General features: G+C 34.6%; 31 protein-coding genes, 1 long non-coding RNA gene and 2 pseudogenes across 59 annotated transcripts in view; 18 read left to right on the top strand and 16 right to left on the bottom strand.

The window, feature by feature from the left end:
* LOC133680303 (protein DETOXIFICATION 46, chloroplastic-like) overlaps positions 1 to 1,631 on the top strand; it is a 4,979-nt gene extending 3,348 nt beyond the window's left edge. Inside the window, exons 10-14 of the mRNA XM_062103162.1 lie at positions 1 to 119; positions 632 to 709; positions 976 to 1,047; positions 1,127 to 1,189; positions 1,279 to 1,631. The exon at positions 1 to 119 is cut by the window's left edge and continues 10 nt beyond it. Of these exons, the coding sequence (XP_061959146.1) occupies positions 1 to 119; positions 632 to 709; positions 976 to 1,047; positions 1,127 to 1,189; positions 1,279 to 1,380 (434 nt within the window). The 3' untranslated portion in view covers positions 1,381 to 1,631. The remainder of the gene's footprint in view (positions 120 to 631; positions 710 to 975; positions 1,048 to 1,126; positions 1,190 to 1,278) is intronic.
* A 318-nt stretch (positions 1,632 to 1,949) lies between these two features.
* Positions 1,950 to 4,174, bottom strand: LOC133680304 (uncharacterized). The gene is made up of 3 exons (XM_062103163.1): positions 3,484 to 4,174; positions 2,372 to 2,578; positions 1,950 to 2,260 (listed from the first exon to the last, which is right to left on the bottom strand). The coding sequence occupies exons 1-3, from the start codon at positions 4,108 to 4,110 to the stop codon at positions 2,201 to 2,203; spliced, it is 894 nt and encodes a 297-aa protein (XP_061959147.1). The 5' UTR covers positions 4,111 to 4,174; the 3' UTR covers positions 1,950 to 2,200.
* A 3,992-nt stretch (positions 4,175 to 8,166) lies between these two features.
* On the bottom strand, positions 8,167 to 12,933 carry LOC133679406 (D-ribulose kinase). Of its 3 annotated transcripts, none has more exons than XM_062101994.1 (9): positions 12,775 to 12,933; positions 12,393 to 12,622; positions 11,296 to 11,435; positions 10,962 to 11,214; positions 10,731 to 10,863; positions 9,795 to 9,883; positions 9,445 to 9,722; positions 8,739 to 8,808; positions 8,167 to 8,635 (listed from the first exon to the last, which is right to left on the bottom strand). In XM_062101994.1, exons 1-9 carry the CDS (start codon positions 12,839 to 12,841, stop codon positions 8,432 to 8,434), a joined length of 1,464 nt encoding a protein of 487 aa, XP_061957978.1. In that variant the 5' UTR covers positions 12,842 to 12,933; the 3' UTR covers positions 8,167 to 8,431. The 3 variants fall into 3 exon arrangements, with proteins under 3 accessions (XP_061957978.1, XP_061957979.1, XP_061957980.1); XM_062101995.1 differs by having other exon boundaries at positions 9,795 to 9,853; XM_062101996.1 differs by lacking the exon at positions 12,775 to 12,933 and having other exon boundaries at positions 11,296 to 11,439; positions 12,393 to 12,532.
* An 11,692-nt stretch (positions 12,934 to 24,625) lies between these two features.
* Positions 24,626 to 34,271, top strand: LOC133679806 (kinesin-like protein KIN-7D, mitochondrial). The gene is made up of 25 exons (XM_062102504.1): positions 24,626 to 25,285; positions 25,386 to 25,483; positions 25,576 to 25,665; positions 25,772 to 25,824; positions 26,475 to 26,540; positions 26,785 to 26,838; positions 26,959 to 27,018; positions 27,142 to 27,220; positions 27,313 to 27,380; positions 27,660 to 27,716; positions 27,817 to 27,921; positions 28,250 to 28,354; positions 28,679 to 28,786; positions 28,889 to 29,020; positions 29,131 to 29,301; positions 29,819 to 30,034; positions 30,382 to 30,519; positions 30,990 to 31,109; positions 31,223 to 31,273; positions 31,744 to 31,791; positions 31,993 to 32,139; positions 32,404 to 33,150; positions 33,244 to 33,373; positions 33,464 to 33,572; positions 33,987 to 34,271. The coding sequence occupies exons 1-24, from the start codon at positions 24,960 to 24,962 to the stop codon at positions 33,544 to 33,546; spliced, it is 3,252 nt and encodes a 1,083-aa protein (XP_061958488.1). The 5' UTR covers positions 24,626 to 24,959; the 3' UTR covers positions 33,547 to 33,572; positions 33,987 to 34,271.
* Positions 34,272 to 34,530: 259 nt separating this feature from the next.
* Positions 34,531 to 35,749, bottom strand: LOC133679807 (B-box zinc finger protein 20-like). The gene is made up of 2 exons (XM_062102505.1): positions 35,169 to 35,749; positions 34,531 to 35,079 (listed from the first exon to the last, which is right to left on the bottom strand). The coding sequence occupies exons 1-2, from the start codon at positions 35,358 to 35,360 to the stop codon at positions 34,618 to 34,620; spliced, it is 654 nt and encodes a 217-aa protein (XP_061958489.1). The 5' UTR covers positions 35,361 to 35,749; the 3' UTR covers positions 34,531 to 34,617.
* A 4,655-nt stretch (positions 35,750 to 40,404) lies between these two features.
* LOC133679229 (uncharacterized) lies at positions 40,405 to 42,903 on the top strand (annotated as a pseudogene).
* Positions 42,904 to 43,705: 802 nt separating this feature from the next.
* LOC133679126 (ALBINO3-like protein 2, chloroplastic) lies at positions 43,706 to 50,256 on the top strand. Of its 3 annotated transcripts, XM_062101636.1 has the most exons (15): positions 43,706 to 44,117; positions 44,196 to 44,302; positions 44,411 to 44,538; positions 44,634 to 44,705; positions 45,007 to 45,108; positions 45,459 to 45,518; positions 45,635 to 45,700; positions 46,674 to 46,721; positions 47,680 to 47,829; positions 47,919 to 47,974; positions 48,116 to 48,233; positions 48,581 to 48,667; positions 49,066 to 49,175; positions 49,773 to 49,914; positions 49,952 to 50,256. In XM_062101636.1, the coding sequence occupies exons 1-14, from the start codon at positions 43,783 to 43,785 to the stop codon at positions 49,873 to 49,875; spliced, it is 1,542 nt and encodes a 513-aa protein (XP_061957620.1). In that variant the 5' UTR covers positions 43,706 to 43,782; the 3' UTR covers positions 49,876 to 49,914; positions 49,952 to 50,256. The 3 variants fall into 3 exon arrangements, with proteins under 3 accessions (XP_061957620.1, XP_061957619.1, XP_061957621.1); XM_062101635.1 differs by having other exon boundaries at positions 49,773 to 50,256; XM_062101637.1 differs by having other exon boundaries at positions 43,990 to 44,122; positions 49,773 to 50,256.
* Positions 50,257 to 51,902: 1,646 nt separating this feature from the next.
* Positions 51,903 to 52,794, top strand: LOC133679226 (uncharacterized). The gene has a single exon (XM_062101759.1). The coding sequence runs from the start codon at positions 51,995 to 51,997 to the stop codon at positions 52,568 to 52,570; it is 576 nt and encodes a 191-aa protein (XP_061957743.1). The 5' UTR covers positions 51,903 to 51,994; the 3' UTR covers positions 52,571 to 52,794.
* Positions 52,795 to 59,169: 6,375 nt separating this feature from the next.
* LOC133679320 (protein SHI RELATED SEQUENCE 1) lies at positions 59,170 to 60,532 on the top strand. The gene is made up of 2 exons (XM_062101870.1): positions 59,170 to 59,724; positions 59,996 to 60,532. Exons 1-2 carry the CDS (start codon positions 59,469 to 59,471, stop codon positions 60,355 to 60,357), a joined length of 618 nt encoding a protein of 205 aa, XP_061957854.1. The 5' UTR covers positions 59,170 to 59,468; the 3' UTR covers positions 60,358 to 60,532.
* Positions 60,533 to 65,095: 4,563 nt separating this feature from the next.
* Positions 65,096 to 70,328, top strand: LOC133679462 (DNA replication licensing factor MCM4). The gene is made up of 17 exons (XM_062102064.1): positions 65,096 to 65,818; positions 65,937 to 66,065; positions 66,167 to 66,248; positions 66,434 to 66,566; positions 66,656 to 66,727; positions 66,835 to 66,963; positions 67,049 to 67,162; positions 67,282 to 67,494; positions 67,602 to 67,700; positions 68,065 to 68,225; positions 68,487 to 68,583; positions 68,656 to 68,817; positions 69,234 to 69,314; positions 69,404 to 69,482; positions 69,569 to 69,705; positions 69,787 to 69,840; positions 69,933 to 70,328. The coding sequence occupies exons 1-17, from the start codon at positions 65,152 to 65,154 to the stop codon at positions 70,005 to 70,007; spliced, it is 2,484 nt and encodes an 827-aa protein (XP_061958048.1). The 5' UTR covers positions 65,096 to 65,151; the 3' UTR covers positions 70,008 to 70,328.
* A 2,043-nt stretch (positions 70,329 to 72,371) lies between these two features.
* Positions 72,372 to 79,918, top strand: LOC133680669 (V-type proton ATPase subunit a3-like). Its single transcript, XM_062103702.1, has 18 exons — positions 72,372 to 72,695; positions 73,086 to 73,130; positions 73,358 to 73,480; positions 73,566 to 73,673; positions 74,162 to 74,272; positions 74,393 to 74,566; positions 75,310 to 75,447; positions 75,760 to 75,867; positions 75,969 to 76,076; positions 76,207 to 76,355; positions 77,108 to 77,261; positions 77,480 to 77,640; positions 77,757 to 77,963; positions 78,088 to 78,271; positions 78,365 to 78,448; positions 78,647 to 78,840; positions 79,154 to 79,213; positions 79,320 to 79,918. Exons 1-18 carry the CDS (start codon positions 72,543 to 72,545, stop codon positions 79,522 to 79,524), a joined length of 2,466 nt encoding a protein of 821 aa, XP_061959686.1. The 5' UTR covers positions 72,372 to 72,542; the 3' UTR covers positions 79,525 to 79,918.
* Positions 79,919 to 80,802: 884 nt separating this feature from the next.
* Positions 80,803 to 83,427, bottom strand: LOC133680096 (cysteine protease RD19A-like). Its single transcript, XM_062102921.1, has 4 exons — positions 82,927 to 83,427; positions 82,509 to 82,628; positions 81,375 to 81,621; positions 80,803 to 81,273 (listed from the first exon to the last, which is right to left on the bottom strand). Exons 1-4 carry the CDS (start codon positions 83,386 to 83,388, stop codon positions 80,996 to 80,998), a joined length of 1,107 nt encoding a protein of 368 aa, XP_061958905.1. The 5' UTR covers positions 83,389 to 83,427; the 3' UTR covers positions 80,803 to 80,995.
* Positions 83,428 to 88,090: 4,663 nt separating this feature from the next.
* Positions 88,091 to 92,136, top strand: LOC133680670 (purple acid phosphatase 2). The gene is made up of 8 exons (XM_062103703.1): positions 88,091 to 88,573; positions 88,888 to 89,088; positions 89,289 to 89,400; positions 89,571 to 89,800; positions 90,294 to 90,432; positions 90,814 to 91,034; positions 91,389 to 91,510; positions 91,619 to 92,136. Exons 1-8 carry the CDS (start codon positions 88,328 to 88,330, stop codon positions 91,815 to 91,817), a joined length of 1,470 nt encoding a protein of 489 aa, XP_061959687.1. The 5' UTR covers positions 88,091 to 88,327; the 3' UTR covers positions 91,818 to 92,136.
* A 1,066-nt stretch (positions 92,137 to 93,202) lies between these two features.
* LOC133679256 (uncharacterized) lies at positions 93,203 to 98,821 on the top strand. Of its 5 annotated transcripts, none has more exons than XM_062101798.1 (12): positions 93,203 to 93,487; positions 94,167 to 94,270; positions 94,629 to 94,698; positions 95,302 to 95,449; positions 95,595 to 95,675; positions 96,387 to 96,526; positions 96,689 to 96,736; positions 97,080 to 97,190; positions 97,288 to 97,466; positions 97,574 to 97,659; positions 98,199 to 98,275; positions 98,359 to 98,821. In XM_062101798.1, exons 1-11 carry the CDS (start codon positions 93,377 to 93,379, stop codon positions 98,204 to 98,206), a joined length of 1,086 nt encoding a protein of 361 aa, XP_061957782.1. In that variant the 5' UTR covers positions 93,203 to 93,376; the 3' UTR covers positions 98,207 to 98,275; positions 98,359 to 98,821. The 5 variants fall into 5 exon arrangements, with proteins under 5 accessions (XP_061957782.1, XP_061957781.1, XP_061957783.1 ...); XM_062101797.1 differs by having other exon boundaries at positions 97,574 to 98,275; positions 98,359 to 98,469; positions 98,639 to 98,821; XM_062101799.1 differs by lacking the exon at positions 97,574 to 97,659.
* A 681-nt stretch (positions 98,822 to 99,502) lies between these two features.
* LOC133679258 (chromatin remodeling protein SHL-like) lies at positions 99,503 to 102,275 on the bottom strand. Its single transcript, XM_062101801.1, has 5 exons — positions 102,102 to 102,275; positions 101,664 to 102,009; positions 101,335 to 101,403; positions 100,216 to 100,348; positions 99,503 to 99,913 (listed from the first exon to the last, which is right to left on the bottom strand). Exons 1-5 carry the CDS (start codon positions 102,172 to 102,174, stop codon positions 99,887 to 99,889), a joined length of 648 nt encoding a protein of 215 aa, XP_061957785.1. The 5' UTR covers positions 102,175 to 102,275; the 3' UTR covers positions 99,503 to 99,886.
* A 7,765-nt stretch (positions 102,276 to 110,040) lies between these two features.
* On the bottom strand, positions 110,041 to 116,812 carry LOC133680126 (uncharacterized). Of its 2 annotated transcripts, none has more exons than XM_062102949.1 (18): positions 116,648 to 116,812; positions 116,487 to 116,547; positions 116,323 to 116,359; positions 116,057 to 116,224; positions 115,864 to 115,944; positions 115,684 to 115,762; positions 114,702 to 114,835; positions 113,833 to 113,972; positions 113,529 to 113,579; positions 113,362 to 113,444; positions 113,222 to 113,276; positions 113,031 to 113,145; positions 112,408 to 112,930; positions 112,108 to 112,321; positions 111,883 to 111,953; positions 111,343 to 111,511; positions 111,117 to 111,246; positions 110,041 to 111,022 (listed from the first exon to the last, which is right to left on the bottom strand). In XM_062102949.1, exons 1-18 carry the CDS (start codon positions 116,725 to 116,727, stop codon positions 110,313 to 110,315), a joined length of 2,901 nt encoding a protein of 966 aa, XP_061958933.1. In that variant the 5' UTR covers positions 116,728 to 116,812; the 3' UTR covers positions 110,041 to 110,312. The 2 variants fall into 2 exon arrangements, with proteins under 2 accessions (XP_061958933.1, XP_061958932.1); XM_062102948.1 differs by having other exon boundaries at positions 116,057 to 116,205.
* An 836-nt stretch (positions 116,813 to 117,648) lies between these two features.
* On the top strand, positions 117,649 to 119,750 carry LOC133680199 (uncharacterized; annotated as a pseudogene).
* Positions 119,751 to 129,655: 9,905 nt separating this feature from the next.
* Positions 129,656 to 135,598, top strand: LOC133679511 (BEL1-like homeodomain protein 7). Its single transcript, XM_062102121.1, has 5 exons — positions 129,656 to 130,461; positions 131,371 to 132,319; positions 133,437 to 133,816; positions 133,930 to 133,990; positions 134,643 to 135,598. Exons 2-5 carry the CDS (start codon positions 131,435 to 131,437, stop codon positions 135,342 to 135,344), a joined length of 2,028 nt encoding a protein of 675 aa, XP_061958105.1. The 5' UTR covers positions 129,656 to 130,461; positions 131,371 to 131,434; the 3' UTR covers positions 135,345 to 135,598.
* A 1,766-nt stretch (positions 135,599 to 137,364) lies between these two features.
* LOC133680507 (protein CHROMATIN REMODELING 35) lies at positions 137,365 to 142,379 on the bottom strand. 2 transcript variants are annotated; one of them, XM_062103494.1, is made up of 7 exons: positions 142,225 to 142,379; positions 142,034 to 142,089; positions 141,528 to 141,958; positions 140,780 to 140,962; positions 139,906 to 140,064; positions 137,800 to 139,553; positions 137,365 to 137,715 (listed from the first exon to the last, which is right to left on the bottom strand). In XM_062103494.1, the coding sequence occupies exons 2-7, from the start codon at positions 142,080 to 142,082 to the stop codon at positions 137,712 to 137,714; spliced, it is 2,580 nt and encodes an 859-aa protein (XP_061959478.1). In that variant the 5' UTR covers positions 142,083 to 142,089; positions 142,225 to 142,379; the 3' UTR covers positions 137,365 to 137,711. The 2 variants fall into 2 exon arrangements, with proteins under 2 accessions (XP_061959478.1, XP_061959479.1); XM_062103495.1 differs by lacking the exon at positions 142,225 to 142,379 and having other exon boundaries at positions 141,528 to 141,935.
* Positions 142,380 to 144,522: 2,143 nt separating this feature from the next.
* On the top strand, positions 144,523 to 147,514 carry LOC133680276 (bifunctional phosphatase IMPL2, chloroplastic). Its single transcript, XM_062103112.1, has 9 exons — positions 144,523 to 145,029; positions 145,106 to 145,184; positions 145,381 to 145,475; positions 145,571 to 145,620; positions 145,744 to 145,868; positions 146,023 to 146,089; positions 146,558 to 146,647; positions 147,030 to 147,141; positions 147,283 to 147,514. The coding sequence occupies exons 1-9, from the start codon at positions 144,699 to 144,701 to the stop codon at positions 147,351 to 147,353; spliced, it is 1,020 nt and encodes a 339-aa protein (XP_061959096.1). The 5' UTR covers positions 144,523 to 144,698; the 3' UTR covers positions 147,354 to 147,514.
* Positions 147,515 to 147,613: 99 nt separating this feature from the next.
* LOC133680274 (26S proteasome regulatory subunit S10B homolog B-like) lies at positions 147,614 to 151,262 on the bottom strand. Its single transcript, XM_062103111.1, has 10 exons — positions 151,017 to 151,262; positions 150,134 to 150,253; positions 149,689 to 149,825; positions 149,435 to 149,596; positions 149,262 to 149,348; positions 149,066 to 149,152; positions 148,842 to 148,979; positions 148,533 to 148,724; positions 148,356 to 148,454; positions 147,614 to 148,069 (listed from the first exon to the last, which is right to left on the bottom strand). The coding sequence occupies exons 1-10, from the start codon at positions 151,117 to 151,119 to the stop codon at positions 147,995 to 147,997; spliced, it is 1,200 nt and encodes a 399-aa protein (XP_061959095.1). The 5' UTR covers positions 151,120 to 151,262; the 3' UTR covers positions 147,614 to 147,994.
* Positions 151,263 to 151,521: 259 nt separating this feature from the next.
* LOC133680273 (probable receptor-like protein kinase At4g39110) lies at positions 151,522 to 155,327 on the top strand. Of its 2 annotated transcripts, XM_062103110.1 has the most exons (2): positions 151,522 to 152,349; positions 152,610 to 155,327. In XM_062103110.1, exons 1-2 carry the CDS (start codon positions 152,287 to 152,289, stop codon positions 154,968 to 154,970), a joined length of 2,424 nt encoding a protein of 807 aa, XP_061959094.1. In that variant the 5' UTR covers positions 151,522 to 152,286; the 3' UTR covers positions 154,971 to 155,327. The 2 variants fall into 2 exon arrangements, with proteins under 2 accessions (XP_061959094.1, XP_061959093.1); XM_062103109.1 differs by having other exon boundaries at positions 151,522 to 155,327.
* Positions 155,328 to 156,698: 1,371 nt separating this feature from the next.
* LOC133680092 (uncharacterized) lies at positions 156,699 to 157,481 on the top strand. Its single transcript, XR_009836271.1, has 2 exons — positions 156,699 to 157,042; positions 157,130 to 157,481. It is a non-coding gene; the product is annotated as an uncharacterized LOC133680092 (long non-coding RNA).
* Positions 157,482 to 157,846: 365 nt separating this feature from the next.
* On the bottom strand, positions 157,847 to 163,380 carry LOC133680091 (SUMO-activating enzyme subunit 2). Of its 5 annotated transcripts, none has more exons than XM_062102912.1 (12): positions 163,152 to 163,380; positions 162,941 to 163,030; positions 161,703 to 161,786; positions 161,386 to 161,604; positions 160,837 to 160,938; positions 160,069 to 160,518; positions 159,744 to 159,973; positions 159,521 to 159,535; positions 159,331 to 159,427; positions 159,058 to 159,240; positions 158,871 to 158,968; positions 157,847 to 158,563 (listed from the first exon to the last, which is right to left on the bottom strand). In XM_062102912.1, exons 1-12 carry the CDS (start codon positions 163,182 to 163,184, stop codon positions 158,194 to 158,196), a joined length of 1,971 nt encoding a protein of 656 aa, XP_061958896.1. In that variant the 5' UTR covers positions 163,185 to 163,380; the 3' UTR covers positions 157,847 to 158,193. The 5 variants fall into 5 exon arrangements, with proteins under 5 accessions (XP_061958896.1, XP_061958900.1, XP_061958899.1 ...); XM_062102916.1 differs by having other exon boundaries at positions 160,453 to 160,518; XM_062102915.1 differs by having other exon boundaries at positions 162,991 to 163,030; positions 163,152 to 163,379.
* Positions 163,381 to 167,424: 4,044 nt separating this feature from the next.
* On the bottom strand, positions 167,425 to 168,789 carry LOC133680259 (embryogenic cell protein 40-like). The gene is made up of 2 exons (XM_062103079.1): positions 168,096 to 168,789; positions 167,425 to 167,838 (listed from the first exon to the last, which is right to left on the bottom strand). Exons 1-2 carry the CDS (start codon positions 168,423 to 168,425, stop codon positions 167,614 to 167,616), a joined length of 555 nt encoding a protein of 184 aa, XP_061959063.1. The 5' UTR covers positions 168,426 to 168,789; the 3' UTR covers positions 167,425 to 167,613.
* A 130-nt stretch (positions 168,790 to 168,919) lies between these two features.
* On the bottom strand, positions 168,920 to 174,623 carry LOC133680258 (uncharacterized). Of its 3 annotated transcripts, none has more exons than XM_062103076.1 (5): positions 174,482 to 174,623; positions 173,314 to 173,770; positions 170,577 to 170,623; positions 169,499 to 170,468; positions 168,920 to 169,276 (listed from the first exon to the last, which is right to left on the bottom strand). In XM_062103076.1, exons 2-4 carry the CDS (start codon positions 173,627 to 173,629, stop codon positions 169,521 to 169,523), a joined length of 1,311 nt encoding a protein of 436 aa, XP_061959060.1. In that variant the 5' UTR covers positions 173,630 to 173,770; positions 174,482 to 174,623; the 3' UTR covers positions 168,920 to 169,276; positions 169,499 to 169,520. The 3 variants fall into 3 exon arrangements, with proteins under 3 accessions (XP_061959060.1, XP_061959062.1, XP_061959061.1); XM_062103078.1 differs by lacking the exon at positions 174,482 to 174,623 and adding an exon at positions 173,909 to 174,325; XM_062103077.1 differs by lacking the exon at positions 174,482 to 174,623 and adding an exon at positions 173,983 to 174,325.
* Positions 174,624 to 178,982: 4,359 nt separating this feature from the next.
* LOC133680577 (protein CASPARIAN STRIP INTEGRITY FACTOR 1-like) lies at positions 178,983 to 180,394 on the bottom strand. Its single transcript, XM_062103593.1, has 3 exons — positions 180,122 to 180,394; positions 179,748 to 179,812; positions 178,983 to 179,384 (listed from the first exon to the last, which is right to left on the bottom strand). The coding sequence occupies exons 1-3, from the start codon at positions 180,198 to 180,200 to the stop codon at positions 179,244 to 179,246; spliced, it is 285 nt and encodes a 94-aa protein (XP_061959577.1). The 5' UTR covers positions 180,201 to 180,394; the 3' UTR covers positions 178,983 to 179,243.
* Positions 180,395 to 184,864: 4,470 nt separating this feature from the next.
* Positions 184,865 to 189,627, bottom strand: LOC133679516 (chaperone protein dnaJ 10-like). The gene is made up of 10 exons (XM_062102130.1): positions 189,456 to 189,627; positions 188,967 to 189,084; positions 188,647 to 188,706; positions 188,201 to 188,283; positions 187,330 to 187,495; positions 187,121 to 187,250; positions 186,418 to 186,576; positions 186,132 to 186,304; positions 185,280 to 185,360; positions 184,865 to 185,168 (listed from the first exon to the last, which is right to left on the bottom strand). The coding sequence occupies exons 2-10, from the start codon at positions 189,051 to 189,053 to the stop codon at positions 185,088 to 185,090; spliced, it is 1,020 nt and encodes a 339-aa protein (XP_061958114.1). The 5' UTR covers positions 189,054 to 189,084; positions 189,456 to 189,627; the 3' UTR covers positions 184,865 to 185,087.
* An 11,123-nt stretch (positions 189,628 to 200,750) lies between these two features.
* On the bottom strand, positions 200,751 to 202,232 carry LOC133680332 (bZIP transcription factor 11-like). The gene has a single exon (XM_062103200.1). It carries the CDS (start codon positions 201,501 to 201,503, stop codon positions 201,036 to 201,038), a length of 468 nt encoding a protein of 155 aa, XP_061959184.1. The 5' UTR covers positions 201,504 to 202,232; the 3' UTR covers positions 200,751 to 201,035.
* Positions 202,233 to 215,330: 13,098 nt separating this feature from the next.
* On the top strand, positions 215,331 to 220,879 carry LOC133679863 (phosphatidylinositol/phosphatidylcholine transfer protein SFH8). 3 transcript variants are annotated; one of them, XM_062102580.1, is made up of 15 exons: positions 215,332 to 215,591; positions 215,736 to 215,852; positions 216,251 to 216,551; positions 216,660 to 216,759; positions 216,848 to 217,114; positions 217,199 to 217,276; positions 217,379 to 217,480; positions 217,582 to 217,631; positions 217,788 to 217,887; positions 218,044 to 218,142; positions 218,231 to 218,344; positions 218,744 to 218,876; positions 219,455 to 219,858; positions 220,410 to 220,487; positions 220,579 to 220,879. In XM_062102580.1, the coding sequence occupies exons 2-15, from the start codon at positions 215,819 to 215,821 to the stop codon at positions 220,597 to 220,599; spliced, it is 1,881 nt and encodes a 626-aa protein (XP_061958564.1). In that variant the 5' UTR covers positions 215,332 to 215,591; positions 215,736 to 215,818; the 3' UTR covers positions 220,600 to 220,879. The 3 variants fall into 3 exon arrangements, with proteins under 3 accessions (XP_061958563.1, XP_061958562.1, XP_061958564.1); XM_062102579.1 differs by lacking the exon at positions 220,579 to 220,879 and having other exon boundaries at positions 215,331 to 215,591; positions 215,799 to 215,852; positions 220,410 to 220,511; XM_062102578.1 differs by lacking the exon at positions 220,579 to 220,879 and having other exon boundaries at positions 215,331 to 215,591; positions 220,410 to 220,511.
* Positions 220,880 to 221,957: 1,078 nt separating this feature from the next.
* LOC133679864 (phosphatidylinositol/phosphatidylcholine transfer protein SFH3-like) lies at positions 221,958 to 227,045 on the bottom strand. The gene is made up of 14 exons (XM_062102582.1): positions 226,813 to 227,045; positions 225,840 to 225,987; positions 225,278 to 225,539; positions 225,057 to 225,156; positions 224,705 to 224,971; positions 224,518 to 224,595; positions 224,308 to 224,409; positions 224,122 to 224,171; positions 223,914 to 224,013; positions 223,706 to 223,798; positions 223,504 to 223,602; positions 223,090 to 223,210; positions 222,448 to 222,821; positions 221,958 to 222,349 (listed from the first exon to the last, which is right to left on the bottom strand). Exons 2-14 carry the CDS (start codon positions 225,883 to 225,885, stop codon positions 222,266 to 222,268), a joined length of 1,776 nt encoding a protein of 591 aa, XP_061958566.1. The 5' UTR covers positions 225,886 to 225,987; positions 226,813 to 227,045; the 3' UTR covers positions 221,958 to 222,265.
* Positions 227,046 to 229,241: 2,196 nt separating this feature from the next.
* On the top strand, positions 229,242 to 233,333 carry LOC133680518 (diaminopimelate decarboxylase 2, chloroplastic-like). The gene is made up of 8 exons (XM_062103518.1): positions 229,242 to 229,907; positions 230,262 to 230,436; positions 231,102 to 231,251; positions 231,503 to 231,664; positions 231,748 to 231,933; positions 232,538 to 232,660; positions 232,749 to 232,838; positions 233,063 to 233,333. Exons 1-8 carry the CDS (start codon positions 229,426 to 229,428, stop codon positions 233,141 to 233,143), a joined length of 1,449 nt encoding a protein of 482 aa, XP_061959502.1. The 5' UTR covers positions 229,242 to 229,425; the 3' UTR covers positions 233,144 to 233,333.
* A 6,326-nt stretch (positions 233,334 to 239,659) lies between these two features.
* Positions 239,660 to 245,198, top strand: LOC133680285 (bifunctional dihydrofolate reductase-thymidylate synthase-like). Of its 8 annotated transcripts, none has more exons than XM_062103137.1 (12): positions 239,660 to 239,931; positions 240,708 to 241,227; positions 241,297 to 241,696; positions 241,821 to 241,865; positions 242,056 to 242,121; positions 242,547 to 242,608; positions 242,708 to 242,785; positions 242,872 to 243,037; positions 243,115 to 243,238; positions 243,848 to 243,954; positions 244,063 to 244,289; positions 244,828 to 245,198. In XM_062103137.1, the coding sequence occupies exons 2-11, from the start codon at positions 240,812 to 240,814 to the stop codon at positions 244,171 to 244,173; spliced, it is 1,575 nt and encodes a 524-aa protein (XP_061959121.1). In that variant the 5' UTR covers positions 239,660 to 239,931; positions 240,708 to 240,811; the 3' UTR covers positions 244,174 to 244,289; positions 244,828 to 245,198. The 8 variants fall into 8 exon arrangements, with proteins under 8 accessions (XP_061959121.1, XP_061959120.1, XP_061959116.1 ...); XM_062103136.1 differs by having other exon boundaries at positions 240,702 to 241,227; XM_062103132.1 differs by having other exon boundaries at positions 239,660 to 239,998.
* Positions 245,199 to 245,765: 567 nt separating this feature from the next.
* LOC133679469 (AAA-ATPase At3g50940-like) lies at positions 245,766 to 248,183 on the bottom strand. 2 transcript variants are annotated; one of them, XM_062102071.1, is made up of 2 exons: positions 246,956 to 248,183; positions 245,766 to 246,547 (listed from the first exon to the last, which is right to left on the bottom strand). In XM_062102071.1, exons 1-2 carry the CDS (start codon positions 247,985 to 247,987, stop codon positions 245,960 to 245,962), a joined length of 1,620 nt encoding a protein of 539 aa, XP_061958055.1. In that variant the 5' UTR covers positions 247,988 to 248,183; the 3' UTR covers positions 245,766 to 245,959. The 2 variants fall into 2 exon arrangements, with proteins under 2 accessions (XP_061958055.1, XP_061958056.1); XM_062102072.1 differs by having other exon boundaries at positions 245,766 to 246,541.
* Between the last annotated feature and the right edge of the window lie 2,688 nt (positions 248,184 to 250,871).

Below are 250,871 nucleotides of genomic sequence, written 5' to 3'. Positions count from 1 at the left end.
TGCTGAAATCACTGGCTATCATTGGAACAATCCTTGGATTGGCATTAGGGATTATTGGAACATCTGTTCCCTGGTTTTTCCCCAGCATCTTCACACATGATCAGAAGATCATACAGGAGGTTAGTTCTTGTTTGCAGTAATTTCACATGCAATTTATCCACGAGTTATATGTATCATGATTCATGGGCAAGGAAGGAATTCCATGAGTCCTTTCAGTTATTATCTAAGTTTTGCAAGCTTTGCACCTAATCATATGCACTTCACTGGGATTGTGAAACTGCTTCTACGCTGAAATATCAGTACTTTTATCCCTTGAGCTCCATTTAAGTATTCACCCTGCTCATTCCATCCATGGGATTAGATACCATTTGGATTTTGAAATGGTCCTTGGTTTCGGATCTATATTAACATAAACATAGTTCAACTGTAGCAATATATCTTGGATTGATTATTGCATCTGTCAGTGGCTCACATTGTTGGTTTTTGTTATCGCCTGCAAACCATGAGCTAAAGGAAAAGGAAAGCGATATATTAAATTGCTAATACACCATGAACATGAAGCTCCTTCGTAATGGTTGTTTAGGTTTCAGCTTCTGACGCTTCTTTGTATGCCAATCATATGTCCATGCAGATGCACAAAGTGCTCATACCATACTTTCTTGCGTTAGCTGTGACTCCCTGTATTCTTAGCCTTGAGGGAACATTGCTGGTATGTTTGCTTATACTTCAATTTGAATAATTTTGACTTCCTAAACACTTTAATAAATGCTTGTCCAGCATGTTTTATGTCTGTCCTTTTGGATCATGGATTGATAAAACAAGATCCAAGTCTGTTTCTATGATGGTGGTCAAGTCTGTCCATGTCATTGTGGCATTACGCTTAATACCGTGGAGTTTGTTTGAATATGAAGCTGGCATGCATGAGGTGTTCTTTAGCTTGTATTCTGGCATCATAATATCAGTACCTTTATGCAGGCTGGACGGGATCTTAAATTTATTAGCTTGGCAATGAGTGGATGCTTTTTTACGGGTGCACTATTGCTTTTGGTAGAGATCCGTTTAGTCATCTCCTAATTGTCGAAAGTCCTTTTTCTATGCATTAATCTCGGTTTCTTGTTTTCACCAGCTTGTGAGCAGCAGAGGATACGGTCTGCCAGGCTACTGGTTTGCACTTGTAGGATTTCAATGGGTAAAGACTGGCATCTCTAGCAATTATGCTGGAAAGATTCATCCTTGACTGATTTGAAGAGATCTTTTTTCTTTTTCCTTGTTTTTCAGGGTCGATTTTTTATCGCCCTCCAACGCCTTCTTTCCCCTGACGGCATACTTTTCTCGGAAGATTTGAGCCAGCATGAGCTGAAGGAGCTGAAAGCAGCTTAGTTTCAGAATCCACAAACTTTCCACGTAGAGCGAAGTTCATGATATCGTCGGGACCAAAATCCCATGCTTCTCATCTAGCTAAGTAAACAAATTACCACAACATTGCAAGATGTTTTTTGTCCATGCCACCGGCTGTCAAGTATCATTATCGTTTAAAGCCTCAATTTAGGCTAAGATCTAAGCTATTCCGGCTCCAGCTGTAAAAATGTTCTTCAATATAAGGGGCGTTAGCTACATCCATTCAAGTTTTATCCTATATTTGACAAGATCACACGAGTGCGTAGAGGAAAACAGCAGTTAATGTGGTTTTGATGCAAAAATTGTTTTGAAGGATTACTAGAGTCTAAAACATACGCCAATATTGCCATGTGAACTTGGGTCCGCAAGCGCGTATACTATACGCGATTTCAAAATCAATTCTGTACGGTGTTCAAAACCAGAGATTCTGGGTCTGATCTGATCCCCAAGGGTGCCCATGCCTCCACCTGTAACTTTTTCACAACTTACCAGAAAAAATAAAATAAAATAAGGTAGGGGGGTGGTGGTCAAGAGGACTCAACGACATGCAATTTGCCAATTAATATTTTATCCTTCAAAGAAGCCACGATGCAAACCATCTCGGTGCAAACACTCAAGCTATCTCACTGTCCTTAAAGCCATTTCTACATCTATCAAACAAATTCGTGATTTATGGAAACGAAAAAACTCCTTGCATGTTGGTCCAATTTCAGAGCCTCTCTGTTGTGTCTGGACATGAATTCCTCAAGGCCATTTTACGCTAATATTAACTTTCCATCAAGCAAGTAGCAGAAAATGTAGTTCATACCCTGCTGCTTCCTCGACGACCATGCCCAGAAAATCGCCTTGGCTCTCCTCTCGACTGCGATTTCATTAAGGTTATATCAGTGAGATTCTACAACAAACAACGATCATTTTCTGCAAATGGCTGTGAATTGTGAAAGAGGAACTCAAGAAAGGGAGTTTTCCTTACCAATGGCACAGACATCAATTTTGGTGCTTTTCTCACATAAACTCTACGAGCCTGTTGCCTTTTCTCCTCCGCCTTCATTTTAGTGAGACTAGGCCGATATATAATGACAGTCCGACCAATTTGACCAACTACCACTGAACCAGTTGCTTCCTCCAATCGTCGCACCACATCCTCTAGCTCCCCTGGACAAGTCCTGTGTATTTTAACCTGTTTGCAGAATTTAAGCATTTAATTAGCACACCAAAAATTCTGCAATCATTGTTAAAAGAAAATATTGCATTTGGATGCTTGTCCAAATCCTAAAGCTGAAACAATGATTAGCAACTTCCACAAATAGCTAATAAAAGTACATGATTGATCACTGCTACTGCACTACACCCACAATTTCCAGTATCTAATCTAAGTCAGCTCAATTTTGCATAACAATGTGTGGCAGAAAAAAAACAGGGACTTACCTGGGTACATCTACATGCTAAAGGTTATCAAGCTACAGGAGCAGCTCACATATTATATGACAAGTTGAGGAAAACTCTAGCCACCCCAACATTTATCTAAACAACAGTAGAAGCTATGCAAACAGAGATCAGTAAAACATGTCGCTCAAAACTGCGGAAGCAAATCTTGATGTAATAAACATGATCATCCACAAGTCAACTACTTCTGCCCCCACAAGAAAGAAAGAAAACTAGCTAGTACCCAGACCAAAGAGCAACAAGGGAGTGTTGTTAATTGCAACTTTCTGTTTAAACAGTTCTAACCAAATAGTAAAAATCTAAAGGGCTGGCAGCAATTTGACTCTTACCCTCAATTCAAACTCCACGAACAGGCAACAACATTGACAAGCTCAAAACTTCATCAACCTGAGAAATCAAATCCTAGTCCAAAAGCTTTCCCTAACATTTCCAAGCACCTAAACAAAGTTTAGAGAGACCCAGATTGAGGAAAAATAAAGAACACTAGGCATCCCACGTTATCCTAATTCCGAACTGTGCATAACCTCTAAACCCTTGACCAATCAACTATTCATTCAAACTCAAAGAACCTAATAATAAACAGCCAATCCGGAGAAATTAACTACCAAAAACCAACATTGAAAAAAATCGTGGTTTTACCTTTAAAAGCTCATTGGCTTCAAGGGTCTCAATAAAAGAGGTTGCAACATTATCAGTAAAACCAGACTTGCCAATCAACTGAGACTTTAGCTTCTTTCCCAATCCATGAGCATAAGATGCTAATTCCTTCTTTTCCTTCACTGTCAAAGTCGGTACCTTTACCCCATTTCTCTTCAAACCCTCTTTAGTGGAACCCTCACCAGAAACATCAACAACACTACCTTCCGACTCCAAATTATCACCTTCACCCTCAATATCGTCCTCTTTATCACCATTTTCAATTTCATCATCGATAAAGCCTTCACCTTTTTCTTCTTCTCTTTGGTCTTCTTCTTCTAGTTCCTGTAAGGTGAGAGAGTGGTTGTGAGCTTTTTGAAAGCAAGGGAAAGAGCGAAGGGATAAGAGGAGAGGAGAATTGGGGAGAGGAGAGAGTGAAGAGAAGAGGATAGTGTTAGTTTTTTTACTAGGGGTTTTGTCGGATTTTGAGAGAATGGTTTTCGTTGTTGTGGTGGTGGTGCAAATTGGTCTTAAGAAGTATGAGAGCAGTGGTGGTTGAGATGGTGGTGGACGGAGAAGATGGTGGAGGACATGGGGGGTTGTCGATGAGGATGTTATAGCCACCGCCATAATTACTGTGAATTCTTCGTCGTCGCTTCTGCTAGATTTGTAGTGAGGTAAATGATATTTACCAGCTCACCATGTAAATACACTACCCAAACTGACCCCACCAAACATAAACCTTTTATCTTGACACGTAAACACTACCTCCTCTATCTTTAAAGACCCATTATCTGCCCAGTGGTCAGTAGCGTAGCAAAAACATTTTAAATAAAAGGATAAATTACTAATAAATATTTAGTATTATATATTATATCGACATGTATTATATATAAAGAAATCAATTTAAAATGTATATAATAATTCATGTGAAGTAAAATTAATTTAAAATAAAAATAAAAATAAAAAAATTTATATTATAATTATTTTTTTTGGGTTTTTATATTTTAAAATTGCTTCATAATAACTTCATTTTTAATTTCATTAAAGATATTCTTTCTCAATATATACAATTATACTTTCATTCATCTATTTCTAAATCTTTCAGGAACTAGTGAAATTATTAGCAACAATTCTTTGTTGATTTGTTGTTTTATACAAGTAGGTTAAATATAAATATTAATATATTTTTTTAATTTTTTTTATACAATTAAACTTTCATTCATCTATTTCTAAATCTTCCATGAACTAGTTAAATTATTGGCAACAATTCTTTATTGACTTATTATTTTATACAAGTGGGTTAAATATATATATATATATATATATATATATATATATATATTATTGTGTTCCTAATTTTTTGAATTGTTCAGTACTTCATTTTTAATTACTAACAAGTTAATCACTATTATTTTTCATATAAAATTCATAACAAAATACATATTAATTCATCAAAACTCATTTCAATTTATATTCATATGCATATAATATTATCCATACACATATTAATTTAACAAATCCATAAATTATCATAAACTCTAACATTTGTAATAACTAATTATCAAGGAATAAAACTAAAATTAGATAATGGAATAAATAGAAAAAAAGAAGGAAACTCACCTAAAACATAAAGCATAAATGGTTACCTACTTAACTAATTAATTAATAGTTTAAGACTTGAAAAGAAATTTTATAGAAGGAATAGAAGCAGGAACAATAATTCAAAAAAAAAACTTGAATCAATTAGTAGTTAATAAAGAAAATTAAACTTTTTAAGTTATTATATTAAAATTCTAATATAAAAAATATATTGAAAAAAAAAATTAAAGGGGCAATTGCCCCCCTTAATCCCCATTGTGACTCCACCACTGCTAGTAGTAAGAGGTTGAAAACTTTGTTTTTATATGGTTTTAGTTTGAGTCGTGTGGATAGTTATTGAAAGTTTATTTTGTTGTTAATTTTAGAACATGTAAAAATTACTTGATATATATGCAAGCTAATATGAAAACAATGTAAATTAAAAAAAAAACCATCATCTTAAATTCGTCCTCTCTAAACTGCTATCAAGCATAAAAATCATAGTAAAAAAAACCTTCTTGAAACCTAAGTTAAAAGACCCTTCAAAAATAAAAAACTACTCTATAGATGTAGAAATTAGTCATCATGTCCTTGCCTTTAACGGGGAAGTAAGAAAGGGAGAGGACCACCTTATAGAAAGACAACAAGAGAAAAAGGAAGGATTTATCCTTAGTTAAAGAGATTTTTTTCTCTCCTCGTTCATTTCGTTTGAAGATAATAGTGTTTTAGGATCGTGGTAGAAAGCCTTTTTTTTATATATATAGTAATCTAGATGGTAGAAAGTCTTTCACAATGATTAATTTCCCCTCATCCTCCTTTCCATTCTCAAAGTATGGATTTCGTAGTCTATAATTTTTTTTCCACTCTGAATTCTTTTTTTTTTAAGTTTAACATGGGTATCCGGGCCAGCTTGCACATACCTCGATTAATTCCATGAATCCTAAAGTTAATGATCATGTAAATCTCCAGCAGCTATCATATGAGTAACCACAGGACTCGAATTTGAGATCACAGTCAGTTTGCGCGTACCTCGACTAATTCCACGGGTCCTGAAATTAACGGTCATGTAAGCCTCCAGTGGCCATCATATAAGTAATTACAGGACTCGAATCTGAAACTACAGAGAAAACAAACATCTTGATCCCAAGCTCTTACCACTATGACGCAGGTTTCACTCAAATTATTTCTTCACCGTGTCCGTGTCCATCATTGGTGTAAAAGATGGAACATTAGCTATTTTTTAATTTAGTGTCAGCAATTTTCATGTCCGCTTTCGAAGATCGGTCAAGGTTTTTCCTTGTCTCGTATTATATAAGGGATTTTTCTCATTTAATCCAAAATGTTAATCAAGGAAATAAACCTATTTACCAGTGTAAGAAAGTGTTTTTGAAAAAAAAATAGTTGAAGTTAATATTATTTTTTTATATTTTTAAATTATTTTTATATGTTAATATTAAAAATAATTTTAAAAAAATAAAAAAAATATTATTTTAATATATTTTAAATAAAAAATACTTTAAAAAATAATTATTCTGAATTGATCTTGTCAGACATCTGGCCACCAAATCTAATAGGCCGTATAGCTAGGTAATTTGGTTCCCAATACGACTACCTACTGTCCTTTGCTTTACCATTGCCTTTGAATCATCCCAGCCTGGGCTGAAGCTTACTGGTAAATACTCATCAGAGTCACGTTCAAAAATTGATTTCTCAAAATGCCTCTCTAGCTGCCCCTTGCCCTGAGATCACATTTTTAAATCAAACCCCAGAAATTTATATAAGATTCAAGAAAATACTAATGACTAAGGATCACCATACCTGGAGCCTAGCACAGGCCTTGTCTTGTTGGACTGGGAAACATTCCCTGCATGATAGCTTGTGGAAAGGGAAAACTTCCAAGCAGCTCTTGCCTGTGTGAAGTTAACAAATGCATAGCCTTTGTTTTATTTTGTGTAGAACTCACAATTTTGGCTTTTGTGAATAAACATGGATATGAGTGATTTTCAGGACAAAAGTAACTAAAAATGCAATATCAAATTCATATATGAAACGTACTCAAAGTCAAAAGGCAGATACAGGAAATCAAAAGCTGATTCGATTATCTCCTTGTTGGAGTCAGAATTTTGAAGCTCTGCCTTTTCATTCTCCAACAGGCAATGACTGTCGAGAAATTCCATTAGCATTTCACAGCAGCAATAAAGCAAGTGCAACAAGTGAAAGTATTAGAAGCAATGTCGGAGAGATGATGAGAAACTAGAAAAACCATTCCAGAAAAAATAAAAAGAGACAACTTCTGGACTAATTTTGATCGGGATTAGTACCGATACAATACTGCTTGACCAAACTATCAGTTTGTAGCTAATGAAGAACCCACTACACAGACACAAGGAGAGAGAGAGAGAGAGAGAGAAGAATATGAAGAAACAGTTACTTGTATCTATTCCTGATCATAACTGTGGTAACTTGGCCATCAGGTAGCACAGGGAACACAGGATGCTTCTGCCTAGAATTAGCACCCTCACTAGACCTCACATTTCTTCTGGTGTGAGGATACTACCTCTCACAATTTCTATCACTTCCAGAGCAAACGGCTAGCGGAAGTTTGTAGCTATATATCCTTTGTTTTTATGAGATTTTTTCTTTACCATGTTTGCTCATCTTGCATGCCATCTTTCATTAACAATATGATCTCTTTGTTACTCACCATTGTTTTTAAGAGGTTTTTTTCTGTGGTTCATATACTTTCTTTCTTTCTTTTTCCTTTAGGACGATTTTTTTTTTTTTATCTTGCATGTGCTTGTATGGAATTTCTTTAACATCCTTGCACATTTAAAAAAAATTGGTCGACTCAAACACAAACGTTTTGAGAGAAGGCCATGGTCAGTATAGATGCCAGTTGAATTACAAATTTATGGACGCATTTTCTTACTTTCGTCGGTCATCATGTACCGGCTAGCACACGGGTTATTAGGCCTCCCTGCTCCAACAAAACTTAATGGGTATACATGTTTTTTTTTTCATGGTAAAAGCGCATGGGAAACGTCCTTCATCTACTTATTTTCTTTTCTGAGTCTTCTCTGCTGAAATTTCGTCCCTTCGCACATATTTTGCGACGATTTCTCGATCCACCATGTGGTTTTAGTTTAGAAAAAATTTAAGGGGCAGATATGCCCTTGATCTTTTTTACAGGTAATAAAATGGAAACTCATTAGATGACACGTATTTATACCGGTCCGGATTCATGTTGCTGAACAACTTTCTTAGATTTTTTCTTACAAAAAGTGGCTTTGGATCTTCTCTGTCATCTTCCAAGCCACTAAGCAACCATCCACTTGCCAGTTGAACGTTTTCTTGCTGGTTTCTACGTCTCTCAGCAACTATCGTGTTGAGCACCCTTCAATGCCAATAATGCAGCTCCATAGGCAGCCTCTGTTTGCTTTGCCCGACTCACGGGCAAGCCAAGTACTCGCTCTCGTATCTTGGTCCATTTTTCGTTTTTTGCACCACCTCCAGCTGTAAAAACTTCCTCAACTTGGGTTGCTCCTAGATCCTTTAACAAGTTATATGCCGTCGCCTGAAAATCATACAAGGTCTCCGTGTCAACTTACCATTTCTGTTGTCTATACTCTATGGTGTATGAGAGTTTGAACATGGGTGGACCGACTGAGAATCCTTACCTCTATATGTGCAATAGATTCCAAAATACCATGCAAGTACTCAACATCACTTTCCGGTCGTGGATGTAACCTGTGCAGGAAGAAAAATAATTGGTCGAACTATGGAACCATGGGAGACATCCTAACTTGCCAAAAATACTGTTTCCTTTGCTGTGCTGGACATTAATGTACCTAACTTGTGACTCTAAAAGGTGCTCAAACTAGAATTCGGAACACAGACAAGAAGTGAGATGTCTATTCCAAGTTTTTATATTCATTTCTTCAACCTGATCTTACTTCCAGTTTTGAATTGAAGCACTTCATGTCTGATAAAGTGCAAGACATCAGACTGCCTAAGAAAATCTCCATTTTCTAGATGGCAGGTGATTGGGCTCCACGTTTATTTTTCTTATGATATATTTTCAAGCACTTCCTAAGTGTAACTGATTCTGAGTATACACTATCACAATTCATGCCACAATCACCAGCTTCTAGGCAGTCATGAAATTCATCTATAAGTACCTTATTCTTTGGGAATTTTGGTTGATTTTTTTTTTTTTTTTTTTGGGGGGGGGGGGGTAACAACACATTGTTCAGTGCCTTGATAAGCAAAATAGTAAGATGCTCTGCAAATGTGCAGCAGGGGAATATGGCTTTTGATTGAATAAAGTTTACAAGGGTTAGGCACTTCTGGGTTCCAACAACAAATGCAACAAGAATTGAATACCTGGGAACCAGATTTGGATCTGCCACAGGAAATCTCTCACCAACTGCTTTTAAAGGGTAGTAGTCTAGAGGAGAAGCTTCCATTGGATTTATCTGTTCACTCAATTTCTGCAGTTGCTCATCAGTGAAAAACTGCTTAAGAACAGCTCCACCAGTGTTTGAAGCGCCTCCAACCAGCCATTTATCATCAAGGCGATGACTATAAACTCCAAATCGTGCATCATCAATCCTCGTAGTGCTCAGTAACTTAATAGCAAGAGTTGAGCCCAAAGAAGTGACCTGATTTCAAGTGTAAAGGTCAGAATACAATTGGTTCACTAGATTAAAGGGTTGAGTTCTAAATTTTCTTACAGCTTTTCCAGGTTGTGTTGCACGTGCTGCAAGGAAAGCGGCTATACTATCTGTTGTTCCTGCACATACAATACAATCCTCTTGAAAACCTGCAAAGATGCATTTTATAAGTCCGAAATGCAGTTCTGAAAATTTTCCAAATTGAAGAAGCTTTAAGGTGTAGAGGCAGGACAAGAGAAATTGCTGAAGAAAAAACTTACAATCAACAAACATAAAGCTCAAATAGACTATGACTCTGTTTTAACCAATTTAAGGTAATAAAACAATTTGTTCAATAAAGTAATCTTCCATTTATTTGGTCATTGTAATCGTCACTTGATCCAAAATCAATAGTTTATGAGCAATAGGGATGTCATTCGCGTATGATCTGTAAATCTAAAATTCTAATTAACTATATGTTTTAATGGTTATTTAAACATGAAATTTTATTTCAGTTCAAATATAAGTATAGCACCTTTTCATCAATCCTCTGTTAAAAAAAATGAAGGAAAAGACTCCGAATATTGTTGGTCTGTTTTACGCCCGGCAGTCTCAAGGAGCACACCAACACAGATTTAAGTTCCAAAGGATTAGTGGAAGGCCAAATTAATAAGGATTCAACATGCACTCCATGGAATTCGAGGCTTAAAGCATGACTTGAGAAATATGCTGGATGTTCAAAGTAAGGAGGAACAGAGAAAATAACTAAACTGCTCAAGTATTGGCAACTTTTCATGTAGCATTACGATAAAAATTATAGAAAGAACCGCTTGAGTATTTCAAATTAATGTCACACAACAGAAAGTGTCTACCAAATTTGTCAATTCCTAGAGTATAACTTCATAACTTGGCTAAAGTGTTCATTGACAGTAACTGATCTAAGCAGTGTGATAGAAAATAACAGGACTTCACTCTGTTTATCCTTTAATTATTAAGCTATCTAACAATGGAACATACCAAATTGTGTTCTAATATCCTCTTTTAAATTCCCAATTGAAGTTCCCGGAGCTATAACAGAAGGTAGAAGTTGAGAGTATGGCTGAGAATGCAGCCATGGTGGATAAGAATCCGATGCAGGATCATAACCAACCTGCAAGACATGAATCACTCGTTATATGATTCCTCCAACACAGACAATTATGGAAACATGAAAAGAAAATCCTAGAGGAAAGAGTTAATGACCAATACCTTCAGGGCATTATTGTAATCAGACACTCCGAGTTTTCCATGAAGCAGCCACAACAGCCAATCTGCTTGGTGCAATAACAATGCTGATTTTTTATTTGACTCCTCTATGTTCCACCATGAAACAAGCTTGCACAATGTAGATGATCCAGAGCAAACAGTATGGTTTGCAGGAGCAACAGATTTTACCGTTGGCAAAGCATCAGGGCAACTCTCATTGTAAAGGAATGGTCTCCATAATGGTTCTCCTGTATTTCTGCAGGAAAAAAAAAATCAAGAAGCTTGATCTGGAAGTAAAACAATGGTAGGATAGCCACAAAATTGCTGAGACATCCACCTGTCTACAATGAGTGTGGTCGCAGAAGTTCCATCTATTGAAATAGAAGCAACAAGTGGGCGGAGATGAGCTGGAACATCCTCTAGCAGTGAGAAAAGTGCTGCCCTCCATGACCGCACCCAGTCCATTTTTTCTTCACTCTTCCTAGACAAAAGTAATAAGATTCTCAGTTAATTTGGGCAATTAAATTTCACAGGAATTACACCAGTAAGCATTATAAGTTTTTCTTCCAAATTCAGTAGTATCTCTCGAGAAACTGAGAAAGCATCACGAACAAAAAGAGTAGCAACATTGATTTTAAGACAAAGAAAAAACTCTAGTGGACAAGGAGTTGTGCCAGTTTTCGTAAGTTAGAATTGAGCACAATTTCCAGAAGAATATCCCAAGTAAGCGCATCATCACCAAAATCCTAGAACCAGTATATATCCATAGTAGGTTGAATTCAACTCGAACTAATACCAGGTTGAATTAACAATTATACACTGAAATGTTCCACTGTCATTTAAAATTTAAAGGCAAAAAATGACGTGAAACGTCTAATAGCAGATATGATTATGATCAATTCGACAGTTCTAAGCCCAAGCAGAAGTTTGGATGAGTTAAACTGAAAAAAACAGGCATAACTTTTGATATGATCATCGTCAGAGAAATTTAACTATCACTTTCGACAGGCCCTGTTCCCAATGGGGTTGATCGGATAGAGCCAGTCCAGGTTGGGATCATTCTCGAATTAGTCCCGAAAGTTGTTGTTTCGGAATTTTCTTCATTTTCCTAGTTATTTTCATATTCCTTTCTTGATTGGATATCAAAATTTTATTTGATTTGGGTTTTATTAATTAAATCGGTTTAGCTACTATTCATTTTTCAAAACAGTTAAGAATCATTGATATTTTGGAGTTTATCAGATCAGATTTCTCTATAATTAGATATAAGTTTAGGATTTGTGAACGTGGTGCTTCCTTTTTCCTTTTTGCTATATGTTGCGTCAAGAACTGCCTAAAAAATTGAATGCATCAATTTTTCCATAATTGTTGCAGGTGTGTGTATAATTTTCAAAGATGCCCAATTTGACAGTAGTAATAAATGAATAATCTTACCATAAAAACTGGATATTCTCTCTTTCCTTCGGAGTGAATTATCCCTTGCTTGTCGATAAGAGCATATCTAGCTCCAGAAGTTCCAAAATCCATACCTAGATAAAGCCTTTCTCCAACTAGAATGCCACTTTCTTTATTGCTTGCAAGAGCCATTATCGGTCTTGGTTTGCCTACAGTTGTATACAGCTGATCTTTTCTCGGTACCAATAACTTTCTTGAACTACAATGCCCTGAAATTTAATGATGATGATAAAAAAAAAAATCATCAGTCAAGTTCATTGGGTAAGCATGAGTCATGGTAAAAGAAAGACATGTAAAGATTACAAAATGTAAGAGCATGAAACTGGTTCAGTTTAGGAGAGAGACAGGGAGAGAGGAGTACCATGTTGTTGAGACTGTGAGAAGGGGGAGAGGAAGGAGAGTGTTGGGTGGTGAACCAAGGCAGTCATGGTGGTGCCTTCGTGTTGGATAAGGTGAAGAATCTTGTGTTAAAAGACCACGCTAGCTTCTGCCTTTTAAAACGTTTCGTTTACGTTAAAGACGACATGTCGTGTGTTAACTATTAACAGAAACAACGAGCAGTGACGGAGATCAAGATACATATTATCAAAATATATATATATATATATATATATATATATATATATATATATATATATATATATATATATATATATTAAAAGAGAAAGAGAGCATCCACCATCAAACTATTGGCCTTTTTTCACACCACTAGATTATTGGCCATTGCTGTGTCGGGGTTTAAATCAAATATATATATAAGTGTTATTATTATGTTTTTTTAGTAAGAAAAATAATTCTAAACTAAAAATACAATGTATATTAAATAATATCTTTTAAAAATATTAATACAGTAATATATTAGAGAAATTTTTTTCAAATATTAAGATAATAGTATATTGAATTGATCTAGTTTAACTTGTCAAATCTACAGTCAGAGTTATAAAAGTATTATAACTTTGTAGAAAGTAAATCAAAATAAATTATGAATATTAATTTATAATAAACTCAATGTTGAATGATGAAATTGAAATTGAAAATCAAATATTAAATTTTTTTTAAAATTACTTTAGTCAACTCGGGTTAACTTGTCAAACTCCGAATCCAAGTCATGAGATTAAGAAAACCCTGTAGAAAGCTAATAAAAAAAATACAAAACTTAATTCTAATCATCTCAATGTTAAATAATAAAATAATTGAAAAAATAACCACAAGAAAGCCCAAGTCACATCGGGCTAACTTATTAATCCCGCAAATCGAGTCATAAAATCGAGGTAACTTTATAAAAAATAATTAAATTAAATTACAAAGCTCCATTTACAGCATATCCAATGTTAAAATGTTGGGATTGAGAAAAAAATAAATCTAACAGAAAAGGATAGCTTCATGAAAATTTAATTACAAAACTCAATTCACAAACAACATAATATTTAAATATAAAATTGAAAATAAAAAATAAAAATAAGATTAAGTTGTTGGAGGATGAAATTAAAAAAAAAAATTGAAAAAAATAAAGAAAATAAATCAAGTCAACATATATCAACTTGCTAAATTCACAACCCGTTCATGAGATTATAATAGTCTAACAGAAAGCAAATTAAAAAAGATACGAAGCCCAATTAAAAGGAATAACAAAAAAAGAACAAAGCCAACCAGTCAAACCTGCAATTGGAGCATAAAATTAGGATAATTTCATGAAAAGTAAATAAATAAAAATATGAATCCCAATTTTCAACCAACCCAACATTAATGGTTTGTTTAGGATTGTGGTAGCAATTGTGGTTTAAAGTGTTTTTCGCTTAGAAATGCATCAAAATGATGTTTTTTTATTTTTAAAAAATCATTTTCGAGATCAACACATCAAAACGATTAGAAAAAATAAAAAAATAATTTAAAAATAAAATAAAATTAAAATTTAAGGGAAATGGCGTTCCTAAATAGACTCTAAACTATGAAATAAAAAAAAATCAACTAACTACTTGAAAAAAACAACATGAGTTAACTGGATTAACTTATTAAACTTGAAATACAGGATATAAGATCAAGATAAATTCATAAAAAAATCTAAAGAACTATAAAGTTCACTTGTAACGGATCTAATGTTGAAATAAAAAAAAAATTTATAAAACTAATATATAATTTAATAAAAATATATTAAGCGTGATTTCTAAAATAATCTAACACTAAATAATAAAATAAAATATTATTTCAATAATATATCTGAATGTAATTTAATCACATCCCATTAATGTTTTGTTAATATTAATGTTAACGTTAACGTTAATAACGGGGCCTTAATCTATTGAAATGCTTGGTTTTTGAATAAGCAAACGACACTCATTTCATTTGCTTATAAAGTTCGCAAAAAGCTTTCGAACCATCTCTGCATGCAAAAGATGAGTGGGCTCTCGAGGTTGCGAGTCCATTGAGATAAGGCTCGTAACATTATAATTCAGTCTCGTTGGACGTTGGGAACGGAGGATAACTTCGACCTTTGAGGCCTGACTTAGATTTGAACCTTGCGGCTAAGTGAAATTGTTTTTTAAATTATGATGATGTTAAAGATATTTAAAAATATTTTTTTATGTATTTTTAATTATTTTTAAAAAAAAACATGCACTGTAGTAACAAACACATACTAAAATCTAATGTCTCCTGAGCTTTGTAACGGAATAATTGCTCTTCCAACCCGTAGTCAAGTCCCAATTGTATATGTTTTTCCAGAGTTCATATTTGACAATTCCAAATAAACCCCGAATCCTATTGCGCTATCCTCCCGAGTTTTGACCCTCGAGAACCTCTTTTTTCGCAATTGTTTTAAATTGATATCGAAACTCTTTTAAAACAGGCAAGGGTTGAACGACCGATTCCGACGAAAAATCCCAGGGCCGTAAAACCCACAATTTTGTGGGCCGTCATTTACGAGGAACCAAAATCTCAATAAACCATTTAGCTTGTGGATCTCGCTAAGCAAGATTACGTCAAAAAAATGTGGTCCGAGTTAGTAAGATTGCTTTCCACTCAAATAAACTTTTCTTTCTTTTCTCGTGGAAATCCCCACCAAATCTCGATTCCAGACCACCTAATCAGGAGGAACGTGGAGCTGGACAGCTCGACCAAGCTCAAGCTACATCGCGATTTCCATAAATAAATCGGTGAAGCTAAAAGACACGAGAAGTATAATTGCCACCTCCACTTTCGGTTGAATGGTCAGGTGGGTTTTGCACGGTTGTAAAGCAGAAAAGGAAAGTGAGATCAGACAAACCATAAACAGACACCCGAGTTCATTAAACCTCGCCAAATTCTAGATGGGCTTCGGCAACGTTCAATTGGGAATACATGGGTTAAGAGTTAGAGCTGGAATTTTTGCCTCTTGCCCCACATGTCAAATTATAGGTACCCTGGGAGCACGTGAGCCACTTGTGTGGCACAAACAAAGTGGAGACGATAGACAGCTCAGTAGCTCCATCTCACAGTCACAACTCGGACACCACACGATAAAAAGAATTCCCCAATCATGCACTCTTTCACGAGCTAGCTACTAGCTTAGGACCACATTAAAGTTTGCATGTGCTAATCAAGCCTCGGAAAAATATGCCAATTGCTAACGCGGGGCATCTGTCTTTACTAGTACTCTTTTCCGAAAATAATATCTCTGCACAGCAGTAGAAGGGTGCGTAAAGGAAAAGGTTAATTCAACAAATGAGTGATAGATCATAGAGACAAACATTTCTTTGGTCTTCTTGGCATATTCGGTGCCACCAATTAAAGTGATAGTGTGTAGGTTTTCTGCTAGTGGTTGTTGGCTAGCTTAAACAACCCCATCTGTAGAAAACGATATATGTTCCTATCAGACCATTCAATCACATCCTACCTCTTTTCTTCCTGATTTTAGGCTCTTCACAATCTTCTTCGTTGGGTGGCTTCGGATATCATTCTTGCATATAAAAGGCCTAGATAAAAGGAGCCATGTCCCTTTTCTCTTGATTACCCCCTGCCCATCGAGCTTTCCTTTGAAAACACATCTACCTCTTCGATTTTTAAAAAAAGTTTTTAACATATAAACTTTCCGAGGTGCCAGATGCTACAAAGTAGCAAATCTCTCAAAAGTTGTATTTAAGTGATCATTTGTTGCCTTGCAGAGGTATATTTATATGTATAACATAAAAGTATAGCTTCATCTTTAATCTTGCTTGTCTGCCTGGCAATATGGATTGAGTAAATGGTTAAAATAACTATTAAGCTCTGGGGATAGATTGGACGGCTATGTGACAAATGTATTGACAGCCCGTTGGACACACCCACGCATGTCCACAGTCCAGACAAAATAACACGATAATTGATTGCACAATTTGCTTTTCATGGACATAATTATTCTTGATTTTGAAGTTGCATGCAATGCAGAAAAAGCACAGGAATTGCCAATGGATCGATGCTCCCTGATCGTAAAACATATCTAAAAGATAAGTCAAATCACATAGAAGTGTCGTTAAACAGTGAAATATAATATAGAAATTTACTGTTATTGTGCATTCGTGTTAGGGAAGTATTTATGCTATGTTTGTTTTTGCGTTATATATATATATATATATATATATATATATATATATATATATATATATATATATATATATATATTGTTAAGTAATATTTATCTAGTTTTATTTATTAAGGGTAGAATAGTATTTTCAGTTTAACCTATATATAATTTCTCTGTATTTAGGTTAACTTAAGCACTCATAATAAACATCTTATTGAGAATTCTAGCCTCCTTTTATGTTTGATCTGAATTACTTTAACATGGTATCAGAGCCTAGTTGATCGAATCCTTAGCTTATTAATTTTATGGAACTCGCTGCCCTTGTAGAAATCATGTTCACCAATGTCAGAGTCACTGCTCGTATCAAAATTGTTATCATCATCCACTTCATTCCCTGTAAGATGTTCCAGCATGCTCAATGCATTCCTTTGAAGCTTAACTTCAGATTCATTTTTCAAAACATCAGACATGAGTTGTTTGACCTATTAAAAGATGGAGGATGAAGATCAAGTTTTGTGCTTGCAACTGAAGAACTAATATCTGAAACTTTATTTTAGATTTTTCAGCTTCTGCAATTTGGTATTTCTGTTCTGCCTCTGCAATTGTTTTGGTATTTCGTCTTCTCATCAGTCTCTGCAATTTGGTATCAGTTTTTGCAATTTGGTATTTCTGTTCTGTCTCTGCAATTGTTTTGGTATTTCGTCTTCTCTTCAGTTTCTGCAATTTGGAATCAGCTTCTGCAATTTGGTATTTCTATCTGTCTCTGCAATTGTTTTGGTATTTCATCTTCTTTTCAGTTTCTGCAATTTGGTATCAGCTTCTGCAATTTGGTATTTCTGTTCTGCAATTTGGTATCAACCTCTGCAATTTGGTATTTCTGTTCTGTCTCTGCAATTGTTTTGGTATTTCGTCTTCTCTTCAGCTTCTGCAATTTGGTATTTCTGTTCTGCAATTTGATATCAGCTTCTGCAATTTGGTATTTCTGTTCTGTCTTTGCAATTGTTTTGGTATTTCGTCTTCTCTTCAGTTTCTGCAATTTGGTATTTGAGTTAAGTTTCTGCAAGAAAAATAAAAAATTTGGAGTGATATTTTATCTTCCGCTTCTGCAAAATCTGGTATTTCGACTTTCCTTCAGCTTCTGTCATGGCATCTACTACCAAAGAGATTGTTTGGTTACGTTGGTTACTTGCTGATATGAGAGTTTTCTTTTCTCATCCTACTCCTATGAATTGTGACAACCAAAGTTCTATTCAGATTGCTCACAACTCGGTTTTTATGGGCGAACTAAGCACATTGAGATCGATTGTCATCTTACTCGTCATCATCTCAAGCATGGCACCATTACTTTGCCTTTTGTTCATTCTTCCTTACAGATTGCAGATTTCTTTACCAAGACGCATTCCATATCTCGTTTTTGTTTTCTAGTTGGCAAACTCTCGATGCTTGTAGATGCCGCATCGTGAGTTTGAGGGGAGATGTTAAGTAATATTTATCTAGTTTTATTTATTAAGGGTAGAATAGTATTTTCAGTTTAACCTATATATAATTTCTTTGTATTTAGGTTAACTTAAGCACTTATAATAAACATCTTATTGAGAATTCTAGCCTCCTTTTATGTTTGATCTGAATTACTTTAACATACATATATATATTTATATATATATATATATATATATATTTTAATTTCGAGTTGTACGATCGGAAATTAACTTTTTTGTAGTGAAAAAAACTACAAATGATTAATTTGTGCTTTAATGACAGTTTTTTTTTTCTTTCACCAAGAGGCATCCCTCTTGAGATTAAAGATGAATAGATAATTGCTGGACTTCGAGATTTAATACATAAAATCTCTATCTTGTGAGAGCACTATTATATATATAAAATTAATGCGGGTGTACATGTTAGTTTGTGTGTGACTCGACTAATTTTACAAACTCTAAAGTTAGCGACTATATAAACCTCAAATGATCTTGAAATGATTCAAATTTATAATAAAAAATAAATTTAAAATCTAACTAGTTAAATTACCCGTAAGATGCATTATTAAATATACTTTACCCTTGTATCCTTGTATCTTGGTAGGTGAATTTCAACTTGATTATCCACGACAGAGCAATAATTAATGTTATTGCAAAACGTTATCGTTTTCAATCAGCAAGACCAAAAAAAAGGAATCCCCAGAGACATCATCGAAGTTTCACAGACAAGTGGATCCGCAGCATATTGTTAATTTAAAATCAAGAAGAAAACCAGTGTCGTAAAAAATGAACTAACAATCCACGATCAATCGTTGATTTTCGTAAAAGAGTCCCATGGTCGATGAAATCTTTTGAGATGTTGTCTAGAATTTGAACCCGCCCCACTTAACTAACGCGAATCAGATTGCTGCAGGTTGCTCCGAGACCTCGTGAATTGATTATTGAATTCTCTTATATATTCGTCACTTAAAAAATGAATTAACAATCCACGATTTTAATCGTTGATTTATAATTTCCTCGGTAGATTATGTTTTTTATCTCGATTACAGTAAAATCTGGGTGCATTACTGTTACACGTCCAATATCTAAAAATTGCTGTTCATGTCCCTCCACATGCTTCTATGTTTACATATGGTAACATATGCTGGCATACAAAGAACATATGAACCGAAGGTCCATAAATCTTGACAGGTTACAGAATATTTGGTAGAATATTTGGTAGTGTAGTTATGGTTGCTTTTCAAATAATTTTTCGTGTTGAAATGCATGTTAATAATATTTTTTATTTTTAAAAAATTATTTTTAACATCAACACATCAAAATAATTCAAAATATATCAAACATATTAAATTTTAATAAATAAATTTTAAATTTTTTAAAATACAAATTGTACCGCGTTTATCTAAATTCTCGATATCAGAGATCACGAAGTATTCTGTATTCTCCAGTATCGTGTTCTAACTCGAAAAATTGGATGCTCACTTTTCCCCTTTCCAGTCCACAACCTGATCCAAATTGAAAACTAAGGCCCCATTTATTTGCTGGAAAGTAGTTTTCTTTTGGAAAGTGAATTCCGAGAAAAGTGAATTTCAGGAAAGGGAATTCCGGAAAAGTATTTTCCGATGTTTGGTAGTATAATGAAAAATAAGTTGGAAAACATTTTACAGTGTTTGGTTATGTCATGGAAAATGAGCTGGAAAATAACTTATTAATGTTTTATTTTTCTCAAATTTATTAAAATAATGAGGAATCTTACAAATTAAAAAGTTGAATGAGAATGAAATTGAAAAAAAATATAATTTCATAAATTATCTAAAATAAAATAAATAATAATCAAAATAATAGAGATCAAATCTAAAAAAATTTTAAAAAATAAAAGGTGAAGAAATTAAAATAATAATAATTAACATTTCATAAATTATTTCAAATAAAATAAGTAACAATCAAAAGAATGAGGACCAAATTTGATAGATAAAATATTTCAATAAAAAAATGATAAAGAAAAAGCAAATAGCAATTATAAAAATAAGGACCAAAATTAATATAAAAATTAAATTTTAAGAGATGAAATTGAAAAATAAATATTGAAAACAAATTATATATAGCAATCAAAAGTTTGAGGATCAAATTTGATATAATCAGCAAATAATGACATTTCTAAATTTTTCACAACTTCCAGAAAGTGTTTTCCGCCCAAATTTTACAGGAAAACACTTTCCTGAAAACCAAGCCAAATTTTTCTTTGACTAGAAAGTGTTTTTCGTTGACCAACTTTTCTGATGGCAAACAAACACAGGAAAGTTTGGAAAGTGGTTTCCCGAAAACCACTTTCCGGAAAACAAACACAGCCAAAAAGAAAAACACTTTCCTGAAAACCAAACCAAATTTTTCTTTGACTGGAAAGTGTTTTCCGTTAACCGAAAAATATTTTCTGTTAACCAACTTTTTTAATAACAAAAAAATACAAAAAAATTTAAAAATTAATTTTTTAAAAAGTAAATTCCGATAAACAAACATGTTCTAATATATATATTTTTCTTTACATACGACTTCACAGGTAATTTATCGTCTCGTTCTATAAAATTCTGACCGAATCTACCTTCTCTGACACGTCGAATTTGACCAGCATCCACTGAAGGATTGCTGAATGTGGGCCACTTGTAACAAAAGGTTGGATGATTTGACCAGCATCTGATCAAATTTGACAACGTTGTAGTTAAATGTTTTTGTTCCTGAGCGAAAAACATTCTAGAAAAACCACGATTCATGGAAAGATAGTTCAATAAATCGTCGCACGTAAGTGTGTTTTTATACACCGAGCCAGGAATAATTTGTTGCAGTAGGTGAACAGAGTTCGAATAGTTTATCGAGAGAAGACCATACACAAAAAGAAAATGTTAAATTCATCAACAAAGACTGGCATCGACCAACTTTTGTATATGCAGCTAAACAAGCTTTTTAATTTTTAAAAATATCACACTAATTTTTTAAAATAATTTTGTTGGGTTGACATTAAAAATTAAAAATATTATTTAAATATCTTTTTAATTAAAAATATTTATATAAAAACATCATTACTATGAAAATATTTAAACTCCAATAGATAATGGCATTCACAATAACATGCTGTTAAAAAAATTGTTTACAGGCAATTTACATGGTTATTCAGTACATTACAATTATAATGCCTGGGGCATAGATTATTAAATATTTTTATTTATTATATGGCAATTGTCTGTATTGTCGCTAAACAAACTTGATTAGTATGTTGTCATCCTGTAATTAAGTTAATTATCAATGTTATTATAAAATAACAACTCAAAAAAAGTATGTTGCTGATTTAAAAAAAAATCATGAATGATTAATTATAGTTTTTTTTTTAAAATCCTCGGCTGTTTGGGAGAAGAAAAAATATCACTAAAGGAAATTTTTTTAAGTAATTACAAGCTAGCAAATATTTACATTTATTGTACTGTACACACTATTTTATTAATTTATAAAATTAAAAACACTATAGTTACTGTGCTCTGGAATGACCATAACAAACCTCGATAAAAAACATGTTTGTCTTTTCTGAGAAGTGACTTAATTGGTCAGGTCTTGAGTTTGTTTTCTAATGGTCACTAGTTCGAGTTTTCTCAGGGCTACTGAAAGCTCATATAGTCGTTAACTTCATGACTCATGAGATTAGTCGAGGAATACGCAAGGTAGTTCGAACACTTATATTAATAAAAAAAATATATTTTTGTCATTTGACCACTTGCCACTGCTATAACGAACATGTTTTTTTTAAAAAAATATATAATTTGAAAAAAAAAAAAAGAAAGAAAGAAAGAAAACAATATCACTCACTTTTCCACAATCACTAATTACGTTATATATGCCATGTTTTATGATGCTATCATGCTCCAAAAAAGAAACGTACGGTGACAGCACTCTGCATTTGACATTGTTTTTTATATATATATATATATAAAAAAAAAACAATGCACGAAAGAGAGAGGACGAGAGAGAGGTTATAAACTGGTGGGTATTATTTTGAGACAGAAAATACGAGATAACAAAAACATACAGGATACAAATCTTTATATTTTTTAATTTTAAAGACAGGTAAATTTATTTTAAAATTATATAAAAAATAAATTTATTTTATATTTTTATATCTATACTAATAAAATTAACGATAGCATATATATTTGAAAATGCAAGGCACAAGCCCCTAACTCTTCCTTCACCTCATCTTCCACGTCTAATTTCTCAATCGCCTTTATTTTTTTATAGTCTCCTTTCACAGTCAAATCTTCCTCTCGCATTTCATCACAACAACCCATGTTGACAACTCGCCACGCTATATATTATATAATCCCTCCAGCTAACTGATATCGTGATAAAATTATTTGATGGTTGACTAATTATATATCTATTTTTTAAAAAATATTTTTTATTTTAAAATATATTAAAATAATTTATTTTTTAATTTTCAATACCAACATATTAAAATCATCAAAAAATATTAAAAAAAACATCAATTCAATATTTTCTCATGTCTATACACTTTTAAAACACATATAAAAATTAAATATCAAACAACCTCCATCTAATATGTTTGTAAGACACCGTTTGGAAATGTGGTGCAAACCGCGTTCTACAAAAAAATAATTATTTTTATATGTTTTGAATTCTTTTGATGTGCTGATTTCAAAAATAATTTTTAAAAAATAAAAAATATTATTTTAATATATTTCGGTACGAAAAATATTTTAAAAAGCAACCATAACCACACTCCCAAATAAAAATACCAAAAAAAAGCTACTGTAAGATTACAAGGAACCTGTACAACACAAGTCAGAAAAACGAAAAGATGTGAACTCCATGAAGCTAGCAGGAAAAAATAAAAACAAATAAAAATACAGATTAAAAAAATAGAGTTGATTTTTCTTTGAATCCGAAAAAAAATTAGAGTTGATTAGGCCTTCTCGAGAGTATTTATAGACAACTATCTAGTCACTATAATCCTTCTAAAAAATGTCTATAGTTAATTATTTTGTTTCTTTCATTGATTAATCTTTGATCAGCGATTGGCTGTCCTTTCTTCCTCCTCTTATTTGTCCTAATCATCACCTCACTATTATTCCCGCTCATTTTATTTCCTTAATTTCAAACTCTCCTACTTGGCGGGTCCATCTCTCTAGTTTAAACTTCCACGCTCCTTCCTTCCCACGTCATCCTCCACAGTAAATATTTTTCACCCCTTCGAAAACACGGCCCGGTCGCACCATTTCACACCTGTTATATACTACTCCTGTCATGTTTAACCTCGCACCACAAAAGTATGCAATTGAGTCCTCGGCCTTCAATTTTCCCACCCACATTTCCCCTTCCACTCTAATTTTGTCACCCATCCAATTATGCTGAGAGTTTTAAAAATAAAACCGTCCGGTATAAAAATTAAAATTTATTAATAAAATTATAGTTAAATAAGAGATAATATCTTAAACTTAATTTCTATTTAAATTAACTTGTCATTTGAAAATTATTTTTCACGTTACATCATTTATTTAATTTAGTGATTTGTTGTCAATTATAATTTTAAGATCACACGTTAAATTTAAAATTGATATTTTTAGTCTTACTCTCTATAAGTTAAATGATGTATTCTTATTATTTATTTAATTTTTTTAGTAATTAAAACAATTAAAAAAAGTAACATACCAAATAAGAACCACCTTACAATATTATTAAGCTACGAGAAAAATAAATATATCATATGTTCAAACACGCACATTATTTAAAGTAAATAATCAATTTTTAAAATCAATGAATGTTTAAATAATAGAAAAACTAAACATGAACAAGTATACTATATAAATTTAAAGTTTATAATCAAAATGCTAGCTGACGTGATAAGTAGGTTAGCATCTTACCCTGCAATTCTCATGTTTGAATTTGAATAGAAATTTAAAAATTCTCATCAATGCTTTAGTTCGGGTGTGGGGATTTCTCATTTTATATCCTGATAAAGAAAAAAGATAAGGATTCGATTGCATAATTCTTAAATACAGGTCTAATATGAAAAAAATAACATACTAGAAAGACGAAAAAATTCTCCAAACCCTAAAAACCCAGACACACGCACGGAAAAAATATTTTTTTTAAAATTGAAAATACAAAAGCCTAGTTCTCAATCTCTCTCTTGTGTCTATTATAGAAATCAAATCCAGCTCCTCTCTCTCTCTCTTCTGCAACTCTTTGTCTTCAAGTAGAAGAAACAATCCCCCCCCTGTTTCTTCTGTACCTTTACCCCTCTCTCTCGACCTTCTTCACTTACTTAAAGTGTCAAATACATTAAAAAAAACCCCACACACAATGTCACCCACTTTTCTTGTAGCAGAAACCATGTGACTTCCCCGAATCAATCTCTGTATTTCCTCTCTCCTCACCCTTCCTCCACCCAGTTAGCCCCCCCTCACCGGCTCACTGAGTCAACTCGACTCAAACCAACTCCACTGAGCATCTGGTTTCCCCCCCTGTATGGCGTCATCTTCCAGAGCGAGAAGCAGGTCTCCATTCTCGCACCGGAAACCGTCAAGTTCATACTCTTCAGCTTCTTCAACAACCACTTCTTATAATAACAGGCTGATTCCTCGCTCTTGCTCGACTTCCGCTTCTTCATTTTTCGGTTCGAGATCCGTGACGCCAAATCGAGCTCGGTCTGATTCAATGCAATACGGCGGTCTACGTGGTGGTGGTCAAACCCCTGTCGGGTTCGGGCCGGAGGAGTTAATTGCTGAACCGTTTGATCAACCGAGGAGTGGTGGTGATAGCATTTCGGTTACTATTCGGTTTAGGCCGTTGAGGTAATGGCAGATCTGAGGGTACTAGATCAGATCTTGATTTGGTTTTGTAATTTGAATTTTCCAGGGTTAATTTTTTTGTTTGGGATGTGTTTGGATACAGTGAAAGGGAGTTCCAGAGAGGGGATGAGATAGCATGGTATGCGGATGGGGATAAGATTGTCAGGAACGAGTACAATCCAGCGACTGCTTATGCATTCGGTAATTATTTATTGAATTTGAATTTCATTTTTGTTATTTAACTGAGTTAATGGAAATTTAAAATGTAAATGCGGATTGATTTGTATTGGCAGATAAGGTGTTTGGACCACACACTGCATCTCAAGAGGTGTATGAGGTTGCTGCAAAGCCTGTAGTCAAGGCTGCAATGGAAGGTGTTAATGGTATGGTATTATTGATAATTAATTAGCATTGATTGATTTAGTAGTTGTGGTTGGTAAGCTGATTAATTAATGTTGATTAATTGGGGTTTTTTCTTTGACAATGCAGGAACTGTTTTTGCGTATGGTGTTACTAGTAGTGGAAAGACGCATACTATGCATGTAAGACTAGTCCCTATCTATAAATTGCATCTTTTGTGCAGTTTTTGTTAGGAGATGCCAAAAAATGTCCAATTATTGTAAAAACTGATCATAATTTCTTGTTGCAAATCAATGGTGATTCCTTTTTTTGATAACTACTCTTTTGCACCCGCACCCTGCAATTCCTCTAGATCTTTTCATGTTCGTTATTTGCATAGGCTATAACCATATAAAACGCTCAAAGTAATACAATGTGATGATCTGTTGAGGAGTTCTACAGAGGAAACCGAAGGTCTTGGTCATTTTGAAGTCCCCCTTTTTGCCTGAAATACAATTACTTTGAGCCATATCTATAAATGCATGGTTTCCCTTTTTCTTTTGCACCCTTATCTATAAATGCATTTGATGCTCAATCGTGTTTCTCTGTCTTGTTACAGTTTGGACTTAGGATAGCATAACTGAAGTATCCAGTGACATGGCAGTTTGATCCTGCTATGTAACTTATCACTAGATTTGATTCTTATGTTATGTTTATTTGGCACATGTATAAACACGTCTATTTATATGTTTTTCTTTTTTATTTCTGCTAACCTTTCTTGTTTCAGTTCCTTATAGTTAACAAATTTACAGCTCTGTTGTTTTTGACTTGTTTCTCATGACAATATGTGCAGGGAGACCAAAATTCCCCCGGTATCATACCACTGGCCATAAAGGATGTTTTCAGTATTATCCAAGAGGTAAGTGTTCAGAAAATATTTCCCTCAGTATATTCTCTATAATCTGGTTCATTGCGTATCCCTTGGCTTTTATCACCCAAGTATGTATTTGTGTGTGCTTGATGTGTATGGCTGATATCATTACACTTGTATAGTCTGGTGTTAAGGTAACCTAATTCATTTGTTTTTTTTTTTGTCTATATTCTATCCTTTTAATTATCAACTTGTTGATCAAGTATGGGTGACATATGCTTTCTCACTTCAGACTCCAGGAAGAGAGTTCCTGCTACGGGTGTCCTATCTTGAAATTTACAATGAGGTCAGTATACTATCAATTTGAATGACAGCACTTAAATGTACAGATTACAAGTTGAACTACTTACTGTCATCGTAGTAAAATTTGTCTGATTTATACTTTCACGCATGCTTCTGATATCAGGTGATAAATGACTTGCTTGATCCAACAGGTCAAAATTTGCGTGTTAGAGAAGATGCACAGGTGTTATGCTTTTATGAATGTTCTTTAATACTACTTATTGTGATCCTTCTTTCCATGAGAAAATGTATGATTTACTGGATCTCATATATGTTGGTTTATAAATGCTTGTACTATGTTTTCCAGGGCACCTATGTTGAGGGTATAAAGGAAGAAGTCGTTTTGTCTCCTGGGCATGCACTTTCTTTCATTGCTGCCGGAGAAGGTAAATTGTATATATAAACCCAATTTCATCTTTTCCTGTATGTTTCATGCAATTTTACCCCTAAGCTTTTCATTGGTGTTTGATTTTGCCAGAGCATCGCCATGTTGGTTCAAATAATTTTAATCTGTTCAGCAGCCGAAGTCACACCATATTTACTCTGGTAAATGGTCTATGCAGATGATATTTGTCATTATAAAACAATAGTTAACATTCCATTCATACATTTTTGTGGAGTAGATATAATAAAGTATTGTTCAGAAGTAGCTAAATCTTACTCATCTCCATCTCAATTATTGCATCATCTATGTCAAGTTCTTGCCATTCTCTGTTGTTTTTTGTTTGATAAAGTCTAACCATATTTACTGTAAATGCTGTACCCTCTTTCACTTATGAATTGTTTCCTTTCTTATTATTCACTGATATGCCTATGCATTTGCAGATGATTGAAAGTAGTGATCATGGTGACGAATATGATGGAGTGATTTTCTCTCAACTTGTATGTTGCATTGAATTGTCATTGTCAGAAAAGAAAAGAAAATATTTATTTTTCTTAGCTGCATGGCTCATGCTATTCTCTTGTATTTCTCTTTTGGTAGAATCTGATTGATCTAGCTGGATCTGAGAGTTCAAAAACTGAAACAACTGGACTAAGGAGAAAGGAAGGATCTTACATAAACAAAAGCCTTCTAACTCTTGGAACTGTATGTACCTGTAACTTTATATGCAATCATCTACCATTTTTTCATTTTATTCATATTTCTATTGATCACAAACTGCTCCTGCAAATTATTCAAAGCCTTCAGATACATGTAATAACTGAATAACCGGTGGGTGATTATCTGATGATTTATAAGACCAAATTGAGGATAGTGAAAAGTGGTTTTAGACTTAGTGAAGTTTTATCTCAAACAGTCAATGAATAAACTCATTGAGCTCCTTGGTGCGTGTGCCGAGCCTGAGTGCATGTTGAAGTACATATGCCTATTTCATTTTGATGCCTGTGATTGACTATGTGGTTCCAACGTAAAGGTTATTGGAAAACTGAGTGAAGGAAGAGCATCTCATGTTCCGTATCGAGATTCCAAACTCACTCGCCTTTTGCAGTCCTCGTTGAGCGGGCATGGGCACGTTTCGGTGAGTTTAAGATATAAAATTTTCGTGCTATTTTATGGGCAACATGTTACTGAAATTTTAATTTGTTGTTGAAGATTATGTAATTCACCTGCACATACAAGTTTACTAAATGATCAATTGTGCTGCTGCATATTGAATTGTCTTGGCCCTTGTTAGTTATTATCTTCCAGAAATGTTTACTTTTCACGTTCTCATTCCCTTTCTGACTTTTTAACTGGGAAGTAAAAACCTTACAAGAGACTGACTGTACATATTCAATCACTCTTCCTGAGCCAAATTTCAATGCCAGCTAACGTGTTCTTTCTTGGCTAAACTGCTCCTCAGCTTATTTGTACCGTCACTCCTGCATCAAGTAACATGGAAGAAACTCATAATACATTGAAGTTTGCTAGCAGGGCAAAGCGGGTTGAAATCTATGCCTCACGCAATAAGGTGCAGCATGCACTTAGCTTATGATATGGTTTTTCAACAACATAGATTAATTAAATCTAAAAGCTGACTTTAACCCGATTTTGGAAATAACTCAACTTTCAGATAATTGATGAGAAATCTTTGATCAAGAAGTATCAAAAAGAAATCTCAATCCTCAAAGAGGAACTTGATCAGTTAAGACAGGGGATGCTTGTTGCTGTCAGTCATGAAGAGATTCTGAGCTTAAGGCAAAAGGTTTTAAAATTATCTTGTTTTCTTCTTTTGAATATTGTTGTGTCGTTTTCATTGTATGTTTTTTTTTTTTTAACCTATGACAAATCTTTCTTTTGTATTTCTTTGTACAGTTGGAGGAAGGTCAAGTGAAGATGCAGTCAAGATTGGAGGAGGAAGAAGAAGCCAAGGCTGCTCTCATGAGTAGGATCCAGAGGCTAACCAAACTCATACTTGTCTCTACAAAGAATACGATTCCTGGATTGCCTGATGTTCCAGGTCATCAGAGGAGTCATTCGGATGATGTGAGCCCCCCCCCCACGTGTTTTGTAAATTTTGCTATTGCCTAATTTCTAACTGGTGCTGAAATTTGAAGATTTAAATATGAATGATGTCTTTTCCAGGAAATGAGTTAAATTGCAATTGCTGTGGTTCGAGCTAAAAACATTCTATTGGTTTTGGGGCATCTATGGTTCTGTTAGTGCAAACTGCAACAGTTATATTGTGAATCGTGACAAGCTTAGAGTAACATTTGACCCAAAAATTTGTAAAATGGTCCTTGCTTTCTTAATACCTTTCACTGTCATTCCCCTGTTATTCTGTAAATGCTCAACTTCTCAAAGAAGCTGCAAATTATTTTTCTATTCTTCACAACTGATTGCAAGTTAGTTTTGTTACTCTTGCAATAGTTTCTGCCCATAACATCCACCCTTTGTTTACTTGCATGATTTTCCTTTCTCGCTGCCTTCTTTTCTTAGATCTTAGTTTTCCATTTGGAAGACTGAAGTGTGATATTTAAGTTGCATTTCCTTTTTCTGTCAGAAATTGGATGTTTTGCGAGAAGGTGCTTCACTTGCAGAAAATGAGAATCAGAAGGACTCTCCATCTTCTTCTTCTTTGATTGCATCAGATCTAACTAGTGAATTTAAACATAGAAGATCTTCCAGCAAGTGGAATGAAGAACTCTCACCAGCTAGCAGTGCGGTTACGGAAACGACTCAAGCAGGCAACCTTATGAATGCTTCAAAACTGGCACCAGTAAGTTTTGCTGATTTTTTTTGTTGCTCACTCGTATATAATTCCAAGTAAATTTCCCCTTCCAGAGAATCCAAAGTTCACTTCTCTCTCTTCTTCTCATATTGAGCACTGTGGTTGTGGTTTCATCAGATTCCTTTTCATTTGCTTCCACGACCTACCATTATTGAATCAGGAAAAACCAAATCCTGTTTCCACTGAAGTCTAGCACACTCATACCACAATTGCCATGTCATTTTGATATATTTGTGTCTCATATGTTCTAGCAGTAATTTTTCCTTTGGGTGACCAGCCCAAAACTTTTCATTTATTTTTGGTCACTAAACTGACTTTTTTTGGGGTATTTTTAGGGCGGGATGACCCAAGACCAGATGGACCTTCTTGTGGAGCAGGTTAAAATGCTTGCTGGAGAGATTGCATTCAGCACCAGTACCCTAAAGCGCCTGGTAGAGCAGTCTGTAAATGATCCTGATAGCTCGAAAATTCAGGTATACTTCTCTTTTCTTGCCAAGTTATATGTCTGCTTGTGTTTAAAATTTAAGTTCAAAATGAGATGCAAAGCTTTGATCATGCTTGAGCCAACATTTTGAATAGATTACTGGTCTCTCAGTTGTGCTTGAGCCAATTTGAGTTCATGTGGTTGATATGATTTTTAGATTTTATTGAACTCTTGAGTATGCATTTGATGCTTATCACATGCTCCATTGGTTCATGTTTCTTTTGCATATTATAGAATTTAGTAGCTAGCGAAGACACTCTTTTCCTATGCTTCCTTTTTTCACTAAGAGTACTCAGCTGTTAATATTATTTAACAGATTAGGAAACAGAAGTTTTCCATTTTTCAATGCCATATTTTTAATTATCCAACATATAAAATGTGGCAGTAATATACAACTGAGTATCCATAATTTTCTCTAAAGCTCTGATGAAGACAAGTGTATAATTTTGCCAACCACAGATCCAGAACTTGGAACGAGAGATCATGGAGAAGAAGAGGCAAATGGGAGTCTTGGAACAACGTATTATCGAGAGTGGTGAGGCTTCAATTGCCAATGCCTCATTGGTTGATATGCAGCAGGTAGTTTCACTTTCTTCCACGTTTCGATTTTTCTTCCTCTCATATCCTTTCATTTCTTTATTCTTTTTCCAGATAATAGTAGCTTAATTATTTCAATTTCATTTTGGCTACAGACAGTAATGAGATTGATGACCCAATGTAATGAGAAGGCTTTTGAGCTGGAGGTGAGCACTGCATATCATGATATTACTGAAATTCTTATCGGGGCTTGTCTGTTCACTTATTGTTCTAGTGTCACATTAAAACACAATGGAGGCAGGCACTTGTATATCAATGGTGAACTATAATTGGTTCCTTGGCAAGCATCCCATTAAGATCACTAATTATAACTGCCGAGGAGATAAATCCAGCTCCATAATCTCTTTCTTAGAATCTCGCAGCTTCAGAATCTGCATCATAATGGTTTTTTCTCTTTCCTTTTCTTTTTTCTGCGAGAGAGGTAAATCCTTTCATAATAAAACACCTATATGATTTTAGTCTTAAGACTATTAAATATCCCAGGAAACCAGGTCATGAAGTCCGCCACCTGTCATCTTGGTTTCAGTGGTCTCTAGTAGTTGGAATGGTGAATGAACTTGCATAGATTATAAATTTCCTGCCCACTACAAATGAGATGATTTTGACTTTTTTACAGATAAAATCAGCTGACAACCGCATCCTCCAAGAACAGCTTCAGAATAAGGTTTAACCGCCATTCTCCATCCTATTTGTCCTCTTAATTGATTGTTTTTCTTCCTTTCCTTCTCTTTCCTTCTGCCATTTTTTTTGATGCTCAGCACTTCCTTGGTCCTATTCATCAGCCTGGAATGCTATTGTTTCTTTCTTGTTCCCTGCTTTGCTTATGTTTCAAGCCGTTGTTTCTACATATGGTTATTATTGGCAGTGCTCCGAAAACAAAGAATTGCAAGAAAAGGTAACTCTCCTGGAGCAGCGGTTCGCTTCACTCTCTGGTGACAAAGCACCACTAAACTCCGAACACAATGCATCTGAAGAATATGTGGATGAATTGAAAAAGAAAGTTCAGTCCCAGGTGATCACTACTATGCTAAAATTTACTAAGTTTTGATGCACTTATTAAAAATATCTCCATTTTGGGATGTAGTCATTGTTTTTATTTCTAATTGAACTAAGGGTATTAGTTTAAACTTCTCGTATGAAACAATAGGCATTATTACTGTTGTACATTGTCAAATATAAGCAAAATGTTGATCCCGGTGAGTAGTTCTAACATATAACAAAGGAATTCCGAGTTTTTTCTTATAGCTATCAACATGTTTTTGTTTTTATCTAACAGGAGATTGGGAATGAAAAGCTAAAGATCGAACAGGTCCAGCTTTCCGAGGAGAATAGTGGATTACGGGTCCAAAATCAGAAATTGTCTGAAGAAGCTTCTTATGCGAAGGAACTGGCCTCTGCTGCTGCAGTTGAGCTGAAGAATTTAGCTGGTGAAGTGACCAAGCTCTCATTACAGAATGCAAAATTGGAACAAGAATTGCTGGCTGCCCGAGAATCCATGCATTCTAGAGGTGCTGGCATGCAAACAATTAATGGAGTTAACCGCAAGTACTATGATGCCACAAGACCAGGGAGGAAGGGGCGGTTCTCTGGCAGAGGAAATGAGATTTCAGGAATGCATTCTGATGACTTCGAGTTGTGGAATCTGGATCCAGATGATTTAAAAATGGAACTTCAGGCAAGAAAACAACGCGAAGCAGCACTTGAGGCATCCTTGGCTGAAAAGGAATTCATAGAAGATGAATACAGGAAAAGGTGTGAAGAGGCCAAGAAAAGGGAGGAGGCTCTGGAAAATGACTTAGCAAATATGTGGGTGCTTGTTGCTAAGTTAAAGAAAGATGGGAGTGCTATCCCTGGGATGAATGCTGATGAAAGGCATGGTGATGGTATAGATCATGCCAGGGATCCCAAAATGAATGGGGTCGAAGTTGATCAAAATAATGCTGTAAAAGAGAGACAAGATTTGGATGCATCACAACAAGTTGATGGAACTCCCAAGGAAGAGCCCCTAGTTGTTCGGTTGAAGGTAAACCTTAATTATTTGAACCTTTTTTTTTTCGTTTCTTACTTTGCTTTGTTGTACCCATCTGCTGCAATCATTCTTCATTTCTGCTTGCAGGCGCGGATGCAAGAGATGAAGGAAAAAGAGCTCAAATACCTGGGAAATGGAGATGCCAATTCCCATGTGTGCAAAGTATGTTTTGAATCACCAACAGCAGCAATTCTTCTCCCCTGTCGACATTTTTGTTGTAAGTCAGTTAGTTGCTTTCATTTGAACTGTGCCTATCCTTTCTGCACATCATGTCTAATCATGACTACTGCTGGTTTATGCTTTGCAGTGTGTAAATCTTGTTCGCTTGCTTGTTCTGAGTGCCCGATTTGTCGCACAAAGATTGCAGATAGGCTCTTTGCATTCACTTGACATTGTGCTTTTACCCTCAAATAAAGGTCATCTATACTAACTCTGCTCATTTTTTCTGATTTGCTGATAGGTCAACCTTTTGGACAAATTTAGGTTCCTCAATGCCTTGTCATATTACTAGACAAGTAGATAAGAACCGTTAACATGTACATGGTTTAGAAGGAAAATTGAATTATCAAAATAAACTACAGGTTAGCCTGCAGACACAAAGGCTATCGCTCTCACATGGAATGGATCTTCTGATCCCGTGTCCATTGAGTCATGGACTCACGAGTCCGGCACATGCAATAAAAATCTCTTCAGCAATCTGGAAAGAAAGAGGAACTATTTCCCAAACTGCTGTGTCATTTATGTGAAAATTAGAGTGTCTTCCATCAGAAGATAAACTGACATGCTCTGTTTTTTTTTCCCCTTCTTCCCCGCCACTTCAATAATTGCAGGGCTTTGCTGATGTTTTCCTGTTCGCTACATTCACTGGAACAGTGGTGCGATTCTTTTATTAGTTTACTGTATGTAATTGTCAAAAAGGTATATCAATATATTGTTTCTGCACTCTCCCTTAGGGGCTGTAAAATAAGATTAATCAAAGGTAAACAAAGAATCAGTACATTCCAAAGTATCAAATTTAGGATGTTGCCTTGTTTTTGAACTTGCAGCAGAATGTTGTGATTTATATCACCATGTATAGAAACAACGTATGCTTCCATGAGAAGTGTTTTCCCCCAGGTATCTGAGCCACGCTGGTTCATCAGCTCCTTGTGTATCTTTATTCTCCTTTTCATTTCCGAGAATCTTGATATTATATGCTAATTAAAGTGCTGAGCAATCCAAACAGCATGCACTCATTTTGCTTGCTTCTTTGGACTCGTTAAATCCATTAGGCAAAACCAGGCTGGGGACCCAGAAGTCTATAACTTCTGGTGAAAAAAGAACTCCCGTAGCTTTTAAGATCTTGATCCAGGAATGGCAAAAAATGGCGACAAGTTTACATCAAATTGGGCAATGTCAGAGAAAAGAGTGTAGATGAGTCTTAAAAAATTTAACACCCTCAAAACTACTAGAGGCCACTCTTTATAAATAGGGTGCATTCCAGCCCTTGCTGAAACTATTATTGCTAGTGAATGAAGGGTCAAGAAAATCATCCACGCGCCACCCTGGTACTACCGTCTCTAAATACTCAGATATGCTACTTATTGAAATTGAAACATCGCCACTAACATGATTATCGTCATAACTATATGCTGTTGGTGGCGATGCTGTGGCTACTGAAGGAGAGCTGCAGATTTCATTGGAAGCTGAAATCGGTTTCTTCAGGTAGTGCTGATGGTTTCTATTGCTAGTAGTGTTAATGTTTGCATCACAGTTACTAGCGGAGGATGATGTTGCGTACAGAGAAGGACCACAGAGCTTTACACCTGTGAGAAGAAACCTATTGTGTTTCTGGGTATGTTCATTAACTTGGTGAATTGGAAGGTCACATTCTCTGCATAGAATTGCTCTATCCTCTTGACAAAACAGAACGGCTCTCTTCTCCTGAAGAAAAACAACAACAAATAACATAAACATTTTGACCACCATAACCACAGTAGAGAAAAGTAAGAGAAGTATCTAGCTGCTAGTACCTGGCAGATATCACAAAGAGGGGATTCTTTGAAGGAAGGATGGACTAAAGAGAACCTTGAGTGTTTGCTTGCTAGCTTGTTTGCATGGTGAACTCTGTGATCACATCCATCACAGAGAGCAGCTTCATCTGCACAACAAAAAACTGTGGCCTCTACCTTGTCACACACATCACACCGGATCTTCATTGTCATCTTATTACGCTCGCTCTAATATTCTTGGTTAGGGTTTGATATAAAGATAAGAGATTGTGATATTGGAAAATTGGAAATTGACCTGTGAAGGTGAATAAAAGGACACTGACAAAGCTGTTGTGGGAGTGTGGGCAATGGGGGGGTGTAAATGGATAAACAGCTAACCAAGCTCAGGGATCTTGAATGTTTGTCTGACTTTTTTAGAGAAAGCTCTGGATAGATGCCATGCAGGTTTCCTTAATATCTCTCTTTCTTGAGCAAAGAAGAGGAGAGCAAGTTGGATTTTGGCTATCAAGTTATTGCAAAGCAACCTGAAGCTCCACTCTCTTTCTCAGTACTGTCTGAAGTTGAAGGAATAGCAACCGATTTGCAGTTATCTTCCTATTTATCGACCCAGGCTTCTCTTCATATTAATTTAGTAGGGTAGTATATATTAATTTACAGCAACAGGGAGGGAGGGAGGGGGGTGGTGGAGCAGAGTCAGCTCATGAGAGACCAGAGCTGGCTGCTTAACTTGCGTTTTCAATATTTTATTTGATTTGATTTCGACACTTTTTTTGAATGAAAAAATAACTTTGTTCTGTTTAATTTGACATTTAACTTCACAGTCTGCTTCCCATTGAATTCCTTGTATTTTTATTTTTATTTGATGAACTGTACAAGAAATAGAAATGTTATTTTTCACTTCCAAGCTCTCTCAATGCTACCGTGCCATTAACGACATAAGATCCTGTTTGTCTTTGACTGTACTTTTTTTTTTAAATTAATTTTTTTATATATTATTATATTATTACTAGTATTAAAAATATTTTTTTATAAAAAATTTATTATTTCAATACAATTAAGAAATACTTTATACATTATAACTTCAGAAGTGTCATCTTCAATACCCACACCACCAGCTAGGCTGCATAAACCAAGGAAATTTCATCACTGCCTGATAAAATGAAAGGCAAAGAATTAAAGAGAGAAAAAACAAATAATGGTTTTATTGATTGACTTTTTAATCTTCTGTTTTTGCTGTGTTTCTCACTCCTACTACGTACATTCATCTCCTATTGGCAATTTGTTTCACCTTGGATCCAGCTAAGTTGCATTGAAATTATTGTTAACCAGACAAAATGTCAATGATGATGGAAAGAAAGTGGAAGAGGCAAAATATAGGGCAAAACCATAGCAAAATGAAAGATATCCAAATGGTTGAATCTATCAAGATTGGTTTCAAATCCTTGCAAACGCAGAAACACCTTAACCAATCTGTCTTTAACAGAGAAGGAATCAATACATTGCTGGTAAAAAAACTGGGAACCTCAAGAGAGGCAATTTTCACCATCCTCTTCTTGATCTTCTCGAGAGTCAAGCCAACCCAATCCTCGATTCAAATCTAGCACATCTACACACACCCATAAAGGCAAAAGTTGCACTAGAGTGACTCTGAACAACGTTATTTGTAAGAAAAAGAATCACGTTACGACTTCCAAAACAATTGGTGCCACTCATTGGCCTCCATTGATGACAAAAAGTCATGCTTACCGTGTAAGATAATTAACAAATTCATCTATACTATGAATTATCAATGTTAAGTTTTGCTTATCAGAGAAAAGGGTGTCCCTCTTTTCTTCTTTTCATACGTACGGTTCACTTAAGCCCTTAGATTATTTGTGCAATCCATGATTAACTCGCACGGATTACCTACAAGCTCCGTTCTTTAATGGGAGTATGCGGTCATTGCTTGCATCATGACTGTTTTTATCTTGATAGTAACCTAAGTCTTCGCTTCAAATGTAAGTTATCCACAGCATGATTAGAAGATTTGCAGTAGTAAAAAAGAAACTCAATCCTTTTAATCATGACGTATACCCTCATTCCTCTTTCTAACAGGATCATTCATTGACCAGATGCACGTTCTAATGAAGTGGGAAACCAAAGAACATATCGAACAGTACACTTTTAATTATTGTATGCCTAGGGGTTCCACTACTTCTCACATGGAGATGACTTTGGCAGTCCTATAAACAAACGGTCACGGCTCCTTACGAAAAGATCTACAAGAATCATGTTGAACACCTATTCCTTTGAACCCAACAATGGCGTTGAAATGTAGGAGGATCAAGTGTTTAAAACGCTTTAATTTTTGGACGTGGGTGGGTGATTGCAGGGATTAAATGATAATCGTGATTTAGCTCGATGATTCCCATGTCGAGTTATACGTGTGAAGACTTGATACTTCTCCAGTCAAGTTAATTTTACGCAAATAATTATCTACATTTGACCGCGTGGTTAAGAGAAATCTCCTCCCCTCTCATGTAACAAACATAGATGTGAAAGGATGATTGATTACCTATTTGTGGAGTCCTAGGACTTTTAGTGAATCACGAGGCAAGTCTTGAAGTTTCCATGCAACAGTCGCTCCTTTGACATTTAACCAGAAGTGTTTAAGACAGGTACGTGTTTCTAGTCCCCATTCAGTTATAATTTGCCACTTCTTTCATTCTGGATGTTATATCAGGTTGATTGATCGGTCACTTTGCCTTGCCATGAAGTGCCAACGAGTGTTGTTTTGTACATCCATGTGTTTACAAGAGTGTGAATTCGTCCCTGCTTTACTCTCTAAATTATGATTCGAAAATATAAAAAATATAATTTTAAATAAATAAATTTGTACATCCATGATAAATTAAGGCTTTTTATTGCGCTTTAAATAAATAAATAAATTTTAATGAAACACAGCCTAAAACATAATTTTATTATAACACCTTGTACCAAGACCAAGGTCCGAGTCCATGCCTCCTCTCGTGGATAAATTTACAATATTTATTATTTCTAATTAAGAATGAATACAATTATTTTGATTTGAGCGAGCTTGGACTCTCTCCTCCTTTTCTTTAAGCTAGTCAAAGTCCGTCGTGTTCCACGGGCCATTGGAGAAATCAAATATGTTATAAATAATGAAATAAATCAAATCTTAATTAATTTGTCTATTTAATAACTAAATTTTAAACTCCTGTGCGGAGCTATTTATTTAAATCGAATTTATTTTATGTTGTGCCTATCTAAATTAACACATCTTTATTAAATCCAGGTAAAGATTAATTCACGATGTTATTTATCTACCGAGACAAACATTTAAAAAATTGTACCGTTAAAGATAAAGAAACAATTAATAAGAAAACCTAACAATATGTATACATATAATCTATTTTACATTTTAATACATATAACTACTTGAAAACAATAAAGATGTAAATTACATATAATCAACTAATTAATACGTTATTAGAAAAATTTAAACAATTATAGGGACCTCAAGAAAAATTGATCTCATATATATATATATATATAATTTTACATGTAAATAAAAATATATTCGATATATATCTTAAATTAAAAATTATAATATGATATTTCAATTGGTCTAGATAAAAACAGCAATTAACAATTATATTGGAAAAAGTTTTTGATTCCAAGTTTTATTAATTTAAAACTCTCTTTTCATTTCATTAAGATATTTTCTTCATTTACATGTATAAAATCCTTTTCTTCACTTGCCAGCTTATTAATTAATTAGGATTTACACTTGCAGGGTAAGAAATAATTTCTCCGCTTGAGAACTGTTTTGAATCAATATATATTTTAAAGACATTAATTAAAAGATAACCCATCAGTTTTAAAAATTTAATTGAATATTATGAAAATATACACAAAAGCTAGAATTAAAACCTTTAATTTCATGGATAAGAAAAAAAAATGAATTTAAACTACAAATAAGCCCTTGAAAATAACCTACTAATTTCAAAATTAAAAATATTATAAAAATATCTATAAATAAAATCTCCCATTTTATTAATAAGAGACGATTTTTTAAATTAAAATCATAAACTATCTTGACTTAAAATTAATTGTATAGTTCTTCAGAAACAACCGGCCAATTTTAAGAGTTTAATTGGATATTATAAAAATATACACACCAACTATACAGAGATATTAAAGTACACACATACACGAATTGTGATAATATATCAATTATGTATATAGAATGTACGGATGCCAGCTCTAAAAGGACACACTTCCGTTTTAGTATTGATGTTTAAATATTCTTACAAAATTAAAGTTTCTTCCTGTCTGGTCGCGGACTTGTATCTTGATAACGGAACGGATACAGTACCTGTGATCGAAGTTTGGCCCATTACACACGAAACCCAATGTTAATAACCAAGAAAAAAAGAAAAGGATCGATCGAACTCAGTTAAACAGAGTCCAAAGTGTCGGGTTTCTCACAAGCACGGCCCACTCCAAACATCCTTCCGTTTGCGTCTTGTCTGCCCTGCCATATCATGTTCATAGCTCACTCATCACCAAAAGGGCCACTCAATAATCAAAGATTTGTTTACCAGACTGAACGGTCGTTAGTTGTTACTGGCTTCTCCCGCTACTGTCTGTACTGTAAACCAACATGGCCACACTGTTTGCTCATGCATCCAAAACCTCTTCTTTTCAACTCTCCCTTTTCCCCTTCAAGTCATAACCACCAAGAAAATAAACTCACTTTCACTTTCATATGCACAACTTGGTGAATGGAGTTCATGTTCATGTTTTCTCTCTATATTTATGCCTCTCACTGTGTAGAAGTTCAACTCGGTTTTATCAAAATCGATCCTGAACACAGTCAAAGAGGAATCATTGAAAAAGACATATAAGAGGATAGGCTGAAAGACATGCTGAGGGATGCAAATCCTAGACAAGCAATAAACTCCTTTGTAGTTTGCCTTTCATTAAATTCCATTTATTGGATTTATTTTCTGAGCCTAGCTGCATTTTCTTTTATGTGAACAGCTGCAGAAGCTTGTTGTTGAACACGTCCTTGCTTTCAATGAGGGTTTTTGGATACGACTTGCAGCTCGAACTGATTCCTTCAAATCAGAGGATGATAAAGCATGGTTTTCGACCTGCTTAATTCTATTTTTTTATGATGTTTATGAAGATGACTTGATTCCTATCCTTACTTTTTCTAAGAATTTCTTTGGCTTTATTTGTATTTTTGCAGAAGATTATGAGGACTTGGCAATATCCGTGATGAGTATGGTGGATCTTCTGGTCCATAAGACCAGTGTAAACTGTAAACAACAACCCAACCCAACCTCCTCTCATAAGCAGTTTTCTTTGTTTTCCTTTATTGTTTAACATGTAACAGTTTTATTGTTGACTTCTCTTCTTCCTCCTTATTTTTTATTCTGTAGGAAAGGATCGAGTCAGCTACTGATATTCTCAAGGCAATTTTGAAACCCATAGTTGATGGAGAGGAAGAGATTCACTGGCTTCCTAGAGATCCAGAGGCTCTCAAACTAACGGAGAGAGTAAGTTTTTGCTTCGATTTGATTTCAGATTTTCCCTTTTCTCTTCATTGTCAATGCCTTCATTCTCTCAATTGAACTTATGCAACTTTTTATACTTTCCTTCATCAGGATATGATTCAAAGGGAGCGAGAAGGGCAACTAGACGAAGGGCTCCTTTCAGAAGTTAGTGCACAACTACCACAAGTGAGTGCTTTCTGTTTCTATAGTACATATCTGAAATAGTTTTTTTTTGCTCAGTAGACTGTTCTCTGGAAGATCACAAGCAAGATGTTTTAAATTTCTCTTGAATAGATTCAAAGTCTGCATATGGTCATGGCAGGAAGACATTAATTTATACCCGTGTGTTATTTTTTGCTCATGATCTGTGTTGATCATCAAAAGCATCTTGCAAGCATTATAAGTCGAAGTGAATTCGGGTGTTTGTCAGAAGAGATGAGGGCAGAAGTGGGATAGTCTTTTATTATTTTATTAGACAAACTAATACGAGTCTTTTCTTTGAATATGGGTGAGAACTCATCCTATACTCATTGGTAGGCAAAAGAAGACGGGGACAAGCCAGGGCTTGAGGCCATGTTGCTAAAGGTCCTGCAACTCTATGCTTCCAGTATTCTCTCCAAACGTAGTTATGCAAACAAAGGTAATTAATATTGTGTAACTTTTACATCATTACTTCAAAATTATGTCTTAAAAAATGATAGTCATTGCAAAATTGAAAAATGCAGCTGGTCACCGTGCCAAGATTTATAAAATATATATCTGGAAATAATGCCCATAATTAGGGATATTTTCAAGCAAAAAATATTTTAAAAAAGCAACATGTAATTAAATTGTTAGACCTAGTTTTGTAGCTTGGGTGATGCTGTTGTTTATCTTTCAGAGTGTTAGGTTTTCTGAACTTCATTTATCTTTTACAGGGAGGCGAATCTTTGTGATCATACAGTTTTTTTTTTGGTATTTTAGAATCGTCTGCAAAATTTTATTCCAGAGTTTGGTTACATCTGTATCTATCAGGAATTTAAAATTTCTATGCCATAAATCTTCATTTACTATCTCTATTCTCCATTTCCCTCCTGTCTTTGGATTAATCCTCACTTCCATATTCTTTGCTGTTCGCTTGAACTTATAAGTTGGATGCCTTGAACAGCCAGTATTGTCTATGTTTGTGGTGCAGGAGAGGAAGTTTTGAAGGCTGGGCAGTTTCTGGAGACTATAATCAAAGGTGCCATCTTCCTTAACTATTGTGCTTCCAGAATAAAAATGAGCCGTAAATATAGATTGTTGCGGCAACACAAATATGGTTTAGGCATATGAAATTTGATCTTGGAAAGCTTAGACTTGCAAAAATCTAACTGTTGGATTGATCCTTGCCAAGTGGCATATAAGTTAAACCTGTCTCGGCATCGAATCAAGTTTTTCTAGACCATCAAAGATTTATGTAGGAATCTTAGGATCATTTGATAGGCATCCAGTCTCACTTCTGACATTTGTTTGCTGCAGCTCCTGAAGAAAAATGGAACAAGATTTTGCTCAATGGAATGACTGTTGGCAAAGGGGGAATTTCTCCTGAGGAACACTACGCAGTCATTAAAGAAAGGAATTGAGAGGACATTGATCCGAACAGTAATAAAACCTTCTACCTTGAATTTTAGTCACTCGTATTTTTGTCATCATTTATTTCTCACAGCCTCACACCACACCACACCACACCCCACCTATGACACACAAATCACGCACAGAGACATACCCCTTTTTATGCACTTCCCGTTTTCCCATACCTTCTCTCACTTGTAGGAAGGAGGTTCATACCAGCAATGCATTCTGATCGAGTATCTCAAGGGCATTCAATCAAGAGCAGAAGAGATTGTCCTAGTGCTTCAGGGCAAGCCATGGTAGCACAAATAGAGTTCTGAATATAGATTCCGTAACGGTGAACGATTGATAACGCAGAAACTGGAAAGAATCTTTTCCTTCAATCTGAAACAAAGAAAGGCAACCACAGAGCAACTGAAAAAGGAGATGCATAGTACGTGCTGTTCTGATTGCGTGCAGAAGAGCTAGCTAGCTGATTATCTTCTACAGCCCCCGGATATATTTTTCCTGTCAACCAGATTTATATAGCATCAATGATTCTTTCCTTGAGTACAGCTCACCTGTCATGTTCTACATTTATATATTACTACCTATTATCAGTTAGATTCTCGTAAAAAGCTATTAAAGACTTATATAATTATTAATTTTAGAATTCATAAAATTAATCAAAATATATGTAACTTGTCGGAACACCTAAGTTAATAATATATATATATATATATAGACACAGGCACACACATTTTATGTTGATGGATGCCATTGTACTGCCAGATCGCCGAGTCTATACAATCTCCTGTTGACAGCTAAAGTGCGCGCTTAAAACTGCTTCGGATAGATAGCAAGGAATGGCGAGGATTTAATACCAGAAGCATTGCCAGAGGGTTTCTGGCTCAGTTTTAATCAATCCCCAGTCATTTGTTTATTATGGCTTGATCAGTTTTTATTGCCAGCCCGTATTCGCATTTTAATGGATTCGAAGATGCGTCGAATTTATCATTCAATTTCTTCCTTTTTTTTTTAAAAAAAAAAAAGTCGTGTTGGCTGCATTAAAAACCATGCTTGCATGTAAAGCAAGTTTCAACCAAAGCATTTATATATAAAAAAATGTGATAACAGTATTTCAGGTGTCAATTTTTTAAAATAAATAATCCACGCCATAAGAAATTACAAAATCAAATAATTTTAATAAAAAATGATCTTAAGAGGATGAAAATTAATTAAATTAGTATAGAATTGTGACAAAGTTAAAGGAAAATAATAATAATAAAAATGTATTTAAATAATATTTTTTTTATTTTTTATTTTGAAATCAGCATAAATAAAATGATATAAATTTCTCAAAACACACGCCAGCCATGTTTCTAAATATAAAATGAGAAGATTAATTTTGAAATAAAGAATTGGAAATAATGAGTCTTTAAGGTCACAAAGAATAAAGACTCCGGTTTTCTGTTCCGGGCCTTCAGGCAGAAGTAGTAATGGCAACTCGCAGTCTTTTACTCTCAACCCTCCGTCGTTCTCGTCCTATCTCCACGCTCTCTCGTCTCCTCACGAACTCTAGCCCTAGCCCTAACCCCAACCCTCTCACTTCACAACCTTCAAATGCGATATCGTCTCGCAACTCACTTGCTTCTTTTAATTTCCCTTCCTGTCGATCCTTGTCGACTCGCACCGCGTCCGAATCTATCAATTTCGAAGAATTTGCTGATCCTGTCTCCACCGAGACCGAGGATGGAGTTGTTAACGGTATTCTTCCGGTAGACTCAATGATTTGGTTGCTTGATTCATATCATGATCTCACTGGTCTCCCATGGTCAGGCAATTTACTTCACTCTCTCTGCTCAATTTTGGTTTAGTTGTTTTATTTTAAGAAAGAAATTAAATCATGCAGGTGGATAATCATTGCTTCATCAACACTGGCAATGAGATTAACGCTCTTTCCTTTACATGTTCTGCAAATGCACAAGATTAAGAAAATTTCCCAGTCTTTTTCTAAATGTAAGTATTTGTTTTATTTTATTTTTATTTTCATCCCAAGTATTTTTTTTTTTAGAATTACAATTTTAAGCTACAATAATTTTTATTTTTTGCATTTATTTCTCATAGTGCCTCCTCTATTCCCACCACCTCTATCAGGAAGAAGCCATATCGAGCAGATATCTCTTTTTAGAAACGAAAGAAGAGCAATTGGCTGCCCTTCGTATTTATGGTTTCTTGCTTTCCTCTCTGTACAGGTGGACCAAATCTATCTATCCCTTTTCTCCTGTTACAAAAATTGGAGATTTAATCTAGTTATTAATCTCGCCTTTTTCTCTCAATTTATTTGCAGATACCGTGCTTTCTCTTGTGGATGACCAGTATTCGACGAATGTGTCTGGATAATCATCCTGGGTTTGATTGTGTAAGGAAATGATGGGATTATTATTATTATTATTATTATTATTATTATTATTATTATAGCTAAGTTACCAGACTTTTGTTGGACTTGTATTTTCTTTACATTTTCAGGCGCTGACTGTAGTTTGTTAGTTCAACTATGAGGTTAATGTTGGAGTATTGGTCTTATACAGCATAATAACTTATGTTTTTAATCTTCGTTTTCAGTTACTTTGATACAGTTGAGAAATTGTAATCATGCATTACATTGCATTTGAATTACTTGGCCTATTACTAATTGTGAAACTTTTCTGTATTAATTACAGGGTGGCGCTCTATGGTTTCAGAACTTGACTGAACTTCCTCATGGTGTTTTAGGCCCGATCTTTCCATTTCTTATTGCTGGTTTGCACGGTGTTAATGTTCACGTATTGGGCCCTATACTGTCTCTCACTCTCTCTCTGTTTTTTTTTTCCTTCTGGTGAATGAGATATGCAATTGTGTTAATAGAGGAATTGAAGGACAAGGTACAAAAGATATCTGTTTCAAAAATGTTGGATTTACACTTGGTTACTCCCATACCTTTGACAATGTGCTGCATTAGTAGTTTGATGAATAATAGCTCTTAACATATCATTGCCTCGTGACAATCTTTTATTTTTTTTACTGGAAATGGTTTCAGTTTCTAAAGATGTTAGGTTTGGTAGCAAATGTTTGATTAGCTATACATGGCAATGGTTTGGATAGTTCACTGACTTGTCTGATATATTTTTTTCAGTTCTCTTTTGACAGATCTTCTGTTCGGAACACAAGTGGCCTATTGGGCTTATTATCAGAAGTGAGCACTACAAGTTCATTGGTTGCTTAATTCTTGAATAATGATTGAATTCTCCTTCTCATATGTGCAGTATCGTTTTGGTTCATGCAAGTGATTGAAAATGTCGGTTATTGCAGTACTACAGGAAATATCTGAATTTTATGATGCTGCCTTTGTTTTTCATTGGTTACTGCATTCCACAGGTAACATAGCATGACTTCATGTTTCTAGGAATTTAGCCTGTTATATGATATTGATTTATTCTTAGCTTACCACCTTGGAAATTTAAACTAGTGATTTCTGACGTGTGCATTATTCAAACCATTGAAATTAAGTAGTTTTTTAAAATATAATTATATTAAATATATTAAATTAAGTTTTATGAATAATAGTTATAAAAAATTATTTTATGAACAACATAGAAAGATGTAATGTGAAAACTCCATATGATTTGGAAAACGCAATCCTTTGAAATGGATTTTTTATGTACCAATTGACAAACCAATAATAATTTTCTTTTCCTTTATTCACTTTAAAAGATAGTTATTTTTTATAAATGATTGTTAGTGTTTCATGTAGGTTTTCTATATTGCAATGTCTCTTCTAATCGTAAATATATATATATATTTTTGCTCCTTGCTAAAACAATACAGACCTTCTGTTTTGATAAAATTTATGTTTTCATGAATTTTCAATACCATTTTTTCCTTCTCAATATTGTACAATTTTGGTAAGTGGGGTAAAATCAACTACACCAATAAAAAAGATATTTTATGGCATGGTGGTAACTTTTGAATTATTGAGTCGAAGTCTGAGGAATGGTTTCATTTTGTTCTCTCCTACACTCCACATTTCAAGCCACAAGGCCTTCATGCATTCAATGACTTTACACTCCCTTTGATCCATTCCACGTCACTGCATTGGTGATATCACAATTATTCATCCTCATACAACGCAGGAAGGACACTAAGCAAAGTCCAATGACAATGCACTTATGAAGTCATTGCATTATTATTTTTGCTGCTTGTTTAGTAAGCGATTATAAAGATACGATAAAAGGATTCCACTCACAGTACCTTTGATCTGGAAAGATAACCCCTTTATTTTGATATTGAGCTTCTCTGTACACCCTTCCTGGTGCAGATTCACATTTGCTTTGTCTGTTTTGTTTTTCAGGGAAGTCTAGTTTACTGGGTTACCAACAGTTCATTAACTGCAATACAGGTTAGTCATCACACTTTACGGTTTCAGGATATATCTGTTACCTTTCCATACCTTGCAGATTTTATCTTGGTTATACTTGTGATATTATTTTCTAGTATCTTTTTATCTGTCCAAGGAAAGAATTACAGTTGCTTCATTTGAAAAGGTGAATTTCCTTGGGGAGTTTATCATTGAACAACCATAATACATTTGGTGACATAGTTCCTCTTTAATTACTTAACAAAAGGTAAGGAAGGTACAGAAGCTTTCAATGTGGTCAGATAAATGGAAAAAGGATTTTCACTATTAAACATTGTACAGAATCATCTAGTTGTGGTTGGCTGCTTTCTTGCTTTCTAACTCTATAATTGCATTTTCTGGTATATGGAGAACTAAATGAACTGGCAGACAAAAGAAATAGCTCTATTTGTGAAACGTGTTGTTTGAAGTCCTTTGACATGGTTTATTAGCTTACTTGGGGGATGCCAATTTTTTGTGACATGGTCATAGGAAAGCATTGGCATGCCTAGCTTCACATCTGACATAGCAAACATCATTTGTTAATCACTCATGTGCAAAGCACTTTACAGTCGCCCCTGCTTTTTGATACTTTTGGATTTGTTGCTTCTTGCAAAGCTTTGTGGATTCTGAGAAGTGAGAATAATAAGTCTGACTGTCTGATGCTCTAATTGGGTAGAGATAGTTTGGTGGGAGTTTTTTCTTCAGATTGTCATTTCCATTCTTAAACCTTTCAACTGTCCTTGACAGTGTACAATGGGCAGTGCCATCTTTTGGCACCTTGAGTAGTGTACTATTGCAGATAAAATTAATCCCAGCCTATTTGCCCTAGCTTTCCCTTTGTGTTCTTAGGATCCACTTTACAAATTCATCTTTTATTCTGAAGTTCATTGTTTTAACTCCTAAGCAGGAATGATAAGAGTGGGTTTCATTGTCTGACACGATATAATCAATCTTGCAGCAAGTATCTCTCAAACTTCCTGTTGTTCGTGCAAAATTAGGGTTACTGGACAAGGATTTTCCAAAAGCACCTGCACTTTCTGCAGAAATGGTTACACATGAACTGCGCAAAGTTTCTCCAGAAAATTTGTCACCTCATGAACTACTAGTAGTGAGTGGTGCTGTACAAGTAAAATAAAGTATTTGCATTGTGGAGATGTTACAAGTTTTCTCACCTTTTCATATTGTCAATGTTGACAGCTGTCTGTTAAACTCTTATCCAGTGGGCATAGAGCCAGAGCTATTCCTTTGTTGCAGTAAATTGCTGTTGCCTTCTTCTTCTTCTGTCCAGATGACCGACTTATTCCTTTCTTTCTTTTTCTTTTTCTTTTTTTACATTTATAATCCAGTAACGAACTTATTCCATGTTGCGTTGCATAATTTTCTTTTGGTTACAGAATGGCACTTGAGAAGGACCCTGGCCACGTAAAGGTTTTAATTGTTATGGGGCAGGCTCGACTGCAAGAAGGACTCCATGCAGAGGCAACTGATCATTTAGAGCGTGCTATTTCCAATGTAACCTACACCGCTTTTATTGGCTTCTTTTCAACCACTATTTTACTCTAGGGCTTTCTTTTTGAATGATCTCTAATTATCACAAAATTTTGAAGAGGGCTACTGTTGTCTCCAGTCACTTGCTATAGAAAGTTAGAAACCTCTTTTTATATGCTGCAATTTTCTGGATGACATTCTTTCATTTATGAACGAGGCACCATCATTTGCAATCTTTTGATACTGGTATCTGTTAACTTCTCTGACACTAAATATATCTTCTTTCTGAGTTTTGTAAATAATTTTTTTTGTCTAAATTGCATGCTTTACTCCACATAAATCTGAAACTATTATTTCTAACTTCCCTTCAGCTCATTCTTACTGGCCATCCAACAGCGGAGGATGTTGATCATCTAATTCTTGCATCACAATGGGCAGGTGTTGCCTGTATTCGTCAGGTGAAAACCATGAACACTTTTGTTATTGTTGTAGAGTAAAATGCAGCCTTACATTACAGATTTTGTTAATAAGGGATGTTCTGTCACTATTCTTCATTCATGTGTTTCTGGAGGGAACTATCTTTCTCCTTATTTATCCTCTGTGCACTCTTATTCACTACACTCCGTAGTGATTAGTCATCTGAGATTAATCTAAAATTACTTTGTAATACCAACCCTTGTCCCCACTTGAATGTGATAGAAGGAGCCGCATTATGCTGGGCATAGTAATTAGTGAGTGACTCCAACTATTTGAGTTGACTTGACAGCCTTTTAAATTTGATTGATGTATCTCAATAGAAAATATATATATAAATGGTGCGTCTCATGTTTTCATTATTTTTTTATTTTTGGTGTAGGGGAAGAATGCAGAAGGAATTATGCACCTAGAAAGAATCACAAGTCTGGAAGAACCAGAGGACCCAAAGAGCAAAGCACACTATTTTGATGGTTTATTATTACTTGCGAGGTATGATTACAAGCAAATAATAATATGTTTTTCAATATATACATATTTATAGTCAAGTTCTTGTGCTAGAAAAAGAAATAATAGGAAAGGTATTTTACAGGTTTTTCAAAATGCCTATGATGCTTTGAGAGACAATTTTAAAAAAATAAGTATCTACAGTTACCATCATTTGTGAAGTCCATATAATTAACTGTGATAATCCTGATAAGTTAAAGTGATACCATTAAAGAAAAAGAAAAGAACAATACCTGTGTTTTTCTCTTTTTTTTGTCAATACATTGTTACCGTAGAGAAGACAATGCCTACTTACTTTTTCTTAAAGAAGATACAACTTCGATGGCTATGATTGTGAATAATTGGGTGGATTGATTCTCTTATATTTGAGAGGGTGTTTTAAGAACTGCAATGGAAGGTTTCTGTTTGAAAAAAAAAAATCAAAATATGAACTTATCAACAAACAAAAAATGTGGAACTTATGGATCCTTTGCTTGTTAAAACTGAACTTGTTGGTATGTTTGCCTTTCCATCACTTTTCTTTCACTTTATATTTGCTAGGCATAACTAGTATTTTATTCGTCACTAAAATTGATGTTTCAGTGCTTTAAGCAAGGAAGATCGCAATGCTGAGGCTGTCAAATATCTGCGCTTAGTTGTTGCTTATGATCCTTCCCGCAAGGAATTCTTGGACCAATGCTTATGATCCTCCCCGCAAGGAATTCTTGGACCAATGCTTATGATCCTCCCCGCAAGGAATTCTTGGACCAATGCTTATGATCGTTCTCGCAAGGAATTTTGTCAGCTATCTTGTTAGCAGCAGGAGAGGAGATCACAGACCTAATTCAATTACACGTGATAACTATTTGTATAATTATTATTTGTTAATTAGGTCAATAAATTATAACTTGGAATAAATTTAAGTTCGAGAAAAAAATTTCTGCCATGCCACATAAGTTCGGGCTGGTGTGGAATTAGGACGGTACATAGGCAGTAGGGATATGCATAATTGATAATTTTTTTGTTTTTTCATTCAAAATTTATGTTCTTATGATAACTTAATCCATAATTAAGTTGGTGTGTTGTACTTTGCCGTTTGAGAAAAATAGATTTAAGAAAAGTATTTTTAGTTCTAGTTTTAGAGAAAATAGGTAGAAGTTATTTAGTCAAACGAACAGTTTTTCAAGCTTTCAAGCTCCCTTTTATTCATAGATAGTGCTGGTAAACAGAATCCGGGAGGGGGTAACTTCGGGACAGCAGTGGGAAGTGGATTCATGGTCTCATGGCCGACCTAGGGAACTGCTCTCCCTTAAGGCGGGGATGTGGGCTGCTATTCTAAAGACTGTTACCTCCCTCGATGTTCTTTCCGAAAAAGACAGCAAAAAACTTGGACACTAACTGAAAAATACCGAAAGCACTAGAGATGCACGTTGGGGAGGAGGTCTTCCATGACATCGACACTTGGCCATGATATTAGTATTTTGGCATTAACATTTCAACATAATTAACTTTATTATCGTGTCGGACACGGCGAATATGCCCTGTTACTTTTCCTGTACTTGATTAGCTTTTCTAATTGAATGCCCCTAGCCTAACTCCGTCCAGTTAATTGTTGAATCCGTGTAATTGGGCAGCTTCCAAGACTAAGGGGGATTTAATTTAATTTAATTAGAAAATTTATATGTTGTGGACCCAATTAAGACTGGGATAATTATTGGACTCATCCCACGTCTGCATTCGGTAGTATTGGAGACGAAGGTTTAGAAACGTGTGCAGCAAGAGAGAGCTTATTGCTCTTAATCAATATACTGAAAAAAAATCAAGAAACAAAAGCAGAAGCATCAAGCCCGTTATTTCACTGTATAACAAGAGAGAGTTCGCTGTGAATTCGTACAGTGCTCTCTCCGTCCCCGGCCTTGCCTCCCCTGCTTGCATTTGATCTCACTCTACAATAAGAGAGTTGTTGTGGATTTGAACAGGGCTCAAGAAATTATATTTTTTATTTTTAAAATTTATTCTTAATATTAATATATCAAAACAATAAAATAATTTTAAATAAAAAATAGAATATTTTCAAACCATAAAAACAACAGTTATTATGGTTGCTTGCTTGCATTTGATTTTCACATGTTCTCTCTGATGAAGGGTTGCTAAGGGGACTGTGGGAATCTTAAAAATCATTTAAGTTCTTGCTAATATCGATCCCATTGTTATTTTTTTTAATTTAAATTAAAGTAAAAAATATCTTTTTTTATAAATCCATCCAACCACCCCAAAATAAAAATAAAATCTCTTTAAATCCTGTTAAGAAAAAAAAAAGATAATCTTGGAGCTTACAAAAATTCAAAAAAAAAAAAACTTTAATTTACTGTTAACGAGTCGTGGTCATAGACACTTCGAAAGCAACCTTTTCTTTCAATCAAAAAGAGAAAAGGAAAAAAAAAGGAAAAAGGAGAAAAAATGAAATCCTTACTTGAATCTGAAGTAGTAGTTGTGCAATCAAACTAACGCAGGCAGGAGTTCAGTTCCAGTTTATTCGAAGGAGCAGGAGCTAACCCTGAAGGAGAGGATACCTCATCTCGAATATGCTTCACGTGGCAACTAAAAAGAAAATTATTCTTTTTTTTTAAAAGGACAACTATGTATTCCCTCCACGTGTCACGCTCCTATTTGTGATTCATACGTGCTCTTCACACCACAACTGTTGCACATGATCCACTACTACGTGTAAATAGCTTAAAGGATCCAAACTTAAATCCTTAAGGAGAACGCAACACGAAACACAAACAATCGGAGGAAAAGAAAGAAAAAAAAATCGGAGATAAATGGCAAAGAGATCAATCACCATGAAACCACTCTTTCAAGAACAAGATCTTGTTATCTACGAAGAAGGTAATGATTTCTCTAATTGGGAATTCATTAATGAATCTGATGCTGAAGATTCTGACTCTGATTCTCTGCATAGTCTTGAAAATGGCTTTGTCTCTTGGTCTTCATCAAGATCACCGAAAACAAGACAGGAAATTGTAGCCCAAGACACCCAACAAGACCAAGATGTTGTCTTTCATGTCAATTCTCATCTTCATGAAGATTACGACGACGAAAACCGTTGTGTTTATCGTATGGGGCCTATACTGTTTCCTGCTGCGAGGGTTCGGTACGGGGAAGAGATTGAAGATGTTGATGATGAAGAGGAGGAGGACGAAGACGACGAAGATGACGGGTATGGGTTAAATGACGAGCTAGTGCCATGGAATGTGAGTGGGAAGTTAGGGAGGCAGAGGATGAGGAAATTAGGCAAAAGGATATTTCCTAAGATGAGTAGTTCAAAGAGGAGTCCTTTTCTTCATGTGAAGCCAGGGTGTGTTCATGGAAAGCATGGATTGGGATTGAAGGCTTAGCAGAGGAAGAGATTGAAGGTAAATAAGTTGCGGGGGTGGAAAAAGCTGGGATCTTTGAATTTGGTGTTGTGTAAAGAATTCAACTTTGGGGTGGTTGGTTAGGTGTAATTATTGTACTTTGGACTAGGGTTATTGGCTTTTCATTTTTAACCCAGGTTATGCTGATTGGAAATGACTTGTGTGGATGTTATTATCAATTTATTCTCGATTGATGTTCTCTTTCAGCCTTGATGAATTTTATGGCTTATTTCTCTCTGTATGTGTGGGTTGATTTGTTTGAGTGCAGGTGGGTAATTGAGGGGAATGGGTCTGGGATTGTAAAGTGCAGAGTTTAAATGGAACGTGACTAATCGTTTTTTATCAAGTTCTCTGTGTGAATCGTAGGTGACTCGGTGGGCAACTTTTGTTTGATATTGAATTACTATTAGTGGAGGTTTAATTGGAGAAATTGCATGAAAAGGTTGTATCTTGTAATGGGTTCAGTTCGAAGTTTATTTCAGTAGTTGAATTGTGGATGCTGGCGATTTGTTTTTCAGGTTGATCCTATTTGAACTAGCATTATTAGTAGCTGTTGCCCCCCTTTTTTCTTTTAATTGCTTATAGCTGTCTATTGCGTGGTCACTAATTGTGGTGGTGGTATAGTTTTGGATGTCGACTGAATGCTTTTGGGTAAATTTTTAGCATGGTGAGACGTTGACGAGGTTCAGGCACAGATGAATTGTGATCAGTCGTCCTAAGGTGTGATTTATGAAGTCAGTTGAATTTCTTGTATTCTGCTGACTGGAAATAACATGTGGTTGCTATTAGCATCTTAATGTTGCTTGATGTTTTTCTTTTAGTGTGATGATTTATGTGGTTTGTCTGTGTGTGTGTGTGTGTGTGTGTGTGTGTATTTGGTTGGAATTCGGGAATTTGGGGAGATAAGGGTGTGATTGTTATTGCAAAGTGGAGCACTTGAGAGATGCCCTCTTAATCGTTTTGTGTGTGTGTGTGTGTGTGGATCCTGGGCGTCCTGATGGCAACCTCTGGAGGGTTTAATTCTACAGGTTTTCGAAGGGATTGCATGCGAGGATCTGATACCTTAGTGTCAAACTAGGGAGGCCTTATCATTTATTTTTAGGTTAATCTATTTGGTTAGCTTTTTTATTTTAATACATATTTTGATTCTCAGGGTGATATGTGTTGGTATTTCACATGGTTAATTGTATAGGTGGATGGTATTTGTCACTTTTGGGGAAAATTATGGTGAAATGATGGTGAGATATTTTGAAGTTGAGGTTTAAACGAAAGGTAATTTGGGATGTTTTTAAAATGTGTTTTTTAATTGAAATAGTTTTTTGTTTTTTTTTTTATATATATTAGAACATCCAAATCGTTGTTAAAAAGACATCAAGTAGGCAAAAAAGAAACACTGCTCACGGATCTGTATCATGGATTTAGCAGTTTGAATTTCTCGCTGTTGAGTTGCTGCATTAGCCTGTAGTCCTTAGAAGGGCAGGTCATCCTGATGAAACTAATGTTTTCCCATAATATAGTTCTGCTTTTACAAATCCATTAAGAAGGCTGGATGCTTATCCAATACAACTGAAAGGAAATAAAGAGGCTTCGATTGCATGAAAGTTCAGCTATGCAACGAGTGATTAGAGATCCATGTCGAGCCTTGCGGAATACATGGTGAAAGAGTTGAAAGATAGTTCAGTTGTTTTATTGGCTGATTTCTGCCATGGTTTGATTTAATCTCTCCCAGAAGCACTTCTGCACTCTACTCTTTTAAAATGCAGTGTATGAAGCACCGGGATGTATTTCTAGTCTGTATAAGCTATTGATAAAGCCCTTGCTTGTGCAGGATTTGGTTTATTTATACCGTCTCCTCTTTTGAAGTTCTAGGCTCTAACAATTACCCATTTTCTTTCCTCTCTCGCAGCTTGTCCGACTTGATACGTACAGTCCACTTTTCTGCAATGTTGACGCATTGTTTCCACTGGCCCCTCATCCTCGATCAACCAGGACCATCTTTGTCATTATCCTAATCAAAAGCACCGTCTCTCTTCTTCACCACGCACCACTACCGTTTCTATCATAATCGAAACAAAATGTACCATCTCTATCATAATCGAAACAAAATATATCATCTGGCATTGAGTGCCGCGTATTTCTATTTCTATTTCAGCCCCCATTCCACCAATGTCGCATTTTGTCCCTTTGGCTGTCTACCTCGTTGAGAGAGAGCACTGCTTTTTGAAATGCCGAGCTTAACAATGAGTAGGGGCCAATCCAAAGTGGGATACCTTGATCCTTGTTTGATAGAATGTAGCTTTCCCTTTCTTTTTGTCAGCTGAATCACTCCTAAATATCGGCATCCTTGCCTTCCAGCAATGGAGAAAGAGAAGAAAAACTTATTTTGCGATTTTTTTTGAAGCTTTATCAGATTCTTTGTTTTTATCTCTGCTTTGTTGTCAATAAGATTGGAGTCCATACCTAGCTGCCTAGAAGGGCATCCACCATGAGACGTGTAAGTGATGCACTTTTTACTGTATCTTTCTTGTCTGCTCAATGCATGTGATAGAAAGCTTTAGTTTTCTAATTCAAGGCTTTTGCCCGTGATTGAACTTTTATTTTAGCGCTTTTTAGCTTATCGTTCACCCAAATTTTCGGAAAGATCAAGTCATGTGAATTTTCTAATTACAGAAATGATCTGTTTCCAAGTTATCATTTAGGTCTAAAAGAAAGAAAGAAAAATCGGGAAAAAGAAATTTTCTTGTGAATGCATTGTCGTTTAGCTAAATTACAGGAGTCAATGACTTGATCTTGGTAGGTGAAAGCTATTCCAGGAATACGAGCTTTAAAACCAAAAGAAGAAGAAGAAGGAATATATGATACAGTCTTTTTTTAACCCTCCGTCCTCTGTTTACCCGGTTCAGGGTTCACTGCTTGTGACTGCTGCACTTTGTCCTAGAGTTATAGAACCATGGTCAGAGGGTCAAAAGCTCCACGAACAGTATTGTATTCATATCTGTACTGCTGTTCAAGTGACATTCTTGATTCTGTAGTTCAGTTCACTCGAGCATGGCTGCGAAAGCTTTAGTGCCCGGTTCCGAGTTACTAGGATATTAGGAACGCGGCCTTTGGGTTCTCCTCTTTTTACTGTGAATGTTTCTGTCAAGTACAGCTAAATCAAAGTGCCCTCCTCCAACTAGTTTCGTCGAGTGACCGGAAACTTTTCAATCTTGTTTGGAAGCAATGACCTGAGAAGAATCCTCTTGGAGCTCTTAGAGCCCACTTGTCGCCCAGCGAGTTGAATAGGCTCAGTTCAAGTTGTGACTAGGCTGCCAACCTAGAAAAGCTCAAGAGGTTTATTTTGGCATGCAGGTTTCTTTGCATTTTGATTCTTGAATTAAAGGGCCGAAAGAAAAAACCCTTCACCCTGCTGGAGAGCCGAGAGAATATTGGTTCCACGTCTTCATGCGAAGACGACGGTGATGGTAATTGAACGCTTGCTCTCTCTGCTTCATAGCCGTGAGGCTAGATATAGGAACTGCCGGAAAAAAAACCCAATATTATTTGGTCGAATTATATCGATTGTTATTATTAAAACAAATATTGTTAATTTAGCCCCTTTAAAAAAATACTCGAGATTTATATGGATGGGTTTAGAATGGATTTGACCGTGTTAATTACTCTGATTTAAATTCCAACAAGCACGACTCTTTCTTTCCTCAAACATCTCTGAACTTTTTTTTTCTTTTTTCTTTTTTCATATTTCTAATTGTGTCTTCCTCCCATCATTATAGTTTGTTTTTATATTTTAAAAGTATTTTAAAAAAAATTTAAAATTATTTTATATTATTTTTTCTCTACTTTAAATTAATATTTTTAAATTATTTTTATGCGTTAATATCAAAAATAATTTTTTAAAAATAAAAAAATTATTATTTTGATGTATTTCTAAGTAAAAAGCATTTTGAAAAATAACCACAATTGTATTTCCAAACAGGCATCGTGTAGTGAACACTCCTCTGATTTTAGAAATTCATCAATTTAAACCCTCATCTTCTGATTTTAGAAATGTGTCATTTTTATCATTTAGTTTCACTTCCATCTAGGAGTTGGAATTAGAATTTTTCAAAACTTGTAGGACAGTATTTTGATCCAAGAGAGCGTGTTCGGGACAAGTATTTTTGGTTGATTTTTAGATGGTGAGTTTTAGTTAGTGGAACAATGGAAAATTTGATGTTTATCATTGAATAATTGGTAGCATCTTACTATTCACTTCTTGAGCCTTACTTTGAATAAAAAGATTGTACGGATAGGAGAGAGGATATAAAATTCATAATTATTAAAAGTGAGAAGAATATCTTAGTATTAATATTTTTCTGGTTGTATCTCTTTATATATTTTCTTAAAGTAGATGCATGAATGTGATTAATAGGATGTAATTAATTACTTGTTAAACACCATAAAATTACTAGAAAAACGTATGATGAAAACCCATTGTCCATGTTTAATTTTATTTTTCTTTTAGATATTAAACCCAATGCAAAGAAGATTTTTGAAAATTAATTTGAGTCCTTGTATTTTATTTTTTATTCATGATTTGGTCCTTGTTTGCAAATTTTTTATATACTTATACCCTATTGAAAGTAAACTTATTCCCTGTAATATTTTTAAAAATTACCTGAACCACAAAGCTATTAATCTAGTTATATATGACAAATTTTCCATGATATATATTTTGTTTTTGAAAAAATAGTTGAAATATGAGTTTTTGACACCTTCAAATTGAACCTCAATTTTCCAGTAATTAGAGCCACGTTCGGTGATAAAAAAAAATATGATAAATAAACGGTGTGTTGTCTATTAAGGTACGTGACGTGTCATTTATAATAAATAAATAAATAAAATTTTTTTAAAAAAACATCTTGTGAGCCTAGGTTTACATATGGGTCAAACATCCAACCCAAAAAAAAATTTTTATCTCGTTTTTTGTCTTCTCTAGCATTTTATATAATTGATTTTTTTAAAAAAAAATTAAATCATTAATTATCAAGTTATGTCATTATTTTTAAGTAATATCAGCTTTTTTCATGATAACAATTATTTTTTCAATAATTATATATGAACTTAATATAATTGATGTTCTAGATGAGGGAAAGAGGTTTTGACTTAAGATTTATATCAAATCATTCGAATTATTTCGGATACTGCTTTCAATAACTTATAGTTTTTATCAAATTAACAACATATCTAAAGAAATATATATTTTTAGCTAAAAAATAATAAATTAAAAAAATTATGTTAACAACATTACTTTTTTTTCACATAATTTTAATTATTATATCCATGAAATAAATTTATTTTTATTTCTATATAATTAAATAAAATAAAAATTTAAATAACACCTCATTCCACTATATCAAATATCTTTAGGTACAATTTATTTATCAATTTATAGTGCTAATATTTAATTAATATTAGTAATTATTTTTATAATTTATTAATTTTTATAATTTTCATTTTATTTAATTAAACACAGTAATTTTCCATTATCCATTAATTTTTTTCAATATACAAGAAAAATACGTTCACAATACTACATTCTTTTCTAGCTTTCGGAATTAATTTAAAATGGCTAGTACTCAATGTCTAATCAACGAGGTGCTATATATGATTAAGAATTTGAACATTTATAGAAGCCTGGGTAAATACTATAAAAGGAATAACGTCTTAGGCATCAATTGAGTGGCAATAGACATATTCCGTAGAGAAAGTACAATAAGACGTGGAGAGACGCTCGATTTAAGTGCTTGTTTGACGCAGCAGTGAGTCGTTTTTTTAATTTATTTCTTGATTGTTTTTTGTTTTAATATATTGATATTAAAAATAAAATTTTAATATATATATATATATATACATATATATAAATATAAACTTCGACTACCCTAAAAAGTAACCCTACAAGACTCAACCTCTAAACAGGAAGAGAGGAGGGTCACAGTTCTTTTTAAGTGCAAGGACAAATAAGTGATAGTGCTGTCAACTGTCTGGAGTCAGCTCTTTAATTTGAACACTATACATGTTGTTTTTGGAGATACTCAAACGTGGAATCATCAGATCCCTAGCTACTGTTTTCATAATGAGATCTATGTCTATGTCTATAGCCATTCCAAAGAAGAAGTGCCAAATCCATTACATTTACCATCCCGATCACGGCCATAAAGAAAGTTCCATTACATTTTCACATTCAAACAAGCGCACCCCACAATTTGGAAGTATTATTTTGTTCATAGATAGCCAGCCCCCAGTACCACTGCAATCAATTCAGGTATATTTAACCCCAGGAGCTAAAAAAATGAGGTCAAGTTCTTTGTTTCTTTTGTTTATTATTTGCCTACATGTTTATTTATTCAGTTAGTTGCCGTAATATATCTATTCTTTATTTGCTTTTTAGTGCTAGCTAGCTCACTGGGCGCCGGTAAAATGAAGCATTGATTTCGAATACTTGAAGTGCCGGTGATCGATGGTTTTATGGCGGGTACGTAGCATTCTCTAGTGGTAACTCTTTCATGGACGAGTACTTAATTTACAAAAACAAGAACAATTCTTATGGAGTACTAGTTTAAGTAGTTTATATATATCTGCAAAAGCTGAAGAACCCTACCATTCTCATGAATCATGATCACTGAACTGAATAAGAAGCCAAACGATCTGACCCCACCAACCCAAAACTAAAAACAACGCGTCCATTATACCACCATCAAAAACCACCTTTCTTAAGAAAACCCTTTGTTGAAGTAGAGTGCCACTATTGAAAGGTTGAACAAGAACAAGAACAAGAGGGAACCTAAAAGAAGGGAAATTAACAGTGAGGAACAGTGGCCTTCTTTTTTTGTGATGAGAAATGATGATGATGAGACCAGCTGGAAGTTTGGGGGGCTCAAGGTGTCAAGACTGTGGAAACCAAGCTAAGAAAGACTGTTTTTACATGAGATGCAGAACTTGTTGTAAGAGTAAAGGTTTTCATTGTCAAACACACGTCAAGAGCACTTGGGTTCCCGCTTATAGACGGCGACAGAGGGCTCAAGATCTTTCTCCTGTTCAACAACACCAGCTTCAAGGACACAACCCTAAAAGGCTCAGAGAAAATCCCTCCTCAGGTACTGTTCCTTTACTTGTAGATCTATCACTATTTGAGATTGTGAAGTAATTAAAAACTCAAGAAAACCATATCTATTGCTTGATACGAATGAGAAAACCTCAGTAACCCTAGCATCTAAGTAGCACTCTTTATACTGTCAAGGGTGTAATTGTGATGAGCATATCCATATAGATCACTCTCCTTATTTTTCATGATCACGAAGTTTATCTTTGTTTTCATGATTTGCTTATTTTGAAGATTTTTAATGGCATATATTTTATCTCTTTTAGGTTTAGAAATCGAGAATTTTCCTGCTGAAGTGAACTCTACAGCCACATTTCGTTGCTTTCGAGTGAGCTCCATTGATGAAGCGGTTGATCAAGTTGCATATCAAACAAGGGTGAATATAGGAGGCCATGTTTTTAAGGGTATTCTCTACGATCAAGGCCCTGAAAATCGTTATGACTTTGGTGAAAGCTCTTGCAGACAACTTCAAGGGCCTGATCTCACAAATGCAGGTGCCCTAACTCCTGCTACTACCACTTTAGCTTCAACTTCAGGTGCTGCAGAATGTCTTGCTCGTCCTTCATTTCCATTTCCCCTTAATGCTTTTATGTCCAATAAGCAACTTTTCCTACACCCAAAATCTTAGGGCTCATCAGTTTAATTTGCGTAGCTATCAAAAAGAAGAAGGAAAAGAGTGAAAATGTTAAAAGAGCCCAGCTTTTTGTCAATCATCAATTGAATCTTCCTCTTCTGTTACCATAAATCGCTAGATATTCACGGTGAAGGTTGTTCTTGTGAGTATCCATTGAAATAGAAATGAATAACTGGAGATCTTTGTTCTTTTTTCTAATCTTAATATATATATATATATATATATAATTTAACGTTCAATTAAATGGTCTTGTCTTAAATATTTTAAATGTGGCATGCTACTGCAGATTGGTTTTTCAGTTTGTCTCCTTGTTCATTTCTTTATTATTTTATTATCTTCTGAGTCCAGGTTTAATGTCTTCGATCTCCTTCAGTTGTTTACGAACTTCGAAGCTACTTTTTCCAGTTTATCCGTTTCTTTGCCGGCCTCAAGCTGGACTATATCTGCTTCTTTGTATGTTTAGAGAGGCTACAAAGATTTAATTAATTAAGATAAGTTCTACAGGCTTATATATATATATATATATATATATATATATATATATATATAGTTGTGTCACCAATGCATGGGCATCAGACCCAAAATATTCAGGAAAACACACCTATCCACTTGAAACATAAACTAAGCAAAATAAAAACACAATAGTGCTTGTCATCTGCTTTTAGTTGTTTTCTTGAATAACAATTACAGACAGCAGAAAGAAGGAAAAATGCTTATTTCATTGGCATAGTTATATATTATGTATATTAATTGCAATGTTTTTTTTTCTTTCTATTTTTTTGGAGGAGGAGGAGGGAATCAGAATCACACTATCACTAAAGCGTAAGCTAAACCCTAAGGCTTGATACTTATTAAACCATAAAACGATTAGGTAGGCATCTTTGGGAGATTTTGGAGATGATGCCTTTTATATGAAAGCACTACATAAGCTCATGTTTAGCTACCTATAGGTTTTCTATATAATGCTGAGGAAACAATCATATACTTAACTATACGAAAAGATTGATACTCTCAGTGACACAACCACTCGAATATATCCTTTGTACTTGGAAAAGGAACCATGGTACAAAAGTCATGAATGGCTAGCTCTAATATTTATAGTGTAGATGCTGTGCCTGGAATAAACCTTTCTAAGAAATTCATAAGTGGATTCTCGCCCAGAAAGGGCCTGTAAATGGTTTTCCCGATATAGTCATGGGAAAGGAAGTTTTTTAAAATCTTCTGCGTGTAAAGAAATGACTTCTCATGGAAGATTTCCAGCAATTTGTATGGGACAAAAGACATTTGATCAGGTGGTTCGATCCAATGCTGTTTTTATCGCATTAGATTATGGTAACAACCTTTATCACGACCTGCGTGCCCTGAGAAATATCATATATATATAACCATCCGGCCCCAAGGAGAATATGTTGTTCTTTAGCCCTTTTTCTTTTTCTCGAACAAGAGATCTTATTCGCGATGATCAGCTAAAAAAATTATGCACCAGCCTTTTATTTTATTAATTGAGAAGTAGAAGATGGGACATCTTTTCCATTACTAATATTGTGGTGCAAAGATATATATGAAGAACCTCCTTTTCGCTAGGCATCATCTGGGATGGGAATGCATGTACTGTCCTGCGGTGCATTTTTTCTTGTTGGGGCTGTAGCTAGGTTGTTTCCTATTGTCTCAGAATGCTTTGTATTATTATTATTATTATTATTGAAGCAAAATCATATTTCATTAAGAAATCAGACCTTGTACGTACGGAGGAAATTACATCTAGAATAATATCATCCCGGATTCTTTGCTTCGAATCAATGCTTTGCTCAATTTATAGTTCATGTATCAGGTAATGCCGTACTTGTAGAGATTTTTTTAAAAGTAATTTTTAATTAAAAATATATTAATAATATATATTTTTAATTTTTTTATATTTTTGATATCAACACATATATTAAAACCATAAAAAATTAATTTAATATTTTTTCAAGAAAAATCATTTTGATAGCTATAAACTCTCAAAACAGGTTCATAGTTTAATTAAGAATATGACGAGATATGATCAGACCAGGATCATTGTAATTTTATTTCCTCATTAGTAAAAATTCCATCACTACATATTCAAAAAAAAAAAATGCAAGAAACTACGTACAATCCTTGTATTTAAATGCTGTAATTCCATCACTATATATATATTCACCAGTCTTTAAGGTTAATGTTTTCTTTTTCATATATCAAAATTTATTATAAGTCAGCTTGCTTTGTTCATATCATACTCTTTCTATGATTTGTAATTAAGTCGTCAAAAAAAGTTATGTTTATAATAGAAAGTAAGTATTCATGAGAAAAGAAAAAGGGTGTGCTTTGATGCTTTGGCTTAATTAAATGCTACGCGATATCTTTGTAAAACACAATGCATGTACATGTGATCGTTGATAAAACAAAAAAAAAATCATTTACATATATATACGCATGAAATACCAAGATCATGATTGCAGACAGCTACACAAACAGCCTATAAACTAGTAAAATTGATTAAATTAAATTTAAATGTTGTTTTATTGTATTTTTAAGCATCGTAAGAAACCCCCTCGTCTAATTTTTATACCCATCATGAATCCAATACGTAATATCCTCATTCTGTGCTGTTCCATGCCTGTGTTCTCAAGGTGCATAAATTAATGGATGCTATTCTATGCCTATGTTTATCAAATTCAACAGCTATTCTTTTAGAACTCAAAATTCTTTCAAAAATTGTAAGTTTTTTTAAATAACATATTCAACAATTTTTAGTATACTATACCTGAAGATCAGTATGCAATCACACGAAATATCCCCACATGAAAGGATTATATTTTTCTATCATTTCAACCTAACAGTGTACGTAGCAGTCATAGCAATAGATAAGAGGTAAGTGGTAGATTTTTATCTTTCTTTGCAGATGAAGTTGCAGGAGTAATTAACCTGGACGCTTGCAAACATGACAGAAGCAGACTTACAAAAGAAAAAAGAAGAAGATCAAAACAGATTAAACTGTACTTGCAATTTTTTCTTGAAGTGTTTTTCTTTTCTCTTGGTATTTCGAAGACCATGCAGGTTTTACCAGTGCACATTTCATGGTAAAATTGGCTTACTGGTATCTGGATGTAATTTTGAACGTAATAGTGTGCATTTAATTTCATGGCAGGCAATCTTCGATTCTGTATCAACCATCATATATTTTAGTATAGAGATTAATCTGCGGTAACAACATCATGCATCCAGCCATCTATTTCTTGTTTTTGTTGTCCGCTTTCTTCAGAGCAAAGAATGGGGAAGCAGATTCTAGTTGTCTCTTAATCCAGTTATGTGACAGGGCCATTTTCTGAATAAATAGTTGGTTTATCTATCTGATGAGCTGCTAGCCAACTTTTATGGTCTTGTTCAATTTATATATTCATTGAACCGGCAACTTTTGTTTTCTATATATATAGACGAAAAAAAAGAAAGAAAAGGAAATTAAGAAAAAGAAAAATGATGGCATTAGTTAGCATCTCTGCTGCTGTTTATAGATGCAGATGAACAGCGATATTTGGCAGCCTGCCATCATTATCTTGAGTTAAAGCACGTTTAAGTGGCAAGAACAAGCTAATGGTCAACCTTCTTTTATACATTTCAGTGTCGATGCCTTTCAAATCAACATGACTGTATTTAGTTTGCCTGTCTTTTTTTCTATACATAGTGCTCGATGTATATTGGTCTGAACGTCCATAAGAAATCTTTACCGGATCCTGAAGTTTTGTAGAACTCTAAAGAATGTTATTTGTTTTTTATGTTTAAAACTGTATCTAGTTATATTCAACAAGAAAAAATATTAAATTAATTTTTTAAAATATTTTTAATAATTTTAATATATTGATATCAAAAATTAAAAAAATAAAATTATTTTGATATATTTTTAAATAAAAAATAATTTTAAAAAACATTATGCTGAAACTAAAATTTAAGACAGGTTTTATGGCTAAGTGAACTTTCATGCCAAGTTTATCCTTTTGTTTAGTGAAAAACAGGCTATTCAAGTTTATCCTTTCAAGTCAATGGATGTTGATTGCTAACAGTCAAGTATTAATGCTGCAAATTCTTACCTAATTAAGCACCAACATGGCTATCGATGAACTTAATTTAATTGCTAGCTAGGTTGCTGATCAACCCTTTTTAGGTATTAATTGTGCAGATGAATAAATTAATTAATGGTTTTAATAATGTGATTTATACTGAAATCCACCTAAATAAAAAATATTTTTTATGCATCGCAAAGTAATTGTTGAATATGGCCTCTTAATCTTGTTATTTATGATCACTTGTTATTCCCTTCAGAAAAATTACTGGAAAGATTTTTCTTAATTAAACGTTTTCTCTACCAGTCTGCTTTTAATTATACCTTAATCATCTTGTTGCAACTCATATTACATGTACACACAAATAAAATTAGGAAGTTAGCTATGCTCAATGATTAAAGTAAAAATGTATATAAAGAAAAATAGGTGGTAATTTCGTAAAATCGACTGGAATTCTCATACTGGGCCTATTATTTCAAATCTAGGCCCAATACACAGAAACAAACCCCCACAAAAACTGACCATCGTTCATAATTGGGCCTCCCAGTTTTAACCTTAATAAAACCCATCAAGCCCACGATAAATCTGGCGCGAAAACAAGACCCGTCTCCCGCCAAATCAACCCCCCCCCTCCCACACAAAAAGAAACCACCAAATCTTTCCCTCCAAACCCATTTCCTCCACAGAAAAAAATCCTCTCTCTGCATCTATGGCTTCCGACTCCTCTCCAGGCCGCAACAACAACGGCCCCTCATCACCCGATGAATTTGCATCGAGTCCAATCGGCAACACATATTCTTCTCCGGCCACAAGAACCCGGCGCAGACGCCGGTCCACCACACCTCTACCTTACAACACCCCGCCAACCAACCAATCACGCTTCGCCACTTCAGAATCAACCCCAACCACAACCCCCCACCGCACGCGCCATCACGTTTCAACCCCATCATCTGATGGCGGCCCCCCACTCTCATCCGATGCCGGAGATGACATCGATGAGGCCACACCGACGTTTGTTTGGGGGACGAATATCAGTGTGCAGGATGTGAAGGCTGCAATTCAGATGTTCTTGAAGCATTTTAGGGACGGGCAGAGTCAAGGGAGTGAGATTTATGAGGAAGGAAAGTATATGAAAGGGATACATGGGGTGTTGGAGATGGAAGGAGAGTGGCTTGATGTGGACGCACATGACGTGTTTGATTATGATGTTGAACTGTATGGGAAAATGGTCCGGTATCCCCTCGAGGTTTTGGCTATTTTCGATATTGTTTTGATGGACATTGTTAGTTTGATTCAGCCATTGTTTGAAAAACATGTGCAAGTCAGGATTTTTAATCTCAAGAGTTCCACAACTATGCGAAATCTCAACCCTTCTGGTAATTCATCTCTTTTTTCTTTTGTGCTTTTATTGAATATTAGTGGTTTTGTTTGATTTTGATTGCGGGGTTTTTTTTTGAAGATTTTGATTTAGTTTTGGTGGAATTTTTTGGTTAGATATTGAGAAGATGGTGTCGTTGAAGGGAATGATTATTCGATGCAGTTCAATCATACCTGAGATTAGGGAAGCAGTATTTAAATGCATTGTGTGTGGGTACTTATCTGACCCAGTTGTTGTGGACAGAGGTAATCGTAGTGAGCTGTTGCTAGTTGGGTCACTTGTGTAATATGTTCGTTGTTTTCAATGAGTTTTTGATTGTTTGTTGAATGTTTCCGAATGTTATCAGGACGTATAAGTGAACCTACAGCATGCTTAAAGCAAGAATGTCTAGCTAAGAATTCCATGTCACTAGTTCACAACCGGTGCAGGTAATTTCATTTTAGTTGTTTTGCTTATCTGAGAGTTTGAAACTTGCTTTACTTTTAAGGATTAAAGCGCATTATCACTAGTTATTAGATTAAGCCATGGCATTTGAAATATTTTTCCCAATAAGGAGTGAGAACTATTGTCTCACAAACGTATTTTAATTAACTGTTCTTGCTCCAAACACCAGGTTTGCCGATAAGCAGATTGTGAGACTCCAGGAGACACCGGATGAAATCCCCGATGGAGGAACACCTCACACAGTGAGCTTGTTGATGCATGACAAGTTGGTGGATGCTGGAAAGCCAGGTGATAGAATTGAGGTGAGACCAGACCGCATGATATTGTCTGACTAGAAGGAAAGAAATTCCTGAAAGTTCTATGTTTCTCACGCTTTTCTTTCTTTGAATAGGTTACTGGGATTTATAGGGCCATGAGTGTGAGAGTTGGGCCAACACAGCGAACTGTTAAATCATTATTCAAGGTATGCGCTTTCTTTTTCCTTTTTTTCCGTTAAATGGGTTGAGGCCTCTTCAAGCTCTCTAGGGATGGTGAGATCCTAATGCCATAAACTATTTCTTTTCATTGCAGACTTATGTAGACTGTCTTCATATAAAGAAAACTGACAAGTCAAGAATGTTGGCTGAGGATCCCATGGATGTTGATAATGGTAATGCTTCACGTAGGATTGAGGAAGATTTCCATTTTGATGAAGCGAAGGTGTGTTAATATTGCATTTTTCTTTACTGGAAAAGTCTTTTATGTGTTTTTCAGCCAAGATCACATTCTTGTATTGCAATTGCAGATAGAGCAATTGAAAAAGCTGTCGAGACAGCCTGATATATATGACAGACTGATCAGGTCCTTGGCACCAAATATATGGGAGCTTGATGATGTTAAAAGAGGTCTTCTTTGCCAGGTACTTGTATAAGTTTGACTTGATGCACTTCTTCATCCCTACTGGTATGGATGCTGTACAATTTTGCACTTCTTAAATCCACTTCAATAACAATTGTTAATGTATTGCTCAAAATGCAGCTCTTTGGAGGGAATGCCTTGAAGTTGCCATCTGGTGCTAGCTTCCGTGGTGATATAAATATCCTGCTTGTTGGTGATCCTGGAACAAGCAAGTCTCAGCTGCTTCAATACATACACAAGTTATCTCCCCGTGGCATCTACACCAGTGGAAGGGGAAGCTCTGCTGTTGGTTTGACTGCCTATGTCAGCAAAGATCCTGAAACAGGGGAAACAGTACGAAACTCTTTTTATACAATCCTTCTATTTTTTAATAAACCAGCTAGATCTAGAATATATGTGCCTTTATGTGAGATGTTGATATTGATGATGTAATCTTGTAGGTTCTGGAGAGTGGAGCACTTGTTTTAAGTGACAGAGGCATCTGCTGTATTGATGAATTTGACAAGATGTCTGAAAATGCAAGAAGCATGTTACATGAGGTTGGTCGTGTTTTCCTTTCTCCAGATTTTTCAGTCATATAAAAGAAGTTTTCTGTTAAATAACAAACACAGACCTCTGCAAAAATGTTGGCAACAGGGAACAATAACAAGTACATTTTTATTCTTGTCTCGTATGTTTTTTTTAGGTTTTTTATGTGTCAGTTTTCAGAGTTTAAATGCTTATGACTGAGAGAGGGATTTCCTTTCTCCATAAAATATCCAGGTAAATATGGATATTTTTTGGCAGAAGAATAGAATAGAAAATCATCACTTAAACATACTCTTTGCATTTGACTTTCTAGCATATTATCTCAATTAAATATGTCCTGCAATTTTTTGTGATGAAAGTTTCTAATTATTGCAGGTGATGGAACAGCAAACTGTTTCCATCGCAAAGGCTGGAATTATTGCTTCCCTCAATGCCAGAACTTCAGTATTGGCTTGTGCAAATCCTATTGGTTCACGCTATAATCCTCGACTGTCTGTGATTGACAACATACACCTTCCTCCCACATTGTTGTCCAGGTAAGGAAAACTATCCGTATGTCATGCAACTAAGGCAGTGGATACTTCGCAGTTTTGAGATGTATGTGACTATGGACTTGCTTTTGCGCAATGGAATTTGATATAATATTATCATACATTTTTAATGTTTTTTTTCCAAATGTCTTAGTTTTAGCTGTTATATGTCAGTATTGCCCGTGTTAAAGTACTAATTGCTGAAAGATATTTGATGCTATTAAGTTCTTTCTGTTGCTAGAATGACTGATTGTGGATGCTTTCTAGGTTTGATTTGATATACTTAATTCTTGACAAGGCTGATGAACATACAGACAGGCACCTTGCCAAGCATATAGTTTCTTTGCACTTTGAGAATCCTGAGGTATGGTGAATTCTAGCAATCCTTGTTACTTGAAGCTGTCTTCAATTCTCTGAAAATTTGTTCTGCTTGCAGAGTGCAGTGCATGATGTGTTAGACGTTGCTACATTAACTGCATATGTGAGCTATGCTCGAAAGTATATTCAACCACAGTTATCTGATGAAGCGGCTGAAGAGTTGACTCGAGGATATGTTGAGATGAGGAGGAGAGGAAATTTCCCTGGCAGTAGCAAAAAGGTCTGCTCTTAACTCTATCCTCTAATCCTTCAATAATCTGTGTAACTGAATTGATCATTAACGCTACCTTATGCCTAGTATGATCTTACCTGGTCATTTCTCCAAGTGCTCTTATTTCTTACAAGTAGGTCGCTACACATTATTAATTGACTCACATAGCATTAAAATCTTTCCTGGAGAACAGAGTTCAGTAGATTCCCAACTAAGCCAGATTTCTCGATCCTTTTATTACTGCATTTATATGTTCTTTTTTAATTTGGTCAAATTTTCTTCCTCTTTAACTGCTTCTCATACAGTTGTTTTGATAATTTTTTTCAAGAAAAAATGTTTTTCTTTTTTAAATTATGCCCTTGTCTCTAACTTATCCATATTTCTTAAATTGTTTCTGTATGTTCCTTGATTTTAAATGTTAACAGGTCATAACAGCAACACCTAGGCAGATGGAAAGTCTGATACGCCTTAGTGAGGCTCTGGCTCGGATACGTTTCTCAGAATTGGTTAGTATTTCCTTCATGGATATCAATGGAAAAGTGGTTTCATCTTGAATGGAATTTATGAACTTGTCGTCTGGTGTTGGTACTTGCAGGTTGAGAAGCATGATGTGATAGAGGCCTTTCGGCTCCTGGAAGTTGCAATGCAACAATCAGCAACAGATCACTCCACTGGTAATTCTCTATTAGCTTCACCCCTTGATTCTTAACTTCATTTTCCTAGCCAGAAACATTCAAATGATGTCTTCTCTTTTCTACAGGAACTATTGACATGGATCTCATTACTACTGGAGTTTCAGCTAGCGAAAGGATGAGAAGAGAGAATCTTGCATCAGCTGCTCGCAGCATAATTACGGATAAGATGCAGCTCGAAGGGCCCTCAATGCGCTTGTTAGAGGTATGCTGTATGCAGGTTCTTTAAATTGTTATTTAATTTTAACCATAGCTAACACTTGCATGCCCATAATCAATAATTCAGTTGCTGGATGAGCTAAAGAAGCAGAGCTCTTTTGCTGAAGTTCACCTTCATGATGTAAGAATCTCTCTCTCTCTCTTCCCCCCTCCCCCAGCCCTGCAAAAATGAAAATCGTTGACCCTCCCATGTTTCCCCCCCTTGTATTTCAGCTGAGAAGTGCAGTTGCAACACTGGCAAGTGAGGGATTTGTGGTTCTCCATGGTGACAGTGTGAAGAGGCTATAGTAAGAGTGGAGGAACCAGACTTCGTCTGATTGATACAACTAAATGATACAGCTAAAACACTGAGAAGAGAAATAAGTTTTGCAGTTTCATTATTGATGGGATTATCCCACATATTTGGCCTGTCGTGGTGTATATTTGGAAGTTGTCAGCATCACTAGGAAAGTAGTAGAATGCAGTATGCTTGTAGTCTTGTAGATGCTTTTGATAATTTTGACTATTGACTTATTGAGTGGTTAACGTAGTTTATGACACCATATCTTAATGATATATTGATTCTTCAAATCTGTTAATTCGATGGACGCGATTGCTCTGTGTTCTAATCTTCATGATGTTTTTGAAGGGTTTCTTATCGTGTGACCTGTTTCTCCCTGTCTCAATTTAATAGCTGGCATAATCCTCATCTTGTTGATATAGATGTAGAATTACGAAATGGACCTGATGCATGCGCCAGGCTGCTTGATCTTGATCCAATTTTACAATTTAATAATTAAAAAGAAAAAACTAATAAATAACAAATTTAACGGAGTTATTGTCCACTTGATCCATGACTGGAGCTAATCGCTCTGTCCTTTCTCGAATTAAATAACATGATGACACAGCTTTCCTTTCTTTTCTTTTTTTTACAAAAAAAAAAAAAAAAAAGAGAAATGCAATGGTCGTTAAACAAAAATAGAGAAAAGAAAAAGGAAAAAACAGAGAGTCAAGCAGAAAAGATGCCGATGAAAGTTTATAGTGTAGCTCTGTGGCAATCCATTCCCTCTTCTCCTACAATTACGGGTTTGAGCAGCCTGTGTCTTGTATTGTCCTGTCCTGGACAAAATAAAAAAAATATTGTAATAAAAATGCAAAAAATAAAAATAAAAATAATGATATACATAGTAAAAACTTGAGCTGTATTTTCCCAGATAACATTTTCATGGCTGGACTCATGTGATCCACCACTTCAATGCTGGTGGTTTGCAACTTACATGGCCATGTTAAGGATTGTTTTGGTACTGTGATACTTACGAGTGAAATTATAATTTTTTATAACTATAGTTTTAAAAATATTTAATTAATTAATACATATTAAATTTATATTTATCTCACTAAAACTTTTTCTTCATGAAAATTAAATTTGTATACATCTCATTATAACTTTTTCTAAAAAAAAAGCTATAATTTATAGTTTTTTCTTTAATATATTTTTTTAAATTGTAACTATAAAAACTATTAAAATATTAGGAGTATTTGAAAGTGCATAGCGGTGTTTTTTAAAATATTTTTAAAAATATATCAAAACAATATATTTTATTTAGAACATCAAAACTATAAAAATAATAATAATTTTTTAATAAAACACCAACTGAATTTCTCACACCTTTGAACGCACACTAAAAGCTGGTTTGTCTTTGAAGTTACACGTGTATTAACAATGTATATAATTAACGATTCTGTTTCACATGAATAGCTAGCATTCTTTAGAAAATAATTTCGAAATCCACACGTGCTGGACAAGTAGATGAAACATGTGTGTTCTTCAGGACGAAACTGCGAGGAAATTTCCTAAAGTAGGATTTTCTTACTGGAAAACAAAAGACAGGTGAAATACAATGAAAAGTGGTTTTCTTACAACTCTTTCAAAAAAAATTTATATTTTTTTTATTATAAAAATTAATTGATAAAAAATATTTTTCCCAAAAATTTAGCTTAATTTAAAAAAATATATTTTTTTATTTTGAATAAAATATACTTTTCAAAAGTTCTAAAAAAATAAAAAAATATAATATTATTTGTTAACTATATCAAATTTTATTAATATTTTTTTAATTATTATATATTTTATTTTAAATTATTGTTTTTTTAAAATTTTGATCTTTATTTTTTTACTGTTTATTTTTTTTTGTTTTGTCATTTTTTAATAATTTTTCTTATATTTTAAATTTGGTTCTTATTTTTTATTATTATTTATTTTATTTGAAATAACTTATATAATTATATATATATTTTTTAAAAATTTATTTATCATATTTGATTTTTATTCTTTTAATTACTATTTATTTTATTTAAAATAATTTATAAATATTTTTTTTAATTTTATTATTCTTTAATCTGTTCATATATCATATTTAATTTCTACTCCATTAATAAAATTGAAAAATTAAGTTAAAATATTAATATATTATTTTTCAATTTATTTTTTATAACATGGTAAAATATTAGAAATTATATTTCCATTTATGTTTCAGGATATTATTAAATATATAAAAAATTAATTAAAAAAAAACTACGCAACAGGTATAAAAAACCCAAGGACAGAATCGTAAACAAACCAAATCATGTAAGGAAGGACGTGGCAGCTAGTTTAGAAGCAAATAGAAGAGGGAAAAACGACATCACTCACCTCCCTCTGTATTCTGTCCTCTCACGTCTTAAAAAAAATCATTTCACCTGATTGAATCACCAAGCCGGTAAATTAAAAAAAAAATAAATTCAATCAATCTCTGTGAGTTGCGAGATACAGAGAGAGAAATCGAATCAAGGAGAGGAGAGGAAATGGCGGAGGCAAGAGCAGGAGGAGGATGCTGTCCGCCGATGGATCTGTTCAGGTCAGAAGCGATGCAATTGGTGCAGCTTATTATCCCTATCGAATCTGCTCATCACACCGTCTCTTATCTCGGCGACCTCGGTCTCCTCCAATTCAAAGACGTCCGTACACATTCTTCTGTCCTCGCCCTCTAATTTTGTCTATCTCTCCGTCTTCTTCCATCCGATGTTGATTTTTTTTTTGTTAATTTATTGAATTCGATTTCTTATTATTCTCTGTTGTTTTCAGTGCAGATGGTAATGTTTTTTTATTTGTAATTTAATCGTAACTAAATCGAAATTCGAAATGTGATTTTGTGAACTCTTATTGCTTATATGGAGAATAAATTGGAGTTCAATAGAGACTACAACTCCTATATTTTGTTTTTGTTAGGGTTTTTGGTTTTTTAGTTAAAAGATTGTTTATTTTGGGATTGCTAGTGAAAGAATGTGATGTGATTGATTTGATAATTGATATTCAGCTTTAATTCTGATCTTATTTTCTGTTTGCAGCTCAATGCAGATAAGAGTCCATTTCAGAGAACTTATGCTGCTCAGGTGTGCTTATGTTTCGTGTTCATTCTGTGCTCTTGAGTATTTTGATTTTACGAAGAATTTTAAATGCATATGGTCCTGTTAATCACTACCATGAGTATCTAATTGCATTTGCCAGTGTAGAAATTTTTTTTTTCAGTACCTTAGATATTAGTTACATGAATCCATTTTATGCCTGGTAATGAAGTGAGATTCAGCTGTGGAAATTTTGATTTTTTTCTTCTTGTAAGATCAAAAAATTTGGAGAGATGGCACGGAAGCTACGGTTTTTCAAGGAGCAAATGGTGAAGGCAGGTATTACACCTTTGACTAAGCCTGGTGCACAAACTGAAATTGATGTGGATGACCTAGAGGTATGCTACAAAGTCGAATATACTGCTAGAAATGCTTTAGATGGGTCAGGGCTCATACTGTTTTGCATGGTTTTGGGTGCCATAGGTAAAACTTGGGGAACTCGAGGCAGAGCTGGTTGAAATGAATGCAAATAATGAAAAATTACAGCGCTCTTATAATGAGCTTGTGGAATATAAGCTTGTCCTCAACAAGGTATGGCTCTCTTTCCTGTTGTGGCCCAGTGATAATCATTCTTGTATTAGCATGGTTTGATATACCATGGAGAAGCTGGAACTTATGATAAGTTTTAGACATGTCATGATTGGTTTTGCAGGAGTTTCATAGTTCCTGTTATTTCCTTGTGTAGATCCTGTGATGCGTGTAACTCAGGTGTTATAGAATTTTAAGTCAAAATGCTATTAATACACTTTTCATTTATTAAGTCATGCAATGTTATGTAACAGGCATCCATTTTGTTTAATTTTACGTCTGCTCTCAATACATTTTTCATTTATCAAGTCATACAATGTTATGTAACAGGCATCCATTTTTTAGGTTTTATGTCTTAAGGACTTCATATTCTGCCGTTACGTAATTTGAAGTTGTTTCATAATCATGCACGGTCCTACTTTGAACCTTTTCTCATCAGAACTTCAATTATGTATGGGTAATAATCAAGACAATGATTTTTTTTCTTGTAGGCTGGTGAGTTTTTCTCTTCTGCCCTTAGGAATGCAACTGCTCTGCAAAAGGAATTGGAATCCCAACAAACTGGCGAAGAATCGCTAGATACTCCTTTATTAGAGGACAAAGTAGGAGTTCCAACTACTTGTTAGCATATCAATGTCACTTTATCCTCTTTTTAGTACACCAGTGTTACTTATCCTCATTTTTGTATTTGTAACTATAATAGTTGACTGGCTATTCTGTAGGAAATATTGAACGAGTCATCAAAACAAGTAAAGTTGGGGTTTATCACTGGCCTTGTTCCCAAAGAAAAGTCCATGCCATTTGAAAGAATTATATTTCGTGCTACTAGGGGCAATGTGTACATCAGGCAGGCTGCTGTTGAGGAACCTGTTGTTGATCCTGTTTCTGGAGAGAAGGTCAGTTTGGTCGCATTTCTGCTGAACATTTTATTCTTCATGTAACTTTTGTTTAGCAATAAGCATGATAATAAGCTGCTTACACGGATACACTCACGTATCCATGACACAGAAACAAAAGGTAATAAGGTAACTGCAGTTACACATCTTGTAATCATTTCATCTCTGTTACTCTAGCTCAATTGTAATTATCAATTTTAATCTCTTAATGTAATGTTACCGAACTTCTTCACCCATTTGTACAAGTCCTGTGCACTGCTCACACCCATGCTATCTTAAAATAGGCAGCCATGTATGATATATATCAGAAGTTTGTATGGTGTTCTCTTTAACGATGTATAGACACTTATACAGTCCTGATTGTTAGAAGGCAGCTATCGAAGAGGCTCACTAAATGCTTTGGCTCTATGATGACGTGATATTTCTTCGTGTAAATTGTTTAAAGTATCAAAATCAAATCAAATCAATTACTAATTTTACCTTGCTAATTGCCTGATTTTTAGTAAATGAATCACTTGTTCGTTTGAATCCAGCAGTGAATATTTTGTTAGATTTCTACTTAAAATGCAAGGGCTATGTTAAAATGCAAGGACTATGTTGAGTTATCTTAAATTCATTAATACTATGCTTTATTAATTGTTTAGTGCATGTATTGTAGACTTCTTGGAGAAAATGAATTCAATTGTCACCTAATTTTGTCTACCACATTAATATGTTTGTTTCTGACTTGTGAATGTCTACAGGTTGAGAAGAATGTATATGTTGTCTTTTATTCGGGAGAGAAGGCAAAGACCAAAATACTAAAAATATGTGAAGCTTTTGGTGCAAATCGCTACCCTTTCACTGAGGATTTTGGAAAACAAATTCAAATGATCTCCGAAGTATGTGTTGTGCTTTTGTCAGGTGTTTCATTCTCGTTTTAATGACAAGTTGCAAGTTTTGTTATTTTCAAGTCTTGCCACACTGCTGCTTGCTTGTTTCTTTTCTATCTTTTGTTTATCCAGGAAGCTGCTGCATGCTTCTTTCCAAGTCTTGATATTTTCATTTCCCTCCGAACATCTTAAACTTTCATTTTGTCCATATATCGAGATTGTTATGATCAGACATTTTTCAATTGCTTTATGCGTTTTCCATTAAAAGTTGTGCCTTTTTTTCTGATCGAGTATGATATGTTTAACCATTTCAAATTTCAGGTTTCAGGAAGAATCTCTGAGATGAAGGCTGCTATAGATGCAGGATTGTTTCACAGGAGTCATTTGTTGCAGACTATTGGTGATCAATTTTTGCAGTGGAATACTTTGGTCTGTTCAAAGTTATAATAACTCATTTTGATTGTACATATATGATAATTTCACTCTTTATATCGTGTTCTGTCATTAACAATCTTTTCAAACTGGTGAAGGTGAGGAAGGAGAAATCCATCTATCACACTTTGAACATGCTCAGCCTTGATGTGACCAAGAAGTGTCTTGTTGCTGAGGGGTGGAGTCCTGTTTTTGGTACAAAGCAGGTAAATCCTGACGCTAAATTTTAATGGGGAATGTTTTGGGTGATCTTGAATCCTATTTCTGAACTAATACATGCTATGAAACTCTTGCATTGGATTGCATATAAAACAAGTTTCAACTTGATGTCTGCAGATCCAGGATGCATTGCAGCGAGCTGCATTTGATTCCAACTCACAAGTTGGAACAATTTTCCAGGTTTTGCATACAACAGAGTTGCCACCTACATATTTTCGCACAAACAAGTTTACTTCTGCTTTTCAAGATATTGTTGATGCATATGGGTGAGTTTCACTCTAAGACCATTCTTGAAGTAGCCTAATTAGTTTTGATTTTTTTCCATTTATCGTCTTTAACTTATTTTCAAATCATGAAATTTAGCTGTATGTTACTGGGAGAGAATTTTATATATATATATGAGCCTAGATGGATATTCATGTCACCTTCTTTCATCTTCATGTTTGTCTCTCTCCTCAAAGTACTCTCATGAAGTAACTATTGGTAGTTACTCCTTGAATAATATAAAATTTCTAATTCGTTCCTAACTATAAAGAATGCATCGGAAATAACTGATTAAAAGTAATCAAATGACATGAAATTTAGGGTTTATAAACCCTGAACTAGGTCAGATCAACTGGGCTTAGGTCTAAATCCCAGTCCATTAACAACTTAGGTAGGAGTAATGCACATCTTACCACTGTTTACTTAATGTAAATTGATAATGGCATCACATGTGTTTGTCCCATGTCATGTAAAATGATCTAAACTAGCTGCATATGCACAATCCTGATGTATAGAATAGGTTCAGTTTTACATATAATTAGATTTGGTTAGATGATGAGGTAAGATGCCTCCCTATTTTCTGTACAGTCCCAATGTATAGTTTGCTGTTAAATATAGCATTTGCTTGCATGTATGGACTCAAAGATGCTTGTGTGCTTGTGCACCCAAACATTCATTTGCTGTTTGCCGGTTTTCATCCTTCAAATGAAATCAATAAATACAAAAAAGATGCTTTGGTTTTACATGATGGCAGGGTGGCAAAGTATCAAGAAGCAAATCCTGGTGTGTACACTATAGTTACATTCCCTTTTCTTTTTGCCGTCATGTTTGGTGATTGGGGACATGGAATTTGCATGTTGCTCGCAACATTAGTCTTCATAATCAGGGAAAAGAAACTTTCTGGCCAGGTAATCTCTGGGTATCTTTGATGGTTGACAGACATTTTGAACTTTTATGTCTAGCTTGGTTATTGCATTATTCTGTAAAGTCATTGAATGTTGACTTCTCTTACTATCAGGATTTGACTTTTTGTTAAAGATTGCCATTTTTTGTGTGCTTGTTTTTCTAGATTATGTGCTTCCCTGCAGTTAGCATCTAATATAATTATATTTCTTTTGTGCATCAGAAACTTGGAGATATCACTGAAATGACCTTTGGTGGTCGTTATGTTATTTTGATGATGGCACTCTTCTCGATTTACACTGGTCTTATCTATAATGAATTCTTCTCAGTCCCCTTCGAACTATTTGCTCCATCAGCATATGCATGCCGTGATCTCTCTTGCAGGTGTATGCCTTAAACCTTTTATAAACCTGCTACAAAAATCTTCATTTAGTGTGCTCTTTCAATTTTTATATGACAGTCTCAGACTCTCAGTCCCCTTCGAACTATTTGTTTTTCAGGGATGCTACCACAGAGGGTTTGATAAAAGTGCGCTCCACTTACCCATTTGGTGTAGATCCTGTATGGCATGGCAGCCGCAGTGAGCTGCCTTTTCTCAACTCTCTGAAGATGAAAATGTCAATCCTTCTTGGGGTTGCTCAAATGAACCTTGGAATCATATTGAGTTATTTCAATGCAACATACTTTAAAAACAGCTTGAATATCTGGTAAGTTTTGGAAAAACTAGAATGCTGGCTGCTTCAGCATCTTTAAATTTATTTCAATTTTTTCGCTGGAGTTTGAAAGATGGCATGGTATCTCTAGGGGTGACATTTGTCGTGCATTTTTCAGGTTCCAATTTATCCCCCAAATGATATTTTTAAACAGTTTGTTTGGCTATTTATCACTCCTTATCATTGTGAAGTGGTCCACTGGTTCACAAGCTGACTTGTACCATGTAATGATATACATGTTCCTGAGTCCAACAGACGAGTTGGGAGAAAATCAGCTTTTTCCTAGGCAAAAGACTGTGCAGGTTGAGTCGTATTTTTTGCCGGCTTTTACTTTACCTTTCATGTATATGAGATGTAGCCATTCTACTAATTCGTTTTGTATATTCGGTTTTCAGCTTGTGCTATTACTATTGGCCCTTGTGTCGGTACCATGGATGCTGCTCCCAAAGCCTTTCCTTTTGAAGAAGCAACACGAAGCTGTATGATACTGTTCTCAACTCCCAAGTTTCTCAATATGATTAAAGTTTATATATATATGCATGCATGCAAATAATAAACAAGAGCATTATACCCCGTTCTCTTGTATGCGTGTATGTATGCACACTTGCAAATAATAAACAAGAGCATTGCACTTCTTTCTCTCTTTCCATGGGTTCTGATTGTAAAGTTTCTCCCAGAGGCACCAAGGTGAATCGTACACACCACTTCAGAGCACTGAGGAGTCACTTCAGTTGGAGACAAACCATGATTCACATGGTCACGAGGAATTTGAATTCAGTGAAGTTTTCGTACATCAGATGATACATACCATTGAGTTTGTACTTGGAGCAGTCTCAAACACAGCTTCCTATCTTCGTTTATGGGCCCTCAGGTATGCCATTAGGAAATGAAGCTATGCAACAAATTTAGAATTCAATCTTGCATGTAACTGGTACATTTCAAAATTTGTGTAATTCTGTATGCATGATTGTTCTTGATGAGCACTGTATATATTCTCTTGATAAAAGCTGCGCAAACGGAAGTTTCCTTTCTTATCCTTTCAATGATGTCGAATCCCACCCCTCGATATGGTCCCACACAGTTCACTGTAGTCATTTCTCTATATATTTCCTAAAAGGTCATCGTCTTTTTATTTGATAGTTAGCGAGCTAATTGTATGCTTTATGTTGCATCTTTTTTTGCAGTCTTGCGCACTCGGAGTTGTCTAGTGTATTCTATGAGAAGGTCCTTCTCCTTGCTTGGGGGTATGTTAACACTTGTGATGATGCTGCTCGAATTATAAACGCCACACACCAATGACCTATACTCAAATTGGATGCTAGCTAACATTGTGCCTTGCATGTGCCACAGGTACCACAATATTTTTATCCTTGTTATTGGAGCCATCGTCTTTATTTTCGCGACCGTCGGTGTGTTGCTGGTGATGGAAACTCTTAGTGCTTTCTTACATGCCTTGCGTCTGCACTGGGTGGAATTCCAAAACAAATTCTACGAGGGAGATGGTTACAAGTTTTATCCCTTTTCATTTGCTTCGGTAAATGATGAGGATGAATGATGGCTCTGATATAAAATCATAGTTGCTGCCAAAGACGGGAATCCACTGTGTATGAGCATGGATTTGTTTGGGTTTTTTCATTTGAACATGATGAGAGGTCATTGGTATGTTGCGGGGAGTTTGAGGAAAGCTTCTATTCTTGGAGCATTGCTTCGCTTGTCCAATCCTTATTTGTTATTGAAAGGACCAGGCAGCTTCCTTCTAGGAAGTTGCTTTATGTATGTGATGCCAGCTATTGCCAGGTGTAATAATAAGGTTATTTGATTTATTTAAAACTCCCACTATTATTAGTATGTGGACAGATAGAAACAATAAAGCTGTATGCGGAAAACCAGACTTATCTGCTTGTACTATGCGGAGTTCTTAAAATAAATAAAAATTGAATTTTTTATGTTTTTTTAGTGTGTTGGTATTAAAAATAATTTTATTTTTAAATAAAAAATATCTTTAAAAGCAAGTCTGACTTCAACTTTATAGGTTTAGACATTTATTTATTATCATCTTACTGTGGACTTGACAACAATCCCGTCGCTGCTGGTTATTTTAATAATAGAACCGAACCAGACCTTAGGATGAGGTGCTGCTTGTTTGTGTGGCCCTGTACTTTTTTTTAAAAAAATTAATATTTTATTTTAAATTATTTTTTATTGTTTTAAAATTATATATATATATATATATATATATATATATATTTAACATATTTTTTTAATAAAAACATTTTAAAAAGCAGGTGAGGCTTGTAATTTGGGATCCTGGATAAATTTTAAAAATTTTATTGTTAGATTAAAATTTGGTATTTTAATATTTTTTAAAAAATTATTATTTTAATAAATTTCTAAATTAAAAATATTTTTAAAAAACATCCACATTTCCAATCACATCATTCCTCGTCAAACAACAAGAAGTTAAGTTGCGATTTTCTATCGTGTCACTGGTCGTTAATATGCTTGCTTCAACCAGAGGCATTTGGAGGGTTTATGGCATCTGTTCAAATCAAGTTTCCCTCCCGACGTGCCCATCACATGATTATAAGTGTCCTTGGGAACATCAAACATTCGAATCTGATGATTTAACTGTTTAGTCGCAGTTGGCAATTTTTTTGCTCATTATCAAGCAACGAATGAGTTTTCAAATTTGGGCCGTGTCCGTGAGAATACATGAACCACCGAGTAACGTGAGGATGCTGTCGCGTTGTAGAGCTCGTTCGCGAGCGCTTTGGTGACATGACAGCAAAATAAATGAAATAAGAGAAACATTGCAAATCTTAAAAAGGTGGGGTTTCGCCAGAAGACACAAATAATATTAGGGTAGCTGTTCTAGCAAACCGAAGACATGGGAAATTTCAAAGAAACTCCATTCCCATGCTTTGGATGTTGAGTATGACAGGCAGATAGTTCAAGCGGGGGCAAATATAACTTGTAGTGTTAAATCCTTATTTACAAAGCCACAAGGTAGCATAGTAAGGATATCCCTACAGGGAGTTGGACTGCACGGCAGCAACAGTTGAGACCATGGAGTCTACTCCGCAAATATTGCGACCCCTGCAGATTTTGTAGAATCCATTCTCGCCCCAGCTTTCTCCCCATGAGTTCTTGATAATCCAGTATGGCTTCTCCTTCATCCTGACAGGAGCATAGCCAGCTGAACCATATCCCACCAGCAACACTCCATGATCCAACCTCCTTGAGCAAATATACGGGCATGAAACTCCTCCAATGTATGTTTGCATGAACACAGCATTGATGGCCACTGAATTAGAACACAGCAAGGGTTAGCCACAACTAAATACTAGAATTGCGGACGTCAAAAGAAAATTGATCGCTCAATCACTGAAAACCAAGTCAATTTACCTGCGAGGGGACCGTTTTTCACAAGATTTGCAGCAATTTGATCTTCATCAAGGGACACCACGCTAAAGTTGGCCACTCCAGCAGCAACCTTGTTCTTGTCAAATTTGCAAGCACCACGATCCATACCGGTGTAAGGATAGTCTTCCTCACGCATAAGACCACCAGCTTTGAGAGTATACTCAAAGGCACTATTCATCAGCCCACCATTGCACCCAGAGTCACATGAACCTGGTTCCTCTGGATCACACTGCACACAGGCGCGGGCTTAATTTAGAGAACAAGTAACCAACAAATATCTAAGCGCAGCAACTTGTGTGCCACATCATGCTATCCAAACAATCATTCCATTTCTTTATTTCTCATCAAAAGAAAATCCTTTCCAGGCATCATGTCAACAAATTAACCAGTCTCTGCATACAATGAACCATTAGCAGGGAACTGCAGGATTTAGAAAATATTGAATCCGCGCATGCCTAGTTATTGAATGAACTTATCAACATGAAAAGAATGCAGCCAACTCATAAATTTCTTTCCAGAATTATAACTTTTATATTATAACTTTTGACTTAAAGTCATAATCCAAAAATTGCTTTTTATAAATAACTTGTGAGAAAAATAAGTTAAAATGATTTTAAGTTAGAATTATAGCTGATAAATAATGACTCAAAACAATTTTTCTCAAGAAAGAAGTTGATGTAAGTTAAAATTCATAGGTTAAATTAGCTCTAACATATCCTTATATTTTAGTTTTAGTCTCGCATTTGACCCTATTAAGTTATTTCAACTTATCTTTATATCATAGTTCATCATCCAACCTAATTCTAGAAGATATTTTATGCAAATTGACACCGCGTGATGTTAAAATTCATTATTTTTTTTAATAAATTATGTTAGAATTGTGCTAAAATATCTATTGGAGAACGAAATAAAAATATAAAGACAAATTGGAAGCAATTAAATTTGTAGAGATAGATTAGATCTAACATATAATGAAATATTGAGCTAATTCCCCTAATTTTTTTACTCGATTTTCTAAAAAAATAATTTAAGATGTTATTTCTAACCAAACATATTTATGATTTTTAAAAAACAACTTAAATTAATTTGCGAAAAAAAAAACTTGGGATAAAATACCTCATGATCGCAATCCACAAGCTGCTGCTCGCTAAGGCTAACAAGCTCTCCAGTAGCAAGGAAATGTGCGCCTTCCAAAGCTCCTGTAGTGCTAAAACTCCAGCATGACCCACATGAACCCTGACCCCAACAAATCAAAAAATCAACATCATCATCAATAACCTTAACCCCCCAAAAAAAATCATCAATAAACATAAATCACGGCTGAAGTTTTAAAAAATTAATGAAAGCCAACACGTAACTTCCCCGCCTAAAATCTGAAAAAATATACACAAAAATAATGGAATATTCTGAGAGAAATTTCCACACTAGCCCATGGATGGCGTAACAAAGGTCTGACCGACCAAGAAAAGACAAGAAAGCCACTTCCCACAAACAAACAATCATAAGACAAAAAAAAAATCAAATCATAAAAAACCTGATTTTTAACAGGGCCAACAGCTCCTTTCTCTCTCCAATCAAAATCCTCAGGCAAATCATTCGTAGGCAAAATCGGAGCTGTATTCGCATCCTTAGGCAACCTCAACTTCCTTAAGCCTAAAACCTGCTTTCTAAACTCAGCCGAAGTCAAATCGGAGAACTGAGTCACACCATGACTCGCTGTTGGGTCCAATTTCTGATGACGCGCCGCGCGTCTCAGATTAGACTTGAATACGGAAAACCGGTAATCATGCTCTTCTTGTGAAAGGTATGATTTCTTGAATTTTCTCTTGAATAGCGAGAAGTGATGCTGCTCTGCGGTCAACAGGTTTGATGATGATTCATCCTGACCTTCAACTACTTGTCTGATCAGGGAATCATCACCGTTGAATGTCTCCGCAGAAATAGCGGAGATAAAGAAGAGAGAGAGGATGAGAAAGAGAGAGAGGTTGAGAGACATTGTTGGATTGAAAATCAGGTAATGGCGATGCCTTGGCAAAGGAGAGGTTTTTATAGAAAAATATACATGTTTGTTGGTTATTGTTAGACGTATAATATACGAATCCGATACGGATTGGGATACAGATTACGTGGATTCATTATATCATCCCTCGTGTATCAATACCCGTGTCTCTAGTTTAGATTAGATCAAATTCGACCCTCTACTTTTAATTTTATAATGGGTGGGCCCTACGGCGGATAATATGGTATAAATACGATTGTACTAATATACGTAGAGAGGGAGATGGGCGGTGCTTTAAAGCTAACAGACGGTAACGTGGGTTTTGCCTTTTGAGCTTGCTTAAGGAGAAAGGGCAGCGGATGGGCAATAGCAGAAGGACACGTGGTAGCAGTTGAGTGCTGGATTGAATGGTAGGTTCGGCTTTTTGGTTGGAAGCTAATCTATGTTTCTTCAGTCACGTCCTGGATATATTTGGGTATAAAAAGTGTGTTTGTCGTGGAGTTTGGGAATGGGCTTTTGGTCCAGGAAAGTCGCTGGGCTGGTCTGGGCTGGGTTTTGTTTACATGTGTTTTATATAATTTTGTTTTTTACAATAAAGGTATTCGTGGATGTATTTTAATTTCAATCAAGGTTAATATTCTTAATTTTTCATAAATGCTGGCCTCCAAGTTTAAATTGATTGAATTATGAAATAGGATGCTCCTTACTAATTATCTATTAACCTTTAAGATTTGTTTAGTTGATGTATTATGACATCAACCTTGGTCTCCTCTAATTATGTTTAATTATTAATCAAGAACTAAGTAAAATACCCACACCTGTATTTACAATAAAAAAATAAAAATGCAACTTTCTCTAGACTCAAGCTTGAAACAATAGGAGGAGCTATTGCATTTACTGCGTGAGACATCATCAACAGAGTATGGTGCTGGAATTTAGTAATGCTTTACTCAAATCACATGTTACTTAAATAGTTAAATTGTTCACTGGGTTTAGAACCTTGGGGACTTACTCTAGATCACAGTGACAGGGCCAAAGTTTTTTATCGACATCCGAAATGCAGCCTGAACTTCGAAGAGCTCGGTATGGCTGTTGGGCCTTTGGTTTAGATTACAATAAAAGGGCTCGGATATAAGAACAGCAGAAATGTAGCCTAATGAGCTAAAAATGGTTGCTGAGCTCTGATAAATTAAAGTGGTGAGGCGAAGGAAGCAGACCAAGATGGGTGTACCGGGCTCCTCTTCTTCTTCTTCTTCTTCATTGTTTCTTCTAGTTTGGGTTTTGGAAATGACATTGCTGTGTAGCGGAAGCAAAACAAGCAGTTTCATTAGGGCAGTGGAAAAGGGCATGGATATGGCTCTCCATAGTCATGTTTTCCAAGTTCCTCCAGGTTGCCATGCTCCCCGTGCACAGTACTCTATTTATTCATTCCTCCAGGTTACTGGTATGACATAATAATGTATGGTCAAAGTTATTTTTGTTTACTTTTGCTCCCGCAACTCGAAGCTCGCTGTTGTTTCTCAGTACTGCACAAAAGTAGAAGAAGAATAAAAAACACTGCTGCACAAGTCGATGTGAACATTGTTATGTCGTGATATATGTATGTATATTCACGAGCTGTTTTAAAGCCCAAAAGCTTCATGTTTTTGGTTTTCTCCGAACAGGGGTTGAGACAATTTTTGAAGGGCTTACGTTTACTCGGCGGGTTTTACCAAACGTGCACCACTGGTTTTGATTATGTGTCTTATAAGTTGCTAACATATATATCGGTTATACATGTTACGTTTCTTACATGGGAAACATTCGACAAAGAAACAGATTTTAAAGAAGGAAGAAAATAGAATAATTGGCTTGTCCTTTCATCGTTTAAAACGTTGATAGCCCGTAAATAAACATGATATTGTCCTACAGGGGCGGAGCTAAAAAAATAAAAAAGAAAAGGAGCCAAATTATAAATTAGAGGGTCAAGAAAAAAAATCAGTTATTTTTATTAAATATTTAGGCATTTCTTTGCAGGAACCGGGGCCTTCCAACCCCCCCTCCCTCTCCGCCACTGCTATTATAGAAAGTAAAGTTGCCTTCATGGAGAAAATGGAATAAGAAGTTATGACGATTATGATACTAATATTATTAAAAAGATTTTGATGAAATAAATTTAATAATATTTAAATAAATCACATGAATTACTCAAATACAAGTGAGCTTTATTATTTTTAAAGGACACGTTTTGATTCTCTCCTTTTATCTTTAATATTTTTTAATATTGTTAAATTTATTTTATCAAAGCTTTTTTAACAATATTAATGATATTATCATCAGAGTTTTGTCATGAATTTAATTTATTTATTTTTTATTGTAAATTATATAAGATCATTTTACGATCTGAGAAATTCGATTGCTACTCTCTAAACTAAACTGTCATAGTTCTCTGTATATTCTATACACTGTGCCATTTTTTCAAAAAAAAAAAATATTTAAGTGATAAATTTCAAAAAAAAACTCGAGAGAGATTAGCATAAAGAAGGCAGCAAAGCACTGGCTAGGTGGGGGTTACTTGGTATTCGTGGCATGGAGGAGTCTGGTGAAAGTAGTCCAGTCGTTTTAACGTCAGGAAGTCAACGGGCCATGCTGGTCCACTGCCGGCGCACCTTTTTTCACCAATTCACACTAGTGGCTGTCCATTCTGTGTGCCTTCTCTGCCCTTGGTTCTGCGTGTGGACCACAAGCCATAAACGAGAGTGGAAATAAGATTAACAAGATGAAAAAACACATTTTAGTCCCTGTATTTGTTTCACTTCAGCAGATCAGGCCCTTCAATAAACAATTCATCAATCTTGTCTTATATTCATTATATTTCATCAAATCAACCAAATCAAACCGGATTTTTAATACACCGTGATGAACTTACCCTGTATGGCTAGACGAAATCGTCTAAATTCCAATCCTTCCAGGGTTGAATTGATGAAATATAATGAATAAAAAGGTAAATCTGATGAACTTGTTTTTACAGGGATTCATTTGGTGGATTGGCAGAACCACAGAGGTTAGGTTTGAAAACTTTCCTTCCCCGTTTGATCAAGGAAGGAGCTGAAAGATTGATACGGCCATGGTTTTGAAATCTATGCAGCTTCTTTTTTGGACCTTTCAATCATTTCAGTATATCACAATCATCAATTGTGGGAAAGTGATGGATTACTTCGTTGACTCCTTTAATGAACTTTACTATATAAATTATTTTAAGATCTTCTAATCATCTCGTGAAATAATCCTGTCCATCCATCATGGACATTATGTTCGAGTAAGAAAATATCATCGAAAACCTCGCGATTGATTGCATTCTTCTCGCGATATAATGAACAGTCAAACCCAAATTCTGTAACCATTTAATAAATTGATCGTCCATGAATCGAAATCGAAAAATATATTTTAATCCATCTGGAAAAACTTTTAACTTCAAGTACTCTTCATGGTCTGGATTTTTTTCATGAGCAATTTATGATAAAAAAGAGTTAATTATTTTAAGTTAGAGGTATATTTAATAAAAATAATTCAAATTAATTTTCTTGAAGAAACAAGTTGAAGTTAAAAAGCTTTAGCTCTTGATTGAATTAAAATTTTAACTCGATTTTATAACAAGTTTTAATTTAAAAAAATTATTTATAATTAAAAAAAAAACAAGTTAAATCAATTTATAAAAATCATTCAAAATATAACCTTATAGTTCTCAAGAAATACATTTTATTTGCGTCCACGGAAGGGTAGAGAGTAGGTAGTTTACCCTAACAACAAATTATATTAGCACACTCTTAAGCTCGCTATTGATCAAATAAAAATAAAAATGATTTTTTTAAAAAGCTTTTTAAAAATAATTTGGGGTCTTTCCTGCAGCAATTGGATTTTGCTTTTGAAAAAAAAAATAACTTTATTTTCTTTTTGTGTTTTTTATTCGTTTTAAAATATTAATATAAAAAATAAATTTTAAAAAATAAAATAAAAAATTATTTTTATATTTTTACAAATGAAAAAACATTTTAAAAAATAATTTCTATCATTATCCCGATATCTCCCAAGTAAATGCAGAATTGATGCATGTAGCTCTGATTTCAAACAAGACTGACCAAATAGGTAAAATATCGTTTTGATTCATTGCTAATCACTTGCCATTGTAAAAAGATTAAGACAAATCACTAGATTAATTTGATGCCGTCCTAATTACTTAAACAACGCTGCAGAACTAGAAATGTCAGCCCAATTACCTAAATGTTTTTTTTTTAAAAAAGAAGCAATTTTAAAACCAGTAACCACGTAGAACGCTATATAAAGTATTCATTAGAACTCGGATGGCTCTGTATGTAACCATTATGTTAACGTAAATTTGCTTCCTCCATCGACCACTTCTTACTTGATACACACACAAGCTGATGGACTTTCTAAAGCTCAACCAAAAAGATATTTAAACACAGATGATATCTTGAAAGAAGCATTTTTAAAAAACCATTCATTACCTGGAAACTTATCCAAATGTGAAGAGCATTTATTTTGAAATCTCTTTTATGTTATTCTGTTTTTTTTTAAAAAAAACTTTTGGTTCGAGAAGAAGAATCAATGAAATGAACCCTGTTTGGCCTTTTCTTTCGTAGATAAGCGTTATCATGACACGGCCTGTCGGTGACTCCAGGGTCAACTTTACTATATTTCCATCCTACTTGAAAGAAAAGAACTCCCTCTTTTCGTATATTCGCATTTTCTTGCATCAATATATAAATATATAAATTTCTATCCCTTGCCTTGTTAAGCTCCCAGACTTGTTGACCTCAAATTTGTTTATTGGCAAAACATGGTATAGATATTAGATTCCAAGCACATTCCCCGTAGTATATGGGAAGCGCTACACTCCTGTGTATCTGAAAACAGGCAAGCGTTTCTACATATATACATGCATATGTCAAAGGGTTTGGAGTGTGGAAAGCACAAGATGTTGAACTCTAATTTGAAGAGGATGGGCTCTTCTCCTTCTTCTTCATCCCTTGTTTTTGCAGTTTTGTTCTTGATTCTTAACGCGCCTGTGTTGTGTCATGGAGGCAAAACCAGTAGTTTTGTTAGGAAAGTGGAGAAAACTGTTGATATGCCTCTTGATAGCGATGTTTTCAGAGTCCCTCCCGGCGACAATGCTCCCCAACAGGTGTATTATTTTTTTGTGTGTTTTTTATTTCTTTCTTTTCTTGTTCTTTTCAAAAGTGAGTTATGGTATTGTATTGTATATTTGATTGAATAAAAGTTTGCATTTTCTTTTTCATATCAGTACTTTAGGCGGGGTTTGTCAATTAATAAAGAAAAGCTTTCATTTTTTCAATACAAAACTGAATTTTAAATCTTTAATTCCTTTTTATTTCTTAGAATCATGGGGACTCTCCTTAGACTTTTGTTGATTTTCTTGATAGAAATAGTGGATGGACTCTCCTTAATTTCTTGATATGTGGGTGGTTTTTGATACAGGTTCATATAACTCAAGGAGATCATGTGGGCAAGGCAGTTATAGTGTCGTGGGTCACTGCTAATGAACCAGGTTCAAAAAAAGTAATTTACTGGAGTGAAAATAGTGAACATAAGGAGGAGGCTAACAGCAAAGTTTATACCTATAAATTCTACAATTACACGTCTGGCTACATTCACCACTGTACCATCAGAAACTTAGAGGTGAATTTCTAAAGTTTCTGATATGCTATTTGGTATTCATTTTGCTTCATTCCCAGCTCCCACTCCCTGTTTATGTTCTGTTTGGCATCGATAACCTGTAGTTCCTCAATAAATTAGTTGGAATTTGGACTTTTAATTGAAAATTCACCTTTTTGTACAAAATTAGAGTATGATTTTGATTACTTGACTTCTCGTGGCAGTTCAACACAAAATATTACTATGTAGTAGGGGTTGGGCACACCGAAAGAAAATTCTGGTTTACCACTCCTCCTGCAGTTGGTCCTGATGTCCCATATACATTTGGTCTCATAGGTATGTATGGCTTGCTATAGGTTATGTTTGCTTATATTATTGGCATTGTGGTTCAGTCATACCTGCAGTTTGCTCCAGTATTTTCTGTAAGGGTGTATGATTCTTTGAGCGGATAGGATTTTCTTGTTTTTACATGTGCTTCTGTCCTCATTATTGGGATTTATTTGCAGGGGATCTTGGTCAGAGTTATGATTCAAACACAACACTTACTCACTATGAAAAGAACCCAACAAAAGGGCAAGCAGTTTTGTTTGTTGGAGACCTATCTTATGCCGATAACTATCCAAATCATGACAATGTGAGATGGGATACATGGGGAAGGTTTGTAGAGAGAAGTGTTGCTTATCAACCTTGGATATGGACTGCAGGAAATCATGAGATTGACTTTGCCCCAGAAATTGTAAGCATCTCACACCATAGTTTGTCATCTAACGAAGAATAATATGTTTTAACGTTTCTGAAATATGTTAAGGGCAACAGGAGATAGTATCTTCTATATTCTTATTTTCTAAGGGTGGAAATGCTTCATCTCACACCTTTCGGATAATCCATGGCTTCCCATATCCGTTCAACTTTGTTCTCTTAGAAATTGTTGATCTCCATTCTCAGGGCTGCTTCTCAAAGCCATTACAAGCTTGATACTATATCATCTTGTTTGGCAACTAATTTTATTGCAGCTACCTCAATTTAGATGCTGAGTGTTACAATTACTGACGTGGTTTCTACTGGCCTTGAATTTAGAAAGTAAATTACACTTGGTGCTGCTGCTTTTGAGTTTTGATGCTCTGTGTTCTATGGTTCTAGTCCACTTTTTTTCCAAATGTATGTTTGATAGATGTGCAGAAGCTGCTGGAAAAGCGAATTCATAGCAAAAGAATGTATTGTTTTTGCAGGGTGAAACGAAACCATTTAAGCCTTTTACTCACCGCTACCATGTCCCTTATAGAGCATCACAAAGTACCGCTCCTTTTTGGTACTCAATCAAGAGGGCTTCAGCATACATCATTGTCTTGTCTTCATACTCAGCATATGGTAAGGACTTTACTCCTTTCTAAATTCCTAATAGAATGATGGAAGACCAAAATGTGCATGTGCATGCCGTAGAACTTGTTTCTATCAAACATCAGTCCTTGCTATCTTTTGTTGATATATTTTACAAGATGATTATATTTTTCATTGCTTACTGAAAGGCCTCGGAACATCATGATTTGTACACTGCTCAAATGTAGTTTAATTGGTTACCATAATTCCTGCACTGTCATCCTTTCGATTCCCGCGTTCAGATATTTGAAACATCAAGTATAATTCCTGCATTTCCATGCTTTGTCCAAATGTTTGTTACTCCAATGATGCAATTCCATAATCGTGTACCAGTACTCATGTAATTGCATCTGTTTTTCATCGTGATTTTAGGTAAATACACTCCTCAATACAAATGGCTTGAACAGGAGCTACCAAAAGTTAATAGGAGTGAGACACCGTGGTTGATTGTTCTTATGCATTCTCCATGGTATAATAGCTACAACTATCATTACATGGAAGGAGAGACCATGAGAGTAATGTACGAGCCATGGTTTGTTCAGTACAAAGTTGATGTTGTGTTTGCTGGTCATGTTCATGCCTATGAACGATCTGTAAGTATCCCTGGTCCCGTATAAATCATGTGATAAGGTTCATGTTTCTATTGAGATGTTTTCTTTCCAGTCCTTGGGGAAGTCTTTTTTTAATTTTTTCTAAAACCTTGGAAGTTCTGTAAAGATTTCTTAGTTTGGCTTCGGTTTTGGTTTTGCTTCCAAATGACATTAAATGAAAATCCTTTAAACTAATCTAACTTGAGATTCTCCAAACTATCAAATTATTGAGGAGAGATTTGTGGATGTCATCAATCAGAAAGAACCATCAGACACTAGATTTGAATGTGAAGTCATTATCAAGGTAAAACTCTGGCACATCTTCTGTCCGTAACCAATGGTTTACTGTCTCTGTAGGAACGCATATCGAACATCGCATACAACATAGTAAACGGAAAGTGTGTTCCGGTAAGAGATCAAACTGCCCCAGTTTACATTACCATTGGCGATGGAGGAAATCTTGAAGGCTTAGCAACAAAGTAAGAAGATTGAAAAAAAGAACTCATATTCCCAGATATATATATATATATATATATCTTCGAGTTTGCTTGCATAGTTAAATATAACGTGGCCTCATTGTCCTGCAGTATGACATATCCACAACCAGAGTACTCAGCATACCGCGAGGCCAGTTTTGGTCATGCCATTTTCGATATCAAGAACAGAACCCATGCTTACTATGGCTGGCACCGCAATCAAGATGGATATGCTGTGGAAGCTGACACCATGTGGTTCTTCAACAGATACTGGCATCCGGTTGATGATTCAACAAATTCTGAATCGTGATGACATAGTTTTTTAGTTTCTCTCGTTTTCATTTCTGGGTGATCTTTTGTCAACTTTCTGTAATAAAATTCTCATATAGAGAAGTGGACCTCAACCACAAATCTTCCACTGGCCCTTTTGTCAGCGTCTGTGACAAAACAAAAAAACTGTTTGCAGATCAGATCGTACAGCAAGATACACACAAAAAGTGTAATACGTGCTTTGGAAAGCGCATCATAATAATTTAGCTGTACCTTTTCGTAGTGCAATCTTGTACTCTGTCCATCTCAGCTACAGATTCTCTCTTTTCCCTTGTAGAAAAAGAGTGAAGTTTTCTCAATCTTATGCTTTGTTTACTACTGGTATTTCTTTTTTTATTTTTTGAGAATGGTAACCACCACTGCTACTCTAAAATCATCAGAAGCCATGGAATTTTATTCACCACCCCCCATTACTGGTCTCTGGAAGCAATCCTGGTGAGCTGTTATTGTCCCGTTTCCACACCAATTTTAATGCTAATCCAGTTCTCAAGAATAAAAACTAATAATTGTTCTTAGTATAAAACAATTTGCTATGAGTTTAGAACCAGAACAAGAGAAAAAAAGAAAGAAAGAAAGAAAAAAGACAAAACATTGTTTAATATTTTGGTAGTTTTTTTAAGTGATTTTCAAATTATTATTTTTTTAATATTAAGTTGATGTTTTCCAAGTATTTTTCAACAATTTAATATATTTATATTAAAAAAAAACATCAGTATTTTAATTGAAATCACTTTTAAAAATTAATTGGTATAACATCACCGAACAAACAGTGAACCCTCCCACACCCGGAGTGAGAGACCAAAATCTAATTGAAAAAAATAGGAACGTAAAGGAGAGAGGCTTTGTTACGGATAAGCAAGTAAAATCTTACCAAAATGAGTATAGTTTTTCTTAAACAAATCAGTATTTTATATCAAAGAAGTCACACTGCCTTTCATTCATTTACAAAGAAGTGGTTGGAATTGTGGAAAGAAAATGTTTGTTTTTAAGAAATATATTAAAATAATATAATATCTTATTTTTTAAAATTTATTTTTAATATAGTATTAAAAAAAATATTTTAAAAAAATTAAAAGTATAAAAATAAATAGTCCACCGTACAAATCACAACAAATAAACAATATTTTTATATTTTAAAAGTGTTTTTAAAAAAATTTGAAAATTTTTATTTTATTTTATTTTATTTTTTATTTTAAATTAATATTATTTTAATGTTTTAAAATTATTTTAATATGTTAATGTTAAAAATTATTTTTTAAAAAATAAAAAAATATTATTTTAATATATTTTTAAATAAAAAATACTTTTAAAATAAATATAACCGCGTTACCCAAACATAGATGACCATCTCTTCTATCCTATTTCTATCCGTCAGCTTGAATCCATCGCATGCACCGATTGGCGGCTTTCCCTTCCTTATAAACTCAGCGGATTAGCGCGCGCGCTCTCTCTCTCCACAGCTAAATATTACGACTTGTGCGTACCGCTGTCTCACACATTCCTCTACTCTAATGAAGAGTACATCGGAATCTCAATAAAATGGCGGAGCCAATAGATAACAACAACAGCAACAGCAACAAAGAAATAAACAACGGCATTCGCCGTCTCCTTCTCTTTAGAAAAGCTCACTCCGGTGTTCATCGCCGTCTTGTAAGCTTTCTCTCTACTGATTATTATTATTATTATTATTTTCGCGTTTTAATTTTTATGCATGCTGCACTATTTTGTTTCACATTTGCTTAATTCATAGATCTAGTGGTTTGGATTAGAAACTGTTTATGGATGGAGCTTAGTTTAGGAGAAAATTAGTGATTAAACTAGCTGTTCTGCTAATCAAGCACGGAGATACTTTTTTTTTCTTTTCCACTTTAAGTTACTATAGATGCTTATTGGATTAGGTTTAGAACAAAATTCAAGTTAGAACTTATTTTTTTTAGTAGAGATGCGTGTGCGTTCCTTTCCTGAATTTTTATCAATCTAGGAATTGCCATTGGAGTGATTTGGAATATTTCCTATTGTTTCAAGCTGGATTGGAAGTTTGCTGTTGCGTGGATGTCGTGTGATTGAAGTTTTATCAACATTTTTCAATTTTAAGTTCATTATGGGATGATTTTGCGTTGTTTTGAAATTCTAATGGTTAGCAACCTTTATTTTAGTTTAGTAATTGTACCTCTTAAATGATGCTTGAGAATGATCTAACGAGCAGGCAACTAGCGGTTTCCTCTGTGACGCCTTCTTCTTTCATGTTTTTTTTTCGTTTTCTTTTAGGAGAACCTTCAAGTATTCCACAAGTTCTTAGTGTGAATGCCATTCTGTTTTTTTATAGAAGGATTGGAGATGCAATGGAAAAGGGTATGTGAGCTTTCGTAATTACATTCGCAGGCCAAGAAATTGGGACAGTTTGCCAAGCCACCAAAGCACTCCGGGAAACAGGTTGCTGACAATTTACTTGAATGCAGCTGGTTGTGACATCTTATACTGACAGAGTCATGCTCACACACCTGTAAACATTGGGTTTAGTAATTATTCCAACTAACTGACATTTGACTTACCTTACATAAAAAAAAATATATTTATCTAGATGAACTAGAGATATTGTTAATAGTGTTCTTTCTGTGGCTTTGCTGATTTTCGGCAACTGCTGAACTTCCTAATTTAATTTTATTTTACTTTGTTTTGAGAATCATCGTGAACTTCTATAAAAGTGCACTTTGTGAGTTGTGACTTCTAATTTAAATCTATTTCTTTATAAAATCCTGACATCAGGGTAATTTACTGGTTGATGCATCAGTGGACGATGGCTTCAATCTACGAGTCCACTCTCCCATTTGTTCGAGGTGGACAGCTGGACTTCCAGCCAGGTATGCGTCCGTTTCTTCTGGATTTTCTTTTGGTACTTAAAAGTCTTATTTGTACCTCTGACTGTGCTGTGTGCTTCTGCTATCAATTTTAATGGGTTTCCAAGAGTTGAAATCCTTACAACTGAGCAATCTTCTTTTGAAGCCAGCAATGCACTTGTTCAAGGAACCTACCACATCATTGGCACCTTCCCCTATCACCACCTGTTTCTACATGTTTGAAATTTGACATTGGTCTGATCTGACAATTTATGCGTTTCACTTTTATGTTAACTCATCAGCCTTAGATTTAATTGCTGAAAGCAGTATTTTTACCTGAGAGAAAGTAAAAGTTACGTGATAAAATAGAGGTAAAGCCTTTTTTCTGGTTTAGGAGGGAAAAAATGCAAAAACAAAATTAAATAAAAATAACCGTGTATTCTCCCAGCTTATTCCACCCCTTCTCTTCTTGTTCTACTTTAGCTTCCATTCTGTTCCAAGAACCAGCTAGTTAATTTCTTGTGATTTTTTAGTTGATTATAAATTTAAGGCTCCTTGCATGACAACAGCAAAGCTCTACATCTTTGATTTGGCATTCTTGCATGTAATTATGAACTTCATTTGCAGAACCTGCGAAGTATCAGTCCATCTTCTACTCGCAGAACAAGTTTCAGTTCAACTGCAAGTGATAATGATTCCCTATGTTGCCAAGGGGTTGAGCCTGCGTATTCTTTTGTAGGAATGCATTGCATCTTTGATCAATGCAAAGCTGCTGGTATTTCTTTACGTTACCAACATACACTTCTTTCATGTCCATTCATGTTTTAGTTTGAGTGGTTAATCTATCTTCTTAGACTAAGCACCTGCAGTTACTGTTTTGAAGTTTGGGTACATGAGTTCTGACTAAGCACCCTCATCAGATGGAACGTTGACAGTGTGCAGTGTCTCGGAACCACCTTCAGTCATAAAACAATTAGAGGGCCATTCTAAAGATGTCACAGGTTTGATTAACTGGTATTGTTTCTATGGTTTTTTCTTATATTTCGGGTCCTAAGTATTTGTTTGTGTGGGTGTGCTTTCACATGTTTCCATGATCAAAGGCTTCACATTCTATTGTAATTTAGACAGCGTAGTGGCACGTGTAAGTACTATGCCTAAGCAACAAGTCCTTGGTTTGTATTGGGGAGACATTGTTCTCTAGTCTTGAGTGCAACCATGGTATCGGCGTGATAGATCGATTGAAAATCAGTCCCAATTATCTTTTAGGCAAACAACTAGAAATGAAAATGAAAACACGATCTTGTGCAGCATTCAAAAGTACAAACCGATTTACATGGAACCTACTTAATAAAATTTATTTGTGGATGACTGCTTTGTAGAACTGTATGAAGTATGAGCTACATTCTGCCTGCTAGTATTGCGTTCTTCCCATGTTTTTGTGAATTAAAGTTCTGGTCGCTTTGAATTTTGTTTATAGTTAGTTCCACACGCCATCAACTATCACTTAGATTGAGAATACTGATTTAACTAAGTATATTTGTGCAAGCGTGATTCCTGCATGTTCTGAGAGGAGTCAGCAGAGAGCAGTGCAAATCTTTAGTCTCTATATCCAATATATTCTCACCAAGGACACTGCTAATTATATTGATTGAGTACAAGTTTATATATATTGCCATCATTGCCACATTTCTAAGTCTGAAAAGTATTTCCAGACTTCAACTTCTCATCCAACAATCAGTACATTGCATCAGCATCCATGGATAAAACTGTGAGAGTATGGGAGTTGTCAAAAGTGATTTGCATTCGAGTAATATATGGAATCTCTTCACAGTTGTGTATTCGTTTTCATCTTGTAAGTATGCACTGAAGCGCGCCCCCCCCCACATCAGTGTTTGCGTGTGCTTGCATATATGATGAACAGAACTGGAAATGTTCCATAAATAATATGTTCTGTTCATTCTTCACGACTTGATTGGCCGTCTGAATTTTCTCTCTTTTGTTTCCATCAATGCAGGTAAATAACGACTTTCTCTCAGTTGGCAATACAAACAGAGAAATTACTGTAAATACCATTTTCCTTTGCTTGCTTGCTTGCTACGTCATAGCACATTTACTTGACTAGCTGTATTCACTCGTATTGTTGTCATAATTGATTGGATATGAGAAAGCATCTATCACATTTGATGATTTAAAATAGATCGATCCTACTCACGATCTTAATCAGTATGAGAGATTACCAACTTCTTATGTGCAAGCTTTCATGTTGAAGCAATTTCAAATGAGAATCTCTAAATCTGTGATCATGCTTGGCCATGTGATAGCAAAAAAATTCTACCCCACCACCCTTCAGTTTTCCCGTTGATTAATTCCACTTGATATTAAGCACTTCTTTATTGATATACCAGGTATTTAATTTCAGCACTGGCAGGATTATTAATAAATTGGTGCTTGATGATAAGGTTACTGCTTTGGACCATGATCACACTGGTCACCTCATTTTCAGTGGGGATGCACAGGTGACTCTTCTTCTGTAAATACATTAAATAACCATCACCTTTGGATGACTTTTCATTTCACCTTTTCAGATAATGATTAATCAACCTATGCATGTAGGGATGTGTACTCGACAAGCATGGACCCACACACAGGTGCGTTGTTTCAGTCTCATCGCTTCGAAGTAGTGCCGAGAGCAGATATCAAGTTACAACTGTATGGTACCGGAGTTTCTCTCTGCTAGCTGGAGGCCCAGTGTTGCTGACCTGTACTCAAGATGGAAGTTTTTCTTTCTTTAGGTTTGTTTCTCAGACACACCTTCTGCTGCTAGATCATGTAATTTGAAGTGATTTAGAGGATGTTATGCTGGTGTTGCCTTGGAAATAAAAGGTTATCTGACTTTTAGTGGCTCACTCAAATTGGCTCCTCGAGTACATAGCATCTGGGCTTCTTTCTGTCCCCTGCTTTCCCTTGAAAAAGGAGAGTACATAGGTTTGTATTTTATTACAGCAATTTAGGTTCTGATATTTGGTCACTTATTATTGGTACATATGAACTTAGAATACAACTAAAAAGCTTATGTAAAAACATGTTCACTTGTGCAATTTTTTCTTAGATAATTTCATAATATTCAAGTGTGTGTTGGAAAATTAGTTGTGGCATGAAATGTAATGTATTTGTAGGTCATCGTATACTGGATTAGTAAGTTTGTTGTCACCTTCTACACAACTTTTATGTCTTGTGCAACTATCCCACAGCCTCCATGCTCCTTTCCCAACTTTCCTACAGCCCCTGAGATTTTCTGCAACAGTTTTTCCAACCACTGCACCTTCTTACACTACATTTTTCAGAGAGAATCAAAATAAAGGGTGAGGGTTGATTGGGAAGCGTAAAAGCTCCATTAAAACTGCAAGGTTTTGGTCTAGAACTGAGTGTTCACATATCCTACAATAGAATCTTAAATTTGACCCAATCTGGGAACAGTAATAACCGTTTTATCTTTGCTGAAGTGCTTTTTTTGTAACATGAAGTTGCCTGAAGTGAGGATTCAAACGTATACTTCTACGACCTAACTCGGCCAAGGCATACAAGCGTCAACAAGCTACAGGTTCATCTCTCCTGCATACTGGGTTTTGATGTTTCTTTATTTCACCTACATGTTCTCATCATTATGAGCATTTCTGACTGCAGGGTCATAGCTTTCCAGTTGGTGATGTTGCGTGGAACCACGGGGAGAATTTGCTGGCTACATCTGATATTTATGGCATCGTTATTTTATGGAAGAGAGAAAAGACAAGACAGGTATAAGCGGAAACAATTCATTCACGCACTCCAGGAGTAAGACTTTAGCTTTGTCTTGGGTCGTCATTCTTTTGTAACTGCTGAACCATTTGTTGCATTATTTCTCCGATTCATTGTGTCGATGTGAAACTGAGCGATCACTATTTGTATTAAATTTTGTACTCTGCAGTTAACCATTTGCATGTATACGGTACGGCATTGAAGAAGACAACACGAAATTCATGGTTGGTATTAAATAGTATTGCATATTATTTTCCTGTGGGCAAAATGATGAAACAAGCGGAGGCTTTTAGGAGCTACTAAAGCGACACCGAGGACTTTCTTCTTATATTCCAATTGAAGCTTCTTCTTTGATGATGTGATCGCTAAAATAATCGTAGGAAACAGTAGGACAAAATGCTATTTTTCTCGGTAACTTGAGTTATTTCTCATCTTGGCTTCCGCTTTCAGAGTCGCAATCAGAACTTTTTCCCAGCGGTACTGTTGGACAGTTTTTCTTAACAAGCTAAAGGATGTTCGATAACAAGTTTGTGATTGGATTTTATAGTGTTCTAAACCTCACCAGCCATGGTGGGATTCTTAGCAATGCGACCAACCTCTTTGAAGTTCGCTATCAGAACCATTGATTTACAGTTATAAACGAGAAGATTGAACAAGCTTTTTAAACTGTTTAGTTTTTAAATATTTTTTGTTCGATTTTTTAAAAATTAATTTTTAACATCAAATCTAAAAATATCAAAAAAATGAAATAAAAGGAATTTTTCTTTTTTCAAAACCAACCATTGATTTCCTTTCCTCCGGCCTTTGATATCCTTCGGAATGTCGAAAAAGAATAAAAAAAATTGTCTCTTCAAGTTAGAACTTTGGTTAATCTTTCATTCGACATGAAATTTAAAACATGACAGTTTACTTGCATTAGCATATTACAACTAGGTTTATTAAACGCCTCTTTAAAATGTCATGAAAAAAAAATTAAATCTTTTTTTTTTAATTCATTTTAGAAAAAGCATTAATTATTACCATGCTGCAGCAGTTCAGCGATAATCATCCATGCAGATACCTTTTACTATTTTTGCCCCCAGCTGTGTATCTAATTGTTTTTCCAACAAGTTAAAATAGTTTGGATTATACACAGCCCTAGTTTATAAACAAGAAACCAGAGTGAGAAACATGTACATGATTACATAAAACTAAAAACAACCAAACACATCCTCGACAGGGTGGCCAATCCTCAAACCATTTAAACACGACAGATTTCCAAACCAGTTTCCCTCTGCCATTAACTCGCAAATAAAACAGCTTGTGATGCAGATATCTTTGCCTCCGTGTTTGCTTGAAACCTAACCAAGGTTAAAAAGAGACCTCCAGTTCCTCTGCTATCATTATACATCAGCATCTGTATTTTATTTACTTTTTATCACCTTCGGCGTCTCTTCGTTTCCACCTGCATGAACACCATGGAAAATATCATCAATGATAGAGTCAATTCATTCTTCCTGTATTCGTGGTTATCTGCCATTTGCATGCCACTTTGACACGGATCCTTTTCTCTGTTAGAATTACAGAACCCCCATTATCACAAGACAACAGCAAGCCACCATAAATTAGCATAAGAAGTTCTTCTCACTCTAAATTAATACCAACACAAAAGTAATCAGGAAAACTAAAATGACTTTTGACTTGTTTGCCTTGAGTCACATGCTTACCCACTTGCCACACATTCAACACTACAGTAAATGGGAATACCTTTGCATCTGATTGTCTGGTATTATGCGGATTCTGCAACTTCTTCTGGCTTTCAGATGAACAGTTCTCACAGAAGAAGTGATCAAGTCTTTTAGCTTCCTCTGCAGACATTTCTATACAAGCAGGATGAAACCTGAATCAAAAGGTAGTATGCTGAATGATGCATTGTTTTCCCAATGTATTTGCATAAAATGGATATGTCTGCAGCAAAACAGCTCTCTGGTAAAAACATCCCATGAATATGCACAGACAATCACATAAGAAAAGGCATTAAACCATAAGCCTCTATACCCTTGTTGCTAACTCCTTCCGAACTAGGAGCATGTACGTAGCCTCGACCTCAATATAAGAAATCCCTTTGAAGTGAAGGTTAGAAACAAATCTCGTGATCAAGGCATGCCTCTAAAATCACATGCCAGAGGAAATTTGGAAAAGAAAAGGGAAGAAAAACATGCAAGCAAAAGACACGGTGCAGAGTTTTTTTTTTTTTTTTTTTTTCCATGACGACCTTCTCCTGTACTTTTTAATAGCGAAGGCTCCCGTTTTCAGTTAAAACTACTGGACAATTTATCTGTCCTTCACGTAAACAATTGCTCTTACACAGAAAGCACAAATGCATGTGTGATATCTTTTGGAGAAAAGCAGAGTGGCTACAGTCACTTAAAAAGAAAAATCTAAGATACTTTAGTTACCAGAAGCCGAAACAACTTCAAAATAACTGTAGAAAACATTACTGTAGTCCAATTCAACTGTAATCCATCTATTACTTCAATCCCAGAGACAATTTGCACAGAAAATATAATGCCTATTCCCCTCGGTTTGAAAATAAATATGAAAAAACAACTGACAACTGGAAATGGTGTTGTAAATGTAAACATATTCTTTCTCGCAAAAAGAAGAATAAAATTAAACTCCTCTAGTCTCCTTAACATTTGGGATAGCAAGCTGCGCGAGCTCCTAGCTAGAACTTACAAGCACCCACGTGATCATGGCATTGAATAATCTCATCAAGCAAATTCCAAACAGCATCACAGAACAAAAACCCATTCACGAAACCTGAACTAGAACCCAGAAAAGGGCTTCAAACAAACTAAATCATCTCAGAGGCACACAACTTACCAATCACTACAGATTTCACATTGAACCATCAAGTCATCAGGATTGTACGGCATCTCACATTTACAATACCTGCCACATCAAAACCAATTCATTATCCACATAAAACAAAACCCATCTTGCTATTTTAATCCTAAATAAAAATGTTCAATTCAAATCCATCAAGCCACAATCAAGCTAAAAAAACTCGAATAATAGCATAAAAATCAAGCTAAAAAATGAAAAAACACCGAATGAAACTGTCAAATTCACATTTAATCAAAACAAAAAATCAGCTTTTAATTATAATCACAGGGTCTATAACAAAAAAGAAAAGAAATTTTGAGGCTTACACGGCAACTCTATCAGGAATAAAAGCACCAGTAGACGAATTATACTCGAAACGACAAAAGAAATCGTCATTTCCAACAGCATCAAGCTTGGTATAACTCTTGAAACTATGAACCGTACACTTCCCTTCAATCGTGTCTGCACTCTGGATATCATAATGATCGGAGAGAAAAACCTCCTTTGAGCCATGAAACTGCCGGCGGCCACCAATTGATTCCTCCGGGCGGTAATACCACCGTACATGTACCCTCGCGTTGGCTCCTCTACCGTCGGATTCAATCCGCTCAATCTTCGCCACGTACGAGGGGGTCGACGGATCCGATGGTCGCAACAACACGCAATCTCCGGCTACAGAAAGGAAAGAAAGAATGAATTTCATATTTTTTAGATGATATTAATCAGTTGAAAAAATTACAAAAGGGGGGCGAAGTTTTTATTACGTTTAACGATTTTGTTGATGGGTTTAACAGTGTAAGAGTCAAGAGTGCGTCTTGGTGCTTTAGCTTTGGCCATGGAAGTGGTGTGTAAACAAGGTCATGCACACAGACAAGAAAGAGATTGTGGAGGAGAGAGAAGATATTAAACACAAAGGTTGTCCCCTTATTGTTTTAATAATTTTATTTTTATGTATTTCTAGCTTGTTCAGTTAGTAAGATTCTACCTGTTTTTTTAATTTGTTTTTTTAATTATTTTTTATTTAAAAATATTAAATTAATATTAAAATTTATTGCCCAAGACATCCTATTCCCATATTTGTTATGACTATTTTTAAACCATTTCATAATTATTATATGCTATAAATGCTATAGTTCTTAGCCGTGTTAAATCTTAAAAAAAACATAATTTATAACTATTTTATTTTATTATTTTTTTATAGATTATTGTATAAAATAAAACAAAAATTAAAATGTGATTGAACCGGATTTATGGTTCAACCGGTGTGAAACCTAGTCTGTTCCAGAGGGTTTTCTCCTGACTTTTTTTTTAAAAACTCTGACCAGACCCGTTGAGTGCCTGGTCCTGGTTCCACCAATTTCTTGAACAGGTTCGGTTGGGATATTTCCGGAACAGGATATAAGGTCCCATGCTGTTTAGTTGACAATCTAGCACGGGAATTGTGGAGTAAACCTGTTAATTACTGGACTTTTGAACATAGCATAGCAAACATAGTTTAATTAATTAACATGTATCATATTCCACACTGAACATTACAATATAAAAATGCTCAGCATGGAATTTGATCCACACGCGCCATATTGGCGCGTGGAAAAAATGCTCATAATTAAATCATTAAAAGCGGGAAATTTTATATGCTTAGAAAGGAAGTACGACTAATTATCCTCTAGATCTGTTTTGAAAAAGAAATAGATGATAAAAGTATTTTCACTTAATTAAAAAAAGAATTCTCTTTTTTTTTTAATCCATCTTTATTTCGAGGATAGGATAAAACTTGTTCGCTCTAAAACCAAACAGGTCATTTCCCACGTGAATAGATTTTTCGTGAATTTATTTGTGGGCCAGGAGGGAGCGCATGAAGCTTGATGGAAGCGTGGGGGAGTTTTTCATGTTAATGTTTGCCTGGGAAGTGGCAAGAGGCAATCTGAAAGGCATGTGCTGTGATGGTTGTCTCTGTTATCGCCGTCTCAGTTCTCAGCTGTTGCTGTTTCTCTGTTCATTTCCCACGTCAAGTTCAGATCGGTGTCTTTGGTATCGCCACGTCATCGTTCTGAAAGTACATGTCCCTTCGTTTAACGACATCTGCATCTTGAGGTTTGAAATTGTAAAAACCAATCATATGGTTTGTTCGTTGTTTTTCTTCAATCTTAGCTTGTTCTGGTGTTTTTTTTAAATATTAAATGTGAAGATCTTGTTGAATAAACAATAATACTGATGGCGTGGTGGGCAAACTTCATAAAAAAAAAAAATATATTGATTTTTAATGGTTGACGGGACTTGGAATTCAGTTATATTTTTAAAACAAGTTTTTTTTTTAATTTGAGTAGGAAAATATTTGAATTTGTTTTGTGAGATGAGAAGTAGGTAAAAAATAATGTTTTTTGTTTACTATTATTCGGATGAATCCTCATCGTGTCTCTTTCAAAACCTGATAATATATAGCTTGAAAAATCTTTGAATAAATACAAATGAAAAGTATTATTCATGAATGGTGCCGTGCACATCACTATTCATGAATAGTAAGTAAATATATGTGAGTCAAAAATAACTCAGTCAAACTAGAGCTAGAGCTGTTTGGGCCTCTGCCTAGTTAAGTTTCATGGAGTTTGGTTGAGCCTCGACAAGAGAAGAGAAAAAAATTAAAAAGAGAAAAAAAGAGAGGAGAAAAGGTAGCTCGGCTGAAATCTGGCGACATGATAAAGATTAATAGAGATTTTTTCGTAAGAATTTTATATATATATATATATATATATATATATATATATATATATATAAAAGAGATGACAGGGGTACAATTTCTAATATTTATCTTCTATGAAATAGTGTTTTATGAAGATGATTTTCTATTTGTTAATATTGTATCACCTTCATGAATTTTGAAGAATTCTTGAAGATATCATACAAAGGTCAATCTTTCTATTTATTTTGTGATTGCACCCACTTTTTAAACGTTCTTCTTCTTCTTTTATTATATTATTAAATACTTAGAGATATTTTAGAATCACAATGGGATTTTTATATATATATTAAATGTAATAAAAAAAGAATCATGTGTATATTTTTTTCATATTTAATATCAAGTGTGCGTGAGAAAAGCATTTCTTTTCTGACTACGAGAGAGACTTTAAATCAATGGTCCATTATTTAATGAATCTTTATGTTTTTTCAATACTTTATTACATGTTATTTGTATTTATTAACTTTGTTCTTATCAAACAAAATGTTATAGCATCAAAAAAAATGTTGGAAAAATCATGAGTTTTTTTATGTAGAACGGGATAGGTGGCCCTGACCAAAAAAAATATAAGATTTTATAATTGATTTTTTTGAGTTTAATAAGTTTGGTTAATTTAATAAAATAATTAAAAAAAATACACAAACAACAAGAAGAGTTAAAAAATATTCAACAATGATTCAATGCAAAAGATAGACGTTTGTCAATATTGTATAGATGTATTTTTACAATATTCTTAAAATATCTTCATAATCTTATTTGTTAAAAAAAATTATATAAGAATGAGTTAATTATATAGAAAAAAATAAAAAAAATATGAATCTCAATTTCCAACAAATAAAATGTTGAATGATGAATTTTTTTAAAAAAATAACCTAATATATCTGAGCTAGCATGTCAAATTCATAACCCAGTCATGATACCAAGATAAACTCATGGAAAGAAAATTAAAAAAATAAATAAGAAGCTCAATTCTCGCATCAACATAGTATTAAAGGGAAAATTTGAAAATAAAAGTAAAAAAGCAACGCAAAAAAAGGGACTCGCGTCAACCATGGTAGAGTCATCAAATCCATTACCCGGGATATGAGATTGAGATAACCCCATATAAAGAATTTTTTTTATAAAAACAAATGCCAATCTCCAACCAACCAAAAGTTGAATGGTGAAATTCAAAAAAAAAATTAAAACAAAGTCAACATGGTCTAATCTCCCACAACCATTACACGGGTCATGAGGCTGAATTACACCATAAAAGATAAACCCGTAAAAAAAAATGAAGTCAAATTCTCAACTAATCAAAATAACGAGGAGTAAAGTTGAAAAAAAAAACAAACTCAACTAGAAAATGATCTAAATTTTTTTGAAAAGAATGAGAATGAAACTTGACACAAAAAGAAAAAGAAATTAAATGGTAAGGGATAAAATTGAAAAACAAATCTCAATCAATAAAATGACAATAAAAAAATAAAAAAATGAGGACCAGACTTAAAATAAAAATCAAATGCTAAGGGATAAAATTAAAAAGAAATCAATAAAGGATTCAAAACCAAATCTATTGTAATCAAAATAATAAGGACTAAATTTGATTCAATCAACAAGGGACCAAACTTCTTTAAATTTTTACAGCCTCATCATGTTTTTTAGTGAGAGGAGAGAGAAAAGAGAAAAGAGAGAAAAATGCTATAACAACAACATGCATTACATTACCATGAAGATAATGACAAGATAATCTTGAAAAACAGTGTTTAGAGACTAGAAAGTGCCTCACGCGTTGTCCACTTGCTAGTGCGTTGCCTTAACCATTTTTTTAAAAAATATATATATTACATTCTTTAGAAGACCAATTACCCCTAAGACAACATGGGAACTACAAAAAAAAGTCTAAATGCAAAGTCCGGAAAGTTTGATTTCAATGGTATTTAACTATTTTAACAATAAAAAAACCCCATCACCCGAGGGTTTTTTTTTTGTTTATAAAAGTAATTTATTGATTTCATTATAAGACTAAAATATCCCATTCAATTTCATAATAACAAATATATCTAATAAAAAATACATTACTCTTAATGCCCAACTAGATAGTTTTTTTTGTCGAATGGGAAAATGGTAATTTTATGCTAATCAGCTGTAAATTAAGAATGTGTACACAATAAAGTAAAACACTAATCTCTTTTAATTTTTATTTTAATAATAATTCAATTAGTATAATAGAGGATAGAGCAAAGTTCCTCGTCCTTATCTTGAAAAATACATGACAATAAAATAGGAAGGGAGTGGAGACTAAATTGACGAGAGACAGAATCAAGGGAGGCCTTCGTTTTTTCATGTATGTAAATTAAGTTTATTTTTCTGGTTTAGTCACAAACAAGCTATTTTAATCAAGATTAAAAAAATCAAATAAAACTTTATTTTACGTAGTCTATACTCTATAGCATGATTAAGTAAACAACACAGCAGTTTAATCATAGAAAAAAAAAGCTGGGTTTTAAAAAGAAAATTATTTTTTTTTAATTTTAGATTAATTATTTTTTCATGTTTTCAAATTATTTTGATATATTAATATCAAAAAAAAATTTTAAAAATAAAAATATTATTTTAATATATTTTAACTAAAATTACTTTAAAAAAATAACCTAATTTTAAACACTCCCGAAATACAAGAGAAATTAATGTTACTAAGAAGTTGAAAGATATTAGAAACAGGCAGGCACAAAGAATCGTGGCCAGCAGATGCCATGCCAAACGATGGAGGAGAAAGGATCGATGGTAGTTATCACGTGTCTCGTGATACTCGTGAGTCAGGTCAGCGTATCAATTAGGATATTTGATAATGTGATAATAATTATTTTTTAAATAATTTTTTATATTAAAATATATGTTAATAATTTTTTTATTTTTAAAAAATTATTTTTAATATCAATATATTAAAACGATCCAAAACATATAAATTATATTAAATTTTAATTAAAAAAATTTAAATTTTTTTAAAACATGATTTACACTGTATTTCCAAACATGTTTCCGCCAAAAAAATCAATTGACAGCTGCTTTAGATCCAGAACCTTTGAAATCAAATCAAAAGTTTGGCAACATTTATCTTCACCCCGTCCTTCATCCCATTATATTTAATTTTTGGCTCTAACACTATTGTTTTTTTCTTTAAATATGGTAGATATTATTTTTTAAAATGTTTTTTTTTAAATATATTAAAATATTAAATATTTTTTATTTTTTAAAAGTTATTTTTAAAATACCAAAAATCAATTAACATGCATGGGTGTTATTTTTTTTTTAATTGAGCTTTAAACAAATTATCCCACTTGAATTAATATACTCAAAAGACCTTATTTTCGTCTTACAATTATACGCCATCCGAGTCAAAAGTTTAAAACAGTTTCAACAATTGAGAATTTAAGATTCAATGCATCAATTATGTCATCTTCAAATCCTAAGAAAATAACTAAGAATTTACAAATGGCTAAATTGTAAAATACTATCTGAATTAAAAATCTTTTGATTTTCCACCCTAAATAATATGATTTTTTAAATGCGGCTCTTTTATCAAAGTTTCATTAGGTATTTGCACGGAAGGGGAGGAATTTGGACGATTTTTAGAGTTTATTTTTTAAAAAAAATTCTCTGATAAAACCATAACAAAAGTGTCACTCAAAAAATCATAATGTTTAAGACGAGAACTTTGAGGATTTTTAATTCTAAGATTATTTATTTTTGTGAAATTTTAGGAAATATTTCACAATTTAACCCTTACAAATTGAAGGAGGGCTGTCCTCCCAAGCTACGCTTTGATGTACCAAGAGTTTTTTTTATTTGCAATTAATTTTTTTATTTTTATTTGCTTTAATTTTTATATTGTTTTAATATGTTGGTATTAGAAATGATTTTAATATATTTTAAAAAAATACCGTGTAAAGCACTATTTATTTGAAAAGTAACACTGCCACGTTTGAAGACTTTACAGAGTTTTGTCGCAAAAATTAGATTGTCCGCAAGCATCGTGGAGAACCAATCTTTTCACATGAACCCTTGATAGATGAGTACCTGTTTTTGTTGTCTAATAAAGTAGGTTAGGAGTAGCTAGGACCGGTCTAGCCGTGCTGGCTCATCCGTCAGAGGGTGAGTGGCCGTGCCAGCGTTGCTGGTTCGTCAATGGCCTTAAAGTGAAAAGTAGGAGGGGGACCCCAAGATTGCAACCAGCATGAGAAAAAGACTAGGGCAGTACATGTTTTCTTTATGAATCACGAGTGACGGGTTTTGCCCTCACCTAACTGCTAGGTACGTTTGATGTCCTCCTAGTCCTAGGGTCACCCAACTCTAGAAAGGATACCCTATGACGGTAAAGGCAGATTATTCAAAGTAACTGAATCTAATGGCTTTCTAAAAACTTTTGGATAATTTTTTTTGTTAGGCTTTTTTTTTAAACCCGGTTTTGGTTTCTGATTTTTTTTTAAAAAAAATCAAACAAAATCAAATTAAATTAAAAGAAAGAAAATAAATTTTAAAAAATTATAAGCTAAAAGCCTATTAAAATAAGATACGTAAAAAAAAAAACTCAACCGAAGGTTAATTAATTTAAATTAAATTTATATAGTTTTAATAAATATGAATCTGAACCAAATTGATCATGTATTTAATTATTTAGAATTTTGAAGGAAAAAAAACTGATTTGATTTTTTTTTTATCTAAACCGAACAATCTGAATTAATACCCAGTTCTAAGTACTCTACTTCAAATGTCGTTTTTGATGATAATGGTGGGAGGGGGGCTAGAATAGGTCCATAGGAGATGTCCGGCATCGTGAGAGAAGTAATAAAAGCAGGAGAAGCATCTTTCTCTGTCGAGGGTATGGCTTAGAATCAACCACCTGTCGTCACTAATCGTTTTACCGGAGAGATTTTTTATGCATCATCCGTGAGATGAGATGTAAAAAGATTTACAGCCTTTATTTTTTTTTTCAGCGGTGTTGCCGTGTTTTTTTTTTTAATATTTTTTTATTTTTAAATTAACTTTTTAATGGTTTCAATTTAATAACATTAAAAATAATTTTTTAGAATTATTATTTAAGTATATTTTTAAATAAAAATTAATTTTTAATAACACTATCACAATAAGAACGAAACCAAGAAGTTATAAGAAAATAAATAAAAATCAGCACCATTCGTTTTGCGGGGCCCACACGTGGGTTCCATAAAGTCAGTGATGGTCATGATTTTATTTCTGTGAACGAAATGAAATGACGGTGATGATTTGTCTCCATCTGTAGCATTTAATTCGTGTCATGCTATCATCGTCAAACTATACCAACAAACATGTATGATGGGATGCGGAAGCATGTATGTGAGATCAACAAGAAATACTGAAAATATATATGTGCTGAAAGAGTTCTTGGTCTTAACGATAAGTATTTGCTGAGCTCAAAAGCATCAATTCCCATGAGGAAAGAAGCACAGGTCTTCTCTCAAGTCCCAATCTTGTTTAAAAGGGGCAAAAAAATAATGGGGTCTTGAGGAGAGTTTTACCATTTTCTAGGTGGTTGACCACAGCCCAGTTGGCACCTTGCAGGCCGGAGAGTAGCCGAGTAGCTGCATCCGGTGCAGTTTCCTTTAGCATGAACGGTGCAATATCTATGGCCATTGACCCATACTCGGCCCTTTTCCATACTACCCATGTCCGAGGCCTAGGGATCATCTCCTGTCGGTGCATTGAAATAGGCCTATAAACCCAATTAGAATTACCGACGTTAGCCGAAGTCATTGTAAGAGACACGAGCTTCGCATAATTCTTTTTGATATTATTATCACTCTGTACCATGTCAGTGGTCACTATCCAAATCAGTTTAAAAGCAAAACTCAATATCCAAAACAGTCCAAGCTAGATTCCAAATCAAGTCACCCAGGTAACCCATTAACTATGCATAAAAGTGCATTCGTGTAAATCAAGCCAAGAGAAACCCGAAGGAAAAATAAAATAAATAAGAGAACCCACGCAAAATTTAAGGTCTCGAATTTCGTTGCATGTCTGCTTCACGGTAATTAATCTTCCTTGTAATCCTCCAGGAAGGAGCAGCAAACTCACATATTTCTACAACACATGGTAGAGATTACAAGTTCACCACAAAATTCAGGCTACTACAAAAATTTCTGGCAATCGCATTCATATAAATTGCCTTGGAAACTCTTCCACGAAAGAATCCACCATTCAACGCTACAATAACAGGAAATTATGATTGAAACCATCTTTTAAGTTGTTTATTAGCCTGTTTTTCACCTTCAGGTTTGTCGGCAGTCTGCTTGGAGAATTTGGATTTGTATTGTTCGATCAGCATGTCAAGTTTATCAGCCACGTCCTGTCCTACGGGGTCTTTATTCTTCTTGGGCCTTTTTCTTTTCTCTGAACTCTTACCGCCCTTGTTTTCTTCTGTTTGGTTAGGACGTTTCCTCTTTGTTAGCCACAAATCTGCTTCCTTGAAAGGTTTAACTATTTTTTCGCTATTAACTGAATTTCCACCATCGGACTTTCTGCCTTCATCCTTTTGCTTGTGTTGGGAGCCTTTAGCCTTCTGTTTCCTGCTTTCTCTCTTGTCTTTTGCAGAAGTTTGTATGTCTTCAGCTCCTGGATTGCTCTTCTGCTTTTTAGCACTCTGTTCTTTCAAGGACGTCCTATAGGAATCCTTATTCTTCAATTCATCCATTCTATTTGATTCTGGGTCCTTCACTGCTCTATTCTCAACTCTGGATTTCCTTTTTCTGGACATCTCCTTCTGGCTTGGAATGGCGTTTGGAGTCTGTGACTCGTCATTTTCCTGCGTATCTTGGAAATCTTTATGGGTTTCCTGCTGCTGCACTTGAAGCTTAGCTTTTCGTAGTTTCAAAGTTTGAACATTATCAAGAGCAAACGAGACTATTGGGCGATGTTCAGGACCAAAAGTTTCTGCAAGGAGGCGAGTGTTGCATTTTTGTTAGGAATTGATTTTCTGGAAATATATTCAGAGGAGATACCAAGACAAGTCAATGAAATGTGTTACCAGGATTGTTATTAAGAACCCTCAGGGCCACCAGTGCATGCTGATGCTCCGTAAACTCAACAAAAGCAACCCCGCGTGAATGGTCCTTTGTGACAACTTTTCCCTTCTTTACATTCTTTAAAAACTTCATCTGCACCAGCAATATGAAAACAAATAAGTTATCTCAGGATACAAGCTAAATTTTACATAGAGAAACGGAACAAAGACAAGAATCCAGGTAGCTAACCTGTCGAATCACAGGCTTTTGCTTTGTGGCACGTGAGGTAACAGCATCAATGAAAAGCTTCTTCAGTTGTTTTTCAGTCATTGACTTTGGCAAATTGTATACAACAAGCCTGGTCCTTGAGACATGAAAATTTGGAGATTTCAGCTTGGTCATCTTCTCTTCCTGCAACCTGCAAAGTTCATAGAACTTTATGAGATGGGTAAGATGCTTTTACAAGAGTAGCACAAAAATAAACAGAAATGTTGAGAAACAACATCATAATGTATCTGAAAGATACACCCTCTTTTTGGGGACAGGAACCAAAATTCAAAGACGCTATCCATGTATAAATCCTCATTTCCTGGGATGCTGCGTGAATTGAGAGAGAACCATCTATACCAATATAGTGAGGAACATATGCTAGCCAGCCTTTTAAATATAAACTACCAGATGACATGCATGCACCATACATTGGCCAAAGTCAAGGAATAGTTGCTTCCATCTTCATTTCCAAACACAAATAAAAGGGGAAAATAAAAAACAACAGGGAAAGGAACTTACCTGTTCCTCTTAGCCATATCACTAATTGAGACACCTTCAGCAGCTGGAGTCCCCTCTAGAATAAGGCCTTCCTGCATTTGGGACCGGTAAAAAAAAAAGGGTTAACTTCAGGGCCCGTGGAATTAGTCGAGGTGCACGTAAGCTGGCTCGAACACCCACGTTAATAATAAAAAAAAAAAACATGAGTAAGGCGTTAACAAAGTTCGGAGGGGGTGATAGATGAACCTTTGCCAAATAAAGATTGCGATGGTCCCGGTCCTCAATTTTGGTCTTCTCTTTTTCCTTATCATGCGCTGATTTCTTATCCAAAGCCTTCAAGACTGTCAGTTGCCTACCTTTCAAAAAAATTCCCAGACCAGATGCAACATTAGCAGCTGAAACAGCTGCAGTAGCCCCATCTACTGTTTTAAACTTGAGAAAACCAGTCCCTCTAGGTCGCCTGCCACGAACAAAAGTAGGTTATACAAAATTGAGGTAAAGAATCAGGAAATGTAGAAGCATATCAGACTGTATATGAGTCCCTACTTGGTGACTTGATGAAGGACAGGAACAAAGGATAGCACTTCCCCGAATGCAGAGAACCGTTGTTTCACTTCTCCACTTTCAACATCAAAAGGAAGATTGCTAATAAAAACAGTTCTCTGCAAATCATCTTCTCCATCTATGTGCTTGGTATTAGATGGTTTGCTTTTGCCACTGGATAGAGGACTCCCTGATAAATTTTCAGACTCGCCAGGCAACTTACTAGGCACATCAACAGTTTCCAACTCCTCAGTACCCTTGGGCAACACATCATCATCCATATCAGTAGAAGCAGGATCTTTAGAAGATGATGCGATCAAATTCCTGAGAACTTTTCTCGCAATGTCTGCTTCCTGTTCAAAATCAACTTCAGTTGGCATGTCTTCTTTTTCAGATAAATCCGAGTCAGGTGAAGTAACAACAATCCCATCATGCTGTTGTTTTTTTCCAATAACATCTGTATCATTGTCGTCGTCGTCGTCATAATCTGAATCCTCACAGCTACTGTCTTTTTCATTCTGATGTCCTGTAGAAGCACTACAAAGCTTAACTAAAACTTACAGACTTAATGTCAAAACATGTCCAGGCCCTGTAAGAAAATGCAACACAGTAAAACAGCCACTTACCATCTTCTGAAGCAGCAGACACATTTGCACCACTGCTATAAATCTTTTTTGGAACAGCCCAGTCAACAGCTATGGGTCTTTTGCCAAACTTTTGCCCATTGAACTTCTGAATGGCCTGAAGAAGGAAAAAGGCAAAAATTCAAAATGCTATGGAATCCCTGTAAAAAAAAGGCATGGTTCATGAGGAATACATTTTCTGCATCCTGCTTGCATGTGAACTTGACAAAAGCAAAACCCTTGGATAACCTGCATAAATGCAAAATTGGCATGAAAATACTAGGAGACAAAACATCATTGACAAACAGGGATTATGGATAATGTATCTGCATACCCTGTTTCAGAATTATGTGGAACAAACACATCCCAAACACATCCCACTGATTCAAACACACCTTTTATCTCATTTGGTTTGGCCTGCATTGATGTTTGGTAAACTAGTTTAGAAATCAACCTCCTCCAGAAATATTGGTGAATGATAACAAATGAGCATAGAATAACCTTGAAAGGAAGATTTCTGATAATAAGTTTCCATTTCTGTGTCTTGCAACCCTGGCCCACAAACACAATTGAAAGGTAATTAGAAAACTTTAACTATTATTTTCCTATGCTCAAAGAATTTACAACTTTTTGATTCATCTGAGCCGGAATTAATAGAACTACACTGAACACAGACCACAAGGGATAGCAACTGGCAAAAACATATTTATTGACAGAGAAAATTCTTGAAGCAGACACAATAGTAGAAATATTAGCAGAGTAAATAAAAGCCATCATTTCCATGTAGCAAGCAATTTGAAATTACCTCCCCCCCTAGCTGCCGCGCCCAAACAATTCCACCTTTAATTTCTTTTTGGTGTAGCATTGCCACAGAAGAACGTGCTTCTTTGACACTTGTGAAAAGTACAGCTGAAGCACCTGATCTGCATCCATCTTGTTCAAGTCCTAGAAATTTTACACAAAACAACCTTTTTTTTATCATCAAACAGAGCAAACTAAAATCCCTTAGATTTCTGTATACATATGTTTTACAGTTTCCAAACTGGAAATAATCAAGTTGATGTCTGTATTCGAGTAAGATAAAAACTCTAACTCCATAAGCTACAGGCAAATAAACAAGCTAGATTGAATAAAGGATTAGACCATCGGAATAGAGGACCATAACAAGTGTCAAAAGCATTAAACAGCTTGCAAGAACTAACAGATTCCCACTTTGCTGAAATTGTAAATCATTCTTACTGTGACAATATCATAACAGGTAATATAAATGCTACCACGCTGCAAGAGAATATACAAACAAATAAAGGCAAGTTTTTTGTTAACTGTATTTCAAAATTATCATCAGAAGGCATCCTGTGTACAGGAAAACTTCTATCGTGATATGATTACAAGTCATGTGCCGTACCAAAAACAAATCAGCTAAAAAAAATAATTCTGAAGATAAATTCAATTAGCAAAGGTTTCTGCTTCCCACATCAAGTGGAAGCTGGAGCACATAGATTGCTGCTTGGTAACAGAGTTACCACGTATAAATGACTTGCACAAACAAGGAATTCAAACGAATATATTAACATCTTACATTATCTTATCATGTTAAATTGTGGAAGCTTCCCTATCATCCATTTCCACGCCACACACCCCAAAAGACCAGTTATTCACAAAGAACACCCTTACCATGTTTTTTCAGCTCTTCCTTGGGAAGGGGATAAGTTACAGAACACACAGTGCCAGTCTCTCTGGCTCGCTGATGAACATCTTCTGCCATAGCATCATTAAGAAGGCCACCAAATATCACAGTTCTAGCAACCCTTCATAGATCAAAAGAAAAAAAATAACCATGTGTAGTTTTCTGAAGAACAGAAAAAATACTGCTATGCAATCATCAAATAATTCCTTATATATGAATTCATGTATTAGTTATAATGGTAGTTTAGGTGACCAAGATTTATTTATTTTTAAGGGCTAGGGTTTCTTTTATTCAGGGTTCTGTTTAGCATCTAAGGGCTGCTAATCCACCAATAACAAACGTTATTGATATTTTGAGAATTTTATAGCTCTCTTTCTTTTCTGGTTGTTCAGTCCAGAAAATCAGCCTTTTGGCTTCGTTTGCTACCTTTTGCCTTTTCTTCCTACATCAGGGTTGTAAGTTCAAAGCTGTAATTACTTTAACTTCAAAGCTATAACTCAAGAAACAGACACTTCATAATCTATTTCAACATTTCGAAGTCAGCAATGAATCTTGTCTCACCATTCTACTTAATACAGGGATATGGTTTTTTATTAATCCAATCCTACAAAGGGCTATTATGGTAGGGAAGCAAGCACAAACAACCACAATACTAAGCTACTAATGGAGATTGGATATTGTCTGAGGGCGCCACAAAGCATGAGCCCTCTAACAGCAATGATTAATAGTGAAGCTCTGTAGTGAGTGTCAACAGATAGTTAATAACTTAAACTTTAATGGAACACCAAACAATATGAAAAAGTCCAGTCACATTAAGAGAGCTATCTGACTTAGTTTGGATGCTATTGCTTCTGCAAAATGATACTAGTCTAGGTATTTATGAAAACTTTAACAGCCGATACACCCAAAGAGACAATTAGAAATAATTCAAGAGAAAATGTCCATAATATCACCAAGAAAATAAAGTACCTCTGCTTTTCAGAACAATTCTCTTTATCAGTTAGATCAGTGACAAGTTTTGCTGGTTTTCTCGGCTCTCGAGGTTTCCCTAAATTTGTTTTCAAAATATCAAACTCACACGCAGAATGTCAATCTGAAACAGGAACATTTAACTTAACATGCATGACAAAATGTACCATAATTCCCAACCTGATTCCAGCACATTCAGAACATGCTTTTCTGGCTTAGAGGCAACACTGCCCTTCTCATCCATGGTCTTCGTTGCATCATCTAAGTAAACAACAAACAGGTAATTTGTTTCTATACATTATTTTCTAACCTGATTATAATAGCAAAACAAGATAAATTTAAGAGTCTAAAACTAACAATGGATGATATTGACCTTGAACTTGACCTTGACCTTGAGCTGCCTTTGCCCGACGCTGTTCTAATGACGCACGGTGCATAGCATGTTTAACTGCAATTTTCCGGCCTCCAACAAACGAACCATTCTTAATCTCAATAGCTCGGTTAGCATCATCCTTAAGCGCACTAAAAATGAATCCAATCACTAACAGCAGCGGCAGCAGCAACAAAATTAAAGAGAAAAACAGCAAAATAGACTAATGATAAGATTTATTTCAATTAATAATCCATAAGTAAACCTACAATTGAACGAAACCAAATCCACGGTGCTCAGTCGACCCTGAGAAATAAAAATCAATTAATAATAGCAGCATTCAAGAATAATTACAAATTAAAAACAAAAAATCAGAAATTGTACAAAAAAAATTTAAATGAAAGTAGAAGTGCAGCAGCTCTGATTTTCATACCTTTTTGCGTAACCATAAAGCAGCGCCTGATTGGACCGACATCACTAAAAGTCTCTTCAAGCTATTAAAATAAAAAAAATAAAAAAAATAATCCATCAAGCAGCAAGATTATCATGAGTTGAAGCAAAGGATTAGGTGGTAATTTAAGTGAAGATTAGTACCTGAGACTTGGTGAAAGAGTAAGGTAAGCTGGAGACGAAAAGAGTGCTAGAGCTGTGCTCGGAAGCGGAGCCACTTTCATTCGTGTTCTTCTTCTTTCCCATTGTGCTGTGTTTTGGTGTGTGGCGATGGAAACCGTGAGTATGGTATAGCCGAACCTAAATCCTCAAAAAACCTCGACGGCGTTAAATTAGCTAGTGTGGGGGAGCTGGGTTGTGGGCTGATCCAGGGCCGAATATTAAGTGTTTATGGGCTTCTCTGGGTTGGGTCTTCTAGATTAAGTAGTCCAAAGGAGATAATTTTTGCTTTTTTTTTTTAATTAATCTCTCTTGTTTCGAATGGAAGCAAGATTTTTTTATTTATTTTTTTTAGAAATACTTCAAACAAGACTAAGGGTTTGTTTGGCCTTGTTATGTTTGTAAGAGAAGTTGGAGAAAACATGCTTGTCTCTTAATGAATTTTCCTTAGTAATCCTCTGTTCTTCTCCCCCCCCCCCCCCCCCATCTTTTGTCGTGTCAAAGGCTTAAATAATGTTACTATCTATTGCAAAGGGCTGAATAGAGTAATGTGTCCTAAAAAGAAGGCCCAGGTCCATTTTCAGATTGCATTTCTGCCCATGTCAGTAGGGTTGAATTTTCTGCGTAAATATATGTCACTAGCGTCGAATATTCATTGTCTGTGCTCACATCTATCGATGATGCAACGAAAACAGGAATTGTAAAATAAAAATAAAAAATCACGAGTGACATAAAACATGGAAGGATCCATGCTAATGGAATATCGATGCACATAGCAGAGAAAGGGCAAGTACCTCTTGTTCTTCTCATTCATGGCTTCTCTGAATCATGGTATTTGATTAAAGAGGATATGCTTTCTTCTTCTTTTTTTATTCTCTGAATTCGAATCTTTTTTATCAAATCTGTATAAATGTATTGATATATGTTTAAATTTTCCTGCTACACTGTGCAGTGTTATGGTCCTGAAGGTGTATTTGTGGAAGGGCATGACTGGGGTGCAGAAGTGGCACCTTTTGCCATTTCAGGCCAGGTAGAGTGAGGGCACTTGTTAACTTAAGCGTCGCCTGCCGGACACGTTCCAGAGAAATCAAACCTAACAAATTATTTGATGGGATTTTTGGTGAAGGGTTCTACATTTTTCAATTTGAGGCAAGAGAGGATCAAACCATTTTTCTGGGGAATTTTAATTAAATTTTGCTACACCATCTCTGGGACGTTCTTAATATGTTCCATTTTTTCTTCTGGCATTACAGGAGCCAGGAAGAGCTGAAAAGTCACTCGCTAAATATGATGCTGTCGCGGGTATTGAAGAATTGTCTGCATGCCAACGCTCCTGATCTTCTAGCAGCTCCGCCAGTGATTGGAATTATAGATTTTCTTGAGACCCGTCTTCATTGCCGTCTTGGATTGCTGAAGAAGAACTTCAATTTAATGGTAAGAAGTTCCAAGAAACTGGATTTACTGGGGCCTTGAATTATTACGCTGCCATGGTCATGTAGGATCGTAATATTACTAGTAAAAATCAGAGCTATGTGTATTACAATATGAACCAGTGAATTGGACTTGAAAAAATGAATGCATTATTGGCTAGATCAAGCATATTTGTCAATTCTGGAATATTTGAAGGGAAAGTCTTGCCCTAGACATCTTCTCTCCAGCTTGTTTAGACATCTTCTCTCCAGCTTGTTAAAGAATAATATAAATCATATCTTGTAATATCATCTAATAGCTTAAATTATTGGGTTGAGATGGATTTTTAACATGGTATCAGAGCCTTAATGACCAAGCGGTCACGAGTTCGAATCTCATCATTCCCATTTATTTGATAAAAATTAAACACAAGGTAATGTGGGCTTGTGCAAGTTTCAAGCTCAAAGGACTTTCATTTAAAGAGGTGTGTTAAAGAATAATATAAATCATATTTTAGAGCTTTATCTAATAGCTTTAATTATTGGATTGAACTGACACTTTGACACAATGATTATGGAATTCGTTTGAGTAGGTGTTAGTGCAACATTAACGCTGTCAGATAATATATAATTTAACTGCTGGCCTTGCCAACTGCTATATGGTAACTGACTCTTCAATGAACGAGACTATAATATAGTTGAATGATTGCCCAGTTGTTGCTTTAGTTGCTACATAATCTTGCAATCCAGCTCCAGTAACATCCAGCCATGATTGGAATTTAATCATCAACTGTGCGTGTATTGGGAACTCGTCAGGTCTTGAGCTATCCAGCAAGAATTATAGGAGTGAATTTTTCTCGATCAATTTCACTGCAAGTAGACCAGTACCTTTGTGCACTCTAGTTGAAATACTAGCATTAGCACAGTACATCTGAGCCAGGTTTATAAAATCTGTTTAGTATATTAATTAATGTAAAAAATTTCCAGTTGATGAAATTATAATAAATCAACATTGATTGTGGCAATTTTTTAATTTAATATATATTTTTTAATATTTAATATCATGAAGATGTTTGATTTTGATAAATGAATAAAGCAAAGAGACAATCAATTAACTATATAATCTAAAAATCTAATTAAGAGAATCAATAATTGATAAAAAAAAACAAGAATCAACGACGAAAGGGTGCTCGAGCAATTTATGTTGAAAGGGTGGTTAATTTTTCGAGTGTTTGTTGTTTTTAGTTTTCATATCTGCATCACAATTCTGTTTAGATTTCTAGTTAGATCAAATAAGATACTTTACCTAATGAGATTTGGTTGATTTAGTTAAGTTTTTAGTAACCTAGTTAGCTTGATAAACCACTAATCATCCCGGTAACTCGGACTCCTTTTGAATTGGTAACTATAGTTATGATTTTTCACTTGAGCATCCTTCATGTATTTACTTGTTTAAGTTCATACTCACGGAATGTATTCTTTTTTTTTTATGAAGTAACTGGGATCTTCTTGCACTACGGCAGAGAGCTATGCCCACAAAATTGATAGTCGGTGGCAAAGATGTGGGTTTTCTGGCATTTGGTACAAAGGACTGTGTTAATGGAGAAATATCCAGGGAGCTTTTACCTAGCCTTGAAGGGGGTTTCATTGATGAGCTCAGCAGGAGAAAGCTGAACTAGTCTCGAATCAGATCTTGTCATTTTTCAGCAAGAAATCACTTCTACGATGAATAAATAATGTACGCTGGGATTTAAAGATACAACTTTTACTGTGATCTATTGTTGTTTTACTGCTTACAAGGACAGTACTGGATGGTTTTAATTATATTGAATGGAATGCACGTTTTTTATAATTTTGAATAATTGCTTTTAGAAGGGAAAAAAAACAAATATATAGGGTCAGCCTACACTTTTTTCATATAGCAAATGCATAAATATAATAATAAAATAATAAAATTAAAATTAAAAATATTTAATTAAAAAAGTAAAAATGCTCAGGATAATAAGGAATGATTTGTCAAACTCTAGATTCGGAACATAAAACCCATTGAATTTAATAATTTTTTATTTAATTATACATGAATCATGTGTAACAAAACTTTTTTTCTTAAAAAAAAAATGATGCATAAGAATGAAATATAAAATAGCTCTAATTTTTTAAAAATTTAATAGCAAAAGAGGTTTTTTTTCTCCAAGTTAAATAAAAAAAATATCATCAATTTCCTCCGTATTTTCACTTTTATTTTTTATATTTTAATTTTTAATTTTTTAATAATTCTAGTTAAATTAACCTTCAATTAATTTCTTAAAATGCAAAAACAATTTTTTAAAAAAAAAGAGCGGAGAAAAAATCACGAGCATAATGAATCAACAGTGCCCGTGTATTAACAGTGCGTGGGGGACAATATCCCCCGCCTTCGGAGTGTTTTAAATTGGCGTCAAAGATCTGTAATTGGAGCCCGTGCATGGGATCGGTCAGGCAGGGTACAGCACCGTCGTCATGGTTCTGGTGATTAACTGGTGAATACTGACAGGGCTTTAATTTGTCCACAGGTAAAGTTTGGCCCATATAAATTACAAGGGAGGGTTGTGCTTACTGGCCAGTGAAGTGGCGTGGATATCCAAAACTAAACTGCAACTGGCACCATCTTGCAATAAATTGAAGGGAAGATTTCTTGACATTGCACATTAAATTCATCCATGCCATTATTGAAATCATGTGGTGTAGAGATAGGTTCTTGGAGGAACATTTTTAACAAAGTTGTGTGAAACACGACGGAACCCTACAATTCAAAACACATAGGGTTTCTCTTCCATTCCATCCGAATAAATAGCTTTTTTTATTTTTTTTCCGGGGAGGTAGAGAGGAACAAAAAACTATGTCACCGGCTTTCGAGTCGTTTGGTTTAAGATATTAAATTTCCACACCAGATTTTAGGGTATAGTTTAATATTTTCTTAAGAAATATAGAATTCATGTTAATCTTATTTTTGACGATTTAATATTAGATTTCAGATTCTTATGAGAAAATAATGAGAGGAGAGTATCTATTAATGACCGAGACCTTTTTAGTTAGATGGCTAAACGAACAATATTAACACCATTCCACTAGCTGAATGCCGGATTTTCAAGCCTGTATAGCTTTTTTTTTTCTTGGAAAAATGAATTTAGCTCTGAAATTACCTAACAGTTAGTTAATCGAGTCCCTGGACTCAAAAAACAGTTAATCACACAAATTAGCTTAAATCAAAAGCAACTTTGGTGAACCCTACAGCAAGCCCTTTATGGTGCACGCATGGTTCTCAACAAAAGTTGTCTGGGCAAGAGTTTCAACTTTCATGTACGTACGTGGCCTCTTGGTATCCATGAATAGGTCAATAAATCTTTGAATGATGAAGCTTACCACGTGGCAAAAAAACTCGAAAACCCCATGAACAATGGCTCCTGGCTCTTTCTGTTTTGGGTGAAAAGCAAAACCAGTATGTATGGTGAAAAGCAGCTGTGCCCCGAAAATAAGAGGGTTAGGTTAAAAGAATGAAGCATTTCTCTCATCATAACAACAGCACCAAAACAAAGTGTCTTCCATGGAGCCAATAAAAGAGAAGCCTCCGCGACTTTGCAAACACAGTGGAGCCCAGAGGGCATTATCCAGGCGGGACCCTGTCCATGTCATCGCTGACACTGTCAAGTGAAGGGACTATGTTTCCTTTGGAATCTGTTTTATGTGGTTTGATTGTAAAGCTAGCATGGGACCCGCATTCCATACCAAGAAGATAATTAAACAAATTAAAGAAAGAGAGCTGCCAAGAAGAGCCAGGTGTGAACTTCACTAATCAACCCACCTAGTTCACTAATCATGTAATCAAAACCGCCACGTGTCAAGTGATTAAAAGACAATCCACTTGATTTCTTGCCTAATCCTCAACAAGACAAGGCAAACAAATCCTAACCCCTTGATTAACTAGTTGTTATACATGCACCTTACCGACTAATCTATATATAAGTTAAATTACAGCTGGCGATTATTTGTTTATCTAATATTTTATTCTTTTTAATTGGTTGAATGGGATAAGATTTCGAAATAGCTTATAAAATCAATTTCTCTGGGAGGGTAGATTGTGTTTCTGGTTCGTGAAAGGCCTACGTGCCGGCCGGGACTTTGCATAATGGCGCCATGGGATCTTATTAAATTAAAGTTTTGTGCAGAAAAGTTCGACCAGCATGCATCCAAAAAAGTATTTTAGAAGCTTATGATGACTTGATCTTGACACTCCTCATAAATGAACAGAATTCCATTCCACCATGACTTTGCCTTGCCAATGTGAGGTTGAGAAGAACAGCTGCGTCGGGAGATATTTTTTTTTATCCTCTTTCCATCATAATAGATGCCGCATATATAAATCATATTAATTTTTGTTTTTGTGCAGATGACGGGTCATTCACGCGAAAATTAATGATCCAATAAAAAAAAAATATTCTATAGCTTTGACATGAAAATTGGAACGTCATTTAACAAAGTGAGACGTGCATTCACTCACCAGCTCAATTAAATCAATTGATATAGAGTGAAACATTATATGGATAGCAATTAATTTTCTTTAAAATAGCTGTTAAATCTTTAATTGCATCAGAATTTATATAAACAGCGTGTATCGATAAAAAAAAATAGCCTAAATAATATAAAAAAAAACTCATTTTTTTGTGTGTTTTCGGTAATATCTTTCCAAGTCTCCAACAGCATCGGTGTCATCGGCATTATTAAAATGGGTAGAAATGGTCGTAGTTCCAGATTTTTTGGCGTTTTTTTGAAGAAAACGTTTAAAATGGTTGGGAAGTCGAATTTAAGAAAACTTTGACTAGCAACAGTAACGTCTCCGAAAGCTGCTTTCAAAATAAAATTTGTAATTCATGGATGAAAGGACTTGTCTGTCTGAATCTTCCATGATTGAACAGTGCGAGATTGTCTTAAGAATAATCATTTTTTTTTTTAGAACGGATTCCCATGAATCTCAAGTAAAAGCAATTTAAAGATATTCATAGCTAGAGAAATACACATGAGGTTTTAAAAGCAAAATGGAAGTCAGGGGCCGCTACTGAGCTGTCAAGGTTACATTGCCTACCTGATATTCTTAAAAATTGAATTGAGTGAATGATTCTCACCTTCAATATTTTATCATATCTTGACGTTCTTTCTGGCAGGCTCGAACCCATAAGAAAATCAACTCTTTTTTTCTCTGGTTGTGCAGTGATTTTTACTAGAGATGTTAAAAAGATTAAAAAAAAAAAAGTGAAAACCAATGGTAGATGTTTTCGTGAGTTCTGTTCTTTTTTTTGGTGTCCTGATAACCCAGGTGATTCTATCCAACCAGTAACTTGAGTTTTAAGTTTTGGACCAGATGCGTCTTTAAATTAAGTCTTATAACTATATGTTTGTCCATTCAAATCGAATATATTGGAGTGCAAGAACTACAAGGAAAAACTATATTGAACTTCTTTTAAGTTTTCTTTCATCATTTTATTTAAAGGATATTTATTTATTAAAAACTATAAGAAATTTTTGGTTTTTCATCCGATGGATTGTTATGGTATGAAGATTATGTTTGATAGGGTGGTAGTGGTTACTTTTCAAATAATTTTTTGTGCTGAAATGCATGTCAATGATTTTTTTTATTTTTTAAAAATTATTTTTGACATCAGCACATTAAAACAATTCAAAACATAAAAAACATATTAAATTTTAACAAAAAAAATTAAATTTTCTGGGAATATGATTTGCACCGCGTTCCTAAACTATTTCAAAATGTTATGGTCATTAAAAAAAATTGCCACCACCCCAGGAATATATATATATATATATATATATATATATATATATATATATATATATATATATATATATATATATATATATATATATATATTCAGGGATGCAAAAATCACTTAAAATTGTGATCGTTTACGCTTCAAAGTAGCATAATTTCTAAACTTCTCCTTCCCATCATTATTTTCCAGCACGATTCCATCTTGAATGGTACATGCAAAGTAATTTTTCTGTTCTCATTATGCTTTTCAAATTTTAATCAAAATAAAAAGTACGAAAAATAAATCACCTATGTCCTGCTAATTCATGTGATTAAACTTGCACTACAGTCATATCCAGTACTTTTCTGGAGAATTCAAATCAAACACAGCCATCGACATTAAAGTATTTTCAAGAACAAAAACAACATTTTCTATCATACTAGATTTTCCAGTATCGCCAACAAAATTGCCTTTGCCATGGTAGCTTATAAGCTCACAAGGCACTGTTAAACTTAAAGAAACATCTCAACTCATTCACATGTAATAGCCCGACTACAATTAAAAACCACATCTATACCGAATGAACCCAAACCTGTTGCCTCAGTATTTCTGTTTCTTAGCTACCTCTCCACAGTTTTCTGGTGAACGGAGGATTTGCTTCAAAAGATCCCCCACCCTCACAAGATTCGAGCTAGAAAAACAGTGGCACGAGGGACCGGGAAAAGGGAATGTGATGATTAATATAGATGAAAAGGTTTACGACTCCACGGCTGAGAAAAAAAAGCAGGACGTGCCCAGGAGCAGTACAATGATAGATTCGGTGATCGTGATTTTAAAAAATTTGATTTTTTTAGTTTAAAATTAATTTATTTTTATATAATTAATTTATTATTTTGATAAATTAATATAAAAAAAATTATAATAATTTTTTTTTAAATAGTATCTACTACATTTCACTTTCGCTCAAAAGATTGAACGTCTTACTAACATCCTCATCTTAAAAAAAAAAAAAATCAGTTTTGATGCATAAAACCTAGTTTCAAGACAATCAAATTTACAAAAATAAAAAAGAAAAAGAAGCAAGATTAAGAGTTTATTTGGTTGTGTGATTATAAGTGTTTTTTAAATAATTTTTCATGTTAAAATACATGTTAATAATATTTTTTTATTTTTTAAAAATTATTTTTAACACCAGCATATCAAAACGATCCAAAATATATAAATCATATTAAATTTTAATTAAAAAAAATAATTTTTTTAAAATTATAGGTTGAACCGCGTTCCCAAACATTAGCTAAGTAATTAGCAATTGTCTAAAAGAAGAAAAGAAAACCATTTTGCTCCCTGGATTGAATCTAGTTACCGACAAAACAAGGGATGGCTCTAGCGGCAACTGCTACTACTAGTACTAATTAACCTCGAATCACATGAGACAAGATGCTTACGTACTAAACCTGTAGATAACTTCTGCTCACTAAATAACATAGTATGTATCATAAAAAAAAGAAGCTTGAATCATAAAATATAGATCTTTAAATAAAAATTAGAATTATTAAATTAAATAACTAGCAAAGCAACAATTCTATGCCATCATATCTTTTAATAAAAAATACATTCGTCCTAATTTAAGGTATGAATTGGTTATAAATTAAGAGTTTATATGACGGTTTAACAAGTGTTCATAACCGATTTGAAAATATGTTTGGTATAGAAAATATTAAATTAATATTTTTTTATTTATTATAATAATATTAATATCTCTTTAATTAAAAATATATTTTTACAACATAATAGATGATATTATCATACAAATATTAAACAAAAAGTTTTATCATAAAAATTATCAGTTTGAATCTCATAAATTTTAGAGTTATTAAAAATTTATATAATAATTAATTTTAAAATTTATAAAATTAATTAAAATATATATAAACTAGTTTAAATATTAATATTAATTAAAAAAAATATGACACAGTCGTACGCTAAAGGATGAAGCATGAAGAACAGACCACTTTGTTCGAAGTGGTCATGTAATCTTGATTTTCTTAAAAAAAGAAAGAATTTCAGTAATTCAGGTATGGTGCGGTGTTGTGACAGAAAAGCTTTCAATCAAACGTGTGATAGTGATTCCATGGCTCCTTCTCGCTTTATTCAACCAATCGAAACCCTCCTCTTTTTTTAACCTTAGATTTCTCTTGCACTTTTTTTTTTCACGAATCCCAAGTACCACCATCACTCTTTGTCTGCAAACGTATTCAATAAGCCCATTTCCCACGTCAATAGACTCTTCTGTTTCCCTGTTTCTAGGCAGCAGCAGCAGCCTTTTACCCCCTTTTTTTTACAATTTCTGTCTCATTTCTAGGTTTGGTCCTAGGATTTTGTGTTTATTACCAAACCGCCTCCTCTTCCTTTGGATCCGAGCCAGCCAGGAAGAACGAACGGAGGATCTTAGCTTGTTAGCAACTTGAGAGATTTGCAAGTCATAATTATTGCATTTGTTTTATCTTTTAAGCTAACCAATGATGTATATATAAATTGCCACTTGTGTTTTCGGAGTTAGCAGCCATTTAACAAATGAAAAGGTTGTCTTGTCCAATCTTCATCAGGCTGCTAATCTGGCACTAATCCATTATTTGCTTGCGGAATTTTTTTTTTTAACTTTCCCTTTGATAGAGGCCCGTGTTGGTATCTGGTCGATCAAAAATTTGTGATCATAATTATAGTTTGATTTAGATGTCTCTAGTCACTGTCGTTCACATATAAATTCCTGGCCCCTAACTTAGGAGCATGGGGTCGTTTGAATTGGTGAGATATATTTTTTTTTCCCTCCTTTTAAGAATTTAATAATGTGAAGTAGACCTAACAGCTGCTTAATCAGCATCTAATTAATAGCAATAACTATATGACGGGGGCAATATAATTTAGGTCACACGCTATGGGAGCCACGAAGGCATAAAGTGTTAAATAAATTTCCATAAAACCCAATTTATTGCAAAGGGGTCCACGGAAAAACCAGTCTTCTAAATTGCTTGACCATACAAATCATAGGACCCATCATCATCGTCCAAGTTGCCTAACATTTGTATCAATCTTGTGGTCCATTGGGCAAAGAGTGTGGAATGGTCAATGCTCTATGATGCTGGGAAGACGAGAAGATGAGAGGGATTTTAGTAACTTTTTCCGTGAAAATACAACCCCAAGCACATTCTGTTCACTCCCACAGTTCGCACCGCATCGTATCATTGTATCGTGCATGGATCTTTTTTTTTTTCTCTCAAATTGGGATTGTGATGGTTTGTTTTTTAAAAAATATTTATTTAATGTTTCTATAGAAATTTTTTGATAATTTTAATATGGTAGTATAAAAATATTTAAAAATATAAAAAACTATTTAATATATTTTTAAATAAAAAAAACACCTTCTTAGTCAACAACACCGCATTATCCCAAACTTATCTTATTTTAATGGTCATGTAATAAATCGAACTCATATTATTTGTCAAGTATTGCATCAAGCCGTTTCCCCCCTAAATTGACAGTGATGGATTACTACAATTTCACTAATTAACCTTTGATTAATGTGATAAATGGGTTTGTTTTTCATTTATTAACTTGACCAGAACAAAAACAATATCGATTACTGCAGTAAAGCTGAGAGGGTGCCATGTTTGTTGACCGGAAACACAATCAATTCTGTCACAGGCCTGTCCATCATTTTTTTTTTTAACGGAGGAGCTTCCAAACAGTAACTTTTTTTTTTCCCTTGCAAAAGCTGAAATAACAAGTAATAACCCATGCAAGATTAAAGTGTGTTTGACAGTGTGGTTGTGGGTGCTTTTCAAATAACTTTTCGTGTCAAAATACATGCCAATAATGTTTTTTATTTTTTAAAAATCATTTTTGATATCAGCACATCAAAACAATCCAAAACGTACAAACTATATTAATTTTTTTAACAAAAAAAATTAAATTTTTTAATAACACTGCCACAACCGTGTTTCCAAACAGGACCTAAGAAAAATAGTCGTGTTTGCGTTCAAAAATTCTCTCGAGGCCTCGACATGAAAGAGCTATGTCCTGTTGTCTGCTCCCACGAGATAAGCTTCGCCAAAGAGGTCGAACTATAATTCACCAAGCATTTTTATAATCTCAACTAGACTAGTCAAGCTCGTCCAAATTAAATCCGTGACCATGATTTATGGTGTGTTTGGAGGAGCCTTTATTTATGCTTGGGTGTTTTTATTTTTAAAAAACATTAAATTAATATTTTTTATATTGATTTTGATGTATTGATATTAAAATAAAAATAATATAAAAAAATAATTTTGATATATTTATAAGAAAAAAAACTATTTTAAAAAGTATCTTGTATTATAATCTCAAATACACCCAAACCGTGTTTGTTTTCATGTTTAAAAAGTGCTTTTGTAATTTTTTAAATATTTTTTCTTTAATTTTTTATAATATTATTTTAATGTGCTGACGTAAAAAATATTTTTTAAATAATAATAATAAAATATTAATTTAATATATTTTCAAGTAAAAAACACTTTAAAAACACAACCGTTACTTTAATTCCAAACACTATCTTAATATCTCATCACAACATAATATTTTTTTAAACAAATTAATGTTAGCCTCCACCGAGATGGTTTCACATATACACGTGTATATGTTTGATACTGTGATGCATGATGCTTTTTAAAAATAATTTTTATTTGAAAATATATTAAAATATTTTCTTGTTATTATTGACATCAACACTATAAAAAAACAATAAAAAAATAATAATTTAATATTTTTTTAAAGCTAAGAACACTATTATAAAAAACAGGTTCAAAATAATTTTGAAAAAAATGATTTTTTTAATTTTATTTTACTTTAAATGATTTTTTGTATTTTTAAATTATTTTATTTTATTTTAATAAAAAAATATATTTTTAAACAAAAAAAATATACTTTATAAAACAAAATTTACCACGATGTTAAACAGGCTGCGAGTGAAAATTTCTGGTGCAACCGTGCAAGTCACTTTGTCTCCCTGAAGATCAATTAATTATACACGTGTTATTTTGAGGTTTAAAGCTGGTTACAGCTAGAATCCAGTGTAGGTGGGAATCGTGGACAGGAGATTGTACATCCCTCTTCGGCTCTTCTACATAATTGAAATATTTAGATCTTTTTATTGGACATTACTAATATTTTACGTGAGCATTTTATTAGATATTAAATGGAGGCTCCTCCTCCTCGCAGAGGAAAGATCATGAAAGCTGAAATGAGAAGTAATAGTTACACTGTTTAGGTTTTAAATTTATTTTTTAAAAAATTATTAATTAAAATTTTATAAATTTTATGACAATTGAAAATATATATGATTGTTAATTTTGGAGTTTATAAAATTAGTTGAGATACGTTATATTTATATTAATAATAATAAAAAAAGGAATCATGAAGTGGGATTGCAAAAATTCTTTAAATCGAAAGAACTAACTGGTAATTAATCACAAATCTTCGTTCTTTTATTACTAGCTATAGCAACATACTGGATTCACAAGCAAATGTTATTTTATTTTTTATTTTTTTTCCAATCCTGAATTATATATCATCATGGCAAACAATAGAAAAACACAAATTGAGGGGAAGAAGTAGAATACATGAAAAAACAGGGTCCAATACAAAATCTCCAACACTTGCTAGAGCAAAAGGACAAAGATAGTGATGTGGGCACCTAATGGTGCTCATCTCAAATTTAAAATCTAAAATAAATAAAATATAGAATAGAATAAAAACCAACGAAAAAAGAAAGAAAGAATATGTTTGTATGGTGGATATTGCAGCATAACCAGACCTGCCATGCTCAAGGACGAGAGAGACAGCCAGCTTGAAAACTGCTAGAGAGAGAAAGTAGCTTGAAGGAGAGAAATGGTCGTAGTGTTTTTCTGAAGGGGGTTTAAGAGAGGGTTTTAGGTCTACCAACTGGTTGTTAGGGATTGAACTCCTTAACCAAATCCTCAATCTTCAACAGCCAAACAAAGAGCCCTCAAGAATTCACAACAACAACATCAACAAGAGATAGAATTAGAAGCAACATCAGCCACAACAAGAACAAGAAGTCAAGCACCAACTACTACTTCTTCTTGCACAACTGAATTATCAAGCAAAGAAAGAACCCTAAAGCCAAAGAAACAAGAAAAAGATACACACCTTGAAAGCTATCATTTCTTTTGAGACAGAGGCAGAGAGATGCTCACGTGGGGTTTTAATGGAATGATTGGTAGAAAGAATATATGATGAGATAAAAGAGATAGAAAAAAGAGAGAAAATTCATTGCTGTTTCTGCTCTCAATTATTATTACCTCTTTCTTTTAGAGGAAAAAAAATAAAATAAAAAAAGCTGAAGCTTTTCTTCTCCTGGGATGTATGTGTATGTATGATGCGTACATACATAGGATTATTTAATGAAAAGTGAAGGGTTGTGTTGTCGTTGTTTTGTTGTATTGGGATCATCAGATTTGTGTATCAGCAGATCAAGTTGTGTCTTCGAGATTTTCTGTTCCCTAAAACACCCACAAGTGTTACTGGTTTCAAGGTAATTTTTTATTGCTTGTTGATTTCTTGGACCTTTTTTTTCATCTCTTCTTGTTCTTAATCTTTTCTAGTATTTTATTATTATCTCTCTTTCATGTGTGTCCCTGTCTTCTATCTTTTTTGTTCCTGGAGATAGAGGAGATGATGACGGTGGTGATTATGTGATTGTAATTTGTGGACTTTTTTTTATAAAAAAAATTATTGGATATTTATTGGGATTTCAAGTGATGGTTTTGTCTTGCTTCCTGCTTGGGATCATGTTCTTACTTTCTTTTTTGCTTGATAGGCGTCATAACTTTTGGTTTTAAACAACTCACTTAGGGTTATTTAAATGGAAGTAACCTTTGAAAAATTTCAGTTTTTGTTCTTCTTAGCTTGTGCTTAAGGGGGATTTTTGGATTTAGGTTATGGATTTTGTTGCTGCTTTAATACTTCCACATGCTAAGATTGGTTCAAAAAAGCTCTTTTTTAATCATTTTGGCACTGGAAATCACTAAATGCTAATGTTACATCAATATTTTTTATCCTTTTGAAACTGTCAAACCACTTAAAAAGCCTTGGTTTTTTGCATACAAGGATCTTTTGGTGTTTGATTCTTCTGTTCGTTGAGTCCAAATTACCTGTATTGTTCACCGTTGATTCACTTAACTAAGAGCTTGTAAGCTTGCCTTTCAGCTCTTGATGGTGAATCACTACGGGCTTCACTTCAGCTTATTGTGTATTCTTTCAGTGGTTTATTTCTTTTCCTTAATATTTTTTTGAGCTTTTTCTCAAGTATGGGTGTGAGATTTAAATATAAACACAGAGTTTCGAGTTACAACTACAATACTGAGAGTGGTTAGCACCCTCCAGGTAATGAAGTATACTTACAGTTGATGTAATGGAAATTCTTTCTCTATGTTCATTTCAGTTCCCTGAGCGGTATGTGATTGGGCTTGCATAACCAGGCAGGAAAGTCACAAAGTTTAAATACAATGGCTACCTATTACACCAGTTCGAATAATCAAAGAGACGCAGCTGCAATGGTATATCTGCCAGGTTCATATCCAGAAGCACCGGTTCTTCATGGCAATATGATGATGTACATGAATTCTGGATCTTACTCGGATAATTTGGCTGGGAATTCTCACCATCAAAACAACTGTATTGAATTTCAGTCCGTGGAGAATTCTGCAAACCCACAACAACAAGAAATCCTGTCAAATCTGGGTGGATCACGAATAGGGGAGCATGATTTTGGTGCATGGAGGGATGGTAGAAATGAGATGCTAGTCATGCAGTCAGTGAGCGGTGCTTCCAGCATTCTTAACGGTGCGCAGAGTTTGCAGGGCCAGGGTTTATCTCTTAGTCTTGGCACCCAAATCCCTTCTGGAACGCAAATGCCTTCTATTCCTTACCGGAATTCCAATCCAGGACTCACTTCATTCTTGAGTCCTAATTTTTCCATTTCGGGGGAGGGTGGTGGCAGGAATGGCTCTTCCAGAGATGAACAGTCGAGAAATATTGAATATTTGACGCCTGTTTTTTCTGGAGGCAATCACGATGTGAATAAAGGTGATTTGTCCCCCTATGGAATGAATAGCGTTGGAAGAACGATTCCCAATTCCAAGTACCTGAAGGCTGCACAACAACTACTTGATGAAGTTGTCAATGTTCAAAAAGCTCTAAAGCAGCCTGATAAAGAGAAAAACCAGACCACGAGTGAACATGGACTGAACAGTGCAAAAGAGGGTGATAGTGGATCAAAGAATGGGGCTTCAAACCCTCAAGAATCCACCAACTCTCCAAGTGAGCTTTCGCATGCTGAAAGACAAGAATTGCAGAACAAGTTGACAAAACTTTTATCCATGCTAGACGAGGTAACACCAAAATATTATTGTTTCCCTAAGCCTCATCCTGAATTAGTCATTTTCTTTCTTCTACTTGTCCAGGACCTTGACTAATCACTAAGATTTTTTTGGTAATGCTTGTCCTAATCTTTCTCTACAATCATATGTTTACTTGTGTCAGCGAACTTGGGGACCTTGTTTGGCTATATAACCTGTTATTTGCTAATGTGAGGAAGGGAAACTAATGGTAACTGAAGCAATGATTCTGCAGTTGCCTCTGGGATTCCTAAGAATAATATAGTACCGAAACACTCTGGTTTGATAGTTAGGAGTTTTCACTCTGGAACAATCTTTGCTTTGATAATTGCGGGTTCCATCCAGATGCTTAGATTTATTTCATTGTTCATGCTACAGTATAATCTTCAATGTGTCGATGAGCAGTTATTTTCAGGAAAATCATAGTGTTATAACTTTTGCACTTTACTCTTGTGGATACACGTCAAGTAGAGTTGGTAAGAAGTTTTTCTGAGCTTCAGAACTGATGTTTCTGAAGAGCCTGGGGTTCTCTCATGGTGATGATTATTGTTCACAAAATTTTATCACATCACCTATCAAGTCTGCACTAATGCCTTGTGTTTGACATAAAATTTTCTACTTCTTCCAGGAACTTATGGGACTGGTGAATGTGCTGCAAGACACTACTATTCTTTAGATTTTAGTTAGCATTCAAGAGAACCATATTTGGTAGATATCCCAACCTTATATGCTGCCAAACCATGCTTGCCTAACTGCACCTTTCTACATTGTATATAATCACAGCATCACCTTAGGAAGTTGTGGCATTGGAGATGTCAAGCTACAATCTAGTTTTACAGGCTACCTGAATTGTTGTGCGATAGACTTAGACGGATCCATTCATGTTGTATCTTTTTTACTCATCTTTATATTGTTATTTTATGGTAGCAAGTTCAAGCATTGGGATCAGTCACTTCATTTAACTAAACTTATGCGACGCTTATGGCACATGCATGTAAATGATTTCATTGTCAGTCTATCTGATTAATGTGCAAACCCAGCCTGTGATTATATGCAAACAATTAAACCAACTTCCTTTTCCTAGAGGTCTAATTATGATCTTTTGTTACAGGTTGATAGACGATACAAACAATATTACCATCAGATGCAAATTGTGGTGTCTTCATTTGATGTGATAGCAGGATGTGGAGCAGCTAAACCATACATAGCACTCGCCCTGCAGACTATTTCACAACACTTTCGGTGCTTGCGTGATGCAATAACTGGCCAAATTCGTGCAACCCGTAATAACCTCGGGGAACAAGAAACCTCAGAAAATAGTAAAGGAGTTGGAATATCACGACTTCGGTATGTGGACCAGCAGCTTAGGCAACAGAGGGCTCTCCAGCAACTTGGTATGATGAAACAGCATGCGTGGAGGCCACAAAGGGGTCTGCCTGAAAGCTCTGTTTCAATTCTTCGTGCTTGGCTGTTTGAGCATTTTCTCCATCCGTAAATCCTCTCACCATAGTATTTTCTGTTTTTTCACGGATTCACACCTTTGTTGTTCTTGTAAAGAACTTTCTGCTTCAACTATAGTTAATTGTCTTTTTATTGTTCACCAGTTATCCAAAGGATTCTGATAAGATCATGCTAGCAAGGCAGACAGGCTTGACTAGAAGTCAGGTAAACACTAACTAAAACTTGTTTTTCATCTAGTGATTAATCTGCAGTCAGACTGGAAGAGTTCTTATCATAAGAGAGCTGAGATACATCGTCTCTCTGTAAAAAACAAACTAGAGTCAAAATAGATGTCGTCCTTTTGGCAGCATTTTGGATTCTGCATTTTAAGTGTTGCTTAAACATAAAGGATTTGGGTGGAAAATTGGGCGATGTTGAGAAAGAGCCGGACTTAATACTGTGAAGGTGGATAACCAAGTGAAAAACAGCATATACTCGCATTGTTAGATTTGAAAGTAAATACTAGATTTGAAAGTAAATAGAGCATTTACTGTTGTCTCTGTTAGAAAAGGTATGAACCAGTTTTGCATGCATGCATGCATAACGGGGGACTTCAAGCAACAGTCTGGTGGGGAAGATTTTGAGTTGCCAACAAAATTGTTGGGGAATTGTTCCTCTCTATACTCTTTCCAATATAAGCTATATCTCTATAGTTGTTAATTACTGACATTGTTATCAGAGTTGGTGAATATGCTAAAACCTGGATTTAAAACCTCTTGTGGGTCAAACCTTGCCTGCAATCAATATGTGCCACACTTTTCTTGACAATGTTATGATAAGACCAAGCATATCTTGACACTTCTGTTGCCCTGCTCAGGTATCAAACTGGTTCATTAATGCACGAGTGCGTCTCTGGAAGCCCATGGTTGAAGAGATGTACAAGGAAGAGCTTGGTGATGCAGAGATGGACTCTAATTCGTCTTCTGAAAATGCAGCCAAAGCAACAAAAGGTGACATGGGGACCTCTGAAGAAAAGGGGGAAGAATTCCAACAAAGCGCTAGTTCCACAGCCACTGGAAGATGCAGTGGAGGACAATTGATGGATTCCAAGTCTGACCATGTTCCTGAGGTGGAAATGGCAGGAACAACTGCGAGAAGCAACTTCCATAATGGCACACGTGGTGAGACTTTTACCGAGTATGGATTACTAAAGTTGAGGGAGGACCAAAGGCCTAGTATGGAGGACTGTAGTCTCTTCTCTGATGCCATGGCTCACTCTGAGGGGGGTGGTGATAGGTTTATGGCAGCAGCTGCTGCTGCTTACCAAATGTCAGAGGTGAGGAGGTTTGGAAATGGAAGTGGGGTATCTCTTACATTAGGATTGCAGCACTGCGAGGGTGGTAGCCTTCCAATGTCGGGTACAACACATCATGGTTTTGTTTCCGTGAGAGGGGATGATGATATCTACAATGCAGCATCTTCGGTGGGGGCTGGGCCCACAGATTTTGAATGCTTAAATCCAGGGAACCGGCAACACAGATTCAGTTCCTCACATGTATTTCATGATTTCGTTGCTTGAAACAATTGATCGAGGAATTTACACGGGAATATGAGATTACTTATGAAACAGTAGCTCCCAAACTTTTGTTGTTCCAGTAGGAACATTCATCTCACTTTCGTATGGTTAAAGGAAGGTTGTGTATAAAACAGAGTTGTTGTAGTATACCATAAGAATTGGTTGGCAGGTTAGCATATTGTAAAGAAGTGACGTCTTTGGTATTGGAAAAGAAAGCTCGGTTTGAAATAAAGAGTTGCGAATGGCTCGTTCTTGGATTTTGGTAGTGAACTACAACCGAGAATAAATCTCTGAAATTATTCCATATTTTGGAAACGTCATTAAAACTAGCAGGGACACAACCACAAGCCAAGCTGCACTTTCCTAGAACACTTAATAACGCTCGTTCACATCAACCGTCTTTGCTTCAAACCACAGTTTTGAAATCAACTCCATTCTGCAGCAGGTTAAGTAGTCTTGTTCCTCTGGGTGAATCTGCAGGCTATCAATCTATAAACATAAACTTTCATCTTTTGACCTTGCCGGAATGCACGCCCTATTGCTTGACGGGTTACTGAGGGGTTGAGACGGGCATCCAATGTTATAATTCGGGATGCACCAACCAAGGATATCCCTTCTCCGCATGCTTTAATTGATCTGAAGAAGATCTTAGCATCTGGGGAGCCATTAAAGTGCTCCACAAACCTCTCCCTATTCTCTGCATTTGAGTCACCTGTAATCGTAAAAGGCTCCTTTCCAGGACTACAGCTCTTTCTTTTTGCTGACAATCTCTCCAAAAGTTTCAGAGGCAGGATGTACGGGCTGAAAACCAGTAGCTTCTCACCAGCTGACTCACATAGGCCCAGTAAATTGAGTAAAAAACTTCACTTTTGCTCCCTCTTTCACATCCAACTGTTCCAGCGTTGCATCTATCTTCTCATCATCATCTGCGGAGCCTCTTTCTCCATTTGCTGGATATTTCTCTGAAAAATATTTCAGCTTTGGGTGCATATACAGAGCACTTCCTACAGAAGTTTTTTTGAACTCGCTCAGCTTTCTTAGCAGTTCTGTCTTGCACTGAATATATATATATATATATATATATATTTTGAACACAAGGGCATACACATCATAAAAATTTGTTAAAGATGTGTTAAAAATGAAAGGAAAAAAAAAGCAAATATAAAAATTCAATAAAATTCAAAAGATTAAATTGAAAGAAAAAACTGAAAAAAACAAACAATCTAAGCATAAGCATAAGGGTAGACTTATGTGACCCAACATGACTAGGGCTTTTCTGAGTTTAGAAAAGCCACAGAAAGACTTAGAGCGTGTTTGACAGTGTGGTTGCGGGTGCTTTTCAAATAACTTTTCGTGCCAAAATGCATGCCAACGATGTTTTTTTATTTTTTAAAAATCATTTTTGACATCAGCACATCAAAACGATCCAAAACGTACAAACCATATTAAATTTTAGCAAAAAAAAAAAAAATTCAAATTTTTTGGGAATGCGACCGCAGCCGCGTTCCCAAACGGTACCTTAATCAAGGAGAAACAACATGACTAGGGCTTTTCTGAGCTTAGAAAAGCCACAGAAAGACTTAATCAAGGAGAAAAAAAATTCAATGATCAAGTAAAAAAAAAAAAAAAAATTCTTTTGTGGCAATTAACAATGAATTATGTGTATGTGAATAGTGATCTGATTTGCCCAAAAGTTAATGACACTTGTATTTATTGTACCGTTGCACCTGTCCATCCATCCAAAATTACATGAGCTCACTGGTACAAGCAACCACCCAAGATGGTTACAGTCCTGGAATATGATGTTTTGTTTATTTTGGTTCCGCTCCCTTGCCTGGTTGCCCCTAGGCTTGGTGAACAAGAAAACCATATTTCCGCTAAATGAGTTCAAGGAACATAAATCTACAAGAAGGGGGAAATAAAATGGAGGAACTCCATGACATTTCTGTCAGCAGCTCAACAAAGGCTTAACCAGACCGATGCGCTCACACAAGAAGGCCATCACCTGGCGTAAGAACACAGATTACTAAAGACGAACAAATTCATATTTGTCAAGCATTCATGCTGCCATGGTTCCCTGTACACTTACAACCACATAGACGGGAAAACCATGACAAAAAACTGACGAATATTTACAAAGGTTAAAATTCTGGAGGTATGCCGCAGGTTCTTTCACTTGAAGATTTAAAAGTTGGGTATAAAAAGTCAAAAATGACAACTGAGCATCTGTTGTCAATCTTGCTTGCAACATCCAAGATGCCTTTCATTGCTTTATGTCCACGAACCAGGAAAGAATGTACAGTTTCTGGGTCAGAGAAGTCGGAATTTATTTCAGCCTAGACCAGCGCTTCAGCCCTGTCAACCCAGGTCCTACCTGAAACATATGCAGGAGAAATCTAAGGAGAAACAATGGACATTTGAATATGGGAAATCAACAAAAGTATTATTGTGCACTAACCTTTTATACAGAAGCCTTACATCATCCCTCACCAGCAAACTTTCCAAGAAGCAATCTCCACTGTCATCCAACTCAACAGTCTCCACCTCAAAATCCTGGTAACCACAGTATTCATTCCACTCGAACCACATTTTAGCAATGGCTTCCTTCCTGAAGCAAGTAGTATGATCCTCCTCTTCTGGTGAATCGGCAGCAACCAGCCTATATGCATACACTTTCTTTGTTTGCCCAGGTCGGAATGCACGTCCTATTGCCTGGCGAGTTACTGAAGGATTAAGATGAACATCTAAGATGATTATGCGAGAAGCCCCCACCAATGATATCCCTTCTCCACATGCCTTAATAGATCCGAAGAAAACTTTAGCATCTATGGAATTATTGAAACGGTCCATGGACCACTCACGATGATCAGAACTTGATTCCCCTGAGATCACAAAGATATCTTTTCCCAGAATCCAGCCCTTTACTTTCATCACAAGTCTTTCTAAGAACTTCAATGGTGTGAGGTACTGGCTGAAAACCAGGAGCTTCTCCCCAGCTGACTCGCATAAGCTTAATATATTGAGAAAGAATTTCGCCTTGGCTCCATCTCTCACATCTAATGTCTCTAACAAGTTATCCATCATATCATCAGTTACAGCAGAATTCTCAGAGAAGGAGTGCAACTTTGGGTGTAGATAAACAGCACTCCCAACAGAACTTCTCTTGAACTTCCCTGCAAACTTCTTCAACTTCTGCACTTCGTGCTTCTGTTTGGAACTGAGATTCAGCACTACAGTAAAATCAACCAGTCCTGGAAGCTCATCCAGGAAATCTCCTTTATAATAATGAAGAACCTTGCTAGTCATCTCACGCAGATCTCGTATAACAGTCACCTTCCTTTTAAAATCTTGGTCTTTCTGCATGGTGTGCTCTACCAGATCATAGAAAGCTGCATCTGCACCTGCTTTGAATTGCTTCCTTGCACCTGGAATGTTTACTTTACTCAAGATGCGCTTGACAATACCTCGGGAAGTATCCATCCTCAGAAACTTAGGACGAACTAGATTCAATACATTGAACACTTCCTTGACATGATTTTGGTAGAGGGTTCCAGAAAGCACAACTTTACGAGGTGTCTGCACTTTGGCTAGAGATTGCAACACATCTGTATTCTCATTCCTCGGAGTGTGCCCTTCGTCCAAAATTAGAATTGAAGGTCTCCTTAACAATATCTCCTGGCAAGTTACTGACACCTGGTTCTTCCCATCATCACAGATTATAGAGGAGAACTGTTTGTACCCTAAGAAAAGGATACTCTTATGCTCCAACCACTGTTTTAAGACCTCCAATTGCTGATGCCTACTGTCTGCTTTAACAGAGTAAAAATCATAAAGTGGAATATCCTCAATCTGCCATATCTGAAACTCCTTTTTCCATGTAGACAATATTCCTTTTGGAAGCACCACTAATGGTTTTGCATGAGGATATTTGGCTAGGAAACTTTGCATGAAACTGATTATCATAAATGTCTTGCCAGATCCAGGAGCATGGGCCAAGATGCACCCCCCTGGATTATCTGCCACCAAATTATTGCGAAGAAAATTGAAACCTTCCACTTGATGCGGTTTCATCTGCTTCATGTGCCTTGGATGAGCAGGGATGTCAGTTAGCGTCAAATCTTCTTCAAACAAATCAACTCCAACCATCCCATTTGAATCTGTGTCCTTGGCATTGCAGGATTCAGACATGTACGTCCTTGTATTCCTTTTGACCTGGATTCAAAGAAATATATATATATATATAACTTCAAAATGATTCCATACCAGTACAATTAGCTAAAACAACAAATGGCCAAAGCAGAAGAAACTGAAGTAAGTAGAGTTTGGATTACACTGTATCGTGTAACATAAAATCTATAAAGCATGATGGGAAAGAACCAAGAGACAACCAGCATGTACACAAGTTCTGCGGAATTTGTTGAAGTCAAATTCCTATTTCCTGATAAACTCTTCTCCATGCAGAAAATTTGATCAAGAAATTTATAACAGCAACAGCATTTATTTACATGTTATTTGTTGTTTTACATATTACAACACCAAAAAATGCAAAAAATGACAACTTTACCTTATTAAACTGGATCTCAATTATGGTATCAATTGCTTTCTCAATAACCCCACATATGCGACAAACATAACCAATATCATCCTTCAAGACAAAAGAGTGGTCGCAATAATCTTCATCTTCTTCCATGTTTTCATCAGGTTGAGGATTTTCAACAACATCCTGTCAGAATCAGCAGAAATTCATAATAAACTACAAAATGGAAAGGCTTTAAACCAAAAATAGGGTTTTTCTCATTCTTTCAGAATACTAGACTCAAATGCTGGATCTTAAACAAGCAATCTGAGCAAAAATATCAAAAGTCATTCATGATCCCTCGGCTAAGGAATGCGCTCAAAGAGCACAAGCAAAACATGCACTGGAATAATAAACACAGCTTCCTAAAATTTGATCACTTTCATTTCACCACTGGATGTCAAGTAATGATAGTCTCTTGTAGCATAAATAAATAGCTACTGATATTTTTGTTTCTTTTCATGACTAGTTATTCTGCTTGCTTTCTTAGGACAAATCAAGTTCCCTTTTCTTCTCCTTGATAAATAACAAATTCAAAAGACTCCTAAAGAAATGTGAGGAAACCTTGGTTACAAGTCAGGCACAGAAATGTGCCAAAAATTAACAAAAATAAAAATTTCAAAATAAGACAGAGGTCCAGGAAATCAAAGCCTTCAAAACCAATCACTAAATAATGAGTCCACAAAACCTGTCTTCTTGAAGGGAAAAAAAAATTATTCAACCGAAAACTTCACCAGCATTTGTTGCACCCACCAGTCAAAGCAAAATTGAGACCATATCAGACATTAAGGCAGTTTTTGTCAACTAATTTTTCTTTAAATTTTTATACATATTTCTAGAATATATATATATATATATATACCTTGGAAGATTCCAGTGCGAATGACATCTCTTTCCAAATATCTCCTAGGCCATCATCTTCAATCCCTGTATCAACTTCATCCTCCTCTACACCAACATAAACACCTTTATCTTTTGTGATGTCAGGTTCACCAGTAAGACTTACTACCTCTCCATGAATTCTTCTCTCGGCAAGGTCACTAAACTGAAGAAATAACAATTGAGATATGACAGAAATGGCATTGGAACAAGCAATTGTACTCATATGAAATTCTGAAAACGAAAATAAAGGTGCTACTCAAAATAGACAAAGAATTGAACTTAGAATCAGCTTTCCAGAGTCTAAACTGGTAAAGTGTGAGAAACCAACACAGAAACAAAACTAACACGGCAGAAACCAAACAAAAAAAATTCATAAATAGAAATCATCCTATAACATCATTGGACGACAGTGTATCACTGAAAAAGCATGCAGGCAACACAATGTGGTTTAAACTGTGTCAATAGTTGCATAACTCCTCTGCGATAAGCTAAGTATTCATTTTTCAATCCTCTCCCTCTCCTGAACCTTTCCACGTAAAAAAGAAAAAAACCATATTATATGCATGTACAGCACTCATAGCTATGGTTTGACACCCATGTAATAAAAGTCATAGCAAATTGTTAAATGTACAATCGCTAACAGCACATCTTTTAAACCACATATATTAGCAACTTTTGCATTTTCAAACACACATGACTCCAGAACCACCAAGATGATCGAAACTTACCATAAGGTCAGTAAGAAATTGCCCCTCGGGCTTCGGCAAAACAATCCCCTGAAAATGCCCAGCCATCCTATTCTCATTACTCTCTACTTCGTCATCGGAATCAATAACCACAACCGGCATTCTTCCCGCAGCAACATTTCCACCACCACCCTCATCATCATCACCATCATCCAAATCAATCACATTACACTTTTCCTCACTGAAACTCATCCCTCGACCACGTGACTCATTCGCAAGCTCAGGATACATAACCAAAAAGGTATGAATCATTTGAGCTTTCCGATTAAAAAGTGATCGTATATCGTCCGTAACACTTCCATATCTCCCACTATCTAACCGGTCAAGCAAACCATGAATTGCAAATGGATCAGAGTAATCCGTTACTTTTTCTTTCATCTGTTTCATCCTCTTATTTCCATTAAAACGCGACTCTGTTAGAAAAAAAAAATCACAAAAATTATGAAAAAAAATCAATCAAATAAATAAAGAGAGGGGGGGAGACGTACCGTTTGGAGCTGCGCGTTTTAGAGGCAAAATGTTCAGTGGAGTTTCCATTAGAGAGCTGAAATTGAGAAGAAAACACAAAACGACATCAAATTAATTCACGAAACGACGGTGGTTTAAACCCTGCATAGGACTGATAAAGAGAACGCAATGAATGAAAGAAAACCCTGTAGTAAGAAATTAAGAAACTAACCGCTGGGTTTTAGCTTTGATTAGTTAAATGCAAACTAAATATCTGCAGCTAATTAATCATGGGCCTGGAGAAGAAGGGAGGAATGATGGGGTTTTCCTTTTTCCTTTTTTCTATTTTTGTGGGGGAGTGGAGTTTTTAATTTTATTTTACAGTTAGGGTTATTAGTAAACTTTTATACTCAATTCTTTTGACAATCTATAAATCATTGATTTAAAACCCAGCATGTTATGGTGAGTTAATTCATAATCGATCTAATATCTATGACGGGTCATGTTATAACAAAAAAAAATTTATTATAATTTAATTTGTGTAATATAGATAAAAACTTGAGTGAACTGTTAATTTAGAAAAAAAATAATTAAAATTTATTGATTTTTTAAATAATATTATTTTTATTTTTTTATAAAATAAAAAAATTAAATTGAACTTTGAATCAATCCATTGATCTCGAAACTTTCTCTGAATTGATTTTCGAATTGATTTTAAAACCCATGCTATAAATAAGAAGGGGGAATATTAAATATTTTTTTTGTGTGGGAGATAAGATAATGAGATAATAAATAAGATTATAAATATACATTTTTTGAAAAAATAAAGTTAAATATTGTTTTAAAAGAAAAAGGTTAAGAAGACAAGTAGAGTTAATGCCAAAAAATTTATAAAAGGTATTTATTTATCCTCCATGCCCTTCAATTCAGAGTATTGATGAAAATAGGTAACCATGCATAGTTTATATACATATTAAATTATATAATAATAAATATTATACGTACATGTACATACATGTGTGTGTATTTTATATCAATGGTAAGACATGTATATACTGTATTGATTCAAAAACTATATATAAATGTTATGTACATGTTTTTATATAATATAAATATATATCTCAAGTTAAGTTTGCTTTGGATTTCAAGTTGAATTTGATAGTATTTATATTATATAGATTATGTATAAAGTAAGGTAAACCCATCAGGTTGGTTTGTATCCATACCTATTAGATTAAAATTAATTTAACCCATCCAAATCCGCTGTTTTCTTCTTCTTCTTCTTCTTTCCAGATGGAAAATACATAATCACCTGAAAAAGAAATTTTATGGCATGTAATATAATTCAAATAAAAAGGTCAGCAGACATGGACAGGGACCGGACCAGAGATAAAAAATATTTACTTTGATCTAGAATTGATAAATAAATTAGGTATTAGTTAATAATAATCTTTTGTATTAAATTTGTATATCTAAAAATCTTTGGAATATTTCATGAATATTTACACTTTAAAAAAAGATAGTTGATAGAAAAAAATCACATCCGTAATTATCAAAAGTGCTAAAAATATTCTCACGAAAATATATTTTTTAATCTTCTCTTTTTATATCTATATTTTTCTGCAAGTAAATATTCATAATTACTCCTACATCACTGTGGATTTTTCTCGTATATCCAGTGCATCCCATTGAATGCTTGCTCTTCCAGTATTTGGTATTTTTGGAAATAAGTTTTTGAGATCATTTGATTACTGATAGTATTTTGATTTTTAATCTTGCTGTTTAAAAGTATGGTTATAATTGTTTTTTAAAGTGTTTTTTACTTTAAAATACATTAAAATAATATTTTTTTATTTTTAAAAAATTATTTTTTATACCAGCACATCAAAATAATCTGAAAATATTAAAAAATATTAATTTAAAGTAAAGAAAAAAAATTTTAAATTTTTTAAAAACACTTTTAAAATACAAAAACAAATTAATAAATAGCACTACTTCTTACATAATAGATAATATTGTTCAAGCAACTTTTTTTGAGGTTCTAATCTAGTTATGAATTCATAGTATTGTTTTGTTTTTTATTTGAGATTTATGAGTATGAATATTCATTCAACTAGTTCTATTTATTAAGTGTTCTGTATATATATATATATATATACATGAACCACTCCTCGCCCTTCTTTCTAATCTTTAAAATTATAATATCAGCACAACCTATTCTAGTTACATGTGATGTGATTATAATGCTTATCGATTAAATTATTATTATTCGATCATATCAAATTAAATTAATTTTTAATATTAAAAATTAATTTAATATAGTTTAGTTGATTTGATTGGTAAAAATATAAAAGATTAATTTGATTTAAAAAAAAATTAGCTCAATATTGTTTTAATTATTTTCTTCAAAAAAAAAAAAAAAAACTTGAAACAACGTCAGGTAAACTTACCAACTTGTAAACCGGGTTTAATAATATGAGATAAATTAAGAATTTTTATTTTAAAAGCCCATGAAGACACCCTAGCTGTGGTGAATTTGAAGTCCCTTGTCACATGTCAGCACTAGCTTGAGTAGCTTCCACTCGAACTGAAAAACCTCAAAAAAGCAAAAAACAGTCCCTCTCCATTTTCAAGCAAATCACAACAAAAGTCACCGCTGTTCTTCTTCTCTCAGAGTTTTCCCGCCTATATAAATACACGCTCGCAATGCTTTCTCATCGATTACAATTCCATCTCCTCTCTCAAAATCCCAAAAAAGCCTTTACCTTTTCTCCTCCTTCTCGCTCCAATCCTCACTCTTTCCTTCACTTCTCGCCAAACACAAACAATCTCTCCTTTCCTGGACTAAAAATCAAAACCCACTTGAATTCCGCCATGACTTCGAATTCTTATCAATCCAACCCTTTCCAATTAGACCTCACTGAAGCAGACATTGATGGCTTCTCTGATGTAGCCAACAAGCTTGCTGATGCCTCTGGTGAAGTGATTAGAAAGTATTTTAGAAAGAAATTTGAAATTCTTGACAAAGAGGATTTGAGTAAGTTATTCATTTTCATCTTTTGACTAAATTTGAGATATTTCAGTGTTTTGGTGGTTAATTAATTTTGTTACAGGTCCTGTTACTATAGCTGATAAAGCAGCGGAGGAAGCTATGATTTCAATTATACTAGAGAATTTTCCTTCTCATGCAATGTGAGTTTAATTGAATGCATACTGTTGCTTTATTTATTTTTCTTGTAGAAGTTTTTGTTTGGTCACTGCGTAAAGTAAAGAAGAGAAACGAAATGCTGATGGGTTATTGTTAAATAGGGAACTTGTTGCTCTTGTGAGATGTGATGGTTAATGTTTTTGAACCTGCATTATGGGTTTCTTGCTGTTTTAATTGTAGTTTCGGGGAGGAGAATGGGTGGAGGTGTAAAGAGGAGTTTTCAGATTTCGTTTGGGTTTTGGATCCGATAGATGGGACCAAGAGTTTTATTACTGGTATGCCTCTTGATACTGTTCCTGTAATGTTAATGCAGTCAGTGTTGAGCTTTGAATTTTTTTAACTTGTAATTTGATCTGTTTGATCATTTTAGGTAAACCTTTGTTTGGTACACTCATTGCTTTGCTATATAAGGGTAAACCGGTAAGAATTGCATTCTGTTGTTTGCCAGTATAAAAGAGAAATGGTTTCATTTAGTGCTAATAAGCTTGTTACAATGTGTGTGAAGTGAATATTCTTCTTAAAATGCTGAAAATGTCCTTGCAGATTCTTGGCATAATTGATCAGCCTGTACTAAGGGAGCGATGGATTGGCTTAAATGGAAGGAGAACGACATTGAATGGAGAGGAAATATCTACACGGGCTTGTGCCAAACTGTCACAAGCATATTTGTATGTTCTCTCGTATTGTTATCCTATTCTAAGATAAACAGTGTAGAACTTGTGATTTCAACAAAGTAATTGCATCTCTTGTGACATAGTTAACTCTCCATATTCATATCATGCGAGTAGCTTATAGTTGTCAACTCCTTCTTTCTTTATGCAGGTATACCACTAGCCCACATCTGTTCAGTGGGGATGCTGTAGAAGCTTTTGCTCGTGTTAGAAGCAAGGTTTGTGTGATCTGTTCAAGATAAAGAGGTTTACCTGATACGGTTTAATGCCATTACAATGCCAACAGAAATGGAATACAAACAAGTAATAAATGAACAATGTGATCTCTTTAAAATGATAAGATTTGAACTACAAATCTGCCTCAATCACGCAACTATGGTATTATTTCACAATATCATTAGAGATGACAATATCAATTCATGTCTGATGCTGGGAAATTTCCTTCTCTTTCTTTTCGTCTTCCTTGTTCTCTGTTTCATGGTATATTTTTCTGGCACCAGTATGTAAGTTAGGGATTTTATCAACTTGCATCACTTGATAGATTATGTAAAGACTTTGTCAATTTGCAACTGATATTTGTCCGTGGACCTCACCTCAATGTTTTCTGAGTGAACAATTGAATTGCACTTTTTCTTGAGTGTTTTGATCCCTTTCTCCCTCTTGTTTCATGTTCTTGTTGTTTGCAGGTGAAAGTGCCATTATATGGCTGTGACTGTTATGCTTATGCTCTTTTGGCTTCTGGATATGTAGACCTCGTTATTGAGTCTGGTCTCAAGGTAACTGGTGCTTCTATCTACAATGTTGATCGAACTGATGTATCCTTGACGTGTATAACCCTGCACTATGGAAGATAAGGGACTGTTTCTAGCACTTCAAATTGCTGTAATTAGAACAAGTCTTTTTACTTCAAATTTGGTGGCTAGCCTTTTCCAAGAAATGAATAGTTCAAAAGAAATGGAGTTTTTAGCATCGTGCGATGAATTCTGTAGACGTAAAAGGGCCCTGCATTTGCATTTTTGTGCCTCTTTTGAAGTGCTTGCATAGTTTTTTCCAACAGTAAAACAAACCTTGTTGCTTTCATTCCCATACCCCATAAAGCTCTTGCTGAACAAACTTTATTGTCAATAAATATTTCAATCATATTGCTCTTGTTATCAGCCCTACGATTTCCTTGCCCTGATACCTGTGATAGAGGGAGCTGGAGGCATTATAACAGACTGGAAAGGACACCACCTCTTCTGGGAGGCTTCTCCAGAATCTCGTGCAACAAGTATTCTAGTTTATATCAAGTTCTCTTTATTCCGATTTACCTTTTTTTGCGACACACGATTCATCTTATCCATGTTAGAGCTTGAACCTATTAGCCTTGAAAGCAGGCATCATGCTGGTCCTCACCTCTTTCATTTTTCAGGTTTCAATGTAGTGGCGGCTGGAGATAAACAAATTCACCAACAAGCTCTAGATGCATTACAATGGCATTGAAGATTTGCACCCGATTTTTACCTCCAATGTAACAATGTCTGCTCTTGTGGTTCAAATATTTACCATTTTAGAAACAGACCCCCTTGGGGAGCTAATTCGACTAGTACAAGTGAACTAGTTTTATTTACATCTCATCAATAATAAATCTACTTTTCTGTTTATCTGAGTAATTGATCAATCAATTTGTGTTCATGTCAAACCTCCTCGACACATTAGTTATAAAGACTTATTGAAAGTAGAGTGAAAGCATAACAGTGCTATTCAGGGTAAATTGGGATGCTTGAATTGCTCACCAGTTGATTGGCAGAGGGATATAACGATCAAATATAAGCATTTCAGTTGAGTAGAAAATGATTCAACTAAACCAGCTATATAAATTAAATGTAAACGCTGCAATTCGCTTACTAGCGCATTACAGTCAACAAGTGACAGCTCCAAAAGAACAACGTTGCTTGCCAAGACTGAAACCATAATAGAATGGCATATCTCCTTGCTGACACAATATTGTTTTTGTGAAATAGACAAGCAGCGATTCCACTGACAGGAACAACAAATGGTACATGATCTGAACTCCTCCATTTCATTCAGGGTCTGAGTTGCCTGACATGCTATCGGAAAAATCAAGCATGATAAACAGGGTTTCAATCCTTTCCAAAGTCAGCATTGTAGTGAGCGCTAGATTCAAGCTTCTTGGCCTCATTTAATTTCCGGACAGCCTGAAATGGCAGAAAGCCATAACATGTCAAACCATACAAATATACACAACGAGAGAAAATGTCTAGATGTCCATTGTCACGGTAAGATGACTTGAAAATAAAGGGTTTTCAATTTTCATTGCTTGCACAGCAGAAATGTGGTCTATTTTGCTAATGATTCTCTTAGTAAATGGGCAGGAAAAAAGACGTGCTCTCTCAAAGAAAACAAAACTGTCTGACAAGTAAAGGATTGAAGAGTTCATAAGCAAACAGACCTAACATGCATAAAAATTTCTGAAAATCTTACCTTCATGAAATCCTCATGGATGACGTAATCACGTTCTGCACGGATTGCAGACATCCCAGCTTCGGTGCAAACATTTCTAAGATCAGCACCATTGAACCCCTGCAACAGAGACACTTGATTTAATAGTCTGGTAAAAGATACTAACAATTTGTACAGATAGAAGCATCTAGGGCTCACCTCAGCAAGCTTCACAACCGCTTCATAGTCAATATCACCATGTTTGGCAATTCCAGCAGCATGGATTTTAAGGATTTCCATTCTTGACTGCTCATTTGGCAATGGAATTTCAATCTTCCTGTCTAGACGGCCTGGTCGAAGAAGTGCAGGGTCCAGAACATCAGGTCTGTTTGTTGCCATAATCATTTTAACCTGGAAACACAACTCAGAGTCAACAAATTTCTAGTAAAACAAGTACTCCATGTCAAAACTAGTCATACATACAAATTGAGGTATAGGATTGGTTGGATGAAAACAAAATTAAGCTACCTTCCCAAGCTGGTCAAATCCATCAAGCTGATTAAGCAACTCCATGAGTGTTCTTTGGATTTCACGGTCTGCACTTGTTCCCTCACTGAATCGACGTCCACCAATGGCATCAATCTCATCCATAAATATAATACATGGCTGGCAAGCAGAAAACACTTACTAAGTTATGATTAATAAATCTTGTTACCGAAGGGAAAATATTCTATAATAATTTGAGCTCTTACTTGATGATCACGTGCGTACCCAAACATCTCTCTAATCAATCTTGCACTTTCACCAATATATTTATCAATAATGGCACTCGACACAACCTAAATCCACAAGTAAAAATCAGATTTCTTGGTTAACACACATACATGAGTGTGCCATCACTAGGGCATTTTGAAGCTGATATTCAAATTGTAAACAGCAATTTCTAACCTTCAAAAAGTTGGCATCTATGTTGCTTGCTATGGCTCTAGCTAATAATGTCTTTCCTGTTCCAGGAGGTCCATAAAGAAGAACACCCTGCAAAATGTTGAATTTCAGCGTCTCCTTAAGTATTTTCAATTTTCCAGGCCAACAGATGAAGCAGCATAAAATAGTGTTATTACCTTGGGAGGCTTGATTCCCACCCTCAAAAAGAGCTCTGGATTCATGAGAGGCAGTTCTATAGATTCTCTAAGCTCTCGAATCTGATCTGAGAGCCCTCCCACAGCAGAGTAGCTAACATTACCAGGATCCTCATGAAGCATGTTATATACAACTGGATCAACCTGTAAAACAAAAATTCCACAACAGTTTAGGGCACAAACACTGGTTGAACAACTAATAATCTCATCCAATAGTTTATAGCATCAATACTTACCTCACGAGGAAGAGCTCGCATGATTGTGAGAGTAGTCATATCAAGAACAACTCGGGTTCCAGCTGTTAGTTTTTCTTTGTCCACTTTACTACGACAACCAACCACATACCTAGGTCCGCTGCTTGCTTTAGCTATCACTAAGCAGCATAGCAATGTTTATTAGTTCCCCAATCTATCATATACCTAACTGCCAATAGACAGCATTCAAGAACAGGACAACAACAAAAAAATATAAAATATAACGTCATGATAAAGAAGCTATTAATAACAGCAGGCTGCTGAAGCGAAATATGAATATAGTTTTAAATATAAAAAAATTGATATATTTAAGCTGCACTCTGTGAATGAAAGAGAAAAAGAAAGTGCACGGCTTAATGTTGTTTAGAATGAACAAAACCCAACAGTCTCCCAATTACTTTTTATGTGGAAAAGTAGATATTATTACAGCGTTCATTGTCGAGTGGCCTGAGAACTTCACCAATGATTTGTCCAACACTCTGAAGGGACTTCAAATCATCTTCAGTTTTAGCAAATTCCTTCTTGGCAGCCCGCAAATTCTCTCGCACTGAATCCATCCAATTACAAAACATGTCAGTTCCTATCACGACAGACAAAAGCAATAGCACAAGACTCCAAGGACAAAACAATATTTACCGAAAATATAAACATGGGAAATTTGTCTACCAAAAAGACAAACTTCTAACTTCTAAGTATTAATTTCCTTCCCTTACATTCTATCCCCAAAATGGTATCTTTGTTAACAAGACCACATGATTAGAAAAATAAAACAAAGAAATGGTATTCCTCTTCCTTTAATGTGATTTAACTAATAAGTAGTGAACATTTACATCTCAAACCCAAACAAACCTCAGTCCATTTTCCTAGTAATTCAACTTAATCCAGTCATTTAATCTATCAACCAGAAACCATGTCAAATTCACTAGTTGAGCTAGAACAAAAACATCGCAGCATTTCATTCAGTCATGTTTAGCTTGAACAAAACCCACACTCTATCTCCTAAAGTTACATTACTAAACACAAACTAACAAAACCGATTATCAAGCCACTTCGAACTTTTATCTTCAAGCATCCTAATCTAAATTCCCAAAAATATAATGAATAATAACAGAACGAAATCTAACCTTTGGAATTGCCACACAAAACCCAGAAACAAAACTCAATTACAAGCTTAAACCCTAGCTCATGATCCAAAAATCTGCTCAATTTCTTTAAAATAAAAAATTCAAGATTAACAAAAAAAACTCTTTTTTCTGAAAAAGAAATCCCTAAATCTGCTAGCATTAAAATCAGGGTTTTGTTGCGGTGACCTGTACGGACTCGGGATTCGAGCTCTTTATGGTTCAGTAGCTTCTTGCGGTACTCGGCGATCGCTGTACGGCGTCGAGCCGCCTCCTCTACTTCGCTCGACATTCTTTGTTTTCTTTTCCTGTTTGAATCACAGAGAGACTGAGGTTTGCCTTTCTTTCATAAATTAGCTCTCACTTGTTTTTCAAGAAGAAAAGCTAAAGCAATAGACTTCTTTGTTTCTTCTCCATTTTATTTATAGGTAAAGTCTAGCCTTCTAATTATTAATATAATCTTAATTAGGTCCTTTAACCATAAATTTTCTTTTTTAGAGGGGCGGGGATCCTCATGCTTGTTTTAATACCATGGATAAGCATTTACGGATAAAACCATAATTATTGAAATCAAAAGTCTGGTGGGTTGATAGGGGGAATTCATGAAGTCTAACCCGAGCTGGATTTTAATTTTAACAAAAAGAAGAAGAAGAAAATGCCCTGACTAAACACAACTGATTCTCAAGAAAAAGAATAAGAACTTCCTCATGTGAATAGAATGCGTAGGCCAAGAAAACTCAAAGGCTTCCTACTTTCTCTAAGCTGGAAACCATGTAGCTACACTGATTGGGCAACCAAGAAAAAGGGTATTTTACTGTATTATTTGAGGGTTGCTAATTGACATTCCCTTAATTCTATCTTCCGATTGGTTTGAATTGGATTCCTTTTGCCATCTTTCTAAGATCTTGCTATGGCAATTCATTACCGCACAGTCCGCTGAGGACGTGCCTTCCTTTTGCCATCTTTCTAAGATCTTGCTATGGCAATTCATTACCGCACAGTCCGCTGAGGACGTGCCCCAAGTGAGTTTCATTGCTTATCTCGATCTCTCGCTCCCGGCCAAACTAGTCTAAAAGGGATTTCTTTTTTTTAAAAAAAAAAAAAAAGAATGAATCACCATCGTTATGATAAAAAACAATTGACTCGAGTGTACCTGGTAAGTTGCAAGTTACTGGTGTCTGAAGGCAGAACCAGCAGAATTAAACCTATGGTTTCCAAAACAGAATTGTATAAAAATTTTGAAATGTAGAGAGGAAGAGAGGCAAGAATGGAGTTTGACCATTTCAGATAAGATTAGCTATTTATGATCATTGTGTTACAAAAATAGGAGGTAAAACCAACTAATTTTTGCAATACAAAAATCTCCTCACCATAAACATTGCCCCAATATTGGCAAAGCAAAGGCCATCTCACCTGTCAATTCTTCCCCTCCACTTATAATCAAGAAAAAGAAGAAGAAATGAAGTTAACCAACCCCATAACAGGGGGATTGAAAATCTTCCTTTTTGATATCCTTCTTTCTGTCTAACTCTAACCATCCCACCCTCACCCACAGGAGGGATGGAGATGGAAAAAAAGAGATTAAAAGCATCAAAAAATAATCTTTTTCTACATTCCTTATTGTCGACACCTATGGCTATCCTCCTTGTTCTCCTCTTACCCTTGCTTTCTTGGCCCAGCATTGTATCCGCGGGTGGCAATACCTTCAAGCCAGCTGATGAGTTTCTCATCAGCTGTGGAGCCAGGAGCCTGGCTTCTGTTCCTGATGGAAGACTCTTCAAGACCGACCATGAGGCCCAAGGATACTTGCAAACCAAGCAAGATATCTTAGTATCTGTTCCATCGGCAGACGTTCCTTCTCCTATATATCTGTCTGCGAGGATTTTCAAAGAGGATGCCACTTACGCATTTACATTGAAGAGTGCAGGATGGCATTGGGTGCGCCTGCATTTCTTTCCAATCAATAACACGGAATTCGATCTGCGAACTGCAACATTCTCTGTCAACACAGATAAGTATGCCCTCCTGCACAACTTCAATATAAATAACAATACTGAAGCTGTACTGAAGGAGTATCTAATTAATATGACCGATCCAAACTTTTCCATCCAATTTAAACCTCTAAAGAATTCGGCCGCTTTCATCAATGCCATTGAGGTTGTTTCAGCTCCTGACATTTTGATATCTGATCAAGCCACCAACCTTTTCCCAGTTAACGATTTTGCTGGTTTGAACGACTTTGGATACGAAGTAGTGTACAGGCTTAACATGGGGGGGCCTTTGATTACCTCAGAAAACGACACACTTTCGAGGAGATGGGTACCTGATAAGCCATACCTTAAGCACGAAGCCTTGGCAAAAAGTGCATCTGTCCCTACTTCCTCCATCAAATACGGTCCAGGAACCTCACCACTTATTGCGCCAGCAACAGTTTATGCATCTGCTAAGCAAATGGCTGATTCAGAAACAAGGATTCAAAATTTCAACATAACATGGAATTTTGTGGCTGATGCAACATTCAGCTACGTAGTTCGGCTGCATTTTTGTGACATTGTGAGTAAAACCCTCAATGATCTCTACTTTAATGTCTATCTTAATGGCAAAAAGGCTATTTCCGGTTTGGATTTGTCATCCATCGAAGACGAATTGGCAGTCCCGTATTTCAAAGACATTGTGGTGGATGCTTCCTTGATGTCTAATGGACTCGCAGTCGAGGTTGGTCCGATGGATGACGAAACTGGTACGAGAAATGCTATTCTGAATGGCTTGGAGGTTTTCAAAATGAGCAGTAAAGTTAACAGTTTGGATGGAGTGTTCGGGGTTGATGGTGAGGTGCTTGAGAAACACAAGGTAGTTACTTACGTAGGGTTCGGGTTGATGTTTGGTGCATTTATAGGCCTTGGTGCAATGGTGTTGAAGTGGCACAAGAGACCCCAAGATTGGCAAAAGAGGAATAGCTTTTCTTCCTGGTTGCTTCCAGTCCATGCTGGTGACCATAGCTTCATGACAAGCAAAACCTCAATGGGATCTCACAAGACCAACATTTACTCGTCAACTCTTGGTCTAGGTCGGTTTTTCTCTTTGTCAGAGTTGCAGGAGGCTACCAATAACTTCGATTCAAGTGCAATAATTGGTGTTGGTGGTTTTGGCAATGTCTATCTTGGAACGATTGATGATGGCACCAAAGTTGCTGTCAAAAGAGGTAACCCACAATCTGAACAGGGAATCACAGAGTTCCAGACAGAAATTCAGATGTTGTCAAAGCTCAGGCATAGGCATTTGGTGTCATTGATTGGCTACTGCGACGAGAACGATGAAATGATCCTGGTTTATGAATACATGTCCAATGGACCTTACAGGGACCACCTCTATGGAAAGAATTTGCCTCCATTGTCATGGAAGAAAAGGCTGGAGATCTCTATTGGAGCTGCTCGCGGACTGCATTACTTGCATACGGGAACTGCACAAGGTATCATTCACCGTGATGTGAAGACCACAAACATTTTGCTCGATGATTCCTTTGTTGCCAAGGTTGCTGATTTTGGGCTGTCCAAAGATGCACCTATGGGGCAGGGTCATGTAAGTACTGCAGTGAAGGGAAGCTTTGGGTACTTGGACCCTGAGTACTTCAGGAGGCAGCAACTGACTGATAAATCTGACGTATACTCGTTTGGCGTGGTGCTGCTTGAAGTATTGTGTGCGAGGCCCGCCCTTAACCCTCAACTTCCAAGAGAGCAAGTTAACTTGGCTGAATGGGCGATGCAATGGAAGAGGAAGGGGTTGATTGAAAAGATCATCGACCCTCTTCTTGTCGGTACCATCAATCCTGAATCATTGAAGAAGTATGCTGAGGCTGCAGAGAAGTGCTTGGCTGAGCATGGTGTTGACAGGCCAACTATGGGAGATGTGCTGTGGAACTTGGAGTATGCTTTGCAGCTCCAAGAATCTTTCTCTAAGGGGAAAGATGAGGATGAAAGTAAAATATCAGCCACTGTAGCTGACTCCCCTGCTGTTGTAGCTACTCCTGGTGCTATTTCCACCTCTGTCGCAGAAGACAACAAAAGCCCTCCTGAAGTTCAGGTCATTGAAGAACATTCAGGAACTGCAATGTTTGCTCAATTTTCTGGGCTAAACGGCAGGTAAATTGTATAAATTCCTTGTTCGAATCGATCAGTCACCAAGAACAGAAGAGTTTAAGCATCTCATGGAATATCTTAAACTTCGGAGCATCAATGGTGGCTTTTGCTCTTGCTTCAGAATGAGAACTTGATGGGCTAGCATCACTCTTATAATAGCATGTCATGATGTATGTTGCAAGTTTCCTATCTAGAGTCTCTATTTATCTTCTTTCCTGTGTGTAGTATTTGAGTCTGAGTTTATACAAGCTGTAAGAAAAATGAACTGATTAATGTACTGGTATTGATAGATGTATACCTGCAGTAGTATTATGCCTACATCCTTCAACCCCTACTATATGACATGATGGGAATTTTGGACTAACTGTCTCGGCAGAATCTGTAAGTGGATTTTCAAGAATCGCTTCTGGCTGAGTTTATATCCTTACTTGAATCTATGTTTGCCAGAAAACACAAGGCGGTTCCTGGTTAGAGCATTTAGTCCAAGAGAAACTGTAGAACAACTTAAAGGTTGTAGCCAAGCTTCCATTCGAGGCAAAAAGTATAATAGCTCGGAAACTTGTTGCTGAAATTTTTGCTTAAGAATTAGCTTTGTACAGATTTGATCTCTCAGTTCTGTGAATGGACAATTTTTAATACAAGTACCCTCATAGTAGGTATAAATAGTCTAAATTGAACCGTTAACTATCCTGCTGCTAAAACAATATCATTGTTCCTGTTGTTTGAACTATAGCTTCAGAAATCGTGTCCACGAAATGGCAGACAATCTTGATTCATTTATAACAAAAAGGTCACCTTAAAAGGTCCGAAACCTAGCTATCCATGAAATAAAAGATATCAGCAGAAAGCTAGGAAGAAAAATCTCCATGGTGCTATGAAGAAGTCTAAGCAAGCTGCAGCACCAATCCAGTACACAGTTCAGAATCCATAAACAAGATGTTTTCTAGATCAAAGTTAATGTATAAGTTGGGAGTTTAAGCCAATTGTCATTGATATTAGAAATCTACTGAGTGTAAACTATAATTTCAGGTTAGCAGATAAGGTGCCTGACTGGTTGGCAAAATCAGCTGGGTCTGATGTGAAACCACCACCTGAGCTCAGAATCTTGTTGTAAAAGACTTTTCTGCAGATGCTTGAAAATGGTTCTTGTCGATGTTAAAAAAAAAAAACAATTAATGTGGGATTAATTTCTAGCTTTGCCTCTGGCTTTGTGAATCGACTAATACGAGGTCCAAAATTAATTTTTGGTTTTGATAATTAGAGTATCCTTGGAGCACCCTTTGACCTTCCATATCCCAACTGATGAAATTTTCATTTCTCGAGAAAATTTATTTCTTGTGGCCTCCCTTCTAATTCAAACATGACAGATTTGAAGATAAAGAAAATTGTAGCCGGTATTCATGTCAACACGGGGATTTTTGTAACGCAGAAACAAATATTCACGAAACAAGTGGTAGATATGGGCAGGAAGTCTCACGTTATTAGCACTAGCACAAAAAATGGAAATTTAATTAGTGAGGATTGATAAATTTTTCCTGACTTCTTAATGGTTTCAGAAACCAGTTCAAGGTAGATAGAATATACCATTCCAGGACAAGTGAGTCAAGTGGCTGATGTGACAAAAAATCTATGGTGGGGCTAGAAAGTGAGATGCCTGTCTATGGTGGGGCTAGAAAGTGAGATGCCTAAAGAAAGAAAAGTGCCGTATTGAATGAACAAGAGCAAGTGTAGATAAGGGTGTGGTTGTGTGATTAAACAATATTTCCGAAACCAAAAACCAATTCGGTGCATCTTTTTTGTTTCAGAGGATGCGAGGCAACCCACAAATATCGAACCCTATTGTTGTTATAGAGACTTGTTATCCTATCCCTGACGTGTGAGCTCTTATCTCCATTTACTATATATCACATGGCTCTTGTATCTCCCAACTGTTTCTCATATAAAAAGCCAAAGTTACCACTCAGAAACAACGCATCTCTCGCAGCCAGAGCTCTCTCTCTCTCTCTCTCACAAAATGGAGAACCAGACAGAACAAGTGACTTTTGACATGGATGCACTCAGGGCCAATCTTCCGCAAAAGTAAGGATACATTTTCTTTTTCTTTCTCAACTTTGGTTTCGCAACTTGATATATTTCTTATGTTGTGGGGAATTGTTTTTTGAACAGGAGGGGGGGGTTGTCAAGGTATTACTCCGGGAAAGCAAGGTCATTTACATGCATAGCTGATGTTCGTTGTCTTGAAGATCTAAAGAAACCAGAACGCCCTGATCCCAAGAAAAGGCAGAAATATTCAGATGGGAATGGCTCGCACGTTCCTCCATATCCATGTCGACGAGTATCTAGCTCCACCCAGTGCATCTCACCCTGTGTTGGCGTGTGAAAACAGCCAAATAAGCTTTTTGGCTTCCTTCTGCGCTTTTCTTTTATTATTATTTTGACGCTTTGCCGCACTGTGTACAGGAGGAAATCTTCACAAGCATTTGTAAATGATAATAAAATTTTGTAGTTCATATCTAAACGAGTACCATGTGATCTTGAGAATGCCAAAATATTAGTGCCCATGGAATCATCTCTTCTTAGATTTGATTTAACAATAGATTAAGTGTCTACTAAAGAGTAAATTTTTAATATCTTAAAATAATATTTTTTAATTTATTTTTTATATCATAATATCAAATCAAAACAATCTAAAAATATATAAAAAAAAAATCAAAAACATAATGAAGTGCATGCCATCAATTAAAAGTGAGACATTAATATCGCTGATCATTTTAATGCAATTTTGAATCTTGCTTGAAGCCCTCAACTGTTAGAACGCTAGCAAAGCAACCTGCATTAACAATCTACAATCATCCAAACAAGCACAAACAGAAAATAAGGCAATTTGAAGAATTCTGTCCCAAACTTCCATTCCTCAAAGTTGAATCCAACATACTGAAACAAAAATCTTGCAGATTTCACATGTCTATTTTCAACGAATTCTGGTACTTGCTTGTTACAAATTCCACTCTGTTAACCTAGCTATGAGAATGCACATTGTAGCTAGAGACATAAACCAGAAAAGGGAAATGGAGAATAACAATTAATAGCATGTACTCGAGCAAAATACTAATAGATCGCAACCTAGTAATAACAACTATGAGCACCAAAAGAATCACCATTTCTCCCTACTGATACACAATTAGGATGTAAGAAGCCCTACTCAATCAAGTTGGAGTAACAGCTAAAAACTACTGCAATCTTTGCTTCTTGCTTGTGTCCTTACCCCAATGATCAAGCATGACAAGGTCATCATCATCGTCATCATCAAGCTTTTGGATTTTCTTGTCATTCCTAGTTTCATCAGCCTCATTTGACTGATCCAGAGTGCAGCCCTCAGAAAACTCAGGCAGTTTTCTCTTCTTTCCTGGACTAGCAGTCCCATCTGAAATTTCTTTCTCCTCAATATCTTTCTGGGCATCCATAGGCTCTGTTGGCAATGATTTTGATGTACTTGCACCATTTCCAATAGATGTTTTATCATCCTTCTTCTCAGGAGGAGCTTGTGTCCATCCTGAAAGAACCATTCCATCAGGTTCTTTCTCCTCATCAAATTCTTCTCTGTGAGATTCAAGAATATGGCAAATATTAAGCAGCCCATCCAATATCAGAGCATTTGAGCACATCATAGAGTTACCCATTGACACTCAAATCAAAAGGAAAACCAAATATCCATCAATTATCTAATTAAACTGAGATTCCAGGAAGTATTGTGTTTACTACCATTAAACTAAACTGAGACTAATCTTTGCAAAAAAAAACAAGAGGCGGAGGAGGAGGGGGAGGAAGAATCATTGGATAAAAAAAAAATCTCCTGGTACGAACTCAAAATGGTTCAAAGAACAGCATCATTAAAGTAAAGACAAACCTATGCTTAATATAGATATTGCATGTGAACTCCTGTTGAAGATCCTCTACTGTGAGCATTTTCCCACCAGTGACTGGAGAAGGAAGCTCAGATAGTACCTAATGGAAAAGAGGGGAAAAATTGATATAGAAAACCATATTAATTTGAACTTAAGCCATACCATTTCCAGAAACAAAGCAAGGAATACCTTTTCAAGGTTTGCTGTATAATTTGCTATCATGTCTTCTTCAAGATCATCACCAACCTCATAAAGAAGGGCTAAGCCACACATAATCAGGGGGGAGTTCATACCAAGCTTGGCTTTTACTATCTTTTCAACAAAATCCCGCAACTTTGAACGATGAGTATTAATCTCCAGTGACAGAGGTGTCTGTTCCCCACCAAAATGTGAGCAGAATGCATTCGTGGCTTGGAAAAACACGCAAGGGCAATCCAATGAAGAAAAGAAAATTAGATATACCTGGGAAGAACAAACAAAGCAGGACTTGTTTGGCTCAAAGGGTTCCACTGGCATAAGAAGCATTTTTTTAGATGGATGTTCGAGACAATATGTCATCCTGCATAGATGTTTCATATGATTAGAACAAACCAGCTCTGACACCATAACTATTAACATTTCAGAGTCATGTCCTTATTTTCAGAAATAATACCTCATTAGCTTTTCTCTGAAAAACAAGGAACATAAAGAAAACAAAGTTTATTCAAGACAAAAAAACATGTGATGGTCAGCCTTAAACTTTTCCTTAACCTCATTAATCTGGAAACAAGAAAAGGGTCAGCCTCAAACTGATCTTTCAACCATTAATAAAAAGCAAAGCTCCCAAATCAAGTATTCAGATACTAGAAAAAACCTTAGAGAAAATTGAGCCACACCTGTAACAGTCAGTATCCTTTTTCAACACCTTGATTGCTTCAATGACAATTAAACCAGCTACAATAGCATTTGTTGTTGCAACAGCATGTACAATATTCCCAGCAATACCTTTAGCTTCAAAAAGGCTGTGTGAAGGAATGTTAAATGAAGCAGCCCGAATATTTGCAGCTGCAGTAACAAATTCCACAGCTAACTGATCATCTTTGTCAAAACTCAGGTTCCCAATCTCCTGCCAAGGTAAAAAAAAAAAAGAATAAAAAGAAGATGATCCAAAAGTCGAAGGATTTCATCAATCGCTTCTTCAAAAACAAGAGATCAACAAACCTTTTTTCTGTTTGTAAAAAATAGCTTCAAAGCCTCGAGAAAAACTCTTGTATTTTCCACTAGGGACCATATATCCTGTGGATTCTTTAGGCCTAAAGATGCCATGGCAGATGCTGAAGAAAGATCATCAGTTTTATCAACATTTCCATTCTGTTGGGTCATTTTGTCAGGCAGGACATCCCTAATATATATGGGCCTTGGCTTACTGCGTTTTTTCCATGTCTCTTCATCAGACAAAGCTAGTTCAATGTTATAGCCGAAAACATGATCATATATTCTTCTTCCATATTGCTCGAAGTCTTCATCATCTCTCCATTCAAAAACATCGTTTGTGTTTTCAGATGAGCTACAAGCATCATTAGAGCGCACATTTAAATCATTTACCTGGTTCTTGTCTCCAAATAATTTTGCAAAAAGCAGTTCCTTCGCCCAAACAATACAGTGAACAAACTGCAGTTTCAAACAACAGAGTGAACAAACTGCAGTTTCAAACAATGAAATTGAAAATCAAAAACACAGAAGTTCCATCTTGATTATTACATCAAGAGCCATCATGGTTATCGTTATTAATGATTTTCTGACCAAGCAACAACCTAATTTCTGGCAGAGTAAAGTTTTAATTCAAATAAAATATTGCTGACCAAGAAATTCCATCTATTAACAAAAACACTGATCTTCACAAACAAGAAAGAACACCTCATCCCCAAGAAGAAGTGAAATCAAGTTTGCTAATAAAAACCACACAAAAAAAAAACATTAATCATTCACCTTTGATGGAGTACTAGTAATTGTGCAGACAGGATATGTCTTTGGGGCAGGTTTAGGCTGACACTCATAGCACTCTGTTTTTCCCTTCACATGCACTGTAACCTGCCACCAAGAAATTATGGAGAGAAAAAAACATGATGTTTCTCAAAAACATTCAAACAAACAGTATAGGAATGTCAACTTCCAGACAGAGACAACTAGCAGGCAGAGAGAATGAGAGAGATACAAAATATGCAATTTAAAAACATGAAATAAATCAACACAAGTAGATCAATATTTTCAGTTGCCAAAATAACTGTTCATTCATTTAAAAAAACAATGAGGCCCAAAAACTGGTGGAAAATTCAAGTTGTTAATCATCAGACTTTAAAGGACAAAATATGCGTAAACAACAAATAATCCATACAGTTCATTTTCAAACCAGCAACAACAAATAATCCATACAGTTCATTTTCAAACCAGCAACGAATGAAAACAAACTATTGACAAAACAGACTTTTCCATTCCTTTAGATCTTGGAAGGAGCAATTATACACAACAAGGTATTACCTGTCCTAGGAACCCAGTAGTTCCACTTTCAACCAAAGGAACTTCAGCAGCCAAGCAAAGGCGGTTCACATGTCGCCTTGCATCCAAGTTATCAAGTCCATTCAGAACAACATTAAATTGCTTGAAGAAGTCGACATTGAAGTTAGAATCCTTCACATTGGCATGGTAAGGGGTAATGCTTATGTGAGGCCTAAATCTTAACACGGCATCACGAGCGACCTGGTTGAAACATTGGTGTGAAATAAGATAGAGACATGAAATTGATCATTACCCAAGTAATTCAATAACAATGAAAAAACGTTCATAAAAACACTTGCCTTTGCTTTAGACTGTCCAACATGTGATTGACGGAACAGAAATTGTCTATTAAGGTTGCTTACTTCTATGGTGTCCATGTCAATCTGCAGACAAATGCAAGCAAATGTATAAAGGAGTGCTGCATAAAGATGAGGGCCTTAACATGGACTCTCTATGCAAATGCCCAATAAAATGAAAGTTCAAATCCAACATATCTCTTTGCCTCAAACTACACTATCTCCTTAATTTGGTACGCCATTAATTTGATTAAGATTTTTTAACCATTTTGTGAAACAATAAATGCCTAGCCAAAAAACCCAGTATGCAAGTTTCAGCTAAAGTTGCAACTTCCTGGTAGGGCAACCCATCCCCTTGCTTTTCAGCAGTTTCCCATTACAAAAGCTAGCTTGTTGATGATCATGACATACCTAACAAATAAGGGCAGCATATCTTCTTGGGTGCCCCTTATCTCACCAACCACCACTACAGCTTCACAAGGGCAGCCTTTAGTTCATACCATCACCACCTCCTTAGACAACCTTTCACCATAAGCACCCAGTCACCACCATGTTTCGCTCCTAAGAACAAAGAACACCAAACATAAAAACAATCCCAACACCTTGTACCTACATTCCTTATCATCTCCACCATCTCGCACATGAAAAACACCTTGCAACCATTGAGCCAAACCCTTCACTTCCAAAGCCCAGACAACTACTGCAACCACCGCTTCATTTATATCCATCAATGCTATGTTCACTCTTATCACAGCTGCTGCATTCTATTACCACCAACTACTCATTACTTGGAAAGCATTTGCAACCTTATAATTAACCAGGTCAATAAAATTCTCAGTCTCATGACATAAAAACCACTACTTTCTTAACCAGTAATGATTCGTATTCAGGCATGTGTATTTTCATATGTTTCGGAATAATAAATAATTCCACAAGTTGATTCCCTCCTAGATTTTTTAAATCAATACAAGTTCAAACAGATACACACTGAAATTCAAAAAAAAAAAAAAAAACCCTTTTTGTCAAACCCTAACCGCGCTCTAAACCCTTCAAAAAGGAACTCCAATTGACAAAAATAAAATCATATCATAACCCCAAAACACAAAAATGAAGACTAGTAACAGGTACTTAGTCCATTCAAACCCTAGAAAACTAGAACCTGGCTTGAAAAACAACCAAAACTGATCCCTAAGAAACTCCCCGCAAAAATTTAAAAAGAACAAAAATAAAGATATACTCACAATATGAATATCTTGAAAGCCAGAAAGAGCAAGAGTCTTAAGTAACTCACAACCAATCCCACCTGCTCCAACCATAAGCACTTTCGCACCCTAAAAAGAAAAAACACAAAACCCTTAAAAACTACATTTCAATTGACTAAAACAAAGAGAACCCATTAACAGCAAGCAAAAATTAAAAGCGGGTTTGAAAGAATTAGACAGTTTTAATTACCTTTATCGCTTGTGAGTGTTGAAGAGAAGCCATTATTTGGGTCTTTGAAGAAGGACGAGACAAAGAAACAGTGTTAAAAAGAAGTCGAAATGTTTTTGTTAGTGTTAAGTAGTATTTATGGATTAGTGATGTTAAGCAACTAGCTACAGATAGAAAGTGATGAGAGAGAGAGCGTGGGGGGGGAATCGAACACGAGACGTGAGGGCAAGTGGAGAGGATCTTGGATTGTTTAATTTAATTCAATGGGCTAGTGTGCGTGTAAAGGGGCGGCTCCGGATGAGAGCGACTATTTAATGACCAAAAGTCACGCCTTAACTAGTGATCCTCCTAGTTGGCGATCCAGCCATTGAAGCTTTGTGGTATTTTCCATGCACCGGATTCATATAAAAAATAGTATCTTACTAAGAGTTGGTGGAAAATCAGATTTAATTTTGATCTTATCGTTAAAAAAATATAAAAATTTTGATCTCAGTATTACGGTATGCAAAAATCCTTTCGGATTTTGTCTGTGATATGTGCATGTGCATGGTTAGTTGAATGCTAGTTTATTAATTTGAATTTGAAATTAAATAATTATATTTTTATACTGTAATAATATATGGAAAATAATGTCTAATGATAGCGTCCAGTATGTTTAGAAAGGTAACTGTACTTGAGGTTAAGATTGGACACAACCTAACTAACTATGGTAAAAACTAGTTTTTTTTTTTTTTCCTTATGCAAAAACCTTGCCTCTGTCACATTCCAACTTTTTTTAATATTTTTTATTTTTAAAATAATATTTTTAACATAGTATATTAAAATAAAATAAAAAATCAAAACCGCAGCGCAAACACCCTGAAAACACCCTCTTAGCGGCGTCAACAAGTCAAACTTTCAACTTTCGGAGCAGGGATGGAGTATGCAACCAAGCATGGTCTTAGTTTTGACTTTCTGCGGTTTTTTTTTTTTTTTTCATTTGTTTTTTTTCGAGGTAGTTGTAAACCAGACATGGCCATGACTCCAGCCCCGAACATAGCCCTTCGTTCGGCCGCTCGTATGCATGCATTATTTCAATCATTTTTGTCCTTTTCAATGATGACGTAATTACTCGGTGCATTCTAAAAAGAAAATAAAGTAATTGTTAAGGGAAGAGTACATTATATTTGTTAGGATTAAAGAAATAATAAATGCACGTGCTGTGAGAAAAGAATTGAAGGTTTTTAATTGGAATCAGACTTTTTAGGGAATTCGACGCTCATTAATTTGCATGGAAGAAACGACCGGGACGATAAAGAATTTTGTAGCCTGTTTCGTGAGCAATTATACCAGATAATCGCTCATGTTGATTAATGACTGCATCATTAATCGAGAAAGATAGACCATAAGTGGTTTATATATTGCTTCTTAATATACTTGCGGAAACAATAAATTTAAAATAATATTTGAAAATTCCTAAGATTTTAATAGATGAATTTAAAATTATTTAGGGATTTGTTACCTGAATATATGATATTTTTCAGCTTTGAATAATTTTTTAAATATTAGATTGTTGTAAACCACAAGTTGTTTATCAGTAATTCACATGAGCTACCAGTGATAAACTTCTAAATTTCTATTTATGATAGAGGAATTGTTATACCTGGAGTGCGAGCTCTTTATTTTGCAACTTATATAGTTTTTTTTTTATCCAACAAACAACTTTTTAAAATACAAGAGGCATGATTTTATATCCACAAGGAATCATAAAAACCCTATAAATAGAAATATATATATTTGTCCCTTAAATAATATCTATATGTTATTTAAAGATAATTTTAGAAATTTAATCAATCAATTCCCTGCTTTATTATTTTATGATTAGAATTATAATCTCTTAATTAAATACATTATAATGCTTAACTTGTAAAATTATTTTTAATAAAGTCACACTTAATTAATTATCTCAGTTTAATTTTTGACTAATGGTTCTTAACGTGTGCGACCCATTAGGTTCTTATTATGTTGGTCCGGATATAAATTATAATTGTAAACAAATAGAATTATATCAACCAAACAATTTTATTTATTATCAATTTAATAATTGATTAATTTATATTTGAAAATCAAGTGCACCGTCTAGCAATATGTCATAATCACCCAAATATTATGAAAGTTATAAGTGGTTTGATTTAATCTTTTAATAACCGGTTTCTCCATGTAATTATTATCCTTTCATCAATAATGTTTTAATTTAGATATTTTAGCATGAAGTGTGTATGTCATGTTAAGTCACATATGTTCGCAGTATTATAGTCATTGATCATTTAAATAAGATCTGAAACTCTTTTCAAATCTCGTTCCACCTCACGCAAGGATTTAACAATTAATACTATTTAAGAACATGTGAAATATTTTTTCGAATTTATCTAAGATGATGAACCCTCTCTTGATCACTCATATATCTTCTTATAATTTATCTTATATCCAATGCCTGTTAATTTGTTATTTTTATCAGAATAACATGTAACATGATCAAAATATAACACTTAATGTATAAAGATAACTTCGTGGTCCCATATCTAAAGTTCACCTACACAACCGTCACGTAGACCTTTTTATAGACACGAGTGATATCTTCATATGAAATTCTCATGCGGTTCAGTTCAGTGAACATGTTTTATAACAAGCATCTGCATTTTAATTCTGGATATCCCTTGTACCTCAACTTATGAGAACAACTGTTTTATTTTATAAAGAAAATAACATAATATGTACTAGTCTTTACGACTCTAATGAATGTATAGTATTTAAATGAGTATCAACCAAATTTTTTTTATGAAAAACACTCTAATACAGTAAAAATCTCATAACTATAATAACTTTTTATTTTTCTCTACATAGTATTTTTATATCATGAATTTTATCTTTACTCTAAATTTATAAATCAAATATTAGATTTATCAATTTAATATTATATTAATATTAAATATAAATTAAATTTTTATTAATAATAAATATATACTTATATAAATATAATAATAACAACATGTATAACCCAACTATAGATATATTAAACTAACATTATATTATAATATGATCATGTTTTAACGTCGTTATGTTAGCTCACTTGTAAAGAAAAGGTCATGTCAGTATCATTCAAAATTTAATGCCAAGTATTAACAATTCAAAATGCTGGTAAGAATGTATGGAGTCGAGGGAGTTCCCCACGGAAATGGAGTTCCACACGTATCCGCGTTGATGGAGCCAGATAAAAGGTTTTTATCCACAAAGGCAAGTGTAGACATATCCTTTTTATTTTTATGTTTTAAATTTATTTTTGAAATTAATATTTTTTTTAACATGTTTAGATTATTTTAATTTATTGATATTAAAAATAATTTTTAAAAAATAAAAAAATAATATTTTAATATTCTGAAAAGTAATTGTAACCACACTTCTAAACATTCTCGTAGTGTGTGTTTGGGGTTGTATTATATGATATTTTTTTAAAATAATTTTTTTATTTAAAAATATATTAAAATATTTATTTTTTATTTTTATTTTTACTATACATAATATTGAAAATATCAATTCCATATTATTTTTTTTAAAAAATTAAAAGTATTCTTAAAAAACACGTATTAAATAAAAGATCGCACAAGTCAGAAGTGAGCCTCGTGAAACGAGTCTTTATTTTAATGAATACGGAACATTCTAGCTCTTCATACTATCATCAGTCACTTTTACATATATTCTATCTGTATTTTTTTTTTAGATTATAAATTACTAGAACATGGAGAAGTATTAGACTGCGAATCACCTAAGTGGATAGCAGACAAGGAGAATCCCCTTTAGGAGAATGCTGCCAACAAACTCGTGTCAGGAGGAGGAGGAGGAGGAGGAGGAGGATACCGGCTATTTTCATGATAATATGCACCGGAAAACGGTGAGCGAGCAAAGGCTAGCCAAAACAGGGGCAGACATGGATCAAGGATCGATCCAGTTTCAATTAGCTCTTGCGGGACTTTGGACCCTACTTTGGGCAGATTGTATGTAGCAATCTATCCCCATGTTGTGTACTACGTAATTCTGTGTTCCTGGGCCTTTCGTACCCTAAGAAACAGAAGTATAAATTGGTTCAATTTAAAAGGGACCAAGCCCATTCCTATAAGAACAAAGGTCCCAGGAAAGACCCTACCAGTCCAGACTGGCTAATTGGTCGCGTCCTGCAGCGGGCAACGGATAAAGTTGTAGTTTTCTTATATTTTGCATGCTAGTCTATACGAAAATCTGAGATTTTTCTTGGACAAACTGGGATTTCAACACTGTTATTATGCAACCTAAAGCATGATTACATGCTTAATACACATGTAGCCTACGCAAATTATTACATAGCTCATAACCACACCAGCTAATCCACACAGTTCAACCATCCCTGTCCTCCACACAAACAACAAATTAACACCATAAAACACTGGACCATCCTAACATGCAGGCTGCTTTAATGATGGCTATGGTGGCCAGGCAATTTTCCCTTGATTTTTTCGATCACACTTTTCTTCTCCTGTTCCTGGTACTGTTCTCCAGCCGGACCTGTGGTAGTGGTGTGCACGTCAACAGTATGTCCATGCTCTTCCTTGTGCTTCCCGCCAGTTAATTTCTCCTTTATTTTCTGCTTCAGTCCCTTCTTCTTCTTCCTTCTCCCTCCTTGCCCATCGTCCTCAGACTGCAATGTCAGGAGACGGTTAACGATAAAAAATCCTTTGCGTACACAAAAGACGTTAGCTTTACAACGTTTTTTAAAGAATCTGCCATTGTTCACACCTCATCATCACTACATCCCATGAGCTTTCCATAATAAATTTTTTAAAAATCTCGATTCATTCAAAATAAGGATTGATTGACTGGTGATCAATGTGTAATAATCAGTATTCCGTAAGTGTCCTAATTACATAGTTAATTTTAACCGAATATATATCTCACCGAGCCAGAGCTTGAAGTAGATGAAGTCTCGTCATGCTCCTCTTTCTTATGTCCCCCCTGATCACCAGCAACCTCGCCATGATGACCGGCCGTCTCCCGAATGCCACCCTTCATTGCATCTTCACTCCTGGCAGTACTAGACAAATGTCCGGTACCAGGCACCGTATCAGTACTTATTATATCGCCAAGCGTTGGAGGTTGTTTGGTGGTGGCTACGCCAGCGATGTGCACGGGGTTGCCATGTTCATCTGTTAATTTAACTGGGTTGCCATGTTCATCTGTGAGTTGAATTGGATTACCCAGCTCATCCACTATTGTCGCAGCTATCATTTCTAACCAAAAAACAGGAAGTTAAAAAACAGCAACAGTAAGATAAGATTCGATATCGATAGTGAAGGATAGAGTTTAAGCTAGCTAGGCTGGCCGAATAAAAGGAAAAAAAAATGGCGGTGGAGAACAGACATGGTTCATGCATGTAACCAGCTTTCTACACCTGGTGCTGTTGCAGAACAGACATGAAGGGTTTTTGCCACGGTAGCCAAGACAGGAGACGTGTCACTCATCTGGGTTTAAAGGTTTCAGGATTGACATGATCTTTCATGTTGATCATGAATACGTTCCGAAATATCCCGAATAATATCCATCGATAAGTGGTATCATTCAGGTAAATTCTTATAATTTGAAAAACATGAATGGATACTTCAAAATAAATATCATCACTCTTAATTAATCTTCAAGGACATTTGAAGCATTCTAAAACAGAAACCAGAAGACAAGTCGCATACTTTCATCATCTAATGAGAAGACCACAACACAGTACCAAATCCCACAAGGAATGATGTTGACTTATTCATGTATGGGTCCATACATAAATCAATAATTTGAATCAATTCATGAGCTGTGTTCCAAGCAAGAAACAAATTAATCTGTACAAAATACCAATACAATCACTAATCTTTTCATGATTTATAAGACTTCTATAAATTCCTTCACGTCTTTACAGTATAACTCCACAAGGTAATCCTGGGAGACAGTTTAAAAAATGTGTCCGCTGATGGAGCAGTTCCAAACCGAATTCTTTAAGGAAGATGTCCCGCGGCCCCCACAATCCTTTTTTTTTTTTTCTTGACAACGCAGAGAAGGTCAGCACTGAAATCTGTACACCCATGAAAGTTGAAGTCCTGTTGAGTTTCAAGCATTGATGTTATTGTACCCATATAAAAAAAAGCAGCTTTTGCTTATTTTAGAAAGTTTCCATTCAATCTATATATTCACAAATACATCTAGCTAAACACATCATGCTTTCAAGCACTAAAGTTCGGACGAAACAAGGTTCTTGCAATGACAATTTTGAGTGATTTGTATGAACAAAAGCAATATATACATGAGATGGAAGTACTCACCACTTCACAGCTGAGAAGAACCTCATCCCCTCAAAGATTTTGTCCAGAAGAACCCTTTCTTTCTAGTTGAGTGAGTCTCCGTGGAGGATCTACTCCCTTTGGATCCAAATGAAAAATGTCTCCTCAAGAAAGGCTTCGCCAAGGAGCTTTTCATGCTGGCACTTGAGCCCATCTCGGGACCCTTTCCTTCTTGTCCACCACCTTTTAAGCGATCAAATATGATGGAATCACCATCAAGATCACTATCAACTACTCTGCTCCTCAGTTTCTTGTTTCTAGCCTTCAAATCCGTTTCTGTTTTTAAAGCTTTTTGAGACAGCTGAAAGGCCTGCTTCTCTCCCAAGGTACAAAATGGGCATGCAGGATCATACTTATCAATTTCAGGTGTCAAAGCTTCCAAACACTCAGCATGATAAGCATGACCACAACTTAAGACAGCAACAACGGAGAGCTCATTACTAGCAATAAGCTTCTGGCTGCTCCACAAAGATTTTTCAGTCAATAGCTTCAAGCAGATCCCACATGTTTGAAGATCAGCCGAAGGAAAAGATGAGTTTCGACCGCTGGATCTTGTCTTCTTATGATTAAAGCCCAAGCACTCGTCAAAAGACCACCTTTCTCTATTGGAAGTGGCCGTGAGCTCAGAAAATGCATGCATAGACCAACCATCTGAAGACTCGCCATGGCATCCCCGAGTTGATTCATTGCTCCATGAAGGAGTAGGAGGCCTCTCATCAGAAACTGGGATGCTCTTTGATGACTTCAATCCAGGGATTAGCGCATCAGATACTGGCTTTGTTAGTTGATGTCTAGAAGAATGCTGGAGCCACCTTGGTGTTGAGCTGGCAGGATGTAAGTGACCTTGGGATGGAAGTGGAGATGTTGACAAGGATGAAGATGAGGGCAATGAAAGAGAGGATTTTGCAGGAGATAGTTTCAGAACTGCAGTGGATTCTGTTGACTCCTCCACCTGTAAAATGAACAGATTTGGCAAGAAAGTCATATGAAGGAGAACAGATGAAGTCAATCATAGAGCGAGCAAACGTGGATGTTCCTTCCATGAAAAGAAAAACTCTACCTGTTCCAAACTTGTGTCCATTGAGATATTCCTCGAGATGGATTGATCTGCAATAAGAGTGCAAATGATCTCAGATGCAGTGCATGTCAGCTCATGTGAGGTCAAAACCCGCACAATGAATGGATTTATTAGGAGGCGGTACATGTGAGCTCATGAGAGGTCAAAAACCCACATCGTGAATAGATTAATTAGGAGGATTTTATCAAATTTTCAGTTAGTAAGAATCTTAATGTAAGGACGAACTGTATCTTATGTTTCATTCCCGTATCATACTTGAAACTAGGAGTACAAATTGCCAAAAAAAGAACAAGCAGGAACCATGCAGTATGTGGATGATTCAAGTTGTCCATAGAAATGTATAGAAACAACAAATCAAGCTCTAGTCGTGATTACAGCCATTATTCTCCATTTAAAAAGATTAGTCATTATTCCGGGCTACATCTTACAGAAGATATTTAAAGAGACATAAGAAGCAGAAAAAAGAAAGTCCCCGTACTGTGAGGATATAGAACATGGCTTCTTGTAGAAAAAACAAGAAAACAAACAGATAAAAATGGATAAAGAAAGGGTAAGAATGAAGAAGAAAGGTCAGGACAAGAAATAGCACAGAAAAAGTAGTTTGTGAAGGATTGCAAATTTGTTCTTTAAGCAGATACTCAAGGTCACTCCATGACAATGTAAAACTCCTGTGGTGATATGCAATAATAGCAAAAGAACTGTTTTTCTCAGATATGCATTCAACATTTCCCTTTTGAGCTAAGCATCCCATGGTATCATACACCCTTTATGAGATATGAGATCAATTTAACCATAGACAGAGAACAAACAAGCCTGTAAGTAGACAGTCTATTTATGTAAATATTTTCTGCAAACCTGGTTGAAGAAAGCCCATCTTCAACCATGAAGCATGCCTACCAACGAAAAAGAGAGTACACATTCAGAGCAACAACTTGGCTTAAGACAGAAGAAAAAATTCATAATACACCACAAAGAATATCAACATAAAAACCACAAATATGAAATTTAGGATTTCTTTTTGAAAAATGGGTTGAAAACATGATTGAAGACAGGATGCATAATTCTGCAAAACTCATCTGAAAAGTTTCTAGATAGGAAAGTGCACTTCACAATTCCCCCGCGGCGTCTAAACCTTTCTTATGCACAAAATGAAGAAAATAACCTCTACCTTCACAGTGCAGTAATTGCAGATTAATATCTAAAATCATGAAAAACATGCTGCAAATTGAATGTGTAATGAGAAAGACATCTTATTCACCACCGTCATCATCACAATCACTATTGTCTAACCATCATCACTAACACACAAGCTCTATTACTGGCGGAGGAATACTCGCTCATATACTACTTATCAAGGGAAAAGATGGGGTAAAAAAGCAAAGAAAACACGTTCAAATTCTAGCCATAGGATCTGATAATATTGCTTTATAATCTCTAGCAAAATAATCATTCACAGTTCAATTGACAAGCATCATCGAAATGGTTGAATTATGAGAAAAGGATATGTGCAGAACTTGCTACCTTAAAATGTTGTACAGAGCTAAAGACACTCTAGCGGATTTATTAAAGAAGACCAAAAAGTGAGGGTCCTATTAGTCTCACACAGCGATTGATCTTGTTAATTAATCATGAAACTAAATCACATGATCATTTCAAGGTTTTTTTTAACAGAATTAGGACCCGGTGGCTTTCAATTATGCGATTATTCAAGAGTTGCAGACAGAAACTATATTCCCATTACTCCGTTCTCTCTTTTTAGCTTCGCACTCGTACTATTTGAAGCCTTCTATTTTTATTTTTTATTTGTTGCATGATAGTATCACTCTATCTCATGGCAGACATTCATTTTATATATGCAACCTCCAAAATGTCAAACAAAAACTTTCTAGCATGTAAGGACTCTCTGCCCTTTACATCTTAAATTTCTACTCTAGAGCCGCGATAAGATTATCACGTGCAGACTCTCTCTCTTGAAACCACAATGTTTAGCCTTTGCAACCTGAATGTCAAACCAGTCAGAAACAGGTTTCTCTAACATGGAAATTCTTTCCCGAGTGCAGGGTGAGCATGTGATGCTGGATCATATTGTCAGAAATTAGCATATAGAGAAGACCCTCGTATACATCTGTAAATTTTACCATTATTGCTAAATTAATCAAGGTGTCTTCAGTATTGAGTTTGCAACCAAGAGGTTGCAAGATCAAAACCTGAGATTACACTTCATACAGAAAAGTTGAAGGGTATGATTGTCTCGGAATCTCATTTCCATAATATCATAAGGCAATGAGCTTATTTTAGAGCGTGTGACTGCTAATCTTTGCATAATTTTCCAAAACCCTGAGCACTGCATGAGTCCTGCTTTGGGTATTTATTGTTCCTTGCCACTGGTTTTCAGTAATATTGGAGTATATTTCATCTTGAGTTTTGCTTCTCATTTACTGTAATAACTAATAAGGTTCCATCACCAAATCAAATGAATTCTTCATCCACGTCATCTATAACTATAAGAAACTGAAATAGTTCGATCTCTTCTAAATAGTAAATATGATCAATCACAAGGGCATTGCTTCTACTTTGCAATCCATGCATCGATATGCAATATAAAGCTAATTGCAACACTATCCTAAATAGAGAGGGAAATTTCAGAATGAACTGAAAGATCATGTGAAATAGATCAAACTAATATTAATGTGAAGAACCCCATGTACCAGAAGTTTACCTGAAGTAGGAGTCCTCACACGAGCAGCAGTTCCTTCAGATGTTGGGGATTTCTGCCATGTACGTCTCTGGAAACTCTCCGTTGGGCTTCCATCCTCAGATGCATAGGTTGATTCATGTTTAATATCTGATCCATAATTCCTGCTAATTCCACCAGAAAACCAACTTATCGAAGTATCTTCCCCTGCTACTCGCCCTCGATTATCCCATCTAAAGCTCCAAGATGGTGAATAACGAATATTTCTATGCAAGATGTCACCACCTGGTCCACTTACTATATTTTTATCTCTAGCAGCAACACAGCAAGCACCTCCCATGCTCGAACACAAACAAAAGGTGTCTCCAAATTCTAACACGAACCCAAAATCTTCAATCACGTGCTCCAACGTCCAAACAACGGCAACTCAAATTTCACTACCATCACTCTTAACGGGCAAAACCCAGGTCCAATTCTTCCTCTGCAATTAAAACAGGCAAAAAAAATAGAGCACCAATATTAATCACTAGTAATTTCACATCTAGCTCTCTGAAAACACAAAATCCAACACGCCACATGCGCATAACTGAAAAAACAAAAGAAAATGATCAATAACAACCAAACTCCTCTAATCTTTCACAGAGAGCACACTTTGATGATCTAAAGCTAAATTTAACCGCAAAGTTGTTGCACCTCAAGAACCCAAGTGACAAAAGTAATATCCAGTGATTAAAAATTGGGTTTCAACTCGCCACCCGCGCTTTCAAATCCATTTCCATCACCAAAAACGCATAGCCAAAATCATTTCAACACGCACAAAAATAAAAAGTTATATAAAAGACTACTAAAACAAATAGAAAATCAAAGGGTGTTGAAAATTCTAGAGGCAGCAATTGAGAAAATTCCAAGTCAAGTTTAGTTTTTAAAATAGTAGTCAATAATGAACTAATTACCAATAATTCAGTTCACACTAGCTGATTTTCGAAAAAAATAATTAAAGAAATTAAAAAGAACACGGAAATTGGATCGCCTAACTAACTAGTAAACAAAGGAGTCTCGCTCCAAATCCACAAATAATAATAATACAAACCAAAAAATTAATTATAATTTAAAAAAAGCTGTACTGAGTAGTCAAATTTGTAAGAACAATTCAAAATCCGAAACCGACTTGATCGAGAGAGGCTATCCTTACCTTGGTCAGAGGAAAGACGACAGCGTTTTAAAACGACAAATAGATTCTAGAAAGAGAGATGCGGAGCGGTTTTTAGAAAGAGAAAATGAAAGGAAGAGAGTGAGGCTGCTGGTGCTTTTACCTGCAAGGAGGGGGGAGGGGGGTGGCGTCTTTTACGGGTTCAATGTTGACGACGTTAGAATTTGTTAACGGTTGACGGTGTTAGTATAATTATTTTTCATCTTGTTCGCGGTAAAATTTTAAATGAAAATCAAAGGGTAAAATATTTCCGGACTTAACGAAGAAATTAATATTTCCTGAATTACAAAATTAAAATTATTTTTCTCAGGTGAGAACTATACATCCTACTGGATCGATATTTTTTTAATATTTATTATTAAGAATATGAGATTTGAAATCAAAAGGTTTTTTCGAGAAAAGAGGGATGAAAATATTTATTTTTTTCTCAAGAAAATAATAATTTCATTAAATAAATCATTATTTTTGTACGTCAAGATAAACTCCTTACTATGTAATTATCTTCAAAGCAACACCGATAACTTGAATGATTGACAACACCTACGGTCTTCAAAACAATTATTGGTATTTTCAATTACCTGAGTGGTAATAATAATAAATAAATAAAAAAACTTCGTAAATTTATATATATTAATTGCATATATAAGAATAGATTACATCCCACGTATACATTTGAGTCTAAATCGTCATAAAATAATAAAAGGAATGGGCATCGCCATCAAATCAAGAGCCTTTATTCATATTAAAAAAGCTACAGTAAATAGAGAGTGTAAATAGATGACATATCACGGGGGTGTTTAGGGTAGGGTGACGACTTTTTGTTTATAAATATATTAAATAATTTTTTATTTTTTAAAAATTACTACAATATAATAATATAAAAATAATTTTAAATAAAATAAATATTTTTAAAAGTTTTTTTAAAAAATTTCAACCGCATTCCAAAATATTACTTGGATTGATGCACCTACTATTCCACGAGTCCATATTATTTTTTAATATAATATTTAAATGTTGTAAGTGTATTTATTTTTAAAAAAAATATAATAATTCAGGTTATAGTCCTAATCAATTAAATAAACTGATTTTATTTGAATTATATTGAAAAAAAAAGACAATAATAGCAAACAAATATATATATATATATATAAAGAAAAACAATCATGATAAATAAAAAAAAATCATTTAATTGGTTATGTTTGATAAATCTATTTATTGAAATTAATTGGTAATAGAAATCGATATACAAATAAATTTATTTAATAAAATAAAAAAAAATATTATATAAAATTACATATATTAAAAATATAATTAAAAAACAAATACTTAATCTGTATAAAATAAAAAAAAATACAAATGAATTATCCTGGCTCTTGAAAAATTAAACACACCTAGTAGAAAAAGGAGGAATAGACGGCAGATAGAGAGCTAAGCAGGTGATGCCTTCTGCAGTACGCGAAGTGCGCAGTACGCATTCGATTCTTTTGACGCTGCAAGAAGAAAGTACAAATGGTGGGGTTAAAATCTCAACAAAGATTCTTGAAAAAAGCCACCCCTCCCTCTACATTTCCCCTTACTTAATCACAAAATTAAATTAACTTTTAGCCTTTAATTTGGATTCCTCGATCACCTGAGTTAATTTTCTCAGGATTTTTAAAGTTGAGATTGAGATTCTGTAAACCAGTTATATCTTTGAAAATTTTTATTTTTTATTTTTGAATCTGATATAAAAAATAAAATTCAAAAATTTATTTTAATATATTTCCAAACTAAAAATACTTTTAGAAATCAACATTTACCTCTACCGAATTCTTAAATAAACACTCTTAGATAAAAAAAAATATTTGAAAACAAACTCTCAAATACTTCCGTCACATTGGTCTCTGCTCTGCTAGTGACGTCAGTTAATAAGAAATTTTGTGGCGCGGCCATGATTTTCAAGTGGTGGTTAGAGAAGGAGGGTGAAACGTACGTAGCAAACAAACCGTCTAACACTTTGAGCTGTGCACGTAAATGGCAAAAGGTTGCTATACACTGTGGTTGATAATGTGGTTTTGCTTATTATTAGCACAGAGTCAAGAACGAGTGGACTTTTAGCGACAAGCTTGTTAATGGGATACCAAATATACCCTCCAAATTTGTCCAACTTGCCCAGTCAAGAGGGATAGAAACGACTTTATCGAACACTTAGGTTTAGAACCTGGGCATGCAAAGCAAGCTTCTGGGCAAGGTCTCTATCAAGCTGGTGGAGTGTGGTGCTTAGAGACGCTAAATTAATCACATAATTAATATTAAAAATCTAAATCAAGGTGGATTAGGTGAGTCGCCTTTGCCAAAGTGTTTAGGTTGCAACTCACTTGTACCGTGATCATGAGCTATTTGGAGTGTTTATAAATATAGTAATAATTGATTTTTAAATTATTTTTTCATTTAGAAATATATTAAAATAATTTTTTTAAAAATATTATTTTTGATATCAATATATCAAAATGATTTTAAAAAATTAAAAAAATAATTTGAAACAAAAAATAGATTATTTTTTTTCAAAAAAAATTAAAACACAAAAATAAACAAGTCTTTTATTTTAGGAAAAATTAAAGCATGGAACATTAATTACTTCGATGGACTGGTGAAGATCGATCGATCATGTTCACGGGGGATTTCTCCCCGGGCAAATTCCGGTGGCATGCATGACGACCAAAGCTCACAGCATTACCAATATCTAACACCACCCGTTCTCTTATATTTCCTTTTTATGAACCCTATACATTGATATTAATCTGGACATCCATTTTACTATATGAAAATCAATCTTTATCATATATTATAAATGCGAAAAATCCATATATATATATATACAGTTCATATAAAAATGCTAGTTTAGATGCAATATAAATTCTCCAACCCCATAATTCCTACCAGTTATCCGACAAGTTTAGGACGGAGACGTGTATGAATTTACTAGTCCAATAATTCCAAACCAAAGCCCAAGAGGGTGTATTATGGGATATAGATATGGGCTCGAAATAGCATCAAGTTAAAAACTAGACCAGACAGGCACGGAGGCCCAGACTTAGCGTTGACAAGCCCAGCCCAATAAAGTAATAATAAAAAGAACTATATTTACAAATGTAACACATATTTTCTTAAACATGACGTGTCCCTGGCATCTTCAGCCTTGCCACGTACAATTTTAAACCTCCAGATATTATAATGTTCTTGCATATCATCATGTAAATCCTAGATGCCAGCTTCAACATTTTTTTCCTTACCTTTCCAATTTATAATATTGTTCCTTGAGTCATTTTTTTAATAGTTTTTTGTAAAATATAAATTCGTTTTTCTAAAAGAAATATATGGATTTATATATCTCATTTTATCTTGTGACATATATATATATATATATATATATATATATATATATATATATATATTGTGTACTAAAAAATAAGTATTTTTCTTGATTAGTTAATTTCTAAGCAGAATATTAGAAAATGATTTTTTTTTCTTGCAACAGGATTCGAGTTTAATATAACAAGAGACTGTAAATTTAAAGGGACGAGGTAAAAATAAAATTATGTGCTATGTATTAATACTGAATAAATCTTGGTTATTAATTTTGTTGATATATATACATGCTCAGCTTCTTACCTTTTATCAAATAAAATCATGGATGCAGCACTAATAAGCTTGACAAAAACTGTGAATATTGAGTGCAGTATATGAATATAATATACAATCTCATGGAAATTTTACTATTTTAGATATTACTTGTATTCTATCCAGCTAAACAGTATTATTATCTAATTAATCTTAATTAACCCTTCTTCTTCTTCTTCTTCTTTCCTACAAATTTGCCAATATTGGCTAATGATTGGAGCAACTTAATTGGTTTTTTACTATAAGTTTTTTCCCTATATTTTGATATTCAAATTTAATTAGAAAATCATCGTGATTAATTATTAACTTCTCTTTTTTAAAAACAAGAAAACGTAAAAACATTTGGAAGAAATGTACTCTTAATTCAGCTTAGTTCCTTCCAGCATCGTGTTGCATAACGAAAAAAGAAATATTCTTCAAGAAAAGTAACAGATTCATATCGTGTCAAAATCTTCAAATTGATATTTTTTTTCTCTAGTTTTCTAAATAGAGATGGATTTTCGACGAGAAAAGTAATAAAAGATATCCAAACGAGTTTGTTCATGTGCTGGTTGGAAGGTCATGTTATATTTCATACTCATCAAACCGGCCTCATGTTATGTTCATCACGACATTGGCATTCAAGCACTTTACGTATACAGCACATGGATTTTCTGAAAGCCCGTGATATGTCTTAGCTATATAATGAAGTATCAATCCAGTGATTAAACTTCATAAATTGAGGCTATACATGGGAGTTAGATTAATGTCCAGAGTTAAGATCTCTCAAAATATAAATTCTAGCAAAGCAAAGCAACAACATGTAGAGATAATCAAGTTAATGTACCATGCAAAACAACTCGTAGATACGTACGTACGTTCATCCAATTATAAAGCTATATATACATATATAACGTTGTTATAGGGTACAGAACTTACTGTATTTATATATATATATATATATGGGGGATATATATACTAGTCTAGGACACACACAACACAACTTACATACGCATACGTCTGGATTTCGTTTTGCTTTATTTATTCAAATATACTACTGCTCGGACTGTCTCAACCTCTTTAACATGCATGACGGAACCAACCATCAGTTTGGTATGAGCTTGAAAGGAGGCCTGACAAGAGCTGGAGCTGGATTATAGTTTCCATAGTCTTTGGTATTAGCTTTCAGAAGCCTTTCATGGATAGTTGTCGCTTCGTTGTTGTGCGATGGCTTGCTTGATATTTCCTACCATGGGCAATAATTGTGAGATGAATCGTTAATTGGAAAGAACTTGATGAAAGAAGAGAGATTTGTTATGAGAATCATAACGTAGCTGCTAACATTCTAACAATGATATTTCATGATATAAACTGGGCATGTGAGCTATATTACATCGATCCATGGTTAAAGGGCAAGGCTCGTACGCGTTATCGATAAATCTTGCACCATCAACAGCTAGCGACAACGAAAAATCTCATGATTATAATCCAAGAAACTTACCAGCCTTGTTAATTAATAATTTTTCATTGCTTGCTCCATAATTACAAAGAATTCAAAGACTTTAGAGATTAAATTTTGTTTTTGACCGTTTACTAGCTATTTACAAACCTCGTAAGTGGCGGCACTGACCTCCACTTCCTCCGCCAACTTGTTCACAGACTTGGACCGTCGACCTGCAATTTGAAGGCGTGTTAATGGCAAACTAATTTTCCTGCTACAAGTTGCAAATTCCCAACATAAGAAAAAGAGAGAGTTAAATCGATCAAATTCCCTTGGAATGTTTGTTTGCATGCATGTTACCCTAGCTAGCATGCATAATTGCAGGTTTGACACTTGGTGTACAGACATATCTGTAGGTTACAGAAGGCATAGTTGATTGAATCTTGTCTAGATATTTATACTGCATCCTTTTTTTTAGTGTGTGATCGTACGGATATGCACCAAAAGCTGCAGCAAAGAGACAGAAAAAGGAGCACAGCCACCTGCAAAGGAAGTTGATAGAAATGATGCTGAAATAAGGAGGAAGAGAAGGCTAATCTTCTTGAGAAGCACGAGACCCATGTTAGGCAACTTTGTCTTTCCAATCCTCTTCAGGGAGAGTACGCTTAACTAAACCAGCTTCCTCTCTATGTTAATTGAAACTAAGCACTAGTTAGAGTGGAAGACTTGGAGATTATAAACCGAACAGCGATTAATTAACTAGAAACTTTAGCTTTTAAGTATAAAATTCAAAATAAAAAGGTAAAGAAGACCACTTTTCTTTTGTCGGGACTACAAGTCTACGAAGTTAGTGGATTTATATAGTTGTTAATCCAGAGAGGGTGGCCTCCGAGGAAACTACCAAAATCTCCCTCCATCTTTCGAAGCTGGAAAGTTAATTTGGTCTAGATGATCGATGGAAGGAATTATCTTCAGAAAACAAAGCAAATAAAACCCATAAAATTGTCATATTAAAAATAAATAAATTTATCGAGCTCTTATTAAATTTTGAATTTTAGATATTGATGAATCAGAATTAAAGAGCACTGATTCTCCATATATAAAAGATAAATATATACAAGTGAAAACTAGGTCAAGAATGCTTGCTGATTCGAGTATTGTTAATTTGATCTTTGGTTGTGCCCTGATTGATTAATTAAAGATGAATTAGGTTGCATAAAATAGCTTTTAAATATGATTGGTGCTTCCAATTATATCCTCAACGACAAGGACATCCCATCAATTACAAATGAATAAATAAATAAATAAATAAATACTAGTGGAGAATAAACGAAGTCACCGTGAGATCACAATGTAACTTTATCTTCCTTCTCTTTTCTAATGAAATGGTATTAGGAGTGCTCCTACCCTAGTTAATTTACCATTCCCATAAAATTAACAAATAAAAATAAAAATTAATAAATACAAACAAAACAAAAACTTTAATATTTTTTTTATTTGTAAACTCATCGATATTTTATTATTAACGATATATTTTTTAAAGAAAGTTTTTTTATATATGAGTACATTAATAAATTTTTTTTTAATAAAATCAGTATATAAATACTGATAAAATTAGTGTGTGACCACCTACAAAATATTCCATATGAAAATTCAAAAATTCCAGAAGCTAGTGTTAATTTTAGTAAATCCATCCTTAATTATCAAATTATTGACCAATCTCCTTGTTAACACTTCGAACTACAATGCGTCAAGTTTGAACAGAAGTAAACACGACTAGTTAGAGAAGATTAATGTGACTTGTGGTGTATATCATGGACTAACACATCAGCTTAATTGGCAATGTTCATATCATCTTCTTCGACCTAGAAATGTGATACACGGGGCGACGAGAAGTTTGTGGTTTTTTTTTTATTTAATAGTGTGATAATAGTTGTTTTTTAAAATATATTTTATTTAAAAATAAAATAAAATAATTTTTTTTAATTTTTAAAAATTATTTTTGATATCAATATACCACAATAATCTAAAAATACTAAAAACAATAAAAAAATTGAAATATTTTTTTAATTTTTTTTAAAAAACACAAAAACAAACAGCACAATTAAAAACTAAAGATAAAATGCAAGAGCATGCTTGTCTTAATAATTCCCACTCTCCCAACAATATTATCATGGTGGTTCGTCCCAATATTTTTAATATCCGCCACTTCCATAAAGCATGCCTTAGGCACTGCTTTAGCATATCTTTTGCCTTTTGATCTCCAGTGAATCAAGGAACACCCATCTATACCCAAATAATTAATTATAGCACTATAGCCAGCTCCTTGCTAGACCCAATATATAGAAACATAAATTACAAGCAATTCGATTATACATACAATCACTATCTTTCTCTTTTTGAGAAGGGATGGAAGAATAAAGCTAAATATTCACGTAACGAATTCCAGTAAAGAACAAGGAGGTCAGTTTACGCTAAAAGTGGTCGGAAAAAATCTGACTCGAAATGGGAAATTTCGATTATTCTCGTCCTCCAAGTTTTTCTTAAGGGTTTCATATTAATAGCGTATAAAAGGACGACGGCAAGAAATAAATTCATCTTTTTATATATATATATATATATATATTTATACTCGAGTCAAATCTTCACATCAAAACTATTAGATTATATAATATAGGCAAAATTCTTAAATTTATCCCACATTTAATTACATCAATTATTTAATTTTAACTTTGTATTTTTATCTGTCAGGAAAAACCCTTGTGTTTATTGCTAATTATTTGTGGTTAAATCTCGTAGTTAAATATGATGGCATGGCATTTGGTGGGGGTAAGAAATAAAACAAAACAAAACAAAACAAAGGATTCTTTCTTTCTCGTACGGATATGGAGCATGGACAGCAGGGAGACGGAAAAGCAGCACATCCACCAGCAAAAGAAGTTGATGGAAATGATGCTGAAATTATAAGGAGGGAGAGAGAGCTAATCTTCTTGAACACCCATTTTAGGCAACTTTGTCCTTCTAATTATTTGTTATTTTTCTCTCTTCAGAGAGGGAACGCCCAGACGGGCCTCCCTCTCTATAATAATTGAAAGCACTTGGAATCGAAGTCTTAGAGATAATAAACTGATTGACGATTAGTTTATTTGAAAAAGAAAACCAAACTTTAGCCTTTGAGTTTAAAATTCAAAATAAAAGTTGAAGAAGACCACTTTTCTTTTGTCGGGGACCGAGTCGATGAAATTAGTGGATCTATGTGGTAGTTGATCCGTAGAGGGTGGCCTTAGTGGAAATTATTAAAATCTCCCTCGAATTTTAGAGGCTGGAAAGCTTGGTTAGATGATGATGATGATGATGATGATGATGATGATGATGATGATGATGATGATGATGATGATGCTGATGGAAGGATTTCTCCTCAAAAACAAAGCAAAGCCAACGCATAAATATAGACAGGATAAAGAAAATATATCAATATATTGTTACTGATTAACAAAAGATGCTGTACGAATAGCTGAACTCACTTAATTGAATAATAAGGTTATAATTAACTTAATTATTCATGGTGGTAAGTAACATGTAAGACATAATTAAAAAAGAATCACGTTATATGATTTTTTTAAAATGATCAAGGTTGCGAATTAGTTTTCACACGTCAAAATTAATGAAGTTTTTCCTAATCTAATCTTAGTCGGAACATCTAGAATTATATGTATAAAAAATATCAAACTTATTAATTTTTAAATTTAAGATATTGATGACTCAAAACTTAATAATATATACCACTTAATTATTCTCCATAAAAGATAAATATGTCAATATCAATGGAAACTAGGTCATGAATGCTTGTTGATTTGAGTTTTGTTTGTCACTTGTTTATGTTCTAAAAATGAGCTAGATGGTATAAAATAGCTTTTTTAAGACAGCCAGTGAAAATACTTTATATAAAATATAGAGTTTTTATAGCTATATCTTGGGTCGATGGAGTCATGGCTTGAATTTGGATCTTGGTATATAGAGTGCGTAACTGTGTGTAGATGTACATGAACTATAGAGATTATGTAACATAACTTGGTCGGTATAGAAACAAATATGTGTACGTAAAAAGAAAATTATATATGTTGCGCAATTGTGAAAAATAATTAAAAAATATATATGAAGGTCTGTGTATGGCGAGACAAAGATCCTCTCGTGTGTGTGTGTGTGTGTGTGTAGATCTGCTCAAGCCTATAAAAAAACATGGATTAAAAAAAAAAAAACATTATGTGTTGTTTTCCGGATAATCTTCAACTACGACAAGGATAACCCATCAAATACAAATGAAAAGACATTGATGAAAAATAAAGGAAGTCATCGTGGGATTATAAAGTATCATTTATCTTCCTTGTATTCGAAGAGGCTGTAGGAGAAGCACTTCGGCATTAGTCAAGTAAACCCTCCCTTCCTCGTATTGTCTATCCAATTAGTGGCCAATCTCCTTGTTAACACTCCTAAAAACGTGTCAAGTTAGACCAAAACTACATGATTAGCAAGCATGATTAGAGTAGATTTATCATTTTATGCGACTTAATTATGTGGGGTGTATATCATGGACTAAGACATCAGCTTGGCAGTGTTTATACCATCTTCAGCATAGAGGGAGTTTGTGGTTTCTTTTCACCAGTGAACGGGGGACTGGGAGAATAAAATGCAAGAGCATGCTTGTCCCAATAATATTATCATGGTGGGTCATTCCAATATTTTTAATATCTGCCACTTAGTGAAGCATGCCTTGGCACCTGTTAATTTTAGCATGTCTTTTGCTTTTTGATCTCCATTAAAAATACACACGCAGGCCCCTTGATCTTATCAGATGCTCCAATCCAACATGGAATACATCAGATCACATTATTTATTTTTCATTTTATTACGTCTCCCTGCTTTTCATCATTTCTTAGATACATGGAATCGAGGAAGGAACATCCATTTATAGTTTATACTACCAAGCAAGCAAGTAATTAATTAATTACAGCACTATAACCTACTTGCTAGACCCAATGGAAACATAAAATACAAACAATTCGATTGTATGATCATTATCTCTCTCTTTCTGAGAAAGTTTCCAAGTTAAATCATGTAGAAAATCTCCGTGAAGAACAAGGAAGCCAGTTTATGCTAATATTGTTCGGCAAAAATCTAATCCGACAGAAGTTCTTATTGTTAATTTTTTAATTCCTGATCCTATCAAATACCATCATGTCATCATATTTGACTATCAAATTTAACCATGGTTAATAATAATATAATTTAAAAACACAAGGGTCTTTTTACCGAATTAAAACCACGAGATAAAAAATAATTAATCAATACAGATATAGGATTAAATTAACGAATTTCGCCTATAATATATAGACTGGTCAGTTTTCGGAGTTCAGCAGACATGGTAGATACATAACCAGACACATCGAAGACTCCATATGCACCTGTAGAAATGAAGAATTGGGATCCGCTAAGTATCAATCGATATATCTATGATGTTGAACCGGTATTTATTGCCTTGTCATCTTCATGGCGCAAGCTGTTGGCTCGACTGTAAGCAGCTTTGGCACCCTGAGAAACAATGGGAGATTGAATTGATGAGACTGTTTAATGCTTCATCATGAAAGAAATATCAAACCACAACTCTTTACATGGATATAGAAGGAGGCGAGCAATACTCACTTGGAAGATTGTTCCAAGTTTTTTCAATCCTTTAGCCCGTGACTTCAGGACATCACGGGACACACTAGGGTCTTTCAGTACCTGAAACAGAAAACATAGTTAAGAAATCTTTCTTAATTTCAGCATGAACACCATCGTTTTTCATGCAATCCCTTGCTAGAGATCAATCCATACAAAATGTCTGCTGAGTCTTAACACAACTTTAAATCATTTTCGTAACCTCTTGACCCTAACCAAACATTCAGAACCAAATAGGCATTCATAGGTTATCAAATCTTGCATTGCACAAAAGAAAATAATGGAAGACAAGAAGCTTCACACGAACTAAATCCAAGGAGCATGCTGGTGCCAAACTTCAACATACAGCAACTTGAGGGCATGTGATACGGTCAGCAAGTAGGTCGATGGAGGTGCATGTTAAGCATTTGTCTAATGAAGTCAACTGTCACCTCATAATTTTCAAGCATGTCAGCCTAGAACTTTGTGACAGGATAGAAAGAAATCACCAGGTAAAATTGGATTAAGGGCATCTATCAAAAACCAGTGTGTTTGTTCTAGAAGGCAAGTGAATACTTCAGTTTCTTAATAACAGACGAAAATGAATTCTCGTTCCTCTTAATCTCTTCAAACTACCAATAAGATGTGAAAAGTTTTAAATTAGCAACCATCTAATTCATTCTCTTTGATTCTTAAAAAATCTTAGAACTGCAATTTAATGTCACGAGTCTGTACTCTAATAAAAGCCGAGGGATAACCCATTTGACCACCGCTATTCCATAACATCATAACTTGAAGGCTTGCAGGATAAATTAAGACGACATGAGAATAAGAAGGGAAAAGAGAACAACTTACTGCTTGGCACACACGTGATAAAGTACTCTCAATATCAAGCACATTGATCTGCCAAAGTGATTGAAGCATTGAATCCTTCTTATCTTCAAGGATTTTCTGCATGCTCTCTTCTTGGTTTTCTACTCCATTCAACTTCTTTAACTCCTCCCGTATTTGAATTAAGGAAACAGCACCTGCAGATTCAAGAGAAAATACTCTTCTTAGGTTCCGTTTAAATTATAAACTAACATGAATGACCATGAAGCCTGTTTCAAGATATTAAAGCTTTGATTTCAGAGAACTGTACCTGAAGCAGCCATTACTTGTGATTTCATCAGGTGTCCTTTATCCCGTACCCATTCTGCTAAAAATGGTACCTTCATATACCGTCTGTCCTTTCCAAGCTCCCTAGCAGCTTTCCTCGTGTAGATATAACCAATGGTGTGCAGCATAGCCTCACCAAATGCTGATGATTTTAGTGGTTATGAGTTGAATTAGAAATTCAGGGAATTTTATTTTAAAAGAAAGAAGTTGATGAATCAATTCCAGCAGCATTTGAATAATGCACAATTACTAAAATAATACTCTTTTCATGTTGCTATGTAGCTAAGACTTTTAAGAGCAATATTTGAAAGATAACTCCTGCATGGCCGAAAACTTTTATAAACTCAATATTGGGTCCGATCTACCACTGCCCTGTGGACTAGGATGGGCACAGCAGCTTGGACAATATTAGCATCACCTAGGCATTGCCATTGAATCCTGAGTTAGTGGCAGGGAACAGGACCTACTTCCACATCAAAAGAGTTATTCTCCAGAATACTCTAGCTGCACTTATATGCTCAAGAAGAAATCATCGGGTTGGACCACACTGATATACCCAGAAACAACCACTAAAACGAGAGGACATGAAAATTCCTTCTTACAGCAGGTTTTCCAGAGTCAACACTTCTCAGAGTTCCTTACCTATTTTAAGTGATTCAAAGTGTTAACTGAGGAAGAAAATATACCAGCTGTAGAGAGGCGGCGTGCTTCTGATTGGGCCCAATTTGTAAACTCATTCTCCTGGCCTTCAACAAATGTTTCAAGGCGAATTTTGAGATTTGTTATTAGCTTTTCGTCTCTCTCTTTCTGCAGCACCTGTGGATTAAACAAAAGACGGGGGCTTTAATGGAGTGCACCAAACACTGACATTGAAAAACTTAAGTAAATAAAATACCCTCATCTTCTCTTGATTTCTCTGCTGTTGCATTTCCTTGTCCTGTATGTCGTCTTCATTTTCAAAAGATGATAATGTAGCCAGTGCAAGTTGACCAACATAATCTTCAAATAATTCACTTCCAAATAGCATTCCAAAGACAGCTGAAGGATCCAACATGATTTCCCTGGAAAAGAAAGTATCTCTCATGATTTCTTCTGGATTAAACAAGATGTGGGAAATGAAACAAAGATTAAAAGAGAAACACAACAATGATTTTCAGAGGGACCCATTACAACACAATATTAGTGCAAGATAAAGGACAAGTCATTCCCTGATAAAATTAGTATTCGGCTAATCGGTTAGAGCCCTGGAATTGAACAAGTCAGTGGCCAAGTATATTGAATGGATTAATGTGGTCTTCTTGGCAGTGTGCAAGTCCCAACCTGGCTGTATCCAACTGATTTTCTTCATCGTGAGAAAAAAGATTATCATTTTCTTCTTCAATTTCTTCTGTAGCTTCTATATTTTAACCTGAGTAGCATGCATTTAAGCTTCATTTCCTTTTTTTTTTATTGTTAACAAATTTAATTCCACTAGGATTAATCGACTAAAATGTAAGCATATTTGGAGCTGTTTTTATAATGAAACATCCTACCTTCTATTTTCCTGCAACTAAAGGCGTGTACCTGATTTTGCATTCAATCTTCATCAACTTCCCATTAAAAACTAAGGGAATCAGCATCTTAGCAAAATGAAATATTTCTATAACTAAAAGTGTTCCTCTATGTTGTGTTCCAGAAAGTCCCCGAAGAAGTTTAAGTAGCAGAATAATAGCAAGCAATTTATAGTAGAAAAATTTACAATCTCGTTTTACATTATTTAAACTTACTCTGTTATTCCTTCCTTTCCATACTTGTCGTATCCTTCACGTTTCTGAGGATCACTTAAGATCTGGTATGCTTCACCAAGTATCTAAAAACATGTATCAAAGCAAATAAATAAGCACACAGAAGCTCAACAACAGATGAAAGTTGACAGATAAATGTCTTCTTCCATTGTTTATACGCTCACGCCTTTCATAACCATCAAGGAATGAAATGAAAAGGCAATGCGCTCCGATTTTCCAAGCGAGGAGGCACACTAGGTCCAAATAAATGACAATTGTAATAGACATTAGAACTTGGTTTTCCTCATTCTGCAGTACAGTTGAATATCAATACAACTTAACTCTACCATAGGATTATTTGTTCGAAACGACAAATAACTGACTAGCACTAGACTATGCCACAATAACCAAGATATAGTCTTCAACGATGATCAAATTTATTAGCTAACCTGAAAATTATCTGCAGCTTTTGGATCACCGGGGTTTTTATCTGGATGAACTACTTTTGCCTGTACAGAACACATAAAACCACACTCAATTACAATACCACGAATCTGAGTAAATGAGCAGGAAAAAAAAACGCTTTCACATGTTCATGATAAAAACAAAAATTTTGTAGCTGCAAATTAAGCCCATATTTCGAAATTCACAGCCCTCTTAAAAGAACAACTTAAGTGCATTATTTTTTTTCCGCCCATAGGATTGAAGCTATAAACCTTGTGGCTAATCCACGAGATAGAAACTACTTCCATTGAAAGCTTAAGCTCACCTTGAGATAGTATGCCTTCTTGATCTCTGCCGATGACGCATCGACACTAACCCCCAAAATGTCATAAAAAGTTGTATCTTTCACCATTGGTTTTGCTTTCAATCTTGATTTACGAGAACTACATTTAAGATCAGAGAAACCAAGACAACGAATCAGCCTCATTGACAAACCAGAGAAGGTAAATTCAATTCAGCAAACTGTGTTCATTTCTAAACATCAAAAGAATCTTTCTTTCTAAGAGAAACAGCATGCGTTGCTTCCAGATTATACAATGCCATGCAGCATACATATAGCTTCCTCATTGATAAACGACATGTAGCAGAATCGGATCAAAAAACCAGATAACAAGATCGGGTTTTTGATAAAAACAAGGAGATTCTTACCATGATCTTAACTTATACTAAAAAAAAAAACCTATAACACATAGAGTATTAAAGAAATTACAAAAAAAAAAAAACAACGAAACAAGATCAAGAATCTTGAACTTACATTACAGAAGATTAAGAGAGAAATTAGAGATAGGATTGTAAAGACACGGAGGCTTGTTAGTTTCTCGCAGAGACGAAGTGAAACTAGAAGATCAAGGTAAGAAAGCAAGAAGGGGAAGGATCACGTGTCTCCCAGTCAGCTTTGGATGAGCTTTTTATACTTTCGAAAGTTTTTAATTGGTTAATAAAAAGAAAAGAAACATTAACCAATAACCATGTCAACGATTATAAGAGACGGTAACGTTTTGTTCTGGAACTGAAGAAATTAATTCTGTTATGTTTTCTAACTTAAACTCACTTTGAAATTAATTCTGTCGTTATTACTTTAATACCATCGAGCCATAAAATTAAAAGAAAAAAATTATAGTTATTCGTACTCAGGGTAAGGTTTAAAAAAAAATCAACACGTAGTTTAGCTGGTTTCACTGAGTTGACTCCGCCAATGAAGTAGCACTCAGTTAATCTGATTAAAAGTTTATTTAATTTTAAAAAATATTAAAAATAGTGTCATTTTAACTTCTTCTTTTTTTAATAAAATTTAAAATGATATTACTGCTTCAATATCATTTTAAATGGGCTTTTTCACTTTCTCAGGAATCAGAATTGAAATGGGCTTCTTAATGGCATTACCAATGTTACTTGATAGGCCTTGGGCATCGCTGATCCACTAATGCCCTTGCCTAGACTGTAGGCCTAATCCAGGATTCCAAATGGGCCATGAAAGCCTGCTTTGACATTTCTATTTATCCCTTCTGTAATGGAATCAAATGAACCTCCATTTTAAATTATGATTTCTTTTAGCTTTCAACTACATAAAACATGGAAAAACTATTTTGATATTTTTTTTGTTAATTTGTCTTAACAATAGTAAAATGTTTTTTAAAATATAACTAAAAATTTTAGTTAAAAACATTATATTGGTCAAGATAAACAGAAATACTCTAATAAAAAAATTATCTTTACAAAAAAAAAACATCTACATTTTAAATTTAATAATAAAGCTAAAATATTTATTAAGACCTAAAAGTATTTTTACATATAAAATTTTTCGAGTCCCCGGTAGCATATCACGGACATTCAAACTAGTATAACCTAAAAATACCGTGAATATTGCTAGGGAGATGGGAGTAGGGGCATGAAGCGTGCATGCTATTTCTACCTACGAGCACCAGGCCTAAGGAGCTAAACAAGAACACTCGAAGAAAGAAAAGACGACGGGCTTAAGCTTGATTAATTACCCAGATATCAAAGTTCAGAACTCAAGACAGTTTGGGGATCCATGCTCAAATTTACCTCTGGGATCACTTATCAAATTCTTAACCTAAATGTACATTACTAATTAACCGGGCCTTTTTTATATTATCTGTAAGAAAAGGGGCTAGCTTCCTTGACCAGTGGAAGCCATGCTACTCCTTTTCTCATTGGTCCGTGAGGTCCTCCATGCTCGGATTCAAACGAGCCTCAAATTCCAAGCAGCATGGACTTTACTAAAAGCTAAAGTTCAATCTATGAGCTAGGACTTTACCAAAGCTGTCCGCCCTTGCTTCGTCGAAAAGAAAAACGTAGAAAAAGTTGCTCGAAAGATAAAAGGAAAAGGAAAAAACGTCGAAGGGACGTAAGCCAGTATGTATCCAAAGGAACTCGGATGCATAAAGTCGTAAACTACAGTACGTTCTTTTATAAATCTGCTGCTTCCATGGAGGAAACAGCCGGTAATACATAGCATATGATCTCTCCGAGTGAAAAAGCAAACAGCACATGCTACTAATAGATTACCCTAACAGCAACCTACATGGTGATTATCCTACCTGCAACTGCAAGTTATATGGTGAGTAGTCATAGTCTGTGAAATGCACATGCAAAAAGAACTTTGTCCGGCACGTACACTAATCCCACCAGGAGTGAGCACTGTTAAAAAAAAACTATTAAGATAACAATTTATTTCAAATTTCAGGATAACTTGGTAAATTGCTTGTTTTTTTTAATAATGCTTAAAAAAACTTGTGTTGCACGAATTATATGTTTTTTTTACGATAGATTTTAATAACCAATGAGGTTATGATTCTCCTTAGACCTGATTTTGGTCAGTAAGAATTTTCTTTCGGTCTAAGTTTGACTAGTTAATTGTATTTATTTTAGTATTTGAAGTAAAAAAAATTAATGAGTATTGGATAAAAAATTGGGTTGACCATATGAGAACCCATTTAATCCGTGAACCGGTGAATCACATGGCAAGGCCCGGGCGAATGTCTCGGAATTGCAGCTAGCGGCACTAAGAATCAAACCCAGGAAGCTAAAGACCTAAACCACCCATCTCAAGCGAGTTCTTAACTGCCAGGCCAACAGCACGAGGTCAAATGCAGTGGCTCTCAAACAATGGACCAGGCACAACCATGTTGCCATAAAACAGAGCGATGGCTAATGAGTCTTTTGCCTCCAGTTCTGGAAAGCAAAGTTCTGTTTCACGGTCCCTTTTCTCGTCAGATAGTGTGGAATTCTAGCAATCCAAGACAATAATCCAGGCCAAACTAGGCGAGCAGGAGTGCCAAAGTTTTCATCAACTTGAAAGAGGTCTTGCTTTATTTAAAATATTTGGTTAGCAACAAATATTCCAATTCCATAGTTGCACGGTCTTCACGTGTGTGATGGCTGGTTAACAAAACCAGTGAACTTGTCCTTGTTAAACCAGTGGACCATTTTGTTAGGCAATAACTTTTAAAACATTGCAAGATACAGAGAATATCTCAGGATTCTTGTCTGTCAATCTCTTGGAAAGTCTAGAGAAAAAAACACTAAAATTGAAAAACAATTTATCGCCATTTAGTTTTCAAGAATTCTGGTCGGGACATGCCTTTCGATAAAGTTAAAATTGTTATGCTCAATGAAAATGCAAATGGGATGAATTTCATGAGAATGCATGTATTGTCGGTCAAATCAGAATAAGAATCGCCTGCTTAAAAACTATATATGAGCCAAGCAGTCGGGGGAGAGCATCGAAAAAGATATGCTAAAATATTTTTGATAGAGTGATCTCGACATGAAACAACATGCCGATCCATAAATTTTGTTGCTGGATTCGGTGGGCTTAACTAATATTCCTGCTGCATGTATTCAAATCCTGAGGCTGGGATTTCACAGCAAATATAGAACCAAATCAAAGACCTCACATAACCTGACTTGGTTGTAGTTTAATTTGTAAGATATTAAGTTTACTTCGAGTTTTATAAATTTTAAAATTATTTGAGTTTCATTTGATTATTAATTTTAAGATCTTGAAAGATTAGTTAAAGTTAACATAAACTCACATTGTTGGATGCAAAAACAACCAGAGCTCATCTCTATTCTCTCGTCCTCAAACAAATATATGTGTCTCTCTCTCTCAATGAATGATGCTTAATCTCTAGTTAAACGTCATGAGCACCCAGCGTCTGTATTCAACTAACAAGACATCACTGCTAATGAAAGCCTTCGTCTTTTTCTCTTTTCGCTAATTTAATCATTCTTTGAGAGCCAGCAAAGCCTTGGATGGCTCCATGGCTAACATCATCACTATTAAGTTACTCATATAAATCCCATTTTAAAGCATACAATCTTCCCATCTAGCAAGACCAGGATACAAGATACCTTTTTCTTCAGCTCATGTGGACCGTGGAATATCATGGCTGGCCACATGCCATCACCTTCCCCTCACCAATACTATTTTTTTTCTTCTTCTTTCCCGCATCCAACCAGATCCAAAAAGAAAAAAAAAAAAAGGCATGGGAGGAGATTTCATCACCTGTGCGCCCTCTTTTTACATGATGGGTCTATTAACAATATCCACCTGCTATAATTTCTTTTGCTCGTCACCGACTTTTTCACTTTTTTTTCTTTAGTTGGTACTTTTCTTTCTTTTTTCTGTCCAGCCAGCTGCAGCTAGTGGCATGAAGATGAGAAGAGGTGGCATGAGGCATCTATATAATACTGCAATTTGCATGTCGTTACCTAATAATTGATCCATTTTGGACGGTAAATGTCATATTCAATCTCTTTAATTAAAGGAAGATGTATAGGTAGGTTTTGATTAGTAGGTAAAATCATACCATCTAGTTTTTTGTTTTGTTATCGAAGCCCTGGTTTAGGTACTGTATATGCTATGCATAGATATCCCTTCCCCCATCCTTCTGTACTTCTAGGAAATCAAAATAGATACTAAAATTGAATTCAAAAGTAACTGTAGTGGTAAAAAACACATTTGGTAACTTTTTATCGGTTTATTTTTTAAAAAACAAAATCGCCGTATAAAATAATTGTTTCTAAAATGGGTTTGGGGGACCAATTTTTTATTATTTAATATTCAATAATATGTGTGTATTTAATATATTTAGAAAGAGTAATTTAATGTATTTATTTGTAGTTTTCAACAAAACTCTTTCACCATTTACGTGTCATGTTCGAGAGACCATGCTTGACTGTTGAATAAAAAAATAAAATTTATCACGTCCAATTTTATAATAACGAAATAAATTAAATTAAAAAATAAAACCGAAGAAACAACGCATATTTTTTACATGTGTTTGCAGCATTAAATATACAATTCAGTGGTCTCACCAAGTTCGTTAGAAGATTTAAAAGGAAGATACTCGTAACTTTCTTTACTTGAAAAAATATGAAAATAAAAATATGAAATGGTAATAACACTACCCAGTAATTTTAAATAAAAAAAAATTTACTGTAATATGTTGATAAAAAATCACAAGAATTGGTGTATCAACCCATTAATTGCTAACAATTACTATTGGATTTTTATGTTATTAAGAGTTTCTGTCGTGTTGTTCTAATAAACACTCTACCTGCTTCCTTTTCTTCTCTTTTCTTTTTACCGACGTGCTTGTCATCAGGGTAGCTCCCAATTGCCATCATGGGCCATCGTGCCCAGTTCTATCACCTTCAACCTCGTCTTTTTCCACTTTTTTCCCCTTCCCGTGACAAAAATAAATTTACTTCGGTCGAGCGTGATTGATATATGCCACATTTGGAATTTCTCCCTCTATCTCAGGTTATTTTTATTTATCTTTTTCCTTTATTGGGAGGCTTCATAGGCCATCAAAGATTATCATCCCCTGATATAAATCAAAGTTATTTAACTCATACCTGTTCCGTTAAAACTTGTTTTATTAAAAATGACTAGTTCGCAATTATCTAGTAGGTAATGCGGTAATAAAAACTTGGGATCAAGGAATTTACTTCCATTGTGATCTTAAATTCAAGCCATGTAGTTGCTAATATGATGGTCACTGAAGGATTACATGACTGTTAATTTTAAAACTCGTGAGATTAATTAAAGTATGCACAAGCTAACTCAAATATTCACGTTAATAAAAAAAATAGTTAATCCACGCTATGCATGGCTATTGCCTGTTCTATTTTCTTGAATATAGCAACAAATTAAAGTAACAAGTATGCTTCTATAATATTAATAATAATAATAATAATAATAATAATAAAAGTTCCTTTAAGCACCATGGCTTTAATCCTGTACCACTTATACTTGGTCAACACTCAATAAGATCCCTTTTTTACACATAAAATGATCAAAAAGTTGGATTAGGCTTATCTATATTGACTTAAAATAATATCATTTCGTAATCACGTTTTAAAATTAAGTTAAGATAGGGTAATTGACCACCCTTGGAGACGGTCCAATAAAGGCATGTAGTCTGCCGGGACACATTGACGGGTTCTGATGGACAACACAAACTTGAATTTCGCTTTCTTTCTCCATTTTAATTCAAATTCGACTTTGTCTTTTAGCTGAAATATTAAAACTCTGTTAAATGTTTCTATCTATTTGTTTGATTCTAAAAAAAAGCCAGTTATTTGTGTTTTGTATCTTATAGCTTATAAGTGTATAACCGTATCCTTCGTAACTCCAGCAATTTTTAGAAGTTGATTTTCGTAAGCTACAAATAGCAGGAACCCAAAATCCAAAGAAGCTCTTCATATTTAATAATAATAATAATATAGAGTAGGGTGATCATTTTCAGTTTAGATCAGTTTTAAAAAAAAAGTAATTAAATTGAAATTATTTAAAAAAAACAAAAATAAAACCGGTTCAAACCGACCGGTTTTGGTTCAGTTCGGTTGTTTTAGGATAAAAATTGGTTTTACAGTTTAGCTCGTTTTTTCAGGTTTGGCTCAGTTTTTTGGTTTGGCCCGGTTTTTTTCCAGTTTTGCTTGGTTTTTTTGATTTCAAACTTGTAAAATCAAAACTGAACCGGTCGGTTTTTTCAAAATTTTAATCAATTTTTTTCACGATTCAGTTTTTTTTTCTAGTTTTCTCGATTTAATTAGTTTTTTTATTTTTTTACTCACCTCTAATACAAAGGCTAGATATCTGAATTTTTTATTCATCATTTCCATGTGCATGTGAAATTTTTTATTTAAGCAGACTCATTGACTCTATAAAAAAAAAAAAGACTAGAACTCCACTGCTTTTAATGAATTGTCATGGCCTTAATTTGAAGTTTAATTATATATAAAGTAAAATCTGCTTAGTGTTTTACCTTGAAACAGTTCAATCCACATTAAATTTACAATTTTGCCATTCAATAACTAAAAGATTGAGAACACACTCAGGAGTAAAGTGATATTTTCTCATTTTATTGCACAGTATAATTATTCTCATACTTGAAAAAAACAAGACATCTAATGTTTAAATAGCGTTTTTGAATCTTCATATTTTTTATATAACGATGTCCACGCGCTGTTTCAGACTTATAAAACAAATATATTTAATAATATTATAATAGTGAATCAGCGCTAGATAAATAATAGAAACTAAAGGTACGATGAAGCAAATATTTCATGATGGAAAAAAAAGTTGTGTTGTGATCAAAAACTTAGAGATTGAACAAAATGATTTGTAGCAATCTACAGTGTTTTGCGATGAAAGATACAGTACTTTCGCCACATGATTTAGCTTTTCTGTTGATAAAAAACAAAAAAAATTACAAAACTAAATTATCTACCAGCTTAATATTAAAAAAAAAACCAACAAAGATAATTTTGAAAGGAAAAAAACCCATGAAAAAAAATGTTGTAGCAATTGACAATGTTTTGTGAGGCTATATTTTTAAACAAGTTGTTGGCTTCTGAAACTATGGCTAATGATGCAAGGGGTTCGCCATAGTGTGATTTTGATATTCTCTCTTCAATTATTGAAGATTGCTTTAAGAAATTGTGGCTACAATCTCCATGCTTTTTAATGCATGTCAAAGGCAGTGAGAGACCAATATTCTCTATATAGTAAACCGGGCTCAGGCCGTGCTTGGATCTAATCCATTTTCTTTTGATGACGATGAGCTCAGACAGCCAGACAGGTAGCAAGCTTGGCACGATTGTCAATTGAAATCGAATATACAACTCGGTTGGCGGCGGATAAGGATAGAAAGAAGAAGATTCTATCGTGTAGGTGGAAAATGAAACAGAGCCATAGTAATTTTGCTTAGCCATGGAGTCTTCCATCGGAAAATGTGGCGTAGAACTGTATTTAAATTTGATTCATGTGGAAGATTATCCATGCATATATCATCCTATCTCCTCACTAACAAAATTTTTAACTAGATTAATATTTAAAAAATAAAATGAATAAAAATAATTTTTGAAAAAAAATAAATGCAAAAAAAAATAAAAAAGTTGAAAAAAATAAAAAAAAGAAAAAAATTGGAAAAAAAAGAGAAATAAACCGTAATTACTATCGTAATTCATAATATATTATGCATGAGAAAGTAATGATTTTCTCATATTATTTAGAGTATTATATTAAGTATTGTTAATATAATGACAGTATATCTATTGGTTTTTTTTTTGGTGTAAGATCAAGGAGTATTTTTTATTTTTTATTTTTAATTATCGCGTGAGGTGAGGTTAAGGGTGTGCTGGTTTTTGGATAGATCCGTGGGCTGCTAGATGAATAAAGCAAAAGTCAGAAATGGTCACATCAATTACCCACGAAAGAAGCCTCCAAATAAACGGTGGGCGATGAGGCTGTGAGCAAAGGCATGGTCACAGCTAGAAGGTGACACGATGGGTCCCGAGCCTCTGTCCCAGCGGTAAAGAATACATTTTTGAAGTGAAAGCTGTAAACCGAATTGGAGCAGTATTTAAAAGTTGAAAGGAAAAACAATAGATATAAATTGGATTGCAGAGTGGCACAGTGACAGTGCACTGTATGTAGTGACTCTTACCTATATTGATTGAGAGTGTGGTGAGTTGTTTTTTAAAATATTTTTTATTTTAAAATATATTAAAATAATATATTTTTTTATTTTTTAAAAATTATTTTTCACATCGTCACATTAAAATAATCTGAAAATATTAAAAACATATTAATTTTAAAAAAATAAAAAAATTCTAAATTTTTCCAGAAGTGCTTTCAAAATGTAGTGCCGACCACTGCCGACATTTTTGGTTTTTAACTTTGATTTTTTTTTAAAAAAAAACTCAATAGATCGCGTATATGATATTTTCCAGTGACTATTAGTCGTCTTCTAAAGCAGCATCCAAAGCATTGTGTCATTCTCTAAACAGTGAGCTGGTGCGTGTCAACAACTGTGTGATTGTTAGTTGCCTTTCAAGATAGCGTTCAAAGTATTGTGTCACTCTCTAAACGATGAGTTGGGCGTGTCAACTTTGTGATTGTTAGTCGCCTTCAAAGACAACGTTTAAAGAATTGTGTCACCCTTTAAATGATGAGCTGACATGTGTCTGTTGTCAGGTCACAGCATAACTCTAACGATAAATTTTCTCTCTCTTCAACCTTAAAAAATGTGCTAGTCTTATAAAATTATAAAAGGATCCTCAATCTCTTAATTTCTCAATCTGATTTATTTATTTTTTTAATTTCATCAATTGATATTTAATTTTTTATGTTTTCTTATCAAATTTTATTATTATTTTTTTTATTCATGTTTATTTTGCTTTTAATTTTTTTCTAATTAAATTTTATTTTTTGATTTGAATTCACCTTTTTTTTTTTAATTTGACCCCGTTTGTATGATTACAATTCTTTTTATTTTGAGTTTGTTTATTGATTAATTTATTTTTTTTAGAATTTCATAGTTTGTTTTTTTTTTTTTTGCAAAAATCTAGTGTATAACTAAGAAGAGACTATACATCGGAACCATCAACCAACATTCTCAAAACTCAATTCAAGCCTCGCTGGAGTGTTTGGAGTTTCTGGAGCTCCAAGCTTTGAATCCTAGCGAGGAAGCTCCATTGTTTTTATAAATATATGATTTTTGTATTTCATATTTGCATGTATAATATATAATACGTGAATCTTTAATTATAATTTCCACTAGAAAATAACTTTCAATCCCATTTTTTTACCAAGTATCCATATTTTTTTAACCTCCTCTAAAAACTCTACTGTTCTGTAACTTAAAAAGCCAAGACATATTACTTTAATTGAAGATAAATTTGATTTTACTGACTTCCTAGAGGCTCTTGAAGAACGCCATTGACAAAAGAAGAACCAAGCAAGTTGCTTAGCTGCTTACGGAAACGTGTGATTGCGACCAGGGCATTACAATGTCTGTCACCTTGCTATGTCTTGTATTTACGTGGAAGGACGATGTAGCATCAAAGGACAATTTTGGCGTGGTTGAAACTTAAAAAAAAAACCTTAATTATGTTTTGTTTTTTATTTTATTTTATTTTACATGCAAGTGTAAATCCACAGCCTCCATTTCCCAACAAACGAAGCTGGAGCCCATTTGCCTTGTTTCCTGCTGCCTTTTTCCTCGCACGAAAATTATTAAGCTCAGTTTTTCACCTCGTTCTGGCTGGTCGCTTAAATCATTGTATTCTTCTTATACATGATTAGGTAATTTAAGAAACTATGTAGTATTTTTTTTATGGTAATTGAAAGTCTAAAACATGTTAGTTTTAACCATTTTAGGCTTTATTTGTTTTTTAGTTTGAAAAATATTTTTTAAAATTTTTGTTTGCTTCGTATTATTTTTTATGATTTTAGAACTTTTTAATATGCTTATATTAAAATAAATTTTAAAAATTAAAAATAAATATTATTGTAATATATTTTTAAATAAAAAATATATTAAAAAGCAATCATCACGAACCTTATAAACACTACATTTTAACAATCCGGATATTAATAATATAATATTTTTTGGATATAGAGAATAAATTTGATGTCAGGTGAATTTCAAATAAACCATTTACATTGTTTATGACGATTTAAGGAAAATAAAATTAATCAGAAGTATAATTACTTTTATTTTTTACCATCATGTGTCTTTAAGTATTGTTCCCTGCACGGGGATTTGCTGCATGCCTCCAAGAACAATAACTATTTGTGAAATCATGCCGTGTCTTTTCAGCTTTAAAAATCCTATTACTATTGTTGTGAATCTTTAACAATTTTTCAACTGTTCAGTTAACTTTTTTATTTGCTTTTCATTGCGCCCTTCTCTTTAGCGAGAGCTCATTAATCATGAAATATGTGATTGCAAGTTAACTTGGTTGGAAGCACTTAGCCCCAGCACGGAAAGCTGGTCTTTGAATGGATCAAAAAAGTTGATTTAATTTCAACACCTGGAAAATGATTCGAAAATATTACTTAGCCTCGAGGCAAGTAAACCAGTCCATAGGAGTTTCAATGGTCCTGATCCATGGATTCAATATTTAACTGCAACTCTCCAGTCTCACAATATTCGGAAAAGATGCTGGGGGCCCTTGGCCACTCCTCCTGGGATCTTGTCGCTCAATTAATCTGCAAACGAGAGGTGCTAAATATACAATGCAAGTTTGGATCAGATACTTGTTCTCGTTAAAAGTCCCCTTCTTTCACTTCATGCGAAGATAATATCGGTAGAGATATCATTGCAAAATGACTTGGAGCAAAAGTATCAGATCATGACCTGTTGTTTCAAATGAAGTAATCATAGGTGGTAACTCTCTGAAACTTCTCACAGTGTATTAAATCATTTTGTAGCTCACAAATTCAAAGGGCAGTATATATTCAGCAGGCACTTCTTCATTGCTCTAAGCCAGTTGGTTACAATATACAACTACAGATATAAAAAACTCCATAATCATTCACTTGGAGGAAGAACGCTGCTTTGTTTTTATACACTTTTGAATTAAGTATTGTGTTTGTACTCAGTTATTTCAGTTTGTCAAAACATAAGAGACCCCCATAATTGTTTTTTCAGATATTTTTCTGAAGAGAATACTGCGAGAGCCATAGAACTGATGTCACTGTAAAGGCCATTCACACAAGTTGGAACAATTAAGAAGCAAAACTCATTAAAATACCATTACATATAGGATAACAGCAAATTCTTTCAACATCAAACAGTAATACTAATAACCCGATTTACAGACCAAGAACCTAAATAGCCACAACCCTTTTGTTCTTTCTTACATATCCGCTCTCACACCGGACCTTATTCCAAACCACTTGAATTCTTAACAACTTTTAAGTGATAATTTCTTGAGCTTGATTGTTAGTGCCAAATGGATCTCTCTCTCTTCTGTTAGAAGTCCTAGAATCACGCCCATATTGGAGAACAAATCAGTATTGAAACATATCTGCAGAGGCACATATCGGCTGATTCAGATAGGACATGTTCAACGGGTTCAAGAAGCTGTCGGCTGCTGGCTCATTAAAGATGCTTGAATCTCCAAAGAGGCCATTGCTTGAATTCAATAAACTAATGATCCCGTTCAAAAACTCCAATCTGTGGCTGAGCTCACTAACTTGAGCTCTCAAGATTGAGTTATCAGCCTCCACATTCAAATAATGTTGAGTGGTGATATTGATGCTGGTAATAATCTGGTGATTCTCCTTTTTCAATTGAGCCACTTGAGCCACCAGATCATCCAAATGCTTCTGTTTTCTCATTCTAGACCTCCTCGCCGATTCACGATTCGATATCATTCTCTTCCTCTTCCTCTGATCCATCAATGCCTGCAAATTCTCTTCAGAACCCGAGTTCTGAATCAAAGATGAACCTGAAGATGTTCCACTGGACGAAGCCATGAGAGACCCACAAAACAAGCACGCAACTTTTACACAAGAACAGCAACAAAGAAAGAGTTATGGCAGGACCCAGATAGCAACAGACTCAAAACTAATGCAGACAACAGTAGTAGTAAAGGTAATATATATATATATTATATATAAATTATAATATAAAGGTCAGATTTTGAGCAAAAATCATGAAACGTAATACAACCAGTAAAGGAAAACAACTGAGAATGATTGAACTAAATGGGTCCTGCGCCTGAAGGTGGAATTTATCATACACCCAGAAATGAAAATCTCACTGAGAATTGGAGACATGAATCTCAAACATTAAGAGCAGAAAACTTATCATCAAGACAACTTTTAAAAAATCCCACTAAAACCCAAGAGAAAAAGATTGTGAGTACTAATTGATATTATAAAATAGCCTAAAACCCCTGCTCAGCACAGAAAAATTGCACCAAGATGGAGAAAATCACAGAGTACTGATTGATTTTGGATTCAAGAAACTGAGATCCAGGATCAAGATTGGAGAACAGAAATGGAAGGATATGGCTTCAGTTCAAAGCTAATTTGAAAGACGGAAATACATTACTAGCAAAATATCTCCAAGGAAAGGAACCAAAAAGATGCTAAAGATTTGGCAAGGGAGAGAAGGGAAGAGAGGGGGGGACTTGGAGTAAAGAGAGGATGGAATTTATAGATAAAAAGAGACTACCAAGTTGATGGGAAAAAATAGTTTTAAAAAATAAAAATGCAGAGAAATTTAATAACTTCGTGGAATCTCTCTCGAGAGGAAAAAATAAAAAGTTGCAAGGAAAAAGTTAGATGGGACAATGTGAGGGGAAATGGGGGTAGCATGGAACTCCAGAACTGTCCAGATCCAGCTGGGATCAACCACCAGTCTTTACTTTTTTACTTCCATGGCGGCTGGTGAAATTTATGTGATTCGTATCGGATTCACTGTCGAGTGAAGTAAAAGGTTTTAGGCGAACAGCAAGAAGATATTTACTTTTTTACTTCCATTGGTGGGTCGGTAACATTTTCAATGTCATTAATATTTATGAACGCAAACAGCAAGAAGATACAATGAGAAATGCACTTGATTTCTGGGTGTGAAGACCTGGGAATGTTGAGATTTCTTTCTTAAGGAGAGAAAACAGAGCGTTTTTGGAGATACTATAATGGTTAAAAAAAAGATACTATAACATTTTTATTATGTATCTATATAAATATTTTTCTAGCAGTAATTAAGCCAGTAAGAAACAACGAGCGCATTATTGAAAAAAGGAAAGAAAAAAACTAGAAACAGAGAGTGGATTTTCTGCATATCTCTAGATTTAGATCAAATATAAACATCAGATCCAGTGCATGTTACTGGGTTTTGATACACCTTACCCCATTACCATCACAGATACAAATGTTTTCACCAGTAAAAATTCGTTTTTTTTTTTATACAGTTTTTCCTCCCAAAGAGAAAATCTTGCTGTTATTTGATCACAACAAATTTTATTTCTTGAGCCAGTTTCTTCCAGGCAGGGTAAAGCATCTGGTTTCAAATCTAACATTATATTTTGATTAAACTGTAAACCCAATTTTAAGAAAACTCTTATATCCTTCCATGCACTCGAAGATGGTATTTGAAAGCATGACAATGATTATTTTTTAAAAAATAATTAGCTTGAAAATATATCAAAATAATACTTTTTATTTTTTAAAAATAATTTTAAGCATTAACATATATATAAAAAATAATTTGAAACTAAAATAATTATTTAAAAAAATATATTTTTAAAAGATGAAAACAAGTAGCTCAAAATCCTTTTCCAATTTCACTAATTGTTTGGTTCCAAACCTAACATCACATTTAATAAGAAACCCGGTTTTAAGAAAAGTTTTCTTTCTATTTTCACGCACAAGACATGTACTTGCACGTTTATAATTGGTTCCACGACTACAAACTACGAAGTGAAAGCTGAACCTCCATGCCATGCTCACCTTGCAAAGTAAAGCTTTTGCCTTTTTCACTCTATCACGAGTTGAGACTACCTAGGCAAAATCGACAAAACGGCGTCGGGTTACGAGCAACATAGAAATTGGTGCAAGGAGGAGGCAGGATCACACATCCCCAAATGCTGCCTAAATTTCACCAAAAAAACCTGAACCAGATTTGAGCTTTTTCGGTAGTTTATGTTCGGTGCCCACGGATGATGTCTTGACACGAGTCACTTAGAAAAAATCAAATCTAGGGATGTAGGGTGGAGTCCCTTTATTACACCTTGGGTTCTGTGCTCAGCATCTAAATAATTTATTTGTTTTCAATATCCGAATTCTCCAATTTAGCCCTGTTCTTGTTGTCGTATTGCACATACTCTCCCAAATATAATAAAACTCTGCTCTGGTGTTATATATATATATATATATATATATATATATATATATATATATATATATATAACCAGAATAGGGGAACTCGGATTTTATATTCAAATATATATTTTTTTATTCGTAAAATTTAAAATATATATTAATATAAGCAAATGTTTTAGCAACTTTAAACATTAATTTTCCATTATATTTCATGAATTTACCTTTTTATTATAAATTTAATTTAAAATATTTTATTTTATTTTGTAGTTAACAAACTAATTTTTTTAAGATACCTTTTAATTTAAATGGATTAAACTAAAATACTAGGATGATTACTCTAACTTATAGTTTCAATTTTATACGAGAAATATTATAATTCTGTTGCCCTTCAAGTTTGAGACGATAATTAAACAGATTCAACAAATACATTTTTTAGGGGGGTTTAATGTTTTCCTTTATAAATATTTTAAAATAATTTTTTATTATTTTCAAAATTTTATTTTTAATATTAACATATAAAATGATCCAAAACAATAAAAAAATAATAATTTAAAACTAAATAAATAATTTTTTAAAATATAAGGTTCTAGCATGCTAAATAGTATCAAACACGCTTCATCATGTTGTTATTATTATTTTTTAAAAAAATTATGTTGTTTTTTTTTAAAAAAAAAACCTCTAAAATACGCTTCATTTTTTTGCCCTCTGCTGACAGACAACTGGGCCCCCTTCTTTTGGCCCATAATAAGTTCAATGTGACCTGTGTAAAGTGCCGCCCAAAGGTTGTTCTTCTGAGTTCTTTTCTTTCTTTCTTTTTTGCGGTTGAAGAGTGGGTGGAAAATGCCAGCTCAGTGGTATTTATGGGCTGTGAATATATGAGGGTGATTGAGAACGCATTGGATTTTAAAAAAATCAAGTTTTTTTAGTTTAAAATTATTTTATATATTTTTTATTGTTTTGATGTATTGATATAAAAAAATTAAAAAAAAATATTTTTATATTTAAAAAAAAACAACACTTAAAAAATAATCACCGGCAAACTATTAATTGCTATGAGCTCTAAGATCAAAGGGGTTTTTTTAATAATAATAAAAATATATTATTGGTTTCACCTCGTCTTGTACGAGATAATAGATAAGAAGAGAGTTCAATGATTGTTAGGAAACTAATCATAGCGTTTCGGACCAAAATTGATGAAAAACGACCACTAACCACTTTACTACAACACTGCAATGATAGCCAGATTGAAGAAATGGCTGCGACACAAAAGAAGTTGAGCCCAAGGTTGGCGGTTGGCTTCATGATTCAGATGTAACAGCGCTAGCTCTGTTCTGAGATTCGGCATCGCTTGAACTCACAGCATTTTTTAAATGATTCTGTACTGCTTTTGCATCAAGATAGTAATCTCCCACGTGAACTTCTATTTTCACTTTTTACCACCGGAAACCCTTTTTTTTATTTAAAATTATTTTTAATATTTTAATAAACTGATATTCAAAAATAATTTTAAATTATTAATGCAATTCATCACACGGGTCAAACCAATTCACTCTTAATTCAAGGGATGTTCTTACGAGTAAGAAGGCGAAATCTCAAATCCAAGCCTCGCATTCAATAGCCAGTGTCAAAAACAAAAATATTCTCAGTAACAAAAATCTCAGTACTTTCGTGTATTGTTTTAGTCTGGTTCGTGGGTTTTTTTGGTTCTATAATCCGTCCAGAGAGAAGTTGAGCTTCAAGAAATAGTGAATAAAGTAAAACAACCAAGTGAGATCGTGCTGCTTCTTTTTTTTAATCATAATCCCTAATTTCATCTCCTGTTCAGTCTCCTCTCTGGTTCAAGTTTCTTCTTTCAAATCCACGTGTAGAAGATTTCTGGATTTTAACACAAAACCAGCTCCAGGACATTCTCATAGGAGAATAAAAAATAAATAAACAAATGTACAAAGGAAAAGGAAATTGGTGGTGGTGGTGGTGGTGGTGACTTGTGGATGGTGATCTGCTGGAGAAAGTGATAGATGCTCGTGGTTGTAGTGTGGCAGGGGGCTGTTGTGTTTTGGGTGGAGAGACAGAGGAAGGGAAAGAAGGTTGTGGTTGGCTGGTGGTGACTTGTTTTATAGACTCAATCTAGCCTTTGGTTTCCGCCCTTCATCGTGGGATCAAAATATTATTTTTTTATATGTATAAAATTATATTTAAATATTGAAATAAAGTAAGAAAATAATTTTAAAAAAAAATCGCGATACATGTTATATGATTGAAATATCCTAATAAAAAAATAAAATTATAAAGTTTTTTCAAAAAAAATATGTTAACTTTTTAAACATACGACCCGAGTCATTAAACTCAAAGTACCCTATATAAAAAAAAACATGAAATCTGCTTCTTAATAAAATAAATATTAAAAAATAAAATTAAAAAAAATCATGTAAAAAAATTTGTTTTAAAATAGCAATTCAAATAATAAAAATCAAAATTATTATTATTACTAATATTAATAAGTAATATCATTACCGTTACCATTATTCTTATTAATACTGTTATTTTTATTATTATTAAAATTATTGTTGTTGTTATTACTGTTATCCCCGCCGCTGCCAGTACTATTATTATTACTAATATTATCCTTGCTAGTAATCATACTAACAGTTCTATTAGTATTGTTCTTATCTTAGCAATAATTACCATGATCATTGTCGGTGTTATTATTATTATTATTACTGCTGTTATTATTGTTATTGTCATTGTTATCGCCTGCTAATGTTATTAGTGTTTTTATTATCATCATTCTTCTTCCTTTTCTTCTCTCACACATAACAATAACAATAACAATAACAATAGTTGTTATTCTTGTTGTCACAATTATTATTATTATTACCATCAACATTGTTAATATTATCAGTACCATTATTATTAGTATTGTAACCATCATTTTTATTATTATTATCATCATTATCATTAAAATTACCGCTTCTACCACAATCATTATCATCATAACAAATTATTATTAATTCTACTGTTACGAACATTATTTTCATTATTAGTATTATTACAAGTATCGTTGTTATGATTATTGTTATTATCACCGCAATTATTACTACCATCAATATTATTGTCATGATCATTAGTATCATCACTATTAATAGTAACAATAATATCATTATCACTACCGCTACAAACTAATATTATTCTTATTATCTTCACTAATTTATTATTATTATTATTATTATTATTATCACAATTGTTGTTATTATTAATAATATCATCATTATTATAATTATTAATTTGATTTTTATTATTGTTACTATCATCATTATTACCATCAATAATATCAGTATTTTCATTACCACTTGTACTACTGTTATTGTTATCAATAATATTATTATTTTCATTGTTGTTTTTATTATTACTATCACCATTATTATTAGTATTATTATTATTATTATATCTAAAATTGCTATTGTTATTTTTTCATTAGCATCATCATCGTTATTCCTTATTATTATTATTAATATTACTGTCACTATTATTATTGTTATTATTCTTAGTACCTATCTAGAAGTGTGGTTGTGGATACTTTTCAAAGTTCTTTTTACTTAGAAATATATCAAAATTTTTATATTTTTTAAAAATTATTTTTGATATCAGTACATTAAAATAATATAAAAATATTTAAAAATATATTAATTTAAAATAAAGAAAAAAATAAAAAATTCTCAAAGGTATATGAGTGGATTTGATGGGAGAAAGGCAAATCCATAGGAAGGTATAGGAGCGGGTGGCAGTTTGAAGGAGAGATGGCCCGTGGCAACATTTTGTTTCCTTACGTAATGAATGGATGGATGCTGATTTGTTGCAACTTGCAGCATATTCTCTTGATATTTCTAAATTCAAAAGTCTCAAGAAAACTAATGATTGCAATTTATTACCAATCCAACTGCCACTTGCACGGTTGCACTTAATTTTTATCTAAAAAAATCTTAGTCTATTCCGAGTTGACTTTTTAATTCGAGATTCATAATTTGATCTGATGTATTATTGGATCGGATTTTAGAACTATATAAAAAGAAGAAAGTTTATATAGCGAGCATCATGGGTCTCCGAGTGCCATCGTGCTGCGAGCAGAGAACGGGCCAATGTTCTCCCTCTGCTGTATCTGATACAACACATGAAATGCTGTCATCCACTCTCGAATTGAAACTCTGCCTTCAGGTCGAAGAAAGGTGCAAGGGGGGCACACATTCGGAAAACGAAGGCGCTTGACGTACTGCACCAAAATATCCCAATTCCTTATTGCAGTAGGGTCACCAAAGATATGGATCGCATTTCTCTTTGCTTCTTGCCCAGGTGCAAAATGTATTTCATGAAGTAAAAGTAAGGTATAGGGCTCCTTTTTATTTTATTGGAAAAGAAAAAAATCACGCAGACCCCGGCCACTCTATGCTGTGAAGATAGAACTCGAGACCAGATGCAGTTGTATTTTGAAAATGGGACAAAAATTTGTCTCCCAGGAGAGCAACCCTACTCCACCAATCGCAGCAGCCTCTTTATGCTGTCCCAAAATTGTGTTCAGCCTTTAGTTTTTTTAAAGCAAAAAATTGACCACTCATTTACTTGAGATTTTTTCTATTGGCTATAGAAGCAATCCACCCCCTATCCGACCTCACACACAAAGGAAGACTTATCATACAAAGGCTCCAGCTGAAGTTGCTTTCTCGATCATCGAGCCTTACCCGCACAGTTTTTAAAGACTTGCCTAGGCGAGAATTCCCTTCTAGCCTACAGACACTGTGTTGAAGTGTGACAAAAAAAAACAAAAACAGTAATAGCCCAGCCTAGCTCTCCGTGGGCGGGGCATCACCTTGCATGGGCCACGGCCCGACGAGGTGATCCCCACCTCGCCTGGTGAAGCTCACCCATGCTAGTGCGAGGTAGCCCTTGGACCTGGGCTGACCTGGGCATTCCATCCGGGTCGACTCAACCTATCCCAAATATTTTTTTTCTTCATCGTAATAATTTTGACTCCACACATGAAAACTCATGATTGACTCCACACGCAATGAACAAGAGAGAATGCACATATTTTTCATTTTCTAGAAATTTAACTGGATAAAAAATAAAAAAAATAACTCAAACATTAGAAATTTAACTGCTTGTCATTTTATGGATGCATCACACTGGATTTTCCATCGGTTTACGTTTTGCTGTTGGCTAGCCTCGGTCATAAAATTATTTTTCACAAATTTGTAGTAAAAATCATCACTCGCTTCATTGTAGAACCCACTTGTTATAACATGCCATTGATTTCCAGGATATTTTTGCATGGAATTCAATATTCTTACACTAAAACCGAATCCTTTCCCAAGTGACTAGCGTAGAATCCTTCGCCACCCCCATCATTTCACAATTATTCGAAACTATCTTACAGGTGCTGCTGGGAACTATAAATTCTTTGCAAACCACCCGCATCTAAAATCCTATATTAACCAAAATAAGATTTTTTTTTCCTCGCAATATTTCTATGGATTCCAACCTGAATGTTAATGACTGCCCTTGATCTTCAAGAGATCCGAGTTGAGGAATATCGTGTTAGCAGTAATTGGAAGTACTGAATTATCTCTGTATAATATTTTTCGAATAATCCCTAGTTGCCGGTTCCTTTTCTTAGAGCCCACTGACTAGCAACAAAAATTGATATAAGCTCAAACCCAACTTGGGCCTAATCATGCCTAATCCAACCTTTTCATACTGGACTTTACTCTCCGCTATTACATCCTTGAATTATCATCAGCGCTTACCGGGCTGCTGATACTGGCGCTCCCTGGATTTATTATTTGTAACCGCGATCCTCTTTTTTTTTTCATATATATTATTAAATTGAGCATAACAGAACCAGAAAATTCCAAACAAAATGTCATCCCTTGATTACAAATAATCACAATAGTTTTTTAACATTTATTCCTTGCCGAGGCAGACACTCCCCTTTCTGCTTAAGACCAGATGACCGTGACTGTGTCAGTACTGTAACGTGCCCCAGAAGAATGACCTAGTCGAAAAGTTGCGAGATGAAGCTTGCTGGATATCATGTGTTTTAAATGTGATTTTGTTTTGCAGATCATTCGTTTTTTGAATAGTTAATTGAGCAGATGCAAGAAGTTGCTGCTGCTACTCAGGAGCAACAAGAGTCTTACAAAGATGACCTAGTTGACGAGGCAGGCGAGGAGGATGCAGAGTTGAATACTGAAACTAATGTATGCGTTTCTCTCCTGATCTTCTACTCTTGATTTAGAAGTTGAGGGAAGCCCAGCTGTGGGACCTAGACATGGCCTCTTGTGACTTTTTCTTAGATGTTTATGATCACTGTTCTTGCTGTTGAGAAAACTAGGGACAACTAACCGGATCAATTCAGCGGAATACAATTCACAATTCACAAGTCCCAATCCTTTTTCTCTCTTTGTGCAGTAAAAAACAGAATCAAACAATGAACAAATATAATGCAAATAATCACACAAATCAACACCAAGATTTTTACGTGGAAAACCCGATGCGGGAAAAACCACGGGACCGGAGTCCACCTAAAAACTTCCACTATCAACAAATAATGGGTTCACAATTGTTCTTCCTTAGATTCAACTAAGGGCTACAACATATATATCATCAAGAACAACTTATTCTCGGATTACAACAAGATTAAAGAGAGTAATGTTAGAGAAAAGCTCACAACACTGACAGCCCTGTTTTCTGTCAAAACGACCAGCTTCCACACCACCAATCTTCAATCCAACCGTTCAGAATGAAGAGGAACGTGTCTAGAAGATGCTGTCAAAATCTCAGCCCGATCCAACGGTGAACGAACTGGAAATCGAAGAAAGAAGACAGACTGCTCAGCTGCCTCCTCTTCTTTCTTTCTCACGTTTTTCTCCTCTCTTTTCTCCTGTTTTTGCTACTGCCATCTACAGTGGCAGCTCATTTAATTTAAAGAGACAGCAAGGCTGTCTCTTACTAATTAATGTGATGGTCCCCCCATCACATGGTGCGGAACCACACAACACTTACAATTACGTCTTTCAGTGGCTCATCCTGTGTTTCCCGTACTGCTTTGTTGCAGCAGTCTAATCTGTAGTAGTGGCGCCAACAAAGAGGAGATGGGAGGGTTGCAGGCTCAAATTCTACCGTTGAAACAAGCACACATTTATGCCAATATTCATGGCACAAAGATTATTTTTTTTTGTGGTCGGAAAGTGATTGACCGAATCCTTTCCCTTTCCTCTCTCTTTTTCAAGCAACTTCATCCAGCTCTCTCGACATGGAGAGACTGAAATGTAAAAAAATAAAATTTATAGCTGAAATGTAAAATTATAAACTAACAAGGACTGGATATGTAAAAAATAAAGTTGGAAGGACTAAAATGAAGTTCTCTATGTTTTTGAAGAATTAACTAATACTCTAAAAGGCTTTTTTATTTATTTTTGTTTTGTTTTGTTTTTTTATTTTTTTTCTGTTTTTCTTTTTTTCCCTTTTTTTTGTTTATTTTTTTTAATTATTTTTGTCAATTTTTTTAATATTAAACTGATTGAAAATTTTATTCTATAGTTTTTTTCTTTAAAACATTATGGATTACTATAATATTTTCCTGCATGAGTTTGTTTTATGAATTTTTTTTTAAATGGTCTTTCTCGATTTTGCTTTATAGTTTTTTTTTTAAACACTGTAAATTGTTACAATGTTTCCCCATATGGTTTTTGTTTTGCTACAGTGTTTCCCTACATGTTTTTTTCCAAAATTATCTTTGTCAATTTTTTTTTTAATATTGAGCTAGTTGATAACTTAGCTTTAACTTTCCCTACATATTTTTTTTTATTTTTTGCTTTTTTTTTCAAAACTGTCTTCTTGTTTTTTTTTCAATTTTTTTTCATAATTGTTTTTGTTGATTTTATTTTTTTAATATGGAGCTGGTTGAAAATTTAGCTTTGTATTTAAAAAAAAAAACATTGTGGATTGTTACATTGTTTCTCCACATGTTCTTTTTTTCTTTTTTATGATTTTTTTTCCAGAATTATCTTTGTCGATTTTATTTTTTTCATATTGAGCTGGTTGAAAATTTAGTTTCGTAGTTTTTTTCTTTAAAACACTGTGGATTGCTACAGTGTTCCCCAAATATTTTTTTTGTTATGATTTTTTTTAAAATTATCTTTATTGATTTTATTATTTTTTAATATTGAGCTGGTTGAAAATTATAACTGTAGATTTCCTCATGAAACACTATAGATTGCTCCAGTGTTTCCCTTCATAGTTTTTTTTATTTTGTTATGATTTTTTTTAAAATTTTCTTTATTTATTTTATTTTTTTTAAATATTAATCCGGTTAAGAATTTAACTTTATTATTTTTTATTTGAAAACATTATGAATTATAATAGTTTTTTTATATAATTTTTTATATATATTTTCTATAAATCCATAATAATACATAAACATGCCACAAACCTGCAGCATCACGCGACCATGGCCTCCAGTACCAGCTAGATCCTGTTCTCTATATAACTGGCAGGCTATAATATTATTAACACTTACAAAGTAGTGTAGACTAAAAAAGGGCTTTTTTGTCTACGTCAATTTTAATTTAATTTTATTTGCAATAACTTAAGATTTTATCTTGTAGAATCAATCTTTTATTTATGGCATAAATAATTAAATATTAATGACGTTTCGTATGCGTGTGAGCATCCAAACCAAAAAAATATCTCAAGACAAAAAACCACGACAGTATAATTATGAGAACCAAATTAAAAGAAAATGTAAAGTTTAATTACCAAAGTGGAAAGGGATAAAAATCCGAGGGACCTAAGAGGAAAACCGACACAATAAACATCGCTGTAAATAGCAGTATGTTAGTAAATGAATTGCAAGAAACACCGTGAAATATTGAGCTCCTTTAATTTCTTTCATATCATAGCGTACAGTGTTATAATTTTAGTCACAAGTCTGGAGGTGGGTGGAGAGTCTTGTCCAGACTGCTCACTGGTCAATTTTTTCCCTTCATTCCAAAGCACTCGTAACATTGTTGAATAGAATATACTTCCCTAATTTTTTTTGTTGCTTAATTAATCTGACTTTTTTTCTAGATTTTTCTAAAATACTTTCCAATCCATCACTCTTCCCACCTTATCCCATGCTTTTTAAATCTGATATGATATAGTAAAAAATCCAGATTAAAAATTTTGGTTGGGTCAACAAGTTATTAAATTCAACTTTGTTTTTTATAAAATAAAATAATATTATTTTTATTAAAAAAATAACCAACCACCGCAACTGAGTTTTTAAACAGGTTATAAAATTAATCTGAATTTTTTAATCGGATCGCCTATGTTTTGTTTTTTTCTTAAATACGGAGGTGGACCCACCAGGCATGGATTTAAGACCATGCCTTATCCCCGTCATTCACTCGCACCTCCTGCCATTCTCATTTTTAACTTTTCCTGTGTCCATCGGCGCCTGAAAGGATGTCATCATGTAAAAGGAGCAACCAAAACGGTGGAATCAACCCTCAATTATGTCGGAGTTGACTTTTTATCATCATAAATTAGGAAAACAAATCCTCCGTGAATATTCTAGCATTAGACTTTGGTGACAGCATGGCATGGACAGCATGCGCATGGCAGTTGCATGATGCATTTCTTTATCTGTTCCTACTGTTAGATCGGTGACATATATTCTGATTTCTGACATTTAGCGAAGAAATTGAGGTTTTTAATTGCCAGCAATTAAGTTTTTCTATTCACTTCAACGTGCCCAGAAACGTTTCTTTTCAGACAGCTAAAAAGCTTTATAACATTAAAATAATTATTTATTTATTTTTTTAAATATATTTTAATATCAGTGAAAATAGCTTTCTGTAATTGTTTGACTGGCTTTTTGAAAATGGCCTGGTCTACACTGGTGTCTCCTTTTTCTTTTTCTTTGAGGCGAGTGCACTTGCTTCTCTCCACTGTCCTTGGCTTTCGGAAAGCCATGAGCACCAGTTCATCCGCGGCGCGACTTTTTCAGTTCTCCATGCAATTACGCAGCATATCTTGTTCCACGCTATGTTTTTGCCTGACTTTCACAAAGTTTGAGGGTTAGAGATAGAAAATATAAATTATTATCTTGTTTTACTCTTTGATGAATATCTGATCATGCTAAATTAATGAGATAACTAGCCGTGGTAACAAAATTTAATTTTTTAAAAAAATATAGTTGTACAGCAACATCAATCAGTGGCATAGGGCAAAAAAGCTGACCGGAAGTGGGTGGAGTTGGATGTGATGGATCAAACCTGATGATTTCATTTTGTAGCACCATTTTCGGAAAATCAATAATGTATTATTTTGCTAATACGATAGTTATTAATGATATTATTATTAATTTTAGAGTTTGTGAGATTAATTAAAATGTGTGTAAATTGATTTGGATATTTACGTTAATAAAAAAAATAATATACTATAAATAATTCTCAAAAAAATCATGCACTGGAGAGCTAATACTCAAATTGAAAAATATGATGATGGTCACGCAAATAAATTTTATTTTCTAGTTTAATATGTCAGTATTTATCATACAATGGAAGAGAATAGAGTGGTTCTACTGGTAATCGTGAAGAAACTAAAAGGGAACGAGTAGAGAAAATTATTTTATTTTATTTTATTCTCTTTCCTTGCTAATGCTGCAGTACAGATTACCCTAACTGGATAAAAGAATTCAATACTTGAATTTCGAAAAAAATATTTTTCTTTTATTATAACTTTTTAAATTGGTTTCGAATTTACCCATCAATTACCTAACCTTATTTTTTTTTAAAAAAAAGAATGGAGTAACAAAAAATATATATATATATAAAACAAGAGCAGAGGAAACAAAAAGATAAATGAAAAAAAGGAACAACTACCTGCAATGATATCAACTCATGATTGCTCATTACAAAAGCAAACAAAACTCTTCGGATTCCTTCCTGTTCACATGATACAATTGCAGCTTCGAGATTTGTGTTTTATTTTTAATTTTTTTTATATGTTTTTATTATTTTAATGAATTAATGCAAGAAATAATTTTTTTAAATAAAAATATTATTTTAATTTATTCCTAAAAATAACACTTTAAAAAATAAATTTTTTATACTTCCAAACATACCCCTATACTCTTCATGCTAAATAAGTTTGTTATTTCTTATTATCATAAATGGAATGTCCATTACACTTTAAAATTTAATCTTCTTATATTACTCTAAAAAGTAAAAACAAATATATAATGAGCCTCTGCCTATCTGTTAAAAAAACAAAACCACCGGCACATTGTTATTTCAATGCCCACCCGACTCTCCATCTGCCACATGGCATGCCAACCTAAAAAAAAAAATCAATAAAAAACAAAAACTAGTAGGCCCTACGACCCCACCCCCCACATTCGCTCCCCTACTATAAACCTAACAACTACCCCCCCCCCCCTCCATCTCCGTAAGAAAAAAGGCTCTCGTTTCGCCGTCGAGATACTCGGCGAATTTAATTTAATTCCCCTAGTTCTTATTTATATATATATTTACTAATTATCATCATCATCTAATTTTGTAACCAACCTTCCGTTTACAGATTATAATTCCTCTTTCGCTGGTTTGATGCGTTCATAACCATCCGATCTAACGCGTGATCCGTGTTAAAGGAATATAAATTATTTATCATATATCCCTAACTAACTAACAACAGGTACTACCTAGTCCATACATTATGCTGCATTCATCGTTTCTTTCTCCTAACTTTAGTCAAATGCTCTGTCTTGATTTTTCTCTAGGGTTTCTGAATCTTTTTTTATTGAAATGTGAATTATATATCGGCTGTGATTATCTGTAGGTAGAGTTATTGTTATCGGTGATTGATACGGTGATCGGTTTGATTTTATCGAGTGAAATTCAGGTGCTTTGCATCAATTTGTGATGTCGGGTCCGTTGGATCGATTCGCCAGACCTTGTGAGTTTTTTTCCCCCACTGATTTTAGGGTTTCACTGAAAGTTTCGTACTTGTACGTTTTTTTAATTAATTTTTTTTATTTGCCTCTATCGCTTTAAATCATAGCAATCTATCTTAACCTCTGCTTTTTGGGTTTTTAATTGTATTTATTTTATTTTCTTTCTCACTTTAGATTGCTACACTTTAGCTTGATTTTTTGTTTTTTTTCCCTCTCGTTTTAAATTGTAATTTTTAGCGATAAGCATTATTATTATTTTTTATTATTTCTAATTCTTTCTGAGTTAAATTTGACTACACTACTTTACTGTACTGGAAGCAAAATTGATGCTATGAATTTTGACATAGAAAGTCCTTTTCTTTTGTTTGTGTTAATGTTTTGGTGTTATTTATGTGGGCAGGTTTTGAGGGGTTTTACAGTAGTGATGAGCGGAGAGAGAGGAAATCTGATTTTGAGAACTCTGAGGACGAGAGGAGAACTAGAATTGGGTCGTTAAAAAAGAAAGCGCTTAATGCATCTACTAAATTCAAGCATTCTCTGAAGAAGAAGAGTAGGAGAAAGGGTGATGGAAGAGTTAGCTCTGTTTCAATAGAGGATGTTCGAGATGTTGAGGAATTACAGGCTGTTGATCGATTTCGACAGACTTTGGTGATGGATGAGTTATTGCCAGAAAGACATGATGACTATCATATGATGTTAAGGTAATCTGTTGTGACCCATAATGAATTATGTACCTTTTCGAGTCTCATGTTTTCTCATGGTTGATAAGTAATAATGGCCGATAATCTTATGTGATTTATATCCTTCAGGTTCTTGAAAGCAAGGAAATTTGACAATGAAAAAGCTAAGCACATGTGGGCTGATATGCTTCAATGGAGAAACGAATTTGGTACTGATACCATTATGGAGGTAACTATGTTATCTAACAATTTCCTTGAAATGCTTTGCTATTTGACATTTTCCCCTACTCACCAAAATTTACATTGTATGTTATCAGGATTTTGAATTTAAAGAGTTGGATGAAGTTTTGAAGTATTACCCTCATGGTAATCATGGTGTGGATAAAGAGGGGAGACCTGTTTATATAGAAAGGTTGGGAAAAGTTGATCCTAACAAACTTATGAATGTTACAACCATGGACCGGTATGTGAGATACCATGTGCGGGAGTTTGAGAAAAGTTTCGCAATAAAGTTTCCAGCTTGTACTATTGCTGCCAAGAGGCATATAGATTCAAGCACAACTATTTTAGATGTTCAAGCCGTGGTATGTGACTTGTAACATTGCAGCACATGTATATCAAGATTTCAGTCAACTGCTAATTTCTTCTCTTTCTTGCTATTCATTCAGGGCATTAAGAACTTTAACAAGTCAGCAAGGGATCTCATTACGCGGCTTCAGAAGATTGACGGTGACAATTACCCTGAGGTTTGTAATCTGATTTTAGTTGTTTTGATAATCCCTTGCTTGAAGTGTTATCATTATTGGGTACTTGAAACTGGATTTGTTGCACTGCTTTAATTGATGCAGACACTCCATCAAATGTTCATCATCAATGCTGGTCCTGGATTTAGGCTTTTGTGGAACACTGTAAAGACTTTTCTAGATCCTAAAACTACATCAAAGATTCATGTATGTTAATATTTCTACTCTCCTATATTTTGGAATTTGCTGGCATATGCTTGTTACAATTTCTTAACTCCATGTATGTTTGTATTTTGGAACTAATTTAGGTTCTCGGGAACAAGTACCAGACCAAATTGCTTGAGATAATTGATGCCAGGTGAATTGGGCTGGAATTAGCTATTTAATACATATCTATTTTGTAATTTCTACTGCATGATTCTCACGCAGCCTTTTATTTTGAAATTCTTGATATTTGTTAATATAAATGTCACAAATTGTGTTCTCACTTATCAGAACTTTGCAAGTTTCGCAGTGAATTGCCGGAATTTCTGGGTGGTACGTGCACATGTGCTGATCAGGGGGGTTGCCTTCGGTCTGATAAGGGACCATGGAAAAACCCAGAAATATTGAAGGTTATTTACTGTGTACTTTAATATATGTGATGTGCATGCTGTTATAATTTTTAGATCACCGTGCCACCAACCTCCTTGGCTGTATGTGCTAATTTGTGGTATACAAACTACAAGCAACAAACAAATGAAAATTTGATATCTTTGATATTGTTGCAGATGGTTCTTAACGGTGAACCACGCCGAGGCAGGCAGGTTGTAAAAGTTTTAAACAGCGAAGGCAAGGTTATTGCTTATGCTAAGCCACAGTATCCAATGGTGAGAGTCTCTATCTTCATCTTGATGTTGACATGTGCAAATTTTGTTTTTCCTAATTTTAGCACATTGCCTTGGTATCATGAGGCAGTTCAAAGGCAGTGATACATCCACTGCAGAGTCAGGATCTGAAGCTGAAGATGTCACTTCCCCTAAAGCACTGAAAAGTTATTCCCATCTTCGACTTACACCTGTTCGTGAAGAAGTATGTTTTTTATCCTTGAATTTTTACCTGCTATTTTGAGACACTGTTATTGCAATACACAATTTTTTTTTTTATGATTGTTACTTTACACAATCAAAATGAATGATGAAGTGTCATGGGCATATGGTTGATTTCTGTTTTAAAATGTCTTTTTTCTTATTTATTCTAGCAATTCCTTTTGTATTATATTTATTTCCTGGGAATATCTCCTCCACTCTTAAATATTTCTGCTCTGAGTAGTTGCAAAGCGAGAAAGCATACACTCAGAATGTCAACCGGAACAGGCAATTTTCAATTATACTGTCTGAAGTAACCAATTACGGTATCTAGCAGTTGGTCACCTGCTGAGGCCTGTTCTTGTCATATTTTTTATATTTATTTTCGTCATTGAATTTGCAGGCTAAGGTAGTCGGAAAGGCAGGATATGGTGTTAGCTTCTCAGGGTATGATGAATACGTTCCCATGGTTGACAAAGTTGTTGATGCTGAATGGAAAAAGCAAGCATCCATCCAGAGGCCTTCTGTTTCCAAAGGTCAGCAAGTTTATTCTAGTGTTTTACTGTATCATGTTTATTTGCCATTGCTATGCATTTGTCCACGGCCTCTGTTAATTATGTTGCTTACAATGTTGTAGCCTCATATGATTGTATGAGAGCAACTCGCCTGTGAATTGTTACTAACTCGTTTTTTGGCTTGAGTACAATGCATAATCCTCTCCCACTTTTCAACTTGATATGAAATAGGTCATTAAGGTTCCTTAGAATTGTGCAATGATTTTTCTTTTTTAAATAAGTCTGGATCTGAGAGCTCCATAATTTCCTTTCTACCATGTCACAGTTAGTTGTGTAGAAGCGTGGGGAATAATTATTACCCATTCCAAAGAAGGGCCTAGATCATAGTAGTGGCGGGGACTATTTCTTTCCAAAAAAAAAAAAACCATGTCTAGTAAATGTTTCCTAGTGATAAGTCAGATTCAGGGAATCTACTTTAGTGTAGTTTTTTATTTTATCCTGTTCAGTGTTTAATATGATCCATGTATAAAAATTTGTTTGATCCCTTCCCTCATTTATTTTATTTTAGTAGACATTGAAATTGAAAATTTCTGATGCAGCTACAAGCCCCCAGCCCAACACTGGAAAGACTCCAGAAGGGGTTCATGTTCGAATTTTTGTAGCTGTTGTGGCTTTCTTCATGACACTTCTTACTCTATTCCGCTCACTGGCATCCCAAGTAACCAAAAGGCTTCCCCACACCTTGTCTGATTGTGACCAGAGTTCTCCTGAACCTGCTCTTGATGCACGTCAAAAAGAGGAGTGCCTTCCCTCTTCACCAACTTCTGCTTTTACTGAGGCTGACCTTCTCTCCTCTGTACTGAAAAGGCTTGGTGAGCTTGAGGAGAAAGTTGATACACTTCAAGCAAAGCCGTCAGTGATGCCTTACGAGAAAGAGGAATTGCTGAATGCTGCTGTTTGTCGCGTGGATGCGTTGGAAGCAGAGCTGATTGCTACTAAAAAGGTGTGATTTTCTTTAGGCTAGAATTCCATTTACTTGCAGACACATTGATCTCATTAGAGCTCCTTTTCCATTAGGCAAATGTGTTGTTCTACATCAAATCTGTGAGCTTGCATTAAAAAACTTTTGCATGTAGCATGCGATGGTGTTTTTTTTTAGTTTTTACATGAGGTTCTGCAATGTGATGATTATCGTAAGCATAATACTAGAAGCATCGCCATTTGGGCTTCTGCCTGTCTGTTTCAATTTTCTCTAGTTTTCACTCTTAAAGGAACATCTCCATAATCTTACTGCATACCATTCAGTGTCTTTACCTCTTTATGGCTGTGGGTCAATTTATATATTGGAGACCACTTCAGCTATCAAATGCAAATTCTAATTGCTTATTAGCTTTTTGAATAGTTTACTCTCGGGGCATGTCAGAAAGCTTTTATTGCAAAAAATTTGTATCTCTTCACAAATGTGCATATGTTAATCTAATTGCATTTAGTTTGTTTCATGGGTTTTCTTCTCAAGTTGTGTGATGGCTTAAATCATTTCTGCTTCCCGAGCAGGCTTTATATGAAGCTTTAATGAGGCAGGAAGAGCTGCTTGCTTACATAGACAGTCAAGAAGAAGCCAAGTTCCGCCGGGTAGGGAGACAGATCTCTGTTTAATTCTACATAGGAATTACATTATTTTTTTAAAAAACTATGTGGCTAACATTGCTCTCCTGCATATCAGAAAAAGAAGTTCTGCTGGTAAAAGCGTTTTTGCCAAGTTAGAGACTATGATGGCGCTCTTATCCGGTACTCGTAGATGTGGTTTCTAGACGAGCGTGATACAGAGTGTATGACATGCGATCACTGATGTTGTCTTTGCTGGGACACAACACTTTCTCAATTAATGTAATTTTCTGTCACTTTGGGAAGAACACAGACCTTGTGTTGCATGAGCATATCTTGTTTGGGATGGTCATTGACTACAGCGAATTTGGTAAACACACTTTATCTCCAAAGACAATACAAATTTGTATTTAGATATTGTTTCTGGTTTTGGCAGTGTTTTTTTAAAATATTCTGTTTGGAAATGTATTATTTTTAAAAAAATTATTTTTAACATGATCATATTAAAAGCTCAAAACAATTTAAAATTAAAAAAATTGATTTAAATTTAAAGGAATTCAAAGAAATTTCTATGTTTTTTTTAAACCGAAAAATAAATATATTTATAATGTGCGTGCATGGTTTTTATCGTTATAATCTTATATTTTATATCGTATGTCTATATTAAAGGCCTGATAATTTTTGTGAATACATGGACGCATGACCATGCTTGTATTCCAATTAAACCTGTCGTCGTTAAATCTCCCATGATTTGTTGCTGGAAAATTAAAGTTATTTCCTGTTTTGGTGATTAATATCAATCATAAAAAATCGCCGAATCTTTTAAACGTGAAAAAAAGCCAAAATGTTTTTATATATATATATATATATATATGAATAATAACCACGCCGTATGTGTCAAAAATTAAAGGAAACCATGGCCGTTGGTTATTTTTTTTAAAAAAAAAAAATGCTAGACAACGCAGAATATTTCAGATAAAAATTTGTACGCAATTTATTTTGACTTCAAGGACGTTTCTACACGTGTATACAAATCAACATTAATATTAAAATAGTAAGATTGGAATAAAATAGACCAATCATGGGGCCATCCAAACATATTTTCCAATTAAGGATTAAAATAGACTTCAAGAATTGAAGGACCAAAGTATATATTTGATGAGTTCTGAGATATAGAAGAAGTAGGGTAAAAGTCCATGAAAATCTCAAAATGTTTCTGTCCCTATTTGACTAATAATCAAAATTAGGTGGTCGGATGAACTCAATAATAGAGGTTGATTTCCGATTATCCTTAATCTAATATTAATCAGCCCCAGAGGTGAGTGGTGATGGAGTTTTATCCATAACCAATTAAATTTTCTTCATTACCATTATTTATTTACTTTTTCTGGTTGAGCGAGAGACAAAGACGGCCTGTTGGGCTAATTTAATTTGTGATGAATTTTGCACTATCTATTTTCTTTAATTAATTCATCCCAACCTTCGCACCACGCTAGGTGTAGAAGACTATACATTAAACTAGGTCTTTGTTCAATTTACAGAATCACATCATGAAGATGATTGTATATAATAACAATAATAAATAAAATACGCGAGCTTTGAGTTCAGTGTTGCACAAGGTCAACAAGGTCTGAAAACATTCTGTTATTGTGGGGCTAAAAATCTCTACCGCCACCATTTTCGGTCCCAGTATATGTTACTTTCATCTGCATGAACTCTTAATTTCAAATCCAAAAATCTGAAAATATGAACAGACTGTTGATTAGAACAATGTTTCATGCATGACACAGTTTTGCCAAGCAATATCAGAGATAATGTAAACTTACTTTCTTTTTCTTGTCAATGTAGGCTAGGAGTTCCTGCTGTTTAGCAAGGGCATCCTCAAGTGCCTGGACAAACAAGAAGCTCGAACATTACATTCAGTTGAATATTTTTTTCCCACAATGGAAACAGCTCCAGATAAAATAAATGAAAACCGAGTGGGTACCTTCTTGGCTATTGATAGCTCTTGCTCAAGAGAATCGGCTCGCCTTATAGAAGCATTCAGCATTTCCTCTTTCTCAGGGAGCATGACTTGAGGTTTGGAGCTGAGAACATTCAGCTTCTCTTCCATTTCGGCCATGCGCGACATCATGTTCTTGTATTCAGAAGTAGAGATGGATGGTGCTGGCAATACATGGCTTTTAGCCATTTCATTAGCATAAACTTGACTACCGTAAACAGCAGCCTCAGCAAGTTTTCTAGGCATGTTGCGTGATATGCGAACCATGGTGACAATTCCCATCACGACGGCCATTATCCCGTTTACTATCTGACTACTCCGTCTTTGAGCCTTGTAAACATCATGCTCTAGGCGAGACTCTGTAGCATTGACAGACAGCAAAGTTTTGTTCATATGAATCCCAGAAAGATTTCAAAAGTTTGGCAGTGCACAAAACATTTCCTTCTCGATGCCAAAATATGAAGTACTTTAAGAAGTTGTGTTAAAACTATAAACTTGTCAAACGAGACATTCCTGTGGTTTTGATAAGGCTAAACTTTGACTTATTATATACCTTTAGAGAGGTCATATCTTTCATGGAACTACTGATTCTATGAAAGATGTGTATGAAAGGGACAAATTATATACCTTTAGAGAGGTCATATCTATTATTCTGCCGTGTAGGCCAAGCAGCATCAATGGTCTTTTCAACCATTGGAATGGAGTAATCATACTCTTGGTCACTTTTGTTCCCTTTGCTCAAGGGAGACTGCAATATACAGAGAACATCGGGAATGAATATACAGAAGATCAAAAGGTGACAAATAATGTTTGAAGATTTTGACATGGTTCATAGTAGCAGTTATGATATAGTATATTTTGTTTCACAGGAAAGAACACCCAAAAATCTGTTCGTTCCAAGTTACAAAGGCAAGTATACGAGGAAAAAAATTCTGAGATTAGCGAAGGATGCAACTTTCCAATTTATAATGTAACAATTTTACGAAGCTCAAACATATTACTAAGGATTAGCAATGTCCGATTTGAATCCTGATAACTCACTTCTGGAACTGGAGAAAGAATCTGATGTTCCCCGTGATTCCTTGGATGTCCATAATCTGCAGCATCAGCAGCTGTTTCTTTGCTGAAAGAAGCGTTTGTCTTCATGTTGCCAGACAACCAAAAACAATGTTAGGCAATCAATCAATGACATGAAATTGGGTGTCTCAGATGTGAATAGAGAAGGTCACAAGATTATGAGTACCTTGGTGCATGGCTGATCATCTTCAGAGATTGCCTTCTCGTGAATTCCTGAAAAAGTTCTCCTGTGGCATTTGGCTTCACCATTTTGGACCATCTATATCATTAAAATGAAAGAAGGATACATAATTTTCTTATTTGTCTTATGAAATGCTCAGCAAACAAAGAAATGTAATCAACAAAAACAAAATCATACGCGGGAAAAAATGTACCTTTAGTATGTCCGTATCATTCCATGGACCCTTATCAGAACGCATACAGCCACCCTTATTGGCACAGGTGCAAGTACCACCAAAAATCTCCGGCAATTCACTGGTTATAATCCAGAAAAAGAAGAAGAAGAGGGCACCATGAGTGTCAGAAGACGAGTTCAAAAGGCGTTGGAAAAGCGAAGTTTCATGTCATCAAGAATAAACTTACCTAGCATCAATTGCTTCAAGCAACTTGCTTTGGTATTTGTTACCCAAAAACTGATAAAAATAGTTACAACAGATTAGTGACTCTACAGCAATGGCTTAGTTTGGAGATTTATAGAATTTTTCTTTCTTTCATTCTTTCTTTTCTTTTATTTATTTTTTATTCTGAGAAAAATAGATCAATGCTTACATGGATTTTTTGGGCAGTCTTGGGGTCAATGAACTGTTTAACTGTGCTCCACAAAAGCCTGAATCCAGGACCACCATTAATGATGAACATCCGATTTAAGGTCTACAATAATCAGGACATTCAAATAGCATTAGGCGAAATGAGAATAATTTACTCATCTAAGGGAAGAAAACAAGCAGAAAATAAAGTTAAAACGATAGAGCTGATTACCTCAGGGTAATTGTCACCATCAATCTTTGAAATGTGGCTAATAAGTTCCCTTGCAGTTTTGGTGAATTGTTTAAGCCCCTGGCCATGAACATTCTTGTAGTGTTATTCTAATAGCACAAGAAGTAAACTTGATGCAATTCAATGTCTGATATTTGCCTATTTTCTAGCAGTAATAATCTTCACTTACCACTCCTTGCACATCCAAAATAGTGGTGCTCTGATCAATATGCTTCTTCGCTGCAATCGAACAGGCTGGAAACTTGATATTGAAGGTTTTCTCAAACTCTTGCACGTGGTATTTCATATACCGATCCAATGTTGTGACTTGTACCAGCTTGTTAGCATCAACTTCACCCAGTCTTTCAATGTAAACTGGTCTTCCTTCTTTATCAACTCCATGATATCCTTGTGGATAGTATTTCAAGACTTCATCTATTTCCTTGAATTCAAATTCCTGAATGAAGAACCAATAAGCAAAATAATTCAGAAACTACCATATGGTGACATTCTTAAATCTTTTATGTAGGCAAGTAGGTTACCTCCATGATTGTGTCAGCGCCGAATTCCTTCCTCCATTTGAGCATATCAGACCACATTTGCTTTGCCTTCTCCACATCAAATTTCCTGGCCCTTAAAAATCTGTGTCGTGATACAATATGTGAAAAAACCAGGCAGCTTAGAGCAGGTCAAAGAAGTGATTTTCATGAGAGTTGTTGAACATGTCATTCTAAACATTGATGACTTGAAAATAGAAAGTAACCTTAGCATCATATGGTGATCATCGTGCGTAGAGGGTAGTAGCTCATCCAAAATAAGTGCTTGGCGAAACGCATCCAATGCCTGTAATTCCTCAGCATCAAGGTGATCCTCAATTGAAATCGACATTACTCTACTGTGTCTGCGTCCTTTCTTTGTCAAGGAATTCCTGAACTTGTTCGAGGCACTAATTGCCTTCTTCTTCAATGATCCAAGCTTTGTCTTCCTCTCATCCTCAGAGTGTTCAGTATCGGATTTTTCATGACCTGCTCAAATCATCAACAATGGAATGCAAAAACTTCAAAATTTTGAATGGAACTACTTTCAGTCAGCACATTTCAAAGTAGCTCATTATAGGGAAAGGAGTTGTTCAGCAAGGGAATGTATCGTTTCCGTTTGCTGCATATTTCCTTTCCAGGGTTTCTATAAACCATAGCATGCATATTTTCGTCATTACAAAAGAACCAAAAGGATGGCCCGTCTTATGAGCTAAAATCCATATTTCCTTATCTATTAGAACTCCATTTTAAGCTTATCAAATAAAATCGATGTTTTAGAACATTTACCCCCTTTGATAGGTGGATCAAGTGGTCCAGACAGAGTATCAGCCATGGCTAAATTTTGCAGTGCTGGTGATCTATTTGTGATCTCAAACGTAGCTGGAGAATCGAGCACTCGGTAAACTATTGCCCCTCACGAATAATATTGTCAGGCCTAAGACCATATCAAAAGGAAGACAAAAAAGATCAGAAAGGAGACAAATCCAATGCAACTGAAATTGCATAACAATTTTCTCAACCTGTAAATCTTAGGAGTCAAATGCAAAGAAGACATTTGCATTATTTTAGGCTTACAATCGGCTAGGATAACGAGGAAGATAAAAAGGGTAAAAAATGAATATTAAGTATGATAGGAAACTAACGAATCAACATCATATTAATTACTCCACACATCCAGACAATAAAGCCCAAAAATATTACACAATCAATATTTCAAAGGGAAATAATAGTAGGAAATTATCAGATCAAACTGGAATGAGAATAAATCAGGTGAAAGGTCACAGCATCATGGACATCTTCTAATTCCCTATAGAGGATAGCACAACAATATATGGTTTTAGTTTTTGTGCTTGAAAAGCTTGACCGAAGCTACCACATAAGTTTCGCCGAGGAAACAACCCCATTTCTCAATAGAAGTAAAACGGGGAAGGGGGAGTTTTGTCCATGGTTTATCTTTGGCTAAATGGTTTGTCCGGATCGAGCTTCAAACATCAAACCTTCGTAATGGAAACATGTATTGACATTAAAAGTTTAATAATCAGAAGCGAACAATACATGTGTACGCATCTAAACACTTCAAAATGTATGTATTCTAGCCAACATAAAATCAAAAGAATTCTCCATAAGCAAAACATACATCGCTCAATCCATGCAAATGAAGGAGCTAATTCCCAAAAAGGGTAAGAAAAATGCAAGAATTTGAAGCAGGAACAAGGTTTTTCCAGTGAAGATGGAAGAGAAGAGGGGGGGAAGAAATTACCTACTGGCAAGAATGTAGGGAAAGAATCCAAGGGTGCAAATAAGAGAGAATTTAAGTAAGACTCGCGTTGATCTCTCAAATAGGGGGTGCTAGTTATAAAATGTACAGCGAAGATGATATTGACAGAATTAGAAGTCGATAAATATATATAACTCTTTCTTATTTTCTTGTGTTGACATGGTCTAATTTAAAATCTATAGGCATTGTCTTTCAGTTAAAGATCAGAGAGATGTAGCCATAGCTAAATGCAAGCAACTCCCTTCATTTTGGTTTTAACGAACTCCCAAAGAAACTTTAACTGACTTTGCATAACGTCTTCTCCTTTTTCCCGGCAAAATCTCCTCCTGCTTTTTTATATATTACAATAATAATATCAATTTTATCACGTATATTCTATTTTCTTCTCCAAATCTCATATATCGAAGGAGTGAAGCCCCCTTGTGGATCTCATAAATCTTGAAATATATAACTGGAAGAATCTTTAGACACTAAGATTGTTTTTCCGGCATTATTCATGTGCACCTGCCTATCTATCTTTGGTTAGAATCACAAGGGGTTGACTTGGTAGTTAAAAAAATATGATTCATTTCTTGATTTTTTAAGTTTAAATTGTGATTCTAGCTAGCATTCAAGAAAATTTAAAGAGGTGATCTTAGGTTCCTCTATTAATAATGCATTTTTATTGCGTTTTGGTTGAAAAATATAACAAATAAAAACTTTTTAAAATATTTTTCCATTGATTTTAATATGTAAATGTTAAGAACAAAAAAAACAAAACATTTAATTTAGCATACATTTTTACAAAAAAATTTGAATATATCACGTTACAAACATATATATGCTTGGTTATGGATGTGATATTCAGACATATATTATATCTAGTTAGAATAACCGCTACATATAATGTATTTATTAAGAATAACAATTTGTCGTGTATATCCACTACTATACATGTTCATTTCACGTATTTATCTAATAAATTACGAGGTTGGTTGGGTGGTGATATGGTTTGAAGATGATTTGTTCTATGAAGTTGTCGGCATTCGGTAACTATGATCACGAAAGCTTTTTGACATTTTATAATTTTAAAGCTACCACAGAGCCACTATGCTGCATCAAGGTTAGGATGCACAAGTCAATTGCTTGTTTGTGGAGCTCCACAACTTGAGAAGATGATGTTATATATGTATATATATATATGTATATGTATATGTATGTATGTATATGTATGTATGTATATGTATGTATATATATGTATGTATATATGTATTTATGCATGTATAAAGTCAAGCACTCCTGTTGCTGGTTCATGTAAGAGAAGAAAATTAAAAGCTCTTGCAAATTGTTTACCCAATGAGGCATGTGATGAATTCGAAAACACTTCAAGGATGATATAGTTCTTTCACAGCTGAATGGATGGCAAATAGTGATTGTCGAGGATTAAGATTACCGGGATACTTGTAAAATAAATCTTCTAACGGGTTAGGGAATCCTGAGTGCATTTATGAAAGGGGGAAGGACGCTTGAAAATACTTAATAAATAATACAAATACGAGGAGATAAACAGCAAAATCCAAGATAGAAGAAGAGAGTATTTGATCATCAAAAATCTAGGTCTAAATTCTCTTTCTTGTCTTGTTGCATGATAAGTGTAGAATTATTCATTATCATCTCACTGACAAGGTATGTGTGACCTTGATTTAGATAGAATATTGATTAATAGAAAGAGAAAAAAAAATGAGTTTGTTTATATTTAAACTTGTTTAGTATTACAATTTAATTGTGTTTTTAGGATAATTTTTAGTTTTAAATTAATATTTATTTAATATTTTTATATGTGTTGATATTAAAAATAAATTTTAAAAAATAATATATATTATTTTAATATATTTTTAAATAAAAAAACCATTAAAAATCTATATTTACTACCCTCGTCAACCAAACATTTTGTCTATCCTTGTAAATGGTGTAAAGTATGATGGGCTCTCCATGTTTTGGCTGGGCTCGCCTATCTATGCTCGAGACTTCCTTATCTATATGTTTCTTCGGCTTTCTCTTCGAGCAAGATCTTATTACCCATTTCTATCTAGGATGGGTTACTTATTCCTACAGCATGAAGATGATCCAAGTAGAAGAGCCTTGATGGGAGATAATGGGCCTTCGAGGGTACACGTATGCCATGGGAGTATCAGCATGCTCTTACAGTAGCTCTGATTTTTTGGTTTCGATTTTTTTGATCCATGTCAAATCTGTTTTCTTTTAGGGTTAGATCTTTTTTTCTTGGAATTGAACGTGTAATTGAATAAAAAGAAAAGGTGTATATAAATGGAAAGGTGCAAAATTTGGTGATTTTTTGTAAAAAAAAAAAAAATTGCTTCTTGCGAGCAGCCATGGAAACGACAAGTATTCTGATTGTTGTTCAAACTTTCTTACAGCATATTTCTTTACTGGTAACACGTCATGAAATACAAAAATAAAATTCCAACGGCAGGCAGCTTGTAACCTCTCTGCCGTGAGCGCTGCCTGCTATTTTTATCTGACTCTCCCATTGACGCTTCGCTGTAAAACCCTAAAAACAAATACTTTTCTCTTACACTCGCTTCACCTCCATCAATGGCGGCTGCTACTAATTTCTCTCACTCACCCTTCATTTCCAAAACCCTAACTCACTCTCTAAACCATAACCCATTTCCCAAAAACCCAACTTTGCCTTTCAAACTCTCAAAAAGCTACTCTCTCAAGGCAGTTATATCCCAGCAAAACCCTGCTACAGCCACAACACAGAAAACGCAGTTTAAGCATTGTTTTACAAAATCCCAAGATGGATTTCTCTACTGTGAGAACCTTAAGGTTCAGGAGATTATGGAGAGTGTTGAGAAGAGACCATTTTATTTGTACAGTAAGCCACAGATTACTAGAAATGTTGAGGCTTATAAGGATGCTTTAGAAGGATTGAGGTCTATCATTGGGTATGCTATTAAGGCTAATAATAACTTGAAGATTTTGGAGCATTTGAGAGGGTTGGGTTGTGGTGCTGTTTTGGTTAGTGGTAACGAGCTTAGGCTGGCGCTCCGTGCTGGTTTCGATCCCACGAGGTATGTCTATGTGGATTTTATTGTGCATTTGTGGAAAAAGTTTGTGTCCTTGTATGTGTGCTGGGTTATTGGAAGACTAGGCCTTGTTTCCTCATTTGTATTTTAACTTGAAGCAAAGTATGTGTCTTTTAAATAAATTTTGTGTCATTGGAAGATCTAGTCCAGTCTTGTTTTTGCTTCTTTTAGTTTTTTGATGTGTATGACTCGGTCAGTTTTGAAATTTAATGTGCGAGTTGAAATGAGCTTGGTTTCATGGTAGATTGGGATTTAGTTTACTGTGTTATAGAGAGGTGATTGGTGGTGTTTGTGGGAATTTTTGTGGTCTGATTTTAGGGGTAATGTGTGGATGGACAGGTGTATTTTTAATGGAAATGGGAAGCTGTTGGATGATTTGGTTTTAGCTGCTCAAGAAGGTGTTTTTGTTAACGTGGATAGTGAATTCGATTTGGAAAATATTGTGGCTGCTGCTAGAATTGCTGGCAAGAAGGTTAATGTTCTACTTCGGATCAACCCAGATGTTGACCCTCAGGTATGTAATAGCTACCATATGAGCAAGTGATTTTGATGGTGCAGAAAAGGATAATGCTTGCTGATTTGCTCATATATTTTAAAACTGGCACCACAAAAGTCATGGTGAGCTCTTTGAAAGAGATTCATGGCCTAGGTGAAGTTAGATAAATGAGATTTTTGTGCAGAGAATCAGTTAGAAATTTGAAGTTGGAACTGAAGGAGCCTCTAGCTATTTTTGAGTCAATAATATAAATGTACAGGCAGTGTATGCTCAACACCTTTTCATCTTCTGCAGTTCTATAATGTAATCCCTGTCAACACTGCATTCTTTTGGAACTCCAAATTAACTGCCTTTAACAACACAGCAACTCTTATTTTTGTCCATGCATCAATGCTACTGAATAATTTTATCTCTCATTCCACCACCACTTCATCCAGGTCTGTCATCATATTTTTAATCCTTAATTCCTGATAAGCTTTCCTTTTCATGCTTCAAAATCAATATTATAAATTTGTGGACATTTAAGTTTGTGCTGATTAAGTTTCTAAAGTTATGTGATAGAGATTTTGTGGAGGTTTCTGTGTTTCAAATGCATTTTGTGTAATCAAATAGAGATTTTGTGGAGGTTTCTGTGTTTCAAATGCATTTTGTGTAATCAAATACTTTGTGCTTGTATTCCTCAGGTCCATCCTTATGTTGCTACTGGGAATAAGAACTCTAAATTTGGTATTAGAAATGAGAAGCTGCAATGGTTTCTGGATGCTGTGAAGGCACACCCAAATGAGCTGAAGCTTGTGGGGGCCCATTGCCATCTTGGATCAACCATCACCAAGGTATCTCAACTGCGAATGCTCTTTTTCTGTGTGTGCGCTCGCGTGTCCTTTCTACTAATTGTTGGCTGTGGATGCTTGACATATATTTATCATTTATCATTTATCATTCTTTCTTATTCTATTTACTTCTATTAACACCACTCTCTACATTTTTCTGGGGCATATATAATTCATTCATGTATTTTCTCTATATACCACTTATTTCAGTGTTTGAATGTCTAAGTTGAACCTCTTTTTATTATGTCTTTTAGGTGGACATATTCAGAGATGCTGCAGCTCTTATGGTTAACTACATTGATGAAATCCGAGCCCAGGGCTTTGAAGTTGATTACTTAAACATTGGAGGTGGTTTGGGTATAGATTATTATCATTCAGGTGCTGTCCTTCCTACTCCAAGAGATCTCATTGACACTGTAAGAATCATTTTCCTAGATCATAATCAGTACACTCTGATATTTACAGTCTCAATACTTACATTATCGGTTGTTTGTGTTAGGTTCGTGAACTGGTGCTCTCACGAGATCTCAATCTCATTATTGAACCTGGGAGATCTCTTATTGCAAATACTTGCTGCCTGGTGAACAGGGTCACTGGGGTTAAAACTAATGGAACAAAAAATTTTGTTGTGATAGATGGAAGCATGGCTGAACTTATCCGTCCTAGTCTTTATGATGCTTATCAAGTAAGTGGTGGAACATGATAAACCCTTTTTAATATTGAGTTTGTTATGTTTGACTGTACAAGAATTATTTTAGTGTATTATGATGTCATTTTTTTTATAAATATTTTGTTATCTGAAAGTGGCCTTTCATTTGGTGTGCTTCTACTTGATAGCAACACTTGGATATCATGATGGTTTAGGCATCCAGTTTTGATCTAGCCTTGTTGTCATGTATATTTTAGAAGACTATAACACCTTTGTTTGCATTATGACTAGGATTTTAGGGGTACTGAATGATTGCCTTGAAAATGATTTGGGTGTCTGAACTATGTTTGACATTCTTTCTGGTTGGTGGTGATGTTTGACTATTTTCAGGATGGCCCGCTGCTAATGTCTACGTGTAGTTACACATGTATTGCTATAGATCGATATAATATCTTATTAAAGTGAAGAAATTTGGGTTTCCTCAGGCTTTCATGTTGCTATATGTATCTGTATTATCTCCCTTTTGACAACTGTTTCTAGTCACTAGGGAGCCTTCTTTTTTCTTTTTCCCCACTTGAATGTCATTACACTGTTGTTTTCTTTTTGGCTTGGAGTTGACTCGTTTTGTGTTTGGCTTCAGCACATAGAGCTTGTTTCTCCTGCGGCACCCAGTGCGGAAGTTTCAACTTTTGATGTGGTTGGTCCTGTCTGCGAGTCAGCAGATTTCCTGGGAAAGGATAGAGAACTTCCAACTCCTGCTAAGGTTTTTTTTTTTTTTTAATTGCTCTTCCTTTCTTTTGTTGTGGTTTGCAGCAAGAATTAGCATTTTCTTATCAAGAGTTTGTCTGCAGGGAGCTGGTTTGGTTGTTCATGATGCAGGTGCTTACTGTATGAGCATGGCATCGACATATAATCTTAAGATGCGCCCTCCTGAGTACTGGGTATGGAATAACTTTGGATCTTACAATGCCTTAAGTTATAATTCATGTTAGAATGTTTGTTTCACTTACTCATATCGTTTGTTTGCTAATGTCTTTATATAACAAAAGACTCTGCTGTTAATTTTTGGAACATCTCATTAACAATTAAAAAATTTATGATATATGCTGTTCAAATGGTTTTTGGCCAGAATAATGGTTCTTAGAGTTTGAATTTGTGTTTTTAGGTTGAAGATGATGGATCAGTGTCCAAAATTCGACAGGGAGAGACATTTGAAGACCATATTCGGTTCTTCGAGGGGCTTTGATTGCAGGCTGTAACCATTTCTGCTGAGGCAATTAGACCTAATTTTTGCCTCTATCGTGTAATCTGCATATCCCACTCTGCTGGTTATTATGTACAATCCAGATATTCAATTAGCAGCTGCATTGTTGTCAAAATCGTCGGTTTACTCGTAATATCAGTAAAATAATAAGGAGTTTGCGAGTTTACTAAAATTTGACTTTTGAAATTAGTTTTGACTTAATAGTTACAAAAATTAAAAGATTTTATAAAAAAATTATTATTATTTTTTTATAATAGTTACAAATATTAAAAAAAATCATTTAAACAAAATAATTTATACCATTTCTATTCTTGCCTATATTTTTATTTTCTATCATTTGACATATAATTTTAATTCTAAAATAATATTGTATTAAAATTTAAAATATTATTAAATTAGATCTCAGTATTCCTTTCTTCCTATTAAAGAAGACCTATGTTAAGAGAAAGCTTAAAATGAGTTTATATTTTTTATATTTTCCTTGCATTTATTAAAAAAAATCTTTTTAATATTTGTCATATATTTATTAATTATGTTACAATTTACATCATGTAAGCATGACAGGTGAGAAAATCCTCGAGTTTTATGGGGCCGCATTGTGTGTTTTCTTCTTTTCTTCTAGATTTTAGGTTTCATTTAATTTGGAGTTTTTTTAATTGGAGACTCGGAGCCTTACTAATTGGAAACTTGTCGAGGAGGTTTAGGTTTAATTCTTATTATTCAGTGATTTTCTCCTAGTTTTGTTCTAAGATATTTTATTTTTTTCATGTTATTAATTCATATTTTTTTTTATTTTATTTAGATCACTAATTAACTAAAATATTATTGATTTTTTTAATTAAATTTTAATATAATTTAATTTTTTGACCGAAATTATCAATATATAATCAATTAAGAAAAAAGTTGAAGCAAGAAAACAATAGAAATGATGCCTCCCTCCTCTCCTAAATTATGCTTTAAATGTATAATGAAGGTTAACGTCGTCTGCATATTGGAGCTGTGATCATTATCTGCTGCTATCTTGGATTCTCTGTTAGGAGAGCTTTGTGAGATTCATTCATTCACACAGTCAAATGGTTTTTCTTCTCGGGGCCTCGTTCATGGGATTGGCTCCTTGACCTTGTCAGGTCAGAGACTGCCCATTGGCAAAACTTAACTTATGGGCTACTAAACAATGTCTTTTTGCTTCTTCTCACCAACCTCTGTTCTGTCCTCTTATTTGGACTGCTCCCGTAATCTTCATCGTAACCCATTCAGATAGCGGAGAAAGCACAGCTTCAACCGCAGTGCCAAATTGATAAAACCTATTCGACCTGAGTTGTAACTTACATTGAGTTTGAAAAAAAGTTTAACTCGGAGTTGACACCAGGCCAGCCCAACATGTAAGTCTATTACTTAATTAATGATATTATTTTAATCTAATTTTTAAAAATTAAATTAATTTTATTATTAACTCGGTTAAAATATTCAACTTAAAATTTAAAGACAGTATGGTTACAACTCAACATGGTAACCATACTGTCTGTATATTACTCGTATCCTTTTTAGGCAGGGAAAAAAATGACGATGAAGAATCCAGCCAGGCATCTATAAAAACTGCTTTTTATAACCTAGGAGCATCAATCGGCATGCTTTACAATTTTCCAGTTTTGCCCTTGTAGTTCCTTGAGAGTTTCAATTTTACTGACTACCAAACAAAAGGCTATCTTTTCTTTTTTTTTGTTTTCTTTTTCCACTTTTCTCTCACAAACCCCCCACCCAGTCCCCATGAGTGCTGTAATATGTTGCAAGAACAGTAAGAAACCTCGGAAGAACTGAAAAACCAAATTTAATATTTAATGACTAGGATAGCATTGGAACTTATAGATAACTTGGAGATAACACCGGGGAAATTCAAACTACAAGGATAAAAGTGAAATATAGATGAATTTATAAGGGTTAAATTGAAGTTTGCCCTACAATCTAGTGGATAATAGAAACGAGCTCTTGGTTTTTTAAATATTTTATAGTTTAAAAAATTTAAGTTCAAATAAATAAATATATATAGTCAAATAAATTGAGAACTATATTTATAAATAAATAAGTAAAATGTTGTTAACGATATATAAAATTAAAACTTGAAAAATCGATAAATATATATAAATAAAGATATTTAATCTTAAAAAATAGGACATTTATCCGGCTATATTTGCTAAATTTATTTATTACAGTATATAGTTTTTATTTAAGAAACAAATAATAAAAATAAAGACACAAATTAAATTGATCTAATAAAGTAAAAGGAAAAAACATCATCTAAGACTGCACATATTAGAACTTGAAAGTATTATCTTGAAATAAATTTTTTTATTTTAAAAAATAAAGTTCTCGAATACAAAAGATTAAAAAATATATATATAAATAAATAAATAAAACTCTTTGAATTTAAATGCACAACTAGAAAGTATGATTGTCTTTTAAAGAGGTTCTTCAAATAAAATAAAAGAGAAAATATACTAATTTAAACATAAATTTAAAAAATTAAAGGAAAAACCTACCTAACCTATTCTATTAAGGCCTGCGCAGAGTCTGCCCTGACAGGCCCGCACGATTGAGCCTTTAATTTATATAATTTTGCAACTGGAACGGAAAACATGTTGTCTGCCACAAATTTTTTGAAAATATAATCAGACGACGAGTTTTTATGCGGGGCTTGAGTTTCTTTTACAAAAAAAAACCATTTTCAACCCATTTTTTAAACCTAAAAACATCAACAAAACAATATAGGAACCGTAGTAATCCTATCTATAGCCTAAAAAAACAGTCTAAAAAACTGAAAATCAATCCGAGCTCACATCTATTTTTTCACGAACTTTAAAGGTGAAAAAACATGTAGCATGAACTCTCATCATCAAATAGAATCATCAGATACAAATATCGTCCGTTTTGACAGCCTAAATCAGTGTTAATAACACTTTTCTCTCTCTACCACTGGAATCCAGTAACCTCTCTTGACTAGGAACTAAAAATAACAAAAATATACTAGAATTGAATTGAAAAAATATCGAGACACTAAAATTGTATATGCAACTTGATTTTTAAAGTTTAAGAATTAAGATGTATCCTTTATGAAGTTTATAGCATGTGACTCATGTGCGACGCATATTTTATTTCAATTTTTTTTTATCCCATATTTTAATAAAAAATAAAAATCAAATGATCTTATCAACAACAACAACAAAAAAATTAAGAATCAAAGTAAAAAAAATATAAAATTTTATAAAACTCCTCCGTGATAATATTTGAAAGGATAAACAATAAAATCTTGCACTGTAAAAAAATCCTCTTCTTTTAAAGTAATACTTGATGATTATGGTAAGGATAATTTGTTAGGTTTCGTAGGAATCAAGGAAGAAACACAAGGGAAAGGAACCAAAGAGACATGATGGAGCTTTAATTGGCCCGAACCATATAGGAGATGACATGTGAATTGGTCTTTGCTTATCTTCAGTACAGAATCTGTGGTTTTTTATTATATGGTTTGTTGGCGTGTTTTTTTCCCCTTACTTTTCCTTTCCCTTTTCTTCTCCGGTCAAGAAAAACTATTTAGAGTCTTTTTTTTTTTTAATGTGATTATTTTTTAAAATGTTTTTGTATTTAGAAATATATTAAAATAATTTTTTTAAATAATTTTTGATATAAGCTTTTTAAAATGACCTAAAAACACCAAAAAAATATTAATTTAAAATAAAAAGATTTAAAGTACAAAAATAAACAAGACCTTAATAAGTTTTAAAACCCCGGGTAAAGCCAACCTAGGTGACTTGGACTAAGGCTGGCCAGGTTGAAAAGAAAAATAATAAAAGATATTGACTTGTCTTAAAAATCTATAATTTGAGATACAATTAACTTGGTCTGATTTGAAAAATCTATGATGTTGAGACACAATATGATTAAAATCTGGTTGAGTCATATAGAATTTTTTTCCTTGATTTTTTTTTTGGATATGCTAGATCTTTGACTTAATGATGAGGAGAATATGTTTTCAAAATTTCCTATTATCAACTTTCATAGCCATTGTTATGAAAAAAAAAACCATTAAAATGCTAAAAAAAGAAGATTACAAAAAAAAAAGGAACCCTGACGTCATAAATTCAAAAACAACAAAGCATCCAAGTATCATGCAAGAAGAGTGAGAGTAAAAAGAAGAACAGTGTCCCTGACGGGGAAAATGATCTTGAAAGTTAAAGAAAACAAGAGCTCTACAAAAATAAATCTTTAACCCAACAAACGAAGTTAATGCTGTTTATATCTAAATAGACACGAGTGGGCTAACAGACGTGATGGGGATGTAGCTTTTCTTTGAATTTATTAGGCCTGTAATAGACATCAATGGACTGGACGTTGTAAAAATACTGAATTTATATTTAGGCTTGTAGTTTGTTATTTAGTGTGTGTGTATATATATATATATATATATATATATATTTTAGATTAATTCAAGTTAATTCGAGTTGATTCTTACAATATTTTTATCTATTTTTTTTTTGCCTATATAGAGTATAGAAAAGAGGAGTGGATGCCTTTATTTGAACGTTTCCAACCACAAAGGCTCGAATGCAACTCCCTCTGTGGTCACTGTATCTTTTTGCTATCCTTTGTTATTTCCCTTCAAGGAGAGCTGGAGTGTTGTGAACGGCGGTTCCTAGGGAAAAAGGCCCACCGAAGGGGGGTCATATAAAAGTACAAGGATAGACCTGAAAATATGCTAAAGCATGGAAAGATCACAGGGAAATATAAATTATTTTTGAAGGAACCAAATAACTGCTTACCAGGAGATAATCTTTAAATGTAAGGGTCAAACTTTAAATTAAAAAAAAAAAAGACTTTCGGGGTGCCATTGCCACGGCCCCGCCCCAAGGCCACGGGAAAGAAATTCTCGCCAGTAAATTGACAGGGAGCAAATATGCTTACTTTCTTCAATGCGAGGGAAAGTTAATTTGATGCTTAATCAATTGAATTGATTAGATGCTTAATCCATCAATCACTTCACTAAAAATATCAACTTCCCCGCGTGAATTGTCTTCACCACACCCACTTTTCTCCCCTTACTCGTGAAAACGAATAATTTAGCCCAATGAGAGGGAAAGAAAAGATGGCCGAGAGAAAGCAATTTCCTAGTGGTCCTGCCTTATCTGTGCATGACCTTGACAGCCACTGAACAACCATCTACTCGTAACCGAAACCAACATCCACTCCGAGCAAGCTAGTGCTGGCTGCAACATGCATCTCTGGATTATGATCTTGACAATGCCATGGCCCCCCGTTTTGAGCTCAGATCTATGAATCTTGTATCTATACTTTCGGATCATGTTAACTTTCTAAGGATAGTATAAATCCAACTCGAGACCATCTCGGTACAAGGATCGAGTCACAGGTTGAACAGATAATCTTGTTTAATTTATTTTTTTAAACCATTTAAATTGATGTTACCATGAATGCATTTAGCATCCCAGAATCTATTATTTTAGAGAATTTCTTCGTTGCCCGTGGATGGGTTCTTAACAAAATAAAATTCGAGGACAAGAAAAATATTACGAGGATCGATTGATTTTTCTCCTCTTTTTAGACCAATAGCCGTGGTACACGTTCCAATCAACTATTGCATCCCACCACGCAAACATTCTCAACATTTCCTGATATAGCAAGGATAGATTTGTGTCCGGAAAGATTCTCGAAAATCACAACATACATCACGTACCACAAATCTCACGATACTGACGTCAACGGCTGAGATTTCACCTTCCACCCGTAACGTTGAAGGAACACCTTGTATTTGATCCATGATTATGGAGTTCATCAAAAAAAGCTATTGACAAGTGACAACCCTCGTGGATTATTGGCAAGTGTAAGGTCAGAATTCATTTGAAAATGGTACAGTGTGGAATTGACAAGTGTCATTACGTAATTACTTCCTTTATGAATTTCCTGCCATTTCAGGCACAGCAAAAGTAGCAACCTAGCTTCACGGCCCATAAATTAGGTCTTTTGTACTCTCTCTTTTCATTTTCATTTTACCGCGATGCAGTATTCTGAAACAAATAAAGTAACAGAAGGAACGGGCTATTTAAACCCTCATTAAAGAGAAATTTATTACCAATAAAATAAAATAAAGTAACAGGACGTATAAATTTTCTAGAGTTATTTTAAACAGTGAACGTGAAAATTACAATGATAATTTTAACGGATCTGTTAACTATTTTAGACGGAAGAATCACATTGAAAACTAATTCAATCAATCGACGAGGGGTATACATGCTCAAACCGTAATAAATAAGGGACACCTATGTACTTGTCCCAAAAATTGCTATGTAAATATAAGAGGAATGAAGCCCATTTCATTTCACTCTTAACAGAAAAAGAAAAGAAAAAAGAAAAAACAGAAATTACATCGACAGATGCCCACGCACGCGCGCGCGCGCTTATATTTTCTTTCACTTTGGCGGTACCCCGCGTCTACCGTGCTTTTGGATTTTCTTTCCTTTTTCTCCCTCCCCCCATTGAAAACGAAAGAGAAACAGAGAGAGAGAGAGAGAGAGAGAGAGAGAGCAGAGAAATCAAAAGCTAGAAGCTAGCGGTTTTTTTAGCTCCTTGTTTCACCCGCATCCTCTCTCTCTCGCCATCTGTTTTACTCATCTTCACTCTAACACCAACAAAAGCCACTCTCATTCTCACCAAATCCCTGTTTTTCTCAATGTTTTTGCTATTCTGTTACTGAGAAGTGAAAGAAAGTTAGGGTTTCAAGCTATCAAGACTTCTGTGATTCACTCTGAGATCAGCTACTCACGTACTCAAAATGTTGCATTCTATCTTATCTGCGTATATTGCACGTTTCTCTGTTCTCTTTTCTTTTTTCAATTCCCCTGTAATTTTAACTCTTGTTTTATTATTTTTTTAATCTGTTTTTAGCGTTATGGATTTTATTTTGTCTTGTTTTAGTTATTTTAGTTTAGTTTATTTTGATATAGAATTATATAAATCATATTTTAGGCTTCAAGTTTTTAAGCTGATATGGTTTTTTTGACATGCAGTTTTTTTCTTTTGACATGTTATCAGAGTTTTGTTAACTAGGTGGTCATGAGTTGAAATCTCACCACTCCTATTCTATTTCATAAAAATTAAGCACAAGAAATTGTACCCAAAATTGACATATTTTTTTTAGATTTCTAGTGAATTTTATTAACTGGTAATATGCGTAAAAACTGTGAAATTTACTGTTCTTTATTTTACCTTCCAGTGTATGTTTTTGGATCATTAATTGTTTTTGATAGATCGAAGAGGTCGTATTATTTGTTTTTTAAGTTTAGCATTTCAGACTTAATATTTTTAGTTTTTGTTATAGATTTCCAAATTTTAACTGTTTAGGTAAAAAGTTTACTGTTATTGATTTTGCTTTGTAATAGATTATTTACGGATTATCTATTAAATTCCGTTATCATCTAGGGATTATTTATTGAATTAATTAATTTGGATGTATTGAAGTGAACGTGTTATTTGCCAGTTTCAGGGTTTACAGCTCTACCAAAAAAAGTTTAGCGTGCAGTGCAGGTTAAGAGGCGTTCTTTTTTGAGATTTTCCTGTGATTTTTATTCGACCATATTTGGGGATTCTATGGCAAACCTTTCCAATGGAAATGCGAATACGCAGCAGCCTGATCCTCGAAGGACTTACCAAGTGGTCGTGGCTGCCACTAAGGACATGGGTATCGGGAAAGATGGGAAGCAACCATGGAATTTGCCTTCGGATGTTAAGTTTTTTAAGGATGTGACCTTGACCACGTCGGATCTTGGGAAGAAGAATGCGGTTATAATGGGAAGGAAGACCTGGGAAAGTATTCCACTTGAGCATAGGCCTTTTCCTGGTCGGCTTAATGTTGTTTTGACTCGTTCTGGAAGTTTTGATATTGCTACTGCTGAGAATGTTGTGATTTGTGGAAGCATGGGTTCAGCCTTGGAGTTGTTGGCTGCGTCTCCTTATTTTCTGTCGATCGAGAAAGTGTTTGTTATTGGAGGTGGTCAGATATTAAGGTTTGTGCTCTGAAAAGTTGGATTAGTTTATGGATGATTTTTTCTTGTATTGATCATGTTTTAATGCAGGGAATCTTTGAATGCGCCTGGATGTGATGCTATCCACATTACAGAAATTGAGACGGATTTTGACTGTGATACTTTTATCCCTGCAATTGATACCTCTGTATTTCAGCCTTGGTGCTCTTCTTTTCCCAAGATGGAAAATGACATACGATATTGCTTTACAACTTATGTTCGAGTGAGGAGTTCTGCAATCGAGTCCCATAGTCAAAATAATGGTGTGAGCTCTGATGGTAATTCAGAAAACAGTAAGTTTGAGGTAAAAAAGTTCTCGTTCCTTCCCAAGATGGTTTTTGAGAGACACGAGGAGTATTTGTATCTCAGACTGGTTCAAGACATCATCACTGATGGCAATTTGAAGGATGGCAGGACAGGAACCGGTACTTCATCAAAATTTGGTTGCCAGGTAACATCAACCCTTGATTGCTTACATTTCCGTCTTTGCTTCTTAAAGTATGAGTCCATGCAATTAAAATTTTTTTAGTTAATTATGATTGCTAATTGATCAATTTATTCCATTTTATCCACAGATGCGGTTCAATCTGCGCAAAACTTTTCCGTTTCTTACAACAAAGGCACGCTTATTTTCATTATTACTTGTTATTATTTCTGTAACCAAATTAGTTCTTGTGCATACATTTCCTTCTTTCTTTCTCACTAATCTGGATTCACTCATGCTTCACCATGAGGTCAACTTAAAAAGAAAAAGAACCATTTATTTATTGCATTTCTAAGTTGACGCAAACTGTTTCAATTTGTTTTTAGAAAGTATTTTGGCGAGCTGTTGTTGAAGAGCTCTTGTGGTTCATCAGTGGTTCAACAAATGCCAAGGTAATCATATCTTAGTTGTATGCTTTATTTTCCATTTCTTCCTATCAGTCTTCTATGTTTTGATGGGATTGGATGGGAGGTATCAGTTTTTATTGGTCACCAGTTGTTTTAGAAACTTTACCATGTGATTGGCGCTGCAAAGTGACTGATATATTATTCTTCCCATCTTGCTTTAGAGTATGATATTTATGATTATTTAGCTGCATGTAGGAATCTCAGGGTTGCAAGATTTGCTATTTGGCATGTATTATTTGTTTCTGCTACAGCGTCCAGCTGACCGTCAAATACTGTTGTGTATCATATGAAAGTCACTGTATTTGCATGAGGTCTCTATAATAGTCCTTGAAGACTTCCTCTAATGTTAGTTGTAGATGACAGAATATAGCTGTATGAAACCCATTTCTAAATGTTGCTACCATGAGCAGGTCCTTCAGGAAAAGGGTATTCACATATGGGATGGCAATGCATCCAGAGATTATCTTGACAGGCACATATTAGCTTTTAGTTTCCTTTATTTCTGTTTATTTTTATATTTTAACCACTGCTCATATATGCAGTTTTTAAATGATGTTTTTAATTGTAATAGCAGTGTTGGGTTAAAGGACAGAGAGGAGGGTGACTTGGGACCTTTCTATGGGTTCCAGTGGAGACACTTTGGTGCTAGGTTCGTGGAATTTCCTTTTTAGCTGTGGATCATACAAGAAAGCATATCAGGCTAATTGTGTTGCATACATGCTACACGTTTTTTAGGTATGCTGATATGCATGCCGACTACACTGGCCAAGGATTCGATCAATTGTTAGATGTTATTGACAAGATCAGGAATAATCCAAATGATCGTGGGATTGTACTCTCAGCTTGGAATCCTTCTGATCTCAAATTGATGGTGCTTCCACCTTGCCATATGTTTGTTCAGGTTTGCATTAACGTTGTGTTTCTACTTTCTAAATCATTTCCTTTATTGACAATTAATCCAGATATTTTATTTTTCAGTTCTATGTAGCCAATGGAGAATTGTCATGCCAAATGTACCAGCGTTCTGCTGACATGGGCCTTGGTGTGCCCTTCAACATTGCATCTTATGCTCTCTTGACACACATCATTGCTCATGTCTGTGGTATGTCTTTGCAATCATACCATTAATTTACAAATCATGCTTGTTGAGTTGCTAGGGTGTTTAATGTTCTAGATGTGCATGTTCAGGCATTTGAAAGGGTGATATGAGTGAACTGACACCCACAAAAGTCAATTACCCATGACATTTGATTTACTGGTCTTTAAATTGTTAGTTTGGTTGATTACACATGGAAACGTTCAGTGAACTGATGATTTAATGGACAAAAGGAGACCTCTGCTGATGGATCTGGTGGCATATTATTGTTAACTGTTAAGGACACCACTTTTTGGACCTTTGCAAATTCAAATTGATGAAAGAGATTTTTTATAACAATGATATTAGCGAACTTGCATACCTTGGTGGAAAGATCTGAAGGACTCAGTTATAGTCACATTAAAGGGGGATTTTTTTTTTTTTGGGGTGGGAGCTCATTTTTGCGCATAGTTGCTGTTATCAGGATGGGAAATTTTGTGGTTTCAAGCACTAGACTTTTACCATTATACCGGCCTGCTTTAGAAAAATAGATTATTCTTATAATAGTTTTAATCTCTTTAGCATTGCAATTGCTTTTCTTCAGAATCAGTATGTCTTTACTCTTGTCATGTGCAGATCTCGTTCCAGGCGATTTTATTCATGTGATCGGTGATGCTCATGTTTATCATACTCATATTAGGCCTCTGCAGGAGCAGCTTCATAAACTGCCAAAGCCTTTCCCTGTAAGTATAATAGCAGAACTTGTGCTAATTCATCTCAAATTATTTTGCTACATGTTTTCTTCCATTATCTATGCTATTTTATTACGTTCTGTTACCTACTTCATGCAGATTTTGAAGATCAATTCTGAGAAGAAAGACATTGATTCTTTTGTGGCGGCTGATTTTGAACTCATAGGCTATGATCCTCACCAGAAAATTGAAATGAAAATGGCAGTATAGAGAGCTCCATTAAAGATTAAGTGAATTTAGAGACTCTGATCCCTCGGCAATATATGCTCATAGTTTTGTGGCAAGAACATATATGTTGCAATTTTCCTCTCTTTCTCCTTTTAAAGGTATGAATGCTTTTTATATGCTGAACTTTGCTTGCCTTAGCTAAGTTCTGTATGCCAATCAATATAGATATGTGGTTTGTGTCTATGATCTATAACAGTCCATGCCTGGCATACCTGCCACGTAGAATTTCTCTGCTGGTTGCCGCTTACTTGATGATATAGTCATGTAACTTGGTATCATTTAGTAGAACCTCTTAGTAAGGCTGGCATGCCTCACGGGTGGTGTGAAAACAGTAAATGGTGCACCTGAAAGAGTTGGCCACCTAGTGATTTAGGGCCTTTGAGGATCTCTGGAGGGCTGGTGAAGGAAAGAACAGTAGCAACCTCTACAAGGCATTATTCTAGACACTAAACTATTAGGTGAATTTTTATTTCTTTTTTTTTCCTGGAAGATTGAAGTTTGAACCGTGTACTATCCTTTAGATTAAGGATTTATGGTTCTTGATTAGTGCTTGGGGAAACTTGTAATAATATTTATACCGCAAAATTATCAACAAATTCTTGGATCTGAAGCTTTGGTTTCTTTGTAATGTTTCAGGCACCGATGTGGGAGGCTCATCATGCTATAGAGTGTGAAATGAAAATCAAATAAAAATGTGGTAGTTTGGGATATACTTCAAGCTAATGCTTACATAGTGAGAATCCTTTAGTTCCACTCCTAGTCGTGGTTCCAAGGTGATTTAGGATCTGTATTTTTTTTCCCTCTTAACAAGTTTTCTTGTTTTCTTTTTCATGGATCCATCACTTTAACCGCAACAATACTCGACCGCACTTTTGTTTTTGGTTTTTTAAGTGGATTGGAATTTGGACAGCTATTTTCCTTTGCCGTGCTTTGCTATTGGTGAATTTGGTGTTAAGTCCCGAATTATTGGGAGTAAAGAAAAGATTATGAAAGTAAATATTCCTCAACTTATTGCTGGTTCTACTCCCTACTGCATTTTTACTTGTAATATATGTAAAAATTGTTAGTTAAATTGATTAGTTTGAATGAAACTCAGACTCTTGGTTTTTATCACTATCAAGAATTAACGGAATAAAATTAGAAGATTTCCAATTAGAGCAAAACTAGAAGCAGCATGATTCTAACGAGATCCGATAGTAAAGGTACAGAGTAATGTATTTACTACAGCAAGTCATGAAAGAAGACATTCTTATCTAGATCATGTGAGGACAAGATTGTCAGATTCTTAAAACCTAGGAACAAGTTTAGAAGCAATTTTACTGGCACACGTGTCGCCCTGTTCAATCTAGGAGGCCTATTTAAATGCGTCCGTTAAAACATGTTGTGTTGTTTAAGGAAATAACAACTACAAATTTAGACTCTGTTTTAAAGCTTGCTTTGAAGGAGGACGAGCATGGCAGCAATTGAGGATTTTGGATTAGGGTTTCGGGACGTGATGGACTATGATCCTGTCCATGTTTGCTCTTGCTCCATGCTGGCCAAATTTTGCTTACTAGTAAAACTAAGCCTGAAACTAGGTTAATCATCGGGTAATTGTTTGATTAATCAACATCTAAAAATGACAGAATCTTCTGATGGGAAAAGTCCCAAGAAGCTTTTTTCAGGGAAGCAGTAGTGCGTAATCAAAGCAAACAGAAAGGAAATCGAAACCTAAAATAATTCTATGTTCCTTGGACGATAACAAGTCCTTATTAGCAAGCACATTAAATTACTGGATCTTTATCATTGCTCGCCTATTCCTACCCTTCTCTTTCACAATTTCACCATTTTCACCATCTGGCTCTTGTGCACTTTCCTCTTTTTTCACTACTTCACCATTGCTCTCGTCAAGCTCTTTTTTCACAACTTCACCATTGTTCCCGTCAACCTCTTGTGCAAGTTTTCCCTCTGATGTTCCTGATTCTCCATTGCTATCTTTGTTTCCGTCCTCTCTCTTCAATCTTTCGCTCTTATCCTCAAGGAACTCAATAAGACCTGTTATAGCACTCTCTGGCTCCTCGTATCTCAGCAGTTGCTCACCTACTTCTGCAGGAGTAACCCTTGCTTTCTCTATCAGCGCTTCGACACAGGGGAAAAGTGGGTGCTCTGTAAACCCAAGGTAGTTGGAGGCCAGCAATTTGAATCCACATGGAGTGCAGTAGGACATGTGAATGTGCACATCCATACGACCAGGTCGCAACAAAGCAGGATCAAGTCTTTCTTTGTGATTGGTAGTGAATATTATGATTCGTTCATCCCCACAGCTTGACCATAATCCATCCACAAAGTTAAGCAATCCTGATAGGGTCACCTGATACTAGACAAAATTATGTCTGTCAAGAATGAGAAACGCTGCAAGCTTCATTAAAATAGCAATAAAAGCTTTTGTGCTTTGATTATTGCCATCTATATATCAGATCCCCGTATGGAGACCTTTAGTCATGCATGGAAATTGTTTACTTGAAGAGAATATCTGGTATATAACTCATTGCCTGAGACATTACTCCATATCACACAAACTCCTGTATCCAACTAGTCATAGGCTGGAAAGAAAGTGTGAACCAGTAATCTAATACCATGCAATTCTTGACTTGGAAGAAGGAAATGGTCAACGATGTTTCATCTGTATACCATGGAATCGCATCATACTATGGATTTTATCAAATCCTCCTCAGTACTAAAATATAGTTTCTGTACGCAAAATAAAATCGAGAGGAATAATTACCTGGTTTACTTGGTTATATGGTGGATTATGTCGAGAAGGCATCATTGCTCTGGCTTGTGCAAGCCTATCCTGTAATTCAATGGAACAGTCGATGTCCTCCACCACAAGTACGGACTTATTCTCAGTTGAGATCAACAAATTTCTAAGCTCAGAATTGGTCCTAAGATCAGTCAATTCCAGATCATAAATATCAAACTTAAGATAGTTAGCTATTGCAGCAATCAAGCTCGACTTTCCAGTCCCTGGTGGACCAAACAGTAAGTACCCACGTTTCCATGCCTTGCCTACCCTCCTATAGAACTCCCTTCTCTTCACAAACCTCTCAAGATCCTCCATGATCACCCTCTTCCCTTCCATATCCATTGCTAAAGTATCGAATGTAGCAGGATGATGAAGATTCACTGACTGCCAGACATCCCCTCTCCTTCCCGACATCCCGTCATGCCTAAGCGAGAAAAGCTTCAAACTCTTCTTCTCCTCTTTCGTTTTTTTTGATTTTTCAATCACGTGCTTTAAATAAACATCAATAACCATATCCTTATGCTTCTTGTGAAAACTCAACTCAAAGAACTTATCCTCAGATTTTGGCATAGAATTAAAATTATCTGGGCTTGGAATATATTTTATTGGCACTTGTTTTGAGATGAACTTCCATTTCAGTGTAACCCCATTAAAGGTATCAACAATTTCTTGGTTTCTATCTAAAGAGAATGAGAACTTACTCTCTTTCTTGGTCAGTGAGATCTTGAGTTTCCTTGCATCCGGAGGAATTATGGGTTCAAGATAGAGCTCTGCGGCTTTGAAGAGATTGTTGTGGTTAAGGTTGTCATATTCTTCAATAACTAAAGTGAACTCCGAAGAAAATGAGTTGATCAAGGTTTTGAGTTTGTAGAAGATGTAGCTTTGGAACTCATAAGGAAGATACTCTTTAACAAGGGAGCGGAAGAGCACAATTGTGGCAGCAGCTGAGGCTGCTGCAGAGATCATAGTCTTAGCGGAGGGGATTTGGGTGGCTGAACTGCTGGGAAACATGGTTTTAGGCCTCCAAAAGATTTGTGGGCTTGAAGGGCTCTTAGCGTTTCTAATGTTGGAGGATTTTTGGTGTTTAGTTTGTTGCTTTCAGATCCTTTGGCAAATGCTATCGAGGAGACTCTGTTTCTTATAATGCAAAATCTGAGAGTAGGAATGGCGTTTGAGAAGAGCAGTGGAAACTGGAAAGAGTAACAAGTGAATGACGGTGTTTTTGGTGGTAGACAAATTCGACACGTTGGTTTTTTAATTTCAAAAACTTTTTATTTTTTTATTTTAAATTAATAATTTTTTAATATTTTTTAATTATTTTAATGTATTAATATTAAAAATAATTTTTAAAAAATAAAAAAAATATTATTTTAATATATTTTTTAATAAAAAACACTTTAAAAAACAACAATAATTATATTTCTAAAAATTAATGAAGAACATTTGTCTGATAGCCATGAAAACTTTTTTGCTTTTCATTTTGTGATCAACATCATAATTTGGATTTTTATAAATGATTTAATTTCCATATAGAATTAGGGATTAGGATTTTACTCATTATTCAATTATTGAAATAAATCAATCAATTATATAAATAAACATTCCAATAATTAAAAAAAAAACAAGTATAGAAATACTATACGAAAACAACTGCAACTTTCGTCGAATGCTTTAGCCCTACCAAGAAGACTTTCTCTTGCTCTGCCCCCTGCTCTTGCCACCGACTTTGCGTACTGACTCAGGTCGTCGAGGACTTTGGTATTCTATGCTCACTATTGCACATTGTGAGTGAACAACACGCTCTAATTCTCACTTGTTGATGGGGGTCGATCAACAGGGATTTCAACAGATACAGAAGATTTAGCCTTGGTTTTCCATGGACAAGCTGCATGAAATTCAGCCTTGGTTTTCCATGGACAAGCTGCACGACTGAATGGTGTTTTTCACGTTCTGTTGTCGAGTGTGGAGTTAGGGTTTTGGTTCTTGATTCATTGCTGGTACGAAGTTTCTTGCAAACTTGCTAGTGTCTCTTCTGACGGGGTCCCTTTCAAGCCCCATGGCTATTTGGTGAAGAAAGCGTAAAAGAAGCATTGGTCAATGCAAAGTGATCCACAGAAATTGCAGAAAAATAGAAATATAGAGACCGAAGCAAACTGACAAAGAAAATATAGTATTTTGATACAAAAGTCACTGGCGGATGACTATGAATAGTCTCAGTGAATTCACAACCAACGTGTGGTTGAGATTCCTTGTTTTTTAAGTGTTTTTTATTTAAATTTTTTTTAAATAATATATTTTTATTTTTTAAAATTATTTTTAATATCCAAACAACAAAACAACATAAAAATATAAAAATTAATTTTAAATAAAAAAAATTAAAGTTTTTAAAAACATGATTTTAATCATATTTCCAAACTAACATCTCAGTAAAATAAGATATATACCATCATCAGTTGGCTCATGATCATTAAAGAATTATACTACTTTATTACTTTATTGACTAACAACATTATGAGATTTTTTTTTAATTTTTGATTTAGACATTCTAAAATGACAGAATGTGTCTGATTTAAAGACAAGTCCTGCATTAAGATCCTGTTTTACTCGATTTAGATTTCTAGCATGGTTCAGGTTCTGCTTTTAATCTACAAAATAAAATTCAAATATAATAAAATTAGAGACCTAATCTTCTCCTTCCCACTAAAAAAAATCTTCTCCATCATATATATATATAAGCTGTTTTCATTTATTTATGTGGTTGAAAGACGGTTTAAGAAGAGCAATTTAGGCAATAAATGTGTCATTAGAAAACAATTAATTAGAGAGTAAAAAAAAAGGGGGGGGGGTTGTAAAAAAAAACTTCTTTTCTTTTCTTTCTTAGTTAATGAAACCTTCTTCTCGATGAGTCCAAGACTCCTGGACTAAGGTATTCAACTGGGCTGCTTGAAAAATGAGAGAACCACGCATCATTGAAAAAGGACTGCCAAAAAATTTATGGGTTGATGCTGCAAACATAGCAGTTTTCTTATTCAACATATTGCCAACAAAAGCTATGCAACAAAAGACTTTGAAGCATGGTATGGCTATAAAACAAAGTTGCAGAATTTAAAAACTTTTAGTTGCCTTTGTTTCTCTTATATTTCATAGGTTAAAAGAGACAAACTTGATAAAAAAACAGAATCTAAGATCTTTGTAGGTTACAGTTCAGTTTCAGAAACCTACAAGATTTATTTTCAACAAGACAACAAAGTAATTGTTAGCATGAACATTAAATTCTTTGAGTCAAAAAGCTAGAGCTACGAGAATGATAAGAAGCTTGAAATCCAAGAGGAGAATGCTGACATTGATAATGAACTTGTTACAAAAACTCAATCATTCTCTAACATTTCTTAGAGTTGCAATGTTGCAATAATTAAGCTTGCAGGATATGAAAAAGCAGCCGCAGATCAACATTAGATGGCTGCAATGAAAGAAGAACTTATGATGATTGAAAAAAAATCAAACTTGGATGCTAGTAAACAGACTTATAGGCCATAGGAGTTAAATGAGTTTAAACAAACACAAGGCAAGACTTATAGTCAAAGGATATGCTTAGATGTTTGGGTGAATTTCTCTGAGACTTTTGCTCCAGTCGCTAGACTTGATACCATAAGAATGTTGCTTTTGCTGCTCAAAATGGTTGGATTATACACCAAATGGACATCAAATCTGCCTTCTTATATGAATATTTGGAGGAGAAAATTTTTGTGGAGTAGCCTGAAGGTTTTGTTGTTCAAGGAGAATAGGAGAAAGCATATCTATTGAAAAAGACTATATGATTTAAAGCAAACACCAAGGGCTTGGTACAACAGGATTAATGCACAGTTGTTAAACTTAGGCTTTACAAAAAGTCTAA

Source organism: Populus nigra, chromosome 19 (assembly GCF_951802175.1).
Source record: "Populus nigra chromosome 19, ddPopNigr1.1, whole genome shotgun sequence".
In the NCBI taxonomy this organism is placed as follows: Eukaryota; Viridiplantae; Streptophyta; class Magnoliopsida; order Malpighiales; family Salicaceae; genus Populus; species Populus nigra.
Note: the sequence above shows the minus strand (reverse complement) of the source record. Positions and strands in the feature narration are given on the sequence as shown.

Bases quoted from the DNA above. Each gene is read 5' to 3' on its own strand.
- LOC133680091 (XM_062102912.1), bottom strand. From the start codon at position 163,184: ATGGCTTCTCTTCAACACTCACAAGCGATAAAG. The intron at 160,519-160,836 runs GTGAATGATTAA...TTGAAACTGCAG, and splicing joins TTACTAGTACTCCATCAAAG to TTTGTTCACTGTATTGTTTG. The intron at 159,974-160,068 runs GTTTGTTGATCT...TTACCTTGGCAG, and splicing joins TTTTTACAAACAGAAAAAAG to GAGATTGGGAACCTGAGTTT.
- LOC133680670 (XM_062103703.1), top strand. From the start codon at position 88,328: ATGCATATGTCAAAGGGTTTGGAGTGTGGAAAGCACAAGATGTTGAAC. The intron at 88,574-88,887 runs GTGTATTATTTT...TTTTTGATACAG, and splicing joins GCGACAATGCTCCCCAACAG to GTTCATATAACTCAAGGAGA. The intron at 91,511-91,618 runs GTAAGAAGATTG...ATTGTCCTGCAG, and splicing joins CTTGAAGGCTTAGCAACAAA to TATGACATATCCACAACCAG.
- LOC133679258 (XM_062101801.1), bottom strand. From the start codon at position 102,174: ATGGCCAAAGCTAAAGCACCAAGACGCACTCTTGACTCTTACACTGTT. The intron at 100,349-101,334 runs GTAAGTTGTGTG...CTTTTGATTCAG, and splicing joins TGTGAAATCTGTAGTGATTG to GTTTCATCCTGCTTGTATAG. The intron at 99,914-100,215 runs GTATTCCCATTT...GTGTTCATGCAG, and splicing joins CCAGACAATCAGATGCAAAG to GTGGAAACGAAGAGACGCCG.
- LOC133679864 (XM_062102582.1), bottom strand. From the start codon at position 225,885: ATGGCTGATACTCTGTCTGGACCACTTGATCCACCTATCAAAGGGG. The intron at 225,157-225,277 runs GTTACTTTCTAT...ATCACGACACAG, and splicing joins GATCACCATATGATGCTAAG to ATTTTTAAGGGCCAGGAAAT. The intron at 224,014-224,121 runs GTAAGTTTATTC...GATTATAACCAG, and splicing joins CTTGAAGCAATTGATGCTAG to TGAATTGCCGGAGATTTTTG.
- LOC133680518 (XM_062103518.1), top strand. From the start codon at position 229,426: ATGGCGGCTGCTACTAATTTCTCTCACTCACCCTTCATTTCCAAAACC. The intron at 230,437-231,101 runs GTATGTAATAGC...TGTATTCCTCAG, and splicing joins ACCCAGATGTTGACCCTCAG to GTCCATCCTTATGTTGCTAC. The intron at 231,665-231,747 runs GTAAGAATCATT...TGTTTGTGTTAG, and splicing joins CAAGAGATCTCATTGACACT to GTTCGTGAACTGGTGCTCTC.
- LOC133679126 (XM_062101636.1), top strand. From the start codon at position 43,783: ATGGCAACTCGCAGTCTTTTACTCTCAACCCTCCGTCGTTCTCGTCCT. The intron at 44,706-45,006 runs GTAAGGAAATGA...TATTAATTACAG, and splicing joins ATCATCCTGGGTTTGATTGT to GGTGGCGCTCTATGGTTTCA. The intron at 48,234-48,580 runs GTAACCTACACC...ACTTCCCTTCAG, and splicing joins TAGAGCGTGCTATTTCCAAT to CTCATTCTTACTGGCCATCC.
- LOC133680274 (XM_062103111.1), bottom strand. From the start codon at position 151,119: ATGTCGAGCGAAGTAGAGGAGGCGGCTCGACGCCGTACAGCGATCGCC. The intron at 150,254-151,016 runs GTCACCGCAACA...GGATGGATTCAG, and splicing joins CGAATCCCGAGTCCGTACAG to TGCGAGAGAATTTGCGGGCT. The intron at 149,349-149,434 runs GTAATAACACTA...AACATTTTGCAG, and splicing joins TGGGAATCAAGCCTCCCAAG to GGTGTTCTTCTTTATGGACC.
- LOC133679320 (XM_062101870.1), top strand. From the start codon at position 59,469: ATGATGATGATGAGACCAGCTGGAAGTTTGGGGGGCTCAAGGTGTCAA. The intron at 59,725-59,995 runs GTACTGTTCCTT...TATCTCTTTTAG, and splicing joins CAGAGAAAATCCCTCCTCAG to GTTTAGAAATCGAGAATTTT.
- LOC133679406 (XM_062101994.1), bottom strand. From the start codon at position 12,841: ATGACTGCCTTGGTTCACCACCCAACACTCTCCTTCCTCTCCCCCTTC. The intron at 12,623-12,774 runs GTACTCCTCTCT...ATTAAATTTCAG, and splicing joins CTCACAGTCTCAACAACATG to GGCATTGTAGTTCAAGAAAG. The intron at 11,215-11,295 runs GTGGATGTCTCA...TTTTTCCTGCAG, and splicing joins ACCACACTCATTGTAGACAG to AAATACAGGAGAACCATTAT.
- LOC133680096 (XM_062102921.1), bottom strand. From the start codon at position 83,388: ATGTCTCTCAACCTCTCTCTCTTTCTCATCCTCTCTCTCTTCTTTATC. The intron at 82,629-82,926 runs GTTTTTTATGAT...TGTTGGGGTCAG, and splicing joins TTGGCCCTGTTAAAAATCAG to GGTTCATGTGGGTCATGCTG. The intron at 81,622-82,508 runs GTATTTTATCCC...GCCTGTGTGCAG, and splicing joins TTGTGGATTGCGATCATGAG to TGTGATCCAGAGGAACCAGG.
- LOC133680332 (XM_062103200.1), bottom strand. From the start codon at position 201,503: ATGGCTTCGTCCAGTGGAACATCTTCAGGTTCATCTTTGATTCAGAAC.
- LOC133680276 (XM_062103112.1), top strand. From the start codon at position 144,699: ATGCTTTCTCATCGATTACAATTCCATCTCCTCTCTCAAAATCCCAAA. The intron at 145,185-145,380 runs GTGAGTTTAATT...TTTTAATTGTAG, and splicing joins AATTTTCCTTCTCATGCAAT to TTTCGGGGAGGAGAATGGGT. The intron at 145,621-145,743 runs GTAAGAATTGCA...ATGTCCTTGCAG, and splicing joins TGCTATATAAGGGTAAACCG to ATTCTTGGCATAATTGATCA.
- LOC133680507 (XM_062103494.1), bottom strand. From the start codon at position 142,082: ATGGAAACTCCACTGAACATTTTGCCTCTAAAACGCGCAGCTCCAAAC. The intron at 140,963-141,527 runs GTAAGTTTCGAT...TTATTTCTTCAG, and splicing joins AATTTCTTACTGACCTTATG to TTTAGTGACCTTGCCGAGAG. The intron at 139,554-139,905 runs GTAAAGTTGTCA...CTTTGAATCCAG, and splicing joins TTGAGATCCAGTTTAATAAG to GTCAAAAGGAATACAAGGAC.
- LOC133679469 (XM_062102071.1), bottom strand. From the start codon at position 247,987: ATGTTTCCCAGCAGTTCAGCCACCCAAATCCCCTCCGCTAAGACTATG. The intron at 246,548-246,955 runs GTAATTATTCCT...AATTTTGTCTAG, and splicing joins CATATAACCAAGTAAACCAG to TATCAGGTGACCCTATCAGG.
- LOC133680304 (XM_062103163.1), bottom strand. From the start codon at position 4,110: ATGGCGGTGGCTATAACATCCTCATCGACAACCCCCCATGTCCTCCAC. The intron at 2,579-3,483 runs GTAAAACCACGA...TTCTGCAAACAG, and splicing joins AAGCCAATGAGCTTTTAAAG to GTTAAAATACACAGGACTTG. The intron at 2,261-2,371 runs GTAAGGAAAACT...ATGAAATCGCAG, and splicing joins AATTGATGTCTGTGCCATTG to TCGAGAGGAGAGCCAAGGCG.
- LOC133680273 (XM_062103109.1), top strand. From the start codon at position 152,388: ATGGAGATGGAAAAAAAGAGATTAAAAGCATCAAAAAATAATCTTTTT.
- LOC133679256 (XM_062101797.1), top strand. From the start codon at position 93,377: ATGGCGGAGCCAATAGATAACAACAACAGCAACAGCAACAAAGAAATA. The intron at 96,527-96,688 runs GTAAGTATGCAC...CCATCAATGCAG, and splicing joins TGTGTATTCGTTTTCATCTT to GTAAATAACGACTTTCTCTC. The intron at 97,467-97,573 runs GTTTGTTTCTCA...TCTGACTTTTAG, and splicing joins GGAAGTTTTTCTTTCTTTAG to TGGCTCACTCAAATTGGCTC.
- LOC133680285 (XM_062103137.1), top strand. From the start codon at position 240,812: ATGGCAAACCTTTCCAATGGAAATGCGAATACGCAGCAGCCTGATCCT. The intron at 242,609-242,707 runs GCACATATTAGC...TAATTGTAATAG, and splicing joins TCCAGAGATTATCTTGACAG to CAGTGTTGGGTTAAAGGACA. The intron at 243,239-243,847 runs GTATGTCTTTGC...TGTCATGTGCAG, and splicing joins CATCATTGCTCATGTCTGTG to ATCTCGTTCCAGGCGATTTT.
- LOC133679516 (XM_062102130.1), bottom strand. From the start codon at position 189,053: ATGGTGAAAGATACAACTTTTTATGACATTTTGGGGGTTAGTGTCGAT. The intron at 188,284-188,646 runs GTTAGCTAATAA...ACATGTTTTTAG, and splicing joins AAGCTGCAGATAATTTTCAG to ATACTTGGTGAAGCATACCA. The intron at 187,496-188,200 runs GTAAGTTTAAAT...TTTCTTTTCCAG, and splicing joins GGAAAGGAAGGAATAACAGA to GGAAATCATGTTGGATCCTT.
- LOC133679807 (XM_062102505.1), bottom strand. From the start codon at position 35,360: ATGACAATGAAGATCCGGTGTGATGTGTGTGACAAGGTAGAGGCCACA. The intron at 35,080-35,168 runs GTACTAGCAGCT...GTTTTTCTTCAG, and splicing joins CTCTTTGTGATATCTGCCAG to GAGAAGAGAGCCGTTCTGTT.
- LOC133679511 (XM_062102121.1), top strand. From the start codon at position 131,435: ATGGCTACCTATTACACCAGTTCGAATAATCAAAGAGACGCAGCTGCA. The intron at 132,320-133,436 runs GTAACACCAAAA...CTTTTGTTACAG, and splicing joins TTTTATCCATGCTAGACGAG to GTTGATAGACGATACAAACA. The intron at 133,991-134,642 runs GTAAACACTAAC...TGCCCTGCTCAG, and splicing joins CAGGCTTGACTAGAAGTCAG to GTATCAAACTGGTTCATTAA.
- LOC133680669 (XM_062103702.1), top strand. From the start codon at position 72,543: ATGGCGGAGGCAAGAGCAGGAGGAGGATGCTGTCCGCCGATGGATCTG. The intron at 73,481-73,565 runs GTATGCTACAAA...TGGGTGCCATAG, and splicing joins TTGATGTGGATGACCTAGAG to GTAAAACTTGGGGAACTCGA. The intron at 79,214-79,319 runs GTATGTTAACAC...CATGTGCCACAG, and splicing joins GTCCTTCTCCTTGCTTGGGG to GTACCACAATATTTTTATCC.
- LOC133679226 (XM_062101759.1), top strand. From the start codon at position 51,995: ATGGCAAAGAGATCAATCACCATGAAACCACTCTTTCAAGAACAAGAT.
- LOC133679806 (XM_062102504.1), top strand. From the start codon at position 24,960: ATGGCGTCATCTTCCAGAGCGAGAAGCAGGTCTCCATTCTCGCACCGG. The intron at 27,717-27,816 runs GTATGTTGCATT...CTCTTTTGGTAG, and splicing joins GAGTGATTTTCTCTCAACTT to AATCTGATTGATCTAGCTGG. The intron at 28,787-28,888 runs GTGCAGCATGCA...CTCAACTTTCAG, and splicing joins TCTATGCCTCACGCAATAAG to ATAATTGATGAGAAATCTTT.
- LOC133680577 (XM_062103593.1), bottom strand. From the start codon at position 180,200: ATGGGTCTCGTGCTTCTCAAGAAGATTAGCCTTCTCTTCCTCCTTATT. The intron at 179,813-180,121 runs GTGGCTGTGCTC...TTCAAATTGCAG, and splicing joins TCTATCAACTTCCTTTGCAG to GTCGACGGTCCAAGTCTGTG. The intron at 179,385-179,747 runs GTTTGTAAATAG...TGCCCATGGTAG, and splicing joins TCAGTGCCGCCACTTACGAG to GAAATATCAAGCAAGCCATC.
- LOC133679863 (XM_062102579.1), top strand. From the start codon at position 215,819: ATGTCGGGTCCGTTGGATCGATTCGCCAGACCTT. The intron at 217,888-218,043 runs GTTATTTACTGT...ATATTGTTGCAG, and splicing joins AAAACCCAGAAATATTGAAG to ATGGTTCTTAACGGTGAACC. The intron at 218,345-218,743 runs GTATGTTTTTTA...TTGAATTTGCAG, and splicing joins TTACACCTGTTCGTGAAGAA to GCTAAGGTAGTCGGAAAGGC.
- LOC133680126 (XM_062102948.1), bottom strand. From the start codon at position 116,749: ATGGGAAAGAAGAAGAACACGAATGAAAGTGGCTCCGCTTCCGAGCAC. The intron at 112,931-113,030 runs GTAAGTGGCTGT...GTGCTTCTACAG, and splicing joins GTCTGCTGCTTCAGAAGATG to GACATCAGAATGAAAAAGAC. The intron at 112,322-112,407 runs GTAGGGACTCAT...TGTTCGTGGCAG, and splicing joins GTCCTTCATCAAGTCACCAA to GCGACCTAGAGGGACTGGTT.
- LOC133680259 (XM_062103079.1), bottom strand. From the start codon at position 168,425: ATGATAGCTGCGACAATAGTGGATGAGCTGGGTAATCCAATTCAACTC. The intron at 167,839-168,095 runs GTGAGATATATA...CTGACATTGCAG, and splicing joins CTACTTCAAGCTCTGGCTCG to TCTGAGGACGATGGGCAAGG.
- LOC133680258 (XM_062103076.1), bottom strand. From the start codon at position 173,629: ATGGGAGGTGCTTGCTGTGTTGCTGCTAGAGATAAAAATATAGTAAGT. The intron at 170,624-173,313 runs GTAAACTTCTGG...CTCTTATTGCAG, and splicing joins TGTGAGGACTCCTACTTCAG to ATCAATCCATCTCGAGGAAT. The intron at 170,469-170,576 runs GTAGAGTTTTTC...TTCATTTTACAG, and splicing joins TGGACACAAGTTTGGAACAG to GTGGAGGAGTCAACAGAATC.
- LOC133679462 (XM_062102064.1), top strand. From the start codon at position 65,152: ATGGCTTCCGACTCCTCTCCAGGCCGCAACAACAACGGCCCCTCATCA. The intron at 69,483-69,568 runs GTAATTCTCTAT...TCTTTTCTACAG, and splicing joins AGCAACAGATCACTCCACTG to GAACTATTGACATGGATCTC. The intron at 69,841-69,932 runs GTAAGAATCTCT...CTTGTATTTCAG, and splicing joins CTGAAGTTCACCTTCATGAT to CTGAGAAGTGCAGTTGCAAC.